The sequence below is a fragment of the Lissotriton vulgaris genome, chromosome 1_2 (genome assembly GCF_964263255.1).
Source record: "Lissotriton vulgaris chromosome 1_2, aLisVul1.2, whole genome shotgun sequence".
NCBI lineage: Eukaryota > Metazoa > Chordata > Amphibia > Caudata > Salamandridae > Lissotriton > Lissotriton vulgaris.
In genome coordinates, this window is record NC_141686.1 from 340,684,323 (window position 1) to 340,972,680 (window position 288,358).

Sequence of the window (288,358 nt, forward strand, 5' to 3'; positions counted from 1 at the left end):
GTGAGATTTCATGCAGGTCCGCTCTGCCCTGCCAGAGAGGACTCCCTATCCAGAGCTGATCTGTAAAGCTTCAAAATGTATCAGTATGACCTCATCAAACCTAACCATATAATTTAACGGACTTATTACGTTTTTGTAATTCTTTTTTTTTTTTTATTAAAATATGGTAAGCATTACCATAATAGATATTCTCTATGAAATTGGGCCGTGAGAAATAATAGATTTAAATTCCCAGATAAAAATACACATTTTCTGGTCAGGAATTGAGCTACCTAGGTCACGTAATCTCTGCTGATGGGGTCTGCCCCAAAGATGAATCAATTAAAGGCACACAGGAAATACCTAGACCCATAAAGAAAGAAGAGGCACTCTCGTTTTTGGTGAGAAACTTTCTATTCTCAGTTTGTACCTAATTTACTTGTGCCATGTGAGCCCTGCTGAGGAAGGGTGCAGACTATGTGTGGGGTAGGGAATGCGAGAAGAATTTGCAGATGTTAAGGAGAGTCTTGTGAATGCTCACAGTCTGCATAGTTTTGCCCCATTGTGTTGTTATGGACGCCAGAGACAAGGGCCCAGGAGTGGAACTGAAACAGCGGCATGATCGGAAAGAAAGTCATGACTGCCTTTGCATCTAGGGGTTTGCTGAAGGCTGAGGCTGACATTCCACTACTGAGAAGGAGGCATTGGCCATGCTTTGGGCTCTCAAAATAAACATTCTAGAGACAAGGGCCCAGGAGTGGAACTGAAACAGCGGCATGATCGGAAAGAAAGTCATGATTGCCTTTGCATCTAGGGCTTTGCAGAGGCTGAATGTAGACATTCCACTACTGAGAAGGAGGCGTTGACCATGCTTTGGGATCTCAAAATAAACATTCTTGTGGAGTGTAGGAAACTGTAAGTAGAGGATGTTCGACTAGTCCAAACTGGACCCAATCTATGCAGCTGCTACAAGGTGCCTGCTTTCTAGTGTCAAATAAGAGGCAATCTCTTTCTGGCGTTTAATATGATACATGGACAATGACACGACTGACAGAACTTGCCAGACCGAGAAAGAACTGTTGATCTTTACTTTCAAGCTCTACACATTTTGAGCAAACAGTCGAAGAGCGCCCATCTCCGAAGGCTAATAGGCATCAAGCCATAAGTCATTATGGCCATTAACAAGAAGAAATTCTGTCTTCTCAGCATTTCACTTTAGTTTATTGCAACCCAGCCACTGCCATAGGACAGGCATTGTTTGGTGGAATGTGAAGAGAGCAGAGGGTTAACTGTCTAAACACAGCAAGATCTGGGTGTCGTCAGAACACATAAATGCTCCAACACCTTTCTCAAGTAAAGCTTCAGCGAGCGGGATTACATAGCTTGTGAACAAATGGGGCGAGATTGAGGACCCACGAGTCACTCTGTAATTGCATGCAATGTGTTGGGCGAAAAGTTTCCCAATCCGGAGATACACGTTCAGCCTGTAAAGAATGATATGATCCTCTTTAGGGCCTAGCACCCGATGCCCAAAGCCACAACATGGTTCACCAAGTTGGAGTACTCAACTGTGCGAAGACAGCAGAGAGATCTAATGAGAACAAAGCATTGGCTCCTGCTCTCATTTCAGCTCATCCCTAATCGGTAGAGGCACTGTCTCTGTATTGTGTAATGGCCGAAATCATGCCTTAGTGTCCTTGAGGAAGTGGTTTTTCTACAAACCTTTCCACCAGCTAAGAGCAAAAGAAAGTAGCAATATCGGTAATAACTTTTTTTAAAACCAAGGCATCTGCTCCTGGCTTCCAGAACAAGGGATTTGCTGTGGTGTCTTTAAGAGCGGCAGGAACCAAACCATTAACAACTAAGTGGGGAGTAATGGCAGAGGTACTGGTCCAAATTAGAGATTCAATTGTTTGAAACTTGTTACAGGATTGACGTTGTTCAGCTAACCAGATCTAGTCACCCCAAAAGAAAGTTGCAGAAGTCTCAGGGTATAAAGTGGAGAACTCCCTGTGTCAAATAATACTAGGTGCTGAAGTGGTCTCTACCAGGGGGAAGGTACGTGAATCAATCTCCTCCATTAAGGTTTTAATTTTGTTGTGTCGCACAGTTGGTGCAACAGTGTGAGAGTGAATTATACATTGAAAGTTTCTGTGAAGCTGACATGCAAAGGGACACGGATGAGTTGGATGACAAGATTAAGTCATTGTAGGAGGCGACAAACAAACAGATTCTCTGAGCGAGAGCAATAACCCCGCCACATAACTTAGTTGGGGAAAATATATAATATTTCAGTAAAGGAGGAGGACTTAGAGAAGAGGTCCTGAAGGAATAACATCAGGATCGAGGAGTATATATGCGTGAAGAAGGGGACGACAAGTAAACATGTTAGAGGAATGTTGCATACAGTCCTCGACTAGAGATGAAAAGGCCTGGGAATGCGAGGCTATGACATTAGGAACGGCTGGAGACAACTGCTTATCATCATGCGGAAAGGACCTTTTAACGGAACCCTAATAGAAAGAGCCGAGATGTCTTAGCTATTGTGCATAAAGGTTTCTATCCTATTAAGGGCACAGATGTAAGGAGTAGGCATTTCTCTCTTCGTATTATCCAATGAGTCCCATGCTCAGAAAAAAACAGCCCCTGCTTTCCACGTAAAACAGGCACAAGGCGAAGCACCTCCTCTTTATTTGTGCAAAATCCCCTCTCCTTGGTCATTCCACCATTGGTAATAATGTTTCCGGTCAGAGCTTGAAAGGAAAACCCCTTGTGAGTCACGTCATTCGTTGACCCTGTGCCACCGTAGAATCGTCCACATTGCTCAAAGTATTTCTTACAATCATCAATAGAATGGGAGCAGATTTGTCAAGATCGCTCAGTACTAAAGAACGGTACCTATCCTCAATGAGCTTCCATTCTCCTTCTTGAGTGGGTGCAGTATTCGTTGTGCGTAGGGTGGGAAAATTCTCGCCTCCGTGACATTAATAGAGTTTAATTTTCTTTCATGACAGCTCGGAAATATGGTTATGTTACCACAACTTGTAAAGCGCAACAGCTGCCCCAGTGAAGGGGCGTCCCGGCGTTGACAGCAGAGCAACTGACATGTAAGGGAAGGACTGTGGTGCCGGGAAGAGGTGAGTTTTAATGGCCTTCCTGAATTCTAGATAGTTGTTAAGGCCACAGATGTGAGCTGGAAGTGCATTCCAGAGGAGGGCCACTCTGCTGCGAAAAGAGCGGCCTCCAGCACAGACTTTCTGTGTTGGGGGGACCACTACCAGGTGTTGACTCTGTGAGCGAAGACGGCGTGAGGGAACATAAGGCAAGAGGAGGCTGGCCAAGATGTTAGGGGAAGACAGTTTAAAGGCTTTAAAGGCAATACATAAAGCCTTGAATTCAATTCGCCTTGTCTACAGGCAACCAGTGAAGGCGCTGGATAGCGCCGGAAACCGGGCAGGTCCTGCACAGACCTAGCAGAGTCCTTGCTGCTGCGTTCTGTGCCCTTTAGAGCCTCAGAATTTCAACCTTATTGGACCCTAGATACAGAGAGCAGGCATAGGCCAGTCTCGACATTACAGACGCCTGAATGATGATCTGTCGTGTGGGAGCATCGGAGAAACCCAATAGGGGTCGAAGCCCCCAAAGTAGTCCGAAGCAGGTTCCTGCCACTTTTTTGGTTTGGGCTCCTAGATTTTTCACAACCTGCTTGGTGAGGGGGGCACTATCACGGCTTGAGGGCCACCAGCGTTCACTCCACTGACCATGGTCCTTGCCCACCAGCAGTACCTCCGACTCGCTGGCATTCGGCCGGAGACAGTTGGTGGCCATCCATTCAGCAACTGCTGCTAGATCGTCCTGAAACTTGAGGGCATCCCGCTCGGTGTTCTTCGAGAGCGCCACTACCAACTGTGTATCGTCGGCGTAGGAGACCATGGTCAGTCCTCTGCTCTTTGCTACTGTGGCCAGGGGTTGGACGTAAAGATTGAATAGCAGGGGGCTGAGGGAGGAACCCTATGGCAGCCCTTGTTTGATGGGGTGTTCACCTGAGGCATATGGAGGGACTGTTACCACGAACGACCTCTCATGAAGAAAAGAGGCAAGCCACTCCAGTGCCGGACCAGTGATTCCTGCCTCCTCCAGGCGGCGCAGCAGTATGGGATGGGACACCATGTCAAACGCGGCGCACAGATCCGGTAGGAACAGCGCCGACGTTTGACCAGCGTCTAGTGCGGACCAGAGATGTTCTGTCACAGCCAGCAGAGCAGACTCCATGCTCTGACCTGGTCGGAAGCTATTTTGGGAGGGGTCCAGCATGTTATTCCTGGTCAGAAAGTCAGATAGGAGGGAGTTAACATAAGCCTCAGTGATCTTTGCCACCCAGGGGAGCGAGGAAATAGGACGATAGTTCTCTGGCTTGGCAGGGTCGAGGGAAGGTTTTTTAATCAGGGGTATCACTTTGGCCTGTTTCCATGCCCTGGGCACAGTGGCCGTGGCAAGTGACCCGTTTATCACCTGACCCATGGAGGATAAGATAGTAGGAAGCACTTTCCTGAATTGGTCTGGTTTGAGCGGGTCTGCTGGAGATCCAGACTTGACTTTATTACACAGTGTTCGCAGCTGGTCGGCAGGGATAGGCGGAAAGATGTCTAAGGTATTCACCTTTCTAGGGCCCCGTGCCACTTGCTCGCTACTATGTGTTGTTGGGAAGGGCCACCAGATGTTATCCACCTTCCTAACAAAGAAGGTAGCAATGTCCTCACACTGCTCATTGGACTTGACGGTTGGTCCAGCGGCAGTCTGCTGGGATTGAAGGCTAGAGAGTATTGAGAAGACGCTCTTTGCAGGGTTATCACGTTCGCGGATTTTATTGACGTAAAATGCCGCTCGGGCCAATTGAAAGGCCTTGTGGTACCTCTTAATCGGCGCCTGGTAAATGCCCTTCGCGGCGGGATTGAAATCCCTTCTCCAAATACGCTCCAGCCGCTTGCAGCTTTTGCGCATATTGGCCAAGTCGCCTTTGTACCATGGCCTAGTTTTAGATTTGCGGTTAATAGACCATTTCTCAGGGATTAGGTTGTCTAACGGACATCTGATCCAGTCGGAGAATACCCTGTATGCCTTGTTGGTGTCAACCGGCAGCCTCAGGCAGGTAACTGAGAGGCATGCGTCGAATTGTTCCAAGTTCAATTTGTGCCATTGACGTTTGAGGGAGACCGAACGATCCGTACTCCGTACTGAGGTTACACCCTGGAGTGGCATATGGACTAGGTAGTGGTCTGACCTTCCCATGGGGATGGGCGTGTGCACTGTAAGTGACTGTATGCTCGTGAAGACTGGGTCTAACAGGTGGCCGGCAATGTTCGTCGGACCCGATACCAGTTGCACAAGCTAACAAGCCGCCAGATCAGCTACAAAGTTAGCTATGTCAATGTCATCATAATTGTTAGATTTGGAGGTCTCTGGTTGGCAGAGGTAGATACTTCTCACCAAACAGGGACCCACCTCCTCTAGGGAGGGTACACAGTTACCCCCCCGCATTAACGTTGCTGAGCACTTTAGTCTGATCTTCAGATGAGAGGGTGACGCATTTATGGTCATGCACAGTAAGGTCTCACCACACTAGAAATGGACACCACACCAGTTGTATATAAAAATAGGGGGTTCTTTATATAACATTTATCACTAGGTCAATTAGGGAAAGGTGTACACACTACAATGAGGCTGGGGAAGGAGCCGACCCCATGCGCGTTGTCGCGAGGAACAGTTCGGTCTGGGTTCAAGTCGTGGTGGTGACTCAGGTACTCACAGTCAACCGGGAGGGGGGGTTCGCATCCACGGGTACGAGGCGTACGGCAGTCCGGGTCGGTTCTGAGGAACCGCGATGAGTAGCTGTGGGGTTGCGGAGGGAGGTACAAGGCGTACCTGGCGTTCGGCTCGCTGGTCACGTGCCGCATTGAGAGGCTGCTGTGCTGTGGGTACGAGGCCTACCTGGGGTCCGGCTCGCTGGTCACGAGCCGCGTTGAAAGGCTGCTGCGCTGTGGGGTACGGAGCGTACCCGGCGTCCGACTCGCTGGTCACGAGCCACGTTGAAAGGCTGCTGCGCTGTGGGTATGGAGCGTACCTGGTGTCCGGCTCGCTGGTCACGAGCCGCGTTGAAAGGCTGCTGCTCTCAGAGGCAGGGGACGAAGCGTACTTGCGTACAAGTCGAGCCGCAACACAGTCCGCTGGGCTCGAGCTGTAAGGAACGAAGCTTACTTGTGTACGAGTCAAGCCGCGACCAGGTCAGCAGGGCTTGAGCTGTTGCACACGAAGCGTCCTTGAATACACGTCGAGCAGCGACCAGGTCAGCAGAACTCGAGCTGTTGCAAACTAAGCATCCTTGAATACGCGTCGAGCCGCGACCAGGTCAGTAGGGCTCGAGCTGTTGCAAACAAAGCATCCTTGAATACGCGTCGAGCCGCATCCAGGTCAGCAGGGCTCGAGCTGTTGCAAACGAAGCGTCCTTGAATGCGAGTCAAGCTGCGATCAGGTCAGCAGGGCTCGAGCTGTTGAAAAGAAAGCGTCCTTGAATGTGAGTCGAGCCGCGATCAGGTCAGCAGGGCTCGGGATACCGGGGATGAAACGTACTTGAGGTACGGGTTAGACGAGCCACGACAAAGTCAGCAGGGCTCTCTGGTTCCAAAAGTCATCTAACTGGGAGCAGACAAGGGACCTCCAGTTACAGTGCCTGATATAATTTGAAGTCATTTGATCTGGCAGGGGGTTCCCTGGTGCCTCTGCCCTGATTGTAGGGGCTTCCTGCCAGATGGTACCTTGTTCCTTTCAAAGTCAGCGGCAGGGTCGTCAGGCGGCCAGCGGGGAGTGGGGCCGTCTCCTGGGGCAGGCAGGACGCTTGACAGAAACTACTCCCCCCCTCTCACTTAGAGGCTGCCCGCTAACACCAGGCTGGGGAGACAACTTGGCATGATGTTTTAGGCCTCCACGTTTCTCATGGCCCAAAGTACGGTTTGAGGATAAGGAACCAATGATTTTAAGTAACAGGGCTATTTCTACACAGGTCTTCGCTACATGTATGTCTCATGAACCCTGGAGATGGGGGGTGCTACTCTGGAGTTTCTGTTGTCTCCCCGGGGTCATAGGGAATCTGTGAAGTCAGAGGTCAACTTATCATTAGAAGGCCTCACACGGGGCTATTGTGTGGAGCATGAACGAGTCCAGCCTGAAGAATGGGTCATACACGTGGGAGGCCATGGGAAGAGAATGCAAGGAGACCCGCGCCAAGGATGCCAGGTCTAACACGCATCCCCCCAGGCTGAAAGGCAGGGAGAACTACCCAAACCCTTGGGAGTTCTCTTCACTAAGGTGAAAAAATCTGGACAGACCATCAGCGTTGGCGTGGTTGGTGCCAGGGCGGTGTTCCACTGTAAAGTCCATCCCCTGTAGGGAAATGGACCATCTCAATGGTTTTGGATTCTCCCCCCTCATCTGCATTAACCATCTGAAGGGCCTGTGGTCGGTTTGGACCCGGAAGTGAGTCCCGAACAGGTATGGTCTCAGCTTTTTCAGGGCCCAGACCACCGCAAAGGCCTCCCGCTCAATGGTACTCCACCTTTGTTCCCTGGGTAGCAACCTCCTGCTAATGAATGCTACTGGCTGGTCTAGGCCCTCCGCATTTAGCTGTGAGAGGACTGCCCCTATGCCATGCTCTGAGGCGTCTGTCTGGACAACAAATTCCCGGGAGTAGTCAGGTGTCTGAAGTAGTGGGGCTGTGCACATGGCTGTCTTCAAGGTGTCAAAAGCTTTCAGACAAGTGGGGGTCCAATTTACTTTTTTAAGCTGTTTCTTGGAAGTTAATTCTGTCAGTGGTCCCACCATGCTGCCATGCCCTTTGATGAATCTCCTGTAAAAGCCGGAGAGGCCTAGGAAGGCTCTCACCTTGCACAAATTGCCCAAACCAAGATGCTGCTGACCACAACCCCCTAGAGGTAACAATACCCTGGGGGAAAATTCCTACTCCAATCCCAACATGGAGACTGCAGCCCCAAACACTAGTAGACTCTGTATTTCGCAACACCCTCGCCACAGCTCTTTCTAATTATTTCTCAGAAAATGCAGATACTACAGAATCACGACATGTAGAATGGGAAGGCATTTGAGACAGTTATTAGAGGTGTAGCTATCAGCACAGCATTGGGAGCCCGACAAACGATTAATAGAGAGCTGAAAGAAATAGAAAGTAGAATGGAGCAGACAGCAATCACGGAGACCTCAAGGGAACCGGCCCTACAAGTAAATTGAAAAAATTGATACTTGTAAATTGATACTTGTATAGCGCACTACTCATCCGCAAGGGTCTCAAGACGCTTGTACGAATACCGCTGTGGAACCCATCCTGGCTTTCCCTGTGAGGCGTCCACTCCTGGGCACCCCCAAGGTGGAGGCCAGGCATCCTTAGCGTTGTGGGGGCCGTTGTGGAGATTAAGCAAGCTATTGCCCAGAGTTGCAGAGTGGGACTCCATGACTGGAACAGGCACCGAGGCGAGAATTATCAGGTCCGTAGAATTTTGAGCCCAAGACCCACCGAGGCGGGGAATTGAACCCTGGTCCCGGACTAGACCTCTGCATCAGGGTCTGCCGCTCTAACCATTGAGCCACACTTCTCTACAAGAGGCTCACATCACACATGCTGGACTATTAAAGTGACTACGAGTCATAGATTATCGAACATATACACAAAAACAACATGCAGAGGCAGATCAGGCTGGCTCTCTCCTGGCCAGGACTTTGAAAGATGCTCCATCCTCCACCGCCAAACAAGAGAGCAATACGATTGAAGGAACCACAGTAAACACGCAATCGGACATAAATACAGCATTTATGAAGTATTATGAAACCATGAAATGATATGCATCACCTAGCGATCCCAAGGAAGATGCATTGGAGGCGTTCCTAGATGGTCTCGTATTACCCCAATTACTAGAAGTGCACCAAAAAGATTTGCAGAACCCATGTAAAAAAATTTTATTACAGAAACGATAAAAGAACATCCCAAGAAACAAAACCCCAGGCCTGGACGGCCTCCCGGTGGAGCTTTATGAGATCTTCTCGGCGGCATTGGTGCCCAATTAGGGCGCCTGTATCAGGAATCACTAGACACAGGGTCCTTCCCTCCTACTACACGGCAGGCACTGGTCACTTCCCTCCCAAAACCAGGCAGGAACCCTAGGGACATGTCCAGATACCGACCTCTCTCTTTATTAAACACCAAATATAAAATATTAAGAAAAATATTATCCCGTAGACTTCTTCAATATTTGCCAAAACTAATAAACATAGATCAATGCTGTTTCATGCCTGTGCTCCACAGAAGCGGCCACTCCTTACGCAGCTCCCTGTCCTGCCCGAGACTGGTATCGTTGCGCTTTACTGATAAACTGCTCCTCACCTTTTAAGAATAACTGCGCTTCCGATTTCACTGCTCCTGCAACCATCTATGTGCCTGAATGCAATAGGATTGTAGCGCTTTCCCTGATTGCAATTGTAGCGTAGCGCTTTACCATTGAGCTGCGCTTTCATCGTTTTATGCGTTTGTACTTTGCTGCCTCACCTGCGTGTGTAATTTGGGCCTGTGTTGATTAATTTCTGCCTTTGCAAAGCGTTTCTGGGGTCACGGTATTGCCGCGTTTGGCTGTTGACTCGCTGCCATTTTGTTGTTGTTGATTGTGCCCCCCCAGCCCGGCCCTCCACCTAGATCCCGCCTCCCAGCTGCCCCTCCCTCGCCCCTCCCCCCCTTCACCATCCATATATGTCAGATGCTTTTGCGTGCAGCGTTCACGCGCAGCGGTCGCGCCCCATGCGCGCCTTAGGTGCGCCAAAGGTAAGCCTGTCTACGCCCGTCCGCGCGCAGCGCCAAACCAAACCCCGCAAACCGCACTCCTCCCGCATAACGTATGACGCCGCCACCCTCTTAGCCCTTAACCCCGGACGCACTCCATGATGCTGCGTAGCTGCCCCAGGACGTACCCATGGTCCCTTCGCCTGTCACTCCTGCAAGTTCGCCTGCACCAAGACCCACGCCAAACCCACTTCCTCCAGACACAACTCCGACTCTAACCACCTGAAGTGCATCCTGCTGAACCACCGCTCGGTCCACAGACACGCCACTGAACTCTGGGACCTACTCGACACTGCGTCACCGGATATCGCCTTCCTTACAGAAACCTGGATGAACGCATCATCAGCACCCGACATCGCCATAGCCATCCCGGACGCTTACAAGATCATCCGAAAAGACAGCACCAACCAAACAGGAGGAGGCATCGCCATCGTCCATAAGAACACCATCAGAATCACGACCAGCTTCGACAATAACCTTGCAACCGCCAAACACCTCCACTTCCAGATCCACACCGACCCCAGGACCACACTTAGAGGCACCCTCATCTACAGACCACCAGGAACCCGTAAACAATTCAGCGAAGACATCACTGATTTCATCAGCCCACATGCCCTCCCCTCCAAGAACTACATTCTACTGGGAGACTTCAACTTCCACCTAGAAAAGAAAAACGACAGCAACACCACCACCCTTCTGGACAACCTGGCCAATCTCGGACTCAAACAACTCGTTGACACCACCACCCATGTAGCCGGACATACGCTCGACTCTATCTTCACCTCCTGCAAACACATCTCCTTCGATCACAGCACAGCTCTCCATTGGATGGACCACAGCTGTGTTCACTTCAGCTACAAAACTACCACGATCCACAATCCCCCACAACCTATTCCTCGAAGAAACTGGAACAAAGTCACCACCGACCAACTCCTCACATCGCTCAACCAAAACCCTCCCACCCTAACATCGGACCCAAACGAAGCTGCCACCAAACTCAAGCAATGGATCACTCACAGCGTTGACGAATTAGCACCCTTGAAAAACCACCAAACCAAACAGGGTAGCAAAAAGGCCCCCTGGTTCAACGATGGCCTTAAGAAATCCAAGAAACTATGCCGTACTCTCGAGAAAACATGGAGAAAAAACCCAACCACTGACAACCTGACCACCTTCAAGGCAGCCACCCGCAAACACCACCAATTGATCCCATCCACCAAGAAATCAGCATTCAAGGATCGACTCGACAACAACGCCCATAACAGCAAGGAACTTTTCAACATCGAATTTACCAACCCCACCGCAGCCTGAAACGACATTACTCAAGTCCTCTGCGATTCGTTATCCTCTTTCTTCTACAACAAAATCGCTGACATACATAACAGCTTTAAGAACATTTCCAAAGAACAGCCCACTCCACCCACCTCCGAACCTAAACCGCTCTCTAGCAACCTTAGCGCCTGGAACCCAATCACCACTGAAGACACCATCCGCCTAATGAACTCCATCCATTCATGTTCGCCAGCCAACCCCTGTCCCCACCACATCTTCAACAAAGCAGACTCCATCATCGTACCCCACCTCCGTGATGTCATCAACTGCTCCTTCAACTCCGCTACCTTCCCAGAAAGCTGGAAACACGCCGAACTCAGAGCTCTCCTGAAGAAACCCACAGCAGATCCCTCTGAACTTAAGAACTAACGCCCCATCTCCCTCCTCCCATTCCCTGCCAAAGTCATTGAGAAAGCCGTCAATAGCCAGCTCGCCGCCTGCCTTGAATCCAGCAACTCCCTCGACTCCTCACAATCCGGCTTTCGAGCCAAACACAGCACCGAAACCGCCCTCATTGCAGCGAAAGACGACATCCGATCGCTACTGGACAACGGAGAAACAGTTGCCTCATCCTACTCGACCTCTCCGCCGCCTTCGACACAGTCTGTCATAGCACCCTCATACAACGCCTCAGCAACATCGGAATACAAGGAAAAGCCTTGGACTGGATCATCTCGTTCCTCGCCGGGAGAACCCAGAGAGTCCGACTCCCCCATTCAAATCAGAGGCCACCGAAGTCATCTGCGGAGTACCACAGGGATCATCACTCAGTCGCACCCTCTTCAACGTTTACATGAGTCCACTCGCATCCATCGCGCGACAACACAACCTCAACATCATCTCCTACGCTGACGACACCCAGCTGATCCTCTCCCTCACCAAAGACCCTAACACTGCCAAAACCAATCTTCATGAAGGCATGAAAGAAGTAGCCGAATGGATGAAAAACAGCCGCCTGAAACTTAACTCGGACAAAACGGAAGTCCTCATCCTAGGGCCATCCCCCTCTGCCTGGGACGACTCATGGTGGCCACCGGCCCTGGGCACAGCACCCATACCCCCAGACCACGCACGTAACCTAGGCTTCATCCCAGACTCCTCCCTCTCAATGACCAGACAAGTCAACGCCGTCTCATCCTCTTGCTTCAACGTACTTCGTATGCTCAAAAAAATCTTCCGTTGGATCCCCGCCGAAACAAGAAAGACCGTCACCCACGCACTGGTCACCAGCCAACTGGACTATGGTAACACCCTTTACGCCAGGACCACAGCCAAATTACAGAAAAAACTCCAACGCATCCAAAATGCATCAGCCAGACTCATATTGGACATCCCTCGCCAAGCTCACATTACCAGCCACCTGAAAGACCTCCACTGGCTTCCCGTCAACAAGTGAATAACGTTCCGTCTCCTCACCCACGCACACAAGGTGGGTGAGGGTGAGTGAGGGTGAGGGTGAGGGGTTGAGGGTGAGTGAGGGTGAGTGAGGGTGAGGGGTTGAGGGTGGGTGAGGGTGAGTGAGGGTGAGTGAGGGTGAGGGGTTGAGGGTGAGTGAGGATGAGTGAGAGTGAGGGTGAGTGAGGGGTTGAGGGTGAGGGGTTGAGGGTGAGTGAGGGTGAGGGGTTGAGGGTGAGTGAGGGTGAGGTGTTGAGGGTGAGTGAGGGTGAGGTGTTGAGGGTGAGTGAGGGTGAGGGTGAGGGGTTGAGGGTGAGGGGTTGAGGGTGAGGGTGAGTGAGGGGTTGAGGGTGAGTGAGGGTGAGGGTGAGTGAGGGTGAGTGAGGGTGAGGGTGAGTGAGGGTGAGGGGTTGAGGGTGAGTGAGGGTGAGGGTGAGGGTGAGTGTGGGTGAGTGTGGGTGAGGGTGAGTGAGGGTGAGGGGTTGAGGGTGAGTGAGGGTGAGTGTGGGTGAGGGTGAGTGAGGGTGAGGGTGAGGGGTTGAGGGTGAGTGAGGGTGAGTGAGGGTGAGTGTGGGTGAGGGTGAGTGAGGGTGAGGGTGAGTGAGCTACATCTAATGACTTCAGAGGACTGCTTATAGACTGTTTAAATTACAACCACTGTCGATAGTAAGTACTATTGACCCTGATAACACCCTAATATATGTCCAAAGTCACAGTTTGGTAGGACTGGGCCAGACCAATGTATATGTTTCTATAAGTGTAGTCAGGACCATACATGGGTTAGTTGAATAGCCTTGGCGGAAAACCCTGCTTCATTGTCTGGGAAGATTTTATTTAAATAGCCCGTTCCACATTTAGCTGTAACAACTTAGGAGAGAGCCTTCCCCACCCACATCAAGGAAGATAAAACCTGTAAACGGTGCAACCTGACGGTAGAGCCCCTTTGCAAAACAGACATCAGGCAAAGAGTTATGCTGTTACTCTTAAATAGAGTGTTATGAAAAGGAGTCCGAATTAAATGTTCATCCTAAGCATTGAATTTAAAAAGCATGTACAGGAAAATATTGCATAATCCAATATTGGCCACGTCACTCACCTGCAATGTGTTGATGCAGCAGGGCCAATTAAGAAAGGGGAGGTGTGCGGGGAGAGAGAGTGGGGAGGGGGCAGAGAGGAGCGGGAAGAGCTGCTCTCGGCAGGCTGGGGAACAGATGGTAATGCCCTAGCATGTTGTGAAACATGCCACTTTGTACTTGATTAAAGGAACATCTAGACCGTAGTACTGCAGGTCATGAATAAAACCTGCGATTCTGCATACTGTGTAAGCAAGCACAAATGCTCAGGATGGGGCTAAAGAAGCTGTACTATCCGACATATGGCTCAAGGATCTTCCAGACACACATTCCTGCCTGTGCCTAGTCTGATACGCAGCTAGGAAACGTCTGTAACTGCAGCTGAACGAGAGGGATATGTACGGGGGTCAAAATATCAAAGCACAAAACAAATCTGCATTTGTAGGGCAGAAAAGTCAGTTAAACTTCTGCAGGATATAAAGCAACGGAGGTGTGCGGGGAGAGAGAGTGGGGAGGGGGCGGAGCGGGAAGAGCTGCTCTCGGCAGGCTGGGGAACGGCTGGGGAACAGATGGGGGCTAAAGAAGCTGTACTATCTGACATATGGCTCAAGGATCCTCCAGACACACATTCCTGCCTGTGCCTAGTCTGATACGCACCTAGGAAAGATGTGTGGTAACGAGGCATCGTTCATGCACATACTGTGTGAAAACCTTAAAGACCTCTCACTTGGAATGTTTAAAAAGTGCAGCAAAGTCTTGGCTCCGAAAAGCAAGTAAACGCGGTGCTTACAAAAACTAAACTGTGACGGTACTCGGCGTGGCGTGTCTCGTAAAAATAGAAAAGTGCACAAGATCGCAATCCTGGTGATTAAAAAAAGTGCATACATGCTCTCGCTCAGGTCAATTACCAACAATAAGTAACACAAAGACGCTGACAAACATCTTATGACCGATTGTCGCGTCAGTGTAAGTCAATCTTACCTCCCGCTTCTGAGAAGCTGCACGGGAATACGATGTGCGTAGTGTTGTGGTAAGAACGCATTTCCGAAATGTACCCAATAAGAGGTGCATGAAATCGATGAAGCAAAGGTTTAAATAAAACAAGACGGAGGGGAGGGGGGAGGAGAAATGCGACACGGCGCGAGGGGAGGGGGGAGGAGAAATGCGACACGGCGGGAAGGGGAGGGGGCGGAGCGGGTAAACAAAGACGGACGTGCACGCGCTTTTAAGCTCAATGCGCATGCGCATTGAGCTTAAAAGTCACGGGCACTGCAAGGAATCGCCACGATTCCTTGCAGTGTGGATAAAGAGTAGATAAGTCGCAATACTCTCGCCTTGCTCGATGCGCATGCGCATCGACAGGCGAGACCTAAAAACCATCTTCAAGACCTTGAACACGCTGCTTTTAGAATCAATATGGGGTGGGGCCGCAGGAGAGTGGGGCTCCTGAAAATTCAGCTGAGTACTGACCAGAGAGGCTTGGGGGTCCCGGACTTTAAGGCACACTGCTATGCGAGTCAACTTCAATGGCTATCAGACTGGACTGCAGGTCATAACCTCCATGAGACAGGGATGACGCAACAGACTCCAGAGCAGAGGACCCTCCATGAGACAGGGATGACGCAACAGACACCAGAGCAGAGGACCCTCCATGAGACGGGGATGACGCAACAGACACCAGAGCAGAGGACCCTCCATGAGACAGGGATGACGCAACAGACACCAGACCAGAGGACCCCCCATGAGACAGGGACGACGCAACAGACACCAGAGCAGAGGACCCTCCATAAGACAGGGATGACGCAACAGACACCAGAACAGAGGACCCTCCATGAGACAGGGATGACGCAACAGACACCAGAGCAGAGGACCCTCCATGAGACGGGGATGACGCAACAGACACCAGACCAAAGGACCCTCCATGAGACGGGGATGACGCAACAGACACCAGAGCAGAGGACTCTCCATGAGACAGGGATGACGCAACAGACACCAGAGCAGAGGACCCTCCATGAGACAGGGACGACGCAACAGACTCCAGAGTAGAGGACCCTCCATGAGACTGGGATGACGCAACAGACACCAGACCAGAGGACCCTCCATGAGACAGGGATGACGCAACAGACACCAGAGCAGAGGACCCTCCATGAGACAGGGATGACGCAACAGACACCAGAGCAGAGGACCCTTCGTGAGACAGGGATGACGCAACAGACACCAGAGCAGAGGACCATTCATGAGACAGGGATGACGCAACAGACACCAGAGCAGAGGACCCTTCGTGAGACAGGGATGACGCAACAGACACCAGACCAGAGGACCCCCCATGAGACAGGGATGACGCAACAGACACCAGAGCAGAGAACCCTCCATGAGACTGGGATGACGCAACAGACACCAGACCAGAGGACCCTCCATGAGACAGGGACGACGCAACAGACACCAGAGCAGAGGACCCTTCGTGAGACAGGGATGACGCAACAGACACCAGAGCAGAGGACCCTCCATACCCTGTTATTGCCTGGAGGAAGGACCCCAATAGCGGCTCCCCCTTTGCTGAAAACCGCCCTCAGGTATTGAAAAAAACCAATCCAATACACTAAGGGGTTACTCCCCTGAGCCCCTAATGTTCCATGGTTAGGGATCCCCACACAAACAAGAGTAATAAAAACTAGAAGCATCTCCAGATGGACAGGAGAAGGTGTGAACACGGTTGGGAGGCTGTTCACTGACAGTGTTTTATTCGACCATGAGCACTTTGTTAGAAAGCAAGGGGTAACAAATTCCCTTTACATTCTACATGCAGCATCAGTAGGTACATTAGACGGAACTGGACACCAGATAGCAGAGAGCCCCCACACACAATTGAGTACATACATTACACCTTATAGGCAATGGAAGGCATTTAACCCTATGTCTGTACAAGAGAATTCACTCCCACGCGCAGTTTCACTGGAGGCGCTCAGAGAAAAGTGGAGCACTGATATAGATAAAGAAACAATTGACAAAGAATGGGACATCACATTACAATACCCCAAAGAGGTATCCTGCAATGCCAAATTAAGACTTTTTCAGCACATGGTGTTACATAGGGCCTACCTTACACCGCACCGATTAAAAAAAGATGTACCCGGAGGAGGGGGATCACTGTCCCCAATGCTTTGCACAGACCAATGATCTGCTACATATGTTACGGGCTTGTCCTCGATTGGTTCCCTTCTGGGCAAATGTGATGAAGGTCTAAGGAACTGTTACGAACAGAATAGGGGGACACACTGCAGAATACTGTGTACTAGGACTGCGCCGTAAACGCAAGAAACAAACAGTGCAGCCCGAACTTAGCCCTAATATTGGAAAAACCCTCAATTACTATGAGGTGGAAATCCGCATTGCCCCCTGCAGTGCTCACCTGGCATGGAGAAGGAGTCAGATGGGGAAGGGCCGAAAGCATGGCAATAAGGAGGGAGGAAACCAGGGGATTAAGAAAGACCCCTATTTCACTAGAATGGGCCGCAGTGCGTGAACTCTTTATATCCTCTGAAGCTTCTTTACATTCAGACGCTGTCGTTTAGATACTCACCTACCAATAAAAAACGTAGAAAACCAAAAGCAGACCCCCCCCAGACATTAACAAACCAGATACACGCACAGCTGTAAACCAATTCATTGGAAATATACATACGAACAGGGACTAAACCAATTATTTATCTGCTCATGGGAGGACAGGAGAGAGTCTAGGGAAGGGAGGGGTGGGAATGTTTATGTTGTGAGGTATAGGAAGGCGGAGGTAGGTTAAGTTGATGTCGAACTAATGAATATACCAGTGACACCAGCACTGCTACGAGTTACAACACAGTCACTGCATCCTCTGCGGAGGTAACACCTCTTTACAGAATAGAAGTAAGTTGTAATGATCGCCCTCTGATTACAGTAGGAAACTCCGATATGTATTTTGTTACATATGATTCGCTGTCTCGCTGGATTGTTTAGCATAAAAATTAATAAACTATGTTTTTATTAAACAGAGAAGCATGGGAACTTTTGATAGTACATTTGCGATGACGGTTGTCTGGCTGAAGAATGTTATGAACTAATTCCTTTCCTGCAGTACATAGTAAACACATGACATGTGGCCTCGGAGAGTCCTAGAGAGTGAGGGGTATCATACATGCATCTTAAACAGGAAGCTGGTCACGCTCACTGGAGTGCATGCCATAACTGAACATTTAAACGGCTTTCTGTGAGTTGAAACTGTTCATGTGCTGGGAGTGTACAACGTAACAGAAGATTTAGAAGGATAAAAGGTTTAGCAAGTTTTGTGTCAAGAACTATCAATTCTATTAACTATACGAAGGTGAGGATTATGCTCCTCAATCTTTGCTGCAATATTCGCAGCGGCCATCAAGCAGTCAAACACAAAAACTACATTTACCATCAATTCAGCGACTAATCAGCGCATACATGTCCCTTCATCAATCAGAGGCACCAAAACTATTCCTCTCTCTTTGCTCAATTGACCAAAAGATCAACAACTTGGAACTTCACTTCAAGAAGAACGAAAAGTCACAGTAATCCAACGTAATTGTAACGATCCGGAATTGCACTATAGAGTAGAACCCTCCAGGAGGTCATGCAAGTGAAACTTGTGTCACTAAAGACAGCAACTCCAGAAGAACCACAGATCCAACCTGGTAATGGAGCAATGCCCGTAAGACCTGGCCACTTACTAAAGAGGCCTTTCCTGCCTTCTGCTCAGTACATCAAACAAGGTAACGTCCAACCCAAAACAGAACATTCAAATAACAGAGAGGGACTTCAAATGAACATATTCAAACCAGACACAATCATGGAATATAATATTATGGGCTTGATTCATTACTTGGAGTATGGCCTGCAGTTTTGCTTAGGGAACGGAATAGATTACTTCATACCCATGGTGGAGAGCCGTCCACCTAATTTATGAATGACTGCCGAGCAGGCAGTAATTTATCAAAATATGACGGCGGTTCCTGGCAATGTGTATTACTCTCTTCTACGGGGCTGTGCCAGCAGGACGCAGCCCTGTAGCATGGAGTAATTGTTTATTGTTTGCAAAAAGAAAACCCAGAAACTAGAGATTCTTTTTGTAAACAAAAAATATAATGCTCCTTTCGCCATGAGAGTCTTCTCCCATGGTGAGTGGAGCATTATAATGCTTTTATTGTTCCTTCTGGCATTAAGAAACAGCATAAAGTTACTACATGTCCAGGATCTAAACTGGACGGGCATGTAACCATTTCTCTAATGGCCCTTACTCCTGAGGGCTGTTGGAGAAGTTATGGCACGGCGGAGACAAAGTAGTCACATTATGGACACACTGAAGCCCCACCTGCATTTAAATCAAGCAGATGGACCCTCATGATGGCGGTATGTATATTCTGTCACTGTTGAGATGGAGTATACCCAACACCAACATAATATTCAGGACCTAATTCACATTGAATGCACATGTTGACTAACACTGGGATAATCCTCATCCTGTGCCCTTAATAGAATTGAAAATTCTTGGTGCTGGAGCTGGATCATTTTTTATTCTATGTCAGGACCGGAGGCTGAGATTACGCTTGTTTAAAGCTGGTCAACGAGCACAGATGGCACATTGGATATTGGTTTATAATAAAATGTCTTGAAAGTAAAATCAGATGACCAACCTATACAATCATTAGATAACCTAACCTGGCGCATAATAAAAATGTTTTGGACACAACTGAGCCCCTGACTGAGTGTGCCCAAATTTACTCATGTCAACCCCGTCTTCTGCCATAAAATGCCCAACCCATCTGACCAGATCAGCTGATCTGACAGGACCAAATGGCTCTTGGCAATCAACAAATGGCCTTCAGCATCTTGCTTGAATCCCAATGAGCAAAGCTCATACGCTTTCAAACATTGTACAACACAAAATGTAGGGTAATTAGGAAAACCTAAATATGAATCAGTTACAAGAGATGATATTCTGTCATCCCTTCAGGCGAAGATACCTCTTAGGTCTAAAGCTCTTATAACCAAAGATCTGCTACAGGACATCCGGCATAAAAGCAATGTCAGTCTGAACAACAGTCAGGAGACATGGCTGCTCAAAGCCCCTCCGCCTTTTAGTTAATTAGGTCAATAGAGCTCCCCTCTAGACTCACCTACTCTCTCCACCCTATGGACTCACCTCCCCTCTCCACCCTGGACTCACCTCCCCTCTCCACCCTCTGGACTCACCTCCCCTCTCCCCCCCCTGGACTCACCTCCCCCAGGACCTACCTCCCCTCTCCCCCCTGGACTCACCTCCCCTCTCCCCTCTGGACTCACCTCCCCTCTATCCCTCCCTGGACTCACCTCCCCTCTTCACCCCTGGACTCACCTCCCCTCTCCCCCCCTGGATGCAACTCCCCTCTACACCCCTGGACTCACCTCCCCTCTATACCCCTGGACTCACCTCCCCTCTACACCCCTGGACTCACCTCCCCTCTACACCCCTGGACTCACCTCCCCTCTATACCGTCTGGACTCACCTCCCCTCTACCCCTGTACTCACCTCCCCTCTACACCTGTAGAAAAAGGTAGGGCTAGGACCTTTCTCAAGATTTGCCCGGCGCTAACCGCCCTTGTACCATTCAAATTACCAAGCAATGAGGCAGGCGCCGGAGACCAGAAGGCAGGAAACAGAAGTTTATTCCGACGGAGCAGAACACATCAGATCAGACAACAAGGTATCGTCTCGAGGTGCTCTAACAAGTGAGCTGAGACTCTGTCTTTTATACTTTGCAGAACACTTGGCACTACAATCATGATATTGTGTAACAAGGAAAATACATCCCCATGATCCTTGTGTCAATCCTACCCCACATGTGTTCACAATAGGGACCCTTGACCTGCTGATAAGAGGGGAGGGTAATCACGCAGCTAAGTGTTCCGTCAACAGTTTAGGATGTGTGCGCCTGATCATAGCCCAGGGGGTGGGGTGGCCAGGATCAATAGTGGATCCTTTGAAGAGGAGTGACTTCATACAATAAGGACAGTAAATGGTATCTCCCGGCTCAGGCGATGGCCTCGGACATGTGTGGTCAGCCGGACTCGGGGGAAGAGGTCATCAAAGGAGTGGTATTCATGCCGCGTGGACAATCGAGCGCGGAGGGAAGGCTTGTCAACAGAGGGGCATTCATGGAAAGAAAGGAGGTGTTTGGTCAGGCGCGGCCGTGACTCCCAAGGACAGGGTCTTGCAGAGGAGGAAGGTTTATGACTTGTCCATGTGAGGGAGAAGGAGGGGGTCAGGGTGCGCGCAGGGTCAGAGTCGCACAGAGAGAGAGAGAGAGGTCTTATGACCCGTACATGAGAGAACAGGGGCAGTCAGATACAGCTGGGGGGCTATGTCAGCTGAGGCGAAGGATGCTTCTTCAAGAGGGAAATGGGGGGGGGGGTGCCTGGGTCAAGCAGGAGGGTTGCCTTTCATAGCAGGGTCGCGCAGAGTGCTGAGTTTCATGGTCTATGCATGGGAGAGTGGGAGGGGGGTGCTCAAATGCACGCAGGAGGGAAGCCGGGGATTTTATAAAAACGGACAGAGAGGCCATGGCCTAAAATGGCTGTCATGTACATATGGGCACGGGCTTTCATTGGCAGAATGATGCGGTCAACATTTCAGGGTATACGTGGTGCCTACAGGGAGGGGGACGGGAGAGGGCAAATGAACGCCGCTTAGGTACATTAATTTTGCTAATTTCCACAGTCGCCGCTTTTAACATAAGCGAGTTCATTTTCCTATTCTTCCTAGTTGATGGGCGTACATATAAACAACAACAGTTCATTTTCCTATCCTTCCTAGTTAAGGGGCGTACATATAAACATGTGGTTGATGAAATAGCATTTGTCAATACTAACATATTGCATAAAAATCATGAACAGTTGATGTGATGGGCAGAATGCAGCACATAGGAAATTGCATTTGTCGAGTTCCTATCATTTCAAAAGCACTACATAGCATAAATGTTTCTGACTTAAAAATGTGACCAATGAACATTTTGACCAAGCAGTTGAGGGCGGAATTCAGTTCAATACACAAGATCTCTTCGTCACAGTGTCTTTTAGCGGTGAGCCATCACTGGTAGGCTCTAGTCCGTGTCCTTTCGTTGGCGCTGTTGAGCACCGGCGGTGGAGCTATAGGTCCAGCTCGGGTCTTATCCTTACGCGTTGCAGGGTGCAGTCAGTCCTCTGCTGTTAGACCACAGTCCTGTTCCCTAACCAATCCGTTTAGTGGTGCCTTATGCTCGGCACCTATATTTCCGTGGCAACACCCTATTCCCACCCAAAGGCTGTTCTTCCTTTTTGGCAAGAAGTCACATGGAAAAGAGGGTGTGTCGTTCAAATAGTCGATGGGAGTGAGAGGGCGGAGTGGGAGCAGATTTCCTGGGACACACCAAAGGGACCAAGGGAGCAATGGATAACAAGCAAGCAGGCCCATCAATCGGGCTTGAAAAGAGGGACGGAGGCTCCAGGCACACGTGGGTTGGCGGACGGCGAGCTTCAGGACAGCCCTTCATCCTTTCTTTTACCGCCTTTGAAAGTGCTGCCTCGTCCCGTTTCTTGTTGTGCTGCGGCTCCACCTTTGGTCGATGTCGCATGTGTCCCATGATCTGCGGCCAGGCTGTGCGTCACGTCCGGCCCTTCTCCTCCGGTGATTGAGTATCTTCAAATGGGAAAAAACAAGTTTTAGAGAACTGGCAGGAGAAGAGATTTTTACATTTGAATTCCACTCGCAATCCTAGCACCTGGCGTTATGCTCATTGGTCATAGTCAGAAGTCTATTACCATGAAGTAAGTAGGTGGGTATTTCTACTGCGTTCGGACAGAGGTCAGACTCTTATCACCTGCGTATTTCAACAAAAACCCCAAGATTGACAACATTCAGGGGAGACTCGTCCTTCTAACCCGAGCCTTAACAGTCTTACATTTCCCTTTAGAGCTGGCTAACTCTTTCAAACAGAGCGGGGGTGCAGTCATTAAAAGACAGGGTCAAACAGGTTTTTCTCGAGGGGCGGCAGTTACTCATGGTCATCATATATATATATCGGGGACAGTAGCTGGGGTCAATCAAGTGGGGCGGGGACGCTTCGGGCATTCGCGCTTGGGTGCAAAGGGGGTGGGGCAATCTGGGCATTGGGGGGTCAATCTTAACCTTGGCGCTTGTCTCTAACAATAAAAATTAGGATGCCATTGACATATAGTCCCCTTTTTAAGAGGGCCAGATTAGGGGACCTTAGTCGTCTCACCTGTCCTTTCCTTCTCAGCCAATTCGAGTTCATTCATTTTGTAGAAAGGAGAGGTAGTAATATGGCGAGATACAGTCATTTTAGTTTTGGTCAATTTCGCTGAACACCTTCGCGTTCAATATGTATCCAATCAGACGGGTGCCGACGGGGCACAATATTACCATACAAAAAGGGTGGGACAGGGGGACTCTCGTAGGGAGTGAGAGTCGTCCGCAACCTAAACGAGCCATTCGGTACACGTATGACATGTAGAGAGAGGGAGAGAGAGAGAGAGAGAGAGAGAGAGAGAGAGAGAGAGAGAGAGAGAGAGAGAGAGAGACGTGTACGAAAATAGGTCATTTAGTGTGCTCACAACACAGAACGACAGAGGTCAGGTAACACGCAAACGCAGACAGAGGGAAGACATAAACCCGTACATTACATACACACAAACTCAGACAAGGGAAGACAGTACATGTGCTACATACAAAAGGGTTCACGACAAAACATAAAACAATTATTGGCCAAACAGAACTTCTGCATGCTGCGCATCTTTAGTATCCTATTTATCTATGTGCTGAGCTCTTTTTACCTTTTTCCTCCTTTTCCTCTCATTTCCCTTTTCGTTTGTTATTTCTTCGAGCCTTCTCATTTGCCAATACTTACACCTCGATTAGTTGATCAGAAATTAACCTGGTCGCGCTATTTACCCATGGTTGGATCTTAAATCATTTTTCAGTTTCTTCCTTTGGTGGGAAGTTCTCCAGGCTGAGGCAACGGCAAGTATTGATCGGGAGAACAGTCGGACAGCTTGGCTAGATCTATAATGTGAGAAGGGGGGGGGGGGGAGCAGTATTTTTGAACATCAGCAACATTTCTAACTTCCCAGACGGCAGCAGCCTTGGTAACCCTAACTCTTGCATTTTTCTTCTGTCCTTTCCCTACCTAGTCAAACGTCTAGTTACATTCTTTAACGTGGTATCTCAAGTCAATTTTCGTCATACAGTACCCGTCAAGTCTCTATGTCAGTCCATCCTCCCAGCCGTTCTAACGTGCTAATTTCCAGTCAATTTCCGTCATACAGCACCCGTCGAGTTTCTATGTCCGTCCATTTTCTCAGTCGCTATGCTCTAATGGAGGAACAGTCATATTTAAGTCTATGTCTCTAAAAACCTATCGTCATAAGGACTATGCTCATATTCCCTCCTTCCCTTTTTCGTCGGTTGTTCGATCATCGTTCTCCCATACTTCAGCCGATGTTCCAACGCGACCTGCAGAAGGGAGGAGAAAGAAGGGGTGGGGGGTAGCATTCAAACCTCATCAGTATGCAGTAATCCGAAAATGTTTTTACCTACCACATACTCGACCTATCTCCACGTAGTGCATTTCTTTGCCATCTCGGCGTTTAAGCCCAGAGGGACCAGTAGCATCAGATAGATAATCATTGATGATCTGCGTATCTACATGAGTTACTTGGTCGCGACCTCTTTAGGTTGCGTGCAAGGGTGGCGATCAGGTGGCATTTCTGTGGTGTCGTTTAAAAGCGTCTAAAACACTTTTCCGGCTGTCTGTCGCACATAATGTAGCTGCTAAATATCGGGTCCTTTTTAACCTTCAGCCTTCATCATATTTTCTCGTTGCTCACAGTAGTAATACATTCAAAACTCATTAATGCAACCACTACAACTATGCTTTCTTTTTCAAAATACTTTTAATAAAAAGTGCTGGTGTATAAAATACAGGCCTACAACCCAGTGGACCAGCCACGGAGCAGATTGGAACTGTACATAGGAAGAAAGAAGTTGATGGCAGTTCATTGCATAAAGTGCGGCAGTGCAATAAAATCGTATCGAACTTTACTACAGAGCAGGCATGATGCATATCAAGAATTCAGTTTTTCAATTAGTTCATTAATTCATTATCCAGATGCTCGTTCACTGTCTAAATTACACCAATTCATTGTTCCCATTCATAATTAGTACCCACCCTAAATCAGTTCATTGTCCAAACACATGATCAATATCGGTATTGCTTTTCTTCTCTAAGCTCATAATCACTATCCATCTTATCGACTTTCATTGTCCAAAAATGCACACGTATCTCAGAGCATCAAGATTCGAGCAATCCGGGTGAACAGGGAGTTTGAAAGTTTGTTTCATGCATCGGCGCCATTTTGGGCGAGGTCAGGCAGGTTCCGGTATAGTCAGAATGTCTCCAATGACTCATGGTTGGACCAGAACCTTCCGTTGGCAGTTCAAAAAGTTTTTGTGCAATGTGGTAACAGTCTAACAATATGGACCATTTAGTCAAAGAGTGGGGAGGGCGGCAACAATTTTCCTACCGGGTCACTCTGGTGTTCCTCCGGAACTGAACAAGTCTGTACCTTGGCTGTGTTTTAGCCATTTCCAAACTGAGGCTGGCGCCGGCAGGAGTGCGTCGATGTCGCGGTTCCCAGTGAGGGGGCGGGGGCGCCCATGAGGAGGGATCGGGGTGCCCCCCCCGGTTCTCATAGAATCTTCAAGATCGAGGAGAGAAGGCATGGAGCGTGTGCCCGTTCTGGGCAGAAGACCGTTTTTCGTTGTGGACCCTCTTTAAGTAAGAGCGTTGGGGTGTCGCTGGAAGCCTCCACCTGAAGGGAGGTGGGGGAGGCTCGTTCGCGCCGCCTCCCCCTTCCAGCGACCCCGCGCCGTTCCTCGGCTCCGCCGCTTCGGTATTGGCCGTGCCGGCTATTGAAGATGGGGGGGGTGGTCGGCGGCTGAGGCAAGACAGCCCCCCCCCCCCCTTCCTCTTCGACAGGTGGCGGGACTACCTCCAACTCTCCAGAGGTGGACATGTGGCGGGACTACCTGTAACTATCCAGGAATTTGACATGTGGCGGGACTACTTGCAAGCGCCGCCGTTCTCGCTTTTGGCTTCGGCCTTCTTCGCGGGTCGGACCAGGCGAGAGACAGAGGGGGGGGTGGTCGGTGGCTGAGGCAAGACAGCCCCCCCCGTGGCCTGCAGGGCAGCAGAGGAGGAGAGAAGGAGAGGCCATCACGGTTTTCTGGGCCGTCCGCCCCACAGCCTCCCCCTCCGACTGCGTCCAGGCGAGCCCCGCATGACTCGAGGCCTCGCCTACCGGATGGGCGTAACCGCGGACCTGTGGCACTTCGGGAGTTTCCGGGATGGGGGTAGGTACCTATTGATTTGTATCTATTTCACGTGACCGTTATTTGGGCGTGGTGGGCAATGAAGCAGACATGTTTAGGGCAGAAATAGGCAACGGAACCTAGCTACCTCGTGGCTGCCTTGGTGTCAAGCTTGTCTTCCCTCGCCATTTTTATGTTTCTTATTGCGAGTTATTTCTAACGTTTTTTATTTTATTTTTAGCGAAGTTGATGGCTCATCAGTGGCCTACTGATTTCGCTCAACTACTTTTCTTGTATTTTTATGCCATAACCTATTATAAGCTATAGCGACTAGTCCATGCTTAGTGAACATGTCCTTATTAGGGGTGCCCTCCAGTGGAGCTGGATGGTTCATCTCTAATAAGCGGTCCGGGCTAAACAGGCTACCAACCAGTGGGGAGAAGATAGGCATGACGGTTTACACCGGGGACAAAAATCTGCACTACCTATCTTATCACAGCGGGCAAAGACTAGGCAGAATATTTCTATTCTCCGTTGTTTGGCGGCGGTGAATACCTCAAACGAACCAATACCGAATAATCGGCCAATCAAACAATTCAGTGGGGAGAATAAGTGGGCACGAAAAGTTATCGCTACCCACTCTTTCTCTACCTGCAAAGAGAGACCTTGTTCTTCCCGGTTTGCAGACAAAGAATCTCCAGACAATAATCCACGAACGATAGTTCGGGAAACAGTGGGGGAGGAAGATAGGCACGACGGATTACAATGGGGACAAAAGTCTGCGTTACCTATCCTTCACTGTTTGCAAAGAGAGAGCCTGTTTGTTTTTCCCCGTTTGCAGACAGTGAATCTCCAGAGGTTTCAACAAAGCGTAATACTAGTATTATCCAAACAAAACAATCTTTTCTTAATTTGTCGTGTTTACACGACCTTACCCGGACCGCATGGACGGTTTCCTGTCTCCTGGATCCAGCGCCCGATCGTCCTCTCTTCTTCGTGATGCCCGTGGCACTCCTGATGGTTCCCAGTCAGGACCGTGGATCACTCGAGAGAGGTCTGTTCAGAACTAGTGAAGGTCGGATGATCGGCTGTCAGACGAGGGTCTATCGGACATGAGCTCTTCCCGATCGTTGCAGTCGTTCACTCTGTCATCGGGACCTCTCCCACTGGATCCACGTGTCGCTGATGGGCCCCACGCTTTGGGACGCCAATTGTAGAAAAAGGTAGGGCTAGGACCTTTCTCAAGATTTGCCCGGCGCTAACCGCCCTTGTACCATTCAAATTACCAAGCAATGAGGCAGGCGCCGGAGACCAGAAGGCAGGAAACAGAAGTTTATTCCGACGGAGCAGAACACATCAGATCAGACAACAAGGTATCGTCTCGAGGTGCTCTAACAAGTGAGCTGAGACTCTGTCTTTTATACTTTGCAGAACACTTGGCACTACAATCATGATATTGTGTAACAAGGAAAATACATCCCCATGATCCTTGTGTCAATCCTACCCCACATGTGTTCACAATAGGGACCCTTGACCTGCTGATAAGAGGGGAGGGTAATCACGCAGCTAAGTGTTCCGTCAACAGTTTAGGATGTGTGCGCCTGATCATAGCCCAGGGGGTGGGGTGGCCAGGATCAATAGTGGATCCTTTGAAGAGGAGTGACTTCATACAATAAGGACAGTAAATGGTATCTCCCGGCTCAGGCGATGGCCTCGGACATGTGTGGTCAGCCGGACTCGGGGGAAGAGGTCATCAAAGGAGTGGTATTCATGCCGCGTGGACAATCGAGCGCGGAGGGAAGGCTTGTCAACAGAGGGGCATTCATGGAAAGAAAGGAGGTGTTTGGTCAGGCGCGGCCGTGACTCCCAAGGACAGGGTCTTGCAGAGGAGGAAGGTTTATGACTTGTCCATGTGAGGGAGAAGGAGGGGGTCAGGGTGCGCGCAGGGTCAGAGTCGCACAGAGAGAGAGAGAGAGGTCTTATGACCCGTACATGAGAGAACAGGGGCAGTCAGATACAGCTGGGGGGCTATGTCAGCTGAGGCGAAGGATGCTTCTTCAAGAGGGAAATGGGGGGGGGGGGTGCCTGGGTCAAGCAGGAGGGTTGCCTTTCATAGCAGGGTCGCGCAGAGTGCTGAGTTTCATGGTCTATGCATGGGAGAGTGGGAGGGGGGTGCTCAAATGCACGCAGGAGGGAAGCCGGGGATTTTATAAAAACGGACAGAGAGGCCATGGCCTAAAATGGCTGTCATGTACATATGGGCACGGGCTTTCATTGGCAGAATGATGCGGTCAACATTTCAGGGTATACGTGGTGCCTACAGGGAGGGGGACGGGAGAGGGCAAATGAACGCCGCTTAGGTACATTAATTTTGCTAATTTCCACACACCCCTGGACTCACCGCCTCTCTACACCCCTGGACTCACCTCCCCTCTACACCCACCCCCCCTCTTCCCCCTGGACTCACCTCCTCTCTACACCCTGGACTCACCTCCTCTCTGCACCCCTGGACTCACCTCCACTTTACACCCCTGGACTCACCTCCTCTCTACACCCCTGGACTCACCTCCCCTCTACACCCCATGACTAACCTCCCCTCTACACCCATGGAATCACCTCCCCTCTACACCCCTGGACTCACCTCCTCTCTACACCCCTGGACTCACCTCCCCTCTACACCACTGGACTCACCTCCCCTCTACACCACTGGACTCACCTCCCCTCTACTCACCTCCCCTCTACACCCCTGGACTCAGCTCCCCTCTACACCCAAGGACTCACCTCCCCTCTCCCCCCTGGACTCACCTCCCCCCTCCTCCCTGTACTAACCTCCCCTCGACACCCCTGGACTCACCTCCCCATTCCCCCCTGGACTCACCTTCCCTCCCATCCCATGGACTCACCTCCCCTCTCGACTCACCTCCCCTCTCCCCTCTGGACTCACCTCCTCTCTACACCCCTGGACTCACCTCCCCTCTACACCCCTGGACTGACCTCCTCTCTACACTCCTGGACTCACCTTCACTCTCTCCCCCTGGACTCACCTCCCCTCTACACACTCTGGACTCACCTCCCCCTGTACTCACCTCCCATCTACACCCCTGGACTCACCTCCTCTCTACACCCCTGGACTCACCTCTCCTCTACACCGTCTGGACTCACCTCCCCTCTCCCCCCAGGACTCACCTCCTCTCAAGTGTGGCTCACGGTGTAGAGCAGGCAGACCCGGAAGCTGAGGTCAGACCCGGGACCAGGGTTCAATTCCCGACGCGGCAGGGTCTTGAGCTCAAATGTCCACGGACTTGATAATTCTCGCTTCGGTGCCTGCTCTAATCATGGGTTCTCACTCTGCAACTCTGGGCATTAAGCTTGCTTAATCTCCACAACGGCTCTGCCTGGCTTTCACCTTGGGGATGCCCTGTAGGGGCTATCTCACAGGGAAAAGCCAGGACGGGTTCCCAAGGCAAGCGCCGGGAAACCTCCAGGTAGCTGTGCGCTCAATAAATGCAATAATAATAATAATAATAATAATAATAATAATAATAATAATAATATTAATAATAATAATAACACCCCTGGACTCACCTCCCACCTCCCCCCTGGACTCACCTCCTCTCTGCACCCCTGGACTCACCTCCTCTCTACACCCCTGGACTCATCTCCCCTCTCCACCCCTGGACTCACCTCCCCTCTACACCCCTGGACTCACCTCCCCTCTACACCCCTGGACTCAGCTCCCCTCTACACCCAAGGACTCACCTTCCCTCTCCCCCCTGGACTCACCTCCCCCCTCCTCCCTGTACTCACCTCCCCTCTCCCCCCCTGGACTCCCCTCCCATGGACTCACCTCCCCTCTCGACTCACCTCCCCTCCCGACTCACTTCCTCTCTACACCCCTGGACTCACCTCCCCGCTACACCCCTGGACTCACCTCCCCTCTACACCCCTGGACTCACCTCCCCTCTACACCCCTGGACTCACCTCCTCCCTACACCCCTGGACTCACCTCATCTCTACACACCTGGAATCACCTTAACTCTCTCCCCCTGGACTCACCTCCCCTCTACACCCTCTGGACTCACCTCCCCCTGTACTCACCTCCCCTCTACACCCCTGGACTCCCCTCCTCTCTACACCCCTGGACTCACCTCCTCTCTACACCCCTGGACTCACCTCCCCTGGACTCACCTCCCCTCTCCCCTCTGGACTCACCTCCTCTCTACACCCTCTGGACTCACCTCCCCCTGTAATCACCTCCCCTCTACACCCCTGGACACACCTCCTCTCTACGCCCCTGGACTCACCTCCTCTCTACCCCCCACACCCCTGGACTCACCTCCTCTCTACACCCCTGGACTCACCTCCTCCCTACACCCCTGGACTCACCTTCTCTCTACACCCCTGGACTCACCTCCTCCCTACACCCCTGGACTCACCTCCCCTCTCCACCCCTGGACTCACCTCCCCTCTCCACCCCTGGACTCACCTCCCCTCTCCCCCTGGACTCACCTCCCCTCTACACCCTCTGGACTCACCTCCTCCTGTACTCACCTCCCCTCTACACCCCTGGACTCACCTCCTCTCTACACCCCTGGACTCACCTCCTCTCTACACCCCTGTACTCACCTCCCCTCGACACCCCTGGACTCACCTCCCCTTTCCCCCCCTGGACTCACCTCCCCTCCCATCCCATGGACTCACCTCCCCTCTGGACTCACCTCCCCTCTGGACTCACCTCTTCTCTACACCCCTGGACTCACCTCCTCCCTACACCCCTGGACTCACCTCCTCTGTACACCCTGGACTCATCTCCCCTCTACACCCCTGGACTCACCTCCCCTCTACACCCCTGGACTCACCTTCCCTCTCCCCCCTGGACTCACCTCCCCCCTCCTCCCTGTACTCACCTCCCCTCTCCCCCCCTGGACTCACCTCCCCTCCCCTCCCATGGACTCACCTCCCCCCTTGTCCTCCTCGCCCCTCCCCGAGTCTCACCCTCTCTCATGGTCTCTTCTCTTCTCCTTCACTGTTGGAAACACATGAGGCGAACTGTGTCCGGGTCACGGGGGCAGAGTCAGCACCAGCAGCGGAGTGCAGAGGGAGCATTCCTCCAAGGATAACATGACCCCGCCCCCTCCTATCACACGTGTCTGCTTCCGGGTCAGCGGCGGCAAAGTCTCCTCTAGTATCGGGTGGTGATTGGTTCCTCGGGCCTGCAGGTAGAACAGTGTCCGGGTCAGCGGGGGCAGAGTCAGCACCAGCAGCGGGGCCTAGAGCACCTGAGGGTCTGTCAGTTTGTCCAGAGGAAGGAGGAGCCCTGAGGGTCTGTCTGTCTGTCCAGTGGAGAGGAGGAGCCCTGAGGGTCTGTCTGTCTGTCCAGTGGAGTGGAGGAGCCCCGAGGGTCTGTCTGTCCAGTGGAAGGAGGAGCCCTGACGGTCTGTCTGTCCAGTGGAAGGAGGAGCCCCGAGGGTCTGTCTGTCTGTCTGTCCAGTGGACGGAAGAGCCCTGAGGGTCTGTCTGTCTGTCCAGTGGAGAGGAGGAGCCCTGAGGGTCTGTCTGTCTGTCCAGTGGAAGGAAGAGCCCTGAGGGTCTGTCTGTCTGTCCAGTGGAGTGGAGGAGCAGCCCTGAGGGTCTGTCTGTCTGTCCAGTGGTGAGGAGGAGCCCCTGAGGGTCTGTCTGTCTGTCCAGTGGAGTGGAGGAGCCCTGAGGGTCTGTCTGTCTGTCCAGTGGAAGGAGGAGCCCTGGGGGTCTGTCTGTCTGTCCAGTGGAGAGGAGGAGCCCTGATGGTCTGTCTGTCCAGTGGAAGGAGGAGCCCTGGCTGCAGTTACCTTCATTTTCAATTGTAGACATAGCAGAGGTAAGTGAGCCGCTCACAACCATCGGCAACCTAAGAGGTGTGAACACAGCCTGGGGGTGCACTGACCTCACACCATCATCAGGGGGGAGGGGGGGAAGGTGTACTGACCTAGCACCATCATCAGGGGGGAGGGGGGCAGGTGTACTGACCTCACACCATCACCAGGGAGGGGGGGGGCAGGTGTACTGACCTCACACCATCATCAGAGGGGAGGGGGGCAGGTGTACTGACCTCGCACCATCACCAGGGATTGCAGCCTGGGGGTGTACTGACCTCACACCATCATCAGGGGGTGCAGGGGGGCAGGTGTACTGACCTCACACCATCATTAGGAGTGCAGGGGGCAGGTGTACTGACCTCACACCATCATCAGGGGATGCAGGGGGCAGGTGTACTGACCTCACACCATCATCAGAAGTGCAGGGGGCAGGTGTACTGAGCTCACACCTTCATTGGGGGGTGCAGCCTGCAGGTGTACTTGCCTCACACCATCATCAGGGGATGCAGGGGGCAGGTATACTGACCTCACACCATCATCAGGGGGAAGGGGGGCAGGTGTACTGGCCTCACACCATCATCGGGGGGTGCAGGGGCAGGTGTAGTGACCTCACACCACCATCAGGGGGTGCAGCTGAGGGTGTACTGACCTCACACCATCATCAGGGGGTGCAGGGGGCAGGTGTACTGGCCTCACACCATCATCAGGGGATGTAGCCTGCAGGTGTATGTGTAATGTTTAATAATTGTGAGACTCCATGGCCAACTGTTATATATGAATCCCTTCATTTAGCCATGTCTCTTTAAAGAACATTGCATTATGATATTTAAGCACCCATATTAACAGTGTTTAGATCCAAGCTACATGTCCCAGAATGCTATGTATCCTTGCTGAAATTCAGGACTTGAGGTGTACTGTGCAAGGGGGTCCCTTTATGACCTTGGTATAATACATCAAAGATTTAGTATGGCCTCTGTGTGTGCTTAACTACTTTATATCCAGAATGGGAAACAACCTTTACAACGCAACCATTACATCGCACTACAATTACAACGCAGGCATTGCATCGCAACATCCTTTACAACGCATGACACTACAACACAGGCATTACAACGCATGATACTACATCGCAATTCACTACTAAGCAGGCATTACAATGCATACCATTACAACGCATACCATTGGAGTTAGAATAGTAATTTTTACCCCTACACTATCCAACACTTACCCTACTGTTGCACCTCCCGGAGTTAGAATAGTAATGTTTACCACTACACTGTCCAACACTTACCCTACTGTTGCACCCCCTGGAGTCAGAATAGTTATTTGTATCCCCATACTATTCAATACTTACCTTTAATGCAATGTAATGGTATGCATTGTAATGGTTTGATTTGTAAAGGTAGTATGCAATGTAATGAAATGCGTTGTAAAGGTAGTTTTTTAAAACGGGATGTAGTGTCATGCGATGTAATGGAATGTATTATAGTGGATGTTGCGATGTAAACACTGCATTGTAAGTGCATGCGTTGTAAATTTATGCGTTGTACGTAATACATTTTTCCAGAATGGGTCCGTGTGGAATTGTTACTCATTTTCACAAATACCTGCTCAGACCTTGTTTTTTAATGTTTGTATTCAGTGGGAGGTTGTCTGTGCAATGGATTGAGAGGTATGCTAGGAGGAAACAAAAGCATATTTTTACAGAACAATATTAGTTTCTTCTCTCAGAATGCATGTCTTTATTAAGCACCTTTGTCCACAGTTCTGTACATTGAACTGTGGACTTTGTTCCCTAAAGTAAGGTGGTTGTTTTATTCATAACTAGCATATGAAGCGGACTTCTAGTGTGATGCCCAAAAAATATTTAATCGTGTTAACCCTTCAGAACCCGGGGCCGGCAAAAGCATCTAAAAGCCCAGGCTGTATTTAGTCCACCAGCCAAGTACTATCAAAAGAAGCTTGAACACACATTGATAAAGGTATTTCGTTTCGCTTTTGAGTCTATATTTTTTCTTGCAAAAAGGTTTTATGTGGCTGTCCAGTCAGCTTGTTATTCCCATTGCAGGAAATCCTGGTATGGGTTATGTGTTCTAGGTTTAGTGGACTAGTGCATAACATTACAATAAAAAGATTTATACATAAAGCACTTGAAAGTGTAGCTTTAGTTGCTGAATATTTGTAATTACAAATCCCCTTTCACCATGGGCATTCCTGCTCCAGCAGTGAAATTCAAAGCACCGATCTCAGGATTTTCACCGTTGCATTTGTAAACATCGAATAACTTTCTCTTTATTTCTATTCCCCTGCCTTGTCCATCTCAACGTCTATATATGTGTAACCTACAGCTAAATGTTCGCGCAGAAACCCGCCTTGGCGGGGACGCGAACCCCAATTCTCAACAACAATCGCTTCGCCGGTTTCCCACAAACGATGCCAGGGCCACAAGTATTCCTTTTCAGCGTTTTTTTTATTTTAAGCCAAGTCACTCAGCGCGTTTCGAAGCATCTGTTTGGACAATGAATTCTTTGGAGTAATCTGGACTTTTTAGAATGGGTGCAGGGCACATGGACTGCTTCAGGTCATCAAATGCTTTTTGACAGCTTACTGTCCACTGAACTCTCTTTGGCATTTTCTTTGAGGTTAAATCATTAAGTGGTGTCACATTGGACCCATAGTTCTTAATAAACTTCCTGCAGTAACCAGACAGGCCCAAGAAAGCTCTGACCTGTGTCTGGGTGTTTGGAGGAGTCCAGTCCTTTATGGTCTGGATCTTGCTCTCCAGTGGTTGAACCTGACCTCCACCTACAAGGTGGCCCAGGTACACAACCTTACTCTGCCCTATCTGGCACTTAGTCGCCTTGATAGTTAGGTCTGCCTTTTGCAGGGCCTCCAAAACATTTTTCAGGAGGATCAGGTGATTCTCCCAGGTGGAGCTAAAGACAGCAATATCATCAAGATAAGCTGCAAAGTAGTCATCCAGGCCTGTGAGGACTTGGTTCACCAACCTTTGAAATGTGGCAGGTGCATTCTTCAGACCAAAGGGCATTACCACAAATCGATAATGTCCTCCTGGGTTTGAGAATGCTATTTTAGCTTTTGCATCATCAGCTAGTCTGATCTGTTAGGTCAAATGTTCTCAAAAACTTGGCAGAAGCCAATCTGTCAATGAATTCATCTGCCCTTGGTACAGGGTGGGCATCTGTCCTAGTGACAGCATTGAGACCTCTGTAGTCCACACAAAACCTCATCTCTCTCTTACCATCTTGGGTGTGAGGTTTAGACACAAGGCCTACTGGACTGGCCCAGGGGCTCTCTGAGGGCTCAATAACTCCCAACTCCAACAACATTTGGACCTCTGTCCTGATACAGTCCCTGACATGGTCAGGTTGCCTGTAGATTTTACTCTTCACAGGCAGACTGTCACCAGTGTCCACCTCATGGGTGCACCAGTTTGTCTGACTTGGAGTCAGTGAAAACATATGTCTATACAGACCCCCCAGATTATTGCGGCATAGATTTGCAAATTTAGCGGCACAAAAATGGAAATTTAGCGGCATTATTGCGGCACTTTATTTTGCTTGCAATCATTCTTTTTCAGCCTTAAATCAATAGAAACTGTTTCAGCAGAGTATTCCACTTTGAAATAGGCATGTTTAAAGTGCCTGCAACTCTACGGAAGCACAACTCTAATCCTAACCTCGTGCAAGGGGACCCTATTTCTCCCTGGAATGATTTAGCGCCCATGTAGGCACCACTACCGGGGCACCGCTGCCCCCTGGACCCATGAGACATGACACCTCTTCATCAGGTGCCATAGGACGCAGGATGGTAGTTATTGGAGGTGCACTGCCATGGATTGGTTGAGATCAACAATGCCAGGAAGATGCAGCTGTCCTTGGGGCTGTTTACTAACAACGTTTCCTAGGTTTTATTCAGGTTTATTCATTTTATCGAGACTGGAAGGCGTTTGTACCTAGTTTCGCGCACATGCCACCATCCCTCTAGGTAGCATTCTAAAGTAAAAATCAGGCACCCGCATCGGTGTTTGCTGCCAAGCACCAGAATGCATCATTCCTTCTCACATCCATTGTAGATGGAAGGGCTAGTATTTACAACTAATCAACATAATATTTTAAGGGGCAGAAACCTGTGGCCTATGTAGGAAGTCAATGGGCCTGTCAAGACATCGTTCAAGTTCAATACGTAGTCCAGCAGATGGAAAGGATGCAGCAAAAATGTTAAGAGCCTCATTTCCGTATATCAAAACACCATACAGTCCTGTTGTGTATATATAGTCAATCACTCTTTGCTTTCTGGGACCTGTAGTTTCATTCCCATTAGACGGGTGCCCCTCCAATTGATCACGTTCAAATTGCTGTGGGCTAAGAACTATACTAGTCAATTGGGCCACACATGTCGTGGGGTCTCTTAACAGTTTTTGTGCTGTAGTTTAGGCTCCAGTCCTTCCAAACAGCAGGGTTCCCCTGCTCTCTTGCAGCTCCCAGTCCCACACTTCCCCAAATAAAGGACAGAGTCCAGGAGGGGCGACCTGAGACTACAAACGGCCTCACAATTCATTCTTGCACAGTGAATACGTATTACCACTTCTAAAAATGTTGCTAACATTCCTGTCAGGTACATTAGATGGCCTTAATTGGCCCAGGGCCAAACATGTGCAGGTGAAAATAGCGTCTCCTTGACATGGACCAAGATATGTTTTCAAGGTAAAAATGATACCCCTGCAATAACAGTTACCATTGGTGGATTTGCATACCAGGTTATCTAGATATATTCTGGATTCCATTCCATTTTGTCTATGCAGGATTCCTGTCGAGATGTGGTGAATTCGGATCACCCAGCAGCGTTTTTCTCTACTACAAAGGGTAAGAGAAACTGCCAAACCCCTTGTGGGGGATAGGCTTCACTTTTACACCACGGATAGTAATTCCAAATTCCTTTCGTTTTAGGGTTATTCAATATTCCCTGGTTGCCTCGTTTTGCTCTTTGTCCTGATGAAGACTCGCAATCCCCAGGTCCAAATCACTGGTTGGGAATAAGTCGAGTCGAAACGTCGACATTTTCAATATATACACCTAGGACCATTGTTTTTCCAACATTGTAGACAGTGCAAGATTGAGGACATTTATACGTGTGTACTACAATGTTGTTGACCATAATTTAAATGAATTAGGTTTGTCGGCCAGGTGTTCAATACGGTGAATTTTGTGTTCTGTATTGATTGTTAAAATTATAAAAATTGTCTCTTAATCACTACTGTGTAATTCCTTTTCTCCTCCTCACTTGTTTTCACCCCCCTGAATCACATCTTTTCTTTTGCACGTTCCCGCCTTGGGGCAACCTATGTTTTTATCGACAAAAATAATGCAAAAAATGAATACAGAAAATTAAACAAGAATATATTTTTCTAAACCGTGGTGTAAGGTTCTTTTTCAAAGATATAGTCTTTGAGTTACAGATAGCAGACTGATCATTGTTGCTTTTGTTTTGAACATTTATTCATTTTCTGATTTGATCAACTATTACAATCTATAGGTCTGGGTTCAAGAGAGGGGCAGTCCAATTGCACCTGCCTCAGGCCTGCCCTGGAAAGTCCCCCTGTCCCAAGAAACTCAACCTGATCAGGCTCAAGTTCTTCTAGGACAGTTCCTTCTTGGGTCTCGCAGCCAGCTTCCTGGGAAGACTGATGCTCATCCTTAGGCACTGCCTTAACCCTACAGCTCTTTCCCTTGGTAGGCAACTGGTCCATAGTTTCAGGATCCAGGGCCTGTTCAGTTTTGCACTTTTTGGCCTGTGACCTGGTCACAGCAAGGACATGTGCGGATATACCCAGCATCTCTGCATGAGTCCTATACTCCACTTCAGACCAGACTGAAGATTCTAGATCATTGCCAAGCAGACATTCTACAGGGAGGTCTGAACTAACAACAACTCTTTTGAGGCCAGTTACCCCTCCCCAGGAGAAATTAACAATTGCCGTACTATGGGTGGTAGTGACATTGCTTGCATTGGTCACTAGTTAATTGTCACCTAGTATTATCTGTCCAGGGTCCACAAAGTTAGGCGTCACCATGGTGACACTGGCACATGTGTCCCTGTAGGCCTGAGCCACTTTATTATTAATCAAAGGAGTCTGTCTGTACTCGCCCAGGTTACTGGGGCTCACAGTAGAGGACATAGCCATGTCCACATCCCAGACAAGAACAGCCTGAGTGGGTATTCTGACTAGGCGAGAATCCACTTCAGTTCTCAGGGTTAACCCTACTACACCCTTCTGTTGAGAACCACCACTATTTGCTGAACTAGGGGGAACAGTTGCCTTGGGGGCAATGGTGGCTGGAGCTGTCTCCTTCTTGGTGCAATCACTGAACCAGTGAGTATTACTTTTACAAAAATTGCACCAGGGTTTCTTTGGACCTTCTTTCTTCTTGGATTTCTTGGAACCCCCTCATTAGAAGCTTTTTGGGGACCTGGCAAAGACTTCTGGTCTTTTGCTTTCTCCCTACCCTTTTGGTCTTGCTCCTTCTGATCACCACCTTGGTTCTGTACCTTCTGCCTCACTCTGGTTCTGACCCATTTGTCTGCCTTCTTTCCCAATTCTAGGGGAGAGGTCAGATCCGAGTCAATCGGGTATTGATGCAACAACTGGTTCTGATAATTATTAAGTATGTGTTCTCTTATAATCAAATTATACAATCCTGTATAGTCTTTGACCTTACTGTCCAGTAACCAGCCTTCCAGAGCCTCAGTGGCACAATCTACAAAGTCAGTCCAGTCCCGAGTCTGTGTCTTCTGGGTGTCTCTGAACAGCAACCTATACTGTTCAGCGGTTAAGCCAAACCCATCAATCAGAGCACTCTTCAGGGCAGTGTAGTTGTCAGCATCCTCATCACTAACTGTGAGGAGCTTATCTCTGCCTTTTTCTGAAAAGGAGAGCCATGGTATAGCTGTCCACTGACTCTGGGGTACCTGCTGTACTTTGCCGGCCCTCTCTAAAGCAGTTATCCATTTGTGGATGTCATCCCCACTCTTGTAGGGAGGGACAATCTTATTTAGGTTTTTATGGTCATTTGACATTTTCCTATCTCTAGGAATTATGCTGCCACCAGTGGACTCTAGTCCACACAATTTTCTCTCTCTCTCTCTCTCTCTCTCAAGAGCCAGGGTCTCTTTCTCAAGGGCAATTTCTTGCCTCTTGATCCTAAGTTTGGTTTCTCTCATCCTTGCTTTATGTTCTCTTCTCTCAGGGGACGTCATTCTCCTGAGAGCTGAGGCCTCTGACCCTAGTGAGTCACCAGAGTGGTTGGATTCACTGGAAAGTGATGTCCTCCTTCTGTGCTCAGTGTTGAGTCTCCTTGAGGGTCTGGATTGGATTCTCTCTTCTCCAGCCCCATGTAGCCTTAGGTTGATCTGGTTCAGTTCTCCAACATGAACCTGATCAGCATCCTCTTCATCATCAGCACCCCCTGGATGGTCATCCCTGGAGTCTTCTGTTGAGCGATGCCCCCCCCCCCCCCACCCCTCCAGTACCTGTCTGTTCTGGGGTTGCTGCCTTCTCAGCATCATACTCCACTAAGAGATCTATTAGGTGTCTTAGGGTTGGACACTGTCCTTGTCTCAGTCTCCTGAGTGAACACAAACTTCTAAGTTCATTAAAAGTGAATGTGTCATATCTAGAAGGTGCCCTGGGAGGGTCAACTTCTGTGGGGAGAGACCCACTAGAGCTCTCCTCTCAAGGACATTTACTAGTGACGTGTGGTGTGTGTACTCACCTACACTAAGTGTTATCTACTAAACCTCTCTAGGAGTTGTAGTCTGGGTGTGTTAAGCCCTTTGCTCTACAACAGCTAAGTTCAGTAGAACTTAAGTATTATAAGACTTGATTTATATGTGCCTCTAGGTACCTTCATGTGATCTTTCAAGTGATATCTTAAGATTGTATGGTAAAACAACAGCAAGCTCTTATCCCATCCGCTGCACACCAACGTGAGAAGTTAGCCTGGCATATGATGTCCACTATTCTAATGGGCACCTTGAACCAGTCTAAACAACCCTTATCGATGGCGGTTGTAAAGTCAACCTTATAGACAAGCTATCCTAGTGGTAGCATGGGCCCGCAGTCTTAGGCTAAAACCTCAGAGAGCATGTGAAGTAAGCTGTTTTACCAATTATAATCCCTTGAATACCAAATGAAATCTTTCCCTGGATACCCCTGGATTGTCGACGCACAGTCACCCAAGCCCTCTTCGTCAGCCGCCTTGATTACGGCAACGCACTTTTCGAAGGAATGAACGAGCAACTTTTCTCCCGCCTACAGATTTTACAAAACCAGGCGGCCAAGCTGGTCTGCAATAAAGGCAAGCGAGACTCAGCATCCGCTTGTCTCCGGAAACTTCACTGGCTACCGATGCGCCAGAGGGCCACTTTCAAAATACTCTGTCATGCACACAGAGCTCTTTATAAGACTGGCCCCACCATCCTCCAAGGGAAAATTGATTTCTACGTCCCCAACAGGAACCTAAGATCGAATCACTTAGCCCTGGCTAAACCTAAACTCATCCATAAGACAAGAACGGGTGGACGCGCCTTCTCATACCTGGCAGCCAAAAGGTGGAATGAGTTACCTGTAGATCTCAGACATACCATTAACTACCTTCAATTCCGGCAAAAATTAACAACTCACCTCTTCCCAAAAAACGAAATCCCCCGGCATAGCCATCAGCAGTCTCCCTCGTTTCATAGCGCCGTGATATCCCACGGGATGAGTGTCGCGCTTTATAAATACTGGAAATAAAATAAATAAAAGGACACCACACAAGGTATATGTCAACATGGCGATACATTAATACAGAGCCAGTGTTATCAACACTTTCAAACCCCTCCACCCTCTTCCCATCAATTGAAGACATTCCCTCTAAAAACAAGACATGCTAGTGACCCACACCCCTCAAATCCATCAGCCCTGGTACAAGCCAGAGTTAAAGGAGGTGAAGCCTGCATTGCGTCGACACTGGCATGAAAGGGATGATGAAGAGCGCAAAATCACATTTTAAATGAGCTTGAGGAATATAAAGGCAAACCCGTTCCATGCAAAGTCCTCTTAATAGGCAAAAAAAATCTTAGAAGCGAATGAAAATTGTTTTTTGATATCCTGAATGATTAGTCGCCCCCAGATGAAATGAGAACTTCCCGGACTCCTATCGAGGCATTCTGTGACAATCTAAAGACTTAACAAAAAAATTCTTTAAAGATAGTATAAACAATTAATGCAGCAGTAATTCTGAAGTTGAGTCTGATAAGAACTGAACTCTCCTTATCCTTGTATGAAGAAATAAACAGGCTTCATGAATTTATGATCAAGGTCAAATTCGGGTCACCAACTGACCCTTGACCTCCAGCAGTCATGGAATCTCTGACCTCATCAATCAATCAATCAGCATTTATAAAGTGTACCCCAAGGGTATCTGGGCGCTGAGGGTGTTGCGTCTCCGTCGAAAAACCAGGTCTTGAGCAGTCCCCTGCAGAGCGTTTTCATCAATTCAGCAGCTCAAGCTGTCGCTCCAAGCGCGTTTTTAAAATGCTGTAGAGCTCACGTTACTGAAAAACCAGAGAGAAGTCCCGGATATAACCAGGAATTCTAGGCCAATATCTCTGCTCCCATAACCTGAAAAAACCATTGGCCAGAGACCTGTCTTCAACAGGTTCCAGGCTTTATAACTACACCAGCTCTCAGATAATTCTTATCAGTGGAATATCAGACTCACAACTTGAGTCTCAAAATATGATGCAATTTGATGATTACTTGATGAGGTTCAATCAGCTAAAACTGAATATTGACCAAACTGAGATTGTAATTTGAAAGAATAAGACCAACGTTTGGAGCCAACTTTACTCTCCAACAAAAATGAGATTGTTACCGGAGCCTAAACCCACAGCTAAACGCCTCTGAGTGATAACCAATAGTAATCTTAGCAAGACCTAGCAGGCTTGAGCAGTAGGATCTAAATACAGATTTATACTGAAACTACTTAAGAAAATAACCCCCCTCCTCCCACTTAAGGCAAGAAAAGCAATAGCGGTGGCCGCAGTCCTATCTAGATCGCATTATGCCAACCGAGTATATGTAAGAATACCCAATATCACCATTCATGGACTACAAGTAATTCACAGCGACGCAGCTTGTTTACTACATCATCTTCAGAGGTGGGCACGCGCCACACCTATATTGAAATAACAAATCCACTCCGAGACCCTCTGCCTCAGCCCTAAAGGGGTGAGAGGTCTAGCCCCTCACTTCATGGCAAACCAGGTGGAAATGCATACACCCGTACAAAACCAGAGATCGCCGCACTTGAATTTACTTTCTATTCCAAAATTACAGAAGATCAGATCAGGTGGACGCAGCTTTGGTACAAGTTCCTTTCATCCAGAAATCTGACAGCCCACAAGCCTATTCAGACTAGATTCTTCCCTGGTCTGATTTGTTATCTCCTCTTTTATATATTTCTGATTCAGTTCCAAGAAACCCCAGGTTGAACATGCTCTCTATATATGTAATGACATAACAAGCGTTTTGTAGATCCTGTAGAGAGGTTTGGTATGTTGGCGCGTGCTTCAGTCACTGACCTGAATATTGCAAAAGAGAGGTGTACAGTGCAAGTGAGGATGGTAGCGCAGTCTTGTCTGCCAGGGTATTATACACCTTTCATTGCTGCAAGGCAGTTACAATATTCTCTTTTTCTGGTTTCACAGTGTACAATTTGAGCAGACCAAGGAACAGACATAATGTTGGAAACACATTTCAAATCCGTGCCTTTCATAATATGTGAACCATGTTGCGGGTATTGTGACATTTTAATGAGTCATTTTTTTCTGGTTTTAGAAATGAGCGGTGTTCTCTGATCACATAGGGGTTGGTGAGACAGGAAGGAGTATTTTGACCTAACTGTCCTGTGATAACGTGTTGTCTTTTCTCTTTTCCTCTCCTCTGCAGACATTGAGACTTGAACATCAATTTACCAGAATGGGCAGAAGACGGGCTCCAGAAAAGAAAATGACAGCGCAGTGTTCACAAGATTCCGTAAGAGCCACAGTCCCGTCTTTACCTGTCCTTGACGTCTCAGCTTCAAGATCCCGAAAAGATACTCAGAGGGACAATGAGCTGGAACCGCTTTCGGAGAACCTGCCCCACATTATCCTTCTATCCATGCTGGAGGAGTTGGAAGCCAAACTGGATAACTTGATGAATACTGTGGAGGACGTACCTTCTAGAGTCGCTGGGCTGATTAAGAAAATCTGGATAGAAAAGGATCAAGGTTCTCTAGATAATGCTGCAGTGTCTTTGGAGATGGTCTGTCCGGCGAGCATTAGAGATTGTGCTGTTAGCCGGTCTCCTGCAACACCTCAACTGGACAGGCCAGTGGAACCGAGCTTGTGTCGTCAGCCGGTGTTCTCTGATGGGCATGCACCAAAGCAGGACTGTACCCTCTCTTCGCCAACTGATGTTCAAGGGCGTCCAGAGGAGCCAAACCTTTGTCTACAGCCAATGTTTCAACATCAAAGTGACCCACAGCAGGACCAGTGCTTGCAACCTGGGTTTCCAGATGGAAATGGAGTACAGCAGGATTGTCCTCTATCCCGGTGCCCTCAGATGGAACCTCCAGGCAGATCACTGGAGGCAAACCTGTGTCTTCACTCAGAATTTGTTGATGGGCAGACACCACAGCAAGACCACAGCATACAATCAGGGTTCCCAGAAGAGTGGAAGCCAGATGAGCCCCTGAAGCAAGAACCATCCCCATTGTCTACTAATAGCTGGGACCAACAACAGAACCTCTGCCCACTATTTCCTGAAGGACACGAACCACAGCAAAACCACTGTATACAACCCGCACTGCCAGATGGGAACGGACCTGATGATCCCTCGGAGGAAGAATTGATGTCTTTTGATTTCCAAGACCCCCGGGAGAACCGCAGCCTACAACCCGTGTCACCTGATGGGATGTCATCAGATGAACACTTAGAGTCAGGGCTATTGTCCTTTGATGATGTGGGGTCACAACAAACCCAGTGCCTACAGCAACACCTATGCTTGAAGCAGGAAATTCCTTATGCACAGGATCTAAACGTGAACTACGAGCTTGAATCCATGCGCCCTGAAGCACAGAAACCGGATCAGAACGATGAGCTCGAACAGACCTGTGCAGATGCACATGGTTCGGATCAAAAGTACAAGCTAGAACCGCTGCACACTGCGGCACAGGACCGAGAGCTAGAGTCAGTGCTTCCTGAAGCACAGAAACCAGATCAGAACGACGAGGTAGAACAGACCTGTGCAGATGCACACGGTTCAGATCAAAAGTACAAGCTAGAACCTCCCTGTACTGATGCAAAGAGTTCAGATCAGAACTATACAATCGAACCACTGCACCCTGAATCACAGCATCAACATCAGAACTGCAAGGCAGAACTGCTCTGTCCTGATGAGCGGGGTCAGTGTGTGCCTCCATCATTCCTAGGACTGGATACAAATACTGCAGATGAAGACTCAATGGAGAGAGGAAATACAAAATCACATTTATTGCTGTTCGAAGATACCTCAGGTATGTGTTTCACTATAAATGGACTCTCGGAGTGCAACTAACACATGTAACCTCTTCAAAATGCGTATGGGCAGATTTTAGAAAGTCTCAGAGGAGAAGATTTTGGTTTGGGTGGAACCCACTGAGCGATACTGACCCCCAGAGTACACTGGGTGCAGATGTGTCCCTGCACTCTTCTCTGTTTCCACACAGGACTGCATCCTTCCTGTACAGAAACAGGCCTGGTTATGGGACTCTACATGAGACAAGAAGGCTAGTAGCTCTTGTCCGTCCCTATTCCAGGCTGAGGAACAGTAAATAGCGCTATTCATGGGAGTAATTACTGGCCAGAATCACATGTAATAGTCGGATGCAAGTGATGTGGTGTTCATTGAGAATAGCAGACATACGCAGTCTAGAGAGGGAACTGTGTTTCCAGTTGCACAGTTACATTGGGTAAGACGCAGTCGTCTCCAGTTCCTGATATAAAAATCCTTAGTCTGTATTCGGCCTCAACAGCAGGGCCGACCAGGGATGTTGTTGTCACTGCAGGGTTTTCCAGGAGTGCACAACACCTCATGATAGACAGATACACAAAGGTTTTGGAACTCTGAGGTGACTTGCAATAATCTTATTATATGCACCAGGTGGTACTTTATCCTGTATAATACATGGTCACACCATCACCTTTCCCACAAACCTTGGTGCATAGCTCCTACATATGCAGCAGCTAACATGTTTGCAAACATGAAGAATGAACTTAAAACCTCTTGTGCAAAAGTAAAAATAAAAACTGTTAGATATTTGTTGCAAAATGATGTTAGAAACAGTTCAATAAAAGTCCATTAAAAAAAAGCTGTAGTAGCTCAAAACGTGTAGAAACATGCAGAAAGATTCCACCCTTCCTTTATCTAAGGAAACTAATAAACATATTCCCTCTGCTTCTCATAGTAAACTAGTAACATACAGCAGAAGTAATAAAAGCAAAGTTGTGATTGTTGCTTTAAACAGCTGCTTCAATTATGCTTCGTGACTTGACCTTCTTTTCACATCAGCTGCTGGCTCTGGCAGCAGGCATTGTGCCCTCAGGACTCGACTGTAATAACTTATAAAAGCCGAGTTCTGACGTCTCTTCTTCATAATCACTGACTTTGTGCATCACAAATTCCTGATTATAAAGAAATTAGAGACTGCTATTTATACAGAGATTACAGAATCCATTTAATATAATTATATATATACGCATATAATAACTTTGGTACAGTTCAATGAATCTGCACAAAACTATTTGTGATTGGCATGGCTAGTTTCATGCAGTGTGTTTTGTGGTCCTCAAATTAAGCCACTAGTCATTTAAGATAGAGCTAGCTGGACCTTTAGCCCATGAATGGTCCGTGCATCTGGACTCGCGGACTCAAATGTAAAAATATATTGGATCCGATTGGATGAGGGAGCTTTTTCGCCCATCCATTTCGGGTACGTGAACCCAAAGTTGGGTCTGCGGACCTGAAGCTCCCTGATTGGCTGGCTACATATCGAACCATTACAGGACGAAGAGACTTGTTCCCCGCATCCTGTAAAATACTAAAGAAGCCATAAAGAGCCGTGGTGCCATCCTGTCTCTCCCGGGCACAGGGGCTGCCTAATGTTAAAATGTAGAAAGAAATTGCTGATTTTGAGACAGAGGTTGGATTCCACATCATGACCCTTGAGGTCCGCAAACCTTAGGCAGGTGTCTGCGCAGGCAGAGTAATTGACCTTGTACCGTGGTGGGCATTTGTGATGTTCGGAGACCTGCTGCTCGGTCTGAAACCCTATTGATGTCCAATAAGGATACACAAGTTTGCAAGGGTCCGAGAACCCCAAGAAAGTGTCCGGGAACCCTTAAAAAGAAAAAAGAAAAAAACATAAGCCAGGCCCTTTAGGGAATCCCCTTCTGTGGTCAGGCGCCGTTGAACACCTGTGCCTGCTTGGAGTTCCCTGCAGGGAACTGTTGCGTGTGTATATGATGATTAAAAAAACCCACTGAAAACAAGCATTGGCAAAACAAATAGGTGTCTCCTATCCAAAAGCTATTGGCTTTGGCAACGAGTTTCAGCCATTATGTACACCAGTGTGACTGCTGTTCGGCATGGCTAAAAGTTAGTGGCACGAGGTCGGATGGGGTAGATAGAAGGGGGATAGATTGGGGTAGAGTGGAATGGGGTAGATTGGAGTCAAATGGGGTACATTGAATTGAGGTAGATTTGGGTGAAGTGGGGTAGATTGAAGTGGAGTAGGATGGATTGAGGAGTAGAGTTAGCTGGACCTTAGAGTAGGATGGATCGGGGTGGATTGGAGTGGGATAGATTGGGAAAGAGTGGGGTGGAAGGAGGTAGATTGGAGTAGAGTGGGGAAGACTGGAGTGGAGTAGATTAGAGTGCAGTATATTGGGGTAGTTTGGATTGCGGTACATTGGACTGGAGTAGAATAGAGCGGAGTTATATAGAGTGGTGAAGGGTAGATTGGGTTGGGGTGGGGTGGATTAGAACTGACTGGAATGAGGTAGGTTTGGGTAGAGTGGGGTGGAGTAAATTGGGGTAGATTGGGTGGATTGGATGGAGTGGGGTAGATTGGATGAAGTGGGGAGGGATAGATTGGGCGGAGTGGGGTAGATTACAGTGGAGTGCAGTAGATTATGGTAGATTAGAGTTGGGTAGGTTGTGGTAGTTTGGAGTGGGTAGATTGTGTTAGGAGTGTAGATCAGTTGGATAGATTGCAGAGGGATAAATTGAAATGGAGTTGGGTAAATTGGACTGAAGTAGAGTGAGGTAGATTGGGGTGAAGTCAGTTAGATTGGAGTAGATTAGAGTTGGGGTCGATTGAAGTGGAGTGGGGTAGACTGGGGTATATTGGAGTAGAGTGGGGTAAATCTGAGTGGATTGCGGTAGATTGAGGTGGAGTGGGGTAGATTGGAGTGAGGAGGTTTGGAGCGGGAAGGGGTAGATTGAGTTAGAGTGGGGTAGATTGCGGTGGGTAAATTGGGAATGGATAGATTGGAATGGGGTGAATTGGAGTGGGGTGGATTGGGGTACTTTGGAGTGGAGTGGGATAGATAGGAGTAGGATGGATTGGGGTACTTTTGAGTGGAGTGGGATAGTGGGATAGTCGGTGGGTAGGATAGAACGGAGGAGTAAGGTATTCTGCTTAGAGATGTTTGCATCAAGGATAGAGCCCTTGGTATGAGTTTGTTTCTTGCAGTGATTTATTTATTTATTTATTTATTTATTTTTGGCGATTTTTAGAGAGCGCAAATACCCTAGGGTGTCTCGGCGCTGTAGTTGCAGATCACTCCAGAGGAGGGGGGGATTAAGCAGGGAACAACCATGTCTTTAGTTGTTTTCTAAATTTAAGGAGGGTCGGAGCACACTTGATGTTTAGAGGAAGTGCATTCCACAGTATAGCTGTGGCCACGGAGAAGCGTTTGTCGCCCCAGTTGGCCCTTCTTGTACGGGGGACCATGAGTAGGTGCGCTGAGGATGACCGCAGGGTTCTTGAATGTTCAAGCGGTCGGAAGGCTCTTCTTAAGAATAGAGGTCCTTGGTCGTGAATAGCCTTATATGCAATGCATAAAGATTTAAACTTGATGCGGCTCCTCACAGGTAACCAATGTAATTGTCGGATGTAGGGGGAAACCGATGCAAATCTAGGGATAGATAGCAGTGTTCTGGCTGCTGCATTCTGGACAGTTTGCAGTTTATTAAGAACCTTTTGTTGTGTGTTGAGTAACAATGCATTGCAGTAATCTGTTTTGGAGAATATTAATGCACTGACCAAGGTTTTGCCTGCATGTGGTGGTAGGTATGGGATTAGTTTTTTTATCCTTTTTAGTACGTGGAAGGAAGAGGAAACCACAGCATTGACATGTTGCTGGAATGTCAGCTTGTTATCGAAGATAACGCCCAAGTTGCGTACCTTCGTCACAGGTTCTGGAGGTTGTCCCATCTGGTGAGGCCACCATTGAGGGGACCAGGTTGGTTGAAGCCTCCCGAATGTCATCACTTCTGTCTTATCAGAATTGAGCTTAAGACAGTTGGATGACATCCAGGAGCTTATTGCCTTCATTCCCATTTGGAAATTGGCTGCTACCGAGATTCCGTCATTGTATATCGACAACACCAGTTGGGTGTCGTCCGCGTAGGTAGTGAGGGAGATTCCATAGGATTTTATGACCCTCGCCAGGTCCGACACATAGATATTAAATAGTGTCGGACTTAGCGAGGATCCCTGTGGTACTCCACATGGCAAGGAAAAGGTCTGGGATGTGAAATTGCCTAGTTTCACTGTTTGTGGACGGTTTGATAGGAATGAAGCCAGGAGGTTTTTTGCTTTGCTTGTGATTCCTAAGGCTTCGACACGGTCGATCAAGGTGGCGTGGTCGACCGTGTCGAAGGCCGCAGATAGATCCAGGAGGACCAGAACTGCTGCTCCTCCGTTGTCCATCGTAGACCTAATCTCATCTGCTGCTTTTAGCAGTGCCGTCTCTGTTCCGTGGCCCTGTCGGAACCCAAATTGGGTATCGTCCAGTAGATTATTGTGATGAATGTAATTTGACAGCTGGGTATTCATGATCTTTTCAAAGATCTCTGCAGGGAATGGGAGACAGGCGATGGGCCTATAGCTAGCAGGAAGGAGAGGGTCTAGACTAGGTTTTTTTAGCAGCGGTTTGATTATTGCTTTTTTCCACTGCGGGGGGTATACACCGGATTCAAACATTGCATTACAGATGGTGGTTAGAGGAGGGGCAATAACCTCCGAGATGAGGTTGAGGATGCTTGGAGGACAAGGGTCCAGAGGTGAGCCGGATTTTGTTCGAGCGATCAGTGGTTGAATGAATTCACAGGAGGTGGGTTCAAAACCTGCGAATATGGGGCCGCCGTCGACTATAGAGTGAGAGGGAATGGTCGCTATCTCAGGTGTAAATGTGTTAAAAATAGCTCTGACCTTGTCCTCGAAAAATTTGGCTAATGCATCAGAAAGGGCTTGAGACCCTTCTGACTGAGGAACAGATGGGTTGGACAGGTAAGTTACTACTTGAAATAGTTTCCCTGAGGAATTTTTCGCCTCATTAATTTGGCTGGTATAGTACGTGGTTTTTTCTGTTTTTATGAGTTTTTTATAGTTAGTGAGAGCGCTTTTGTAACTGATCTTGTCAGATGTGTTAAAGTTACGGCGCCACTGCCGTTCAAGGTTTCTGCAGTGCTGGCGCTGAAGTCTGAGCGGCTCAGAGAACCAGGGGGCTGATGGGCGTATTCTAGTCCGGTGGGAAGTTTTGGAAGGTGCTAATTTGTTGCAGGCTTCGATCAGAGTCTCCGTATAAGTATCTGACGCTGCTATGGGGTCGTGCTCATTAAGTAATGGGATATCCTGGATCATCTGAGTGAGACGTTCGAGATTTAAGTTCTTCCAGTCTCTGAATTTAGTAAAATGGGGAAGAGACAGGGGGGGGGGCGTGGGTTTAGTAGGAATAGAGAAACATATAGCGGAATGATCCGTCCAGATTAGAGGAATGATCTCTGTGATGGAGATTTCAGGGTTGTTGGTGAATAATCCATCCAACGTATGACCTGCTTTGTGCGTGGGTTTTTTAACAATTTGAGTAAGACCGGCAGTCTCTAAGTCTCCAAGTAACGTTGTAGTGTCAGGGTCTTCTAAAACTTCGAGGTGAAAGTTAAAATCACCTAGGATGGTGAAATGTGATGCTCCAATAGATGTCTCGATTATGTGATCCAGGCGTGCTAGAAACTTGGCTCTGGATCCTGGAGGGCGGTAAATCAGCATGCCTTTGAATGTTGCTTTACTGGATAGGCCTATTGAGAAGAGGAGGGCCTCGCATTCAGGATAGGTTGTGTCTGTAGTGGATATTTTGAGGTGGTTTTTGTAAATGATCGCGACTCCTCCACCCTTCCTTATAGGTCTGTCTAATTTACACACACAGTAATTGATTGGTGTGGCGTCTCTGAAATCGGGGCTAGAGGCCTCGTCTCCCCAAGTCTCGGTGATAAATAGAATATCTATCTGTTGTGAGTCTATGAACTCGGCGATTTCATATTTATGTTTCGGCAGGGATCTTGCATTGATAAAAGCTGCTGTCACTAGTGGGGGAGGTATAGGGGAAGAGATAGGTGGAGTCTCGGTGCAAGTGGGACACTTGAGTGGTCCGAACCTAGGATAGTTATAGTTAAAGTTTGGTAATGAGTGAGGGTACCTGGTTGTTTGTTTGATGCTGAGGAGTTGATCCGCAGTGTAAGTTATTGGCACGGAGCTGGGGGCGGGTAGAGGGGATGAAAGATCAGGGGGGGTGGCCCTTGGCCCGGCCTCGGCGCGGACGAGCGTAGACGAGCTTGCCTTATGCGCGCCTTCGGCGCGCATTCGTCGCGCCCGCTGCGCTCGTCCGCTGCGCTTCCGACCAAGACACATGTTTTATGCCGCTGATCGGGGGGTTGGAGGGGGTGTGGCCAGCCGAGGGGGCGTGTCTCGCCTCACCCTCGTGAATGGCGTCGGAATGGGGGAGTCGTTGCAGCGATTAACGCTGTTTTTCAAGAGCCAAAGGTGAGCTTTAAGATCAGGTATACACACACAGAGTAAAAACAATTTGTCCCTGCTCCCGGCTTCCGCCTCAGGAGCCTATCGCAAATGCAGCGCCTAGCGTTGGCGCGCTCTTTTTGTATGTTTTTGTTTGGCGGGGGGGCGTGGCCAGCCGAGGGGGCGTGTCTCGCCTCACCCTCGTGAATGGCGTCGGAATGGGGGAGTCGTTGCAGCGATTAACGCTGTTTTTCAAGAGCCATGGGGGAGATCGTTCGCTTCCAGGAGGGTGGATACGGCTTGTACTGTTGGATCATCGGCATTGTTCAAGTGCAGATTCAGGTCTCCTAGTAGGACGTCTGTGCTGCCTTTAAGGGAGTTTTGCGTTAATAGGTTTGTTTAGTCCTCAAAGATTTGTCATTTTTCACCAGGAGGGAGATAGATGACATGAATTTTGATAGAGTTGGGGTCTTTGGACGAGAGTTGAACTCCTACATATTCAAAAGTAGGGTATTTCATGTTGAGGAATGGAGTTAAGCACAGATAGTTTTTGTGTATAATGGTTAATCCGCTGCCAATACGATCCTAGCGGTCGTATGCATGATTGAGAAGCCCTGTGGGTTGAGGAAATTGATAAAAGAGGATGAGTGGTCATTCAGCCGGGTTTCAGTTGGAAAGCAGAAGTCGATTTTGTGTCCTGGGATGGTTTTGGCTATTTGAGTGGCATGCTTAACTGCTGACTGACAGTTTAGTAGCATGCAGCAATGCGTAGGTAGTGATCTTGGACCAGGCTGACAGGGTTGGATGGTTGTTATTTGGTAGGCCGCCTGGGAGGGCGAGTGATGTTCAGGGTTCTACTCGTGCCAAGGATGACCGAGATCTTGCGGCGGCAAGGCTTGCTCGGGGCATTGTCATACGTGTTGCTCAGCATTTCACCTTCCCATTGCGTGATTTCAGTTGTGGTGCATCTATGTTTGAGTTGGTGATGGATATAGGGGATAGTTTGTCTAGGGGTAAAGGATAGGGGATCAGAGTGTATGTTTGTGACAGGATCAGTGTTCGCTATAGATGCGTGAAGCTGGGGCAGGAAGGAGGTAATCTTTGCGTTCTTACGTAGTGACGAGATTTCATCCAGAATAGTGTTGATTGTGAGTTCAAGCTGGGCTGTTGTAGGGATCAGTTGAGTGGCATTTGGGTCAGTGGTAGGAAGTGGAGTGCGATGGAGCTCGGCAGAGTTTGGGGCGGAGGTAATGCAGGAGCGGCGCGTCCAGGTAAGAGCTGTGAGAAGTTGGCCTGGTATATGGTGTTCACTATTCTAGTGAGCACCTTGCACCAGTCCAAACAACCCTTATGGTGATGGTTGTAAGTCAACCTTAAAGACCAGCTACCCTAGTGGTAGCGTGGACAGAACAGTCTTAGGCTAAAAGACTCTTGAGGGCATGTAAAGCCAGCGGTTTTACCATATGTAACCCCTTGAATATCAAATGAAAGGACACCACACAGGATATATATAAAATATATATGTATTTATTTACTAACACACTACTCTGAACTCTTTATGAGATCAGAGGCAAAAGCACATCACAAGACACTTAGTTAGAATACGTTAAGTTGAACAATGTACGGTTAGGCCCTAGGGGCGAAGCAAACCATATATGAAGAAAGTGGTATAAGTGCCACGTCGGAAGAAAAGGAAAGGCCTAGGGTCTAGGGAATCTCTGGGGCTACACTATCTTAACAGTAGTTTAGAAGTAGGAGGCCCACAGGCGGCGCGTGCAGTGTCTTTACACACACGCGGCAGTCAATACAAAGTCAATGGGAATCTCGAAGTTAGATTTAGAAGGATTTAGGACACTTCCGGTTTAGCTAGGAGCAAACAACTAAAGACTTAGACATTTGGATAATCAATACCCTTGGGAGCACCGAAGTACTCGCGTTACCTCACCCGCGGACGGCGGGTGCATAGGTGTGAAGATGTGTCGGGTTTCATCGTTGAATCCTATGGAGCCTTGAAGAAAGATGCTGCAGGTGACCAGGAGGAAGATGTCCGGGTAGATCCAGGGGTGGATCGAAGATGAAGGAGACCTGAAAGCAGAGGGGACAGAGTCTGAGTCACTAGCCAGTGACCGGGTGGAACCAGGAAGGAACCAGACGACGTCTAGGAGCAATCAGGTGCTGTCTTGAAGCTTGTCTTTGCAGCCACACGGACCAGGAGGCGTCGAGGATGACCAGGTGCTGGAGAGGAGCTGTCCCACGAAGGTTCTCGCAGATGGAGGGGTCGACTTCCGGATTGGAGTCAACCAGCCTTGGCAAAGGCAACCCACGCAGGATACAACAAAGGCTTCTGGTGCAGACCAGCAAGGTCTGTGGTGCTTCACCTTTGCAGGGAACCAAGGGCCAGTCTGGAGCAACCAGACCAGCGATGTGATTCAAAAGGATTGTCGTCACAGAGCCTACTAGCCAACGGGCCAGCAACCGGACAACGCGTCGAGCAGAACACAAGCAGAAGGGCCCCACGCAGAACTCGTGCAGTGTGGAGGGCTGGTCTTCGGTGTAGGTGTAGCTCGGGTTCCGGGTTTCTCGATCCCCAGTGCACAGCTTCGAGGATGCCTCAGGAGCTGCACATTTAGCAAGTTGCAGGCTTTTCAAGATGTCCGGTCCCACGTGTCTCGTCGCCTCCACGGATCTCAGCTATGCTGCAGACGTGAAGAGAGGTCTCAGAGAGGTCTGGAAGTCTGGGTCTTGTCAGGCTCTGTGCTCGGGTTCCGGCGGAAACGTCAACAAAGCAAGCCATTGATTGGCTGGATGGTGCCTGGTTGCCCAGGGTGGTCACTCCTTGGTCACAAGGGAGATTCTTCAGTCTTCAGCTTCAGCAGAATGTCGAAGGTCCAGAGTTTTGTTTCAAGTTTCAGTTCAGGATTAATCTAAAGTCTCAGAACTCAGCTCCTACCGTTATACAACTAAAAGGGGTTGGATTACTTTCTAGGTCCCTCCTATGGGTGGGACCAGGAAGGGGGGTGGTTACACCCCCTCTCCTTTGTTCAGTTTTGTGCCAGAGCTTGGGCTGGAGTGCCCCAGCAACCGGTTTGAACTGGGGTATGCATGAAGCACCTAGTGTGCCCCAGGCAGTGTCTCATTCTATTCAGCCCTCTCTGTCCAATACACAAAGTCCTGTCTGGGGTGGTGCTCGCACCTCCCCAGGAAGGAAACCTGTTTTCCAGGCCTCCCTGACTGGAAGGACTCCCAGCAGCAGGAGGTCAGACTTGTGTCTGTGGCAGCAGCATCCATTTTGTGATGCTGGGGCTCTAGTTAACTTTAACCGGGTACAGTAGTTTCAACATGTCTTCTCCCTCTAGAAGGGTGGAATGCTACCCCCGTCTCCAGAATTGGCGAGGGGGTAGTATTCTAAAGCATGTGAAACTTTACACGACATGTTTGGATAAAGCCAAACCAAAGTTAAAATTAACCGCAAGGATTATAATGCACTTAAAAGTATATGGTATGGCAATATCATAGAACAGCTATAAGGACATGGTTCCGAAAGCTGCAGACAGGCTCAGCTCATGCTAGAGCACCATCTCACACATAACCAAGCACTCTGCCTCCAGGATTGTTAAGGCCTGCCATATGAGTGACTTATAGGTCACTCTCCTACGCCGACGACACCCAGCTGATCCTCTCCCTCACCAACGACCCCGTCACCGCCAGAGCCAACCTACACGAAGGGATGAAAGAGGTAGCCGAATGGATGAAGAACAGCCGCCTGAAACTGAACTCGGACAAGACGGAAGTCCTCATTCTGGGATCTTCACCCTCCGCCTGGGACGACTCCTGGTGACCCCCCGCCCTAGGCAGCGCACCCAAACCGACAGACCACGCACGCAACCTGGGCGTCATCCTGGACTCCTCCCTCTCCATGACCAGACAAGTCAACGCCGTCTCCTCGACGTGCTTCAACATCCTGCGCATGCTACGAAAGATCTTCCGGTGGATCCCCACCGAGACTAGGAAGACGGTCACCCAGGCCCTTGTCACCAGCCGCCTGGACTACGGCAACTCCCTCTACGCCGGGACCACCGCCAAACTCCAGAAGAGGCTCCAGCGGAGCCAGAACGCCTCAGCACGACTCATCCTGGACATCCCCCGTCGCAACCACATCTCCGGACACCTGAGAGACCTGCACTGGCTCCCGGTCAACAAGAGAATCACCTCCCGTCTCCTCACCCACGCACACAAAGCCCTACACAACCAAGGCCCAGGATACCTCAGCAGCCGCCTCAACTTCTACGCTCCCAAACGCCAGTTTCGATCGACCGGCCATGCCCTCGCCGCCGTCCCCCGCATCCGAAGAGCCACCACAGGGGGAAGGTCTTTCTCCTACCTCGCCGCCAAGACTTGGAACTCCCTCCCGACCCACCTCCGCCTGACCCAGGACCACCTCGCCTTCAGGAAGCAGCTCAAGACCTGGGTGTTCGAGCAGTAGCGGACCCCCTCCCCTAGCGCCTTGAGACCCTCCGGGTGAGTAGTGCGCTTTATAAATGCCTTGATTGATTGATTGATATGTGTCTATATATAAGGTAGGTATAGGGATACTATACCTAAGCAAGGGGTGTTTACACGACCTTGCCCCAGCTGAGTGATCAACCAGTTGTGTCAATTTAGGTGGCCAGCCAGGGGTGGCATAATATATGCTGCAGCCCCTGGTAGGCCTTGGGTGCACCTATGCCCTGGGTACCTATGGTACACTTTACAGGGACTCACAAGGGTGACCCAATATCCAATTTGGTATGTACCTACAGCACATGGAGTCCATTTTACAGAGAGAGCAGATAGCCTGGGGCCCTGAATAGCAGGATCCCAGGCCAACTAAGTCGAAAACCAGCTAAACACTAGGCAAAAAGTTGGGGGTCACCATAGTCAGGTATCCACCTCCTCCATAACCCCCCCCCCCCAACGAAAGGAGATAAGGCAATCTTTGGCCAGGTAAGCCTATATTGCCTAAGTGGCCGTATAAGGAAGTACCTGCACTGGCATGGTTACCCCCTGTCTCATGGTTCACTAAGCAACCCCTCACCCTAAGGGTATCAGAGGGTCTCCACCATAGGGAATCTCTACCTGTGGTGTGTTTTGGCAAAGTAAAAGGCTGGTGATGGGATGGAGTACTGAAGTGAGGCTCCACTAATGTTGGGCTCAGCTTCCTCCAATCACTATCCACCATGTATGCCTTTCTTTCCATGACTGAGTTGCACTGTGCTCTCAGGGTCAGCCTCTGGCTACCTAAAGCTGGAGGCTGGGTCCCTTCTGTTGGCTCACTGCAGGGACAGGTTAGGTTTGGGGCCCTTAGGTCCCAAGTTTGGCTGTGCCCAAGTTTGGCTGTGCCCAACAGAGTCCATCTGGGGAAGGTTCCTAACTAGGTGTAAGGGAGATCCCTCAGGAGTGTTTGGAATTTTCACCTGGCTAGGGTTTCTAGCTTTGGTGGCCCTAATCTGCTGATGGGGGGGGGGTTCCTGTGGACAGGGGGCCCTTTGGGGTCCACTGGCCTTCCTGACCTCTACAGCCCTGGGCTGACTGAGGCAGGGTAAAGAGGGGCAGATTGCCTGCTCCAGACTGGGCCCCACCTTGGAAAGGTCCACTGACATCAGAGGCTCTGCCAGGCTATGCCTGACTACCTATGGGGCAGTTCCTTCACAAGGGGTAGGGTCAGTTCCCTGAGGAGGCTGACTCTCACCTAATGTCTGGTGGGAGGGAGACTTTTCTTCCTCCCCAATACTCTCTGTCTGAGTGGAGTGATCCATAGTTTCAGGCTTCACAACACTAAAATCTGTTTGAGTTTGGGCTGTGACCATCACATCCCTGCCAACCTGTTCAGGGAGGAAATCTGCTTGGGCAGGGACTGCAACTATCACAGCCCCACTAACCTTTTGGGGAAGGCCTACCATTTTGGAATGGGTCTCCTGTTCTACCTCAGCCCAGGCTGAGATCTCTAGATCATTCCCCAGTAGACAATCTACAGGCACGTTTGTAGACACTGCCACTCTCTTGGGGCCAGTGACACCTCCCCAGCTGAGATTAACTACTGCCATGGCATGATCTTTCTGGACTCCATCAATGTTGGTCACCTGATAGGTGAACCCAGGTATAAGTTGTCCTGAGGGGACTAGACTGTTAGTCACCATATTGATGCTAGCCCCTGTGTCTCTATAGGCTTTAACTTTCTGGCCATTGACGAGGGGCTCTTGTCTGTACTTTCTCAAAGTGTTGGGACAAGCAGTGAAGTTGGCAAACCCCATGCCATTCTCACAGACAAGAGTAGCTGTGGTAGGGGACCTGGTTAGGCCACCTGAGTTCCCCAAGTAAACCCAGCCAAATTCTTGGGGGCACTCCCACCACCTGGGGGATTACTACTAGTAGTAACAGGAGGTGTTGGAGCATTACCTGGAGGAATATTTTCCTTATTGTTGGCCTTGGGGCAACTGCTGTCAGTTTTCCAATGGCCTGGCTGTTTACAGGCATGGCAATAAGGTTTCTTAACTGTAGAGGAAGGATTTTGGGACCCACCCCCCTCAGAGGATTTTTGGGGCCCTGTACTGGATTTGTCCTTAGATTTATCCCCACCTTTCTCTTGAGGTTTGGTAGAATCTTTCTTCTGGTCACCACCCTGATTTTTAGGCCTTATCCTGGTTCTGACCCGTTTGTCTGCCCTCTAACCCAATTCTTGTGGAGAGGTCAGATCTGAGTCCACCAGGTGCTGGTGTAGAAGCTGGTTTTGACAATTACTAAGGATCTGCTCCCTCATAAGCGCTGGGACACGCCGAGATGGCGTAACCAGGCACTTTATAAATGTCCTTATTATTATTATTATAATCAAATTATACAATCCTGTGAAGTCATGTACTTTGCTGCCCAATAACCAGCCCTCCAGAGCCTTAGTGGCACAATCTACAAAGTCAGTCCAGTCCTGAGTCTGTGTCTTCTGGGTGTCCCTGAACAACAACCTATATTGTTCAGTAGTTAAGCCAAACCCATCAATCAGAGCACTCTTCAGGACAGAGTAGTTGTTAGCATCCCCATCACTAACTGTGAGGAGCTCCTCTCTACCTTTTTCTGAAAAGGAGAGCCGTAGTATGGCTGTCCACTGACTCTGGGGTACCTGCTGCACTTTTGCAGGCCCTCTCCCAAGCAGTTATCCATTTGTGGATGTCATCCCCTTCTTTGTAGGGGGGCACACTCTTGCTTAGGTTTCTATTATCGGAGGACGTATCTTGATCCTTGGGATATTGCTGCCACCAGTGGGTTCTGACCCACTATCTCTGTGCTCTCTTGCACGAGCAAGCTTCTCTTTGGCCAAGGCAACTTCAAGTTCTTGCCTTTCAATCCTCAGATTAGCCTCTCTCATTCTGGCCTCATGTTCCCTTCTCTGAGGAGAGGTCATCTCTCTCTGAGCAGGGGCATGAGAGCAATTTGAAGCATGAGATTGGAGAGAATGCCTGGAGTGGGATCTTCCTCTCCTCTGCCTCTGGATAAGCCCACTTGGGGGTCTGTATGGGGGCTGCCCATACTGACTCCCATGTATGCTTAGGTTAGCCTGGCTAAGTCTTCTGACTGGGACCTGGCTGTCTACCTCAATGTCAGAATCTACCTCTTCTGCCTCATCTTCATCAACTGGTACCACAATATCAGCAGTATCATCTGTGGAGGGAAGAACTTCATCTACACTACCTGAAGCACCTGTCTTAGGTGCCTGTTGAGCATCATACTCTTCTAAGAGTTCAACCAGGAACTTGAGGGTAGGGTTTGACCCCTGTTTTAGCCTTCTAGAAGTGCACAATTGTCTCAATTCTTGGAAGGCTAAGGCTTCATATCTCGAAGCAGTCCTCAAGGGATCTACCTCTGCAGGCAGAGAACCACTGGGGTTCACTGTCTGAGACATGGTTTCTAGGGAGGTGTGGTGTTGCACCTACCTACACTATGTGTTTTCCTACAGAACCTCCCTAGGAGTTGTAGTCAGGGTGTGCTAGGCCCTTTGCTCTACAACAGCTAAGTTCAGTAGAACTTAAGTATACTAAGACTTGTTTTTATATGTACCTACAGGCACCTATGTGATCTTTCAAGTGATATCTCAAGATTACAAGTGGTAAAACAACAGCAAGCTCTAATCCCAACCGCTGCACACCAATGTGAGAAGTTGGCCTGGTATATGATGTTCACCATTCTAGTGAACACCTTGCACCAGTCCAAACAACCCTTATGGTGATGGTTGTAAGTCAACCTTAAAGACCAGCTACCCTAGTGGTAGCGTGGACAGAACAGTCTTAGACTAAAACACTCTTGAGGGTGTGTAAAGCCAGCTGTTTTACTATATGTAACCCCTTGAATACCAAATGAAAGGATACCACACAGGATATATATAAAATATATATGTATTTATTTACTAACACACTCCTCTGAACTCTTTATGAGATCAGAGGCAAAAGCACGTAACAAGAAACTTAGTTAGAATACGTTAAGTTGCACAATTTACGGTTAGGCCCTAGGGGCGAAGCAAACCATATATGAAGAAAGTGGTATAAGTGCCACGTCGCGAGAAAAGGAAAGGCCTAGGGCCTAGGGAATCGCTGGGGCTACACTATCTTAACAGTAGTTTAGAAGTAGGAGGCCCACAGGCGGCGCGTGCAGTGTCTGTACACACACGCAGGAGTCAATACAAAGTCAATGGGAATCTCGAAGTTAGATTTAGAAGGATTTAGGACCCTTCCGGTTTAGCTAGGAGGAAACAACTAAAGACTTAGACACTTGGATAGTCAATACCCTTGGGAGCACCGAAGTGCTCGCGTTACCTCACCCACGGACGGCGGGTGCATAGTTGTGAAGATGTGTTGGGTTTCGTCGTTGAATCCTATGGAGCCTTGAAGAAAGATGCTGCAGGCGACCAGGAGGAAGATGTCCGGGTGGATCCAGGGGTGGTGTAGTGTAGTTCCTATTTTCCCAATAGGCCCTGCGCATTGGAATACCATAAACAGTAGTATCGACGTAGAAGTGCGGATCTTCCAGGTCTCCACTGACTATGCTAAACTTAATTGGGTTTGTTACCAACTAGCTCAGAGGTCACTGGAAACTTTCTTGACTGAATAGGAAGTGATCAGCTTCCTTGGCACAGCCAAGAAGGGATTCAGTTTTCCAACAACCGCATAAACATGACAACTTTGCTCCTCAGATAAGAGTCAATCTCTAGAGTCGTGTGAAACAATAGACAGTTATTTTACTCAGTCAGGTTTGTGCAGATTACTTTCACCAATATGCAGAGAATAGAGAGACGGGCGTTTTCAATAAAAGGTATTATTTATTGAACAGTCTTTCTTCTCATACAAGAGAAATGGATTGCCACAATTGCAATACTAGTTATTAGATAAAGTGCGTACAGTGAAAAGAGTATTGCGAAATAATACTGTAAAAGCATTGATATGGTTTCTTAGCCATACAATGGTTAAAATGAATAAAACATATATACATTCATATATACATTAGGCTAACGTACTCAACTGGTGCTTCTAACTACGCCTACCCCAGTGTACCTGACCTAAGCCTAATACTTGGGAGGGAGTAAGGAAGTAGTTTAAGTTAAGTTGGTTTTGCCAAGGTTTGCTTCAAGAATTCTCTCTAAGGGTTTAGTCAACACCATACCTCTGGAATAGAATGTTGGAGGTCTTGTATCTCCTCTCAGAACTCGATATCCCAGTCACTCGCAAGAGTAGGCTGGAAACGCCGGAGCTGGATTTTCTCAGCAGGAGAAAAGACAGCGTCTTTCTCAGCGCGTCAAAGAGGAGGAGGGGCAGCGTCCGTGGGCTGCTTGCAACGGCTGGGCTCTGCAAGGGACCGCTGTTCAGCTCCTGGGTTCACCACACCATCGTTCGCTCGTTAGCAGCGATAGCATCAGCTTTGTGGAATCAGCTTTTGCTTAAGGCAATGATGGTAGTATTTATACCTGAAAGGTGCCTTGTTTGACGTAAGTTTTTGGACATAAGACGTCAATAAATATGTCAGTGCTCATTAGAGTTCTATTACTAATCAAAACATAGCAAGCGGGGCTTTCCCAGGTTGCTGAGTTTTATCTTGTTGAAGAACTCGGAGTGTAATCTAGGAATCTTAGATAGTGGCTTCTGCTGTGTCATTTGCTCTAATGAGCTGCAGAGGAATCGATTCTGAAATGTGGCTCTGATCGTGTGAGGCCAGAGACGAGTTTCTGAAATATCACACTTGAATGTTTATGCCATTATAGGGGAATAAATGGATTATAGCTGTATAGGGGCATAAGGTCACAGTATTGATCGGGGTCCTAGATTAGAATGCGACACCCACTCCACGATTTTATGTCCATCTAATTCCTAAAATTAAAGCAATAAGATGCATGTGTAACATTGCCCACCCCAAAATACATATTCGCATTTGAAATAGGCGTATTTGAAATACGGGAAAATATAGGTACTGTACGTCTTTAAGCATAGGAATCATTAAAAAATTATAGCATATGTAATCAGTTGAACGATTTTGCGAAAATTTACACATGAAATATCTCTTAATACAGAAAAGAATGGCGAGATAATTTCATCACATATAAATGCATTTGCTGTAAAATGTGCTAGAGGCTGATGTAAAGTTATTTTATTTTGTCTCTAGTTTTACTAAAAATAGAAGGTCTGTTCTTTATGAATAGGTCTACTTTAAGCAAAGAATTTCGTGCCAAAAAAAAGGGGAAAATATTATGAAAAATAGTTCAATTCAAAAAATATTTTCTTGTGAACGGGGGAATAGAGTTCCAACGCTTTTAGCAGTTTTTGTTGATCAAAACTGAAGGCCGAATTCAGAGTTCATGGGAAAGCTGTGTGTCGGAATGCTTTTTAAAAGTTATTGTTTCTGTTCAGGGGAGAACATCATATCAGACAGGCTCTCAAAAAATTGGTCTACAAAATCAGGTGACAGTTCGACCCAGTTTGATAATGCTGATACTTGGCAGGTGTGAGAATGATTGCCGTCATCAAAGTCTGGATCAGCAATGCTCACAGAAGGTCGTACCTGGGTGATGTTGCTTTTGTTTCTTGCTCCACTGTCACCACCTAGTCATAGCACAGGAGTCTCAACGAATGCCGTCATCAGGATTGGTAGCCGCTGGGGACAACACAAAGCGTGAGCCGTTACAGGACTTAGCAAAGTATCGATATCCATTGGTACTGCTGATGGAAGTGCAAGACAGGGGTCTAACACGCATTCCTCTCCGCATAGCATACATCGAAGTACAGGTAAGATGCAGGTCTGCCATATAGGTCTGAATGAAAGAAACCAGGTCATGTTCAGATCTCTCAGCCTGGCCAATCCAAGGACTCTAGTTATTCGGTCCCGGTAGCGGAGTGCTAGGATCGTTTCTTCCATTCCTGCCGGAGTCATGTCTGAGCTTTGGCTTGCCATATCGGAGCAGGAGGGTCAAAAATAAAATTCCAGCTACAAGTCCCAAAATTAGGGGGATGCCGCCAAAGACTGAATGGACAAAATTTGGAATTAAGCCCAAGATTGCTTTGAATGGTGTTAACAGTCCCGTGAAAACGGTCCTAAATATGCCTGGGATACCTACGGCATCTGACATGTTTAGAATTTCGCTAAGCATTTCTGTGAAATGCACGGGGCAATTTGTTGATAAAAGGTCATGTATCTCCGAAGCTGTCCTTGCAACTTGGAGATCATACGTCTCTTTTGATGACATGATGGGCACTGTTGTTTGCAAAAGCACAGACTTCATTCTGCTTAAAGTATCAATTCGTATAGAAGAGAAATTCAAACGAGGCCAAATGGGAGTCTCAGTGTCTCCAGGGCCGTTCGGAAACAATGCTTGCATACAGCATTTGACCATGGATGTTACGCTTACAAGATAGGCTTTCCCTGGCAAAAGGCTACAACAGCTGTGATCCGTTATTAGAATGTAACTCCCATTTGCGAGTTGTCTAAAGAAAGGCTCTATCTGCGTTGCAGGTGTGACATGTTGGTGGCATGAAAGGTTGTTTGTAGTCCCTTCACATGCTCCGTGTAAATTAATACCCTGGCACAAAAGTATTCCGCTTAGTGAATGTTTACAAATTTCACCACTAAGAAATACATTTTTGTTGCTGTCACTATAGCATGTGTGTGTGTATGGTAATTTCCATGCTGATTTAATGTAACCTTTACCCAATCGTTCATACTGGCCAGTAGGTATGTATTCAAGGCAATTTTTAAATCGGAAAGTTGTTATCGGAATTGTGATAATCCCGTGTATTATCCATTCAATGACAGGACTTTCTGACATTGTCAATGGTAATCTCTCAAGTTTTTCGATGCTCAGGATTGTATAGTCTGCTCCTTTCTGTGCCAAGCTGATTTGTTTATCAGTAAGGTTAAAGATGGAAAACAATGACGTTGTGTTGATTAAACGCCAAGGCACATAGCCTTGCAGCGTCCAGCCTAACTGTACAATAGAACGTAATTGCGACTGGCCATGCTGTAACATTAGCAAGTCTTTGTCTATTATATCAATGGCAGATGATACAATGCTGTCCAGTGAATATATTCTGGAGGACAGAGTCATTAACCCATTGTCCACAACAGAAAGTAATTTTTCCAAATTAATACGATCAATTTCTCGTATTTTCTCTGCTGTTTCAATTTGCATAATTTTCCATGCCTCGTTGTAAGCCGCATATATACTGGTCGCTATGAAACGTTTTTGACGCTGTTTGCGTGGTCCTAGTATGAAATCGCGCAAATCAGCACCTTCTTTAAGTAAAGATAAGTGTTGCTTAATTTCAGCCAGTGTGGATGATTCTAGCCATTCAAGGCAGAGATTCCCTACACTGTATGTTGTTACTATCCCTGGATGTTGTCTCTGGGAGTATCTAGGGTCTAGTCTGGTCATTTTTAACCCCTGTGTTTTGTTCAGGAATCTATCTTGACAGTTATTCGTGTCAGTAGGCCAGATTAACCACTTTTTCCAATCAGGATGTGTTCTGTTTAGATGTAAAATTTTGGTTACGTCTATTTCAATATCTGTAGTTGCATTTATCAGGTATTGGCTTTGGAATAGACGGTTTGTTAAGGTCTTTAATCTTAGCTAGGCCAAGACAGGATGTTTGGTGAATTGTATCATTTAAAAACATCATTTGTTCCGGGATCATGCAGGCTCTGAATAATGCTTCTAGGCCTTGTACCTGCCACTCTTTTGTACCCCAGATGGTTTTTGTTTCAATGTTATTTTTCCAAAAATCAAAACCAAATGTCATCATTTTTTCATAAAATGCTTCTGAATATATCAATTTAGTATTTGCCAGCATATTTTTCAACCCTGTTTTATCTAACAGTTTATAATAAAACGTTTCTGCATCACTGGTGTTAAAGCCTGAGAAGTACTTGAATTTCTCATAGAATGTTTTAGAACTACTTTTTGGTGGAGTAGCACAATGTTCCCATTGGTTATACTTTAAAACATTTCTAGGTTGTGCAGATTTATGCAAGTAATGATCACCATAATGTGTGTAGCAGAACATCTGTTCATAACTAGACGAACCTTGTAAATAATCATGATCTGTAAATCTTGCTGACATTACTAAATCAGACATCATATTATTAATACTTTCAAAGTCCCAATCATCAGAGAATGTACTAGGTTTTACAAAGTCACTTAAGGAAACCTTGAATTTATGAGGATACTTCAGGATTTCGACCGGGCCATATACTTCATAGTCAGTTTTGTCCCATGCTACCCCGCCGGGTATTGGAATGGCTGTGACATTTACTGTTGACAGTTCTCTTTTCTTCATGTGGGATGATTTGTGTGGTTTCAGGACTAAGTTGATGTTCTGACTTGCTGTGTCCATTGAACTGTATTTTCCCTCAATGAATTTTCCCAAACAAAGTACCATGATGAGCCAAAGCAAGAGGAAGAATATACCTTGTCCAAACCAGAACTCTAACCATGGTGAAACAAGATAAATTTTCTTTAGTTGATGAAAGAGTTCCGTTGCTTTTTCTTTTAAAGTCTTTGTTTCTGGCGTTTCTTCAGGGTTGCTTCGATCTTCAGAAAAGTTGTCGAAATTAATGAAGTAGCCAGAGGCAGTTCTGTCAATTGTTGGAATTGTTTTCTCCATTTGTCTTTCGGTAGCACATTCTGATGCCACATCATTGTAGACTGGTGTTTCTTGACGAACTGTTTCAATCTGTGTTTCAAGAGGCACGAGTTCCATGGCATTATTGCATAGTCCTTCTCCTTGCACTGCAGGCTTATCGAATGTGATTAGTCTTTCAGTTTGAACCTCTTGAATTGCTGCAAATTTGGGTATTCTGTTGTTTCTTGGGAATCCACTTGGCCTACTGTTGATTATAGGCCACATGATTGTGGTTTTACCAGGTCGATTGATACAACTCTGTTCTCCTTTTTACCAGCAAGGGGCGGTAGTACTACTGATCTTGTTCCGTTAATTGCTAAGACAGGTGCTGCTTTTCTGTAAGATGGCCCAAATTCCTTCTTCACTGCTATTTCTTCTCTGACTAGATCACCAATTTTTGGAATCCAGACAGGCCTTGCTGGTGGTGCCTCTTCAGTGGTAGTTGGCTGTTGCTTTAAGTTTATGTTGCTTAAGTATTTTTTTGTTTCATTCAAGTCCTGTAAAACAGCCAAACGGTCTTTGATGTCAAAGTCTGTTTTCTTATCGTCTACCACTGATACCTGACTATCTAAGTCCTGAACGTGCATTCTAGTTCCGGACAATAGTTCGTATGGGCTGAAACCTTTTAGAGAATTTCTTGGCAAATTGTTAAGACTTAACTGGACACTTATTAAATGTTTAACCCACCCATCACCCGAACCTAATACCTTCGCTGTTATAGATTGCTTTATGTCCCGTTTTTTTCTTTCTACCACACTGTTCCCTTCGGGGTGTGACGGACAAGAATACCGCAACCCAACTCCCATGCTGGCCATGGCCTCCTTATAAGCTCGAGAGCTGAAAGCAGGACCCTGGTCACAATGGAACGTGGCAATTGCGTATGTGCCGATAAAGACTCGCAGATCTTTTATAACCGTTCTGCCGTCAGCCGAGCGCTGGGGCCACATTTTTTAAGTGGATTTTGTCTTAATGATTTACAATGGGACGCGTTTCTCTTCTTTGATTGCGCAGATAGATCGCCTTATGCTTTCTATCAGGGTTCCTGAAACTATACTGGCCGGTTCTCCACTGCGGTCTCTGTTGCAGTCTGTTAGACCTGACATCATTGGCTTGAGTCTCTCCTCCATTTTTTCTGTCTGCCTCCACTGTTTTACGATGTTTTTGCTGGTATATGCTTTGGGCGCTGTGCCACTGCTGATCAGTGCCACAGCGCAAGTGCTCCCTATGTTAAATTGATGTATCGATTGTATCCATGTTTGGCTTATTTGGTTTACTGTCAGTCCCTAGTCTAGTGCACCAGGAGTGCCGGGGCTTGTAAATACAAATGCCGCTCGTGGGCTTGCAGCACGTGTTGTGCCACCCACAGGAGCGGCCTCTTAAAAGAATGTCTACGGGTCGGTCATTGCGAGACCCACGTGCAGCCTAGTGCTGTCACGCAGGCTGCGCAAGTATACCTACTTGCCAGCCCCTCAAACCTTCCCTTGGCTTAATGTTAGTCACCCCTATGGTAGGCCCACGGGCAGGGTGCATTGTAAGTATAAGGTAGGACACGCCTGACCAAGTTGGCATGTCCTGATAGTGAATTACAGCCATCTTCGTTCTTCACTATTGCAAGGTAGCCTGCTCTCCATTAGTTAGAATGGGCCGCCGGGATTATTAATGCTATGATCCTAGCTGGCTCGGGGAGCATGGTGCAATGTTGAGTTTGGTATCCCTGAACTCGGGGTTTAATTATGCATCCATTGGTGTGGGTGGTTTTTGGACTCTGAGTTTGAAAATAGCACTTTTAGAAAGTGTCTATTTTCTTGTCTAACCATATCTGGTTTCTGCTGGTCTTGCGTGTGTGTGACAGGAGCTGGGTGGCTCCACAGGTCTGGATGAGTCAGTGTGGGATGAGTGGGACATTTGCGTTGAGAGTAGGGGGAGAGTAGTTGCTGATAGCCTGCCCTGCCTGATACAATGCTGGCTCCACCTCCTGCCAAGCGGCTGATGGTTCTGTGCCTGCCATGGACGATCCTAGCCCCACCTCCTGCCAGGAGGCCGATAGCTCTGCTCCTGCCAGTGTCAATGCTGGCTCCACCTCCTGCTGGGCGTCTGAGGACCCAGCCCTGCTCAGTGAATAGGCCAGGTGCTACTGCCTGGCTCCACCCACAACAGACCCAGGATGTTGGGAAATTCCCCTGCATGGACAAAGGGATCAAAGCCGAAAAGGGGTATAAGAGAAGGACCCCTGAACTAAGAAATCAGATCACTTTTGACAAGGAACCCTGAAACCAAGGACAAGAGGCCTGCTGATCTAAGGACTTGCCTACCCCTTCTGCCAGTGTGCTGTTTGCTGGGGGGAATCCTGCAGTGCTTCTTTATTTTTGCCAAGGAACCAGGAGAGAGGAACTGTGTGTGTACTCTCAAGCTTTGCTAAGAAAATCTCGAAGGACTGGAAGAGTGCCAGTCTCCTGCTGAAGTCACAGGGCTAAAGGACTTCATCTGCTTAAAGTGCTATTTGCTGGAACCTGTGAATCCAGCACCTCTGAAAGAGCCTGCAATCTCGACGCCGACGGACGTCGCCGAATCCAGCTCGACACCGTGAGTGACGGCTCAAGTGTCCCGCTTCTTCGCCGCCGGCCGCCGGGCCCGATCGACGCCAGCAGCAACGCCAGTGAGTAGTGAGTTCGGCTCCAGCTCCAAGGGACCTCGTGTCTGCACCGCTGCTGATCGCATCGCCCTCGTGCCCTCTCGACGCCGTGAGCGCTGCTCACTCTTTGCAACGGCATCATCGACGACGACGCCTGCTGAGGCCTGATCGACACCGAAGACGCGACGCCGGATTGCTCGATGCCGCTGATCATCGTGTGCTTCATTTTCCAAGGTACTGTGTTGTTGGGGGTCCGTGTGACTCCGGGCTCGACGTAGCGCTCCTCGCGGTCGACGCCGAACCTTTGGATTAACTTTGCCTCGACGTCGTGTAGCCCCCGTGTGGGTTACCCTGTTGCTAAGAATTGTGTTTCCAAGAAGAAGATTTGCTTTGATACTAAAGACTTTGTGCTAAAGAAGAAACTACCTTTGAACTATTTTTCCCTTCCCAGAGTATTTATTAAGATTGTGTACATTTTTGTCGTTATTTGGTCTTGTGCTAAGCCTTATATAAAAATACTTATTTTTATAATACTACTGTGTCGTGTCCATTTGTAGTGTATTCACTTTATTACTGTATGTGGTCATAAATGCTTAACACACAGCCTCTGAGATAAGCCTGTCTGCTCTGCCAAGCTACCAAGGGGGTGAGCAGGGGTTATCGAAGGGTGTGATCCCCTTGCCCTGACTAGAAAAGGTGTGTCCCTATTTGTCAGAAGTGCATACCTCTGCCAACTAGAGACAGCCGGTTCTAACACAGTCTTTACAGTTTTTAGCAAAATATTGAATATCTACGCTCATTCCCGGCCACCAGTACTCTGATTGATTGTAATTCTTTCAGAGAGTCCTTGATTGTTTGGTGTCTCAGACCCAATCCCATGTGTGCTTCCAGTAAGAGGATGCCCCTCCTGCTCCTGTTTGGAATCACTCTATCCCCCACTCCAGGGATTCGAGCAAAAGGAACGGAGTTTGCATCAATTACGTATGCATAATTGAGTGGATAGTTCACGGGTAGTGCTGCACAGTTACCTATTACGGACGTTTTTACTGCCAGCATGGTTTCCCCGTCAATGTATTTTACTGAACGCTTTTTTGTGGCTACGGAAGCCGGTTTAGTTGCTTCCGCTGTGGCTGTAATAGCCAATGTATTCCCTGCAACGTGAACGCCATCACGTTGATGACTCAGAGTGTGTACCACGTGAGTCTTTTGTAGTTCTTTCTGTAAAAGAGCTACCTGTTTCCAAAGCATTTTATGCTTGATTGTGGCACCTGTGTCATCTTTGTAATCATTTTGAACCCAGCTCTGTAATTTATTATTGTAAGAATTTACGCAAAAATGAGAATCGCACACTATTAGTGTCGGGAATTCACGTTCTGCATTTTCAAGCGCCATCTTTAAAGATCTGATTTCAGTTCTCTGAACCGAACAGTTTCTTACTGATTCACTTTTTGTTATTTTCGGTCTGAATTTACCGCACAGCCAATGACCTTTAACAATCGCACAGGCTGCATCGTAGGATTTGTTCTCTACGTTGTAATGCTGTACAAATCTATCTGTATAGATTATACAGGCGTACTGTGGGAGAGGCAGAAGTTCGATTGGCAGAGGATATTCTTCTTCATATGTTAAATCATTCAGTTTTTCGAGGTGGGAGGCGAAATAGTATTTCACATCTTCCGCTCCAAGAGAATCTATACACTGTATCCATTTCAGATCCAGTGACACTGTAGGCAGGTTTACTGGGCTGAATAGCGCCTCGAAGGCGGATTCCGCTGTGAGGATATTGATCCTTTTTGCCATGTGCTAGTTCTCGTTCATTAGCTAATGCAGTCTGCATTGCTTTCACAGTATTTTCTGTGGGACTGAATGTTTTTTCTGCTTGTGTGCACAAATGTGATTTGTAAGCTATTGGTACCGTTTCTCCCTCATTAGAGGTCAGGTACCTGAATCCGCATCGTCCTGGGATGACTCGGATTACAAGGTTGTGTGTGTTATCACGTGTATCTAATTTTGTTTTTGCTAACATGTCTGTTTGCAGTGATCTCAAAATTTCTGTGTGTTTTTGAGTCCAGTTGATTGGTTTAAAATCAGGTTTAATTAGTTCGTAGAGAGGTTTAACCCTCTCTGCGTAATTTAGAATGTAAGTTCTTCCGAAATTCAGGAAACCTAGAATCGATTGTAAATTCTTCAGCGTTTTCGGTGCTTGGAGTACAGCGCACTTCTCTAAGAAGTTGTCCGCTAGGCTTTTCCCTTCACTTGATAATTCGTATCCTAAAAATAATACTGTCAGATGGGCAATTCGAGACTTTTTAAAGTTGAATTTGTAACCCTCTGCTGCGAACCCAAGTATTATGGTGTTCACTCTTTTCAAGTGAGTGTCCAAGTCGTCGTCTGTGAGATAGATGTCATCGACATAAGATAATGCCTCATCATCATATATTTGTAGTAACTCTGTTACTCTGGCTGAGAATAGTCCTGGGCTGTTCTTGAACCCCTGTGGGAGCCTACAGAAATTTTTCTGTGACCCCATTACTGAGAAAGCGGTCAAGTATCTGCTTTCTGGTGCAATATTTTGACAAAAGAAACCATTAGAAATGTCTAATGTCTATATTATTCATTAGTGCAGCACTATGTGAATGTTGTACTGCAAATGTTTTGCAACATGAGTTTAGGTGTCTGTAGTCCAAAACTAGACGATATGAATTGTCTGGTTTGGAGACAGGAAACAAAGCATTGTTCATTTGAGAGGTGCATGTTTCAATCACCCCCTGGTATTCAAGTTGATCTAAAATCTCCCTGACTTGTTTTTTAGCTTCTTGCTTAATTGGATACTGCCTTTGTGCAGTCGGTTGATTTTTTTAACTGGATTTTGTGAGGAGGAGAGTCCTCATCCCATCCTACATGATTTTTATATAATACCGGTGCCTGGGCTACTGCCCATTTCCTTGCATAAGTATATTTTTTGTGAATCGGAATGTGATTCGAGAAGGCAGGCATAATCATTTCTTCGCCACGAGGGCACTCCCTGACAAACTCTGGGGGCCAATCTTTCTCAGCTAGCAGGATGTCATAGCCTTTTGAGAGGTTATCCCAAAAGAGACCCCTTATTTTCCTAGTCTTATCTCCCTCTATACGTAGTGTTATTTCGTATATCTTATGAGGTTTGCTAACTCTGGTTTAGGCAGTTTCCGCCTGAATGTATTCATTCGTGTCCACTGTCTCCAGATGACTCATCAGGATCTTGCGAGCTATGCTGATTTCTGTTGCACTGTCTAGCATTGTCTGTGCCCACTCCCCGTTTTTCAACGGTGTCCTCAGTATTCTCGGCATGTTCGATTACTCTAATACTGGCTACCTTCTTTCTTGGAAATTGTAATTTTTTACTTTGAGCAGGTTCCTTGTCTTTGGACTTGGTGTGCTCTCCTGGGTCTGACCGTCCTCTTCTTTCCGATTTCTGCGAAAAAGATCGAGAGGGACGTGTATCAATACTTTGATATCTATCAGGCTTCTTCAAGTTTGCAAATGCTACTTACCAGTATGCATCTGTTCTTGGCATGTAGGGCTGCTGACATTCATATCTGTGCATAGATCGCCGCCTAGTGTTGGGTCCGGATGATTGCACATTGTTGTCCTGGAAGAGTCTTCGAAGTATCACGAGATAGGTGGCTCCTCCCCTGGACTACAGTGCGCATGGGCATCGACTCCATCCCCAGATTGTTTTTAGCCATTGGCAGAGATGGAGTGAAGTATGTGAGTGATGACCATGCTATGAGCATATATATATACATATGAATGAATACTGCAGCTGCTACAGGCGCCGGGGAGGAGGGTGGGCGATATGAATGTCAGCAGCCCTACATGCCAAGAACAGATGCATACTGGTAAGTAGCATTTGCAGTTCGAGGCATGTGGGCTGCTGAATTCATATCTGTGCATAGAATACATAGCAGTCCCTCCATTAGCGGCGGCCGCCCGTGCCAGCTGCAGCAGTCTGAAAAAGTGTTTTGAGAACAGCCTGACCAACAGCTGCCTGCTGTTTGGAATGCACGTCTACACAGTAGTGTTTAGTGAAAGTATGTGTGGTAGACCATGTGGCTGCTCTACAGATATCTTCTAAGGGAATGTTACCTAGGAAAGCCATAGAGGCCCCCAACTTCCTGGTGGAGTGGGCCCTTGGTGGGATAGTGATAGTGCGCTTAGCTTTAGCGTAACAGATCTGAATGCATTTCACTATCCACCTAGCGATCCCAGCTTTGGAGATAGCGTTTCCCTTGTGGTGTGTGGCAAAAGCAACAAAAAGCTGCTTGGTTTTGCGAAAATCTTTCGTCCTGTCTACATAGTACATCAAGTCAAGTCAAGTCAAGTCATAAAATTTGTATAGCGCACTACATACCCAGAGGGTTTCAAGGCGCTTAGGAAGGGGAGGAGGATTATTTGTCAAATATCCACGTTTTAAGCTGCTTTCTGAACGTTAGGTGGTTCTGGGTGAGGCGAAGGTAAGCGGGGAGTGAGTTCCATGTTTTAGCAGCCAGGTATGAAAAGGATCTGCCTCCCATGGTGGTCTTGTTGATTCGAGGTACAGTGGCGAGGGCTTGGCTGGAAGAACGTAGTTGGCGGGAGGGGGTGTAGAAGGACAGTCGAGAGTTGAGGCAATCTGGTCCGATGTCGTAGAGTGATTTGTGTGCGTGGGTAAGCAGTCGGAAAGTGATCCTCTTATTGACGGGTAGCCAGTGGAGGTCTTTAAGGTGACCAGAGATGTGTTCGTTGCGTGGGATGTCTAATATGAGCCTGGCTGAGGCGTTTTGGATTCGTTGGAGTTTCTTCTGGAGTTTTGCGGTAGTACCCGCGTAGAGGGTGTTTCCGTAGTCTAGTCGGCTCGTGACCAGAGCGTGGGTGACTGTTTTCCTTGTTTCGGAGGGGATCCAGCGAAATGTTTTTCTGAGCATGCGAAGAATGTTGAAGCAGGAGGAGGATACGGCGCTGACTTGTCTGTTCATTGAGAGTGAAGAATCCAGGATGACGCCAAGGTTCCGTGCGTGGTCTGTCGGGATGGGTGCTTTTCCGAGGGCTTCCGGCCACCAGGAGTCGTCCCATGCAGAGGGGGATGTACCTAAGATGAGGACTTCAGTTTTGTCTGAGTTCAGTTTCAGACGGCTGTGTTTCATCCATTCGGCAACTTCTTTCATTCCTTCGTGTAGGTTAGTTTTGGCGGTGCTGGGGTCATTGGTGAGAGAGAGGATCAGTTGAGTGTCGTCTGCGTAAGAGATGATGTTGAGGTTGTGTTGGCGTGCGATGGCCGCGAGGGGGCTCATGTATACGTTGAAGAGGGTGGGACTGAGTGAGGATCCTTGGGGTACGCCGCAGATGACTTCAGAGGCCTCAGACTTGAATGGAGGAAGGCGGACTCTCTGGGTTCTTCCGGTGAGGAACGAGGTGATCCATTCAAGTGCTTTTCCTTGGATTCCGATGTTATTGAGGCGTTGTAGAAGGGTGCTGTGGCAGACTGTATCGAATGCTGCAGAGAGGTCGAGGAGGATGAGGGCGACTGTGTCTCCATTGTCCAGTAGAGTTCGAATGTCGTCTGTTGCTGCGATGAGGGCGGTCTCAGTGCTGTGTTTTGCTCGGAAGCCAGATTGTGAGGGGTCGAGGGATTTGTTGGCTTCGAGGAAGGCGGCGAGCTGGTTGTTGACGGCTTTCTCGATGACTTTGGCCGGGAATGGAAGAAGCGAGATGGGGCGGTAATTTTTGAGTTCGGTGGGGTCCGCTGTTGGTTTTTTCAGAAGGGCGGTGAGTTCAGCGTGTTTCCAGTCTTCTGGGAAGGTAGCGGAGTTGAAGGAGCAGTTGATGACGTCTCGGAGGTGCGGTGCTATGACGGAGTCTGCTTTGTTGAAGATGTGGTGAGGGCATGGGTCTGTGGGGGATCCTGAGTGGATGGAATTCATCAGGCGGATGGTGTCCTCAGTGGAGATTGGGTTCCAGGCGTTAAGGGTGTTCACGGGGGGAAGATGGTCAGCAGATGGTAGGGTGGGTTGGTTACCGGGGTTGGTTGTCAAAGCTGTTGTGGATGTCTGCAATCTTGTTGTGGAAAAAAGAGGCTAGGGAGTCGCAGAGGGTTTGAGAGGGGGTGATGTCGTTGGAGTTGGCCAATGGATTGGAAAATTCCTTGACGATGTTGAAAAGTTCTTTGCTGTTGTGGGCGTTGTTGTCAAGTCGATCCTTGAATGTTGTTTTCTTGGCTTTTCGGATCAGTTGGTGGTGAGTGCGGGTGGCGCTTTTGAAGGCGTCCTTGGTGCTGGTGGTTGGGTCTTTTTTCCAGGCCTTTTCAAGGGAGCGGCAGAGTTTCTTGGACTTCTTGAGATCATCGTTGAACCATGAGGCTTTCTTGCTGCCAGGTTTGCTTTGACGTTTTTTCAGTGGAGCTAAGGTGTCGGCGGTGTTGGATAACCATAGGGTGAGGTTGGTGGCGGCTTCGTTGGCGTTAGAAGAGAGGGCTGGGGAGTTTCGAAGGAGCGATGCGGAGATTTGGTCCGTGGTGATTTTGTTCCAGTTTCTTTGCAGGGTAGGTTGGGAGTGGTTGATGGGTTTCGGCTTGTTGTAGGTGAAGTGAACGCAGCTGTGGTCAGTCCAGAGGAGATCTGTAGTGTGGCTGAAGGAGACATGGTTGCTGGATGTGAAGATGGGGTCGAGTGTGTGACCTGCGATGTGGGTGGGGGAAGTGACTAGTTGTTTAAGTCCGAGGTTGGCGAGGTTGTCCACGAGGGTGGCGGTGTTGTGGTCGTTTATCTTTTCAAGGTGAAAGTTGAGGTCTCCCAGAAGAATATAGTCTTTGGAGGGGAGCGCGTGTGGAGAGATGAAGTCCGTGATGTCTTCACTGAATTTTGCGCGGGGTCCTGGTGGTCTGTAGAGGAGGGTGCCTCTGAGTGTGGTCTTGGGGTCGATGTGGATCTGGAAGTGAAGGTGTTCGGAGTTGGCGAGGTTGGCGTCAGAGCTTGTTGAGATGCGGATAGATTTCTTATGGACGATAGCGATTCCTCCTCCTGTGTGGCTGGTACGGTCTTTGCGGGTGATCTTATAGTCTTCAGGGATGGCAATGGTGATGTCTGGGGCGGAGGAAGCATTCATCCATGTTTCCGTAAGGAAGGCGATGTCCGGAGAAATGGTGTCTAGTAGATTCCATAGGTCAATGGCGTGCCTGTGGACCGAACGGGTGTTGAGAAGGATGCATTGTAGGTGGTTGGGGTCGGGGATCTGTGGTGTGGTCGTAGCGGAGATGTTGTCGGTGCCGCTGAATTTGCAGGAGTAGCAAGAGAAAGGTCCATGGGTGTGTCCAGGAGCGGCTTGGACGCAGTTGGGGGCGCGACCGGGGTTAAGGGCTAGGAGGGAGGCGGCATCGTAGGTAATGCGGGAGGGCTGGGTAGCGCGAGGGGCAGGGGTTCTGGTGCTGGGCGCGGTCCAGGCGCGGACGGGCGTAGACGGGCTTACCTTTGGCGCACCTTCGGCGCGACTGGGGCGCGGTCGCTGCGCGTGAACGCTGCGCGCGGGAAGAACTGTCATATATGGATGGTGGAGGGGGAGGGGCGAGGGAGGGTCAGCAGGGAGGCGGGCCGGGCTGTAAGGGACGGTCTCTGAGGCACCACAACAACAAGTAAGATGGCGGCAGTGAAATAAAACGAAACTGGAGGAAGGCTGGGGCACAGGCAATCAGCAATGACTATAGTTTACTTTGGAGAGCAGTCTATGTAATGGACACTCAGCCTAGCTGTAAGTTCGTACTGCAGTTGTGGAAAGCGCAACTCAAGTGCTCAATTCAATGACCCCAAAAGCGCTAGCAGATAAAAATGCAAATGTTAGGCTTTTTTAAATTTACTCGCACTATAGCGCTATACAGCGCTATGCTCGCACTACAGGGTGTGGAGCATCCGCTCCGCCAGCGTCTCTGTGACGTAAATAATTAATTTACTCTCTTAATTTCTATGCAGGTAAGTACTTAATCAATGATAACTCAATCAGAATGAAAGAAAACAGAGTCCGTGGTGTTAGAGTTTCTAAGGGTTTTATTCCTCATAAAGGAATCAGGATATCATGTTCTGACCACCACAGGGGTGTCAGAAGGGATAGAGCGTTCCCGTTTATTAACAATACATAGCTTATATACTTGATTTATACCATAAGAATCAATGTAAGAGGCGTAACAGCTGAGAGAAGACAAGATAACAGTATACACGTGGTACTAGTACATCATCAAGAGGCGTAAACTAGGCGTGAATTAGAGGTGTGTGCTAGAAACGTCACTGATAGGTGACGCAAGTGGGTGGCACCAAGGGGTGGTGCTAACAGAACAGAATGTTGCAATGTCAGCAGAAATCGGAAGCTTGGATGCGCGCGCAGCTGCATGACGTGTGATTGACGGGGTGCAGGGGACTTGACATTTACACTGACGGAAAGAGACAGAAGTCTGGCATGTCAGATCAACTTGTACCTCTATCATATCTGATATCTGATGTTTAGGAACTATACTATCTGGGCGGAAAGGTCTCTAGGGCAGAAGCTGTTCTATGCTAACTGTGGATGCGTGTATAAGCGCCTGAGTGTCTACATGTGAAGCGTGGGGCACGGGGCCTTCCATAGAAGCATGGCAACAGAGGCTATGAATTACTTGCATTAAGACAGGTCGGCCCTTTGGCTCTGCAGCTGGAGAGGATGTTTACAGGATCTGGTAGGCAGGAATGTATTCTCGGGGAGCGGAACAGATAACTCGAAGGTTATAGTCAGTCTTGGCAGAAAGCAGGCTTGAGCTGAGCGCGAGGGGCCGCGCTGAAAGTAGGACAGAGTTCACGAGTACAGAGGTAGCCTGGGCAGAGTCAGGAGCCACAAAAGAGGTTCAGATGGCAGGAATTCAGGGCCTACTCTTGCTAGAGCAGGAAAAATACGAAAAGTGCACTACAAAAAGACAGTGGCATAGCATACTTAGGAACGGACTATATAATCCATTCATGGTGGATCTGAAAGAGGACATGTTAACGTTGGACGCAAATGTATTTGCGTCTTCATAGCTGGCACAGGAGGGAAGTTACATGCACTTTAAGCTGGTACATGGAGTCGGTGGGGTACGCGCTAGGGAACACAACATGGCCAAAATTTAATTTTCCTCATTCCCTCCTTGTTCCCTACGGACCCTTCATGAAATATCGATCCTCATAAATCGATCAGTCTGTTCTTGTAACATCATTTGTTCTTCTTTCTTTCGGTTACGTTTTGAGTGAAAACTGGAATGTTCAATACAAGAGGTGGCACACAGTCCACAAATCGCTGGCCCACACTGCAGGCACAGGCAGCAACTGAATACTAGGACTAGGCCAATGCCTAGGAAGGATAGGATCTTCCATCCCCAAGCTGTTAACGTTGTCCAGAACCAACCGGACCAAGTCCAGGTGCCTGGATTCTGATGTATCTGATTTGCAATTTTATGAAGACGGGTGATAGCTTGATATACAGATGGTGCATTTTGTGGAATGAAAACACAGCAGCTTGACCCGATGACCTTACAGGCTCCACCTCTATCTGCCAAGATGACGTCAATTACAAGACGATTCTGAAGGACAACAACCCGCATAGCGGACTGCTCTTCTGTTAAGTTACCTAAGGCGGAGGTAGTTTCATTTACTACGGCTTCAAGTGTTCTAGTTAATCTGCGTATTAATTTACTATTCTGAACAGGTCCTAAAAAGAAAAAGAATCCTTTATTAAAGTCAGTGTACTGTTCCCATGCCGTTTCTGTGTAGTCGACAAGTGGGACATCTCTTCTGTGTCTATTCTTTACTATATTGCTATTTCTATGGTAATCAGGAGGAGCTAGAAAAACAGGTGGCAGAAGGAATGCAATGTAACAGGTACCATCCCAATCTGGAGGTAGACGTATGTATGCGGTATGACCACAAACAAAGTAAGAATGACTGATAGCTTTGAAAGATGATTTTCCATCATCACTGAATTCGACCACAGTAGTGCATTTACTATGACCTAAGTGTATTGAACCTTTCTTCTTGATACATAATTCACCAGTGACTGGCAGTACTGACATAATAGGCAGAACGGGTGTGGCTTCGGATTCGACAGTAAGAATCATAAGGCTAATTGTATAATTACCTAATCCATACACTTCATTTTCTAGATCAGTTCCTATTCTAGTGGGAAGTCCCTCCTTATCCGGGTAACAGACGTCGAGCAGGACCAAGTTCAGGTTTTCCCAAACCCAACCCCCATCGAAAACAGCAATATCAGGATCTAAAGAATTAATTATCTTAAACCATGCTCCACAGGAGCCATTGTGAGTGAACGGATAAGGAAAGAGAGGCAGGGCTCCCTTGTAATTCTGGTAGGGAGGGAGTCGGCCACATATCCAGCAATTTGTAGCATTGTTAGTTTGATGAGAATGATGTAACATACTAATGAATGTATTGTTGCGCAGCGCGAGTCTGTAGGAAAGCTCATGAGGAGGTAACTCACTAAAAGTGTGTTCAGCAGAGACATTGTAAGCAGATTGTTCACGCTTGAAAATAGGATAGTAGATAGGTAATAAGATGCTAGCAATAATAATTAAAACACTGAGAATAAACATGATTATTAGTGTCACTATGCAGTGACTACGAAGTGATTTGCAATATGTACGTTTCTTTGCTTCTCTCTCTCTAACTCGATCTAGGGGATACATGTCAGAAACTATTTAACCGATTCACCTAGGGGAGGACTTAAACAATTAAACTGTCTGACTTGCTAGATCGTAATTTCATGCGGTATTGTTCTTGAGCAGTTTTTTCTCGTTTAGATTCGGTAAAGTCTTTGGTAACACAGTCTTTGGTGGGGGTGGACGAGTCTTGTTCCGGTTTCAGTCCTGGGAATGTTTTGATATGGCTTAGGTGGACCCACCCCTTTCTGCCTTCCAATTTGACTGCGGTCTTCGTGGTAAGAAGAACGGTCTTCGGAGACTTCCAGCGGGGCTCCAACGGACTTTTTCTGTCGAAGTTGCGAACTAGGACAACATCCCCGGGACGGACGTCATGCGGCTTCACATCAGTGTTGTCAGGGAAGGCTGCGGCAACCTGTGAACGACATGATTGGAGTGCAGACATCAAGGAGGCAAGGTAATCTGTCAACATATTAGAATCAACATCAGTAATCTTTTTAGGAATGGGCGTCCCCCACATATTCGGTGGTCTTCCGAAGACCACCTCGTACGGGGATAGCCCTGATCTCGAATGGGCGACCATTCTCATATAGAATAGTGCCACTGGCAGGGCGACTATCCAGTCGACCCCTTTTTCCTGACATATTTTGGCAAGGCGGATCTTTAATGTCTGATTATGCCTCTCAACAAGGCCTGCGGCTTCTGGATGTCGGACACAATGGAACTTCCACTGGTATCCCAGTAACAAGGAAACTTGCTTCATTAATTCGGATGAGAATGGCTGACCGTTATCTGAGTATACGACACGAGGCATGCCGTATCGTGGGAAGAATTCACGAACCAACTGTTTGGCAGTGGTCGGAGCAGTGTAATCTGGGACTGGGTATGCTTCGGTCCAGCGGGACAGAGCACAGACAACTACGAGAACATATTTAAATCCTCGACAACGGTCCATCTGGATATAATCCATCTGGAGGACTTCAAAAGGGTGATCGGGAGGATGAAATCCACCTTGCTCTACAGGGACGCTTTTACCTGGATTGAACTGACAACAGATCATGCAAGTACGCACTTTCTGTTTTGCTGCTGCTCGTAAGTGTTTATTGTTCCAGAGATTTTGCAAACTATCTAGCATTGCCTTTTCTCCTAGATGTGCAGGACTATGTGCTGTATTTATCATGACTTGAACCATAGAGTCAGGGAGAAACCATGTAGATTTTCCCTTCGTCATCCAACCTTGATCTGTCTGGATCCCTCCTAGTTCGATCCATTTCTTTATTTCGTCTGCAGTAGCATGTGTCTGAATGTCAATAACATCTAGTGTGGGATCTCTGACTGTCATACAGTTTGTCGGATCTGTTGTCTTTGTCGTGTCAGTTGTCTGAGTGTGAGTCAGTGCTGTATGTTTTGCTGTCTGATCTGCCAGGTCGTTACCCTGGGAAACAGAATCTGTGACTTTAGTATGTGCTTTACACTTCATGACTGATATGGCTGAAGGCAGATGTATTGCTTCTAGCAGTGCTTGAATGAGAGGACCATGCTGTATCTTTGTACCATGAGAGGTCAGAAAACCTCTTTCTTGCCAGAGCATGCCGAAGTCGTGTACGACTCCGAACGCATAACGGGAATCAGTGTATATGTTGACATTTCTGTTCTTGGCTAGAATACAGGCTCGGGTCAGAGCGATGAGCTCTGCCGCTTGAGCAGACAGTGTATCAATACGATGTGTTTCTTTAACTTCAGTTTCAGTGGTCACTGCATACGCGGCCACTAACTCTCCTGTACTTGTTCTCATACATGAACCATCCACATAAAGTGTCAGGTCTGGATTTGTCAATGGAACATCTGTTAAATCTCGTCGGGGCTTTGTTACTGCATTAATGATCTCTATACAATCATGTGGAGCTGGATCTGTCATAACTGTAGGTAACAGTGTTGCTGGGTTCAAGATACTGCAGCGTCTGATTTCTATGTGTGGCTGGAATAATGTCAATTCGTAACCTGTCAGTCGTGCTATAGTCAAGTGTTGAGTCTGGGTTCTGTTTAACAGAACCTCTACAGAATGTGGAACCTGTACTGTTAACTGATGACCTAAAACAATTGAGTCGCTTTGTCTGATTGCTAACGCTGTTGCTGCTACTGACTTTAAACATGCAGGGAGTGCCTGTGCTACTGAATCCAATGTGCTTGAAAAATAAGCGCAAGGCTTATGTGAACCTGCTTGATCTTGAGTGAGGACAGACAACGCTGTACCGTCTCGTTCTGTAACAAAAAGTGTAAACGGTTTGCTGTAACATGGTGTTGCTAAAACTGGCGCTTGGCATAAAGCTTTCTTTAATTCCTCAAAGGCTTGTGTATGTTCCTGAGTCCAAGGGAGGACAGTCGAAGTCGCTGCCTCCTGTGTCGTTAACTGGATGAGTGGTTTAGCTAGAAATGCATATTGAGGAATCCATTGTCTGCAGTACGAGGTGAGGCCTATGAAGGCCCGCACTTCCTTTTGTGTCTGGGGTCGTGGCATGTTTACAATTAACTGAATGCGATCGGGAGTGAGCTGTCTCCCCACTTTGGACAGCAAGTGACCCAAGTACACAACTTGCTGAACACAGAATTGTAGCTTCGAAGGAGACACTTTGTGTCCCTTGTCGGCTAGGAAATGCAAAACTGTCAGAGATGCTTGTTCACATTCGCGCTCACTTCGTGCGGTGATCAGTAGATCATCGACGTATTGCAGTAAAGCGGTATTAACTGGCATTTGAATACAATCTAGTTGTCTTTTCAGTGCTTGACTATAGATGCTGGGGCTTTCTGTAAATCCTTGAGGTGCGCGGGAAAATTTGAAACTTCGTCCATTTAAACTAAATCCGAAGAGATATTGGCTCTCCGGGTCAATAGGTACACTGAAGAAAGCGTTCTTGAGATCGATTACAGTAAAGAACGTTGCTTCTGAGTCAATAGCAGTCAATAGGGAGGAGATATCGGGGACCACAGGATACTGTGGTACAATGCATTTGTTCAGTTCTCGAAGGTCAATCACCAGCCGATATACTGGCGGTGCATTGCGGTCTGTACCTTTAAGAATTGGAATGATGGGTGAATTACAGATATTGGAGTCGGTCTCTACGACCACTCCCTGGGCAATAAGCTCTTCAATTATTTTCAGTAAAGCCACTACAGCATCGGGTGGTAACTTGTATTGTCTGATTCTGGGTAAAACAACTCCTGTCTTGAGTGTAACACGGTATGGTGTGATATGCATACAACCTACATCAGCTGGGCCTTTTGCCCATAAGTGATCTGGTACATTTTTCAATCTGACATCAAAGTCACGTAGAACATAATGACCCTTGAAATCCCGTAGAAAGAGTCTGACTCCCTCTGGGGAACAGCATATTATAGCTCCTAGAGCCTTCAGTGTTTTAATTCCTAACAGATTTTCGGGACATGATTTCGTAAGTAACAAATCTGTAACTCGAGATAATGGACCCACAGCTAGTGGTACTGGTTCCGATACTTCATTTACAATAGGCTGTCCTGAAAAACCAAGGGAAACATTCTGTGAGCCTGAGAGGGGTGCCCCTGGGACTTCATTGTGACTGATAGTAGTGCGACTTGCCCCTGTGTCAATTAAAAACTTTCTGTCTTTTCCTAATACGTGACTGTGTACATAAGGACCTTCTTGATCTACAGGAATTTCAATAAGAGGCAAATCACTTTCCCTCCCTAGGCTGTTTCATGTATAACGCTGATAATCTGGATATGCCGACTGGGCATACTGGTACATCTGTTGTGAGACTTGCCGAGTTGCGGCAGCGGGCTGTGTCTGAGCATGCTGTGGCTGCGGTACTGCTACTGTCTGTACTGTATGGGACTGATCATGCATAGGCTGTGTATTCTGCATTGGCTGTTCGTTCTGTGAGGTCTGTTGATGACCCTGTTCATGTCTAGGCGGACGCGGTCTTTCTTTAGTTTTACCTGTCTCGATGTTATGTTTCAGGACTGGACATTCATGTACGTAGTGACCTGGCTGCTTGCAATAATTACATGTCCCTTTAACGGGAGCGGCAGAATGATTTGTCTGGGCCCCACCTTTTCTATGACCGTCGGCTGGAATCGTCTGAGCTACTAACATTTTCATTTTCGTGTCTTTCATACGTTTCTGTTCCTGATCTTGTTCTTCCCTAATTCTGTTCTGGTGATATTGTAACATTTGTAACATCTGTGATGGCGTATTTGCCTGCCAAGTACTTTCAACTTTGTACACTCTATTTTTGACTAATGGTAGGGCGTTCTCGACTAATTTTGTTACAAAAAGGTGTGGATATGACTCGCTACTAGTTTTTAGACCACTATTGATAATGAAACATTTCTCGAATCTTGAATAAAAGTCACTAGTATCTTCATCTTGTTTCTGTTTACAGGACGAGATTGCGTCCCAATCTTCCTTTCTTGTTGTCAATAATCTTGGCAAAACCTGTACAATTAAACCTGGTAATGCTTTAGTCTTGTCCCCAAGGCCTAACCCTGGGACTCGTTTGCTTTCTTCGTCTTCTATTTCTGCCCATGCTATCTTTGACTCTCCCACCTCCCAATCTTTCTCCTTTAATTTTTCGTAAATGCCCGTGGGCAACAGTACTTTTAACATTTTCATAATATCATCATACGTGTAATCTCCCATCAGTAACATGTCTTTAAGCTCTCTATGAAAACCTGCAGGGTCTTTATCATGGCACGGAACTAATTTCTTCATTTCTAACAGTTCTAACTTAGTCAGTGGTGTGTGAACATACACACGCTTCAAGCGTTGGTCCGCACCCATAACTGGATGTACTTCTCGTAAGGGATTCTGACTTTCAATGCCACCACCGCATTGGATGTGGTACGTTTTTCTTTCTGGAGGCGGGGCGGGAACATATTCAGAGCTTAGGAAGGTGTAATACTTACGTCGTTGTTCTAGAATTATTTGTATTAATTTGGTACTGAAACCTCTCCATCTATCCATGAGTAGGGCTTCTAATGTTTCGTGTAAGGGACCTGGATCAGAATGATGGTTTCTGAACTTGATGAGGAGGTGCTGAATCATATATTCACCTGCTATTTTCTGCTCTTCCGGGGAAAGGTTCAAGAATGTCTGCACTAACGTGTCATCATTATACATGTCTGGGTTCTCGGCCCATAATACAGCTGACCGGGCCAATTCCTGTTCATCCATAGAATTGAGTACATGGTACCCCATTCGGTCTCGAAGCCTTTTATCAGTTTCCTGGAACTGATGTTCAGAAGAATTCGGATTTGTTAACTCGGAGAGAAAGACTCTCTTGCTTTCTGGACGGACACCCTTCCTAAGGTAGGCTCCCCTACCTACATATGCTATAGTATCTGTAGATTTTCCTGATGCTTCATGTTCATCTTCCTCCTCGGAGGAAGTTTTATCATTCTCTTCCTGATGTGCAGTCAATACTGCCTTTCTAATTTTCTGGGACATACTGGCTATGCAAGCCCCCTTATCATGCCTTGCGTCGGCTATATTTTGACCCCACTTGTTTAATGCGTCTAACTCACTTTGATCTGTCCCGGGCCTGTCTCGTTCTCTTATCACACAATTTATGAAAAATCGTAATATCTGTGCTTGAATGTCAACTTTCTGTTTATGCATGGCAGCTTTGACACTGTCGGGGTCTTTCCCTGTCAGTATGAACTTATATAGTCTGTCGAGAATTTCCTGCATTCCTACATAGCATAGCAAGTTATCGGTGGCAGATCTTAATCGTAGTGATGCCAATATCATTAAATCGTCTTTTCCGGGTACTGGATCATATCTGCAAACTGACATCTTATCTTTGAATGCGTCAAGCCGGGATGAGTAGGGAGACTGGAAAGGATTCTGCGTGTCCCTTAAATGCAATCTGTGTGTCGGTGGCGGGGTCTGAAGACCCGCTGTCGCACCTCTTGAGGCGGATGCTTGAGCATTATCTCTCCGCGGAGTCTGGATCTGAGTCTGAATTTGTCGTTTAGTAGGATCAGGTAGGACTGGTTTCGGTAGGTCTGTTTTGAGTACGGGGAGTGGCGGAGCTGTCGGAACAGAGGAAGTCTGTCGCGGTACCGGCGGAACCGGATCTGGGGGCGTAGTGCCACCCCCATCCCTGTCAGTAGGCAGGGCACGAACAGGCAGATTGGTGTAAGCTGGTACTACATCCTCTAGATATGAATTCAGGAATATGTCTTTAGTAGTTTTATGCATTACTTTAGTTGGAACTAATGGTGTCGGTAAGTTTTTCGGTATCTCTGATTCAGTTTCAGATGTGCCATCTGCTGCAAGATACATACCGTTTACAAGATTATTTCGGGCACGGTCTATTTGTTCTGTTTTTACTCGGATCCCTTCAGTAACTAATTCGTTTTCTTGTTCTTTATCTGATTCTTTAAGTCTATCCTCTCTACGGAGTGCTTTGTCAGCACGCTTACGTGATTCCTTACGCCAAAATTCTATGGCGTCCTTCTGAGATTGTCTAGCTTTCTTTTTCCATAATGCTTCTTCTACCCTCATGATGCACTCGGCATCCCACGTTCCGGTAACAGGCCATCTGTGTCTTTCGTCTAGGTGCTTGGTATAATCGGCCCATAAATCTAGATATAATATGGCATCTATGCCATGTTTCTGATACATAAAATTGCCTGGAGTGTCCCTAGGGGGGATAGGAATTTCTTCCTCCAGTAACCCTTTCCTAGTTCCTATCTGTTTTAACTTGTTGAAGAACGGCATCTTGCTTACTTATTACTGAACGCTAGATCTTTATTCCTTAATACGAGTTTACAGCTAGTTGATACAAGAAACACAATAATACACATTTAAACAGTCACATTCATACCACAACATTAATCACATAAAAACATTGAAGACATAGATGACTACCCCCCTATACTAGATGTACTGCTCAACAGTACGGATACACTGGTGTAACAGTGCAGAAATTCGGAATACTTGATATACTGCTAAACAGTACAGATACACTGCCTAAAAACAGTGCAGACCGGACTTGCGTACCCAAACCCGTCTAGATACGACCCAGCAATGGTACTCACCGGGAAGCACGGAAAACAGAAGGCCTTGGAGAACTCGACTGGACTCGACTCGGAACTTCGGAAAACTTCGGAAAACTTCGGAAAACTTCGGAAAACTGGTGGGCCTCTTCACACCTCGGACCTTGCTTCTTTCGGCTGGGCTCTGGTCGGGATCCTCCGCACTCCTCACCGCCTCGTCTGGGCACTGATCGCAGTCTTCGTCACCTCCGTGGGTCAGAGGGAGATGCAGGAAATCCTGCCAGTACACGTGTGTTCCGTCTAACTGATGGCAGGGGACACAGTATGCAACGCACCAACCGGCGCGTGAGGTGGGGGAGGAGTCCCTATTCGGGCGCCAAAATGACGTAAATAATTAATTTACTCTCTTAATTTCTATGCAGGTAAGTACTTAATCAATGATAACTCAATCAGAATGAAAGAAAACAGAGTCCGTGGTGTTAGAGTTTCTAAGGGTTTTATTCCTCATAAAGGAATCAGGATATCATGTTCTGACCACCACAGGGGTGTCAGAAGGGATAGAGCGCTCCCGTTTATTAACAATACATAGCTTATATACTTGATTTATACCATAAGAATCAATGTAAGAGGCGTAACAGCTGAGAGAAGACAAGATAACAGTATACACGTGGTACTAGTACATCATCAAGAGGCGTAAACTAGGCGTGAATTAGAGGTGTGTGCTAGAAACGTCACTGATAGGTGACGCAAGTGGGTGGCACCAAGGGGTGGTGCTAACAGAACAGAATGTTGCAATGTCAGCAGAAATCGGAAGCTTGGATGCGCGCGCAGCTGCATGACGTGTGATTGACGGGGTGCAGGGGACTTGACAGTTACACTGACGGAAAGAGACAGAAGTCTGGCATGTCAGATCAACTTGTACCTCTATCATATCTGATATCTGATGTTTAGGAACTATACTATCTGGGCGGAAAGGTCTCTAGGGCAGAAGCTGTTCTATGCTAACTGTGGATGCGTGTATAAGCGCCTGAGTGTCTACATGTGAAGCGTGGGGCACGGGGCCTTCCATAGAAGCATGGCAACAGAGGCTATGAATTACTTGCATTAAGACAGGTCGGCCCTTTGGCTCTGCAGCTGGAGAGGATGTTTACAGGATCTGGTAGGCAGGAATGTATTCTCGGGGAGCGGAACAGATAACTCGAAGGTTATAGTCAGTCTTGGCAGAAAGCAGGCTTGAGCTGAGCGCGAGGGGCCGCGCTGAAAGTAGGACAGAGTTCACGAGTACAGAGGTAGCCTGGGCAGAGTCAGGAGCCACAAAAGAGGTTCAGATGGCAGGAATTCAGGGCCTACTCTTGCTAGAGCAGGAAAAATACGAAAAGTGCACTACAAAAAGACAGTGGCATAGCATACTTAGGAACGGACTATATAATCCATTCATGGTGGATCTGAAAGAGGACATGTTAACGTTGGACGCAAATGTATTTGCGTCTTCATAGCTGGCACAGGAGGGAAGTTACATGCACTTTAAGCTGGTACATGGAGTCGGTGGGGTACGCGCTAGGGAACACAACATGGCCAAAATTTAATTTTCCTCATCTGGGTTTTGGAAAAACACCGGCAACTCAATTGTCTGGTTTATATGGAATTGAGATACAACCTTGGGTAAGAATTTAGGGTTAGTATGGAGCACAACCCTGTTAGCATGTACCTGGAAGAAAGGTTCTTGGATGGTGAGCGCCTGCAGCTCGCTAACCCTCCGTAGCGATGTAATTGCTACTAAGAACGCAACCTTCCAAGTCAGAAACTGAAGCTCGCAAGAGTGCAGTGGCTCGAAGGGAGGACCCATCAGCCTTGTAAGAACCACATTGAGGTTCCATTCTGGAGCTGGTGGGGTCCTTGGTGGAATGACTCTTTTGAGTCCTTCCAGAAAGGCCTTGATAGCAGGGACCTTAAAGAGTGACAGGTGTTGCCTATTCTGGAGGTATGCTGCCATAGCAGACAGGTGAATGCGGATGGAAGAGTACGCCAGATTGCATTGATACAGGTGGAACAGGTAACAAATGATGTTTTGAATGGAAGCATCTAGCGGGTCAATATCGTGGTTAACACAGTAGATGACAAACCTCTTCCATTTAGCCGCATAACAAGCTCTAGTAGTGGGCTTCCTTGCCTCCCGAATGATGTCCATGCAATCGGGAGGAAGATTGAGGTAGCCAAACTCTAGGACTTCAGGAGCCAGATCGCCAGGTTGAGCTGTTGCGGATCTGGGTGCTGAATGTCGCCATGGCTCTGCGTCAGAAGGCTGGGAGTGAGATGAAGCCTTTGATGCGGTACCACGGAGAGTTCCAGAAACATGGTGTACCATGGTTGGCGAGCCCACGTTGGAGCAACCAGGATGAGCGTCATCGAGTGCTGCCTGAGCTTGCGTGCCACCAGCGGTATCAGAGGTGCTGGAGGAAAAGCGTACGCAAATCTGCCTGACCAGTTCATCCACATCGCATTGCCCTGTGATTGCGGGTGTGGGAACCTGGCGGCGAAGCTTTGGCATTTTGCGTTCTCCTTTGTGGCGAACAGGACTATCTCTGGATGACCCCACTTTTGGAAGTACGGTTGGAGTACTGATGGATGTATCTCCCACTCGTGCATTTGATGGCTGTGCCTGCTGAGCAGATCCGCCATCTGATTGTCCTTGCCTGGGAGATGCTCTGCCATGAGGAAGATGTTCCTCTGAATGGCCCACTTCCACATGCTCTGAGCCAGATGAGACAGCTGCGGAGAGTGTGTGCCTCCCTGCTTCTGAATGTAGTACATGGCCGTCATGTTGTCCGTCCGGATCAACACGACTTTGTTGCACAGATGTACTTTGAACGCCTTTAAGGCCATGAAGATTGCCATCAGTTCCAACACATTGATGTGCATCTTCCTTTGCTGTAGTGTCCAGAGTCCCTGCACTGTGTACTGGAGTACATGCGCTCCCCATCCCTGGAGAGAGGCGTCCGTTGTCAGGATAATCTGTGGCACAGGCTCTTGGAATGGTCTGCCCTTGCAAAGGTTTTGTGGATTCTGTGAGAAGTTGGCCCCATATGCAACGTTCGCTATTCTAGCGACCGCTATGTATCGTTCCAACGACCCTTATGGTGTTTGGTTGTAAGTCAACCTATAGACCAGCTATCCTAGTAGCGTGGATACGAGCAGTCTAAGGCTAAAGACTCGAGAGGGCGCGTTAAGCCAGCTGTTTACCACACATGTACCCCTTGAACACCCAGTGAAAGGACACCACACAAGTGTTATGAAAATAAACAGTAAATTTATTAAGAATCACAACAGCCCTGTACTCTTTATGAGGACAGGGTACTAAGCACAAACCAAATCTCTTAGGCAAATACTTCAAGTGCACAATTAAAACAAGTGTCCGAGGACTCGGAAAGTTTAAGGTCTCGGGCGGACCCGATAAGGCAAGTCGGAAGCGAGGGACACGGGACCCTAGAGTAAAGAGGCTATGCAGGCACCGAAATGCCGAGTTACCTAGCCACGAGGGCTGCGGCTGCACAAGTCTTACAGGCGTCGGGGTCTTCGCTGACGAGCCAGGAGCCGGAAGAAAAGGAGTTGCTGGCCGGCGACCAGTGATGGTTAGTTCGTAGAGATCCAAGCCTGGATCAGAGATCGTTGACACCTGAAAGCAGAGGGGACCAAGTTCGTACTACTAGCCAGTAGTCAGAGGGTACCAGGAGGGCACCGGTTGGCCGTCACCTCGACCAGGTGAGTGGGCGACGCTAGGCTCTGCAGTCTCACGGACCAGGAGGCGTTGTCGGCGACCATGGTGGAGGTGCGAGCTGTCCCACGAAGGATGATGCTGTCGGCGTCGCTGGGCCCAGGATGGGGCAACAAGCCTTGGCAAATCTCAGGGCCACGTGGTGGGCCTAAGATGGCGTCTTGAGTGGACCAGGAGGGTCCGGGGTGCTTCTCGCAAAGGTAGAAGCAAGGGCCAGTCTGGAGCAACCAGACCAGCAGAGTTGTTTGTCGGTCGTCGTCAAGGGCGGGCACAAGCCAGCGGCTAGTGACCAGACAACGTGCTGAGCAGCGAGCAGAAGGGCCCCACGCAGATCGTGGAGATGCTGGGAGACTGCACTTCGGTGCTGGAGCGGCTCAGGGTCGGGGCTTCTCGGACCCCAGAGCACTCACCAGAGAGTTACCTCGATGGTCGTGCTGGTTTAAGAGCGTGCAGGTTCTGATGATGGCCGGTCCCTCGAGGTCTCGTCGCACCCACAGATCACAGCTGAGCTGATGACGTGGGTAGAGGTCAGAGGTGCCAGGGAAGCCGGTTCTCGTCGAGCTGGGCCGTCGGATCCTTGAGGAAGGACTTGCAGCAAACCGCAGAGTTCTTAGATGGTGCCCGCTGATGCAGGGTGACTACTCCTTAGTCACAAGGGAGAAATCTTGAGAAGAGTCTTGAAGTCCTTTCGTAGAAAGTATTCTTGATTCAAAGATGATCTAATTTGGAAGGGTCCCCGCTCCGGCCTTTATCCTAAAGAAAGGGGTGGGTACATGACTAGGTCCTGCCCTAAGGGTGGGACCAGGAAGGGGGGTAGTTACACCCCTCTCCCCTGCCGGACTTTCCCCAGGCCAGGGCTGTCGCCCCTGGAACTGGTTCTAACCGGCAGATGCGTAGTGAGCACCGGGGTGCCACTCCGCAGTCACCTTCTCGCAAAAGCCCTACCTACCCAGAATACACAAACCCTGTCTGGGACGGTGCGAACACCGCCCTCGACAGGAAACCCTTTGTCCAAGCTCTCCTCGCTGGAAGGACTCCCAGCAGCAGGAGGTCAGACTCGTGTCTGTGGTGGCAGCACCCATTTTGTGGAGCTGAGGCTTTCGTTAACTTTAACCGGGGTTCACAGTTACGTACATGTCGTGTCCCTCTAGAAGGGCGGAATGCTAACCTCGTCGCCAGAATTGGTGAGAGGGCAGCACCCCGATTCGTATGACACCTTACTCGACATGCCTTGATAACGCGACACCGAACTTACCGATATGGTACGCGTTATCATGGAGCAGCCATTGGGTCTTGATTCCGCAAGCTGCAACCGGGCTCGGCTCGGGCCTGAACCTAGCTCACACAAGCCCACGCACTCTGCCTTCAGGATTGTTAAGGCCTGCCATAGGAGTGACTGATAGGAACTCGGGTGTCCATTGTATGGTTAGATATAGAACTACTATACCTAAAGCGAAGGGTGCTTACACGACTTCGCCCCAGCTGTCGTGCAGCCAGTTGTGTCAAATTTAGGAGGCCAGCCAGGGGTGGCATAATACATGCTGCAGCTCCTGGCGGCCCTGGGTACACCTATGCCCTGTGTTACGGGGTCTGATAAGGTGGCCCAGTACCAATTGGTAAATGCACCTAGGGTACATCTCGTAATTTAGAAAGAGAACAGCCAGGCTGTGGGTCTGATTAGCAGGCCCACAGCCAGAGAAAGTCGTAAACCAGTGAAACAAAAGCGAAAAATCTGGGTGATCATAGGATTGCAGACCCTACTCTCCTACATGACCCCCCCCCAAACGTCGGAACAATAAGCTAACCTTGACCAGGTGAGTCTTCTTGTTCTAAGTGGAAATATCTGGAGAGCCCATCGGCATTGCCATGATCAGTACCAGGTCTATGTTCCACTGTAAAGTCCATCCCCTGTAGGGAAATGGACCACCTAAGCAGTTTGAGGTTTTCACCCTTCATCTGATTTAGCCACAAGAGGGGCTTATGGTCGGTCTGAATCTTGAAGTGAGTGCCAAACAAGTATGGCCTCAGCTTCTTCAGGGCCCAAACCACAGCAAAGGCCTCCCTCTCAATAGCTGACCAATTCTTCTCTCTAGGGGTCAGCCTTCTGCTTATAAAATCAATGGGCTGGTCTTGACCATCAAAATTCAGTTGAGAAAGAACAGCTCCCACACCCAACTCAGAAGCATCTGTTTGGACAATGAATGGTTTGGAGTAGTCCGGACTCTTGAGGATAGGCGCCGTGCACATGGCCTGCTTTAGGTCATCGAATGCTTTTTGACAGCTCGCTGTCCACTGAACCTTCTTTGGCATTTTCTTACTTGTCAGTTTGTTTAATGGTGTCACAATTGAACCATAGTTCCTGACAAACTTCCTATAGTAACCAGTCAGGCCCAAGAAAGCTCGAACCTGAGTCTGGGTGGTTGGAGGAGCCCAGTCCCTGATTGACTGTATCTTGCTCTCCAGTGGCTGAACCTGGCCTCCACCCACAAGGTGGCCCAGGTATACAACCTGTGTCTGCCCTATCTGGCACTTGGTGGCCTTGATAGTGAGGCCTGCTGCTTGCAGCGCCTCTAGCGTCTTCCGCAGGTGGACCAGGTGATCCTCCCAGGTGGAGCTAAAGACAGCAATATCGTCAAGATACGCCGCACAGAAGTCATCCAGCCCAGTAAGGACTTGATTCACCAACCTTTGGAAGGTGGCAGGTGCATTTTTCAGACCAAAGGGCATCACCACGAACTGATAATGCCCACCAGGGGTTGAAAATGCGGTTTTAGGCTTGGCGTCCTCAGCTAACCTGATTTGCCAATACCCAGCTGTCAGGTCAAACGTACTTAAGTAGTTGGCCGAAGCCAGCCTATCAATAAGCTCGTCTGCCCTTGGTATTGGGTGGGCGTCAGTCTTAGTGACTGCATTGAGACCCCTGTAGTCTACGCAGAACCTCATCTCTCTCTTACCACCCTGGGTGTGAGGTTTCGGCACTAGAACTACGGGACTAGCCCAAGGGCTATCCGAGGGTTCAATGACTCCCAGCTCCAACATTTTCTGCACTTCACTCTTGATGCAGTCTCTAACGTGATCAGGCTGCCTGTAGATTTTACTCTTGACGGGCAAGCTGTCACCAGTGTCAACCTCATGGGTGCACCAATCGGTCTGACTGGGTGTTAGAGAAAACATATGTCGGAACGACTGAAGAACCTGTTTACAGTCGCTCTGTTGATGTTCGGAGAGGCTGCCACAAAAGACAACACCATCTACCGATCCATCGTCAGGATTCTGAGTGAGCAGGTCGGGGAGAGGGTCACTCTCTTCTTCCTGTCCCTCATCTAGGGCCATGAGCAAACTCATGTCCTTCCTGTCGACATATGCTTTTAGCCTGTTGACATGAAGCACCCGGTGGGGGCTCCGGGGAGTTCCCAGGTCGACCAGGTAGGTGACCTCTCCCTTTTTCTCCAGGATGGTGTAGGGCCCGGACCATTTGTCCTTGAGTGCTGCTGGGGCCACTGGCTCCAACACCCACACCTTCTGTCCGGGCTGGTAAACAGTCAAGACAGCCTTTTGGTCATGCCAAGCTTTTTGGAGTTCTTGGCTGGCCTTAAGGTTTTCAGATGCCTTTTCCATGTATTCAGCCATCCGCGAGCGGAGGCCAAGCACATAGTCCACTATGTTGGCTGCAGGCTTTTTGAGAGGTCTCTCCCATCCTTCCTTCACCAAACACAGGGGTCCTCTTACAGGATGCCCGTACAGAAGTTCAAAAGGGCTGTAGCCAACCCCCTTCTGTGGGACTTCTCTGTAGGCGAACAAGAGGCAGGGGATCAGGACGTCCCATCTACGCCGAAGCTTTTCCGGTAGTCCATGAATCATCCCTTTTAGGGTCCTGTTGAATCTCTCAACAAGCCCATTGCATTGTGGGTGATAGGGTGTAGTGAACTTGTAGTTGACACCACATTCCTTCCACATAGCAGTTAAGTAGCTCGACATAAAGTTTGCACCTCTGTCGGAGACGACCTCCTTAGGGAAGCCCACTCTGGAGAACACTCCAACTAGGGCTCTTGCCACAACAGGTGCTGTAGTGGTCCTAAGGGGAATAGCTTCAGGATACCTGGTGGCATGATCCACTACCACCAGTATAAACTTGTGCCCTGAGGCTGTCGGTGGTTCCATGGGACCGACGATGTCGATCCCCACCCGTTCAAAGGGCACCCCCACCACAGGCATTGGTATAAGGGGGGCCTTTGTCGTGCCACCTGACTTACCACTGGCTTGGCAAGTGACACAGGAGCGGCAAAACTCCTTGGTATCTTCGTTCATGTGGGGCCAGTGAAAGTGTGAGACAAGCCTGTCCCACGTTTTCGTCTGGCCTAAGTGACCTGCTAAGGGAATCTCGTGGGCCAAGGTAAGTAGGAAACCACGCTGAGACAAGGGTACAACCAGCCTCCTGGTCATGCCAGGCTTGGGGTCTCTTGACTCAGTGTACAGGAGTCCATCTTCCCAGTATACCTTGTGGGTACCTGTGGCGTTCCCAGCAGCCTCAGCAGCAGCCTGCTGTCTGAGGGGTTCAAGAGAAGGGCAGTCTAACTGGTCCTTCCCCAGGTCCTCCCTTGAGGGTCCCCCTGAACCCAAGAATTCAACTTGATCAAGTTCGAACTCCCTAGGCTCAGTTTCCCTCAATTCCTGTAGGTCAGCCTCCTCTGAGACTTGATCCACGACCTGGGGCAAGGGGGAAGGCGCAGCCTTAACCCTACCGCTCTTTTTCTTGGGAGGTGTCTGGTCCGTTGTTCCAGGATCCAGCACCTGTTCAGTGGGGCATTTCCTGACCTGTGACCTGGTCACAGCGAACACATGTGCTGGCAAACCTAACATTTCCATGTGAGTCCGGTGCTCCACTTCTGACCATTGTGATGACTCCAAATCATTGCCCAACAAACAATCCACTGGGAGGTCTGGACTAACTACAACCTTCTTTTGGCCAGTTACCCCTCCCCAGGAGAAAGCTACAATTGCCATTCTGTGATTGGTAGTGACATTGCTTGCATTGGTCACCAGGAATTCTGTACCTGGCATGATCTGTCCAGGGTCCACAAAGTTAGGCGTCACCATGGTGACGCTGGCACAAGTGTCCCTATAGGCCTGAGCCATCTTTCCATTTATGAAAGGCGTCTGTCTGTATTTGCCCAGGGTATTGGGACTTACGTCAGGGGACACGTCCGCGTCCCCTGTACTGACAAGGACAGCCTGAGTGAGTGTGCCAACTAAGTTGTCACGCCCCTCAGTACCCAGGGTTAACCCTACTAAACCCTTGGGAGGCGCACTACCACTGCTGACTGTACTAGGGGGCACAGGTGCCTTAGGGGCTGCAGTGGCAGGAGTCTGCCCTCCTCCTTTCTTGGTGCACTCACTAAACCAGTGAGATTTACTTTTACAGTACTGGCACCATCTTTTGGATTGGCCTTCTTTCTTCTTTTGGGGAGCCTGACCCCCACCCTCTTTGGGTTGTTGGGGACCTGTCGAAGACTTCTGGTCATTTTGTTCCCCCTTAGAATCTTTACCCTTCTGGTCTGCTTTCTTCTGACCACCTTGATTCTGGCCCTGGTTCTGTTTAACTCTCGTACGAACCCATCTGTCTGCCTTCTTTCCCAATTCTTGGGGAGAGGTCAGATCCGAGTCGACAAGATGCTGATGCAACAACTGGTTCTGACAATTGTTTAAAATTTGTTCTCTCATCATCAAATTATACAATCCTTTGTAATCAGTAACCTTACTGCCCAGCAACCAGCCCTCAAAAGCCTTAGTGGCACAATCGACAAAGTCAGACCAATCTTGAGACTGCGTTTTCTGGGTATCCCTGAACAGCACCCTGTACTGCTCAGTGGTTAGGCCGAACCCTTCAACGAGTGTATTTTTCAAGACTTGGTAATCGTTCGCATCCTCCACCCTTGTGGTGAGGAGCTTGTCTCTTCCTTTACCTTCAAAGGAGAGCCACTAGATAGCTGCCCACTGACTCTGGGGAACACCTTGCACCGTGCAGGCCCTCTCCAAAGCAGTAATCCATTTGTGGATGTCGTCCCCTTGTTTAAAGGGGGGCACTATCTTACCAAGGTGTTTCGTGTCGAAACTCTTTTCCCTATTGCTAGGTACATTGCTGCCACCAGTGGGGACTACCCCACTTAACTGTTGCTCTCTAGCAAAGGCAAGCCTTTCTTTGGCCAGGGCAAGTTCTTCCCTTTCGATCCTCAGATTAGCTGCCCTTTCCTTAGCTTCGTACACTCTCCTCTGAGGGGACGTCATCCCTCTCTGAGAAGAGTTGTGAGAGCCATTGGTTCGAAGGGATCCGCCAGAGTCTCTTGACAGAGATCGGGCTCGTCCATTCCCAATGTTAAGCGGACCTGACAGTAGCGCCGGGGGTCCCCCAGTACCACTATCATGTTTGCTTAAGTTAGACCTGCTTAGTCTAACGACTTCTACCTGTCCCTTATCTGCCTCATCCCCAGAGGGATCCTCATCCTCATCATCCTCCACATCTTCGTTCTCAGTTGCGAGGTGGATGAGGTCAGGATCGTCTCTGGTTCCCTCGAGGGGAGGCATGTCTCCTTCTGGATTAGAAGAGCTAAGAAGTTTCTCAGCCCTTCTGGCATCATAAGTCTCCAAGAGACCAATCAGAAAGGACGTTGTGGGGTTAGACCCCTGCTTGATCTTCCTGGAGTGACACAGCTGTCGTAACTCCTTGAAGCTCAGCACAGTATATCCTGAAGGGATGACCTGTGGAGGGTCAACTGACACAAGGGGAGACCCAGAGTTTCCTCCTTTGTCCGACATACTGCTTCTAGTGTGGTGTAAGTGATGCACCTACCTACACTACGTGTTTACCTACTGTTCCCTTGCTAAGAGTTGTAGCCAAGGTGTGCTAAGCCTTGAGGAGCTACAACAGCTGGTTCAGTAGAACTCAGAGTATTCTAAGCTTTAGTTATATGTACTAATAGTACTTGTGCGATCTTTCAACAAGATATTCTTAGGATACGTGTGGTAAAACAACAGCAAGCTCAAATCCCAACCGCTGCTCACCAATGTGAGAAGTTGGCCCGATATGCAACGTTCGCTATTCTAGCGACCGCTATGTATCGTTCCAACGACCCTTATGGTGTTTGGTTGTAAGTCAACCTATAGACCAGCTATCCTAGTAGCGTGGATACGAGCAGTCTAAGGCTAAAGACTCGAGAGGGCGCGTTAAGCCAGCTGTTTACCACACATGTACCCCTTGAACACCCAGTGAAAGGACACCACACAAGTGTTATGAAAATAAACAGTATATTTATTAAGAATCACAACAGCCCTGTACTCTTTATGAGGACAGGGTACTAAGCACAAACCAAATCTCTTAGGCAAATACTTCAAGTGCACAATTAAAACAAGTGTCCGAGGACACGGAAAGTTTAAGGTCTCGGGCGGACCCGATAAGGCAAGTCGGAAGCGAGGGACACGGGACCCTAGAGTAAAGAGGCTATGCAGGCACCGAAATGCCGAGTTACCTAGCCACGAGGGCTGCGGCTGCACAAGTCTTACAGGCGTCGGGGTCTTCGCTGACGAGCCAGGAGCCGGAAGAAAAGGAGTTGCTGGCCGGCGACCAGTGATGGTTAGTTCGTAGAGATCCAAGCCTGGATCAGAGATCGTTGACACCTGAAAGCAGAGGGGACCAAGTTCGTACTACTAGCCAGTAGTCAGAGGGTACCAGGAGGGCACCGGTTGGCCGTCACCTCGACCAGGTGAGTGGGCGACGCTAGGCTCTGCAGTCTCACGGACCAGGAGGCGTTGTCGGCGACCACGGTGGAGGTGCGAGCTGTCCCACGAAGGATGATGCTGTCGGCGTCGCTGGGCCCAGGATGGGGCAACAAGCCTTGGCAAATCTCAGGGCCACGTGGTGGGCCTAAGATGGCGTCTTGAGTGGACCAGGAGGGTCCGGGGTGCTTCTCGCAAAGGTGGAAGCAAGGGCCAGTCTGGAGCAACCAGACCAGCAGAGTTGTTTGTCGGTCGTCGTCAAGGGCGGGCACAAGCCAGCGGCTAGTGACCAGACAACGTGCTGAGCAGCGAGCAGAAGGGCCCCACGCAGATCGTGGAGATGCTGGGAGACTGCACTTCGGTGCTGGAGCGGCTCAGGGTCGGGGCTTCTCGGACCCCAGAGCACTCACCAGAGAGTTACCTCGATGGTCGTGCTGGTTTAAGAGCGTGCAGGTTCTGATGATGGCCGGTCCCTCGAGGTCTCGTCGCACCCACAGATCACAGCTGAGCTGATGACGTGGGTAGAGGTCAGAGGTGCCAGGGAAGCCGGTTCTCGTCGAGCTGGGCCGTCGGATCCTTGAGGAAGGACTTGCAGCAAACCGCAGAGTTCTTAGATGGTGCCCGCTGATGCAGGGTGACTACTCCTTAGTCACAAGGGAGAAATCTTGAGAAGAGTCTTGAAGTCCTTTCGTAGAAAGTATTCTTGATTCAAAGATGATCTAATTTGGAAGGGTCCCCGCTCCGGCCTTTATCCTAAAGAAAGGGGTGGGTACATGACTAGGTCCTGCCCTAAGGGTGGGACCAGGAAGGGGGGTAGTTACACCCCTCTCCCCTGCCGGACTTTCCCCAGGCCAGGGCTGTCGCCCCTGGAACTGGTTCTAACCGGCAGATGCGTAGTGAGCACCGGGGTGCCACTCCGCAGTCACCTTCTCGCAAAAGCCCTACCTACCCAGAATACACAAACCCTGTCTGGACGGTGCGAACACCGCCCTCGACAGGAAACCCTTTGTCCAAGCTCTCCTCGCTGGAAGGACTCCCAGCAGCAGGAGGTCAGACTCGTGTCTGTGGTGGCAGCACCCATTTTGTGGAGCTGAGGCTTTCGTTAACTTTAACCGGGGTTCACAGTTACGTACATGTCGTGTCCCTCTAGAAGGGCGGAATGCTAACCTCGTCGCCAGAATTGGTGAGAGGGCAGCACCCCGATTCGTATGACACCTTACTCGACATGCCTTGATAACGCGACACCGAAGTTACCGATATGGTACGCGTTATCATGGAGCAGCCATTGGGTCTTGATTCCGCAAGCTGCAACCGGGCTCGGCTCGGGCCTGAACCTAGCTCACACGAGCCCACGCACTCTGCCTTCAGGATTGTTAAGGCCTGCCATAGGAGTGACTGATAGGAACTCGGGTGTCCATTGTATGGTTAGATATAGAACTACTATACCTAAAGCGAAGGGTGCTTACACGACTTCGCCCCAGCTGTCGTGCAGCCAGTTGTGTCAAATTTAGGAGGCCAGCCAGGGGTGGCATAATACATGCTGCAGCCCCTGGCGGCCCTGGGTACACCTATGCCCTGTGTTACGGGGTCTGATAAGGTGGCCCAGTACCAATTGGTAAATGCACCTAGGGTACATCTCGTAATTTAGAAAGAGAACAGCCAGGCTGTGGGTCTGATTAGCAGGCCCACAGCCAGAGAAAGTCATAAACCAGTGAAACAAAAGCGAAAAATCTGGGTGATCATAGGATTGCAGACCCTACTCTCCTATAAGCGTGGGCGGAAAATCCGTTCCGCTCGCGGATTTTGCGGATTTTCGGGAAATCCGCAATCCGCGAGATTTGCGGATTTCCCGCAAAATCCGCAAATTCGCACGCAGCGGATTTTGTTGGCGGCGCGCGGCGTTGGTGATACAATTTTTGCGGCGCGCGGCGTTTATCATCGTTTGCCGAGTTGTTTTTTTCGATAGTTTGCGAGTGCTGCGCCATTTTGGATCTTGCTGTGTGATCCCGCGGGAATTGGCGAGCGCGATTACGTCATCGCGGCTTGCCAGCGATAGTTTGTCAACGCGAGTACGACGAGATCACGTCTCGCGGTACTTCGCAATTGCGAGATTTGAGATGCGGCGCGCGAAAATATAAATTTGCAATTCTGCACAAGAAATCCACCAGCAAGCAGCATAAACCTTCTAGAAATGATGATTTTTATGTGAATAACTCCTTAGTTTGACATTTGCCTGCACTTTTTTAGCGAGGAGTCCATTTTGGGGAGGGGGGCAGGGGGGTGGGAGGAAGGAAGTGCCCCATAGTCTTCAACTTCCTGTTCCTGTTCAGCAGGCTCCTCCTAGTGCTTTGTCCATCTCCTGGTCACTTTTCATTCGGATGTGGACCTGGAAGGATTACCTTTTGTGGATGCTGCTGGATCTTTGGATTTGAGGCCTTTTTGACTTTCTTTGGATCACTGTTGGATTAGAAATTTTACAAGTAAGTTTGTTTGGGGCATTACAGTTGCTGCAACTAAAATTTTGGGATTTTCGATTTTTGGGCTGTTTTGGGGCCTTTTCCCAGGGGTACTCAGTGGTGGGTGGACTGATTCTTTCTGTGGGTTGTCTTGAACTTAAACATCATGGAGGCCATAGATGAATTGGGATTGTGCTGATTTTTCTGTGTTTTTCGATTTTTTTTTTTTGTAAAATTTTGTGTTTTTCGATTTTTGACCTGTTGTTGGGGCCTTGACCAGGGGTAGTGAGTGGTGCATGGGCCTAGTCTTTCTGTGGGCTGTCTTGAATTTAAACATCATGGAGGCCATGGATGGAATGGGATTGTGCTGATTTTGCAGTGTTTTTCGATTTTTGGGGGTGTTCATGGGGAGGGACATGCCATGTGGCTGGTGGCCATTTTGAGTGCAGCTACAGGCACTGGCCATGTGCTGGCAGGCAAGTGGCCATTTTGAATGCAGGCTTTGTTGTTAGGCCTCCAACCATTTTGCCTACTTTTCAACCTTTATTTATGCCAGGGGTAGTGAGTCTTGCATGGGCCTAGTATTTCTGTGGGTTGTCTTGAATTTAAACATCATGGAGGCCATGGATTGAATGGGATTGTGATGATTTTGCAGTGTTTTTCGATTTTTGGGCCTGTACTTGTGGCCTTTTCACCAGGGGTATTTGAGTCTAGCATGGGCCTAGTCTTTCTGTGGGCTGTCTTGAATTTAAACATCATGGAGAGGCCATGGATGGAATGGGATTGTGCTGATTTTGCAGTGTTTTTCGATTTTTGGGCCTGTACTTGTGGCCTTTTCACCAGGGGTATTTGAGTCTAGCATGGGCCTAGTCTTTCTGTGGGCTGTCTTGAATTTAAACATCATGGAGAGGCCATGGATGGAATGGGATTGTGCTGATTTTGCAGTGTTTTTCGATTTTTGGGCCTGTACTTGTGGCCTTTTCACCAGGGGTATTTGAGTCTAGCATGGGCCTAGTCTTTCTGTGGGCTGTCTTGAATTTAAACATCATGGAGGCCATGGATGGAATGGGATTGTGCTGATTTTGCAGTGTTTTTCGATTTTTGGGGGTGTTCATGGGGAGGGACATGCCATGTGGCTGGTGGCCATTTTGAGTGCAGCTACAGGCACTGGCCATGTGCTGGCAGGCAAGTGGCCATTTTGAATGCAGGCTTTGTTGTTAGGCCTCCAACCATTTTGCCTACTTTTCAACCTTTATTTATGCCAGGGGTAGTGAGTCTTGCATGGGCCTAGTCTTTCTGTGGGTTGTCTTGAATTTAAACATTATGGAGGGCATGGATGGATTGGGATTGTGCTGATTTTGCAGTGTTTTTCGATTTTTTTGTGCTCTATAACTGAACTGATGTTCCTCTGTCTTCCATTTTTTTTAGGTGCACAAGACTCAAGAGAACCACCAGTGCCAGGAAGAAGTCCTGCAGCGGTGTGTGTGTGCAGCATAACGTCACGCGACGTCACGTCTGGCCTCAGACAACTCTACAATTCGTGCAACTGCGGCCTGCTGTCTGACCTGCTCTGAAGAAGATGGCCCCAAAGAAAGTTCTCCGTAGCTCCTCTAGCAAGAAAGTTGCTAGTAAGGAGCAGAAGAAGCAAGTTACCAAGGAGGCTGGTGTGCCACCCGCCACTTTTTTTGGGAGCAAAAAAAAAAGTACGCCTGCAGCAGCAGGATCTGCTGGGGACCAACCTGAGAGCAGCACCCCTGCTCCATTGGGTTCAGTGCCTCCACCACCACGCCAACTTAAGTCAAAGCCCTTGAGTGCTTCAGAGGCAGTCAGTGTACTTCTCCAATCACCATCGACCAGTGATGTTGGCTCATCGCAAGAAAGTAGCAGCAATGTCCCTGAATCAACACAGGTTGTTGTAACTCATCTGACAAGTGTTGAACAACCACAGCCGCAACAACAACACCATGTGCAAGTACACGCCCAAGTACATGTGGAAGGAGAGGCAGCAAAAGGAGATGCGCAAGCAAAGGTGCATGGACGTTCACAAGTGCCCACAATAGTTGTTCCTCCCGAAGTAGGGGCACATTTGGAAATCGACAATGAAGCTGAGGTATCATTGGAAGCCACTCCTCCTGATGATCATTCATTGTCTTCCACATCCCTAGCAAGGAAAAGATCAAGGGGGGTGTCTACATCTTCTTCAAGCCCACCTCGTTCTGGTGCAAGTGATCTGTCTTGGGAACCACAACTGCGGTCTGACAGTGAGGCAGAGGCACACCATGATCTGACACCGTTACCTAAGCGTAAAAGGAAGGTCGTCCAAAAACTCAAACCTATGGAGTGTGATGAGGCTCAACAAGAAGTGACAGATACTGCTGGTGATGAAGCCTCTCACGATGACGACGAGCCAGTCATCACAAAGGTCACTGCAGCCCCACCGGGCATGCAGCAAAGAGACATTTTGACCCTATCCCGAGAAGCTGCTGAGCGTGATGACGATGTCGGCGAGGAGGCAATGGAAATGGAATCATTAGATTTGGAGTTAAGTAGTACACCAAAACCTACCGCTTCCATATTTCTTCGCAAGAAGGTACCCACCTCGTCCTCGACCTCAATTCGTGGTGGTGAAAGTGCAAAACGTACTGAAGTTCGGCAATCCACATCCTCCACTTCATCTGTCATTAGCAGCAGGACCACCACCACCAGTATCGCCGCCTCCTCCGGCCCCCGAAGACATTTCAAGTCTCCAGTTTGGGACTTCTTTAGTGTTTGCCCAAAAAAGGAAAACGTAGCCATTTGTAGCCTTTGTAAGCTTCGATTTAGTCGTGGTAAGCTTGGTTCTAACTATGGTACCGGAGGCCAGAGAGGTCATCTTGAGAGAAGGCACCCTGTCGAATGGTTTCCGCACCTAGAGGCGGTCAAGAAAGCCGGAATTGCACGTAATGAAAACGTTGATTTGTCATCTGCTGATGACGAGGTAGAAGACGATTCAAACACTTCACTTACACCCAGTTCCCATGTCAGCAGCACACCCCATGGGAGCCACACTAAGAGTGTGGGAGAGAGTGAGACATCAATGCGGAAAAGTTCATCAGCGAGCGTAACTGGGTCGAAGAGATCATCATCATCCCGTAAATCATTGGTCCAGGGCAACATTAAAAAGATGTTGTTTACAGAAGCGCAATATGAACGCAACCACCCAATGACCCGTCTGTATAACACTAAGCTGGCAAAAATGCTAGCTCTGGACCTTCTCCCTTTTTCTTTTGTAGAAGGGGTTGGTTTTCTAGAATTAGTGACAGCGCTCTGCCCTAAATGGAAGGTTCCTAGCCGGTTCTATTTTGCCCGAGTTGCGGTTCCAGCACTACATGAAGATGTTCTGAAGGTGATTGGGGCAGCTTTGCAGAAGAGTGCTGTTCACACTATACATCTGACAACAGACATGTGGACCAGTGGCGCAGGCGCTGATTACATGTGCATCACTGCACACTGGGTCTCTTTTTCAGGGGCTAAAGCAAAGCTAAACTCAGGTGTTGACACTAACATTGTTTTTAAAGGTGCTCGGAAACATGCAACACTAGCCATGTTTGGTTTGGAGAAACGTCACACAGCAGAAAACATTTTGGATGTCTTTAACACAAAGGTCCTTAACTGTCTGTCCCCACTAAAACGCAAGGTTGGTTATGTTTCCACAGACAATGGCTCCAATATAGTTAAGGCCATGAGGGACGGTTACTATTTCAGAGTGCCGTGTTTGGCGCACTGTATAAACCTGGTTGTCCAAAAATTCTTGGGTAATAAACGCAGTGCAGCGTACAGTGTATTGGAGAACTGCCGAAAAATATGCAAGCATTTCAGGCATTCTTTTAAGGCCCGCAAGCAGCTGAGGAGCATGCTATATCAAAGTCAAATGCCAGTGAAAGCACTCATCCAGGAGGTGGTAACACGTTGGAACTCAACCTTCTACATGCTTGAGCGTCTGTATGAGCAGTATACGCAACTCGATCAATATTTCTTGAAAGAGGGTATAGAGGAGCTGAGGATGGGTGGGCCGCAATGGAACATAGTTGAAAGCCTAACACGCATGCTTCGTCCTTTTGAGGTCTTCACACGTGCAGTCAGCAAGGAGGACTCTAATTTGGGAAAAGCTATCCCATTGTTGTACATGCTGGAGGACCAACTGAAGGAGGTGTGTTCTGTGTTTCGAAAAGATGACAAAAAGAAAGACTCTTTGCTTCTGGCTGAGAAATTATTAGAGCTCCTACAAGGTGATGAACGTCTTCAAAAGATCCACTCAGAACAGCATTACATTTGTGCTACTATTCTGGATCCACGCTACAAAAAGGCGCTGGCAGGCAGAGCATTCTTTCCTTTTGCTGATGAAGATGTTACAAAGTACAAACGTTGGCTAGCCTTGTCAGCCAAGAAGTTTGAAACAGAACGGCTGGAAATTGAAGGAAATGGCAGTACATCAGCAGGCCATCCCCAGTCAAAACAATCCACTTCTGCACCTGTGGCTGTGGCACAAGTGACCTCTCAGCCGTTAAAGACACCGGCAACCGCATCATCTGCACGAAAGACAGCAGAAACATTGGAGGCTGAAGAGGATTGGCTAGCTCTGCGTGGGTTTGGTTCTCAAAAGGTCAGAGGCACAGCAAGAGCTACGCAAAGTGGAGGAACCTTGGAGGAGGACCTTGAGTCGATGGTGAAGGACTATCTGAATGACTCCACAGAGGTCTATGTTAATTCTGACCCATTGGCGTATTGGCATGGGAAAAAAGAATTGTGGCCACAGCTCACCAACCTGGCTTTAAACTACTTGTCTTGCCCACTCGCAAGTGTGTCTTCTGAACGGGTTTTCAGTGCGGCTGGTGGGATTGTAACTCCCAAACGGAGCCGCCTCTCGCCCAAAAATGTGGAGAGGTTAACAATGATCAAGATGAATCAGCACCTCATACCACCAGATATAAGAGTACGAGAGAGCGTGCCGGATGAAGAGGAGGTGGCCAGCACCATAGATGAGGGAATTTCTACTCTGTCAGGTGGCACTGACCTCACCCGGGCTGAATTCGCAGAGTATGATGACGAAGCCTTATTCTTATTCCTGGACCGTGATTCCGACTTCGAGCCCTGAAAATGAGACAACGAATCAATAACTTTCTTTTTCATCCTTATTCACTTTTATTCCTGTGTGTCTGTCTTTCTTTGTTGTGCACAGTTAATATAATTCAAACTTTAATCAGATAATCACAAAGACAAGCCCATCAGCAGAACTGTCTTCACTTGTTTGCTAATTTATTTGAAGGTGCCGCAGTCTGCATTCCTCAGGTTCACAAGTTCAGAAGAACATGCTCCTCTATCCTCCTCCTCCAGACTCCTATTTCCATCAAAGCAGAGGGCTGGTTTACGCCCAATGAAGAAAGACTCGGCACTTGTGGGGGTGTTGTTCTACCTCTTTGCAGGTGAGTTGACGGGTCTGGGGCCATTGCTGGGAAGCACTAAAAGTGGTTTGTGCCAAATCCGAGGCGGAAATTTTTTTGTGTTTTTGATGACTTGCTTGCCTTTGAGGTGCTCTTAGGGGGGGTTCCGTCTGTTTGTGGGTGAGTTTCGTGGTCTGAGAGCATTGCTGGGACACTCTAATCTTGATTGCATTTGCTTTTCAGGAAATCCGTCGTGCCAACCCCGACTTATGGCCTAGCTACGCAGCGCGTTTGGACCGAAGGCCCAGAAATATTGCAAGTATGAGATTTTGCTTTTGGCCTGTTTGGGGGTGTTATGCTTCTTGGCGGGTGGGTTGCCGGGTCTTGGGGCATTCCTGGGAAGGTCTAATACCGGGTAGAAGTGGTTGGGACAAAATCCAGGCCGATTTTTTTTGGGCTATTTCAGACATTTTGCTCTATGTAGCGTTTTCGGGGGCCTGTTTGGGGGGCTTCCTGGTGTTTGCGGGTGAGTTTCGTGGTCTGGGAGCACTGCTGGGACACTCTAATCTTGATTGCATTTGCTTTTCAGGAAATCCGTCGTGCCAACCCCGACTTATGGCCTAGCTACGCAGCGCGTTTGGACCGAAGGCCCAGAAATATTGCAAGTATGAGAGTTTGCTTTTGGCCTGTTTGGGGGTGTTATACTTCTTGGCGGGTGGGTTGCCGGGTCTTGGGGCATTCCTGGGAAGGTCTAATACCGGGTAGAAGTGGTTGGGACTAAATCCAGGCCGATTTTTTTTTGGGCTATTTCTGACATTTTGCTCTATGTAGCGTTTTCGGGGGCCTGTTTGGGGGGCTTCCTGGTGTTTCTGGGTGAGTTTCGTGGTCTGGGAGCACTGCTGGGACACTCTAATCTTGATTGCATTTGCTTTTCAGGAAATCCGTCGTGCCAACCCCGACTTATGGCCTAGCTACGCAGCGCGTTTGGACCGAAGGCCCAGAAATATTGCAAGTATGAGATTTTGCTTTTGGCCTGTTTGGGGGTGTTATGCTTCTTGGCGGGTGGGTTGCCGGGTCTTGGGGCATTCCTGGGAAGGTCTAATACCGGGTAGAAGTGGTTGGGACAAAATCCAGGCCGATTTTTTTTGGGCTATTTCAGACATTTTGCTCTATGTAGCGTTTTCGGGGGCCTGTTTGGGGGGCTTCCTGGTGTTTGCGGGTGAGTTTCGTGGTCTGGGAGCACTGCTGGGACACTCTAATCTTGATTGCATTTGCTTTTCAGGAAATCCGTCGTGCCAACCCCGACTTATGGCCTAGCTACGCAGCGCGTTTGGACCGAAGGCCCAGAAATATTGCAAGTATGAGAGTTTGCTTTTGGCCTGTTTGGGGGTGTTATACTTCTTGGCGGGTGGGTTGCCGGGTCTTGGGGCATTCCTGGGAAGGTCTAATACCGGGTAGAAGTGGTTGGGACTAAATCCAGGCCGATTTTTTTTTGGGCTATTTCTGACATTTTGCTCTATGTAGCGTTTTCGGGGGCCTGTTTGGGGGGCTTCCTGGTGTTTCTGGGTGAGTTTCGTGGTCTGGGAGCACTGCTGGCTATATCTACTTTACTTTGCAAGAGGTTTGAAGCAAATCCATGGTGGCAGAGGGGATTTAGGGCCTAGCTGCAGAGCGCGCGCGGAGTGATTTGGGAAATTTGTGAAAAATTGACTAAGTCCCCATTTTTGTACTTTTGCTCTTTGGCTGTTTGGGGGTCTTCTACTCGTTTTCTCCTGGGTTGACGGCTCTGGGGCCATTGCTGGGAAGCTCTAATACCGGATAAAAGTGTTTTGGACCAAATCCCAGGCGGAAATTTTTTTGTGTTTTTGATGACTTGCTTGCCTTTGAGGTGCTCTTAGGGGGGGTTCCGTCTGTTTGTGGGTGAGTTTCGTGGTCTGGGAGCATTGCTGGGACACTCTAATCTTGATTGCATTTGCTTTTCAGGAAATCCGTCGTGCCAACCCCGACTTATGGCCCAGCTACGCAGCGCGTTTGGACCGAAGGCCCAGAAATATTGCAAGTATGAGAGTTTGCTTTTGGCCTGTTTGGGGGTGTTATACTTCTTGGCGGGTGGGTTGCCGGGTCTTGGGGCATTCCTGGGAAGGTCTAATACCGGGTAGAAGTGGTTGGGACTAAATCCAGGCCGATTTTTTTTTGGGCTATTTCTGACATTTTGCTCTATGTAGCGTTTTCGGGGGCCTGTTTGGGGGGCTTCCTGGTGTTTCTGGGTGAGTTTCGTGGTCTGGGAGCACTGCTGGGACACTCTAATCTTGATTGCATTTGCTTTTCAGGAAATCCGTCGTGCCAACCCCGACTTATGGCCTAGCTACGCAGCGCGTTTGGACCGAAGGCCCAGAAATATTGCAAGTATGAGATTTTGCTTTTGGCCTGTTTGGGGGTGTTATGCTTCTTGGCGGGTGGGTTGCCGGGTCTTGGGGCATTCCTGGGAAGGTCTAATACCGGGTAGAAGTGGTTGGGACAAAATCCGCGCGGAAAAGCCTTTAGTTTTGGCACTTTTTGTAACTTAGGGTTCGTTAGGGTTAGCCCTAGCAGCAGGATTGCATGTGTATCGGGGTGTTCTAGATTTTTCAAACTGAGTTCTGGGGTCTTAGAGCACTCGTGAGAATGTGTAATTTTGGTTGCAAGTCATTTGAAGAAAATCCATGGTGGGAAAGGGGGGATTTGGCATAGTTAAAGAAAGCCTTTGCCACTATTCTTAACTTAGGGTTCGTTAGGGTTAGCAGTATTTCTATTGCATGTGTTTGAGTGGGGGGGATTTCGAGTCTTGGAGCGATGCTGGCTATGGCTACTTTTGCTTGGTTGCTTGCAAGTGGTTTGAATGCAATCCACGGGGGGTAATGGGTAATTAGGGTACTTCGGCCTACTTTTACTTTCAAAGTAAGTTTTGTCTCCAGTTTTCTGCTAGGCCTCGTTTTTTGGGTGGGAGCACTGCTAGGAAGATCTATTTTTGTTCTAAAACATAGTTTACAGTACACCTAGCTTGAGGGGCAAGATCCGCTACATTAATTTGCCCATACTTATTTATCCTTCAAAAGGTGACTCAGAGTACGCACTTTCAAAAACATTGTACTGTCTGTCTACTAGGAAAAACAAATTGTGACTTTTTGCACTCCACAGCCTACATACCTTATATTTATTTATCAGTGGTGTTGTAATATTATATCACTTCCTGTTTTTCGTTGAATAATTACAGGCCGGGTTTCAGTCTCTGCAATGGGGAAAAAAGGATGGAGTCAGGCTTCACAGTAGCGAGCCACAATTCAGCATCAGGCAGGCAGTGGACAGGGTGTCTTCTGGTGACCAACATCGGTGGACGAAGCGTCGGCTGCAATGGAGGAGTGCCGCTAATAGGAGGATTTTTTTTCTGCGGGCAACTTACTTACCACTTCCAACAGGACCACTACAACCACATAGATACAGTATCCCTTGCCTTTTTCTCTGACTGTGACTGCATTTCTTTGCTCTCTCTCGGCTTCTACATTGATCCCTTAACACATCACTTAGTCCACTCCACTATCTGCACCACACATAGTCATTTGTAAGTGCTCCTACGTAATTCGCAAGTCGCAGCACGCCCCAGGCCGTAGAGGACTGGGATGGCTCCAATGATGAAGCATGTCACCAAGGGGCAACCCTGGTGAGTGAGGGGACACCTAGAAAAAAAGCAATTTCTCCTTTTCTATCTACTATACCTTCTGTCAGGTTACGCAGCCCCTAAGCGCCTACCGTACTATGAAACTACATTTCCCATGAGTAGGCGGGAGACTTGCAGACTATTTAGTGAGACTATATGAGAGTACCCTTGTATGTTAGGACATCACTTCACTGATGCCTGTCTTGTCTTCTCTTACAGGTATCCTTTCCCTGCTGACCCTACCTTTACCCATCCCACATTTTTTATTTTAGTTTGTTATTTTTCTCCCTCGCCTAATGCCTCGAACACCCTGTGTTTACACTTCTGGGTGTTGGTGACATTTGGAGGTGGAACCATATTTGCATCGACTGGATCACGGGGAGTAAACGTGACACCTTCCAGACCAACCCCATTGAGTGTTGTTGTGAATGGATTTATAGTGACCAGCAAGGCTCTCGGGTATCTGGCTACAGAGACCTTATGTTGAATATAGTTATCAATAATTCCACACAGGCCCTGTACTGTCGCATTCTTTCTTTCCACAGTTGTCGATGATATATTCTTACTCTGCTTGACAAAGAACCATTGCTAATGTGAAAGAACTTCAACCGAATTAGTAGTTATACTTTACCATTTGTTAGGCTACAATGTGGCACTGCTCTACTGTACTTCTGTCACCTGCTATATTCTCAGTTGTACCGTTGAATTGCTCAGGAGGACAAACCAGATTTCATTTTCTTTTTTTTCATAGGCATGCAACTGCCACTGTGTCACACCACTAGTACCACCGCTATGAGGAAATTTTATCCGACCAAGATTGCCAACGTTATTCGGTGTTTCCCGTGGAGCCAGCCCTGGGCCTAGCCCTACTTTCAAACACAAATTACAGGTAAGATAAGCGTTTGGTGGTTTGGGGGTATAATGGAGTATTAGTACGAGAGACGAGAGACTGAAGGTAGTACTACTAAAGTCCTAGGACTCTTGGATTCACTTCACTTAGTCTGTGAGAGGCACTTAGTGTTGAAAACATTTGGGCATTTACACTTAAAGGAAGAAAATGGAACTAAACTTTCAGGAAAACAGTCAACGTTAAACCCCCACCCACCAGGCAAGCAGTAAAAAACAGGTATGCTCAGATAAAGTTTGAAAAAGTATATTTATATCCCTAACAAAATAATCTCCCGCAAGACCCTCCCTAACCCCAACGATTGTCCTTCAAAAGTCCCCAAAAACCCAACTCCCAATTCCCACCCCCCAAAAGTCTCTAAAAAAGGGGCAAGGGACACTATGGGTGGATGCTGTTAACTTTTTGGGCCAGGGCATCATGCTCCTCGCGGAGCAAGGCGAGCTCCTGCTGAAGGCGGGACACCATCAGGGTAGTGCGGCGCAGGCGTGCCTTCACTGCCTTGCAGGTGCAAGGCCTGTGAGAAGCAGCTGTTGGCCTTGCTGCTCGGCGGTGGCGTTTGCCTTTGGCAGCCCGGCTCAGTCTCGGTGGACCACTGTGCTGGGTGGCAGCCGGTGGGGCCACGGAGGCCGATGCAGACGACGTTGTCGTTGTTGTCGACCGCACACTTTCCTCGTCCTCCAGGGCCACCAGCCGCCGATATTCCGCAACAGTGGCCTCGATTCTCCGTTGCCGGGCCGCTCTAGCCAGCTCCTTCCTCCTTGTTCGTTTGGAAGGAGAACCTATATGAAGAAAGAAAGACATAGTCTGTAACCAATGCTCTTTAAGATTAACTCAATCATTCAGCAGAAATGTGTGCTGCAGTACAACTAGCAACTTGCAAGCGCATTACATAACTATTGAGGCCAGTATCTATCTAACCTCACACTTCTTCATCCTTGCTCTAACATTAGTGGGAGTTTAAGGAACAAATTCTACGAGCACTGTGGACTTCCATTGGAGTCGACTATGAAAGTACACCAGTCTTATTCTTCTTCTTGTCTCTTGTTTTGGAAAATTGGTACGTTATTTTCTGCAAGCCGGCATAATGCCAGCGCGGTAAACTTGCACCCGAGAAAAAGAGACGCACGCCATGAGGAGTGACCTAGACTTGCGTTGCCGTTGCGTTACTGTACCCGTCCAGTACATGCAGGTGGTGAATCTCTTACTTTTCTATTACGGGTGGCACTGAGAATACTCTGTTACAACTCAAGGGCTACTGCTTAATTAATTTAACTTTCACCCTACAGTGGAAATGAGTACTAGAAATGGAAAATTGAAGAAGATAAATAATCTGATTATCTATCACTTCACATGGGATGTTTTTGCTTATATATGGGATGACTTTAGGTGCTTTGCTTTTTATTGAGTGACAGGCAGTGATACATCCACACATGAATGACTGAGTACTACTAAACTTATTAAGAGAGGTAGGGAGTGGCCACCATAATAACCGGATCTATGCAGTGCTTGCAATACAAACTACTGCTACTATTTATGGTAGTATTTGGACAAAATTAAAAGTTCTTTTCCTTGCCTTTCCTACACTGGAACGGACGTGCGGGTGCAGTGTTACATGCTCTTCAAAGTTACACTTAGTTCATCCACTGACCATCTACTCTCTCTAGATCATGGGTACTCACAAACTTTCTCTCAGGGGCTACATTTACAGTGTAGTTTGGGGCAGAGGGCCGCACTGGTGGGGGCGGAGTCAGAGGGGGCGGGGCTAAAGCAAAACGATAACTTGTGACCATGAGGTTGCACACAGGTCCCTGCAGCAGATGCCCTCATCCACTGAGCCACCAGACCCAGCATTTACATACATCTCTCTCCCTCCTGCTGTCCCTCCTGCCCTCCCTCCATCTCTCTCTCCCTCCTGCCCTCCCTCTCCCTCTGTCATCTCACTGTGTGTGTGTCTATCTGTGTCAGCCTTCAGCCCGGGTTGAGACCGCTTCCTCAACGCGCACACACAGACAACAACACCAAAGTACTTAACAGGTCTTTAAAAGACCATTAACATATTATTGAGGCTTTGTTTGTTTTAGCGCCCCTGCTTCTCCACCCTGACAATCACTGCTTGCCCGGCCCCACAGAGCAGAGGCTTTGTTCTATTTCACCTCTTTGTGGCCTTGCATCTCCACTCTGCTCTGTGGGGGCCGGGGGAGCAGTGATTGTCAGAGTGGAGATGCAGGGGCGCTAACAGGTGAAATACAAAAAAGCCTCTGCTCTGTGGGGGCCGGGGGAGCAGTGATTGTCTGCAAGGTCTGCGCACCACCAAGGAAGGCTTGCCGGGCCACCACCGGCCCGCGGGCCGTACTATGAGTACCCCTGCTCTGGATACACATATGCTATCTAAGAGTCAGATTGTAGCATGATCCAGGTATATGGACACATACAGTTTCTGTGTCACCCACCCAGGCTGTTGTCCTTCCACCCATCATTGCTTCATCATTCACCCAGCCATGCATCTCATATTCTTGCCTTCCCAGCTAGTCTTCAATCTCAATAAGTAAGGAATATATAAGAGCTTACCTCTGGCCGCCACCACCGTCTCAACTCTCACAGCCGCCGCCGCCGCCTCCTCCCCTGATGAATTGCCCTCCGCCTCCGTGTCGAGCACCACCACCACACTGGCCCCGCCACCAGATGTTCCACCTACAAAGTACATTTAAGAATCTTAGAATAAAGCACTCACTAGTCACTAGTATTTGGTCTAGGAATGAAGACATGTGAAAACAATGTAATTTGTGACTGTCTACGTTAAAGTTAAAAAAAATGTCCCTTTTTCCAGGGAAGGTTGTCTTGCTGCACTTTTTGGCACAACTGATGAAGGCTGATTTTTTAACACGCACCATTTTTCTCCACACAGACAGAAGATGGACTTCTAACAACAAGATCAAGTTGAAACCAGGTGAGAGCTCGGCTCGACCACAAGAAATGTCTTCAATTAATCGTCAGCACTAACCACTTTTCCATTATCAGTTAAACGTTTAGTTTTATTATGACTTCATTTTAATAAATGTGTTTACTTTTAATAAAGCTTTTAAATTTAAATACAATCTGTGTTTTTTGGTCCTCCAGACTAGAGTGACTGAGCGAAAGGTTTTGCAATTTTTGCAAGCATGAGTCCAGATAGAACACTTCAAAAGACATTATGGACAATCCCAGAGGACTGCACTAAGTTGATAGAGCTATTGCTGACTAGAATCATGGGAGTTTCGCCAACCGTGCAATCTTAGTTAGCTACACAGACAGACTAATAAGAATAATCTAGTAATACCACAGGGAGTCATAGTAGAGGCAGGATAAGAATTTAGATACAGTCTACAAGAAGAGCAAAGACAATTTTGAAAAAATTCAAATGAGGAACGCTAGGAAAAATAGGTACTAGTCTAAAATGAAAACTTACTGGGGCCAGCAGAGGAGCCCTCGCCTGCCCGATCCTGGCCCTGTTGAACAGCATCCGCCGCCTGCTGCTCCTGTGTCCTCCTCTCGCCCCTGGGGGGAGCTGACGTACAACATGAAAGAAAGAACAGAAAACATGGATGATTGTTGCTTGTCAATGTCAACCAAATCAAACATTTCAAAAGAACAATAACAAAATATTTCCGCGAAATTATATTGATTATGGTTACTTTTTATTTATTTGCGGACCTGTGACTTCGAAAGTCACGTAACTCACTAAACAAAGTACTGAAACGTTCACCTAGGACTGGCAGGCAGCAGTCCGCAGGCAAGACGCAAAGTGACAGACAAACTCCATTGTGATTTCAGTCAGATCAGTGACAACACTAACAGTTGCCTGCTACATTACCAGTCATTTAAATAGTCAAACTATCAATCCACCGCCACTATTTTTCTTATTGTCAGGGTTACAAAGGAAGGGGCAGATTTAAGCCCTTGCGGCTCTTTTGCGCCGTTCTTGCGTGACTTTTGTGACGCAGCAGCTAAACAAAAAAGGGCGCCATGGTGCGGCGTATAATATTATAACAACGTGACGCATTTGGGAGATGCATCCCGTTATAAAGCCCTGCGCCATCAGGGGGCGTTCCGGCGCAAGGGAGGGCATTCCTGCGCTGGAACACATCCTAATAGTGGCTGAGGGAAATCTACAAAATATCAATCAGTCACCTTTAGGACAATGATGCGTCACACAAACCCTGCACCTGCTTGAAGCAGACGTACGGCTTGACCCAGCATTGGGGAGATAGGGTACCCCAGAGCATTGATGGAGCTGCGCCATCGTTGCGACGTAACTCCAGCAGTAAAGCTTCGGTGACGTTTTGGGCCCATGGGGCGCCGCATTGCAAATACGGCGCACCATGTTTGGTGGTGGTAGCGGGCCGCACAATTAATGGCGCATCCCTGCTACTTTGCAGGGATGCGACGGTAATTGCAATTCTGCCCCTTAGGGGCATACTTACTTACGCGTTCTGGCGCATCTCCAGAGATGCGCCAGATCAAATGCGTCACGCAAAACTACCCTTGCGACACGGCAGATGTGCCTCATTTACAATGCGGCGCGCCCTGGCGCAAGGGTAGGCACTTGCGTGACGCATCTCGTCACGTAAGAGCGGCGCATCGCTGGAGTCACGTCGCCAACGCAATGCAACTCCAGTAATGCTCAGGGCCACCCAATACTTTACATGCTGTGTCAGTCCTTTCGCCTGCTTCGAGCAGACATAAGGAATTGAATTGACGTAGCAGCGTCGCAGAAGTGCCTGCGTTAAATCTTGTAGATTTCACGCAGGCAATTTTGCGAGGCGCACAGCCGCTGGACCGCCCACCCTGCGTACTAGGAACGCACCCATTGTGGTGCAGGCCCATGGCTTTATAACGTGACGCATCTCCCTAGATGCGTCATGCTGTAAATGACTTGCAGGGATGCGGCACGTTTACGCCGCTGTTGCGTCACGCAAGGCAACGTAAACGTGGCGCAAGGGGCTTGTAAATGTAATCTGCCCCCTAGTGTCTAGCATTACGCAGTTCTGTTAAGTACACTCATACATAATAGTTACTCAGGCCAATGAGACCACGAAATAGAAAACAAATAAGCATAGTAGCAACCCCACTGAGAAGGAGAGCAGTGCACCTGAAATGCACAGAAGATTTTGAAATATAATTTAACTACAATGTAATCGTCATCAGCGGCATTATTGGCTTGCTCCATGTAAAAAACAAATATTTGCAATACAACAACACAGAGCAGGAGAAAACATCATAGTAGTGAGTGATTAAATGCCAATGGCTACTACTACTCACCAAGCCCGGGGATCTCCAAGCCGAGCTGGTCCAGCAGGTCGCGCTCGCGGTCCAGGAGGTCCGTCCAGCGATGGGTGACCTGGCTGTAGGTGCGCTGGACCCCGTAGAGGTGGGATATGGCCCAGCACACCTTCTCCCACCGCTTCCGGCGCTCCCGCATGTTGTAGCCGCCGGCCGCGATCCTGCCGCCTCCCGCGATGGTCCTGGGCAGGCGGCGCTGGACGAAGTAGACCAGCGCGCCCACTTCCTCCGGGCTGAATATCTCCCGGCGCGTCACCTGCTCCCCCCTCGATCTCACGCCTGCTGTCCTGCCACTGGGTCCAGCACTACTCCCCGCCGCCGCTGCGGCCCTCAAGTGCCTGGGCAGCTTCACGGCGCCTGGCTTGACCATGGTCTGGGCAGGTAAGGTAGGAAGAAGTAGAAAATTAAGAAAGAATAGGATAGGGAAGAAGAAAAGAAAAGAGTTTACAAAAGTAGTTTAAAAGTAAAGAAAAATAGCAGAAAAGACAAAAATATACAGCTAGGAAAAGAGAGGGATAGATAAGAAGCAAAATCGTAAAAAAAAAACTGAAAACAAGCAAAGGATGGGAAAGATATCAAGAGGATTAAACACCATGCCCAGACACAGGAAATGAATGAAAAACAAGATGGCCGGCGCCCGTTTCCGAGCGCGAAAGTCAGTTCGCGCGAGATTTTCCTCGCGATCTCGTGCGAACCTCTAGATTTCCCGCGCGATCTCGTGCGAACCTCTACTCGCAATGCGCTTACTGCGCGAGATTATACATAGCGGGCGGAAACGGAAATACGTCACGCAAACAAAATGGCCGCGCCCGTACTCGACCTTGGGGTAAATTCGCGTGTTGCGCTGCAAGCGGCTCGCGAATACTGCAAAAAAACTCGCGAAACAACAAGCCGCAAAAAAATAAAATGCTCATTCGCACGAATTGGCGGCTTCCGCGGTCGGTTTCGCACGACGCCGCGCCCCGCGAATAGCGCGAAAAAAACCGCAAAACGATTTCAGCAAAAGCAAAAGCAATTAGCAGGTGCAAAAGGTCAACCTCATGATTTGTAACGATTCTTTGTATTGCTTCCTGAGGGGGCCCTCCAGAATTCGGTTGCCTGCTTGCAACTATTGTGTGACCCTGCTCTGACCTTAACTGTATGCCACAAAGGTCCTGATTTACAGCTAAAGGAGCAGACAAGCAGGTGCCAGGCTGGAACTTTAAATTCTTTCAGTGACACATTAATTAGCCCCTAATTCATTATTGTCAGTTGGGGCAGGGCAGGTGTTGTAACTAATTTTGCAACAATGAAAGCACTTAGCAAGTGCAAAAGATCACTAATCAGGGCGCACTAAGGAAGCAGGTGCCAGCTAAAAAAATATTCTGTGACACATTAATCAGCCCCAAATTAATTCAGGTCACTTGAGGCAGGGAAGGTGTGCTTTGCTTTGCCGAAAATAATGTACACTGGACAACCAGAGGGTGTGGTGATGAAACAGAGGGTGGCATGGGTGGGCCAGAGGGTGGCATGAGTAGTCAGAGAGTGGCAGTGGTGAAGAAGAGTGTCCCAAACAGGCTGGACATGTAGAAACAACAAGTTCGCAAAACTTGCGACCCGACAGGTAAGTTCGCAAATTGCGAAATTGTAAAAACCCTCGCGAACTGGCAGAAACACGGGCGAACACAAAAAAAAAAAAAAATCCGCAAATTCGCGGGAATTCGCGGATTTTGCGGATTGCGAATCCGCAAATCCGCAAAATTCGCGAACGCGAGATCCGCAAAATTCGCCCATGCTTACTCTCCTACAGATTCCACCAATGCAGAGAGTTGTATGCCCGACCGCTCACCAACACTAGGTCTGTCAGTTGCCCACGAGCCTGAGTCCACTGACGTGCAAGGCACTCCTGAAGCGGACGCATATGTAGTCTCGCGTGCGGGACAATGGAGATGCAGGAGGCCATCATGCCTATCAACTGCATGAACACCTTCGCTGGAAGCGAGTGCTGAGGTCTGAACCGCTGGATCAGCGCCTGGATACTGGCGATTCTCACTGAATTTGGCTGCGCAGTGGCTGCCAGAGTGTTGATTGTCACGCCCAGATACTGTCGCACGTGGGCGGGCTGGAGATGGGACTTTGGGTAGTTCAGAGAGAATCCCAGATCGTGCAGGAGATGAATGGTGCGTGACACATGGTCGACGCACTGTCGTTCTGTCTTTGCCTGAATGAGCCAGTCGTCCAGGTAGGGGTAGACGTGGACGTTCTGGCGACGGAGATGCGCCGCCACAGTCGCTAGGCACTTTGTAAATACCCTTGGCGCCGTGGTGACCCCGAACGGCAGAACCCTGAACTGGTAATGCTGGTCTCGAATCGTGAATCTGAGATACTTCCCTAGGGAAGGATGCAGGGGGATATGAAAATATGCATCTTTCAGATCCAGCGTAGCCAGGAAGTCCCCCTGCTGAAGCAGGGGGAGCACTTGCTGTAACGTGAGCATATGGAAGTGCTCCGAGAGAATGTACCAGTTTAGGGGCCTGAGGTCCAGGATGGGCCTGAGGGATCCGTCCTTTTTGGGGATCAGAAAATACAGGGAGTAAACCCCTGTTCCCCGCTCTTGCAATGGAACGAGCTCTATCGCCCCTTTTTGCAGCATGACTAGAACTTCTTGCTGCAACAAGGTCAAGTGCTCGCCGGACATAGGACGGCTCCTTGGGGGTATGTTTGGTGGAATGGAAGTAAGTTCCAGACAGTAACCGTACTGGATAAGAGACTTGACCCACCTGTCCGTGGTGATGAATTTCCACGCTGGCAGGAACTGCTGGAGTCTCCCCCGACCGGTGTTGTATGGTCGGGGGGCAGTGACAAGACGTCACTGCTTGTTGGCGGTGGTGGACCTGGAGCTGTTGTTTCCACGTCCCCTGCCCTTGACGTTATTGCCTCTGTAGCCACCTCTACCCTTGTTGTTGTACGAGGTTTGGGTGTTACTTTTGTAATACTGTGTGGACTGCGATGCCTGACCCCTTGAGGTGCCTCTGGAATTGGAGCGGCGAAAGGAACCACCCCGAAACTGCTGATTTTGGAGGGCCCCCATAGACTTGGCAGTTTCCGTATCTTTTTTCATTTTTTCCAGTGTCGCATCCACCTCAGGGCCAAACAGGTGGTCAGGATTAACTGTTTGATTCAGTATTGTAGTTTGAATGTCGGGTTTGAACCCTGAAATTCTAAGCCAGGCATGCCGTCTAAGCAACACACTGGTATTGATCGCCCTGGAGGCTGTATCTGCCACATCCAGTGCACATTTTATGGATGCATTCGTAATGAGCTTTCCTTCCTGAATCAGCATTTCTCCTGCCTCCTTGTACTGGTCAGGCAAGTGTTGCAGTAGTGATTCTAAGGTGTCATAATGAGCCCTATCATAGCGTGCAAGTATGGCCTGTGTGTTAGATATTCTCCAAATATTAGCTGCCTGTGCAGCAATTCGTTTGCCTGAGGCCTCAAAGATCTTGGACTCTTTGTCTGGGGGAGGAGCGTCACCAGTGGTCTGCGAGTTCGCCCTCTTCCGAGCGTTGGAAACAACCAACGAGTCCAATGGCAAGTGTCCCTTGATGTATGTTGGATCCGAGGGCGCTGCCTTATATTTCCTGTCAATGCGAGGGTTGACGACACGCGCCCGGGTGGGCTCCTTGAAGACCTCCGTTGCGTGTTTAAGCACCCCTTTAAGCATTGGCAGCGTTTTGACCGACTTTTCAGCCACTGAGAAAGTGTCAAATAAGAAGTCCACATCCACGGGGTCCGAGTGCAGCTCGACGTCGCGGTTAGCCGCAGCTCTCTCGATCAGAGCGTTGAAGGCCGCCGAGTCCTCCGTCGGTGACGTTTTGGCCGCAAAAAGTTTCGCGTCCTGGCCCGACTGCGGGTCCTCTGGGTCGCCTCCGGCCAACCAAGGTTCGTGCTCCTCCTCCGGATCCGAGTACGCCGGATAGTTGTACTCGGCGTCTTCCTCGTCCGCATCGCCTGCGGCGGAATGCGTTGGCGAGTGTCCCAGGGCTTGTGGAGACATAGGTTCTACCAGAGCCGAAGATTCCGCAGAGTCCCTTTTATTTTTGAGAGGGATCCGAAAATGTTCCAACACCGGCTCCGTAGTGATTTTCCTCTTGAGGAGAGACAGTTTCCCGGTGTTGGCGTCGATGATTACCTCACGACGTTCCTCTTCAGCAAGCGGCTGGAGCCGAAGCTTCGACACCACCAAGGCAGCTTTCGGTGTCAATACCTCCTTTGAGGGCCCGCCCTGTTTGGGCGCGAAGGCCTTCGGCGCCGACTTGGGTGGCAGGGTAAAACGGATAGGCGTTTGCGCCTTCGCAGGCTTCGGCGTGAGCTTAGGCGCCACAGTGTCCTGAGTGGGAACCATACTGTCCTTCCGTATCCGCTGCAGGGATTCCGCTACTTTATTCGTTAAGGCCGGAGAGGGCTTGACCGGCTCGAGCGATCTTCCCGCGTCGAGAGTCGGATCGATGGCAGGCACCTTCTTCAGGGCCGACGCCCCACGCGCCTTGTCCCCAATGGCCCTATGCGCGTCGTCGCCCTGACGCTTCTTTGGAGCCGTCTTTGGGTCCACGACCCCTTTCGGCGCCGACGCAGCCGCGTCGGTCGACTTCGCCTTCGGCGCCGACCCCGAGGGTTTCGGGTCGGCCATCTTGGCGTGGCTCTTCAAGTCGGCCATCTTGAATTTTTTGGAAGTTGACGCCTCCAGAACCTTCTGCCCCAGCGCAACTTTCACTTTCGGTTTCGCATCCGAGGGTGCGTGACCAGACGGCTTCACTTTCGTTTTTTTCAACTGGAGTGGCGTCTCATAAATGTCCGTGACCGGGCCCGGAGGTGGGGACGTAGGACTTATAAGTAGATCTTGGGTAAGGCCCGAAGGCGATCCCTCGACCTGGGCCGTATGAAGGGGATTGACCCCTGAGTCTGATTGGGGATGCTCCTCCTCGAGCTATCCCCTACAGTGGCAAAAGCCCGATCGTCGTCCCCTACCTCGTCGGCGACTTCGTCAAAGTCCTCATCACCCGCGTCGTAGGTCTCCCCTTCGGACGCGGGACTAGATTCCGAACCTTGTACGTCGTCTTCGCCTTCAACAGATTCTTGGAATATGTCGTCTGGTGGGGGCGCCGCGGTAGCCGAGAACTTAGCCTGGAGCCTATTGGCCCGACGAATCTTCAGAGTCTTCTTGCACCGGAATTTCGAACACGCCATGCAGCTGTCTTCGTTATGGTCCGGTGACAAGCATGTATTGCACACGGGGTGCACGTCGAGGTGTGAATATTTGGAGTTACACACCGGGCACTTCTTAAACGGTGTCCGCTCCATAGCAGAAGTGTAGTGTAGGCCCGTCCGCGCCGAAAGCACGCGGAAGGGTAGCAAGAGTTCGGAGCTGAGAGTCAGACAAGAAACCCGAACGCAACTATACCGACGCTCAGCCTAAAGACCTTTTGGTCTCGAGTAGAAAGTTGAACAACTATCGGTTCCGACAGAGGGAACCGAAACACATCCGAACCCAATGGCGGAAAAAAACAATCTGGGGATGGAGGCGATGCCCATGCGCACTGTAGTCCAGGGGAGGAGCCACCTATCTCGTGATACTTCGAAGACTCTTCCAGGACAACAATGTGCAATCATCCGGACCCAACACTAGGCGGCGATCTATGCACAGATATGAATTCAGCAGCCCACATGCCTCGAACATCCCTATTTCTAAGGTTATATCTTTTCTCAGAGGGCTCCCACTGGAGAGACTGGTGTTCTCGAGTCGGAGTTCTTTCCCTCCGTCGAGGAGACCTTCCTCTGGACTGGAAAACTTTTTCCTTGGGAGTAGATTGTTTATTTCCATCCCAGCTCTTTTTAGGAGTGTTTGAATTATTTTTAATAAATAATTTTTCAGGATTTTCGAGTAGTTGGGGTTTTACTGGTTTCCCACCCAAGCTGTCTCTACCAAATTCTTCATAGCATTTCTCTATGATTCTGGCAAGCTCAATTGGTTGATCTGTTATATCTGTTTCTTTCACCTTCTGGCGGATCGCCACAGATGCTGCTTCTCCTTTTATATTGGCTAGTAATATAGCCGAGATCTGCTTGAAGTCTTTCAGTAATTTCATACCAAGAGTTAAAGCAGGTTCTGGACCGTATTCATTCTGAATCTGTTTTAGCACATCTGGTATTACCGCCATTGACGGAACACCATGTGTTTTCGTGTAAATGGAAGCAAAGACTGTACCCCAAGTGTCACAGTCCTCCACGTGTGGTGCGACCCCCATTGGAAGGCAGATGATCAAGATTCTGTGTATCTCTATAGGGGTAGTATTCGGAAATACTGCCTCTATTTGAGTAATTTTCTGCGCTAACCAGAAAGGAATTTGTTCCCGTTTTATGGGTGTTTTACCAAGACATGATTGTATGTTCTGTCGTGTAATTTTATTTGTGTTCCCCTGATGAGGGGTCAGCTGTGGAACATTAACAGTTGTTTGGACTGTTGCAGTCCGCATTACATATTGGACTAATTGTCTATGTATTTTAATAAGTGTTTTTAGCTGTACTAACAGCTCCTCTTTTGACATTTTTACAATGTCCGGATGTGGTGTGTAGCTGGCTAGAACCGGCCACGTTGCTCCTGGTCTACCTAGTGGAACGAGCCTGGTAATATGATCATTGTGTTTTAGGGCGCCTTTAAACCAGAGCAGATGCTCTTAGTATTTTAATGGGATTTCAATCTCCTCGAAAGGAGCGTACTCATCCGGTGGATCCCCTACTATGTAGTAGTGGAACTCGTGTGTTGCGGTGTTTGCCGCTGGAAATTTTATCCATGAATAGAATACCTCTGTCTGCCGATATTCGTGTGCCTCTATCACGAAGACGACTGTGCCACCTTGTGTGGTCAGTCCATTTTCTATAAGTTTTGACGTTATAGTTTTTCTTATATTGACCGGGATGATTATCGCACCCGGTTCAGTAATTGCTTCGGGACCCTGCTGAGTCGCATTTACTGCGGCATCAACGGTTCCGTTTCCAGTGTTAGACATTTTATTGTCAGAAAGGTTTTTGCAGAGCAGGTCTCCAAGGAGACAAAGATTAGGTGCACAATATTTTGGAACACTGTATCCTTCAACGTTGAATAAACCAGAAACTCTACATAGGACTCTCTTCCTACTAAGTTCGGGCGGATTTTAGCCTTTCACCCACTCCAGACGTCTATTGGAGTATTTACGGGAGAAAGGGTCTTTGTGAAAAATGCACGACTGAGTTACTCTAACGTCTTGCGTTAGTTTATCGCCTTACCAAACGTTTGGGCGCCATGTAGTGTAGTTCCTATTTTCCCAATAGGCCCTGTGCATTGGAATAACATAAACAGTAGTATCGACGTAGAAGTGCGGATCTTCCAGGTCTCCACTGACTATGCTAAACTTAATTGGGTTTGTTACCAACTAGCTCAGAGGTCACTGGAAACTTTCTTGACTGAATAGGAAGTGATCAGCTTCTTTGGCACAGCCAAGAAGGGATTCAGTTTTCCAACAACCGCGTAAACATGACAACTTTGCTCCTCAGATAAGAGTCAATCTCTAGGGTCGTGTGAAACAATAGACAGTTATTTTACTCAGTCAGGTTTGTGCAGATTACTTTCACCAATATGCAGAGAATAGAGAGACGGGCGTTTTCAATAAAAGGTATTATTTATTGAACAGTCTTTCTTCTCATACAAGAGAAATGGATTGCCACAATTGCAATACTAGTTATTAGATAAAGTGCGTACAGTGAAAAGAGTATTGCGAAATAATACTGTAAAAGCATTGATATGGTTTCTTAGCCATACAATGGTTAAAATGAATAAAACATATATACATTAGGCTAACGTACTCAACTGGTGCTTCTAACTACGCCTACCCCAGTGTACATGACCTAAGCCTAATACTTGGGAGGGAGTAAGGACGTAGTTTAAGTTAAGTTGGTTTTGCCAAGGTTTGCTTCAAGAATTCTCTCCAAGGGTTTAGTCAACACCATACCTCTGGAATAGAATGTTGGAGGTCTTGTATCTCCTCTCAGAACTCGATATCCCGGTCACTCGCAAGAGTAGGCTGGAAACGCCGGAGCTGGATTTTCTCGGCAGGCGAAAAGACAGCGTCTTTCTCAGCGCGTCAAAGAGGAGGAGGAGGGGCAGCGTCCGTGGGCTGCTTGCATCTGCTGGGCTCTGCAAGGGACCGCTGTTCAGCTCCTGGGTTCACCACACCATCGTTCGCTCGTTAGCAGCGATAGCATCAGCTTTGTGGTATGAGCGTTTGCTTAAGGCAATGATGGTAGTATTTATACCTGAAAGGTGCCTTGTTTGACGTAAGTTTTTGGACATAAGACGTCAATAAAGATGTCACTAGGAAGTGCTCGTCCTTTCAGTGCTCATTAGAGTTCTATTACTAATCAAAACATAGCAAGCGGGGCTTTCCCAGGTTGCTGAGTTTTATCTTGTTGAAGAACTCGGAGTGTAATCTAGGAATCTTAGATAGTGGCTTCTGCTGTGTCATTTGCTCTAATGAGCTGCAATGGGAGCGATTCTGAAATGTGGCTCTGATCGTGTGAGGCCAGAGACGAGTTTCTGAATTATCACACTTGAACGTTTATGCCATTATAGGGGAATAAATGGATTATAGCGTATAGGGGCATAAGGTCACAGTATTGATCGGGGTCCTAGATTAGAACGCGACAGTGGATCGTAGATGGAGACCTGAAAGCAGAGGGGACAGAGTCTGAGTCACTAGCCAGTGACCGGGTGGAACCAGACGACGTCGAGGATTAATCAGGTGCTGTCTTGAAGCTTGTCTTTGCAGCCACGCGGATCAGGAGGCGTTGAGGACGACCAGGTGCTGGAGAGGAGCTGTCCCTGTCAGGATCCATGCACCTCGCCAAAGACTATTAGTGAGGAAGAATCCATGCTGGAAAACATCTTTGCGTTTTCTGCTAAGGTCCTGCAGCGTCCCGCCATGTTGCAAAGGTAGCTCTCAGTCCCATCGAGCAAAACCTCCTTCAGCGGTCTAGTTTCTGGGAGTAGTGGCGAGCATTGTCGTCAATGCGCATGCGCGAGCCTCGCGCTGCGCACTTCAACCGACTTTCATCGCCTGACAGGAGCTTCCGTGGCTCGCTGTCTTCTCTCTGAGGAAAAATTGGGGCATTTCTTCTAGAGCATTTTCCCTTCCCCTTCACAGAGATTACGTGTCATTAAGGGACATTTGACACGCAGTTTGAACACTTCGTTTTTGCCCTTTGTTTCTTCTTGAAGCGTCCCGAGTTCTGACAGAGTAAAGACGCTACCTCAGAGTATAGTGGAGCTGAGACTTCAGAGTGTCTTCTGTGAAGAGAAGACCTCGAATATCAAGTAAGAGTGTGGTTCTTGTGCTTCAGTCTCCAGGCAATGACTGAGGTGATGATATCTTCAAGCTAGCAGTGTTTGGAGCAAGAGGATCCTTGAGCCTGAGAGATTAGCATTTCAGAGAACAGAGAACATTATTCTACTAAAGACTTCAGAGAGTGCTTGTTTATAGACTATATTTCCTGCAACCTTCTACATGAAAACTTCAAGACTGTATGATTGCTAGCTGCCTTGAACTGTATTGGTGGCCATTCCTTCGACAGTTTTTTCTCTTGAGCTGTCAGCCAGTTTCTTGCAGTGAATCAGATATACAATACCAGACAAACATTTACAGGGAGGAGCTAGCTTCTATTTAGACACTGGTAAGAATTAGCTTTGGTCAGAATAGAATAGATAATAAGATGTAACATTTTCTGGTGAGTCAGAAATCTAATAAGTGTTTTACCTTTACAGCGCAGACCAGACCAGGTTGGGAGCCAGTGTCCGAAGCGTGTCTCTCTTTGTTTGTCTTCCACTTCCCCTTTCCCCCACGGGGTTAATTCTGTGGACAGCGAAATTCTCAGTAGTCCCTGAGTTACCCCTGGGGTGGATTTGGGGTAAGAGCTTCTGTTCCCGAGGGGGCAGAACCAGTGTATCCTTTGAACGTGACAGATTGAAGTGCCAGCCTCTTTATTGAGGATTTAGGCCCTCTCCTGAGCAGAAAATGGTGGAGAGCATAGATCTAAAAGCCTTAACGGCTGTTTTGAGCGGAATGCAGGAACAATTGAATAATACTGTAGAAGAAAATAAAGCCCTGAGGGAGGAGATTAGGAGGTCTAGGCAGGAGTTCACCCAAACTAAGCAAAGGTTAGATGACTTAGAAGCAGCTGGGTCCTTATTTCAAGGTAGTATTCCTACATCCCAACCCTCAACCTCAGCGGGTGTCTCCACCCAGGTGATTCATTCCATCTCCCCCGTAATTCCGTTAGCCTCTCCTGAGAGATATGGAGGCGACCCTATGAAAGCGCAAATTTTTCTGACACAGTGTGCTTTACACTTTCTGTGTCGCCCGGTAATTTTTACAGACGACCAAGCTAAGGTGGCCTTCATTTTGTCGTACCTGACCGGAGATGCAGCTGCATGGTCCATGTCCTTGGTCACCAGGAAGGATCCTGTGTTGACTAATTATGCCAATTTCAAGTTAGAGTTTGAAAGAATATTTGACCGAAGGTCAGCATCACAAGCTACAGACAATGAGTTGTTGGACCTTAAACAAGGAAATAAAGACTTGGTAGGGTATTTGGCAAGTTTCAATAAGTTAGTGGTGGAAACAAATTGGCCAGAGGCCAAACGTGCAGCAATCTTTTACAGAGGCCTACGAGATGAACTTAAAGATGCTCTGGCTCAAATCCCTCAAAGACCTACAGAAGTTTCAGAATTAATCGATCTGGTGTTGCAGTTAGATCATCGGCTGAGTGAGCGGAGGAATGAAAAGAAGAAGGACTTTCGCTTCGTGCCGCCACGATTTGATAGAGTTAAGGTTGAATCTCCTAAAACTTCAGAAGCAGCCTCCTCGGAGGAACCCATGCAAATAGGCTCTGTGCGCGGACCACTTTCTAAAGAGGAAAAGGAGCGAAGAAGAAGTTCCCAGCTATGTCTATATTGTGGGGGAGCTGGTCATTTTGTTAAGGAATGTTCCAAGAGACCAAAGACCACCTCGCCAGTAAAAGATCGGCTTCGCCCGTAGACAGAGTCGCACGGGTGGAAGCGTTTTCAAAGACGACTCCTGACAAACAACACATTATGAATACCTTGCAGTCTGCGGCTCCTCATTTGACAGCTGTTTTTGTAGTCAAATTTCGTAACCATGAGTTACATGAAGTTTCCGTGATGATTGATTCAGGAGCCACAGGGAACTTTTGTGACCTAAAATATGCCAGGCAAAATGGAATTCGACCAGTCCAAAAACTTGTGCCGGAAGCAGTTCGAGCAGTAGATGGGACCAATCTATCATCAGGTCCAATTACTCATGAAACGGAAATGGTGTTGCTAACTGGTTTGAATGGGCACTCGGAGTGGATGTCGTTCAATTTAATTGACGCGCCCCAGTTTCAATTGATCCTTGGTTTACCTTGGTTAACAGAACACAAACCGAAGATAGATTGGAGTAAAAGAACCATTGAAATGAACTCTTCTTATTGTAGTGAAAATTGTTTTCATGTTCCAGAATCTAAGGAAGAGCCCACTCCAGTTAAGCTTCTAGCCGTTGGTCACACCACGCAAATCTGCGCCTTGGAGGTTAAAGAAATTCCTGAGCAATATCAGGATTTGGCGTTGGTGTTTGATAAGAGGAGTGCGGATCAGTTACCCCCTCATCGCCCATATGATTGTAAAATTGAGATTGAGCCTGGAGCAATTCTACCTTGCAGTCGAATATACGCTCTCACAGAAAAAGAAAATCGGTACCTCAAGGAATATCTGGATAAACATCTGGCAAATGGATTTATACGCCCATCTCAGTCCCCGGTGTCATCTCCTTTGTTTTTCATTCCAAAACGAGATGGGGATCTTCGGGCTTGCATAGACTATAGAGCTGTAAATCAAGTAACAGTGAAGAATCGCTATCCTCTTCCGCTAATTTCAGTATTGCATGATCAAGTAAAAGATGCCAAGATCTATACCAAATTGGATCTCAGAGGGGCGTATCATTTAATTTGAGTGGCACCTGGTGATGAATGGAAAACTGCGTTCAGAACACGATATGGGTTGTTTGAGTATTGTGTAATGCCCTATGGACTTTGCAACGCTCCCGCTGCTTTTCAGCATTTTGTAAATGATGTCTTGGGAGAATTTTTGGATAGAGTTGCAGTGGTCTACATAGACGATATACTCATTTTTTCAAAGAATGAAGAAGAGCACATCCCTCATGTGAGAGCGATTTTAACGAAATTATTGGAGAATCATCTCTATGTGAAGCTGGAGAAATGTGCGTTTCATGTAACTCGTGTGGAGTTTTTGGGGTTTGTACTGTCCCCTGATGGTGTGAGTATGGATTCCACTAAAGTCAAGGCAGTACAGGAGTGGCCCTCTCCGAAGTCAGTCAAGGAGGTTCAGAGTTTTTTGGGATTTTCCAATTTTTATCGAAGATTTATCCCAGATTTCTCTCAAAAGGTGATTCCAATAACTCGTTTGCTGAAGAAGGGAGTCAAGTTCATTTGGAACACCGAAGCTGAACATGCCTTCCAGTACCTAAAAGATTCCTTCACAAGAGCACCAATTCTGTTGCACCCTCGGATGGAGGACCCCTTTTTTGTGGAAGCAGATGCTTCTGACGGAGCAATAGGAGGGATCTTATCGCAAAGGCATCCAACTTCAGGACAGCTGCATCCAGTGGCTTATTATTCAAGAAAATTAAGTCCCCCAGAGTGCAACTATTCAATTGCGGATAAGGAACTGCTAACGGTCAAGAATGCTTTTGAGGAATGGCGTCATTATTTAATGGGAGCCAGACACAAAATAACAGTCTTTACGGATCACAGAAATCTCCAGTTTTTAAAATCTGCTCGGACCCTCACGGCGCGGCAGTTACGTTGGTCCCTATTTTTTGCTGATTTTGATTTCATCATTACTTTCCGACCAGGAAAGAGTAATGCTAGAGCTGACGCATTATCTCGGATAGAGTCTGGATCTTCAGATGCAGAGAAAGAACCTCAAAATATCATTCCAGAAGAAAAAATTGTGTTGGCTGTGGATTCTTCAAAATTGGTTGTCCAGTTGCAGAAATCTATGACTGAGCAAGAGATGAAGGATTGGTCCGATCAAGCGGAGGGTCGAGAAGTGAAGAATGGAGTTCCTTATCAGAATCATCGCATTTTCCTCCCTACTCCTGCACTTCAAGAAAAGGCCATGGAATCGTGTCATGATAATCTGTTAGCAGGGCATAAAGGAATTCAAAAAACTACTGAGTTGGTGGAAAGGAATTTTTGGTGGCCGGACATGAGATCTCAGGTACGACAATTTGTAACCACTTGTGAGAGGTGTCTGAGGGGGAAGTCCGAGAGAAGGTCTCCTCAGGGAAAGTTAAGACCCTTACCTGTTCCGCCTCATCCTTGGCATACAGTGTCCATGGATTTGATAGTGGAACTACCTTTAAGTCAGGGGTATACCACAGTTTTGGTGTTTGTAGATGTCTTTTCCAAGATGGCACACTTTTTTCCCTTGAAGAGAATTCCAGATGCTCCTCTTCTAGCTCAGCTTTTTGTCCAGCATGTAGTGCGCCTTCATGGCATCCCTAAAGTACTAATTTCGGATAGAGGAACCCAATTTGTTTCACATTTTTGGAGAGCCTTCTCAGCAAAATTGGGAATTGACACTCGTTTCTCCACAAGCTACCACCCAGAAACTGATGGCCAAACGGAAAGAGTGAATCAGGAGCTTGAGCAGTACCTGCGTCTATACCTTTTGGACCAGAAATTAGATTGGTCAGAATTGGTGTGGGCAGCAGAGTTTGCTTATAATAATGCGGTTCACTCTTCCACTGGTTATTCACCCTTCTTTGTAAATTATGGTAGGCATCCCGCCTTCATTGTGGAAAAAGAGGAAAGCCCAGTTCCTGCAGTGGAACAGAAGGTTAGTGAAATGCAAAAATCCCTCATCCAAGTCAAGAAAAATTTAGAAAAGGCCAAAGAATCTTACAAAAAACAGGCAGATAAAAAAAGAAGAGAGAATCCAGTGTTTCAGGCAGGGGATAGAGTGTGGCTATCCACTAAGAATTTGAGGCTAAAAATAAATCGAAAATTTCAGCCCCGATTTTTAGGCCCATTCAAAGTGGAAAAAATGCTTAATCCAGTTACAGTGAAAATTCAATTGCCTCCATATCTCAAGGTTCATCCCACCTTCCATGTGTCCCTGTTAAAGAAAAGTCCACCCAAGTTGAGAGGGCGTTTAGCACCAAAACCAATTCAGATAGACACACACGAAGAGTTTGAGGTATACAAAATTCTAGATTCAAAACTGAAGAGAGGTATCTTGTACTATCTGATTGACTGGAAGAATTTTGGCCCTGAGGAAAGATCGTGGGAGCCCTCTGAAAACGTTCATGCTCCCAGACTTCTTCGGGAGTTTCACAAGGCCAATCCTTCTAAACCCAAAGGAGAAAGAGCATTCTTGGTGGGAGGTACTGTCAGGATCCATGCACCTCGCCAAAGACTATTAGTGAGGAAGAATCCATGCTGGAAAACATCTTTGCGTTTTCTGCTAAGGTCCTGCAGCGTCCCGCCATGTTGCAAAGGTAGCTCTCAGTCCCATCGAGCAAAACCTCCTTCAGCGGTCTAGTTTCTGGGAGTAGTGGCGAGCATTGTCGTCAATGCGCATGCGCGAGCCTCGCGCTGCGCACTTCAATCGACTTTCATCGCCTGACAGGAGCTTCCGTGCTTCGCTGTCTTCTCTCTGAGGAAAAATTGGGGCATTTCTTCTAGAGCATTTTCCCTTGCCCTTCACAGAGATTACGTGTCATTAAGGGACATTTGACACGCAGTTTGAACACTTCGTTTTTGCCCTTTGTTTCTTCTTGAAGCGTCCCGAGTTCTGACAGAGTAAAGACGCTACCTCAGAGTATAGTGGAGCTGAGACTTCAGAGTGTCTTCTGTGAAGAGAAGACCTCGAATATCAAGTAAGAGTGTGGTTCTTGTGCTTCAGTCTCCAGGCAATGACTGAGGTGATGATATCTTCAAGCTAGCAGTGTTTGGAGCAAGAGGATCCTTGAGCCTGAGAGATTAGCATTTCAGAGAACAGAGAACATTATTCTACTAAAGACTTCAGAGAGTGCTTGTTTATAGACTATATTTCCTGCAACCTTCTACATGAAAACTTCAAGACTGTATGATTGCTAGCTGCCTTGAACTGTATTGGTGGCCATTCCTTCGACAGTTTTTTCTCTTGAGCTGTCAGCCAGTTTCTTGCAGTGAATCAGATATACAATACCAGACAAACATTTACAGGGAGGAGCTAGCTTCTATTTAGACACTGGTAAGAATTAGCTTTGGTCAGAATAGAATAGATAATAAGATGTAACATTTTCTGGTGAGTCAGAAATCTAATAAGTGTTTTACCTTTACAGCGCAGACCAGACCAGACCAGGTTGGGAGCCAGTGTCCGAAGCGTGTCTCTTTGTTTGTCTTCCACTTCCCCTTTCCCCCACGGGGTTAATTCTGTGGACAGCGAAATTCTCAGTAGTCCCTGAGTTACCCCTGGGGTGGATTTGGGGTAAGAGCTTCTGTTCCCGAGGGGGCCGAACCAGTGTATCCTTGAACGTGACAGTCCCACGAAGGTTCTCGCAGATGGAGGGGTAGTCTTCCAGATTGGAGTCAACAAGCCTTGGAAAAGGCAACCCACGCAGGATACAACAAAGGCTTCTGGTGCAGACCAGCAAGGTCTGTGGTGCTTCAACTTTGCAGGGAAGCAAGGGCCAGTCTGGAGCAACCAGACCAGCAATGTGATTCAAAAGGATTGTCGTCACAGAGGCTGCTAGCCAACGGGCCAGCAACCGGACAACGCGTCGAGCAGAACACAAGCAGAAGGGCCCCACGCAGAACTCGTGGAGTGTGGAGGGCTGGTCTTCGGTGCAGGTGAAGCTCGAGTTCGCGGTTTCTCAATCCCTGGTCCACAGCTTCGAGGGTGCCTCAGGAGCATCACATTTAGCAAGTTGCAGGCTTTTCAAGATGTCTGGTCCCACGTGTCTCGTCGCCTCCACGGATCTCAGCTATGCTGCAGTTGTGAAGAGAGGTCTTAGAGAGGTCTGGAAGTCTGGGTCTTGTTAGGCTCTGTGCCAAAGTTAGCATTAACCGCGAGGATTATAATGCACTTAAAAGTGTATAGTATGGCAATATCATAGAACCGCTATAAGGACATGGTTCCGAAAGCTGCAGACAGGCTCAGCTCATGCACCATCTCACACATAACCAAGCACTCTGCCTCCAGGATTGTTAAGGCCTGCCATAGGTTGCTATGTGTCTATATATAAGGTAGGTATAGGGATACTATATCTAAGCAAGGGGTGTTTACACGACCTTGCCCCAGCTGAGTGATCAGCCAGTAGTGTCAATTTAAGTGGCCAGCCAGGGGTGGCATAATATATGCTGCAGCCCCTGGTAGGCTTTGGGTGCACCTGTGCCCTGGGTACCAATGTTACACTATACAGGGACTCACAAGGGTGACCCAAAATCCAATTTGGTATGTACCTACAGTACATGGAGTCCATTTTACAGAGAGAGCAGATAGCCTGGGGCCCTGAATCGCAAGATCCCAGGCCAACTAAGTCGAAAACCAGCTAAACACTAGGCAAAAAGTTGGGGGTAACCCTAGTCAGGTATCCACCTTCCTACAAGAGTGGTGGGGCCAGGTGGGGGGGATTCAATAGACGAACAACGAGGGGGAAATTATTTATTTAATGTTCCCTTGTCGTCGTCTGTCGCATTCCCCCGGCCCCCGACTGCTCTTATCTGCACAGGCCGCTCCTGGGCTAATGTAGTATCCAGCCTGCTGTGGTTGGAGGACTGAGAGGATTCCGGTGGGATAGATAAGTCAAGCTGGGCAGTGGAGGTGTGCCATGCAGAGGGGGCAAGTAGTTTTGGTATCGAAACAGAAGCTTCAGTGCGTCTGGGAATCAGAGAGGCTGTAGGGGAGGTAGAGGTGGGGGCAGTGCAAGGGCGTTTGGGAGTAGAAGGTTCAGCTAGTAGATGAGGGCGTGCATGGGAGAGGGTGGAGGGGTGGTGGTGGGAGCGAATGGCATGGCGGCGCAGAGAGCCGGAAAGTGGAAAATAGATTATTTTGTTCAGTGGCTTGGATTAGGATGTTCCCATTTCTGTATATAGTTATGGACCGATCTCCGCTAAAGTTATGGGATAGGGATATAGTTTGTTTAGATCCACAAGGGATCTAAACAAACACTGTAGTTACATGAAGGTGTTGAATGACGTTTTCTCTCCTTTTGGCGGGTTTCGTGGTGTAGAAGATGAAGTCCATTTTAAGACTTCAGTGTGTTGGAATTTAGAAGATGTCTGTTATTAGTGTTTATGGGTGTTCTTTAAGGATTTTTGTTTGTACTTTTCAGCTGCATGTTTGGAGAGGTTTTGCAGAAACGAGTTGGGGGCGTATCTTTCCACACTCCCGAAATTGAAGTGATACTCAGAAGTTGTTTCTGGGGATAGCCAAAGACTTCAGGAGAAGCATTCAGAGGTGTGCATAGCGGTCAAGAGGCAGCCTCCAACAGCTGAGATGGCCGCCTGATTGTAACATTGGCCCTTCAGTGGACAGTTGGTGGGCACTTCTTTGGAAGAGTGGGATGCGAGTGTCAGAGGTGTGTGAAAAAGGTCACCAAGGCGATCTGGTAGGATCCCTTTGAGGAAAAGGGGGCCTTGAATGCCGAAAAGCGACGGTGGGCCTGTTGATGCCACTGGGTTCTTAGTGGTCACGGTATCTAGGAGCTGGATGTTGTGATGGAGTTTATTGGTCAGTCTGCAGAAACGTCCTTTATATTCAAGGGCATATATACAAGTTATACACCCACATCATAGGTAGTATATCAATATCAGCATAGACTCGTAGACATCACAAAGGATGGGTCACTGCTATAGGCACATGGTAGGATCGGAAGCAGCATCAACTTGAGAGGACAGTATATGCTCGAGATAATATTGGAATAAGATGGGCAAAACAATCCCCATGTACGATTAGAATAACAGTGTAGATATAAAGACACAGTATACTCGCAAGATAACATCTTGCACTTTAGCATTTTGGAACTTCGTTGAGAGTTCATTTTAGGGGTGAGATATGTTAGGAGGGGTCACTAGGTGTCATTGATGTAAATTGTCTGACACTATAGTTTTGTGGGACTTTGTTGAGAGTTGTTTTTACTGGCATGAAGTATCAGAAGGGACAGGAGATGGCACTGGGACCTCTTTTATTCTTTTGCGGTCAGGAGTCCAATATTTATACCTGGCGCCCACTAGTAGGAGTTTCTAGAGGCTTCCACCGCCATGACGTGTCAGGCATCCACTTCATCCTTGCCCTGGGTCCAGCTTGTCTGGAGTCACAAAAGACCAGTGATAACTTCTTTGTGAGAGTGCTCATGCAGAGCCTTTGTGATGTGCAACTGTGATAAGTGACAGCTGCTCCCCCTCGTTAAGGCAAAGAGGCCTATCCTGCCAACACCTCGCTTCCAAATGAGCAGAGGAATACCGAAGCACTCAGCGAAGTCCAATGGCCATGCCTTGTGGCCCGTAAAGAAGTACTGCAAGATCAGAGAGGTTTGTTGTGATTTATTGTTTCCACAATTATTCACCTTTCTTGCGTCTGAGACGTAAAATCCATTACAGACAGGCAGCCGTCACGTGTTTTGTCATAGAGACTTTTTCAAGGCTGCAAGAGGATATAGAAAATATCTTACACAATTGTAACAATAACATAGGGATAAGAAATGCAGCTGTTAAGTCACCACCACCAGATAGAACAAGAAGAACACCGTTGTGATCCTGAAGGATACCCTGTGAAGAGCCAAGTGCATATGGTGAAATCCTAAAACCGATTATGCCTGATAATCTGGCCATGCTAAGTTATTGCAACTTGCTGTAAAATCATACTACTCCCCGGATAAAGTCATTGTTAGCCAAAACAACAGTTATCAAATCTATTAGCATTTCAGAATGCTCAAGTAGAGTGGCGTCTCCAATTTCCCAAAAATGCTGTATGGCGGCAATCCCCCCAGATTTGGGGATTATAGTATATAATGTGCAGAAGTCCAAGGTAACCAGTATGTTGCTGTTAGTCTACTCACATTTTTTTCTTATTGCTTCATCAACCCTACCCCTCTTCTGCCGCATACACCAGAAGCAACACTGCAAACAACTCCCTCCCCTTTCGCCGCTTCAGCCGTGCTATTTAAGATTTATTTTGTAACTGTTGGGCTTGGCCCTTCTGGCAGGTTCACCCCTAAACTTTTTGCTTTGAACTTGTGACCCAGTGGTAGTGATTTTTGGTTTCTGCGCACTTTCACTGTGTCCCAGTGGAAAGTGCGTGCGCACTCTGAGTGCGTGGAGTAAGGTTGTCCTGCCCTCCCATAGGAATGCATGGGGAATGTGTGTGTCCCTGGTAGTTCCTGATGCGTGAGGTTTGCAGGCTCGAGTTTGATATGTGCGGACTCGTGTGATTAAATGCTGTGCAATGATGTATGCGGCATGATTGTGTCTTGTGTGGAAGTGCCACTTCTAGGAGTTGGCATATTAGTGTAAATTGTGTCTGGCGTGTGATTGGCTGGAGCTGGCTGGTGAGCCTGGCTCCAGGAGTCTGGATATGTCTGCCCCGGTGGTGAGTGTGAGATTAGCATGTGTGATGTGAGGGAGTGGTGCACCTGGGTCCTGAATAGGGCTGGGCTTTCCCCACACAATGCTGGCTCCGCCCCCTGTGGTGCGACTGATGACCCTAGCCCTGCCAATGAATAGAGTGAGGGGCTGAGCACATCAAGGGTGCGCCCAGACCAGCTGAGACTGGTTCTTCCCCCACCCTGCACACAGACAAAGGATTTTACAGTATAAGAAGGGGCTGTGTCCCCTTACAAGTTGTTCTCGGCCAGGATCCTATCTGAGGGGGGCTGCTGCTGCTGGGCGCCAGGAGGAACCGCCCCTTGGACTGCCTCCCTGCCTGGAGGGCCAGTGAGCTGGCCCCTGGGCCCAACCTTGCCCCCCTGCCTGCCTAAGGAGCTTTGCTGGATCTGGACCTTGCCATAGCGCTTGGGAGCGCTGTATTTTCCTCAGAGCGCCTGGGAGTTGAAGAACCGGGTTTTAAACCCAGCGGCGCCAGGGGCATGCCCAAAGTCTTCGGATTCACCTGTCTTGGTATACAGAGACACGCAATACTTCTGGGTGGCGTCAAAGACCAAATTTATTAGCTGCAGCCAGTAACAGAAGTCCTAGAAATACAACACGGTGTACAACTCCGGAAACTGTTCAATTTTGTAAGGCGAAACATCCCTTTTTATACCCAATGTTCACTTTACAAATGGACAACCACTGCGCAAAATTCTAACCAATAAGGTACATTTTCAAACAAAGTATCACATAGCAAAAACCCTCATTTTACATTGTCCCAACCCACAAGTTAATTATTAGGAATGTCCCAAATCCAATCTCCACAAGCCGAACAAACCCATAATTGAAAGCACAATGCATGTAATGAAAAAGCATAGAAAAGAAACAATGACAGATAACGAGCAAGATAAGGCATGTATAAAGAACCTAAAAGTTAACGATGTCCTGAACATTGATTGGCAATCTCAGACAACGATCAACCAAGGAAATTGGCTTATCGAGGTCGGTTTCAAGTGAAGGGGTGTAGCAGGGTTTCCGTTCTCCCACAGAACTGTGCATAGAGATCTAGAACCTCAGTGAGTTAGGATGATCCAAAACTCATCTCAGTGTCAGAAATCCCCTTACCTAGCTAGCTACAGTGTCTCATGGCTCATTATGAAATGATCCATGTCTTAGACAAACCAGAACATGAACTTTAGAATACCTCAGGAATCGTGGAACACATGAACACTCTTTCGTTATATTATCATTTCAAACCAGAACTGAGAGTCAAAGAACACAAGTGCAAGTTTGAAATATTTATTATTCAATGCAAAGTTCTCAAACGCAGTATCTTGTATAATACCAAAATGCAGATTATAAAAATCAGAGTCAGCAGCATAGTCACTAATCCATAGTAAGCAAAAGGTGATAGCATGTTACAATGCAAAATCTATAGAAATATATATCACCTATATTTCGCGCACCCTATCTAGCATATTATTTTATATCTAAGAAGGTCTCATTCGGGCTTTAGCAGGGCGGCCCCATACCTCTAAATGTCAGTAGGAGTAGATCACATCAACAGCTACCAGCTCTTTTCATGCGCAGCACCAAGTGTCTGCGTTCATTCCGTGTAACTCTATCTTAAACCCGCGTAGAGCCCAAAATGTTGGCATCAACATTATTTGTGTTATTTCTAATGTGGTGCGAGGATCAGGCCTCCCAGCAACCTTGTGTTAGGTTAATCTTAGAGTGTGCAGCTCTCAGTGTGCAGACAGTTGTACCAAGTGTACCAGGCAAAGCTGATAGCATAGAAATAACATATTATTCTCAAATAAACCACCTCACCGCTTCTAGGGTGAAAGCGACAACAACAAGTATGTGTCGTGTGCAAAACTGAAGCCGAAGGCGAAACGGCTGTTTAAACATGTAATACACTCATGCTAACTTAACGCAATATATGTAATGAAGTATCCATATGACACCCCCCCATTGGTCCGAGCACCGTCAAACATAAGGGAAAAGGCAATACTAAATCAGATACAAAAATTGAAAGCAAAGTTCAATAATCTTGAGCTAAAATAAGCTAAAAATATGTATGAATGAATATGTATGAATGCCTACAGTGGCCTCAAATCTAAAAAATAAAAACAAAACTTTCGAACCAAAAGTTATCCGCCAGGTCTCAAAAATATGAAATGTAGGACCAGGTCGCATTAATTCAAATGTCTGTAAGAAAATAAACAAGGCACTTATCCGATATCCAAAGTCATGTGCCACATTGACGTTATCCTCAGCGACATCACGTGATTGAACTCTCCATCAGCTGAACACAGTCCATCCCTCCAATTCAGCGAGGGGAAAGTCATATTTCACAACAAAGCATTCCTCCCAGGCATCTCACGATTGGAAAGTATATGCAAAGAAAGTTGCAACAGCCTCCAGAATGAAATCACTGCCATCATCCGAAAATAGTTCAGCAATCCAATTCAGCAATGGGAAAGAACATACGTGCTCCTCCAGCATCGGATCCTCCTGTAACGTCAGAGGACAACTCGGTGGGTTCACCAGATCGCTGTGTGTCAGAAAGGCATCCGCCGCTGCAGAGATCTCCCATTGGCCCAGAACTCCATTTATCGCTGCCAAGGCCATAACTCTTTCGCCAGAACAGATCAGCTCGTGAGCCACCACGGGACGCATTAGCTGATCAAAATCGACGTCAGGAGCAGTCCTCAAGCATAGGCACAAATCAATGGCCCAATCGAACTCGCAGCTCAGGCAGTGAAACACAGGTTGGACACACGTGAAGTCGGTGAACCGAAATGACAATCTATAGGCCGTGCTTAATGCTGCAAGCGGCAATGTTCCATAGTAATTGAGCATCCGATTACGGCACAGTGTCAGGAGGCGTTGAACGGCTTCTTGCGCAGGATGGGCATCCATGTTTTATAAAGAAAAACACCAACAAGAAGCCAGCGGCTACAGCCAGTAACACAGGTAGTCCACCAAACAAACTCGAAAAAATAGAGTGGAAAAACGTGGGAATGATACCAAAAACTTTTTCAAACGTAGTCACGAGGCCACTGCTCACCAATTTAAAAAAATGTGCCAGCCCAGTCGTGGAAGAAGCATTAAAAATCTGGTGCACCAGCTCACAGAAATGAAACGGCAAATCAGTATTTAAAAGCGCCTGCACCTCTGTGCGGGTGTTAGCTATGTGAAGGACATAAGTTTCCCGGGCCGAACTCAGGGTCACTTGTTTTTGAGACAAAAGGGCCCTTATTCTGCTTAAACCATTGAACTTCGCTTCCAAGGTTGGAATCCGTGGCCAGATGGAGACATCTGAAGACTCATGCGTGGGTGGGTATAGAACATTCTTGCAACACACCAGACGCTCTGATACAGTTACCACATAAGCCACACCAATTAATAAATCACAACATAATTCGCTGTTTAAAAGCAAATAACTACCATTAGCTAATAATGTAAATGTGGGAACTACTGCTGGAACTGGTGTGCCTTTTAAAACACATGCTAAATTTGGGCGGTCCTGATTACAAGAACCGTGTAACTGAATGTGTCTGCATATTAATGAATGGTCAGGTGACTGTGTGCATTCCTCACCATTAAGATTCACTTCCTTTCCATCCTTCAGACATCTGTATGTGTATGGTAATGACCATGCCTCATGTAGGAATGCATTGCCTAGTGGTTCATATCGTCCTATAGCAATATACCGCATACAGTTAGTAAATTTATATAAAGGAAATGGTAATGTAATTAATCCATGAATAAGCCACGTGGCAGTAGTGGTTTCAGCAACAGAGAAAGGTAAGGATTCTAGCTTCTCAATATGTAACATAGAAAATGAAGCATCACGCATTGAAAGCATGCGCTGTTTTTCAGTCAGGTTAAAAGGGGCGAAAAGGGATGAAACGTTCAATGAGGTCCAGGGAACTCGACCAGCCTTAAGTGTCTGTAGGGTCCAGGCAAACTGCATTACAGAACGCAATTGATTTTGACCATGATATAACGTGGACACTTCATCATGTACAATATCAACAACAGAAGAAACAATATTATCCAATGTGTAAACCCTGGAAGAAAGCATGTTAATACTGTTATCGACCACTGCAAGCACTTTTTCCAAATTTGCTTGATCAATAGCCCTCAGGCGTTTAGCTGCCTCAACTTGTGAAAATTTCCAAATTTCATTGTATACAGCATAAAGAAAGCGTTTAGATCTACCCCTAGCCGGGCCTTTTATAAAATCATTCAGCTCTATATTCTCATTCAAACGTGACAGATGCAGTTTTACTGCAGCCAAAGTGGAATGTTGTAACCAGTTCTGACACAACTTGCCTACTGAATAAGTAGTAACCGTGTGATCTGTTTCAAAACGGGGATCTGGCCTGATGTGTTTAAAACCTTCAGACAAACCCAAAAAACGACGTTGGCAAGAATCAGAGCTTCTTTGCCACAACAGCCACCCCTCTGGATCAAAACCGGAAATATTAAAGGAGGAATTGTACAATAGGTCTCGCATCTCACTTAAGGACAATGTAGTGAAATTTTTCCAACCTGAATATTCTTCCAAATCAGGGATGGTTGGTGCATTTAATTTTTTAGATGTAGCCAATCCAAAACATGTTGTCTGGGAAATAGTAGAATTTAAAAACAACATGTGATTCGGGATGAGACATGCACGATGCAAAGCCTCAGTGCCTTGTACCTGCCAATCTTTGGTACCCCAAACCGATTTAAGGTCAATAGCTTCCTTCCATAACTCATAGCCATCTACAGCTAACCTGTCTAGAAAGGACTTTGAATACAGCAATTTTGTATCGGTAAGTCTGACTTTGGACATGAATTTCTGTTTTACTTTAAAATAAAACGACTCAGGATTTGATTGATTAAAATCTGTAAAATATGAATATTTCTCCAGAACTGTACTAGAGCTCCCTTGCAAAGGCGCAGGACAATGTTCCCACTGTGTGTAGTTCACCGGAACCCTCCCGGAACTTGTTTTGTGTAAGAAATGATTTCCATAATGTTGATAACAAAACAAATCACCATAATTAACAGAATCCAAGTACAAATCCTCAGCATCAAAGGCCGCATAATATTTCAAATCAGAGAACAAAGCTTCTACGGTCTGAAGATCCCAATCATCAGAACGAATATTTTGCTGAATCACATCTCCCATGTTTACTCTAAGCACATTAGGAACATTAATAACTTCTGTTGGGCCATGTATCTGAAACCTAACCGCATCCCACACAATCCCATCAAGGACAGGCCAAGCAGTAATTTCTACTGTGTTTAAGTCTCTTTTTAGTCTGTGTGCTGAATGTGAGGAGGAAAGAGGGGCCAATGTTCCATTAAGGTACCGAATTCCTGTTCTTTCTTTTACATAATGGCCATCGATCAGGCGGAAAAAATAAAACACAAAACCAATTGACATAAAACGATAAAATGAAAATAGTATCAGCCAAACGTATGTCCAAGGTGGAATTAGAAAATGTTTTTTAAACAGCGTGGCATATTTTGCAATAGTCGATGGTTTCTTTGAAAGTTCCGAATCAGAGTCAAAAGAGAATCTGGACTGGTTAGCCAAACGAGCTTGTAAATCGGACATAGATAAATCAGCAGGATCTGCATAGGTCAGCTCATCAATGTTAGCAATAGGAATAGTATTTAATAAAGGACTGGATATAGCAGGCATCTCGAGGGACACCTCCTGATCTGCACCAGATGTAATAGCCAGCACAGAGTTCCTCACCATGGAAGGACAGGATACAGCCGGTGTCATGCTATGAAGAATCGGCCACCCTGTGTGTCTTGACATTGTCAATAGAAATAAATCTGTTTTCTTTACGACCTGGAAGTGGTGGTAAAATGACTGTTCTTGTGCCCTTCACTCCAAGAACTCGAACCGGTGCTCGATATGAGGGACCAAACTCTTTCTTGTGATCGATCTTCTCTCGAACCAGTTCTCCAACTTGGGGTAGCCAGCCAACTACCGGGATCTGCAACGCATCATCCGACGTGGAGGGCAAGTGTTCCTTAGCAAGACTGTCTCTGGTCTTTTGTAGATCCTGTAAAACATTGCAATGTTCATCTACGTCAAAGGCCGTGGCCTGGGCCTGGCAGTCTGCACCATCAAGGTCAGGGACGTACATCTTGATACCAAAGAGCATTTCGTACGGGGTCCGCCCACCCAGAGACCTTCTAGGGAGATTATTAAGCGCACGCTGCACGCCATAGAGGTGGGTCAGCCAGTTTCTACCAGTGCCTATAACTCGGGCTGTCAAAGATTGCTTTAAGTCGCGGTTCATTCGTTCTACCACAGAATTGCCCTCAGGCCTGTAGGGACTTGAAAACTTCACCTGTACTCCCAACGAAACCATAGCATCCTTATACGCCTTAGAGGCGAAAGCCGGACCCTGGTCCGAATGGAAAGTACCACAAGCAAAGTTTCCCACAAAGACACGCAAATCCTTAATGACAGTTCGCGAATCAGCGCTTCGATGCGGCCATACCCACACAAAGCGTGTGCATGAGTCAACTGCTACTAAGATGTATTTATACGCAGTATCAGAAGAAAAAGGACCGCAGTGATCCAAATAAACGCAACCAAGCGGTTTATTAGAGATGAACAACTGTGTCTGAGGCGGACGCGCAGCAGTAGAAGGCTTGATCTGCTGACAAATGTCACACATAAGGACATAATCGCGCGTCTGTTTGTACAGTCCCCGCCACCAGAACCTCTGTTGTAGCTGAGTTACAGTGGCTGAGACGCCCGCATGCGCAGACGCCACACCTTCATGAGCCGCTGTAATCAGACAAGCTCTGCGATCCGAGTTGGGAACTAGACGTTCGCCAACTTCAGGAATTTTCACATAAGGAACCTTATCGGGACTTAAGTGGTATGTGTACTTCGAAGGGAACCCCGCAGGATATTTACCTCCCTTCTCCGTGGCAGCAACAGCCGCCAAGATGTCGTCATCTATTTTGCTTTTGGACCTCGTGACTGCTGCAACTAAGTATTTCGATACCGCAGACTTCGCTGCCTCATCAGCAAGCGAATTACCAACAGCGTGGACCCCCACGCGCTGGTGGCCGAGAGTATGAATCACAAACACGAGCGGCAGCTTTTCTTTAAGCTCCGCCACTCGGACCCAGATCATTTTATGTTTTATTGTGCTACCTTTGGAATCACGAAAATCATTCTGAATCCAAAAGAACAAGTTCTCATTGTAAGACTGGACACAGTAATAAGAATCACTTACGATTAAAGTCGTCACACAAGGATCAGCGTACTCCAATGCGAGCATAAGAGCACGAAGCTCTGCTAATTGTGCGGTGCAGTCCCCTAGTGGTTGCGTGTGCACGACACTGGACTTGAACTCATCGTTCACCATGGCACCGACTACAATGGCGCAAGCGGAAACGTAGGCATGTTTAGAGCCATGCGCAACCTGCGCCGAGCCATCAGTGTAAATGATACAATGGAATTCCTCCAACGGCCGCATCGCTAAAGGAGCAGGATGAACAAATTCATACTGTAAATAATCCTGCGACCGCAAAGCGGCGTCAAAAATAAACGTGACATCCTGGGACGTCAAGGAAGTAGCCCACTGAATCCACCGAGGGTGCAAAGCTTTAGAATTTGGTACACTGGCTTTCGTGACCGCCTCCAAGGCAGGACACGGGGTAACAACCAACATGCGCTTTCCCTGCGACAGGGCACGTTCTTTAAGAATCGCCATCTGCACAGCCGTTAAAACTTTCTCCACAGTGGAAAAACGCAGTTCAGCCGAAGTGTACAAGTGTGACTTGTAAGCAATAGGTACAGTATCCCCTTCATTAAAAGTCAGGTACGTGAAACCCACCGTCCCAGGGATAATTCTTATCACTAGGTTGGTCTGGTTATCACGGGTCTGTAAGTAGTCAGAAGCGATCAAATCAGCCTGCAAAGACTGCAGAATGGCTGAATGCTCAGGCAGCCAGCATGATTTGGAAAAAGATGGTTGTATCAAAGCATACAAAGGCTTGATACGCTGGGCATATTCCGGAATGTATGTCCTCCCGAAATTTAAAAAACCCAGTAAAGACTGTAATTTTTTCAGCGTTGTCGGAGAGCGCAACTGCGCGCACTTCTCCAGGAAGTGAGGAGCCAACCCCTTTCCTTCGTGGTTAAGTTCATAACCCAGAAACAACACTGTGTACTCCGCAATGTGTGATTTCGCAAAGTTAAACTTGTAACCCATGTCTGCAAAGTTACAAATTATGCTGTTTACTCGACACAGATGCTCCCAAAGTTCGTCGTCTGTGAGATAAATGTCATCCACATAAGAACAAGCAACTGGATCGAAGCTCTCCAGAAGAGAGACTATGCGGGCGGAAAACACTCCAGGACTATTCTTGTAGCCCATTGGGAGTCGTTTAAACATTTTTTGTACGCCGCCGCACGTAAAACTGGTCCATTGGGAACTTAGACCATCCAATCTATGTGCATAAAAACCATTGGAAATGTCAAGCGTGGTTTTGAACCGTTTACGCTCAAGACTATTTACTAGGGCAGAGCCGTGAGTATTCTGTACTGCACAGTTACGGCAATGCGAGTTCAAATGCCGGTAATCCAAAACCAGACGATATGAGCCGTCCGGCTTGTTCACAGTAAAAAGGGGATTATTCATAGGTGACACACACGTTTCAATTACACCTTGATATTCCAATTGTTCAAGGATAGCTGCGACTGAAGCTTTGGCTTCACGCCGTATGGGATATTGAGGTTGTGGCTGCGGCTGCGACCGTAAAGGAATCTCATGGCTAGGGGACAATTTATCCCAGCCACACTGATTTCGGTACACAGCCGGCGCAAGCGCCAGAGCCCACTCTTCTGCAAAATGCAGCGCTTCTACTCTCGATACAGTGTGCGCGAAGCTGGGGAGGATTACCTCCTCCCCTCGCGGAGCTGCGAGAACAAAAGGTGGGGGCCAGTCAGCCTCCGAAAGCAAAATGTCATACGTAGACGAAAGATTTTCCCAAAATACCCCTTTTACAGTTCGCTGCATGTCACCTTCAATTAACAGGACAATTTCAAAAAGTCGTTCAGGGGGAGCAACATGTGTATCAGCTGTTTCGATCACAACAAAAGTGTCAGTCGCTGTCACCTTCAACAGTGGACGGAGGGCCTCTCTCACTATGGTAATCTCCGCCGCGCTGTCCAGCAAGGTCAGAGCCCACGTCAGATTCCGAAGCCGCGTTCTCACTATCGGGGGCATATCGATGCGCCGTTAAGGCAGCGACCTTCTTCTTGGCAAACTGCGGTCTCTTAGGCGTAGAGTCGTCCCGCTGATCCCCTTCACTTCGCGTGCGGGGCTGGCTACGTCCTTGCTGGCCACCCCTGCCCCTGCCGCCCCCTCCACCACCGGTTGACGGAGCCGATGAGTCCTGAAAGGAACGAGGAGAGCGTTGGTCAGAAGCCTGAAATCTTTCAGGCGATTTAATCGTCGCGCGATCGCGTAAATCATAAACTCGATCTGACTGCGCAGGTTGTGAAGGCGCTGGACTAGAAACCTGTGTCTGTTGTTGTTGTTGCTTACCCTGATTCTGTTTTTTAGGCCAATTTTGTTTTTTGGACTTGGGCTGTCCACCCGTTTCCGAAGACTGTCCCTGGGGCTGCTTCTTCTCTTTTTCAGAAAAAGCCTTTACACCCTTAGAAGTGCGGCCAACCGTTTTATAAGCCGCCACAATAATTCTTGCCAGCTGACGGGGTTTCTCGGCATCGGGAATTAACGCCAGAGCATTGGCCACCTGAAAGTTCACTGCATCCCCCTTGACATTTGCAAGGATAAGACCGCAAACTGTCTCAAACGAGCCGCTCAGGCGCATACCCAATTCAACCGCCGACTCCGGTCCGTGATCGTCTTGAACACGTTTAAGGACCGCAGAAAGGTTCGACACAGACGGGGTGCCAAAGCACCTCGAGTAGACCGCTGCAAAAGTCTTACCCCATGTTTCACAGTCAGCAAGTTCAGGGGCTAAATCTTTCGGTAAACTAAGCGTAAGAATCCGGTGTTTTTCACCCGGAGTCGTATTAGGAAACACAGCCTCCAGCTGGTCGAATTTCTCGGCAAGCCAGTAAGGAAAATCATCCTTATTCTCTGGCTTTCTGCCCATAACGGAATTCACCAAGACAGGACTGATTTTCAAACCAGCCTGTTCCGCTCGGAGCTGCGCACCTGCAGGGGCTGCGCCATGAACATTACGACCAATGTAATGAACAAGCGCCCTAATCACTCCAACCGCGACCTCATGAAGACGCCGCAGGTCAGCCACATTACAAGTAGCGCGATTAGGGTGAGGCGTAAATCCACCCAAAGCGGGCCAATTTGTGCCCGGAATGGACAAAGGACCTAACCTCGGAGCCGTTAAAGGATGGGGTAGGGCGCCACCAAACCAAACTCCGTGCTGCCAAGCATCGATAGGTACTTCCAGTGCCCTGTACGGAGCATAAGCCGCCGGAACAGCCGAGGCAGTGTATGAATGGTAGACACCCGAATTAGCGTCCACTTCCGGAAATGTCACCCAGGAATAAAACAATTCGTACGGGTACGCATGTTCCGCACTCACCACTAGAACCACAGCCAAGCCTTCCACAGGGACATTATATGCCCGCAAGTGGTCGCGAACCGCGATGCGGCTATGCTGCGGTATGTCCACGGCCATGTTAGCACAGGAAGAGAAAAATTACAAAGAACACTATGTAGCTCAACTGGGTAGTAATTCAAAGAAACCGTTTTTAGAAGAATTCAAGCTTGAAAAGACCTATTTTAAAAATAGGTAGGTTTTTCCGACACCACCGTTTACCGGACACGGGAATGAAGGTGTCAAGGTTTGAATGATATACTACTCGAGTGTCATGTTTTAAGGCCAACCAAACCGTTGGGCGCCATGTAGCAGGGTTTCCGTTCTCCCACAGAACTGTGCATAGAGATCTAGAACCTCAGTGAGTTAGGATGATCCAAAACTCATCTCAGTGTCAGAAATCCCCTTACCTAGCTAGCTACAGTGTCTCATGGCTCATTATGAAATGATCCATGTCTTAGACAAACCAGAACATGAACTTTAGAATACCTCAGGAATCGTGGAACACATGAACACTCTTTCGTTATATTATCATTTCAAACCAGAACTGAGAGTCAAAGAACACAAGTGCAAGTTTGAAATATTTATTATTCAATGCAAAGTTCTCAAACGCAGTATCTTGTATAATACCAAAATGCAGATTATAAAAATCAGAGTCAGCAGCATAGTCACTAATCCATAGTAAGCAAAAGGTGATAGCATGTTACAATACAAAATCTATAGAAATATATATCACCTATATTTCGCGCACCCTATCTAGCATATTATTTTATATCTAAGAAGGTCTCATTCGGGCTTTAGCAGGGCGGCCCCATACCTCTAAATGTCAGTAGGAGTAGATCACATCAACAGCTACCAGCTCTCTTCATGCGCAGCACCAAGTGTCTGCGTTCATTCCGTGTAACTCTATCTTAAACCCGCGTAGAGCCCAAAATGTTGGCATCAACATTATTTGTGTTATGTCTAATGTGGTGCGAGGATCAGGCCTCCCAGCAACCTTGTGTTAGGTTAATCTTAGAGTGTGCAGCTCTCAGTGTGCAGACAGTTGTACCAAGTGTACCAGGCAAAGCTGATAGCATAGAAATAACATATTATTCTCAAATAAACCACCTCACCGCTTCTAGGGTGAAAGCGACAACAACAAGTATGTGTTGTGTGCAAAACTGAAGCCGAAGGCAAAACGGCTGTTTAAACATGTAATACACTCATGCTAACTTAACGCAATATATGTAATGAAGTATCCATATGACAGGGGTCAGTTTCTTACAGTTCACTTTAGAGTCAAGAAGAGGCCTAGTTAATAAGTGCATGAACAGCGAAGCCCATGCAACTTTGTTCGTTCGGTTACCTCCACGGGCCCACGGGCCTTCGTGATGGCAACACAAAATGGAGGCACGGACAAAATGGAACCCATATTCGAGACAAAGTCTCTGAATACGTAATGAACTCGCTAGTTAACGTGACAAATTCACTCCATATTAGCCGCACTTACTGAATACGGTACAACATCACCAAAATCGTGACTGAACCACATAACCTCACGAGACAAGACAGAATTTTACAGAACCTCAGACCCTCCTTTTGCAATTACGTAGGCAATAACCCAAACTCACGTTAATCTGAATCTAGGTCTATATCAATATTCATCAGATCATCAAGGTGTTGCTGGAACATCATCCTACTACTCTCTATTTCTCTCGAGACAGGTCTCCGCAAAAACAAGGTAGCACAAAGACTACAAATGGCGGGACCACACTGGATGCAAAGACAGCAAGAGAAGAGGATAGCTAAAACCATACCAAAGAACATCAGAATCTTCCATCCCCATTTGGACAGTAGTCCCCAAAACCATCCAGTCAACGACCAGTCTCCTTCGTCTACATGAATAGACTCAGAAACCTTATGCAGTCTAGAGATGGCTTGGTATACTGTAGGGGCATTGTCTGGTATGAAAACACAGCAACTAGATTGGATCAATTTGCATACCCCTCCTCGATCTGCAAATATAATGTCGAAAACTGTACGGTTTTGTAACGTCATAAGACGATCCGCTGGAAGCTCAGCGGTAACATTACTAAGGGCACCTGCAGTTTCATTTATAGTGGCCTCAACCACTCTCGTAAGTTGTTGTATGTTCCTGCTATTGGCCATAGGACCCCAAAACGGTAGGAAACCCTTGAAAAAGTCTCCTACTTCCTGTGCTTCAGTATCTTCCTGATCGAAGACACCTCTACCATATCTTGTCCTATGATAGTCCGGAGTAGTAGTGTATGTAGAGGGAAGCAAAAATGCCACATAACAAGTTCCCGAAAAACCAGGCGGCAACCATGTATAGGCTCTGTCGTGACAAACAAAATACGTGCCTTTAGCTGGCACGGACGGAGGAGAAGTCTGAGATGAATAAACATAGGTTTGAGCACACACACTCTTACCTAGCTGAGCTCTCGGATTTCGACCACTACCTTGCAAACAAAAGTGGCCTCGATGTGGTACAATCCAAATCGGGTGTCAGGATTCCCCGGCCGCTGGTAGATCACTGCCTGCAATGCGAGTCTGTAAGGGGCTCGAAAACTACATTTCCCATGTCCCTTAGCGCGGCGCGCTGGAATGACTCTGTGCGACCGGAAGGAATATCATGGCGTTTTCTGAGAGAAACGCTGCTGATTATTCTTCCTGGCGAGCCAGTTTGATTGCTTGTGTTTCCTGTGTTCTAGTTGGCGTTTGTCGTTGTGGGCTGAGGTAAGCTCACGTTATTGTTGCGCTGGATTCCGTGGATTACTGTGGAGGGGCTTAGGAAGCGCCCACAGCGAGAGCGGAGTACCGGTGTTCTCAGCACCAGTTTGTGGAGTACTGTGGAGGGGCTTAGGAAGCGCCCGTATCAAGAGTGGAGAACGCTGTGACAGGTTTTCCACTGGTCGAGGGGGGTGCTTGGTTTGAGTGCATTCCTGGGGAGCACGGTGTTCGTTGACCTGCTCCAAAACTAACTACGGGGAGTGTGAATCTCCTATCCCTGCCGGACACCTAGGCTTAGGTGCCGCATGTTCATCTATGAGGGTTTCATTCCTGTTGGCGCCTGCAGAGAAGAATCTGCATAGACGCTATGTTTTTGCTTTGCGCTGGGCGTATTTTCTGTTGCTAATTTGGTACCAGGAACTTACTTGGTGAACTCTAGTTAGGGGTTGTATGAATCGTTTAGGGGTTGACTCTTTCGCTTCCTGCGCTGACCCTTGAACTTGCTGCTCATACATATCCTCGGAGGGGGAAACCTTACGATCACTGTAAGAAGCTACGGGAAAGGAGTGATATTTACTTACTTTGTGTCCTGGGGCATTCTGGTTTACTTCATCCCCATTCTGGTAGGAAAACCAGGGGATTTAGAAGAAGCTCTTTATATCACACCTTTTTGTTTCTGCATACCTGTAGGATATTGCAGGTGAGGAAAAGCGTAGCGTATTGTATAGTTTAGGTAGCAGCTGAGGGTTACCATTCCACTCATCCCATGCTTTCTGTATCTACAGGTTTCCGGTTCCAGTTGCCCAGCTGTTCCCCTCCGGACCTATCTTTTCCCCGGCTTGATCTCCTTAATAGTCTGTGACCTTGATAGCCAGACTTGGGATGATCTAGAGGTGGGCCCCCTTTATAGCATCAATCCAATCCTGAGGAGCAACCTCGAAAGACCTGACAGAATAATCGTCCCAAGAGTTCTGATCCTCCTGGTTGGATTGATCCAAGGGATGGCCACCTTAGATGACGTACTGGCCGCACTAGGCTTAGTGCAGGTGGAATTAGCCACCTCCCGCCAGGAAACTGCTGCGTTGCAGGCACGGATGGATGCCTTACAGGGGAACCCTTTTGATGCAGGGAACCCCGCCCCTCCACCTGCCTCAGTAGTGGTAGAAATGCCTTCCCCTGTTCCATTAGCTCCCCCTGAAAGATTTCTGGGAGATAGAAAAAAGGTGCAGGTATTCATGACTCAGGTGATGTTACATTTCACCTGTAAACCCAAATGTTTTCTTACTAACCAATCCAGGGTTTCTTTTCTGATTTCCTACTTGGGTGGAGAGGCAGCTCAGTGGGCGGTCCCTATCGTCAAGAATAACGATGCAATCCTTTATGATTGGGATTTGTTTCGTACCGAATTCGAAAAGACTTTTGACAGGAGAGCAGAAACCTTTTCCGCTGATAAGGAATTGCTTGTCCTCAAACAAGGCAATTCTGATTTAGTCACATATCTGAACCACTTTAGGAGGTTGATTGCGGAAACTGATTGGCCTGAGGCTAAGCAGATGGTTTTGTTCTACCAAGGACTCACAGAAAATTTAAAAGATGTCATAGCCCAGGTTGAACCCCAGCCTACAACGTGTGCTGCTTTTATTGATTTGGCCTTGCGTTTGGACCACAGGTTACGAGAAAGAAAAGGAGAGCAAGGAAGGAAAGACAGACCACTACTCTTGGGTGACAAACCAACAAGTGGGGAAAAGCCTGAGGGAAAAACGGAACCTATGGAAATTGGAGTGGTACGAGCGTCCTTCACCTCGAGCGAAAGAGAACATCACCGCAAATTTGGGCTCTGTCTTTACTGTGGGAAAAAAGGACACTTCCTGCGCGAATGCCCAGTGAAGCCTAAGGGAGGTCGCTATCGTACAGGACAAGGAGCGGTATCCACAGTTGACAAGGGGTCGGAAAACTCCAATGCTTGAGTTTGAAGGAAGGGAGGAACTCGAGCACGCACTTCATCCCTTCAGTAACAGAAGAGGACTTAGTGGGAAACCAACTATTCTTTTTGGACATGGAATTGTGGATAGACCACACCCCCAAGAACATCCGAGCCCTGGTAGACTCAGGAGCGACAGGTTGTTTTATGGATTTGGCGGAAGCTCGTAGACTGGGGGTGACTCCCGTCACTAAATCTGTCCCTGAAGCTGTGTTTGCAGTAGACGGCCATGAATTAGAATCCGGTCCTATCAACCAACATACACCTGAATACGAGTTGTGGTATGAGGGTTACCACATAGAACGTCTTTCGTTCTATCTCATTCATGCCCCTACTTATGGGGTGATATTGGGACTCCCTTGGCTGAAGAAACATGAACCCACCATTAAGTGGACGAATCAGTCTTTGGAATTCTCCTCCCCTTATTGCCAAGAACATTGCATCAGAGAGAATCCTCGACCTTCCAGAGTGCTGGCTGTTACCCACCTTGTTCCTACCGCCGCTGAAAATGAGGTGGAATTACCTAGTTGTTACCAGGACTATGGGGAGGTTTTCAGTAAGGTTTTCAGTAAAGTGAAAGCAGAAGTGCTTCCTCCTCACAGAGAATACGACTGCCGTATCGATCTAACACCTGGGTCTGTCATTCCATGTGGCAGGATATATGCTTTATCACAACCCGAAACAGAACATCTCCGGGAATACTTGGATAACCTCCTTGCTTTGGGATTCATCAGACCTTCTAGGTCTCCAGCAGCTTCCCCGCTTTTCTTCATCCCGAAGGCTAACGGGGAATTACGCTGTTGTATTGACTATAGGGCATTGAATGCCATAACTATCAAGAACCAATATCTGTTCCCATTGATACCGGTATTATTGGAGCAGGTGAGATCAGCCAAAATCTATACGAAATTGGACCTGAGAGGGGCCTACCATTTAGTGCGCATGCGAAGCGGCGACGAATGGAAGACCGCATTTAAGACGAGGTATGGACTCTTTGAGTACCTGGTGATGCCCTTTGGGCTCTGTAACGCCCCTGCCTCTTTCCAATTCTTCCTCAATGAGGTTTTAAGAGACTTCCTAGACATCTTTGTAGTAGTCTACATAGATGACATCTTGATATATTCCAATGATGAACCAGAACATCAAAGACATGTGTGTCAGGTGCTGCAGGCCTTAAAACAAAACCAACTGTACTGCAAATTACCAAAGTGTGAATTCCACGTTACCACCGTTGAATTCCTAGGAGTCATGCTCACACCATCAGGGCAAGTAATGGCAGAAAGAAAGGTACGTGCCATTGTGGAGTGGCCTAGACCCAACAGCGTCAAAGACATTCAAAAACTCCTTGGATTCGCAAACTTCTATAGGAGGTTCATCTCGCACTTTTCGGACATGGTAACCCCACTCACAAAATTGACCCGGAAGAATACCCCCTTTGTGTGGGGCTTCGACGAACAAACCGCCTTTGACCGGTTGAAAACCGCTTTCACGTCTGCACCGGTGTTAATCCATGCTGATCCGAAACTCCCCTTTGTGGTGGAAGCTGATGCTTCGGAACTAGCAGTCGGGGCCGTTCTCTCACAAAGGAATGAGAGTACAGGTCATCTCCATCCCATTGCGTTCATGTCTCGCAAATTGAATACCGCCGAACGCAACTACACCATTGCTGAGAAAGAACTGTTAGCAATTAAGGACGCCTTCACTGAATGGAGGCATTGGTAGATGGGCGCCTCTCAGCAAATCACGGTGTATACTGACCGCCGTAACCTGCAGTTCATGCGAGCAGCTCGCCATCTCACCCCCAGACAACTTCGATGGATGCTTTTTTTTCTGAATTTCATTTTGTGGTTACTTTTCGTCCGGGATGTGACAACCGGAAGGCGGATGCTCTCACGCGTCAGGAAAACAACCCAGCGGTAACATCATCGCCAGAGACTAGCATCATTGAACCCCAAAAGGTGGTAGGAGTGATACACACCGAGGAGTTTCTCCACAAAGTCAAGAGAGGTATACAAACCTTTGCCTGGAAAACATGGATCCTTCTACATCCAGAATGGAGAGTCCGTCAGGGGTTGCCAAGAAAAGGGTCTCAGTTGCTTCTTCCCACGCTAGCCTTGAGACAACAAGCATTCAAATGGTGTCACGATCTGCCGTGTGCGGGACACACTGGAGGGAAGAAAACCTTGGAGAAAATGCTACGCACCTATTGGTGGCCCACCATCCGTCCTGATGTGTTTGCTTGGGTTCAACAGTGTGACATTTGTTCGCAGGCCAAGAGCGATCATCGACCTGCACAAGGGCTTTTGCAAACCATGCCCACTCCTGTGAGTCCTTGGGAGAGCTTTTCTGTGGATTTTGTGGTGGGTCTCCCTAATGATCACGGGATGACAGCTATTGTAGTTGTAGTGGATTATTTAACTAAAATGGGTCACTTCATTGCCTGTAAAGGGGTTCCCACAGCTAGCCAGCTTGCCCATTTATTGCTCCTTCATGTAATCAAATTGCATGGACTTCCCAAGGTCATAGTTTCGGACAGAGGAGCCCAATTCACCGCTAAATTTTGGAAGGTCTGGTGTGACAGGTTAGGCATTGCCTCTTCCCTGTCCACCAGCTTTCATCCTCAGACGGACGGGCAAACCGAAAGGTTAAATCAGACCCTCAAACAATACCTGAGGTGTTTTGTAGATACCACTAATGAGGCATGGGTTGACTGGTTGTGGAGGCCTGAGGTAGCATATAACGATGCTGCCCATTCCTCTACTTCGTACACCCCGTTTTTCTGTACCTACGGGTTTCACCCTAGATTTGCCCCCTTGAGTGTGCCAGTAGCTGAAGCTCAGATCCCGCAGTTGCAGACCCGATTGGTGCAGTTGCGGAAAACCGTACTGCAAGCAAGAAGGAATCTTGAGAAAGCGAAACAGAAATACAAGACACAGGCTGATAAACACCGCAGGTGTTGCCCTGTGTATAGAAAAGGGGATTGGGTGTGGCTGTCCACTCGAAATATCCATTTCCGCAAGTATAGTGTCTTCAACCCTAGGTTCATTGGCCCTTACCAAGTGGTTCGCCACGTCAACCCTGTGGCGGTGAAAGTGAGACTTCCATCGCATTTCAGAATACATCCGGTGTTCCATGTCTCGCTGCTCAAACTGGCACAGTGTCCCCGTTCTAAAACCCCTTCGCCTGTGAGAGTACAACAGGATGTGGAGTACGAAGTGTGGTGCATCTTGGATGCCCGTAGAGTGCGAGGTAAACTCCAATACTTGGTATCATGGAAAGGGTATGGACCGGAGGAGGACTCCTCGGAGCCTGTGGGTGCTATTCATGCTCCTAGACTGGTGCGGAAGTTCCATTTGTCTCATCCTGGTATACCTGGTGGCAGTCAGTGAATTTTGCTGAGGGGGGGTGTCCTGTCAGGATTCCCCGGCCGCTGGTAGATCACTGCCTGCAATGAGAGTCTGTAAGGGGCTCGAAAACTACATTTCCCATGTTACTTAGCGCGGCGCGCTGGAATGACGCTGTGCGACCGGAAGGAATATCATGGCGTTTTCTGAGAGAATCGCTGCCGATTATTCTTCCTGGCGAGCCAGTTTGATTGCTTGTGTTTCCTGTGTTCTAGTTGGCGTTTGTCGTTGTGGGCTGAGGTAAGCTCACGTTATTGTTGCGCTGGATTCCGTGGATTACTGTGGAGGGGCTTAGGAAGCACCCACAGCGAGAGCGGAGTACCGGTGTTCTCAGCACCAGTTTGTGGAGTACTGTGGAGGGGCTTAGGAAGCGCCCGTATCAAGAGTGGAGAACGCTGGGACAGGTTTTCCACTGGTCGAGGGGGGTGCTTGGTTTGAGTGCATTCCTGGGGAGCACGGTGTTCGTTGACCTGCTCCAAAACTAACTACGGGAGTGTGAATCTCCTATCCCTGCCGGACACCTAGGCTTAGGTGCCGCATGTTCATCTATGAGCGTTTCATTCCTGTTGGCGCCTGCAGAGAAGAATCTGCATAGACGCTATGTTTTTGCTTTGCGCTGGGCGTATTTTCTGTTGTTAATTTGGTACCAGGAACTTACTTGGTGAACTCTAGTTAGGGGTTGTATGAATCGTTTAGGGGTTGACTCTTTCGCTTCCTGCGCTGACCCTTGAACTTGCTGCTCATACATATCCTCAGAGGGGGAAACCTTACGATCACTGTAAGAAGCTACGGGAAAGGAGTGATATTTACTTACTTTGTGTCCTGGGGCATTCTGGTTTACTTCATCCCCATTCTGGTAGGAAAACCAGGGGATTTAGAAGAAGCCCTTTATATCACACCTTTTTGTTTCTGCATACCTGTAGGATATTGCAGGTGAGGAAAAGCGTAGCGTATTGTATAGTTTAGGTAGCAGTTGAGGGTTACCATTCCACTCATCCCATGCTTTCTGTATCTACAGGTTTCCGGTTCCAGTTGCCCAGCTGTTCCCCTCCGGACCTATCTTTTCCCCCGCTTGATCTCCTTAATAGTCTGTGACCTTGATAGCCAGACTTGGGATGATCTAGAGGTGGGCCCCCTTTATAGCATCAATCCAATCCCGAGGAGCAACCTCGAAAGACCTGACATCGGGGGAGACCTTTTTCGTCTCTCCTTCTCTGTCAAGCTGGTACTATATCCAGTCACGTTCCAACCAACGTAAGCCTGCACCTCATCCTTAGGGATAGCATTATATGCATCAATATCTCGGAGCATATCTACTATTCCCTTTATCAAGGCACTATTTCTCGGATTGTCTTTCACGGAACGTAAGGGATATACCTCATTTGCATAGATGAACATAGTCTGAAAAGCCCATACTGACCCATTGAAAGAAACAGGCAAAACCAAATAAGGCATACCTCTATCTGTCGTTTGAGGCATAAGACCACAAACCTAGCAATTAGTAGTATTTACTACCAACTGATGCTGATGCAACAGCTGTATAAACGAATTGTTAACAAATTCTGACCTCCTTGTCTGTTCATGTTCAGGCAACGTGTAAAATTGGTGCAAAGAAACAGTAGAAAAAGAAAGCATAGGTTGGGAGGTGGGTGCAGATTTCAGTGGTGTAGCATAAACAATCTAACCCACACAAGCTAATGTGATACTTAAAGACATAAAAGAACACAATATGATAAAACATTTGCTACGTATTAATGTATAGAATCTTGTCTTAAAATCCATTTTATCAACAACTCTCTCAGTTACAAAAAACTCCATCCTCTAACGTGCTGCTCACGGCAATTTTCCCTCTTCACTTAAGTGTGCGTCCAGGCGTCCTAGACGTCCCTAGAACCGCAGACCTTTCGTCAATACACGGGTCACCCCTTAAGAACTTATACCGTGACCCTGCAGCTAAGCTCGGATGGTAGCTCAAAAAAGAAAAATAGAACAAAAAAGTTTCTTGTCTGAAAAAGTATAGTTCTCAAAAATTTCAGATTTTATTTGTCCATGTTAGACCTCAGATTATAGCGTTCTTTACCAGACACCGTCTAATCCTCGAAAAGCGTCTCTGGTTGCGTAGTATCAAGTCTCAAATGCAATGGCACAGCTTCTTGCAGAACTTCGTCATCCGCACGTTCCGACTGAGTCCATTTCAAACAAGCATCACTAAAAGGCACAAATCTCGGAACCCTTTCAGTCTCGGAATCAGCAATACCATTTCTGACCCATTGGTCATATAGTAAGGGTAAGGGTAACCTTTTACAATGAGTGGCGTGCACCCAATTTTTCTTGCCGCAAACCTTGACAGCAGTCCGAGTCGCCAATAACACCTGGTATGGACCCGTCCACCTCGGTTCCAGATTCTTTGTCCACTGTAAATTCCTCACGAGAGTCCAGTCTCCAGGTTGAGTCGAGTGACCTGCATCCACAGAAGCTGAAGGTAAAGTATTGTGCACTTGTTGGTGAAGAACACGCAATTTAGCAGTCAAGTCATGTAAGTAATCAACCAACATAGGATACTCGATGTCGCAATATTCATTTGGCCTTGGCACACCCCAAACATTCGCCAGGCGACCAAAAACAATTTCGTATGGGCTAAGTCCCACACGAGAATGTACTGTCGTCCTCATTGACAAAAGTGCCAACGGCAAGCATCGGGCAGTGTAAGGCCAGTGCTCGCTTGTATCTTGGCCAATTTAAGCTTAAGAGTGCCATTGTAGCACTCGACTGGGGATGATTCGCAGCGTGGAATTTCTGTCTGATTCTTCATAATCTGACCCACAAATTCACTTCCTTTGTCACTCTAGACCATTCTCGGCAAACCATACCTAGGGAAATATTCTTTGAGCAAAACCTTGGCTGTAGATAAAGCAGTATTATCCTTGAGGGGGTAGGCCTCTATCCATCGGAAAAAGGCACAAACAACCACAAGGACATACTTTAGGTTGTTGCATCTTTCCATGTGAATAAAATCCACAGCAAAAATGGAAGGGAGACCCACGCCAATGCTGCCAGGTCTAACCCGTGTCCCCTCCAGCTGAAAAGTGGGGAGAACTACCCTAACTCCTGGGAGTTCTCTTCACTAAGGTGGAAAAATCTGGACAGACCAACATCGTTGGCGTGTTCTGTACCAGGGCGGTGTTCCACCGTGAAGTCCATACCCTGTAGGGATATGGACCACCTAAACAGCTTTGGATTCTCACCCCTCATCTGCATCAACCATCTGAGGGGCCTGTGTTCTGTCTGAACCCGGAAATGAGTCCCAAACAGGTATGGTCTCAGCTTCTTCAGTGCCCAGACCACAGCAAATGCTTAACGCTCAATAGCACTCCACCTCTGTTCCAGTGGAAGTAACCTTCTACTGATAAAGGCTACAGGTTGATCTAGGCCCTCCTCATTCATCTGTGACAAAACAGCCCCCACACCATGCTCTGAAGCGTCTGTCTGGACAATGAACTCTCTTGAGAAGTTGGGTGCCAGGAGCAAGGGCGCCGTGCACATGGCAGCTTTCAGGGCCTCAAAGGCTTTCTGACAGGTGTCAGTCCAAATCACTTTCTTTGGCTGCTTCCTGGAAGTCAGCTCTGTCAAGGGTGCAACAATGTTGCCATACCCCTTGACAAACCTCCTGTAATACCCTGTGAGACCTAAGAAGGCTCTCACCTCTGTCTGGGTTTTGGGCGGTTCCCAAGCCAGGATGGTTTCAATCTTGGGTTGTAGGGGTGCCGCCTGGCCGCTCCCAACTTGGTGTCCCAAGTACACCACAGAACCCTGCCCGATCTGGCACTTACTCGCCTTTATCGTGAGGCCTGCCCTCCGCAGAGCCAACAACACTTCCCAGAGGTGGTGCAGATGTTCCTCCCAACTGGCACTGAACACTGCGATGTCATCCAAGAAGGCGGCACTGAACTCATCCAGTCCAGTCAACACCTGGTTGACCAACCTCTGCAAGGTGGCAGGGGCATTCTTCATCCCAAAAGGCATAACACGGAAATGAAAATGCCCATCTGGGGTTGAGAATGCTGACCTCTCCTTTGCCCCATCAGTCAAGGCGATCTGCCAGTACCCAGATGTCAAATCAAACGTGCTGAGGTACCGTGCAGCCCCTAGCCGATCAATGAGCTATCCAGCTCTGGGGATGGGGTGCGCGTCAGCCTTCGTGACTAAATTGAGTCCTCTGTATTCCACACCGAACCGAAGTTCAGATGTGGCACCCGGCGCTGCAGCCTTTGGGACTAAGACCACTGGGCTGGCCCAAGGACTGCTATATGACTCTATCACCCCAAGTGCAAGCATCATTGAGACCTCCTCTTTGATGCAAGCTCTTACCCTGTCAGTTACCCTGTAAGACTTGTGCTTCACAGGTAAGCTGTGTCCTGTATCCACATCATGGATGCACCACTCTGTGATACTAGGAACCAGGGAGAACAGATCAGAAAACTGTCTCAGCAACTGGCGGCAGTCATTCGCTGCTCATGGGTCAGGGTGGAAGAGAGGATAACACCGTTCACTGACCCATCTTGCTCTGAGGCTGACAGGAGGTCAGGAAGAAGCTCAGTCTCCTCCCCCATCCCAGCATCTGTTGCCAAGAGCATGCCCACTTCAGACCTCTCTAAGTGGAGCTTAAGGCGGTTGACATGTAGGACCCTCAAGGGGTTCCTAGGAGACCGCAAGTCCACCAAGTAGGTAACCGGACTCTTGCGCTCCACAGCCTCAAAGGGACCGGTCCACTTATCCTGGAGCGCGCAGGGCTCCACCGGGGCCATGACCCACACCTTCTGTCCAGGTTGAAGCTCTACCAGAGTGGCATTCTGGTCATACCAACGCTTCATCTCCTCCTGGCTGGCCTCCAGATTCCCCTGAGAGAGTTCATTGAAGCGCCTGGTCTGGTTTCTGAAGGCCAGCATGTAGCTATATACAACCTGGGGAGGTTTCCTGGAAGATTGCTCCCAGCCTTCTTTAACCAGACTCAGAGGTCTTCTGACCGGGTGTCCATAGAGCAACTCAAAGGGGCTGAACCCTAGAGATTTCTGTGGCACCTCCCGGTATGCAAAGATTAGGCATGGTAAGAAGACTTCCCACTTAACGCCTCATGGGTTCCTCAAGACCCATAATCATGCCCCTCAGGGTCCGGTTGAACCTTTCAACCAACCCATTTCCTTGGGGGTGGTAAGGAGTGGTGAACTTGTAGGTTACCCCACACTCCTGCCACAGGGACTTCATATACTTGGAAATGAAGTTGGTGCCCCGGTCAGACACTACCTCGCGAGGGAATCCCACTCGGGAGAAAATTCCCATCAGTGCTCGTCCTACCACGGGGGCCGTCACTGTCCTCAGAGGTATGGCTTCCGGGTACCAGGTGGCATGGTCCACCAAGACCAGGATGAACCTGTTGCCCATGGCTGTATTGGGGTCCAGTGGCCCCACTATGTCAATCCCCACCCACTCAAAGGGGGTACTGAACACAGGGAATGGTTGGAGAGGAGCCTTGTGCTTCCTCCTACTCTTTCCACTTGCCTGGCATGTCTGACATGTCCTGCAATGGGTATCTGAATGATTGCGCATTTGAGGCCAATGAAAGTAGGTAACAAGCCTTTCAAAGGTCTTGTCCTGCCCCAAATGTCCTGCTAAAGGCACATCATGAGCCAGCCCCAGTAGGAAGGCTCTGAACTTCTGGGGTACCACCAGCCCACGGGCTGACCCAGGCTCAGCAACCCTAGGCTCACTATACAGGAGACCATTCTCCCAGTAGATCCAATGTGATCCAGACTGATCGCCTGTTGCCTGGCTTGCAGCCTGTTGCCGCAAGCCTTCTAGAGAAGGGCATTCTTTCTACTCCCTGTAGAATTCTTCCCTGGAGGGGCCTCCTTCTTACTGCCAATGGGTCAGCTCAGGCAGGTCCCCCAGTTCAGCTATCTGTTCCCCGGTAGGCTACAGGGCATGCCCCTCAGGGTCTGCCTCCTCCTGGGCCGTGGGCACTTCGGGGGCCGGTTTCCTGCACCCCCTGCCACTTCTTTCCAAGGCAGGGTCCTGGGCCTCCCTCTCAGGCTCCAGGTCCTCTTAAGAACCCCTACTGGCTGACATTGACCGGGTGGTCACACATGATCAGTCAGGCAGTCCAACCATCTTCAAGTGAGTACTCTTCTCCACCTTTTCCCAAAGGGAGCTCTCCAAATCATTTCCCAACCAGGGGTGTGGAATTTAATAAAATATCTACTTGTCCATGGTGCAGGTTGCTTCATAAATCTACTTGTCCTGTAACAAAATCCACTTGTCCCTTTGATGCCATGTAGTATTAACAACTTATGGTAGCAATCTCATTGTATAAGAGTTCTGATATAGCCTCTCCGATTATTTCAGGGCTCATACCATAGTAGTGTTTAAATATTTGCAATCCCCTTATGTTGTCACGTTTCTGCAGATCTAAATACTGGGGCTGAAAGTAGTGGTAAGCAATAGTTCCATGGTTAGAATGCCCTTTTGAGTCTGTGCAAACATACTAACTTGCATGTTTTAAGGGTTTTCAACAACTCTTCTCTAATCTTTTCCCATACTGAGAAATGTTGGAAATTTACTTCCGAAAATGGCAGATGTAGACCTTCTTCCAGAGTTGGGGAAAAGTGGTCGGAAGGAAAGCGAACTTGCAAACAATCAGATTTTTGCTTGAGCAAATCTACACATGCAAATTTGCTCATGCTAAAATGCAGTTCAAATATTTTCTAAGAGTACTATATCTTGTCCTACTTTTGTAAATTCTTTGGAATTCACGAAAGCCGTATAGCTGCACTTAATTCAAGGACATATACCATTGGTGCACTTTTGAGACTTTGTTTAAAAATTGGGCCCATAGATTTTATCTGGTGTTGACCATGACCCTTTGCATTTATTAAAATCCTGTCTCTCTGCATCGGCTGGTTTCACAGTGACCACATTCTGCTCTTTCCCAAGGAGCATATTGGCACACAAAGTAGTTTTATTCAGTGCTAGTAACTACTGTGGCAGTGTGGGCTTTGAAAGACCAAAAACCATTTTTGCTTTTGCCAATGTTTGTTATGATGGTGAGGGCCCGGCAGCTCCCACACAAATACGGTTTTACAAAAACCATGCCAAAACAATGCACACATTGACAAAACTAAAAAGCTGACTACCAATTTCATGCCTACTGGCTTTGCCAATGCTTGTTTATTTTTGTTTCCCATAATCTTATTGAAAGTGGTTACACTGATTTTCCATTATACTAGCATGCATCAACACATGTTACTAAATGATGCTGCAAACAGTTGTACCTGCAATTTTACAGTAGTTTAGCTAAATGTTTTTTTCCTGCTTTCATTTTTTAGGAACATTTTATTTTGAAAGCCACGTATCATTAATCTTGCTTTCAAGCTTCTACAAATGTTTGCTTCAAATCAGAGAACATAGCCTCATATTGCTAAACTATGAAAACATGTGTACACTCTGTATACTGGAACCACTGTTAGTAGTGCAGTCAGAGCTTACAACATTTACTTGGAGTGCTCACCTTAATCATATTAATTAATGAACCATAAATACAAGTTTGAACAGCATTAACATGTGGACAGAAATATTACCTTAACTGCAGACCACGCCTGATCCATAATGTGGTACTGCAAACTGGCAGCAAAAGTGTTTGTGCTGCAGGGGGTTGGGCCTACTTGTCCCAAGGACAAAATACACATGAAAACTTGTTGCCCTTGACCCCAAACAATATGTCCTGGGAGTCGGGCTATAGGAATTCCACATCCCTGCCCAACAAACAGTCAACAGGCATGGCGGGCCTCACAGCTACCTGAAGAGTACCAGAGACCCCCCCCACTCAAAGGGAACCTGAGCCATTGGACAATGAATCTCTGTGTTGTCGGCGTTAACAACTCGGCAGAATGCATGAGGGACAATCTGCTCTTGAGTCACTAGATGACACCTGACGGCTGTCACACTGGCTCCTGTGTCTCAAAGAGCCTCCACCTTGAGTCTATTGACGGTCACCCACTGCCCATATTTTTTAGTGTTCTTGGGCAGCTGAGCTTCTGAGACCATCTCACAGTCTCCTAAAGAGACAAGGGTCATCTGTACGAGAACCCAGCCACCTTGGACTTCAATCTCCTCCCCCAAGGCTACACTAGCCATCTGCCGGGGCGGAGCACCAGCGGTTGCTTGTTTACCAAACAGGCGGCACCTGATATAATTCACCTTATGACCTAGGTCGCCACACTTGTAACATTTCAGGGGCCCCTGGAGAACAGGACTACCTGTCGGGCCGCTTGCTTTCTCTCAGGGGGAGGCTGAGAACCTCTCACAGGGTTCCCTTGGGGACTACTTTGGGGCCCTTTGCGGAGCTCCTTCTGTTTACCCTTATCCCCCCCACTCTTCTGCTGGGGACCCTGCCCACCTTTGGCTGAGTCTCCCATGTGACCCTTGTGGACCCTGGTACGGACCCAGCGGTTCGCCTCCTCAGCAAGCTTCCTAGGGTTAGTCAGCTTGCTATCTATCAGATGCTGGCGCAGCTCTGTAAAACAATTATCAGACAAGTGGTCCCAAGCAATCAAATCAAAGAGACCTTGAAAATCATTAACCTTGCTGCCCTTTACCCAACCATCCAATGCTCTGCAAAAGAAAGTGACATATTCAACCCAAGTACTGTTTTCTAACTTTTTGCATTTCCTAAACCTTTGTCTATAGAGCTCAGGTGTCAAACCATATCTAGACATCAATGCATCTTTCATGTGGCTGTATGAATTGTGGACTCCAGAAGGCAAGTCTAACAATGTATCCGGCCCCTCACTAAGGAACCGTCCCCACAACCCCGCTCCCCAATCTCTCTCAGGGATCCGGTGGGAAGACATGGCAACCTCATAGTCTCTGAACCACTGATCAATTTCATCATTTTTATAAAACTCTTTCACCACATCCTTGGGAATATACACTCTACTTTCTGTATGTACTGACGGTATGCTGCCACCAGAGGGAGTAATATCTACATTTTTAGCTTTTAACTCCAACTCCCTCAAAACCTTCTCATGTTCAAACTGTATTTTCTTTTCTTCCAGGGCTAACTTCCTGGTTTACATTTCAAATTCTAACTGCCCAGTTAACTTCAGTTTGGTCAGCTCTATCTCATGCCTCCTATTTCTCTCTCTGTCCTCCAGCTCCTCTGGAGACAGACTTTTGTTAGAAGTATTGCTACCGGCAGGGGAAGGTGGCTTCCCTCCTCCTAGGCCCACCGGCCCTTCCTGTTGTACTTCCGCATCATCATCCCCTTCCTCAATGACCGGGGTTTTCCTTGCTTCTACCCAGGCCCTCAGCGCCTTGTAGAACTCTTCCTTCACTCTAAATCCAGAAGTGGAAACATTGACCTTTTTGCAAAAGTACTTCAGCTGCCTTACTTTGTAGCTTTCCAGTTTCTCTTCTTCCCATTCACAGTCAATAGAGGCTATGGATTCTGTATCTCCCATGATAACTGAATCCGGCATTTTTCAAAAATAGGGCAAAAATTCAAAAAGGAATCTACCAAAAAGTATGCAGTATCGTTATGGTCTGCACTCACTAAGTAGTGTTCACCAGTCACTGCACATGAGTCACAACTGCAAATTCAGTATCCTCACCGCTGACTACCAATGTTAGATTTGGGGGTCTCTCGTTGGCACAGGTAGGTACTTGTGACAAGCAGGGACCCTCTCCTCTAGTCAGGATAAGGGGGTTGCACACCTAAAATAACCCCTGCTCACCCTCTAGGTTGCGTGGCGCGAGCAGTCAAGGCTTATCTCAGAGGCGTTGTAAGTTAAGCAGTTGTGACTACATACAGTAACCCAGTGACAACACTACAAATGGACACCACACAGGTTTTATATAAAAAATAAGTAGACTTTACCACAAAACCATAAACGACAAAAATACACACTATGATTACTTTAGGATGGAAGATTTTAAGCTTAGTTCAGTTTAGTTCTTGGATGCGATACTCTGCGTCAATGTACCTTACGTTGCATTGCGCGTCCACGACTAGCAATGTTGCAGGGATGGGAATGCGGCAAAGTTCAGATACAAAGAAATAAAGACGTGAGGATCTTCCAGATGTGGCACGTTTCTCGGGGATGCAAGAAGTTCTCCGTTCGATGCGTGGACTGCAGCGGTGACACACTTGTTCAGAAGTGCGACGGCAACAGCTCCAACTGCGACACTCTTCTCCACGATGCGTGAAGCTTCCGCACGATGCGACAACTACAACGGCAAAATACTTGTTCAGAAATGCAACGGCAGCAGCTCCGACGGCGGCGCGCTTCTCGGGGATGCGAGGCGCTTTCTCCGATGCAGTGCAATGCGACAGTTCCAGCGACGACACCCTTTTTCAGAAGTTCAACGGTAGGCCCAGCGACGGTGACACACTTCTTCCTTGATGCGAGACTCTTCTCTCGGTTCAGTGCAGTGCGACAACTCCTGCGGCGACACCCTTGTTCAAAAGTGCGACAGCAGCAGCAACGACGGTGACACGCTTCTTCTTCTTGCGGCACGCTTCTCTCCGATGCGGTGCAGTGCGACAGTTCCAGCGGCGACACCCTCCTTCATCGGAGTTGCGACAGCAGGCACAGCGACGGCGACACGCTTCTTCTCGTTGAGTCGCGCTTCCAGCTCCTTGCGACACGCAGTTCCTCAGAAGGCCCAAAACAGCAGCAGGCACTTCCACAAGAACTCTGGGGAGCTGGGGGTGGAAGCCTGTTGTCCCTGAGACTTCAGCAGGAGGCAAGGTCTTTTCCAAGCCCTAGGAGATCCTCCACAAGTTGAAAGCAAAGTTACAAAGTTCCTTTCTCCTTCCTTTGGCAGTAAGACAACCACTGCAGGCCAATCCCCCAAGCAGCACTTCAGCTTGGGAATAGTCTCTCCTCAGTTTCTTCAGGTTCCACTCCTCAGTAAAGGTTTCTTCTTGTTGTTCAGAGTGATCTAATCTCTTGGGAGCAGGGTCCCAATATTTATACCCCAAATCCTTTGTTCTCTGAGACCAGGGGACCTTTGCCTTGTCCAGCCCAGTTCCTGAGCACTCTGTTTACCAGACTTCTCCTTTCCTTTCACAGTGCAGGACAGAAACATCAGACGCCCCACAGGAGGTGGAGCCAGCATTGTGGAAGGCAAGTACCATCCTGGAGCACTCTGTTGACAGGACTCCTTCTCTTCTTTCAGTGTGCAGGGCAGAGACATCAGCCGCTCCTCAGGGGGTGGAGCCAGCATTGTGGAAGGCAGGCACAGCCCTATTCAGAGTTCAGGTGCACTCCTCCCTCCCATCAAGGTGCAGATCTCTCTATTCACCACTGAGTGACTCAGTTTGTCTCCTGGAATTCCCCAGTCCTGTCACTCACAAAACCAGACAAAGGAATACACAACCTAGCAGAGGCAGGTTTGAATGGTTAGACAAGTAAATACCTACTTTCTAAAGTGGTATTTGCAAACACAGAATATTAAAATAAACTTTACTAAAATATGTATTTTATTATTCTGAGTCCATGCATACTAAACTCGAATTTTCACCATGTTCTCTGAGCCTGTTAGGATTATAAAATGTAACAATTCTAACAGCCCATTCTGGCCTATGGAGAACAGGTAGCCTTGCAATAGTGAAAAAAACGAAAATGGCTGTAATTCACTATTAGGACATGCCACACACATTAGGGCTTGTCCTACCTTATACTTACAATGCACCCTGCCCTTGGGCCTACCATAGCGGTGACTAATATGAAGAAAAGGGAAGGTTTAGGGCCTGGCAATTGGGTGCACTTGCCCAGTCAGCATGACAGTACCAGACTGCACGCAGGCTCAGCAATGGCAGACCTTAGACACACTTTACAAGGCTGCTTTTGTGGGTGGCACAACCAGTGCTGCAAGTCCACCAGCAGCATTTGGATTACACGCCCTGGCACACGCAGTGCACTAGACTAGGGTCTGACAAGTAAACCATAGCCAAACATGGAACTACTGATCAATACATCAATTTACAATAGGGAGCACTTGCACTGTGGCACTGAATAGCAGTGGCACAGTGCCCAAAGCATATATACACAAGCAAAATACATGAGGCAACAGCAAAAATGGAAGGGAGACCCACGCCAATGGTGCCAGGTCTAACAGACCACTACTGTCCTCCAATGTATACACGGCTGCTGCATTCTTAAAACCGCCAACTGCGTTTGATACTGCAAAAAAACGGAATATTGGCGATAGATGGACTGCATGGATAGAGACTTTAGAAGAGTTTATAGATGCAATAGATGCAAAAGAGTATAAAGTATCTTGAGAAACATGGCCAGTGAAGGAGTGAAAGAAGCCATGAAAAAGAATTTACAAGAAGGTGAAAAGACATATGATCAAATCAAAAACGCCTTTAATGTCAGGTTTAAGCCAGTGACAAATGTGAATTATAAAGGATACATATTCAGCCAAGAATGCCAGAGACCAGGTAATGAGTTTGTTGAAAAGACTGGATGTTTGGAAAATCACTGTAAATTCTATTATTGTATGATGAGGAGGCTACGCTCCTCGGAGTAATCAATGGATGTCTGTCGTATGCATTTCAATGACAAATGCTGATGGAAACTGAGCTTGTATCAAGTCCTCAAGGCTGCTTGCGCTGATAAGCGTACTTATCGCCAAGTGACTGACATGGAGTCTGTAGTGCGTCGGTCATGAGCATGAAAAGTAAGCCAAGGTACAAGGTCGAGTGACACGCGGATCTGTTTCCACAGAAAAAGAAAACGTGTTAAAGATATGCTCTGTCATTTCCACACGAAGGTAAATGTCCCGCCATTGGACAGATATGCATAGACTGTGGTAAAGCAAATCATTTCGTGACGACTTGCAATGCGAAGATAAAAGTAAGTTTGTTGCAGATTGAAGACAAAATGGCCGACCAAACGCTACATCAGTGACATTCAACGTACTCACACAAGGCTAAGAGGTCACACCAATTGAGTCAATTCAACGCAAAATGAAGTTGATAATCGTCTAAATCGTCGAGAAAGAATTCCTCCGTGTCTGTTTACAATGAAAGGGAAAATGACAATTGTGCAATATTGATGTTTGCTTCAAAAAGCCATGCACATATGGGGCTAGTCGAATGTGATAAAAAATCCAAAGTGAAGACAATTCAACATGAACACAGCTGTGCGTCGATAAATATTATGCCGCTGGAGATGTATCACGAATTATCTCCGGTACCACAATTTACTAATTCAAAGACTAAAGTATACTCATGGACTGCCTCAACGCCCTTCAATAGTCAAATAAATTTGTTTTAGCCATGATGAAACATAAGAAAACTGTGGTGAATGCGCCTATTCATGTACTTCAAGGAAAAGCTTCAAGTGTTTGCTGAGTTTCCATAGTGCTGCTGATATGGGACTGATATCGGTGAACTACACTATGAATGCTCATCATGAAATTGTAAGTCAATTTCCTTCATTATTTCATTCGTCGGGAAAAGTCAAACAATGAAATTAAGGTTACACATAAATGAGAATTTTCATCAAAGACAGGGGAGTTGCGTTTCACTTGCATGAAGCTGTTGAAAAGGAACTTCATTTTTTACTTATACGTGGCATCATTGAACACTCCATTGGTCCGACACCATGGCTTTCTCCCATTGTAACAGTGCCTAAAAGACACAGTGAAGGACCTGTACGCATAAGTGTTGACATGCGCCAATCCAACAAGGCAACTAAGCAAGAAAAACCTCACAGTCCGCACATTGCTGATATAATAACTCAATTGAATGGCGCAGAGTTCTTCTCTCGACTCAACCTAAATAAAGGAACTTACCAATTAGAACTTGAAGAAAAATCCAGATACGTTGCAACCTTTTCTACGCATATTGGTTTGTTTTGCTACAAGCAATTGAGTTTTGGTATATCCTCTGCTGCAGAACTTTTCCAAGACGTCATTTGACTTATCTTATAGCCTGTAGTAAATGCATTTAAGTATAGTGATATATTGTTATTGTGGGGCTGCACAGAAAGAGCATTACAAAACTCTCATGCAAGTATGTCGATTGCTGAATGATGCAGCCTTAACTCTGAATGCTGACAAATGTGAATTCCACAAGAAAAGCTTGAAATTCTTCAGCCATGTCTTTTGTGATGCGGGTAGGAAACCTGATCCATCTAGGGTACAAGCATTGTCTAGTGCAAATCCCCCACAAGGTATTTCTATCCTACGATTTTTTCTTGGAACGGTCAATTACTGTTCTAGATACATACAAGACTTTGGTATGGTCATTGCACCAGAACTAACCAAAAAGTATGTGTCATTTCATTGGTCACATGAGTGTGAGAAGAATGAATGAATGAATTTAAGTTCATAGCGTAGCTCCCCTGAGGCCTCCTAGCGCTTATGGACAGAGCGGCAGAGGAACAGCAATGTTAGATCAATGCCTTGAAGAGATGGGTTTGCAGGAGCATGCATAAGGCCAACAGAGCGTCCAAAAAATTAAGCAAACCATTGAGAGCACCATTGAAAAACCCGACTTTGATCCCAAACTCCATACAAAGGGAGTAGTTTGTGCTAGCCCTGTAGGGTTAGGTGCAATCCTTGCGCAGCGCAAGGGACCGCTAAATTCCCCAAGACATATCGTGGTACATGCCAATAAGAGCCTGTGACAAACTGACTGTGCTTACTCGCACCCTGAGAAAGAAAGTTTGGCACTGGTTTGGGCTTGTGAATAATTTCCATGTGTTTGTGTATGGAAAGCCCTTCACATTAGTGGCTGATCACCAAGCATTGTTGATGGTATTCGGCAATCCCACAGCAAAAATGCCTCCTAGAATTGAGCGCTGGGGTTTGAGTTCCCAAGAATTACAACTACACGATTTTTCATCGTCCAGGGAAAGATCAGAAACTGGCTGATTATGCTCTGGTACCCTATCTAAGACAGTGGAGGATTACATCCAATTTATTGTGAAATCGAGCACACCAACTGCTATGTCTTTAGAGCAAATTGTCACTGCCACGAGCCAAGGTAGTGGCATGTCAAGATTAAAAGTTGTGGAACCAGTATTCTACACCTCTCACTAATCACTAATGACAGCGAGTATATGAAGTTCAGAAATGTAAGAGATGAACTTTCAGTAACGCAGAAAGGCCTCATTCTGCAAGGTACACGGATTGTTATTGACCAAAGTCTCTGACAACAAGTAGCCGAATTCGCCCAATAAGGAGACCGAGAAATAGTTGCCTTTTAGAGAGCTGTCCGTGATCGAGTCTGGTTTCCGTATCTTGTCGAAAGGGTCAAAAAAGAATTGAAGACTTGTCACATATGCAACTGGCTTTCATCTCGAGTAAGTCAGCAACCTTTGAATTGCCCCATCATGCTTGGGAGAGAATTTCTATTGATTTTTTGATGGCCCTCTGGATAACGGACATTATCTTCTAGTTATTGTTGATCAATACTCCCATTTTCCATTGGTAGACCTTTCATCCACTACGCATGAGCAGGGTTATTCAAAACCTAGATTGCATCTTTGCGACATGACTTGTACCTGCATCTTAAAATCTGACAACGGCTCACCTTTTAATAGTCCAGAATTAAAAAACTTTCTAGATCACCTCAATATAAAGCATAAAAAAAGCACTCCCCTTTGACCCCAGGCCAATGGTCTGGTAGAACGCCTCATGAGTACTCTAAAGAAAGCTGTTCAGCATTCTGCATTGGGGAAGCTCGACCTCGAAGGTGTTTTGAACACTATTCTTTGAGGTTACGGTTTGACCCCCTCACTCAACCTCAGAGGAAACCCCTGCAACTATCATGTTTGGAAGAGTCATGACAACCAAGCTTTCCCAATGGGAGGGGAAGGGTGTGACGGGATACATCTGCATTCATCTGCACGCTGATAGTCTTCTTGGGCTGGGAGAGAGGGGATTCACACTTTCATTTGAATAGGTTGTGTCCTGCCCTCCCTCAAGGGGCTGATTTACCCCCTACTGATTGTCTGGAACCAGGACTGGGCTGCAAGGGACTGTTGCACACTTCTGAGGGTTCATTTGAAGTCACCCAGTAATCAAATACATTTTTGAGTATATGTACTGGAGCTATGATCCCATGTTTTTAGACGCTGCTTGGGACTTGTAGCCAGACATTGTTGGCTCTACAAACTGCTCATTGCCATGAGGACTGCTGTGCTGCCTGGAGCAACAACCCTTTCAACTAACTGCCTTGTTGTGTTGACCTGCTGCTGCTGGGCTGCAGGAGGGACTACCAATTTGCAACCTAACTGTATGTGCGGTCTGCTGCCTGCCACCTCCTTTTGTGCCCGAAGTGCTCTCCAAGGGCTTGTTTGCTTGCCCCCTATTCTGTTGAGATCTCAGGGCCATCAAAGAGCTTGTTGCCTTTTTTCTCCAAGACTTCTGCTGGGTGAGCCCATTTTACAAGGGCTAGCATGTCGCCAGTGCTCCCTTCTGCACCAAGGTAAAACTTTGTGCATTATAGGAAAGTGTACCATAGGACTACAGTGCAGCGCTCTGACCAGGGGAGTGCCTTTGTGCATTCTAGGGAAGTGCTCCATGTTTTACAAACCAGCAAGTGGTGAGCGTTTTTCTCTAGCGAGAACAGCGTTGTTTCGCCTGAAGGCGTTACCAGTGAAACAAACACGTCCTTGAGCCAGCGTGCTCACTGCAGCTGCATTGTATTGTGAACCTCGCCCCCGGAGTCTGGCAAGATATCGCCACCGTCAGATGCCACCAAGAATAAAGTAGTGTGGCCCTTGGCACTTGGTGGAACTCAATAGCATGTATAGGGAATACCACAGGAGAAACGCATATTGCTTGGATAGCTGGTTTTGTTGGATTAAGCAGTATTTTCATGATAAAATGCACCTGTGTCTTATGATTGAATGGTAGTATGTGATTATATAAGGATAAATAGACAATATAGTTATAAATTTTCAATATTTATTTACACAGTTAATTTCCCCTGACGAAGATGCAAATGCATCGAAATGCATCGGGAATCAACACAAGCACGGAGCAAAAATGTTTTCTTATGTATTAATCTGATACTCGTTGGGAATATTGGAATTGTATTGGCAATGACAACTAATTGCAAAACAGTTTGAAATATGTGTGTTTCAGAGTAATTACGTATTTTCACAAACCTAAGTAAAGAATAATTGTGAAGCTATTTCAGTTGTGGTTTCGTTCAAGCAAATGATATTGGAAGAAAAGCATTGAAGTACATATGTATATACCATGTCTGATTATTTTTGAATGTAAGCTATAAAACGTGTTGCACCTGAGCAAGTTTGAACAGTGCATTCCTGCACGTGACACAATTGTGTCTGTATGTGAAGTTTACTTAAGAACCTGACGGGGGTTAGTCAGGGTAAGCAGGTTTGCACCAATTTGTTTAATATTAAATCAAACTAAGGTTTAAAATTAGATGGTGTGCAGGTTACAAATACAACTTTAGTTCACTAATTCTCCCCACATGTAAACCAGCACCCACACACCAAAGACAATGAATTTTGAAGAAATATCGAATTTAACTGCTAATCAAGCAGAGGTTAAAGGTTACACGGATGAACAAGCAACGAACATTTACGCTTTAATTAAAGAGACAAGGGCTTTTAGCAACTCCAGGCACGACCAGCAAAATTCTCAAGCAATTACAATACACATTACGAAAAGAGGTGAACCAAAGGCTTCACACCTCCACGCTCATTCAGTACCACCGGGTTAAACGGATTCCACGAGGACTCAGGATCGCTTTAAACCCCATGCTGTTCAAATTCAATAAGCCGTTCATGGTGAAGTGGTACTCGATTTTAAATAAGTGCTCACTCGATCTTATACTCTTGATCATAGAAGAGTTATCGGACATCCTCAAAGAACTGGTGACAGAAATCCAGGATTTAAAAACTAACCTAGAAGCCCAGATGACGAAGGAAGAGTTAGATCAGGCACTTAAAGAAATAAATGAAATAATTGATGCGCATGAGAAAGAGGTACATGAAAGAAAATTGAGGACGTTTCGTAGAGATACGATTGATTATAAGCTGGATGAGGTGTACACGTGGGCGGAGGTGTACGCCCAAAGACGTCCATTTAAAAAACACAGGCCTCATCGGAAGAAAGTGTGGCAACAGAACAGGATACCCTCCCAAACAGACCACCAGTATCAACTACGGGAACCACACCAATGACTGGTAATGTAGCATCCACCAGTGGGTCGAGCAGGGAGCCTTTTTTAGAGGCAGGCCAGAGGAGCGACCATCCTCCTCAAGAGGACGAAGCAAGCAGAACAAGCGAGTTAGAAGGGGACAAGGCTCAAGAACAGCAAAAGAAGTCCGAACCGAAAAGGAGAAACCGCTAGAAGATCTTGTGATAAACATCTCAAGCAAGGAACTCACGGAAAACCAACTGAAAGTTCTTAACAAAGGGATGTCCTTTGTACCAACATATAACACTAATCTACTGGAAACGGAAATATCACTGTACAAATTCACAAGGAAACTCCGTCTAAGATGGTTCTTTCACAATATACCACAAGTACCTGATGTAGACGCAACCACAAAAATGTTTAAACCAAAAAGCACATTTATTCCTCCGACTTCGCATAAGACGTTGGATTTATTTGAGCTACTATTGAAAAAGGATCTGGTGGAGACACACAAAAATGTACCGAAACACACGAATTTGACAAAAAAGGATCTGCTAACATTAAAGACACTAAGGAACAATCGGGACTTAACATTTCAAGCGGCAGACAAGGGAGGAGCCCTAGTGGTGATGGTTACCACCTACTACAACCAAAAGGTTTCGAACCATGTGGGAGACAACGACACATATATTGCCCTGGATACAGACCCTACTATGACCTTCCAAATCATATTACAAGACATTTTGAAGAAAGCCAAAGACCTAGGCTGGATTAATGAAAAGACATACAGATATTTAATCACAGAATATCCTAAGAGACCGCACATCTATATGCTGCCTAAACTGCATAAAGATGCCCGAGACCCTCCTTTCCGCCCAATTGTGGCAGGTTGCGGCTCACTACATGAGCCCATAGGGAAATTTTTGGATCATTATCTGCAACCTTTGGTTCAAGGATGGATATCATACATACAGGATACCACAGATTGTTTAAACAAACTTAGTAAAGTGACAATATCGAATGATTCGGAGACATGGCTGGCCACAATTGATGTGACTGCACTCTACACATCAATCCCCCACGGAGAGGGAATAGAAGCGGTGGAGTGGATGCTGTTAAAAAGTGAATATGAAGAGTCACTGAGCATTTTTCTATTGGAAATCTTACAATTCTGCTTGTACCATGGATATTTTGTTTGGGATTCCAAATTTTACCTTCAGAAGACGGGAACACCAATGGGATTTACGGGGGCGCTGGCGTACGCGAACATTTTCATGGCCAAGTTTGAACACTCACACTTTCTTGAAAACTTGAATTGGACAGATCATCTAAAACTGTACGCCCGGTACATAGATGACATTCTAATAGTCTGGCAAGGAACGAAAAAACAGTTGGAAGAGGCGATTGAGATTTTGGATAGGTGTCACCCTATGATTAAATTTACCAACAACATCGATCAGAATACAATTAATTTCTTGGATATAACTATTAACAAGTCAGGAGACTGAATAACAACAAAAGTGTTCAAGAAACCGACTGATCGAAATAATGCATTACACTACTCCAGTTTTCATTCAATCAATTTGAAAAACCATTTGCCATTTTCACAATTTACCAGAATCAAAAGGATCAGCAGTGACGAATCACAAGCAATGGAGGACATAGAAGAAATGTCTCAACAATACAGCAGAAGAGGATATCCAGAACACGTATTGATAGAAGCCAAACAAAAAGTCACCCAGAAAACACGAGAAGTGTTACTTCAGAAGGTTCAAAAAACTCCTAGTAGGAGAGAAGTCTGTGTGCTGAAACAATCGACGCTCACATCAAAAATAAAGAAATGTATCTTGAGGAGGTGGGAGCTAATAGAACAGGAGGAAGACTTCACAACAGTATTTGTTGACAAACCAATATTTGCATTATCAAGATCAAAAAATCTCAAGGAACTACTGAAACTAAAAGACAAGAATATTTTGAAAGAGAAAACTAAAGGCATGCGCAAATGTTTCAATTGTGGACATTGTGGAAACGTACAGGTTATGTTATGTTATGTTATTGGGGTTGCTTATATAGCGCACGGCTACTCCAGGGAGTGTCCCGGCGCTTTCTGACCCCAAACTAAGAAAAAAGAAGGAAGAAACAAAAACATAACAAGTTACTGCTTGTACAGCCAAGTTTTCAAGGCCTTTCTAAAGGCAAGCAGATTAGATGTACGGCGCAGATCAACAGGCAGGGAGTTCCATAATTTGGGGGCAAGATGTGTAAAGGAACGTCCACCTATCCTGACCCTCCTAATGGGAGGAACCGTTGCCAGGCCAAGACATTCAGAACGGAGAGATCTGGTGGGTTTATAAAAAAGAAGCCGTTTCTGAATGTACGAGGCCCCAACCAAATGGAGTGCCTTGTGGGATAAGTGAGAGCCTTGAAAGTAAGCCGCTTCTTCACTGGGAGACACTTTTGCACATCTACATACAGGAAAACAAATAAAACTTAGACATACCTCTAATTGTAACACTAGTTCTGTAATATACGCCATCATATGTCCGTGCGGTCTAGTTTATGTAGGCCGCACTACAAGAAGGATTAAGATAAGGATTACAGAACATAAATCCAATATAAGGTTAAGTCAGGAGAAGTCAAGTTTGGCGCAACACTGGAAGGAGAGGCAACATACTATTCCCCAGTTAAGATTTACTGTACTAGAGCAGGTGTTAGTTGAACCCCATGTGGATCCTAACATCAGAATAGCTCAGAGAGAAACATTTTGGATGAGATATCTGAATACCGTAAAACCGGGAGGGCTCAATGACAAAATAGAATTTGCGTGTTTTTTGTAACAGTTGGTCTTTACAACAATATTTCTATATCAAAATCTGTGGTAATATGTTCAGTTGTAAATACAGGATTGGGTTCACACCGAAGTGCTATCAACGTTTGAGTACATAGCGAATTTACAGTCAGGTCTCTATTTTTCTTATTTTTCTTACGTTAGATATTTTCTTGTCCTTTTAGCTGCTATTTTCAGATGTAAATACTGTTGCACACCACAGAGTGTAGAAGCAGTTAGAGGAGTACTATAAGTCGCTATGGTTGACAAGGAGTTAGAATAGTCCTCTTTCTATAACCATTGATGGGTGGTGTTGCGTGACCCACATAACATCACCTTTAACATCATCTCTAAAACAATTTTCTTTGGTGTACATTAGTGCATGCGTTTAAACATTTTTTGGAAGAGTTCCGCTTGAAAACTAGTAGCCTAACAGCGGGTATTTGAATAACATTAGAAACCATCAGGGGGCGGGGGCACCTGTCCTTCTTGGATGACGGGTTTAAAAAAAACCCCGGTTAGACATGTGGCCACATGGCGTTGTTAGTGTAGTTGGAATGAGCGAGGAGAACAGGGCGTATATGCAGTGGAAGGAAGATAGACGGTAAGTGTTACGACGCGCAACATTTCGAATTATCGAGTACTCTTCGTGTTAAGACTGCAGAGAGTAATAGATACCTTTACCTGACAGTGGGTTTCTTTTTGTGCTTTCAGCATTTAGAGCAGTGTATTTAAAAGGCTCAAGATATACACCAAGAAACTTAGAAGTAAGTGATACGCTATTAAGACATTACAATGGAAAACGGTTAAAGAGAGTGTGGACTTACATGAGTCTTTTGATTTTGGTTTATAGGATAATATGCTCAATTCACAACATTCGAAAAAGCACTCGTGCTTGACATGAGGGTATGTTTCTTCTTCTTTTTCTTTTTCGTTTTTACTTTTGCAATGCAGGAAATAAAGTACTCATATTATATACGTTGATTACACTTGGTGGAACTCAATAGCATGTATAGGGAATACCACAGGAGAAACGCATATTGCTTGGATAGCTGGTTTTGTTGGATTAAGCAGTATTTTCATGATAAAATGCACCTGTGTCTTATGATTGAATGGTAGTATGTGATTATATAAGGATAAATAGACAATATAGTTATAAATTTTCAATATTTATTTACACAGTTAATTTCCCCTGACGAAGATGCAAATGCATCGAAATGCATCGGGAATCAACACAAGCACGGAGCAAAAATGTTTTCTTATGTATTAATCTGATACTCGTTGGGAATATTGGAATTGTATTGGCAATGACAACTAATTGCAAAACAGTTTGAAATATGTGTGTTTCAGAGTAATTACGTATTTTCACAAACCTAAGTAAAGAATAATTGTGAAGCTATTTCAGTTGTGGTTTCGTTCAAGCAAATGATATTGGAAGAAAAGCATTGAAGTACATATGTATATACCATGTCTGATTATTTTTGAATGTAAGCTATAAAACGTGTTGCACCTGAGCAAGTTTGAACAGTGCATTCCTGCACGTGACACAATTGTGTCTGTATGTGCAGTTTACTTAAGAACCTGACAGGGGTTAGTCAGGGTAAGCAGGTTTGCACCAATTTGTTTAATATTCAATCAAACTAAGGTTTAAAATTAGATGGTGTGCAGGTTACAAATACAACTTAAGATATCGCCACCGTCAGATGCCACCAAGAATAAAGTAGTGTGGCCCCTCTGGTCGCGAGACTCGAGGAACAGCCCCCTGAAGACTTGTACTGCTCTGAGGTGGTACAGTGCAGCGTCTAAGGCTGCAGAGCTACAGGAGCTGCACAAAGCCTTCAAGGCAGGTGTTTCGACGACCCGTTGTTCTGTAACATGCGGCGGGCCAGCATTCCGAGGCTTATTCCAGCCAGACTCACCCTCTGGTTTTAACGCGTATACTGCACGAAGCTCTCAATGTCAGGTCCCACTCCCGAGACATGACGACATTGTTAGAAAGTTACAGATGCCTTGAGGACAGTGACCCTGCACCCACAAAGGTACTGTGAGGCAGGTTGGGTCCAGAAGAGTGGTAAAGCCGCCTGCTCCCCTTCACGGGTGGCTTGGTTTCCCTTGGGCAAAGAGACGCGATTCAAGCGGCCCCGGCGGGCTCTGGACTCGCAAGAGCACGAGGGGCATTTCTTGTTCAGCATTGTCTCTGCTCTGGAGATGACCTCAAGAATGGCGCAGGCCGTCCATAGAGGAGAACTGCTGGAAGACTCAAGCTCAATTACTGTTTAGCGTTTAGTAGGTGCTCCTGCGCCGTACGTTTGGTTTCTAAATGCAATCACTTCAACCACGTTCACTACAGTTACCATATAAAGTGTAATAGGAGCTCAGGTGCGCTGTGACCTATGTTTTCATAGTATTTTGTGTTTTTCTCTGTCCAACCTGCAATATTTGCACTAACGGTGTGATTTAAGTCATTTTGGTCTTGTTTGATGTACAATATAGAATTTATTTTTACATAATCCAGCGTGTATTCCCTTTTGTGGTTTACTCACTGTGTTGCTGCTCTAGCGTGTTGCACAAATGCTCTGCACATTGCCTCTTTAAACTAGCCTGACTGCTGTGCGCCAAGCTACCAGAGGGTGAGCGCAGGTTATCTCGGGTGTGTATCTGGCTTACCCTGACTAGAGTGGTGGATTCTGCCTGGCTTAGATGCCTACCCTAGCCAACCAGAAAGCCCATGTCCAACAGTGGTTCTTGTGAATCACTTGATTTCCCAGCATGCTCCAGCTGCAGAACTAAGTCACCGCACTTTGTGTAGGAAGACTAGCCACCATTTGTGTCTCTTGTTATTAGAACATACATGTTTTTCCCTGAATTGTAACTTCACTTCTCCATATTATAACAATGCATCTTTTTCAAGAAATATTTTCTTCATGTAATTTTCAATGTTTTTCTATTTTGCAGAACAACAATCACATCTAGAAAGTATGAATGGGAAAGAAAGCCATAAAGGTTCCGGAGGCAAGATGAATTTTACTCAAAATATCTACTTAAAGAAACGGCGCAGAATGCACATGAAGGAGAGACGCTTTGCTTGTAATGTGTGTAAGAAAGGATTTATCAATGAGACACTTCTTGTGAGGCACAAAAAAGGACACACCAGCCTCAGGCCATATCCCTGCGAAAAGTGTAAAAAGTGTTTCACTCAAAAGGCAACTTTTTTACAGAATCAAAGAACACACACTGGAGAGAGGCCGTATCACTGCCCAGAGTGTTCCAAGCGCTTTGCTAATAAGAAAGGCCTTGTACGGCATCAAAGTGTACACACAGGAGAGAGGCCTCATCAAAGCGTACACACTGGAGCGAGGCCTCATCAAAGCGTACACACAGGAGAGAGGCCTCATCAAAGCGTACACACAGGAGCGAGGCCTCAACAAAGCGTACACACTGGACAGAGGCCTCATCAAAGCGTACACACAGGAGCGAGGCCTCATCAAAGCGTACACTCAGGAGTGAGGCCTCATCACTGCTCTGTATGTGCAAAGAGCTTCACTCAAAAGAAAATTCTTCTTCAGCATCAACTCATACACACAGGAGAAAAGCCTTTTCACTGCACCTTGTGTGAGAAGAGCTTCAGTCAAAAGGCAAATCTACAAAGGCACCAACTAATACACACCGGAGAGAGACCTTATCGCTGCACCATGTGTGAGAAGAGCTTCAATCATAAGGGAAATCTACGAACGCACCAACTAATACACACCGGAGAGCGACCTTATCACTGCACTGTGTGTTCAAAGCGCTTTTCTCAAAAGGGAGACCTCGTACGGCATCAAAGTGTACACACAGGAGAGAGATCTCTTCGATGCACTGTGTGTTCCAAGCACTTTGCTAATAAGAGAGACCTTGTACGTCATCAAAGAACACACACAGGAGAAAAGCCTTTTCGCTGCACTGTGTGTGAGAAGAGCTTCATTCGAAAGGCAAATCTACGAACGCACCAACTAATACACACTGGAGAGAGACCTTATCATTGCACTGTGTGTGAGAAGCGCTTTTCTCGTAAGTCGGGCCTTGTACTGCATCAAAGAACACACACAGGAGAGAAGCCTTTTAGCTGCACTGTGTGCAAGAAGAGCTTCAATCAAAAGGCAAATCTACGAACGCACCAACTAATACACACCGGAGAGAGACTTTATCATTGCACTGTGTGTTCAAAGCGCTTTTCCCAGAACGGAGACCTCGTACGGCATCAAAGTGTACACACAGGAGAGAGACCTTATCATTGCACTGTGTGTTCAAAGCGCTTTTCCCAGAACGGAGGGCTTGTACGGCATCAAAGCGTACACACATGAGAGCTTAAATCAAAAGTCAAGTCTCGTAACAACAAACACACAGGAGAGAAACCTTATCACTGCAAAGTGTCTTCCAAGCGCTTTTCTCAGAAAGAAAGGCCATGATGGCATCAAAGTGCACACACAGGAAGAGGCCTTATCACTGCACAGTGTGTGAGAAGAGCTTTACGCGAAAGTCACATATGCAACGGCACCAAATAATACACACTAATCTGAACCCTATCACTGCACAGTTTATGCCAGGAACTTCAATCAAAACGAAAGTTTCTACAACACCAATTAATTAGGAGAAGTGTGGCTCACTGGTTAGAGCAGGCAGACCCTGAAGCAGAGGTCAGACCCGGGATCAGGGTTCAATTCCCGACGCAGCAGTGTCTTGAGCTCAAATGTCCATGGACTCGATAATTCTCGCTTCGGTGCCTGACCTAATCATGGGTTCACACTCTGCAACTCTGGGCATTAAGCTTGCTTAATCTCCACAACGGCCTCCCGCGGCGGGATGCCTGGCTTTCACCTTGGGGATGCCCTGTAGGGGCTATCTCACAGGGAAAAGCCAGGACGGGTTCCCAAGGCAAGAGCGGAGATACCCCTTCGGGGGTCGATTCTGGCGCTATATAAGAAACATAATAATAATAATAATAATAATACAAACAAGATGGATCCATTTTCCCTGTAACAATCTTATGTCCTGCTTACCCCAAAGTACGTTTTACTGGATTGTTGTAACTTAGCGAGGGCTTATAGTCATTTCTCATTTACTCATTTCAAAAGCTTTATTCGGAGCATAAAAGACATGTCCATAAAAGCACACACAGTTAAAAATACAGAACATTTGATCGATTGTAATATTGTAATAAACAAAAACACATAATACATTATTATCCAGAGGGGGGTGGAATAAATAGTTAAAATGTTTAAAAACACATACTTTTCCTAGCACCAATTGCTTTCAACAGGAAAGTAGCCGTAAAAAAACAAATATCCGGGTGGTGCAAATTAAAAAGCAGTTTCATAGACTTGTTAATTGTTCTTACTCCAAATCTTTTCAACATAGGTTTTAAGAAGTTTTCCGCAGTTCATCATACAATTGGCACGATAAGAGAAAGTGCATAGTGCTTTGCTCAGTATTGTTATCACAGGCACAGGGTCCGGACGGGCTCATTTTTACATTAGGACACGCTACCAGATGATGTACTGTTCCCATCCTCATCCTGGTCAACACAAACTGGTGCGAAACTCTTGTCACCGGTATCAAGTACGGATGAAGTCCAATAAATCATTCAGGCTATTATACATCATACAGGTAGACAGACTTAATTCCTCCAAAGCACGCCTCTCTGCACAATAATTCAAGAAGTGGCCTTCAAATTAAGCTTGGGGATTTCAGAGACACAGTATCGATCATTGGACACATTAAGCCCAAAAACCTTCTGGAAACTATCAATCGTGTATTTGATCCAGGGGATCTTTAAATGCTCATCCAAGGTAAGGCAATCATCGATGATGGCTCTATTCAGGGAGGTACCCTCGTTCAGCCAAACCGAGCGCCACAGTAAAAGGGGTCTTAACATGATCATGTCATTCACAAATTGGATCCCCAATTCCTTATGTACCAAGTTATTAGAGGTAGATTTAGGTAAGCACAGGAGCCTTTTCAGAAAGTTATTCTCCTCCACCTGCAGACTCCCGGCTGATGACACACCCCATACTCCGGCCCCGTAAAGGGCCGCGGAAAGACATCTTGATTGAAAAATATTTAACATGTCTTTAATACGCCTATTCCCCAACTTCTTGGCAAATACAAATACCCCATTAGCACTCCTCTTCATCTTTGTTTTGACAGCTTTATGTTCTGCATCCCAATTACCATTTTTAGAGAATGTAATCCCCAGGTAACAGAAGTTATCAACTTTTTGGACCGGTTCACCTTCTATGGAATAATGGGAATTAAGTCTCGTTCTAGATCGTCCTGTCCCACACTCCATAACATAGGTTTTTGTCCTATTAATCACCAGCTTCCTACTTTTGATGAACTGTACAAACCTGTCCATCAAACGTTGGAGGCCCAACGGGGTCCTGGACAACAGCACGCGTCATCCGCGTAGAGTAACACAGGGATGTTAAGGTTGTTAGCTCTCGGGGCATCTGCCGCAACTGTCTGTAGAACAGAATCCACCTCATTAATGAAGAGTGTGAAGAGCAGGGGTGCTAAAACACACCCCTGCCTTATACCCCTTCCGATCCTGAACTTGCTCGTACACTCCCCATTAGGACCATACCGAACACTGGTGCACAGTTTTTCGTACAGGCGGGCCAAGAAATAGACTATGCCTTCAGGAGCTCCCATTTCGATCAGTTTGGCCCAGAGTATAGCGTGGTCTACCATATCAAACATAAATAAATAGACCCTTTTTTAGCCTGGGTATATTTCCCAACCAAAAGTTCTAAATTCAAGCATTGCTCGATGGTGCCACGACCCTTCCTAAACCCAAACTGACTGTCGGTTAAGATCCCGTTGGTCTCTGCCCATTCCTCTAATCTGACTAGAAGGACCCGGCTCATAACTTTTACCGATGAATCCAATAAGGATATCGGTCGGTAATTTTTTGCGTCACCCGGTCACCTTTTTTAAAGATGGGAACAATTATCGATTCTGCCCATGTTGACGGTATCTCACAACTAATTGCTCCATTAAAGGTTTTTACCAACAATGGGCCCCATATCTCCGGGGCTGTCTTATACACATCTATGGGCACCCCATCTGGTCCCTGGGCCTTTCCTCCCTTACTGGCTCTGATACTGTCCATGACCTCTGGTATGGTCATATTTAAGACAACAATAGGCCAACCATCTCCAATCGGGGCCGCTCCATTGCCAGAGTCAAAAATAATGGAAAAATGTTGGATCCATGATTCCTTACTCACATTAGATGTTAACTCCGGTATCTTCTCGTCCTTAAGAAATGGGCAGTTCACAGTAGCCCAAAACAATGTACAGTTCTTCAACTCAGCCGCTTGGCTAAGGTTATCCCACGCTTCCTGCTGTAGTTCAGCCTTTCTGCGCTTAAGGGTCAAATTGTAATCCAGCCTAAGTTGGGTCACCAGACTCTTGTCTCTAGGTTTAACTGCTAAGGCCTCTTTGAGGTCTTTCCGAGCAGTAGAACAGGCATGGTCAAGCCACCCCCTTTTTTGTCTACTCTTGTGCCCAGCCACTCTAGTTAAGTTCTTATTAATGATTGCGTTAATTCTGCCAAAGTGATTAATACTATCAGCCGTGATTTCTTCCTGTTCGAGGATCGCCGTGATTTCTGTCATGCAGCTGTTACTATTAAAGTCGGATGTTATTTCGGCTTTATCCCCTTTCCACTTCAGCCTAAAACCATTGGGTCTGTGAGGTTCAATATTAGCAACAACAGTTCCCGAATCGGAAGCAGGGGCAGGTTTCCAGATCATGGCTTCAATAGTTAAGCAGTTATGGTCACTTAGCATAACATCTACCACCATTGGTTCTGAGCACACGGGGATTAGGTTAGAAGACATGCACATAAAATCAATGACAGTATTAGCCCCCCTCCCTCTGAAAGTCGGTAGACTTTCTCCTAAGTCATTCTTTCCATTTTCCAAAATTTCCATGTCATAATCTATCAGAAAACTGTTCAGGGTTTCTCCATACAGATTATGAGGAAAATGAACATTAGCATCCCCCGAACGATCATAGACACCACATAACTTCCGAGATGATAAGGGGCAAACTGAAATATTAAAATCCCCCACAAAAATAAATTCATAAACACCATTAAAATTTTTCAGAATACTACTTAGCGCGTTTTCTAAGTCATTAATTACTGTGTGCCTTGTACCATCAAATGTATTATTATAAAAATTAATCAAAATAATATTTCTACCTGCTTCTTGTGCTAGCCATAGAATTTGGGAATGTGCCCCCACTAATACATGCTTTTTTACCAATATTGGTAATTTAACCCAGAGCAAAACCAGCAACCCCCCTTTTGCTCTGCCAGAGGATGATGCCAGGGCAGGGAGTTCATTCGATACAAAGCCATCAATACCCTTAAAGTTTTTGCACCATGTTTCCTGCAGGCTAATAATATCAAATAAACCAATACATTCTTTCCATCCTAAAATATCTTCCTTGGCCGTCAGGCCAGCAATGTTCCAACTGGCGATATAGCAAGTTTCATAATTCCTACAGTGGCTAACATTTGGCGAGCCATGACTAAATATGGACAAGTTCTCATCTAAATTAAAAAGTTCAGTGTTATGCATAAAATTCTCCTCTTTTCCTTCAGTAGACATACAGTTTATAATCACATTACCAACCAGTTCATTGTCAGACGTATTTGACTCCCCATTACAATTTATGTTACCATCCCTCCCGATTCCAGATCCCATCTGATGTCAATCATTTTGGTCCATGAAAGTCAAGGGCTGGTATCTGTTCTGGATTGGGACTTTGTAGACCATCCCATTAGCAGATGAAAAAATACTATCACAGGTGGGTACAAAGTTGGGGGTGTGTGTTACATATCTGTTCCCGCCAGGGACAGGGTTCAACATGTGCATAGGCAGAACAGGTCTGCCATCAAGAAAACCAGGGCTAAAGGTGGGCATCACAGGTCCATTTCCCATGTGTGAAAAGTTGAAGTTAGTAGCCCCCTCTCTACAATTAGCAGAAGGCAACCTGTTAAGATGGTTATAGAAATAGCCCAATGGTCTTGCGACAACATCTGTCTCAGACTGCGTTATTGCTGCTGCCCTAAGCAGGACCGTCGCAACATGTTGCGGGTGTTTAAAATTTATAATCACGCAGTCACCCCCACAGGACTTCCGAGTATTACCAATCCAGTTAACCCTTCTGATAGATATAATTTGATCAGAGTAGCCAACTGGATAACCGCAATGGCGGTTCAACCGTGAAATCGTTTTGTTTTTTAAAGAATCCCCAGACTCCTGGATATCTGGGGTCTGGGTTAAAGCCGGGACATTAGTTAAGACCACGACATAGGGTACACATTCAGGGGGAAGGTCTACTGGTCGTCTACATATCCTTACAGATACCCCATCAGTGCCCCCTATAGCGGTTGGTATGGCTGACACAACTGGCACCGGCACGGTCTTATCTCTATTTGGTGCTGGTAATGTTCCTGAATCAGGGTTTAAACCTACAGGCACTGCGGCTGCTGGCGCAACCGCTGGTACCTGCAGGGGTCGACCCATATCAGGGACTAATGGACGAGCCAATACAGGTGTCACCTGTGGTGCTTGTTTTGCTACAATAGTAGCAGGGGGGGCGCTATTTACGTGGTTCAGCCTTCCCTTATCTTGTTTAGGTGCAGATTGAATGCATGTAGCATCCTTTATATTTGGTGCAAGTTTATCCAAATAAGCAACTTGCTGATCCACCACAGCCCTCAGTCTCAGTACTTCAGCCCCCAATTCATCAATTTTAGCTAATAAAGGCTCCACAACCAACTTCATTTTATCCCCAATAGTAGTCACTAGCAGATCAATTTGGTCAGTATTGATGGAGACACAATTGTCTTTAGATGATGCCCCTTTTTCATCAATGTTCTCCTTATACGTGGTGTCCTTTTTTTTCCTAGCCGAATGGCTTCCCCGTTTAGGAGCCGTTTTCCTACACGCTCTCATATATTTTGTTGCCCTGGTGGATTGTTGAGGGGTGCCTTCAAGAGTCTCAGATGGGTTCGATAAATCTTCCCCCACAATAAGGTCATCAGGGGCCTCAGCATTAGTGGATTCAACATCAAAACAGGTGTTATCAGTCTCGAGTGCTATAATAGTATAGTTGGTTTTATTGATATCCGCATTAATAGGATCCAGGGATGAAACCAAAGGGAGTTCAGGTAAGTTACCTTTGCCAAACGATTTCCTTCTGTCACTATTAATTCTGGTGACTACTTTCAGGAGGTAATTATCCGGTAAAGTAGATTGAATGGACATGTTGGGGGTGTTTCGAGAGTCACAAACAGTTATGGGGTCACAGCGAAAGTTTTATGCAATGCAAATCGCAACCAGCCCGACCTCATAGAACTAGTACTCACGGTTAAAGTCAAGGGGGGGGTGGCCCGTCCCGTCCCTGGTCGTCCCCGGACGGCCACAGACGGCCCGCCCTCTGCCCGGCACTGCCCGCGCGCGTCCGCGATGCGGAGGAAGCTCTCGTTATTTCAGCGCCTCCGGGCGCGCTCCGCCGGAAGTGGGCGTAGTAAATCAGCAGGGCAGGCTGGGAGCTGTAGTTCTCCCCACTCCGCGGCCGAGTGATGGTAACTGCTCGGCGGCGGGGGAAACCACAGCGTCAGGGACCCAGCGCTGCCAGGGACCGCAGGTAAGGCGTGTAACCCCCTCCGAAGTCCTCTCGGTTCTGAAGAAGTCCCCCGCTCCTCAGTGGGAGCTCTCGTTATTTCAGCGCCTCCGGGCGCGCTCCGCCGGAAGTGGGCGTAGTAAATCAGCATGGCAGGCTGGGAGCTGTAGTTCTCCCCACTCCGCGGCCGAGTGATGGTAACTGCTCGGCGGTGGGGGAAACCACAGCGTCAGGGACCCAGCGCAGCCAGGGACCGCAGGTAAGGCGTGTAACCCCCTCCGAAGTCCTCTCGGTTCTGAAGAAGTCCCCCGCTCCTCAGTGGGAGCTCTCGTTATTTCAGCGCCTCTGGGCGCGCTCCGCCGGAAGTGGGCGTAGTAAATCAGCAGGGCAGGCTGGGAGCTGTAGTTCTCCCCACTCCGCGGCCGAGTGATGGTAACTGCTCGGCGGTGGGGGAAACCACAGCGTCAGGGACCCAGCGCAGCCAGGGACCGCAGGTAAGGCGTGTAACCCCCTCCGAAGTCCTCTCGGTTCTGAAGAAGTCCCCCCTTATAGTCAAAAATGCCTAATGACCAGTGTTCCCTGTAGGCTACGTGCATTTAGTGTAATTCCCACGAGTGCGCAAACTCCGTTGCGAAGCGCATACACTTCACACATCACTGAGGCACCATTTGCAGCTTTTGCTTTTCAAAAGTGAGCAGCGTGAAAAAAAGATCTCTTGCGTGAAGGAGCACAGAGAGCAGATCTTGGGCCTAGCAACATACCACCGTGGAAGAGAGGAGAACGTTGCAGCGTGCCTCTTAAACTGCAGGTATCGGGTGCCCAGGTTCACAAGTTGTGCAGCATCTTTCTTCTTCGCATGCCGGGCGTGGTCCGTCCCTTTCAGATTAATTTATTTTAAAAGGCCATGCACTAATTAGCATTGTTCGGTACTGATGTGCGGCATACTGATGTTTAAGTCCCAGCTAAAAGTGTTCAAAAAGCAAGCACTCGGTGCATAATGGTATGCCTGTGCTAAAAGTATTTAGAGAAGTAATTTCTGACCCTGCCGCAAGCATGCTAAGGCATATATTCCCCCAGTGAAGCAGCATCATTCAGATGAGTCATTTTCCCGGCCTAGTCCTGGGCTCCGTAATTGCAGCTTTGGTCACCTGTGAAGCGTGATTGCGAGCAGCCATACAAGAATGTAAGGAGATATGATCGGTAACCAATCACATCCTCGTGTTATTTCTTTATAAATGTTCTGAGTCTTTCTCACTGCTAGTTGATTCTATTGTACCAACCGAATATAGGATTCATTTACCACCTATCTCACGCCGTTACATGAGGGCACAGCCTGAACGCTCTCACACCGCCTTACAAAACACACACTAAACTACTACTTACACGTCACAACAACTATGAGCTCACAGCTAGGGCTCTCAGTACAGCCCCCTATTCACAGATGCCAAAGTCCCAACAAATCGAAGCCCGTAGCCACTCCGCAGCGCACAGAGGTACTCGCCTCGTGGAACGGACTTGCGTCCATCTTCAGCCCAGGTGCTGCTCGCTCTTTGTGGTGCGTGATTAAAGTTGGAGCTGCAGAAAAAAACGTGGGCTCTTTTCCCTTCCCATCATACCTTTTCCCACATATGTTTAAGAGTTAATAGTTGAACTGTGTTCATTGCAGATGTATGTAGACATCTTTTCCTAAATAAATCCTGCTGTATCTTGCATTGCAATGGGTTTGAGTCAGCATTCTGTGCATTTAAGATCCCCTCCTATAGGGCGCACATTTATTTTTTTGTCGCTCTGTAAGCTCTACAGCGCTCAGGCTTCGGTAGTGAAGAGCGCTGCCGCAACCAACTGGAAAGCAGTGACCGAGCAGCCCCGTATCTATGAGTGCCGCCAGGTATAACTTGATTTGCCTCTTATAAGGAGTAAGTACTGTGTCCAGACTGATTTTTTAATTTCTTTTTTTCATCCCAGCCCTTTTTTGCTTTCCTCATTCGAAGAATTCAAAATACAACAAGACTTAGGGCAGGATGTACTAGCATCAGGAATACTGATTTCCTATTTGCGGTTATCTTAGAGTCGCAATTTGGAAGTCGGAATTCCTAATGTATGAAACTCTTTTGAGTTTCATTAGTGATTGCTAGCGAGTGACAAATAGACCTGCCTCATGCATATTAGTGTGGTAGGTCGCAATTTGAGACCCATTAGGAATCACACCCATCACAGAGATGGCAGCCTGCTGCGGTCAGCAGACCACCATGTCTATGATTGGTTTTTAATAAAGCAGTCTGTTTTTTTTTTTTAATGCAGCCCGTTTTCCTTAAAGGATAATGGGATGCATTTAAAAAGAAAAAAAATAAACTTTTTTGTTTAATTTCTTTAAGAGTAGACAGTAGGGTCTGTGGGACAGCCGCCTGCTCTTAAAAATATTTGTTATCCATTTTTCAAAGCACCCCTACCTATTTGCAAATGGGTTACCACCTCCTTCAAGGAGTCAGTAAATTTTGACCTTGATTCAGTCGCATTCAGATTCAGAAATTGGAAGAAATGCCGTAAACACGCCCCTTTTAAATACCAATTGCACACACTAATTGCGAGTAGGTAGCGTGTTACCAAATCACAATTTGTATTTGGTACATTTGTTAAAGCATTTTTGTGGTTGGACGTTTCCGACTGCAAAAATGCTTCGTACAAGTGGCCCCTAATAATTTACTCCCCCAGCAGGAGAACTAGCCAATAGGGCACTAAACTAATGGTGCAGCGCCAGCTTTGCACGTGTGTAGCAACAGCGGTGGCATGAGCACCGGCACAGGGTTAAAAAAAAAACAAATTAATCACTTATTTGTGCTCCTCATGATTGAAGATGTCTCTTTCAGCCTTAGGTTTGGAGATAATATTTTGTTTGAAGTTCATGTTCGTGTTTTCCCAGCGGACGGCAGATGCTCCTGCTGTTCTTGGTCCATTCATCACACACTCCTGCTGGTGCTTGGTGACTCTTCAAGCTTCTGTGCGCTTTACCATTGTTTCAGCAGGTGAGTGGCACCGGGCCCAGGACTCTGAGGGGCCCATTGACCCTGTAAATTACTGTATATTAGCAGCCCAACAACAGTCAAATAGGTAATTATCTTTGCTTGCACCTGAGCTCATGGCATCCTGGTCTTTCCATAAATATGCATAAACACGAGCAGGACGTTCCTGCTAGCGCTGATGGAGGGCTGTACGCATTGGAAGGAGAGTCGATCTCTCAGGACCATGTTCAGATAAAATGATCATTATTACGAGTCACTGCACTGCCGACGCCTGAGCAGCAGGAACCCTTCGTCTACCTCTTCTTGGTTCATGTGGGACTTCATTCTGCCTAAAATAAGTTTCCTGTATGTTTCATTTAACAACACAGTTTGCTTCCTAAATGCAACGGCAAAGTTAGATTTTAGTGGGATGAACAGCGCATAGGATTATACCTGCAAGCGTTTAGGAAATACAAAACAGACACACACACGCATCAACCCTTTTAAGAATATCCACACCTTATGTCCATTATACTCCAATCCACAGGTTGTTTGGATTCCCCATCATAGGGAGGGGACGCCTTCACAAAAGAAGGGTCGAGGATGTGTTGCATCTTAAAAGGCTTCAAGCCTGTGCTCTGCATGCTGCAGATGTCTGCAGTGGATGCCTTAACCATCTGCGCTACCTTACATGCTTACTACGGCACAGGAACAACGGTGTATGTGTGGAAATTGTAACTGAGGATCAACAAAGTTTTGGTTTAGAGGATCGCCTAAACCTTTTTGTTTAGTAGCTACAAGCACTTTCTTTCTTTAGCACTTTTCATTTCACGTTCACTGTTCTGCGGCTAACCATTACCAGTCCACCGAAAACAAAATGCAATTGAGAATTGGTTGCAGGTTGCAGCCGAAGAACTGACAGGACCAGATTGTGTCCAGTATGAGTGTTCAGATCAAACCGTTGATCTTGAGCACATGACGGTTTGATCTGAACACTCATACGGGACACAATCTGGTCCTGTCAGTTCTTCACTTCATAGACTCTTAGTACCTCTCTTGTTTTTTGTAGTAGTAGTTGGGGGACAAGGTACTTACATTGTCTATAAACTAACTCCCCTAGGACCCCCCAATACTCTGTTGTATTTTTGTTGCAGGTTGCAGCCTCCACTCGTCCTCCACCGTTCCACAAGGCGGTAGTTTGGATCTTCCATTTATTTAAGGCAATTCCTGAAATATCAGAAATGGCAGTATAGTCCAGAAACATCTTTAACACTCTCAGGGGCTTCCTTTCTTTTCTTGTCCAACTCCTCTCTGCTGTTTCTTTTTTTTTATTCTGTTTTTATTAACATTTTAAAGATCACACGTGCACATTCTCATATTCTTTACCAGTCCTAACGAGAGCCAGGTGCACCGCTCCAGTTTCACATGTGGGAATACAAGAGTGTGCCCCTTGTTTATCTCACAAGCTCCACCATGCATTGGCAGCACTGTGAGAAACCTGTCGAGCCTTCCGTCCCCGGGCTCTCCATCGTGCCCATCATAAACACCCAACCACAGTCTCAGCTCACCCAGACCTGAGGGGGACGGCTTTACCATTTGTAACACATTAGAGTCATATGTTGTATGGCAATAAAGACACAGAAACACATCACCATTTGCCACAAATTTAGCGATGTTTGGCCGGGCATCCCCTGCCCTCATACCGTGGTTGTTCTTGTGTGGCGTACCAGTCTACTCCTTTGCGCCATTTGACTATGTTTGGCGGGACGGGATTCTTCCATGCCATTGCAATGTCTCGTTTGGTCACCACAAGGGCGGTGCTTATGAATAATTTGTCTGCTCTAGAGCCGTCCAGTCCATCTGTCACTCCCAGTAGTACGTTCAAAGGGTTGTGAGGGTCCTCCCATCCCAGCACCTCCGTACGTTCCGCTACCAGTGACTCCCAATAGAAAGCTATGAGGGGGCAAGACCATACCATATGGAAACAAGCATTTGCAATGCAATAGGTCTCGCATTTGCGAGATTTTGAGCTATTGGCATTGTAAATGACAATGCCTTTAATTTATGTCTTTAAAAAAATTGCAATGATGAAAGGCATTGTCATTTAAAATACCAAAAGGTCAAATGCAATTGCAATTTAGTAACAGTTCGGTGCATTTCTTCCACTTGCAGTACTTTTAGTAAATGCATAACGTACTGAAATATAAACAAGGGGCGGGCGCCGCCTACTTTGAACTATTTAAATCTATGCTATACTCTGCGTCAGTGGAACGTGCTGAGATGGACCGAATTCCCTAACGCACTCTCCTGCCATGAATGACTCGGCTGCACTGGCAGGTGACTGAGTTTCTCGTAGCTCCTGTGACACTCCCTGGATTTAAATGAACCTGATGAGCTAGCGACGTCACAGTTTCACTGGCCTGCGATGTAACTGATTAATTTTAAAGAAACCTGGCAGCCTTTCAGATGCAGCCGCCTGACTTCTACCAGGAGTTCTCCTGCATGAGTCTTCTCCTAGCTTTTCCAACCCTGTTTTATTACATTCCTTGCCTTGTGATAAGGGTGCATTTGCTTTTCCATACGTATGCATGGTTTCAAGTCGTGAATAAAAAGTGAACGAGCTGAGGACAAGTGACAACAACTGGAGGCCTGTGACTTTCTGTGAAACTCCTCAGACCTTCTGGTTTATAAAAAGTGAGCTTGACATGTGAATGGCTTTTCCAGAGCCCTCGAGAGAACCAGTTTCTTGGGTGAAAAGCTCTTTTTTTTCTTACTGCCTCGGATTTGTATCACAGCTTGAACAAATATAAAACCAGAACTACAAGTCCCAGAAGTCCTGACTGCACGAGTCCTTCAGATGTGCCAGATCAGCATGCGACGGACACCCTACTCTCCATCTAGGCTTAGAGAAAAAACGTGCTAGTTATGTGACTGACTGTATACCCCGCCATACCTGAAGGCAATGGTGGGACTGACTGATCCAACTGACCCCATCCCGAGCCTTCTGGCTTTTCAATGGGACAGACTTGTGACTGACTTCTTCACGGCCCTGCCAGCCATTCAAAGTCGAGCCTTTACATCAAGCCTGAAAGTCTTTCAGAGAAACTGGCCCAGCGTGACTGACTGGGTCCCAGCCCTGCCTGCCTCTCTGAAGTACTGACCTGCTGCATAATCGTCTTTTTCCTGTGGCAAGTTGGCGCCCTTCCCCGGAAGGTCCTGGAGCCGGACTGGCAGCACCTGTCTGCGCACGAGGCCTTAGAAGGAAGGGCCTAAAATACTCGCAGCCGAAATTGCACGTGGCCCAGAGCCGCCCTATGCTGCGTTTGTATTGATTTTTTAACTTAAACTGAAGTTTCGAGAAAAATAAAATTGCGCTAATGTGGACACGATTATTTAGCGAGGAAGGCCACATTTATTTATCGAGGAAAAAATAAGTGTCAGCAATATTTGGGAAAACAAAGAAAGCTTGTACTGCATGAGAAACAGTTTTTGGGAGTATTTAAATGTGCGAATGTTTATTTTAAAATCACACAATCTAATTATAATTCCATATAACTTCGGGTGAAAGGGAAAGTTCGTTTGTCTGCAGGAGGCAGTAACAATCTTATGAAGAAAACAAGCAGCAAGCGTTTCCCAGCCATGCGCCATCATGAAATAATCGCGGAGAAATGTAGTAGCTTAAAAAAAAAAAAGCAGGCGCTGCCCGGGTGAGGAGCGAAGAAGCCCCTCCCGCCCGGCGTCGACGAGTCTTCCGTTTCTAGGCAACGGCCCCACCGGCACCAATCCCAGCGCGGCTCCTCCTCTGACGTCAGAGGAGCTGCGCTCGGGATTTCTGAGGCTCCCGAAGTTCCCGGGCTGCGGCGGTGTTTACGGGGAGGCAACTTAGAATTTCCCTACAATGCCGCTGTGGGAGGTGGCGGTGATTTCAACAAACAGCGCTCCTTCTTGCACAGAGCTCCACAGTGCCTTCCCATGCGTAAGGGGAGAGGAGCCCGGTGAGTGGGGTTGAGGGTGGGGGTGTACGCGCGTGTGTCTGTGCGTGCGTGCGTGTATCTGCTTAAGGGGGGGTGCGTGTGTGTATGCAGCGTGTGTCTGTTTAAGGTGGGGTGCGTGCGTGTATGCAGTGTGTGTATGTGCGCATGCGTGAGAGTGGCTTTGTTTGCGAATGGGAATATGAGGCACGGCGACGTGCGCGCTCCCGAGGTCAAATCTCCGGCAGGAGAAGCTCGTGACAGTCTGCTGTCCACATTCCCCCAAATGTGATTACATAAGTTGTCTCGCCCTAGACAGCAAAAGCTTTCGCTTTTGCTTTCGTCTAGGCGAGACCTACAAATCTGCGTGTTCTGCAACACAGCGTGTACAGGATGGGTGTGGCATTAGGCCTGCCCTATGTAGGCGGTCAGGGGTAAGATAGGAGGTATGAAGGTAGTATAGCTGGACCAAGCGGAGCCAGGCTGAAACAGTGATGGTTTTGGGAGCCATCAAGGCGTCTCTCCGGTCGTCGTCCTCCAGAGCACCTAGCCAGGACTCCCAACTAGTCCTCAGCGGGTCAAGGGAGGTGGGGCCATTGTTAATTTAATGAACGATAAATGCGTGATACCCCCACCCCCTCCCAAAGTCCCCCATTGTGATTTGTGCTACTAAGGGGCGACGTGCCTGTTACTATGTGCACGCTGAGGGCGTGGCGGAGTTGTAAGTACCTAATAAACTGTGCCGGGTGGAGTGAGTGTCTGACTTGAAGGTCCGAGAAGGAACGTACATGGTCACCGACCCAAACGTCGCAGAGTTGGGAAATACCAATAAGATCCCAGCCCCGGAAACCCTCTGGGTTCCCCACTTCTCGAAGCCATGTGCATTGCCAGAGGGGTGTTTGCTGGGTCAGCCTATTCCCCCAGCTGGAATGGCGTAGGGAGTTACGCCAGGCCAGCAAACCTGCACGGGATACTGTGTGGAAGGTCTTGGGAATGGGTCCCCCGTACATCATAGTCTGGATTAGAGAGAGTCCCAGGTCTTTCAACTCTGTCCTGTAGGCAGGGTCGGGCCAGCCACCATTAAACTAGTCGTTCAATATTAGGAGGCGGTTTGCTATGTAATGTAAATTGGTTTTTATACCGCGCGACTGTCACTCCAACGAGCATCTTGGCGCCTACACAGACCAGAGCCGATGTGGAGTCTGGTCCAGCTGCTCTCAGCAATATGACCAGGGTACTCCTATTAGGGCTCTAGAGCACGTGTCAGGGAGACTGAAAATCCAGTTCTTCAGTGCTTTTCTGAACTCAGATTCCCGTTCCATAGCACGGTGGTGTGGGGGAGTTTATTGCATGCTTTGGATCCTAGGACTGGCAGGGATTTGCCACCCCTCAAAATGAGTCTAAAAGTCGGAATAGCCAACAGATTGGTTTTGGAGGATCTAAGGGTGCGTGATGGATGGTATCGGGAAAACCTCTTTTGTATGTACTTTGGTCCTTGCAAGTGAAAGGCCCTAAAGGTAATTACCAGGATTTTAAACAGCACCCGTTTGACCACTGGTAGCCAGTGGAGAGTGTTCAATGCGGTAGACGCTGAGGATTTCTTTGGCCACTTCAGAACCAGCCTGGCGGCTGCATGCTGCACCATTTGCAACTTATGTGTAACAGCCTTGTTGGTTCCCAGCCTTGTTGATCACAACCTTGTTCCCAGCCTTGTTGGTTCCCTATGTAAAATAGGTACAAGTTTGTCATGGCCATGCCTCCATAGAAGAGTGGAATTTGGAAGCGAGAGAAGGCCATGCGTGGACGAGAACCATTCCAGAGGAACCTTGCGGTCAAGCTGTCTAAACCCCTGAACCATGCCCGGGAAATATGGAATGATGTAGAGGAATCAGGGACATTTTAAAAAGTGCCACCTGCCAAGTGGGTTGAGCGATAGGGCTTGCCACTTCTGGCAGTCTTTTGTGACCAGTGGGGGGATGTTAAGTGCCCAAGCCAGTTCAGAGAGCAGAGCGACCCAGATTTTTAAGTATTTCAACGATTGCCATCTAATGGGGATGGTAGACTGTCAATCAAAGCATTCTCTAGATAGATGTAGGGCCACCAGGGTTGATTTTGCAGAGTTCAAGCATAAGCCAGAGACTCGTTTGATGATACGGAGTATCTGCAGGCATCTGGGGCCGATTCGGAAGCATGGAAAAGTAGGACGTCGTCTGCGTATAATGCGATTTTGTCCTCATAAGAGCCTCCAGCCCTGGACCCGGTCATCCGCACGAATAAGCCTGGCCAGGGGTTCCATTGGCAGGGTGAAAAGGAGGGGCGAGACAGGACATCCCTGCCTCGTCCCCCTCCTGATTGTGAATGCGTCCTAGAGTGCTCCATTGACAAGCACTCTTGCGGTCGGTTTGGAGTACAGGACCTGAACCAAACGGTGGAAGTCCAGGCCCATGCCCATAGCAGCCAGGACATCGTCCAGATATCGCCAGTTGACTGAGTCAAAAGCTTTCTCGAAGTCGACTAGGAGAAGAGCCATATAAGGGGTTAGTGACTGTCGGTTGGCCGAGGCCAGATGGAGGCGCCTAAAACAGTGTCTGGTACTCTGCGCCGGCATGAAGCCAAACTGGTCGGGGTGGATGAGTTTGTTGAGGTATAGTCTGAAACGTTGAGCCAGGACGGTGGCGTAGCTTTTGACCTCTGTATTAATTAGAGATATGGGGCGGTAATCGTTCGGGCTGATGAGGGTGGTTGGGTTTTGGGAATGATGACTATTGTGACCGCATTGGTCGCCAGAGGGAAGCAGTCAGTTTCTACGGCCTCTGTATATAGAGCAGTGAGCTGTGGGACCAGTATGTCTAGGCAGAGTAATACTCCTGTGGGTAGCCGTCAGGGCCTGGTGTTTTCCCGGCTGTGACGTGTGAGAGGGCATCTTGTATTTCCTCGTGTGGGATAGGTAATCCATTCCGGCTGATCGGACCGCGCTAGGGGATGTATGATGTTACAACGCATACTTTTACAACACATGCCTTTACAACGCATTTTTTACAACGCAACATCCTTTATAACGCATTCCATTACAACGAATTTCCTAAAACTACCATTACAACGAATTCTATTACAACGCATACTACCTTCACAACGCATACCATTACAACGCATACCATTACATTGCATTGCATGTATGGTAAGTATTGGATAGTATAGGGCTAAAAATTACTATTCTAACTCCAGGGGTTTGCAACAGTAGGGTAAGTGTTCGATAGTGTAGGGGTAAAAATTACTATTCTAACTCCAGAGGGTGCAACAGTAGGGTAAGTGTTGGATAGTGTAGGGGTAAAAATTACTATTTTAACTCCAGGGGGTGCAACAGTAGGGTAAGTGTTGGATAGTGTAGGGGTAAAAATGACTATTCTAACTCCAGAGGGTGCAACAGTAGGGTAAGTGTTCGATAGTGTAGGGGTAAAAATTACTATTCTAACTCCAGAGGGTGCAACAATAGGGTAAGTGTTGGATAGTGTAGGGGTAAAAATTACTATTCTAACTCCAGGGGGTGCAACAGTAGGGTAAGTATTGGATAGTGTAGGGGTAAAAATTACTATTCTAACTCCAGGGGGTGCAACAGTAGGGTAAGTGTTGGATAGTGTAAGGGTGCTATGCGTTGTGATGGTAAGCGTTTAAATGGTATGCGTTGTAATGTCTGTGTTGTAATGACATGCGTTGTGATGGTATGAGTTGTAATGGTATGTGTTGTATTGACTGCGTTGTAATGACATGCGTTGTAATGGTTGTTTCCCGCGCTAGGCCTAGGAAGGTGGAGGTTTTCCAGGGTGGTCTGCTCTGATAGTGACAGTTCAGGCCTCTGGGCAGAGTAAAGTGTGAGTAATAGTCAGCAAAGGCTTGGGCCATTGCTCTGGGCGAGCGGTGGGTAATCCCTTCGGAGTCCCAGATTTCTGGAATGATCCTGTTCGCCAAGAGGTTTGGCACTAACCTATGTAGTATTCTCCCATTTTTATCACCCCATCCCTATATGCGAGCGGTGGAGGACCTCCATAGGAGCTTTGCCGAGTCTAGCGAGATTTGTTTAATTTAATCTCTCACCAGGGCCAGTAGGTGCAACTGGGAATTGTTTGTTGCCCCGATGAGCTCCCTTCGGGTCGGGTCGCTTTGGCCTCGAGGACGGCGAGCCTGTTATCTTGGGCTGCTCATTGGGCTTTAAGGTGGCCCTTGGTGAAACCGCGTATGGTGGCCTTATCCGCCTCCCAAAGGGTACCCGGGGAGGAGACGGAATCTTGATTAGTGAGAAAGTAATGCATAAGTTCCTGCTACGATTGCTTCCTTGAATTTCTCGTCTTGTAGAAACCAAGCTCTCATCCTCCACATGGGGCAGTGTATCAGGGGGGTCACCTAAGGTTAGGAGCAAAGGTGAGTGATCCGAGATGCCTTGTGGGAGGATAACTATTTCTCTGACCCTGCGACATTCGGGAGCCGGCATAAATATCATGTTGATGCGGCCTGAGTGTGGTGTGCTGCAGAGGTTGAGTGTATTGGGTGTCCTGCGGGTTCCATGTCCTCCATATGTCACAAATACTCATGGCTTCCATCCAGCTTTCCAATTGCTTGGCATATAGAACGCGTGAGGCAGTGGGGGTCCCTGTGGTGTCAAGACTGTGCTGCATCACCGCATTGAAGTCGCCTCCTTCCACCGTTGTTCCGAGTGGCAAGGAGCTAATCACTTCACCAGTGTAGCCTGGAGTCTGTGTGTGCGTGTCACAGATGGAGAGGACATTGGGGCGTTTTCGCCCGTTGTTCCGGAGAGAGCAACAAAGCGTCCGTGGGGATCCGTGGTGATTTGAGTAGGCACGAAGGGCAAGTTACGCCTCAGGAGGATCGCACCTCCGGGTGAGCCCTGTGTGAAGCCTGAGTGCCAGGATCTGTCGAACACGTATCTCGCGAGGAAGGGACAGAGATTACCCATGAGATGGGTTTCCTGGAGCAGGAGTATGTTGGGAGTGTATCTTTGGGCATGTCGCAGAACAGTGGTCCGCTTGATTCTGTCCAGCAAGCTGTTGACATTACATGACATTACCAGGAGAGAGTCCTCTCTATGTACCGTCTATGTCATGGTCAGTGTGGGGGGCCCAAGGAATCCCAGGGTCCTGCCGTTGTGAAGGGAATGCTTGGGTGATTACTAGTGGTGACTGGAGGCCTCGCCTGTTGGTGTGTAGTTGGAATGTAAGGTCGTGTTGGTGCAAGGCTGAAGTGCTGTGAACCTTGAAATGCTTAACTAGGTGCGAACCCAAGCCAACGGTCCAAACCCCGCCACCCCCCACCCCTTACTGCGAGAACAGAAGCATCTGTCATCCTATAACTGTAGAAGAAACAGGCTAAACATTATGTTTGGTTTGAGGGTAGCATGGAGGACTCCCCTCATTACAGTAAAAGATCGTATATCGGCAGATTTATCTGATTGGTGGGGTGTGTTGTGTCCATGTATAAAGAGGTCACCCTGGCCTGGAGGGCACCGGTCATGGTTCCTCGTGGGGCATGTCAGCCGAGAAATGCCAGGCTCCAGGAGATGTCTGAGTCTGTGGATTCGGCGCCCAAAGTCTTAGGAGAGTTGTCTCTCATGAGTTATCCCGAGAGCCGGTCTGCGGTGGAGGGCACGCTCCTGTGGACAGCTCCCGGCGTTGGGGGTCTGGGGCCTCAGTTGCCAGCGAGCCCGATCTGGCTCTGCTTGTTCTTCGACCGTTGCAGGAATGCGTACGCCTCCCTCTCCGAGTAGGGGTGGTAGTGGAGGTGGCTCGAGCATTTGAAGGCAGGGTCAGGGCTCTGAGTCTGAGAGGGCGTTCTTCGGTCAGCCAGATCCAAGCTGATTCCAGGGTGTCAGATAAATATGTTTTATCCTGAAAGACAATGCGTAGCCGAGTCAGGAAGAGCAGTCTATATTGTAGATTAAGAGTGCGCAACTTTTGCTTGACTTCCATGTATGAAAGTCTTTGGGTCTGGACCTCACTTGTGTAGTCTGGGAATATCATAATAGTATGGTTTTGGTAGGATAGTGTTTTCTGAATGCGAGCCTGCCGTAAGATTGAGTCTCTGTCTCTGAAATTGAGGATCCTGGCAATGATGGGCCGGTGCACGGCACCCGGGGGGGTGGGGGGAGAGGTTTGGTGTGAGGGAGCAGTGGGCCCGTTCTACTGCGAACTAAGATGATAACGTGTCTTTGGGCGTCCATGAGGTGATTCATTGCTCAACAAAGGACTCCACCGGGCCTTGTTCTTAGCCCTCTGGAATTCCCACCAGGCGCAGATTGTTGAATCTAGATCTGTTCTCAGCCCGTTTATGTAGTTCATTGGCTTCGGTTTGTAATTTGGTCATCTGTTCTTTCAGTCTCTGGGCGTCGTCTTCAACCGAGGAGATGCAGCATTCAGTTTCAGTAATGCAGACCATCGCATTGCAGTGTTCCTGTCGGAGCAGGGCCAAAACCACCCGGACCTCGCCGATCTTATTGCCAATCGAGACCTGGGAGGCGCTAATGACTTGCAGGATCGTATTAAGGTCGCATCCTGCCGGAGCAGGCCTCTCCGCGGTCCCGGACAGGGGCCCAGCATCAATGCCAGTCTATTGGTCAATTTTGGTCTGCGTTGCAGGAGTTTTCGGACCGCGGTCCTTCCCCATGGTTGGCGGAAAAGAAAAGCAGGCAATGGATATTGTTGGGGCTACTTAGAGTTGGGCATTCTTTACCGTGATTCCTGTGGTTGGTTTTGTCAAGGCGTCTTGTGAGTTCACAGGAGTGCTTGCTGGTCTTTCGGGCGGTGGGGGGGTATCCCGGTATCGCCCAGGTCAGGCCGGGTGGCGGTGCCGAGGTAGGCCCCGACGTCTGGCAGAGCGAGGCCCCACCGCCGATGCCTCAGAGCCACATTAAGGAAGGGGGTAGGCTACCCCTTGGGATACGGCCACTTCAGCCCGAAGTTTCACTAGATTCTACTATACGTGAAGTGCAGGGCCGATTGGGTGGCAGGGGAAAGACAAGGTCCTGGAAGAGCTCGTGCCAGGGGTTGCCGCCGTCATTGTTGTGTGTGTTTCTCTTCAGGGCTGAGCCTCCAGTGGGGTGGGGGGGAATTGGACCAATTCCACTCAACGTTTGGCCTTCCCCACTCTGCACCCCGGGCCGCCCCCCGCCAAAAGTCAGAGTGGTCCAGATCAGTCTGGTGACAGCAGCAAACCTGGCACGGGATGCGGCTGCTGGAAACCAGGTGCTCCCAGGGCCAAGTCAGGGGTTTCCCCCCCCAGTCTGCTCTGCTTGGTGACTGCTGCCTGTAGGATGCGGGAGTAAGGGTTAAGGTCCACAGCCTGTAGGGTGCAGAATGGATGTACTCGGTTCACCACGGGCACCCAGAGTTGGGTTGGAGTTTTCCGGTTGGATAAATGGAGGGAATAGTGAGCGTTGGCCAGGTGAGGACGCCAGAATGCCGAATCTCTGGGTGGTGGGGGGGCTTTGGCCCTGTTGCCGCCGCGGGCTCAATGGGGAAGGGAGGGGGACAGAGGCCCACCGCTGCGTGAGCTCACAGCTGAAGCCCTTACCTGGAGGCAGTCAGGTGTCGTCCCGCGTCGCTGCACAGTAGGATAACAAAGCACTGGCTCTCCCTCCTATGGCTCACCAGCCCCTCAGGCCCAGGGCGAGCGCCACACGCCAGAGGCACCCCAGTCAAGGGAGAGGGACTCCCATCAGGATCCGAGCTCCCCGGAGCAGGAGGCGGCAGCTGCCGAGGAGTCCCAAGGAGACTCGACGGTCAGGAGAGATAGAGGAGGGGTGTCTTCACCCGAGGCCCCACTGCATGCCCATCGCAGCCGATCCTTGGCCTTCAATAGGTGCGGGTGGCAAATGGCTGGGAATGGATGGATCATCAGACTCCTGTCTCTTCTGGGTCTAACCTTATGTATCAGTCGGAGGGCGGAGACATGGCAATGTAAACCACCATAACATTGTTCTATTATTTATTATTATTACATTTTGTAAAGCGCTTGGTTACACTAGCAAGTGTGTCCCCGCGCTGGTAGCTTAGCATCCGCATTAACTTGTGTTCAGGCATGAGTGGGGGCTTGCATTAGTTCGTGTCCTATTCTTTGGGCAATAGGACCGGTTTGAGTTCTTTCCGGAAGATGAGCTCTGATGTTTCTTGAGAGGAACGAAATGGGCCATTTTGGACAACATATCTACTCCAACCAGTATAGCAGTAAACCCTCGAATAGCTGGTAGGACTGTGATGAAATCCATGCAGATGGAGGACCAATACCTATCAGGGACGGTCAAAGGCTGTAAAAGGTCTGCTGGTGCACAGCGCATGCGTTTCTGTCGGGCACATGTAGGACAGGCTTTGACAAAATTGAAGATATCCTGAATCATGCCTTTCCCCCAGAACCATATCTGGCATGTTTGCAAGGTCATTTCTTCCCCGGGGTGCTGCCATGGGCAGAGTGCGGCGCCACGTCATATTCAGGTTTCGTGTTTCTTCTGAGGGGAGAAATAGGCATTTTTTGTGATAAAACAAACCTTTCACTATTTTGTTCGCAGGATTTGCCAGCCACTCCCCACGATCCCGCTTAACAAACTCCTGCTCTAGTTGTTAAAAAAAAGAGTCCGAATCGACACGTGACGTTCACCAAGGGCTATGATCTTGTTCTCTGGTATGATGGGTACAGGGGCCTCTGCTATATACTTATGGTCTCCTCCCAAATGTGATAGAGCATCTGCTTTCCCTTGTTTCGTTCCTGGACGAAAGGTAATAACGAAGTCATATTCACAAAAAAAGGAGACCGATCTCATCTGTCTTGGAATAAGGGCTCTAGCTGACCGAAAGAATTGGAGATTCCGATGGTCGGAATAGATAGTTATGGTATGAGGAGATCCCAATAAATATTGGCGCCATTCCTGGAATGCCATCTTTATGGCCAAGAGTTCCCGTTCACCAATAGTGTAATTTTGTTCAGCTTGCAACAGGGTTTTAGAAAAGTTGGCTACTGCATGGAGGGTACCTGTCTTTACATCCCGTTGAGATAATACCGCCCCCACCCCTCACTGCATACTGTGAGGCATCTGCCTCAACAAAATAAGGCTGAGTCTCATCTGCGTGTCTTAAAATGGGAGTAGAGGTAAAGCTGTTCTTTAGGGCTCTGAAGGCCATCTCTGCTGCCTTGTACCATTCAAACGCTACCCCTTTTTTGGGTAACCTTGTCATTGGAGCAAGTATTTCAGAGAAGTGATAGATAAATCTTCTGTAGAAATTTGCGAATCCTAAACAGGATTGCACTTCTCTCACTGTCTTAGGGCTAGCCCAGTTGGTTATAGCAGACACTTTGGCAGGGTCCATATGAATTCCATCAGGGGAGATAACAAAACCCAAGAAGTCCACTTTCTGAGAGTGAAAGAGACACTTGTCCAGTTTAGCGAACAGATGATTGTCCTGCAGTCCTTACATGCTCCATGTGTTCTTGTTCAGTCTGGGAATAGATTAGAATGTTGTCTATGTAGACGATGACAAATATGTCTAGATACTCCCTAAATATCTCATTTATGAAGAACTGAAAAGCCTCGGGGGCATTGCATAGCTGAACGGCATTACGCACTATTCATATAATCCGAATTTAGTGCAAAAGGCCGTCTTCCACTCATCTCCTTCTCTGACTCGAATCAAATGATATGCCCCTCGTAGATCAAGTTTAGTAAAGATCTTAGCCTTGCACACCTGGTCCAAGAGACTAGAGATGAGTGGAAGAGGGTATTTGTTTTTTACCGTCACTTTGTTCAAGGCACGATAGTCCAGGCAGGCTCACAATCCTCCTTCCGTCTTGGGAATGAAGAAAATAGGAGAGGATACAGGGGAGGTTGAATGACGAATAAAGCCTTTTTTTTAACATATCCTGAAGGTACTCATAGAGATACTTGGTCTCTGGTTCCGTTAAGGCAAATACCCTGCTGACCGACAGATCAGCACCAGGAATCAAATTGATCCTACAGTCGTAGGCTCGATGTGGGGGAAGCGCTACTGCCTTCACCTCATCAAAGACTCCTGCAAATTCGAGACATTCAGAAGGCAAAACTAAGGAATCAGTATTAGAAACAGCGCAACACAATGGGGCTTGCCCAGAGGCCTGAACTCTCACTATCAGAGCAGACCACCCTAGAAAACCTCCACCTTCCTAGACTTAGTGCAGTCGAATCAGCTGGAATGGATTACCCATCACACATGAGGAAATACAAGCAGGCCGCTCACATGTCACAGCCGGGAAAATACCAGGCCCTGACGGCTACCCACAGGAGTATTACTCTGCCTACCAAGACATACTGGTCCCACACCTTGCTGCCCTATATACAGAGGCCGTAGAAACTGACTCCTTCTCTCTGGAGACAGATGCGGTCACAATAGTCATCATTCCCAAAACCCAACCACCCTCATCAGCCCGCACTGACTACCGCCCCATATCCTTAATTAATACAGAGGTCAAAATTGATGTCACCGTCCTGGCTCAACGTCTCAGACCATACCTCAATAAACTGGTCCACCCCTACCAGTGCGGCTTCATCTTCATGCCGGTACAGAGTACCAGAGACTGTCTTAGGTGCCTCCATCTGGCCTTGGCCCACCGACAGTCACTAACCCCTTATCTGGCTCTTCTCCTAGTCGACTTCGAGAAAGCTTTTGATTCAGTCAACTCACAATATCTGGACGATGTCCTGGCCGCTATGGGCATGGGCCTGGACTTCCGCCGTTTGACTCAGGTCCTGTACTTCAAACCGACCGCAAGAGTGCTTGTCAATGGAGCACTCTCTGACGCATTCCCAATCAGGAGGGGGACGAGGCAGGGATGTCCACTCTCACCCCTCCTCTTTGCCCTTTTTTCCACCTTGTCAAAAGCTGTAGAGAAATCCACAAATAAACTGTAGACTACCTGAGCTTTACTGACTACATATTTATCAATAAAAGTTTTCAGGCTAGCAACATTATCGATCTCAGAGTAATTTCGATGAAAGACAGCTTGGACTATTGGTAGCAGTACATAAATCGAGGGGCCAAGAATTGACTCCATCCTTCGATGTTTTTCTTTAGGACCTTCCCCGGGATCCTGCCAGGTCCCATTGCTGCGTTATCTCTCGCTTTCTTTATATATACGGCAATTTGGTGTTCGGTGGCAACTTTATCTGCTGATCGATCTTGCTGCAGGTTACATCACGTAGAGATTTCCCAATGTCGATAGATTATAGGTTTTTTTCCATGCAGATTGGATAAGTAAGCAACCCATTCTTTTTGTGTGACTGGAGTTGCTGTTGGATATTTAATTTACACTGGCCTCTGCAATTATGCCCCAGAAGGGCTTGGTTTTTTTTTTGTCGCACTGCTTCTGGCAGGCCTATCCAGTGGATCACTGAAATAATATCGAGGGACAAAATATCAACTTGCCAAAATATCGTGGCCAAAATATCGACAGTCAAAATATCGAGTTTGTATCTACAAACAGGTAAGTACAAAAATATCGAGTACAAAATATCGTTAACAATAATATAGATGTAAAAAATATCGACTTTATTAAAAACAGTGCTAAATTAAATTAATATTAAATTTTAATTACTAAAATATACTTAAAAATACTTAAATTAAATTATAATAATTAAATAATAAATGAAAATAATAAAAATAATTTTTTACAATCTTATTTGTTGACCCTGAACCCTAAAATATACCCCTTTACCCAAAAACCCCAAACTGACCCTGAACCCTAAAAATACCCCTTTACCCAAAAACTAAAAACTGACCCTGAACCCTAAAAATGCCCCTTTACCCAAAAACTGAAAACTGACCCTGAACCCTAAAAATACCCCTTTACCCAAAAACTGAAAACTGACCCTGAACCCTAAAAATATCCCTTTACCCAAAAACTGAAAACTGACCCTGAACCCTAAAAATACCCCTTTACCCAAAAACTAAAAACTGACCCTGAACCCTAAAAATGCCCCTTTACCCAAAAACTGAAAACTGACCCTGAACCCTAAAAATACCCCTTTACCCAAAAACTAAAAACTGACCCTGAACCCTAAAAATGCCCCTTTACCCTAAAACTAAAAACTGACCTGAACCCTAAAAATACTCATTTACCCAACATTTATCAATATTATTTAATTACCAAATAATTATTAATTAACAATAACAATAAAGTAAATATATTAGCACATTAGCTGTAATTATTTTAATAATTAATATTATTTTTTCCCAATTAATTACTTAACAATAACACAAAATTATATATATAAAAATGTATTCTAATTAATGTAATTAACTAATTACAAATAATTAATTATCAATTAATTATTAATTATAAATATTTACAAACATATATTAATTAATTAATTATTATTAAATTACTTCCCACCCTATTCCCCTATAAACCCACAACCCGCTACAGAATTACATTACGCAATTATTAAAAAAACAAAATTCATTTAATAAAATATTTTATAACATTAATACACACTTTTCACACATATTATTACATAAAAATACACTATAAAATATTATATATTATTAAAAATTCGATATTTTTGCTATCTATATTTTATACAGTCGATATTACTTCACTTACCTGAAAAACGATATTTTTGTAGTCGATATTATGTCCAGTTGATATTTTGTCCAGTCTATATTTAAAACTCGATATTATGTCCAGTCGATATTTTGGAGTCGATATTTTGTCTGTGCACCGAATATGGCACTGCCAGTTCCCATATTTGCAAAGCCCCAGCTGTCTGTGCACCGTATCCAGTATCTGTCCATTCTTCTTCTATTTTCTTTCATGCGGAGCCTTTTTTGTCTTTTCTTGAGGGTGGAAATTTCAGCCTTCCTAGCGGGAGAGAAGCCTGATTAGCTTGTTTAATTTCCTAGAAAGGAGGTTTACTATTTTTAAGGGACTATTTTAAATGGGAAGAGACTTCCTCCGCATTGTACTCGATATCAAGATTTTAGTACTTTCAAACTAGGAGATTGGATTGGCTCTCTCGTTGGTGTGCTCAAGCGACAGGAACTCAATTATCCTATTCATTTAATTTGTTAATTTGGTTCAAATTCTCGCTGCTCCAAAATATTCGGGCTGGCTTTTGTTTAACTAATACCTCTCCTTTACCATGTGATGGAGACCATGTAGAAACTGGCTGAAGACGGAGGTCTATTTCCAGAAGAAGTATTGCGTGGTCACTGCTTTGGACAAATTGTGTAGATAAACTGCAACACGTATTGAATAATTCGTAACTGCAGATAATATAGTCCAGTCTAGATCGCCCTGATGGACCCTTCCGCATATATGAACCTGGCACATCTCCTCTCGTTCTTCCGTTTAAAATTATCCTGTTGATTTCATTGATTCGTTCCAATATGATTTTCCTTCTTTTATTAGTTTTGATATGGTCTGGGAAAACTGCCGCTGGGATAGAGCAGGGCGGAATTCCAAAATGCATGTAGTCGAGAATTGGATAACTTTGCATTAAAATCACCATTAGGAGTATCTGTGCATTCTCATTTGAACCTAGGGTGATATTTATTTGGAGAATATGTTTAAGAGTATTCTATCTTGTTCAAGCCCAGGAGGAACATACATGTGAAACAGAAATATTGACTTAATACGAGCATTTTTATCTAAGTGCTTTAGGTTAAGCCATTGTACATAAGGGCTAGTTAGGTGAATTATTTCAAGGTCCCAGCTTAATTCGTCTGATAACAGGATAGCCAGGCCTCCCTTTGTATGTCCTTGTCTGGTCCTTGTGGCTGGAGTTTTGAAGACAAAGTAATTTTTTGGGTCAAAATTATCGACTAACCAGGATTCCTGTAGGCATACTATTGAAGGTTGGATACCTAGCAACCGAGATATTTTATCAAGGTTTAAACCCGCTATGTTCCACGAGACGATAGTGGAGCTGTTGCTAAAAAGGAAGCTTGGCAGCCTTTTCATGTGTGTGTCCATTTAATTTGTTTGGTAACCACGACCATACTTTGTCATTTTGACTGGTACTTGTGTGGTTTTCATCATCTTGGTTCCATATCCGTCTACCTCCAACCTCAATGTTTATGATTAGTTTATCCGGCAGTCCCGGGTTACACTGAACAGCATATGCATTCCTGAAACCACCGCTTCCATTTCATGCAGCCAAGAAACAAAATATTGGCGCTTTGTGGACTGCCTGCATTGAAACGTTTGATGATTTCATTGATGCGCTGGAAGAAGTAGATAACAAAAAGATAATCAAATACCTCAAGAACCTTGAGGGTGAAGGAGTGAAGCAACTGATAAAGAAAATTCTACAAGCTAAAGAGGCTTCGTACCATCAAATCAAAGAGGGGCTCAGTATAAAATTCAATCCAATGCCACATTCTTTAATATGAGCAATATATTTTCAGGCAAGAAAAACAGAATGTTGGTGAAACATTTGGTGAATTAATAGAAACTTAATATTCAATTCCATTCAAATACTTTATTGCGGTCATTAGACCATAAAAACGCAAGTGCCTAAAAATGATAATACATACAAGCATCCACCAGGGCCTACACTCAAGGCCCCAGGGTCCTACATTACTATTGCAAGTTATTATCCCGCACCCCAATAAATAAGCAAGGTACATAACAACACATACGTAGAGCGTTATTTATTTATTTTTTTATTCTTTTTATTAACCATAGGAATCAATCACAAGGCAGTATACATAGTACAATGGCTTTGCTTATCTGAATCAAGGTTTTCTGACGTTTACAAATACCCAATGTAGTTATTGGTAATACATGTCATATCTACAACGGTTCATCTTGACCTGGCACCAGCGGCGGGGTACAGAGATTCCCCCTATCTTCATTCCAGCCCTCCCAGATTCCGGACCACTTCCTGGGACATCCCCTGGCCACATAGACATATTTCTCACGAAACATGCACCAGTCCATATCCTTTTTCCAATCACCCACAGCCGGTGTCCGCGCTGCCCCCCACTTCTGGGCTATGTTACGTTTAGCGATCCTAAGCCCCAATGTAACCCAGGTGACACGAGAGTTGTTCAGGTCTGTCGGTTCCCACACGTTCAGGAGTCCTCTCTTGGCCTCCAGTGTCTGATCTAACACTTCACTCAGAGTCTCCTGTATTGACTTCCAGTACCTCTGGACGTACAGGAAGTCCCATAGTATATGAAGGAACGTACCTTCGCCTCCACAACCCCTTCTGCATTTACCATCAGCTGCCCTACCCATGAGCACCAGCCCAGGTCCCGTGATATAGATGTGGTGCAATATTTTAAGTTGTACTAGCCTCAACTTTGCTGCAATAGGTACCTCTCGTGGCGAAGACACTGCCGCCACCCAGTCCTCATCATCTAGAATTATGCCATTCCCTTCCCATTTCTCTTGCAATTTCACTAAGGGGTCTCCTGTGTGATTCACAAGCTTTTTGTATGTGAGCGAGATTGCCTTTGTCGGTAAGTATCCATCAAGGAGCCTATCTTCGAGGGGTGCCGCGTCAGGAGGGGCATCTTCCCTCTGAAGACAGGAGTACAGGGCTTGGCGGACTTGCATGTACCTAAAATGTTCTGTGGAGGCAAGCTCATACTCTCGTTGTAACGTGGAAAATGACTTGACCTCCCCTTTCACACATAGGAAACCAGGACCGCCCCTTCTTGGATTGTAGTCGCCCTCCCCATTGCTCCGTGTACCCTGCACAAATTCAGCGCCGTGTTGCGCGGAGGCATGAAGCCCGATTGATCTGGGTGTACGAGGTTATTGATTACCTTAATAAACCTATTAGCAAGGAGTTTTGCTAGGATCTTTGGTTCGGCGTTCAATAGGGAGATCGCACCATAGGAGTCGAATCTGTCCGGCTTTTACCTTCTTTGAGGATCATCACCCGAGTGGCTAGTCTTTGGTCCCTTGGCCGTTCCCCTATTTCCCTACTCTCCTTGAACATAGTGCAGAGGTGGGGGGGCGACAATATCTGTCCCAAGTTCATAGAGTTCAATCGGTAGCCCGTTGGGCCCCAACGCTTTTCCTGAGTTTAGACCTCTGATTGCTAACGCGACCATCTGGTGTGCGTGCCCCCTCCAGATACTCAAGCTCTGACTCCGAGAGTTTAGGAATTGTTACGTCTCGTAGAAGGGCAATAGAGTCCGGCGTTGAGTATGGGTTGTGGGAAGCATATTTCTCCTGGAAGTGTAGGGCAAATGTGTTTGATATGTCTTGGGGTCTGTAATTATGTGTTCGTCTTTATCTATTAGCTCTGGAATCAGTCTATTTGCCAGTTTTTGTTTGTCAAGCCAAGCAAGCAGTTTCCCGGCTTTGTCTCCTTGATCGTAGATTCTGCCCAACGTGTCTATCCCCAGCTCTTTGGCCTTATCAGTTACCAGGGCCCTGTAGCTATCCTGTTTGAACTGCAAGGTGTGTAAGGTGTCTGGGTTAGGTCATTCCGCCTGTTCTTCCTCTAGTCTGCAGATTTCCGTCTCTAGTGCTTCCACCTCCTTGACCTTTTCCTTCCTCACCCCGGCTATTTGGGAGAGGGCCTGAGCCCTGACCACAGTCTTAAACGCCTCCCACAGTGTCTGGTGTGAACTTACCGATCCCTCATTCTCTAGGAAGTAGTGTTTGATGGAGGCAAGGACCGCTTTATGATCCACTGTGTTACGGAGCTGCCAGGGGTTGATGGGTGCCACTCTACCCACACTCTGTTGGCCCACCACTAGTAGCATCCACAACGGGGAATGGTTCGATATGCCTCTTGCCATGTGTTTGACCTCTTGGACATATTGTATCTGGTCAGGGGGGACCAACAAGTAGTCCAATCTGGATTGTGAGTTGTGGGCACCTGAATGAAAAGTGTACTGGGTGGATCCTGGGTGAAGTGAGCGCCATGCATCCTGTAGCCCCAGTGCCCCCCAAAAGTTAGGCAACCAGCTGTTAGATGGGCGAAGTCTTCTAGGCGGGTGTCTGTCTTGTGTGCCATCTACCACTGCGTTCAGGTCCCCTCCCACTATCAACAGTCCCTCCGGGATCATCATCAGGATAGATCCTAGGTCCTTGAATGCTAGTTCCTGGAGGGCTGGCGGTACGTAGACCGACATGAGAGTGAGTACTTCCCCTCCCATTGACCCGTGATGCCCGCGTATCTCTCCTGTGTCCACCCATGTCGATTTGATCGTGAGGGGAAAGGAGTTTCTCAATAGTATGCCCGTGCCTCCCGATCCTGAGGTGAAGCCCGCGTGTGCTGCCAGGTTATACCCCCACCTGTTGAGGGCCTTGCAGGAATTACCCACCTGTTTTTCATTGGCTGCTGTTAGTAGCAAATAAACGAAAGAGAAGCATAATCCTCGCCTCCGTGTCCTTAATAGAATTGAAAATTCTCGGCGCGAATGCTAGCTAATTTTTGATTCTATTAGAGGACCGGAGGCTTCGGATTTTGCTAGTTTAACGCTTATCCACACAACTAGAGGCATATCTCCCACCGGTACATAATAAACTGTTTAAATATAGACTGAGAAATCAATCAGTAGAATTAGAAACATCTTGAACAATGGAAATCATCAAACAATATTGATAATGATGGTCTTTCGAACAGGCTGCGTCTCAACATTTGGTCATGAATACCATATCCTGGCAAAAGAATGTGCCCTCAACCACCAGCTAATAGCCTCAGACACACATGTAAAAGTATCTGTAATAATCAACAGTAAAATTAATAGTTATACGAAAACCTCAGATAGTAAAGCCGAGGACATCCTTGTAAACCCTAAGGTATGGAGAAACACACATATACAGCATTATTTCGAAGACTTCATGAGACCAGACCCTGACCATATGTAGTCTAGCCATTACTTTTAGTGCAAACTTCCTGGAGTAGATACTGTACCTGTAAATCGAGGGCTTGTCTCGCCGTAGGAACACAGGAGGGCGGAGGCATGTGGCTAGCACAGGTACGATGGAGAGTTGCGGGATGGGTGGGGGAAAAGGGTGGGACGGACGTGTGATTGGGATCCCCCTCCGTCCAGACACCTCTATCCCTTTGCACGTCCCTCACGGAGCGAGAGTTGTTGCACATTGGAACCTCCTCACACCCCTTCCTTTCCACTACTGCATATCCAAACACCCCCCCCTGATACCTCGTTTTTCTTTATCTTTGGGTTTCATCCGGATCGAGAACCACCACGGACGTGGACAAGCCCCTATCGAGGAGGAGCACTGAGGGATACAGACGAGGCGAGAATCCCAAGCCCAAAGCCCGTAGGAGAAGCCGGAGCCGATCACCACGCAGAACGCTGCATTCTAGGAAAACCTGCACGGACTATCTCTTTGCCTCAATAAAGCCCTTAGTAACCAAAACCAGACTCCTGCCCATTCCTCCCGCGAACGTAACAGTCTGTAACTGACGAATCAGTCCTGCCACAAACGTTCTGGGAGCAAGAACCCGAAAAGGCATACAACTACTAACTGTCTTTCGGTGAAGTTGTCCCCCAATTCCATCTGGAGATACCCTAAGTACCAGTCCATCACTGTCCTGTTTGCTATGGGATACATTCTGCAATGACCTAAATCTGAGAATTTTGTCGGACTGCCATAGCTCCAGGCCAAGTCCACCAGGAAGGTGACCTTGTATTCTTATACTTGTCGCTAGGTCTCGCAGCCGAGATACTGTGCATGCTGAGCAGTATGTGTCAAGAAATCTGTGCGGTAAAGGACCCGAATAACTGAAAGGTCGGAAAAACTGTTTGATTGACGATGCTAACGAACCACTACTTTGGCAGTAGCCCGAATGGAACCCTTTGCATGGACAACATCGGAAAAAGACTCCTCGTAGCTCTTTAATTTAGAGCAGGCAATATGTAACTGATACGCGTAGGAATGAGATAACCCTGGAAATCTAATCCAAGAGACACAAGTGAACCATGGTTATACCTGGAATAGTCCAGCACATGATGTAGCCGAAGAGGGAATCTGACGTCGGGAAGGTGTGAGGCCAAGGCCTATGTCTGAGTTAAGATAAACCTTTATATAAATCCCGTTAACACAAGGATGAGATGCCTTGATCCCTTGGAAAAATAATCACCTATTTAGCAACTTAGTGAGCACTAGAGAGCTGAAGGGGCCTGTGAGAAAATATATCATCAACCATCAGGCCTGACATCAGAACGGCCGCGAATGAAGGGAAGGAAGGTGTCGACAACTAGACGTCCTCCTGAACGCTATATGTTAGAATTTGTGGAATATGATGGGACAGAAATTAATAAAGCCAGTAGGAATCCCTGAACAGCCCGTCAAGGATCGACATCGTGAAAGACTCTCCTAATTCCAGAGGATGTGACCACAAGCAAAAATATGTCTACCTATTAAGGATGCAACAAATAACGAACCTGTCCCAGAGGGGATCTGTCGCAACTGGCCAGCGTAGTCAGGATGTCAAGTTGTCCATCCTTATGAAAGGAGTTGCAACTCTCGGGAGAGCTGGCGCAGATGGTGTTAAACCGACGCCTATGACCCTTTGTGGCCGACTATGACTAGAATTTTGTCTTTGCATCCTGTCAAGACTGGGTAAATTCTTTCTGAGACAACCAGAAAAAGGAGACTGTCGTCAATGTCGGGCAATTCTTCAACCATAACCAAAACATCAGGTCGCAACGCCTCTAATCGTAAGCTAATGTGCCCTTGTCTAAACCGTAGAGCGCGTTCGGATGTCCTAATATCTGCCGTGTTGGTGAGGTAGGAAAAAATAAAAATAAAATAAATTAAAATAAAAATAAAAATGAAAATAAAATGAAAACATGCCCAAGGATCTGTGGTAGAAAAAATGGTGATGGGCGTCAATCAAGCTTTGTTACCCAGAATTAGGGATTGTCGTACCTGGGGCTTGGTTGACCACTCAAGGACGTGGAGAACCCGAGTGTCAACAGAATTATTTAGGAGACTTGTGCACTCCTCTCAACTAGGTGGCATCCTCCATATATATATATCCCAGTCAATCATCCTCAAGGGAGATCTGTATGCAATATTGTAGTGCAAAGCACAGCATAATGGAGGAGTAGAGGGGGAGCCAACCCTGTGCACACGAAAATTGAAAGTTAATAATGTATCGGCTCCTCAGCAAAGCTGTAGTCAATTATACCAGCCCAACGGGCGTCCGGGGTCATAGTTAAATATCAGGAGCGTGTGCGCACTCCAAGGGCCAGCCTTCTGTTACAACCTGGAAGGCGTACCAGGAAATCTGCTCATGTAAAGCACAAGACACTGTGAACCTCAAAGCAAAAACGGGGGACGCGTGGGACATGCGTAGACCAAAATCGCCCAATGAAGCCCAATTGGGTTACGCACACCGGAGCGTTATGACTCCATAACCGCATTCGGCTACTGGGAAAGCCTTTGGCGGAGAAAGGGCGAGACCGCGCAATGATCAGAACAACCCTATGGAAGTGACAGGAATAGTGTTAATTCGGAAATTATAATCATGGAAACACCTAATCTTTGAGCAAAAAATCTATACGCAAACCACAGTGACTCATTTTGTATCGCAGCTCTTGAAAGAGCGTTTGATTAAGTGTGCGGCCAAGCCCAGGCCTTGTCATGAAGATCAAGCGCAGGCTCAATCAGATATGTCGCAGGTATCATCAGCGCGACATTTCCACTCCCGCGGGAGATCTTATTGTGGACTCTGATGGGTGAAACCAATAGCGCTACCACGCGCACACAAACCATTGCAGTATAAATACTGAAAACATTCATCAGTGGAATATCAATCCTAATTTGTAATTTAAATATAATTTCGTATTTGTAAAAACACAACCCGGAAGAACCTGGAATCGAACCCTGAACCTCTGGGATAGGAGGCAAAAGCCTTGCCCCCAGGCCGCATTGACTCCATGCAAACCAATAAGCACGTAAACCTGAGGAAGTCTGTGGACTCTGTCAATGGGGGAAGGATACCGAGGGCAGCATGGCATTGTGAGGTCACGGGGGCATAATTAAGCCTGATTAGGCCACCCGCGTTAAAGTTACACCGCCGTACCCGCAGTCAAGCATAATAAATGGCGACGCGTGCCTGCTAAAGATCTAAATGAGCCATGAGTCAGCGGCAGCAGAGAGTGAAGCGTTGGTGCAATATATGAGCTCTGCTCCGGGCATTATGCCACTCCCAGAAGGAAACCTCTTCATTGCCAGCAGGCCATCAGGAAGTAAAACATGCCCGGAGGGGCCGCCCAGTTAATCAAATACAATGCTTCAGTGGGAGCGCCCCACAAAATCACACCGCTCCCAGCGGGAGACTCTCATAGCGCCAGCGAGCGCTAATCGAGCAAAATATGGCAATTTACAAGGAAAGCATAATGGCCCCTAATACAGCCAACACACATACTTAAACACAAGTATTCAACATAGCGCGATATAAGCGCAAACATAATCGCAACATCACCAAGATAATTCAACATTCAGTTACGACATAAATCATAACATAATGTTCTGAGCACTTAACTGTTGGCGTGAGCAGCAAAGAAAGAGGAGGAGAAACAGGATACAGGACCTCTTATAGGGCTATACAGGATGTGATGTATGGACAAGCAACATGGGAAATGTAGTTTTATTTGTATACAAAACGTTTTTCATTGGCTGCTGTGAGTAGCAACTAAAAGAAAGAGAAGCATAATCCGAAGCCTCCGGTCCTGTAATAGAATCTAGCAGTTCGTGTCAGGTCTGTTTGGTCACTGAAGTCCTTTACTCATGTCTCAACGCTCCAGCAGCACGTCCACCCCCTCGGATAGTTTTGCACCCACTCTACGACCATGAACACTTAAAGGAGGAGGCCCTCTTCAGAAAGAACGGCTTTCACCAAAAGATGTCGGGTCTCAAGACTATGAAAGATGCTCTGCCCCTTTGTGGCGGCGCGGTTGTATCTGCTCCCTCCATGAGTACTCACGTGGACCGCAGGTGGCATTAGAAATAAGGACACTTAGTACTACTTCCATGTCAATGGGAGGCAGGCCAGGCAGCCCGATAAGTCGCAGGTGATAGAGGCTGCCTCCTCCCTTCCTCACAGGCTGCCTCCTCCGTCCCTCACAGGCTGCCTCCAGCCTCCCTCACAGGCTGCCTCCGCCCTCCCTCACAGGCTGCCTCCGCCCTCCCTCACAGGCTGCCTCCTCCGTCTCTCACAGGCTGCCTCCTCCGTCCCTCACAGGCTGCCTCAACCCTCCCTCACAGGCTGCCTCCTCCGTCCCTCACAGGCGGCCTCCGTCCTCCCTCACAGGCTGCCTTCTCCGTCCCTCACAGGCTGCCTCCTCCCTTCCTCACAGGCTGCCTCCTCCGTCCCTCACGGGCTGCCTCCGCCCTCCCTCACAGGCTGCCTCCACCCTCCCTCACAGACTGCCTCCTCCGTCCCTCACAGGCTGCCTTCGTCCTCCCTCACAGCTGCCTCCTCCGTCCGTCACAGGCTGCCTCCACCCTCACTCACAGGCTGTCTCCGGCCTCCCTCACAGGCTGCCTCCTACGTCCCTCACAGGCTGCCTTCGGCCTCCCTCACAGGCTACCTCCGGCCTCCCTCACAGGCTACCTCCGGCCTCCCTCACAGGCTGCCTCCGCCCTCCCTCACAGGCTGCCTCCGCGCTCCCTCACAGGCTGCCTCCGCCCTCCCTCACAGGCTGCCTCCGCGCTCCCTCACAGGCTGCCTCCGCCCTCCCTCAGCGCATGCAGTCCCTGTGTGCAGTCTGGTGCATTATTACTGCTGCGGCTCTGATCGTTAGCAGGAAGCAGTGCTGAGGCTGTTTAACCCCTTCCAGCCCAGCCCATACTACAGTTTCTTCCCTCTCTGCCTAAAGCTTTTTTTTCCTTCACAAATGTGAACTTTATCAATTGACAGCTAAATGAAACAAGAACACAAGGGGGCGTGGCCAAGCACGGATTGCAGATGGCTGCGTAGTTTGTGAGCTTCGTCGCCCGACTAGCCCTTTACTATCCTGAGTGATTATCCGAAGCACCTGATTGCAGCCCAGGGTGTCTTATTAATAGCGGAGCCCATCCCGCCTGCTCCGAGTGACCTACTGTGCGAGCCGATGGAACGGAGCTCCGCTACCAGGTGGCGGCCCGCTCGGCGTCCTGAAGCCGGGGCCCACAGTAGCCCAGCCTCCCAGAGCAGGGCTCCAGCCATCTCACCCCTGCCAGCCGGTGGCGCCGCGGATTGGGGCGCCGCCACAGAGTTATTCCTGCCGATGATTTCTCTGGAGCTCTGCAGATCCGAAGCGGCCGACGGAGAGACATGACTGCGGCAGAAGGTTGGTGCGACAGGAGGGTGCTGAGATCTGAGCAAGAGTGAGCGCGCCGGCCGCAGGGCGTAAGATGGCGGCAGCGCAGCTCTCTTAGTGGCGCTCCTCTCCTTGCGTCGAGCGCGCCGGCCGCAGGGCGTAAGATGGCGGCAGCGCAGCTCTCTTAGTGGCGCTCCTCTCCTTACGTTGAGCGCGCCGGCCGCAGGGCGTAAGATGGCGGAAGCGCAGCTCTCTTAGTGGCGCTCCTCTCCTTGCGTCGAGCGCGCCGGCCGCAGGGCGTAAGATGGCGACAGCGCAGCTCGCTTAGTGGCGCTCCTCTCCTTGCGTCGAGCGCGCCGGCCGCAGGGCGTAAGATGGCGGCAGCGCAGCTCTCTTAGTGGCGCTCCTCTCCTTGCGTCGAGCGCGCCGGCCGCAGGGCGTAAGATGGCGGCAGCGCAGCTCGCTTAGTGGCGCTCCTCTACTTGCGTCTTCCATCACGCCCTGCATGCTCATCATTGCGAGGCCGAGACTGAGGCGCATTGTGATCCGGACGTTTGATGCCCCGCTGGGCTGTCACAGAAATTAGCGCCAACACGAGCCTCGTGAGACAGAGGCTCTTGGAGGGACCGTCGCTGCACGGAGCCGCAGGGGGAACTGCGGCCCGTTGTTGATGTGCAGCGTTTGTAAGAGGGCACAGTGGCTGTCACTCGGGGCGAGCAGGCTGCAAAACAGCTGGAATCAGGCAGCGGGCCCCTGATGGGAATAATGATGCCTCCCCATCGGCCTGTTGTGACCTAGTGGGCTCTCCTTGCCTTTGTTCTTTGTGGCCTGCACTGAAGCCTGCAGCTGGGGCCCACAGCAACAGATCCTTTGATCTCCAGGCACACATGTTCTACCACTGCACTGAATAGGCGCTAATGGTGCACAACACTGTTGCACTCCATCTACAGTGGGGGGCCTGTGCGGAGGGTCGCCCCATAAAAAGCTAGGAGGAGTGATTTTGGCCCTGTTGATATGCGCTGGGGACATTAATCTGTACGCCACAGTGGGGCTAACTGTAGAGCGCCAACCACGGAATCCTTAACGGCAAGGCCTGAAGCAGGGCTCCGACCCTCCCAACTGAAAGCCCCAGTCATCCAGTCACCTCAAGGCGGTGGCGCCGAGACCCCGTGGCACTATGGCGCTCCAACCAGGATGGGAATCTATGACGGGAGGATCACGTGCAGCCACGCTAGCAGCACTGATTGAGGCCTTACTGGACAACACTTATAGCACCTGTCTGCGCTCCAGTCTGAGGTCAATTGAGGGGCGCCGAGGGTGGTGCTTTCGAAGGTGGCGACTGGGCTTCTCTAACTCTACCATTGTCGTTTTCCTGTGGAACCCCCTCACATAGAGATCGGTGGGTCACCCACGCCCCTCTTTCCGCTGATAAGGTCAGGAGCGGATTGAACTGTGACGAGTGGCTTCGGGGTTCAGTTCCCCTGATGTGTTTACCTGCATTGTCTTCATCCCTGTGGTGGTTGAGATAGGGTGGGAGACTCTCAGTGTTACTATCGTCGAACCTGTCCTAGAGCGGGCCGCTTCCTCACCCACCACATTCAAGAATCCGCATCATTTGTGATCCACCTCATCTGCAATTATGGAGCGCGGTGAGGGGACGGGGGCCAGGGGACTGAGACCAGTCCAGATCAACAAGCTGGAACGATACACAGTGACCAAAGACGTGCAATAGGGACATCCATCAGATGAAGCAGCACGGGGAGGCCATGGAGAAGGAGAGCCTGAGCTTTCCCTTAAAGACGTCATGATGGCCATCACAGGTATCAAGACCTCCCTGGACTCAATGACCAGCGACGTCAACCTAAACAGAGCTGCCAGTGGGAAACTCAGCGAAAAAGTGAAACAGGTGGAAATCACGACGACCAGCTTGGTGGGTGATGTCACACAATTACAGAGGGAGGTCCAGGAACTGCAGGAATCCATAATTCGCGTGGACCTCATGCTGGATGATTATGAAGGCCGACTTCGCTGCAAGAATCTCCGCATTATAGGAGTTTCGTGGAAATCGGAGTGGAAATCTCCTGACCTGATCGTTGAGGACCTTATCCTCAAGCACCTGCAACCCAAAGGCCTCAGTAAATTTTTTGTGATCGAGCGGGCTCACAGGGTCCCGGGCGGCCGTCACAAGCCAGGCACTCCCCCGCGCCCCATGTTGGCTCGTGTCTTAAACTAACGGGACAGGGATGTGATCCTCCAGAATTTCAGGGCCGACGCCCCCCTCCGATGTGCTAATGCCGAATTCTCCTTTTTCCCTGACTTCACGCAAAGGGTACAGAAGCAAAGGAGGTCATTCCTATCTGTTAAATGTGACCTGAGAGAAAGGGGCCTTAAATACTCGATGCTGTTCCCAGCGCGCCTCCAAGTCGAGGTGGAAGGGAGGGCGTGGTTTTTGATCGTCCTGGGGCAGCTACGGACTGGATTGACTAACAAGGAACTAAACACCCAGCGGAGCGTGTGGCCGAAGTCCAGGCAGACAGTGGCCCAAGCTGAGGCGGAGTTTCGGACGATGGTCGCCTCTTTGAGAGGTGATAGGAACATGATGCTGGGCAGGTAGGGGAGGGGGGATAACTGTGCATTATTTGAAGGGGTTTGCTGATTTATCTACAACTCTACGTTTAATGCTCAACAACGACAGTGACGTAGCATAGGGCAGGACGCGGAGCACACTGCTTTCCCGCTCTGTTTTTTCTTCCTTTGATTTTTAGGGCGACAGGCACTCTGCAAGTTTTTGATGGGCAGTTCTGAGCTCAGAGAGTAGGTCAGCGGGGTGGGGGGTTGTTGGGTTGGGGGGTTTTCCTTAGTTGTTTTGTGTTTTTTGTTTATTATTCTTGACAATTTTTTGATGGTACAGTTCCGAACTGTGGCGGCTGCCACAGTGATGTTCAACATGATGTATAAATGTAAACCCACTAGTGGGGACCTGTTTAACGATCAATGGGAGTGCAGTGTAACAGGAAAGTCAAAATTTTAAGTTGGAATGTTAACGGATTGGGGGACAAGATCAAGAGAAGTGTTGTGTTACAGTATATTAAGAGGCTATCAACGGACATTGTGTTGCTTAAGGAAACACACCTCATTGGCAACACGTGCAAAGCAATGCACAGGTGGGGCTATTCGATGGTGGCACACGCGGGCTTCAGCTCTAACTCCAGGGGAGTAGGCATTATGCAAAAAAAGTTGTTTCTTCTCTCACTCACCTCCACGTATGTAGACGACCGGGGTAGATATGTTGGAATCACAGGTTCTTGGGAGGGCAGATCTATCACCTTCATGTCAATATACTCGCCCCCAGGGATGCAGGGCATAACATTCACAGACTTAAGTGCGGTACCCTTGGCGTTGCCTGACGGACACCTGGTGCTTGGAGGCGACTTTAATTCAATAGTGTCGGGCGCTCTAGATAGACACCCCCCTCGCACGACCCCCCCAAGCTGCGCATGTGTTTTCCAGTTTCTTAGAAGCAATAGGGCTCCTACATGGCTGGAGGGCATACAACCCCAAAAAGATACAGCACACCTTTCACTCAGGAGCGCACAACAGCCTATCCCGCCTTGACTATATACTTGTCCAGGCTCCACAAATCACTGATATTCATGAAATTCGCCACCTGGCGAGAGGCATTTCCGACCACTCCCCTCTGTGGGTTCATATTGTTCTAGACTATACACAGGTGGGACTGGTCGCCCCAATAAGCCCCTGGTATCTCAAGAACCCCAAAATACGGAAAGGACTAACCAAAACAATTGATGCATACTTTTTGGAGAATGAACACACAGTTGAGTCCCCCCAAATATTGTGGGAAGCTTCAAAACGGTGGTCCGTGGGCAGGCCCTTTCCTTAGTGGCGGGTTCCAAAAAAGATAGGGTGAAAGAAATCTCCGACTTAGAACAGGAGCTTTACCGTCTGGAACAGGATGTTACCTCAGACGCCACACCTAAAGCCCTTCACTCCTTATGTCTACGCCACGGGGCGTTAGTCACTGACCGTGTGTCACGGGGCTACTGGACAGGAGCCGGACTTTAATACTTCTTCATTTCCGCCCCGTGGACAGGATTCCTGCGGCCCCTTTAATGTGGCCTGGGCTTTCCTGGAGGAGGACTCATCAGTCGTGACTTCACCGGCTTATGCCCAATCAGAGAACGAGACAGAGGTGAAAACCTGCCTACAGGAAGAAGACGGCGCGAAAGCCGGGCGGGGATCGAGTGAGGAGACGCCGAGCAGTTTGGAGAAGATTCAGCGCCACGAATGGAAGCAGAAGACGGAGAGCCCAGCCGAGAAGGAACGCCAGGAGGCCAACGTTCCCACGAGCCGCCCGCCGCACTTCTGGGGAAGTGTGTCTGGACAAGGTACGGGGACGGCTAAAGGGGCTGTTTGCTTCACGGGCGGATACGGGGGGGGAGGACTGAGGGTGGTCACGGGGCTGACTTTTGTGCTGTAAACGGTCCTTCATCTCCCGAGCACATGCAGTCTTTGTCACGTATAGCTCCAACAGTTGTACGATACGGAAAGTCACATTTAGTGCTGGTCCCTGGTGATTCCCTCACTCCCCACTCCCCTCTCTCAGGTTAAGTTCCCCAGAATTGCCAGTAATCACGGGCCTTTGTTTTTCTTTTCTTTTCATGCTGGGAATAACTCCTGCTGTGCCCTGGCATCCCTCCCTGGAACCTCCACGCCTACAACGAGGACGTCGTACTCCTGTGTAAAGATTAATCGTAGGAAAGGCATCCCTTCAAGAAGAGACTGTGTCTGTTGTATACTCTTTTGCTTCTCCTGAGCGAAGGATTATCTTTCATTTTGGAAGCCGTGTTTGGTGACTACCCATTAAAAGACTTAATGAACTCTGTGCAAGTAGTGTGCTGCGTCCTTCATAAGCCAGGTCATACCTGCACGCCCGACAATAGGCGAGCCAGATAGGAGTGTTTGGTGCGACGAACCGCCATCTGATACAAGATGGAAACCGTAATCCAGCAGATGAAGGAGAACCAAGACAAGCTCGAGTGGGCCATCGGGCAAACGTCCGCGCAAGCCGAAGCAGACCGCGCCACGTTCACATCTGCTATACAAAATCAAGCCGACAACCTTATTAAACTAGCTGAAGGACAGAACCATTTAATGGCAGTACTGGGACAAGGAAAAACCACCGCCCCTCCCCCAGGAACTGTCGTTCCACTGCAAAAGTATGTTACAGGGGAAGATCCTTTAGCCTTCTTTTTGAACTTTGAAAGGGCTGCTAGAGCCAGTGCTTGGCCCGGGGACAGGTGGCCCTTCTATCTTGCCCCTCTCTTGACTGGAGAAGCGCAAGCAGCGTTTCAATTGGTGAATAAAGACGGTAAAGACATGTCCCCTCCCGCCAGCGATTCGGGGGCTGCTAAAAATCTGGGTATCAGATCGACAACAGCCTCTCTTTCAAAGCTCAGGTGGCTGGTCTGGCCGGCAAGTGTTTTGCGATCTTGAAGATGCTTAGGAAGTTTCTTCCGCTCCTATCTTTAGAGCATAGAAAGATCACGGTACAGGCCTTGATAGGCTCTCGCCTAGATTATTCCAACATACTGTACCTAGGCCTTCCGGACTTCCTTCTTGCGCGCCTCCAGGTTGTGCAAAACTCTGCGGCCCTGGCCATCTTTGGCCTCTCTAGGAGAGCCAGGGCCAGCGATCTTCTTAGAACTTTTCACTGGTTGCCCATTAAGAAGCGGATCACTTTTAAGGCCTTGACCATTGCCTTCAAAGCCCTTCATGGTACAGGTGCCTGTTATCTCCGGAAACGGATCAGCTTCTATTTGCCTTCTAGATCCTTGCGATCCGCCACCCAGGCCAGGGCGGCCACCCCGGTGATCGGACGTGCGCGCCGCGGGGGGCGTTCTTTTAAACATCTCGCCCCCCCGGTTATGGAACGCTCTTCCTCTGTCACTCCGATCCAACACCAACCTACCGGCCTTCAGGAAGGATCTGAAGACTTTGCTTTTCACGCAATAACTTATCCCAATCTGCCCTTAGCTCTTTCTCCCGTTCTGTCTATCACTCTGGGTCCGTGATGATCTCCAGCGCCGGGACACTCTTCGGAGTAGCTGTGCGCTATAAAAGTACCACCATTAACATTAACATTAACATACTGTTGCCTATGGTCTCGTGAAAGAGTACATCTTAGACCGGTTGGGTGTTGATGAAGAAACACACAGGTTGAAATTTCGACAAGAAAGAGGGAGCCCTGGAGATCTTCCCAAAACGCTATTCTATCGATTAAAAGCAGCAGCTGACTTGTGGCTGAAACCACAAGACTCAAGTATGGAAGAAGTCATGAATAAAATTTATCTTGAGCAGTTCCAGGAGGCTCTACCTTATGGAACACAGCGGTGGCTAAAACAACATACTGGATTGACTCTTGAGCATACCATAGAAATGGCTACAAGCTATGCACGCGCCCAGGGCCGGCCCCCCATAAAGGAACCAGAAAAACCCAACCGCAACATACTAGGAAAACAAGAGAAGAAAATAACAAAACCTTCAGTAGAACTTCCGCGTCCTCGTCTCCCTAGGCCGGAGATACCACTGACTTCAGGCCAACAGTGTTATGACTGTGGGGAATGGGGGCATATAGCACGCTATTGTAGGAAGAAAAAGGAGAAAGAAGAAGAACTCATGGACATGAGCTACGCACCCCGTTCCCTCCTGTATGCCCAGGAAACAGGGCCAGTCTTCTATGTGAGTGTAGACATCAGTGGGAAAATAGCAAAGGCTCTGCTTGACTCTGGGTGTCGACAATCCGTAGTTAGAAAAGGATATGTATCCCCTTCTTGTCTTCTGGCAGGGAAATCTGTTCACATAAGGTGTGTCCATGGGGACGTCCAGGAGTATCCATTAGCCAGGATATCCCTTTGTAGTACCTCAGGAGTCACGACAGAGGTGGTGGTTGGGGTCTTAGAACATTTCCTGAGCCAGTCTTTATAGGCACTGATAATCCAGGGTTCCTTTCTCTTATGAGAGACGCTGTTAAACAGCCTCCTAACAACGCCCTTCTGGTATCAGAACCCTGGGCTAGGGACACACACTTTAGAACAGCACAGTTAAACAATGCTAGTCTTACCAATACATGGCAAACAGCTCGTTCAGGTCAGGATCCCTTAACTAGGTCCTACCCCACTTTTATAGAACAGAATGGGTTGTTGTATCGGCTAGCAAAACCTGATGGGGTACCCCAGCTTTTGGTCCCTACGGATTTCAGAGACCAAATTCTATTTTTTGCACATGCCCGTCTGTTAGCAGGACATTCAGGAGCGGAGAAAACAGGACAGGCCATCCTTCAACACTTCTTTTGGCCGGGAGTTTACGCACAAGTACAGTGATACTGCCAGGAATGTCAGATTTGTCAAAGGCGTAACCCCTACGTTCCCCCGGCAATACCGCTGACTCCCATTCCCATTATCGGAAAACCTTTTGATAGGGTGGGGATGGACCTGATAGGTCCTTTACCCAAGTCAGCAAGAGGACATCAATACGCGTTGGTGTTGGTTGATTACGCCACCCGTTATCCGGAGGCGTTTCCCCCCCCAGGCCGCTCCTTCATCCGCCATAGCTCAATGGTTGGTTGAGGTGTTTTCCCGAATGGGATTTCCCCGGGAGATCATTACCGACCAGGGGACTCCCTTTGTCTCTAGACTGATGAAGCAAGTCTGTCAACAACTTAGGATCACCCACATCAAAACTTCCGTCTACCACCCTCAGACAGATGGGTTGGTAGAATGTAACAATGGGAGCCTAAAGCTCACTCTAAAAAAACTTCTGTCTGGGGATGGTAGAAATTGGGATCAACTGTTACCCCTGGCTCTTTTTGTCCTCCGTAGTCAGAAACAAGCCAGCCTAGGTACATCTCCGTTCGAATTGTTGTTCGGACGTAGCCCAAGGTCCTTACTCGAAATAACCAAGGACAGCTGGGAAAAAGAAGGAGCACAAGAGGCAGAAGCCCTGTTAGATTACACCAGACAGCTACAGTCCAGACTCCATAAACTGAGAACCTTGGCCCCTGACCATCTAGCCATAGCTCAGGTAAAACAAAAGGTTTTATATGATAAAGGAAAAAAATGGAGGGAGTTGGATGTTGGGGATTGGGCCTTAGTTTTACTCCCCATGTCTACTCATAAATTAAAAAAAGAATGGCAAGGTCCCTTTCCGATAGTCAAGAAGATAGGGAGAACCACCTATATTCTACGGTTGTCTAAAAACAGAACTCAAATGTACAATATCAATATCTTGAAGAAGTGGCTGGGTAAACCTCCACAAGCGGTTGACACCATCAACACGGTCGCTCACACTGTGCACGACACCCCTGCCAACCCCGACCTTACCCAACAAGAAAAGGAAGACGTCCTTTCCCTTTTGCTTCAGTATATGGATGTCTTTTCAGACCAACCAGGAAAGACCCAGATAGCGGTACATACCATCCCAACTGACCCAGGGGTTGTGGTGAAACAAAAGCCCTATCGTATACCCGAAGCTAGGAGATAAGCCTTTAAAGATGAAATCGATCAAATGTTACGATCCGGGGTGTTAGTACCTTCGCACAGTAACTGGTCTTCGCCAGTGGTTTTGGTGCCAAAACCGGAATGCAGCATTCGGTTTTGCATCGATTTCCGTGCGGTAAACAGAGTGTCCAAGCAAGATGCATACCCACTTCACGATCTCACTCCTTCCGGGCATCAGCAAAATTGCCGAAAAACTGGTTAACACTCAGTTGTCCCAGTTCCTGGAACTGAATAATCTGTTGTGACGGTCCCAAACGGGGTTTCGCCCTGGCCAAGGCACGGACACCGCCCTCCTCGCTGTCATCGAGGAGGCAAGGTGCATTCTGGATTCAGGGGGATCAGTGGCAGTGATCCTCCTGGACCTTAGTGCAGCCTTTGACACGGTGAACCACCGTGTCCTGCTCCATCGGCTGGCCAGGGCAGGACTCAGGGGCACAGCGCTGGCCTGGTTAGTCATTCCTGTCGGGCCGGTCGTTTCAGGTCTGGGACGGCAGCTCCCGTTCTGACTCCCTTCCTCTGACAAGTGGGGTTCCCCAGGGCTCCTCACTGAGTCCAACCCTTTTTGATGCCTACATGGCCCCGTTGGAGGATATAGTTGCTCCCTTCGACATTAAGATTGTGAGCTACGCGGACGACACGCAACTAGTCGTCTCGCTATCACATCTAGACCAATGCCCAGATAATCTCTTGCACTGCCTCCAGAAAATCCACCTCTGGATGTGCGATTCCTCACTGAAACTCAACGGGTCCAAAACAGAAGTTATGCTGATGGGTAAGAAATGGTCAGCAATTCCTCCATCCGTTTGGCCCGATACCATGGGTGAGGTGCCCGTCCCCAGGAAAGAAATTAAGAGTCTGGGGGTCTGTGTAGGAGAGTAGGGTCTGCTATCCTATGGTCACCCCAATTTTTGCTTTTTGCTTCACTGGTTCTCGACTTACTGAGGCTGTGGGCCTGCTAATCAGACCCCCAGCCTGCTGTTCTCTCTCTAAATGTATAATACATGTGCTATAGGTACATACCACAATTGGAAATGGGCTCCTTGTCAGCCCCTGTACCATGCACTATAGGTGCTCAGGGCATAGGTGCCACCAAGGCCTACCAGGGGCTGAAGCATAGCTTTTGCCACCCCTGGCTGGTTCTTAAATTGACACAACTGGCTGATCACTCAGCTGGGGCAAGTGGGTGTAATCACCCCTTGCTTAGATATAGTATACCTATATCTAAACCTATATCTGGACACTTATATAGCCTGTAAGCCACTCCTATGGAAGGCCTCATCAATCCTGGAGGCAGAGTGCGTGGTTTTATGTGAGATGGAGCTCTGGCATGAGCTGAGCCTGTCTGCAGCTGTCGGGAACAACTCCCTAAGCTGATCCGGGATAATGCCATACCATATACTCTTAAGCGCCTTATAATCCTCGCGGTTATATAGCAACTTTGGTTTGGCTTTATCAAAACATGTCGTGTAAGGTGTCATACGAATTGGAATACTACCCCCTCGCCAGTTCTGGCGACGGGGGTAGCATTCCAACCTTCTAGAGGGATAAGACATGTTACTTTACTGAAACGCGGTTGATTTAAAATGAGCCTCAGATCCACAAAATGGATGCCCCTGCCACAGACACGGGTCTGGCCTCCTGCTGCTGACCGAAACTCAGCAAATGGTGGCCTGGACAAAGGGTTTCCTGTTGCAGGGCGGTGTTAAACCACCCCGGACAGGAGATAGTGGTTTGCAGCAGGGAGGTTTCAAAGAAACCAGACACTGCCTGGGGAGCACAAGGCTGCCCCTTGCTTATTCCGGCCAAACCGGTTCTGGGGCCTTCCAGCCCCAGTCCCAGCGCGGCCTGGATCAAAGGAAAGGGGTGTAACCACCCCCTTCCTGGGTCCCACCCATAGGAGGGGACCTAGCAGGATGTCCAGCCCACCAGATTCGAATAAGAGTGGGAGCAGTGCCAATGCAACTCAGATCATCCTGAAGAAACATAAGAAACGAATTCTGGACCCTCCGACATTCTATTCGACATAGAAGCCTGAAGAATCTCCCTTGTGGTCAAGGAGTGACCACCCTGTGCAAACAGGCACCATCCAGCCCTCGACCCTTGCTTTGTTGCAGTTCCCGCCGGAACTCGAGCGACAGAGATCGACGAGATCAAGCTTGCCTGCCTTCTCCCAGCCCGATCCACAGTCCCTGCAGAGCTGAGACCAGTGGAGGCGACCGGAAGCGTGGGGCACGCCATCTTGAAAAGGCCACGAGACGCTGACCGTGCAGCCCACAAGTGATCCTCGAAGCTGTGCACCGGGGTTTGAGAAGCCCCCACCCCGAGCTACACTTGCACCAAAGCTACCCCCTCCACACTCGACGAGTGCTGCGTGGGGCCCTTCTGCTTGTGGCGGCTCGACGCGTTGGCCCGGTCACTTGCCAGCTGGCTTATGGCCCCTGTGCCGACGAAAACTTGAATACAACTTGCTTTTCTGGTTGCTCCAGATCTGCACCAGCTCCTGTGAAAAGGAGCCCCTACTCTGACCCTCCTGGTTCGAGTGATAAGCAATCTCCCGGTTCCGCGTGGATTGCTTTTGCCAAGTGCTGTTTGCTGCAATCTTGAAGCCGACGGTGCTGACGGCGAGAGCCTATGTGGGACAGATCGTGACCTGCTCCTGGACGTCGCAGATGCCCCAGAGCCCACGTGACAGCGGAGAGAAGCCTATCGACAACCACCTGATTGCGCCCGACATTGCCTGGTTCCGTCCTGGTTCCACCCTGGTCACTGCTGAGTGACCCAGACTCTGTCCCCTCTGCTTTCAGGTACTTTCTACTTCGATCCACCCTTGGATCGCACCGGACACTTCTGCTTCACATCGCCTGCAGCTGCAACAGCTTCAAGCACCAAGAGCCTGCGTGTCAAAACCCGACGCCACTTCGACCCTGTGCACCCACGGCCTGTGGGTGAGGTAACATTGCAACGCCGGTGTTCCTACACTGGTACACACCTCTAGGGTCTGTGTCTAAAGTTTTGTTCCTCTAGGTTCAGCGGAAGTATCTTTTAACTCACTTTGTGTAACTTTTACGCACCATTGACATTGCATTGGTGCAAGCCGCACTTTCCGTGCTGCACCCGAGTTCCGTGGGCTACTCCCGACTTCAGCATTGCTAGTCCTGACTGCTCCCAGCGAATCTCTAGGCCCTAGGCCTAACCACTGTTCGATTGGTATCTCTTATACCACTTTTTTAGTATATGGTTTAAGTGGCCACCGGCCCTTATCCAAAATTGTGCAACTTTGTATGTTATACTGTGCTTTTGATTTAACGCTTGTGCCCCTTTCCTCATAAAGAGTACTGGGGAGTAATTTAGAAATAAATACATATATTTTTATAATATATACTTGTGTGGTGTCCTTTCATTTGATTACAGGATTGTATGTGGTAAAACAGCTCGCTTAACACGACCTCTTAAGTTAAGCCTTTAAGGCTGCTTAGTCCATGCTACCACTAGGATAGCTTGTCTAACAAGGTTGACTTACAACCAGACATCTTTGGGGTTTGTTTGGACTGATACCAAGTGGTTCCAGAATTGGAAACACTACATATCAGGCCAACTTCTCACATTGGTGTGCAGCGGTGCGGATTTGAGCTTGCTGTTTGTTTTACCATTGCAATCTTTATCAAATTGAAAGATCACATCAAGTACCTTAGGTACATATAAATCAAAAGCTTAGCATATTAAGTTCTACTGAACTTAGTAGTTGTAGATTAAAGGGATTAGCACACCCTGACTACAACTCACTAGCAAGGTACAGTAGGAAACACTTAGTGTAGGTAAGTGCACCACTTACACCTCACTAGCAGTCATGTCTGATACAGGTGGAGCCTCAGGCTCTGCTCCTGTAACAGTTGACCCTACCAAGGCAACTTCCAGATATGACAACCTTAGCCACAAAGACCTGAGTGCCTTGTGCACAGCCAGGGGGCTAAAAAAAGGGCAGAGGCCCTACCATTCCTTCCCTAATAGCTATCCTGGAAAAGGATGACTTAGATAAGGTGAGCCAGGCTCCCTTAGATTCAGGTGAAGGGATAAACTCCCCTGAGAATGAGAATCTTCCAGATGAAGAAGAAGAGGAGGAGGAAGAGGAAGACTCAGGCTCAGATTTAGATGAGCCTGAAGATCAGGATCAGAGGGGGACCCAGGTACAGGTTGCCAGGCTTAACCAGGCCAACCTAGACCTACATGGGAATGGAGAGGGCCAGCACCACTCCAGATCTCATAACCAAATTCTCCCAGGTAACAGGAGGGTGAGATCTCAATCTGGGGACTCTCATCTTTCTAGTGCCTCAAGAGAATCTCAAAGAGGGATGACTCCCTCCCAGAGAAAAGAGCATAGGGCCAGAATGAGGGCTGTCCAACTCCAAATAGAAAGGGAAGAGGTAGCCTTGGCTCAAGCTAAACTTGCTTTAGCAAGAGAAAGAAAATTGTGTGGCTTAGATGCCACTGGTGGCAGCAAAGTTCCTAAAGAAAAAGACAGGGCCTATGACAATAGAAACCTGACAAAAATTGTGCCCCCCTACAAGGAAGGGGATGACATCCACAAATGGATGACTGCTCTTGAGAGGGCCTGCATGGTACAGCAGGTCCCTGAGGATCAGTGGGCAGCAATTTTATGGTACTCCTTTTCTGAGAAAGGGAGGGATAGACTCCTCACTGTTAGACCTGAGGAGGCTAAAAACTACTCTGTCCTGAAGAGTGCTCTTATTGAAGGGTTTGGCCTAACCACTGAGCAATACAGGTTGTTGTTCAGAGACACCCAAAAAGCACAGACTCAGGACTGGACTGATTTTGTTGATTGTGCCACTAAGGCTCTGGAGGGTTGGCTGCAGGGAAGTAAAGTTTCAGACTATACAGGATTGTACAATCTTATCATGAGAGAGCAGATCCTTAATAACTGTCAGAACCAGCTGTTGCATCAATACCTTGTTGACTCTGATTTGACCTCTCCCCAAGAATTGGGAAAGAAGGCAGACAAATGGGTCAGAACAAGGATTAAGCAGAAAAACCAGAACCAAGGTGACCAGAAGAAAACAGACCAGAAGGGTGGGAATCAGAAAGATAAAGAAAAGGACCAGAAGTCTTCAGGCCCCCAAACTAGCAATAAGGAGGGGGGTTCACAAACTGGAAACAAGAAAAAGAAGAATGATGGCCCAAAGAAACCTTGGTGTAATACCTGCAAATCAGTTTCACACTGGGGCAGTGAATGCACTAAGAAAAATCCAGTTCCTACCACTGCAGCTCCTAAAGCAACTGCACCCCCTAGTACAGTCAGCAGTGGTGGTACACAACCTAAGGGGTTAGTAGGGTTAACCTTGGGTACTGAGGTGGAATCTGGCCTAGTCAGAATCCCCACACAGGCAGTTCTCCTATATGATGTGGACTTATCTTTGACCACTGCAGTAAGCCCCAGTAACCTGGGCAAATATAGGCAGACTCCCTTAATCAATGAGAAACTGGCTCAGGCCTACAGGGACACTTGTGCCAGTGTCACTATGGTGGCACCTGACTTTGTGGACCCTGGACAGATTGTACTAGGTGAAAGTTACCTAGTGACCAATGCAAGCAACTCCACTACTTCACATAGTGTGGCTGTTGTGAACTTCTCCTGGGGAGGGGTAGATGGCCTAAAGAAAGTTGTTGTGAGTGCAGACCTCCCAGTAGACTGTCTGTTAGGCAATGATCTTGAAAGCTCAGTTTGGTCAGAAGTGGAGTACAGGACTCATGCAGAAATGCTAGGGATTTCAGCTCATGTCCTTGCAGTGACAAGGTCTCAGGCTAAGAAGTGCCTTCCTGAACCAGTGGTGGATCTTGAAACAATAGACCAACCACAACCCAAGAGAAGGAGCAAGAGGGTTAAGGCTGTGCCTTCCCACTTGCCCCAGGTTGAGGATCAAGTTTCACAGGAAACTGATTCTGCAGTCCAAGAGGAGACTGTCTCAGAGGAGCTTGAACCTGCCCAGGTTGAGTTTCTGGGACAGGGGGACCCTCAAGGGCAGACCTGGGGCAGGCCCAATTAGATTGCCCTTCACTTGAACCCCTCAGACAGCAAACTGCTGCTGAGGCTGCAGGGAATGCTCAAGGTACCCATAGAGTGTATTGGGATGAAGGACTCCTTTATTCAGAGGCTAGAGACCCCAAGCCTGGCACAACCAGGAGGTTGGTCATACCTTTGAAGTTTAGGGGTTTCCTTCTTACCTTGGCCCATGATATTCCCCTTGCAGGACACCTAGGCCAGAATAAGACTTGGGACAGGCTTGTTCCACACTTTCACTGGCCTCACATGTCAGAAAATGTCAAGGAGTTTTGTCGCTCCTGTGTCACTTGCCAAGCCAGTGGTAAGTCAAGTGGCACAACAAAGGCCCCCCTGATACCACTACCTGTGGTGGGGGTACCCTTTGAAAGAGTTGGAATAGACATTGTGGGTCCCATGGATCCTCCAACAGCATCTGGGCACAGGTTTATACTGGTGGTAGTGGATCATGCCACCAGGTACCCAGAGGCAATTCCCCTGAGGACCACCACAGCTCCTGTGGTGGCAAAAGCCCTCATTGCAGTTTTCTCAAAGGTGGGCTTTCCAAAGGAGGTTCTTTCAGACAGAGGTACCAACTTTATGTCTGGATACTTAAAAGCAATGTGGAAAGAGTGTGGAGTAAACTATAAGTTTACCACACCCTACCATCCACAGTGCAATGGGCTTGTTGAAAGGTTCAACAAGACCCTAAAGGGAATGATAAAAGGTTTACCAGAGAAGCTCAGGCGGAAATGGGACATCCTTTTACCCTGCTTGCTCTTTGCTTACAGAGAGGTCCCACAGAAGGGGGTTGGCTACAGCCCTTTTGAACTTTTGTTTGGCCACCCTGTGAGGGGTCCATTGAGTTTGGTGAAGGAAGGATGGGAGTTACCTCTCAAAAAGCCTAAACTAGACATTGTGGACTATGTACTTGGTCTCCGCTCCAGGATGGCTGAATACATGGAGAGAGCATCCAAAAACCTTGAGGCCAGTCAAGAATTACAGAAAGCTTGGCATGACCAAAAGGCTGTTCTGGTTGAGATCCAGCCAGGGCAGAAGGTGTGGGTGTTGGACCCAGTGGGCCCAGCAGCTCTCCAGGACCAATGGACTGGACTCTACCCTATCATTGAGAGAAAGGGAGAAGTCACCTATGTGGTTGACTTTGGTACCCCTAGGAGCCCCCACAGGGTGCTCCATGTAAACCGTTTGAAAGCATTTGTTGACAGGGAGGACATGAGTCTCCTCATGGCCACAGATGGGGAACAGGAGGAAGAGAGTGACCCTCTCCCAGACCTGCTTTCCCAGAACCTTGATGATGGTTCAGTTGATGGAGTAGCCTTGGCAGGCAGCCTCACTGAGCAGCAACAGGTGGACTGCAGACAGGTGTTGCAGGCCCACAGACATATGTTTTCACTCACACCCAGCCAGACTAATTGGTGCACCCATGAGGTGGACACTGGTGACAGTCTGCCTGTGAAGAATAAGATCTACAGGCAACCTGACCATGTCAGGGATTGTATAAAGGCTGAGGTGCAAAAGATGTTGGAGCTTGGAGTGATTGAGCCATCAGAGAGCCCATGGGCTAGCCCAGTGGTCCTTGTGCCAAAACCTCATACCAAAGATGGGAAGAGAGAAATGAGGTTTGTGTGGACTACAGAGGTCTCAATGCTGTCACTAGGACAGATGCACATCCCATTCCAAGAGCAGATGAGCTCATTGATAAATTGGCTTCTGCCAAGTTTCTGAGCACATTTGATTTGACAGCTGGCTACTGGCAAATCAGACTAGCTGAAGAGTCAAAAGCCAAAACAGCATTTTCTACCCCTAGTGGGCATTATCAATTTGTGGTAATGCCCTTTGGTTTGAAGAATGCACCTGCCACCTTCCAAAGGTTGGTGAATCAAGTCCTTGCTGGGTTGGATGACTTTTGTGCAGCATATCTAGATGATATTGCTGTCTTTAGCTCCTCCTGGGAGGATCACCTGATCCACCTGAAGAAGGTTCTGGAGGCCCTGCAAAAGGCAGGCCTGACTATCAAGGCTACTAAGTGCCAGATAGGGCAGAGCAAGGTTGTGTACTTGGGCCACCTAGTAGGTGGGGGTCAAGTTCAACCTCTGGAGAGCAAGATCCAGGCCATACAGGACTGGGCTCCTCCAACTACCCAGACACAAGTCAGAGCCTTCTTGGGCCTGACTGGGTATTACAGAAAATTTGTAAAGAACTATGGGTCCATTGTGACACCATTGAATGACTTGACATCCAAGAAGATGCCCAAAAAGGTTCAGTGGACAGTTAGCTGTCAACAGGCATTTGATGACCTGAAGAAGGCCATGTGCTCTGCACCTATCCTGAAGAGTCCTGACTACTCCAAACAGTTCATTGTACAGACAGATGCTTCTGAGTTGGGGGTGGGAGCTGTGCTTTCACAACTTAATCAAGATGGTCAAGACCAGCCCATTGCTTTTATTAGCAGAAGGCTGACCCCCAGGGAGAAACGTTGGTCAGCCATTGAGAGGGAGGCCTTTGCTGTGGTTTGGGCCCTGAAGAAGTTGAGGCCATACTTGTTTGGTACTCACTTCCTAATTCAGACAGACCATAAGCCCCTCTTGTGGCTAAATCAGATGAAGGGTGAAAATCCCAAACTGCTCAGGTGGTCCATTTCCCTACAGGGGATGGACTTTACAGTGGAGCACCGCCCAGGGACTGACCATGGTAATGCAGATGGTCTCTCCAGGTACTTCCACTTAGAACATGAAGACTTATCTGGTCAAGGTTAAGTTTAATGTCCATGCGTTTGGGGGGGGGGGGTTGTGTAGGAGAGTAGGGTCTGCTATCCTATGGTCACCCCAATTTTTGCTTTTTGCTTCACTGGTTTTCGACTTACTGAGGCTGTGGGCCTGCTAATCAGACCCCCAGCCTGCTGTTCTCTCTCTAAATTTATAATACATGTGCTATAGGTACATACCACAATTGGAAATGGACTCCTTGTCAGCCCCTGTACCATGCACTATAGGTGCTCAGGGCATAGGTGCCACCAAGGCCTACCAGGGGCTGAAGCATAGCTTTTGCCACCCCTGGCTGGTTCTTAAATTGACACAACTGGCTGATCACTCAGCTGGGGCAAGTGGGTGTAATCACCCCTTGCTTAGATATAGTATACCTATATCTAAACCTATATCTGGACACATATATAGCCTGTAAGCCACTCCTATGGAAGGCCTCATCAATCCTGGAGGCAGAGTGCGTGGTTTTATGTGAGATGGAGCTCTGGCATGAGCTGAGCCTGTCTGCAGCTGTCGGGAACAACTCCCTAAGCTGATCCGGGATAATGCCATACCATATACTCTTAAGCGCCTTATAATCCTCGCGGTTATATAGCAACTTTGGTTTGGCTTTATCAAAACATGTCGTGTAAGGTGTCATACGAATTGGAATACTACCCCCTCGCCAGTTCTGGTGACGGGGGTAGCATTCCACCCTTCTAGAGGGATAAGACATGTTACTTTACTGAAACGCGGTTGATTTAAAATGAGCCTCAGATCCACAAAATGGATGCCCCTGCCACAGACACGGGTCTGGCCTCCTGCTGCTGACCGAAACTCAGCAAATGGTGGCCTGGACAAAGGGTTTCCTGTCGCAGGGCGGTGTTAAACCACCCCAGACAGGAGATAGTGGATTGCAGCAGGGAGGTTTCAAAGAAACCAGACACTGCCTGGGGAGCACAAGGCTGCCCCTTGCATAATCCGGCCAAACCGGTTCTGGGGCCTTCCAGCCCCAGTCCCAGCGCGGCCTGGATCAAAGGAAAGGGGTGTAACCACCCCCTTCCTGGGTCCCACCCATAGGAGGGGACCTAGCAGGATGTCCAGCCCACCAGATTCGAATAAGAGTGGGAGCAGTGCCAATGCAACTCAGATCATCCTGAAGAAAAAAAAGAAACGAATTCTGGACCCTTCGACATTCTATTCGACATAGAAGCCTGAAGAATCTCCCTTGTGGTCAAGGAGTGACCACCCTGTGCAAACAGGCACCATCCAGCCCTCGACCCTTGCTTTGTTGCAGTTCCCGCCGGAACTCGAGCAACAGAGATCGACGAGATCAAGCTTGCCTGCCTTCTCCCAGCCCGATCCACAGTCCCTGCAGAGCTGAGACCAGTGGAGGCGACCGGAAGCGTGGGGCACGCCATCTTGAAAAGGCCACGAGACGCTGACCGTGCAGCCCACGAGTGATCCTCAAAGCTGTGCACCGGGATTTGAGAAGCCCCCACCCCGAGCTACACTTGCACCAAAGCTACCCCCTCCACACTCGACGAGTGCTGCGTGGGGCCCTTCTGCTTGTGGCGGCTCAACGCGTTGGCCCGGTCACTTGCCAGCTGGCTCGTGGCCCCTGTGCCGACGAAAACTTGAATACAACTTGCTTTTCTGGTTGCTCCAGATCTGCACCAGCTCCTGTGAAAAGGAGCCCCCACTCTGACCCTCCTGGTTTGAGTGATAAGCAATCTCCCGGTTCCGCGTGTATTGCTTTTGCCAAGTGCTGTTTGCTGCAATCTTGAAGCCGACGGTGCTGATGGCGAGAGCCTACGTGGGACAGATCGTGACCTGCTCCTGGACGTCGCAGATGCCCCAGAGCCCACGTGACAGCGGAGAGAAGCCTATCGACAACCACCTGATTGCGCCCGACATTGCCTGGTTCCGTCCTGGTTCCACCCTGGTCACTGCTGAGTGACCCAAACTCTGTCCCCTCGGCTTTCAGGTACTTTTCTACTTTGATCCACCCTTGGATCGCACCGGACACTTCTGCTTCACATCGCCTGCAGCTGCAACAGCTTCAAGCACCAAGAGCCTGCGTGTCAAAACCCGACGCCACTTCGACCCTGTGCACCCACGGCCTGTGGGTGAGGTAACATTGCAACGCCGGTGTTCCTACACTGGTACACACCTCTAGGGTCTGTGTCTAAAGTTTTGTTCCTCTAGGTTCAGCGGAAGTATCTTTTAACTCACTTTGTGTAACTTTTACGCACCATTGACATTGCATTGGTGCAAGCCGCACTTTCCGTGCTGCACCCGAGTTCCGTGGGCTACTCCCGACTTCAGCATTGCTAGTCCTGACTGCTCCCAGCGAATCTCTAGGCCCTAGGCCTAACCACTGTTCGATTGGTATCTCTTATACCACTTTTTTAGTATATGGTTTAAGTGGCCACCGGCCCTTATCCAAAATTGTGCAACTTTGTATGTTATACTGTGCTTTTGATTTAACGCTTGTGCCCCTTTCTTCATAAAGAGTACTGGGGAGTAATTTAGAAATAAATACATATATTTTTATAATATATACTTGTGTGGTGTCCTTTCATTTGATTACAGGATTGTTTTTTTTTTTTGTTTTTTTTAAATATTTTTATTTAAAATTTTTGATGACACACATCATACAACAATTTGTCATTTACATAAACAGAGATCACAATGCACAATATAACGCAAATAATTACTGTATATAAAAAATTATAAGCCAAACACACATACAGGTGGGAAACTTGAACAAGCCTTATAAATTATTAACCAAGGGGTACCCTTACTCTCTCTTTCCAACAATATACAGGTTTCCAAATTTTTAATCCCAATTTTCTAGCTCTTTTACCCTTCCTGGCATATATACCTTTTTCAAGGTTAAATATCCCCAATAACAAAGCAATCCATTGTTGTGTTGTGGGGGGAGTAGGGTCCCGCCATGCTCTAGCAATTAATAGTCTGTAGACTGCCATCGCTAGGAATATAAATTCAGTATTATCGTCCCTATATCCCCTAACCCCTAGCATGATAACAATTGGTGTTAAAGTCTCATTTACACCCAGAGTATGCCTCATAAAATCTTCAATCCCCTTTCGTAAATTCTCTAATTGGGGACAGAGTGCGAAAATATGGATACTGTCTGCTGCTGGAGCATTGCAACGAAAACAAGTTGTCCCTGTGGTCGCCCCCCACTGTGCAATGCGGTCCGGCGTGTGATAGAGTTGAAATACAGTTTTAAAGTGCTGCGATTTAAGAGGAGCAGAACACAGCACAGAACATCCTAACTCGAGTGAATCCAGAAAAAGTTGACTCTGTACCCCTAATTTCCCTGCCCATTTATCTCCAAATTTCTCAGTATCATCTTTTTTTAAGCCTGCTAAACTAGCATAAAAGAATCGTATAGAACACTCTCCCCCCTGAGCTAGGGACTCCATAAGGTTACTCTTCCGAAATCCACATTCTCCCCCCCTTTTCTTACCCAAGAAACTCCTGATTTGCAGATACTTAAAAAAACTATTTCTTGTAATGCCATATTTTCCCATCAAGTCTGAAAATTGTAATATATTCCCATCCATTCCCATCAAATCCCCTATTTTTTTTATGCCTTGCATATCCCATTCCGCCATTATAAAACCCGAAAATATCAAGGGGGGTAGTGTTCTATTCCTATACAGTCTAGTATACCTATTGTATCTTCCTAGTCCACATTTCTTTGCTACTGCTATCCAGATGTTATATGCAGCTTTAACTGTTTTAAATCGTGTATGTTTATAGTAAAGGAAATCGGCGTGATTTAGGAAAGCGTTTGCGGCATCTGCCCCCATTACAATAGAGTATACCATTGTCGAGCAAGATCTAACATTCAACTCTAAGTTATCAGCCCCTAGCAAACCCTGGGCGTATTGTAGTACAGATGCCCAATAATATAGCCTGAAGTCTGGGACCCCCCACCCTCCTTTAACCCTTGGTAGCGTCATAAACTTATAGGCCCTTCTCGTTTTCCCATATGACCATATAAATTTATTCAGAATTGATTCTAATTTACTAAACCAGATTGATTCAAACAAAAGAGGAATAGTGCGAAAGAAATAAAGGAATTTAGGGAGAATAATCATTTTTATCACATTTGTACGTCCTACTAGCGTAAGTTTAAGCTTATCAATTCTGGCCAACTCTGCACTTACATCTTTAATTAAAGGAGAAATATTCCGTCCTACCACTGTGTCCAAATTGGGTGATATCTCCACTCCTAAATACGTTGCTGCAGGAACGACCCGATTATCATTATATTGGACCATTGCGTTTTTAATGATTTGTGTTTTTGCGCTGTTTAATTTATACCCGGATATTCTCCCAAATTTACTAGCCTCCAACTCGACCTCCTCCATTGCTTTGGCTGGGTCTGGGGTGATTATGGCAACGTCGTCTGCATATGCTAATACATTAACCTCCACTCCATTCGATATAAGTGGCGGGATATTCGGATTAGATTTTAAATAACGCAAATATGGATCCATATATAATGCGAAAAGGAGGGGAGAGCTAGGACAACCTTGCCTAGTGCCTCTTTTAATTTGTACAGGTGCAGTTAAATCTCGATTTATTTTAATTCTGGCTGTAGGTGCCTTATATAGAACCTGAATTGCCCTTATAAATTTATCGCCAAAACCATATACTTTCATTATTTCCCATAAGTATAACCAAGCAACCCTGTCAAAAGCCTTCTCGGCGTCGAGGAACATGGCTGCCAGCGGACCACCAATAACCTCCATAGCATCAAAGCAAGTGATTACTGTTCGAACATGTGTAGTGGTACCTTTTCCTGGAATAAATCCATGTTGCTCTGGTGCGACTAGTTTTTCAATGACGGTGGACAGCCTTGTTGCCAGAATTTTAGAATATAATTTCACATCCGCATTCATAAGGGCAATTGGTCTATACGACCCTGGGGCTGTGGGAGGCTTGCCCTTTTTAAGAATAACAATGATCATCTGTGCCCCCCCATGAATCTGGGACTGACACTTCCCTCTGTGCTTGCAAAAGAGTATCTAAAAGCTCTGCACTTATAGAAGAAAAAAATGTTCGCTGGGCAAGATGGCCGCTGAGGGTTTCAGCGAGTAAGTCGCACATTTCACTTCTCCCTGCCACCGGCCAAATGGTTGACGGAATCGATGGTGGAACCTGGTTTGGGAAGGAGTACCTTACAGTATAATACACAGCTTCACTGCAACAGGAGTTGCAGGAAAGACGCCGGATTCCTTCCTCAAGAATTAAGTATAACGAAACGGATTGCCCTGAAGCTTTGGAGGAACCTTACAGCAAGTGCCAAGCTGATTCTGAGATCCTGGTTTAAAATGCCGCCGAGGTTGCAACAAGTAAACAACGCAAAAGAGGGCAAAGAAACTAAAAGCGGGAAGCTTGGTGAAACTGAATCTAACAAAGCCCCAAATGCCAAAGAGAAAGTTAAGACTGATACCAAACAAGAAACAAAGATGGATACAAAAGTATCACAGAACGCGGCACAGAAAGCCGGCGCTATTCCTAAAAAAACAACTTTGAGAAAGCCGGGCGGTGACAACTCGGCCTCGGCTAAGGACAGTGGAAACACCAAGAAAATAAAAGAGAGCGCTATGCGCCAACCATCAGTGACGGAGAGTTTCTCAAATATACCTTCGAATCCGGGCGGGATTTGTAGCGGTAAGATTGTATCCAAGTCTGATGCCCGCCCAGTGTCTGCTGCTACAGTTGCCACGGACGCCAAAGGAGATGCGGATCTTGTCAGCGAGGTCCATGGTTTGACGCCGGCATTGGGAGAGGGAGAGAAAGCGGTGAAGGGCGCCAGCGCGGGCGCTGGAATAGCGGTAGCTAAGCAACAAGGAGAAAGGAGAAAGTCCCGCTGCAGGGAAGCCGGCTGAGGCGATGCCTGCATCCACCGATAGTGCTGCAAGACAGGCGATTGAGAGAGTTGCAGCAGGTGAGAGTACCGCAGTGGCCACTTCAGTCCCTACACAATCCTCAAACAAAATGGGTCCAGGAGTGCATCTCTCACTGCACAAGGTTGGTAATGAAGTGCTTGATGTTAGCGCTTTGAATGTGCAATTGCCAGACAAGGATAGCCGCTTGATACTATCTACCATATTGTGATACAGGATCAGCGAATGGTTTGGTAACAGATGTTGTTGCACAAGCAATGCCTCCGCTATGGGAGAATGAAGTAGAGCTAAACTTGGAAAGAGAAGGAGCTAAATCAGGTGGTGAATCCTCAGCTTCTGCTTCCAACTCCACTGAATTGCACTTTATATCTGAGGCAGCCTCTGCGGAGAGGTTTTACTCGGTAGAAGAAGACTCCCAGTCACAATCACTTCCTACTGGAGAGAGTTCTGATGTGTCAACTGGAGGTGATACAGGTAGTAGCTCCCCGGTTCAGAAATTCACTCAAAAAAAGCGATTATCCAGAAGAAACCCATCTTCAGCAAGCAGCACTACAGACCCCACTAAAAAGCTAGCCTGGGATTACTCTACTACCACATTCTCTTTTTTAGAGCAGGATAGCCCGGCTACAATGATTGGAGAGCAGGGATCTTTGCAGCCCACACAACCACCCGTTACTCTGGACTTACTATTCAACACTCTGAAATTGATGCAATCCGAGGCTAGAGGGGAAAGTAGGAGAGCTAGACATGAGGCTAGAAAGGTCCAGAATAAACTGAGGAAGATAAGTCATAGACAGGACGAGATGGCGGAAAGGGTGGCACACGTGGAAGAAAGAACTGGGAAAGTGGAGGACGAGCTGAGAGAGATTAAATCATATAAGGAAGAGCATCAGAAGGTGGCTGAAGACGTAAACTGGAAACTCGAGGATTTTGAGAATAGACCGCGTCGAAATAACATCAGACTGCTAGGAATAGAAGAAGGACTGGAAGGAGGGGACATTAGAATGTTTGTGGTAAATTTGTTAAAAGGGGCTTTCCCAGAACTAACATCATGGCGATGGGAACATGAAATCCAAAGAGCCCATCGCTTTCCGTTTTTCAAAAGAGGGCAGGAAGGAGCCCAAGGGGGTAAACCAAGGGCAATTTTGATTTTTGTTGGGAATTTTCTGCTAAGACAGTTGATCCTAGATAAGGCCAAACCTGAGTCAAGAAAGTCTTTTAATAACGTTTCATTCTTTGCAAGGCCCGATTTTTGCCATGCTACGGTAGAGCGTAGATGGAGATTGAGGCAGCTGATTCCGAGTATACAATCTCTGGGTTCAGAAGCCTACCTTTTGTATCCAGCAAAGCTGAAAATAGTAACTAAAAGCCAGGTTAAGTTCTTTTTTTCCGAAATTAAAGCAAAGGCCTTTATGATTGAAGTTTTGGGGTATAAGGAGAGTTAACCAGAATATTGTAGCTGTTTATTTGACATAGAGGGGGGTATGAAGGTGGGGAGGAGTGGCGACTGCTGATTCTCTGGCGATCACACATAGGTCATGCTTGACCTATTTGCCTGTAAGGGAGGGTGGGGGAGGGTTAGTCCGGGGTGGAGAAGGGGGGGAGCACAAGGGGGGGGGAGAAAATGGCACACATCATTTGTAGTAGTTTACATACAGAGCTCTTGCAAAAAGTTGGTATTGCTTTTAATTATATGGGGGAACAAGGAAACAAAGAGAGAAAGAGGAAACTGGGAGAGCAGGACGGATATAATTCTTGAGATTCTTAATGGCATGTAGAATTATTTCAATGAATGTGTGTGGCCTTAACGACCTCCAGAAGAGATTAAGGGTCTCTGCTTTTTGTAAGGCATTAAATCCAGATCTGATCTGTCTCCAAGAGACCCACGTTGAGGGAGGTAAAGGTTTTTTGTTAGGATAGCTGGGGTTCGAAGTATTAGCTTATACTAAACAAGCTTCAAAAACACGGGGTGGCAATTTTGGGAAGGGGGAGAGAGTGTATGGTGATTAGGAAGAAGGTAGACAAGTGGGGAAGATGGGTCATTGTGGAAGTAGTGTTCAGAGGAGCTAGATTTACTCTGGTCTCAGTCTATGGTTCAACATCCGATGAACCAGATATATTTGAATTTTTGGACCAGGAACTGACAATTTGGGTGGATCCTATCGTATGTTGTGGGGATTTCAATATTAATCGACCTGCCAGCGTAGAGCTTCAAAGGAATCACGGTTATACTGGGCGTAAGAAGAGGGTACATAAGGCGATAGTAGATCTGGCTACACATAATGCTTTATCAGACGTATGGGCAAATTTGAATCCAGGGAGTGATGGGGACACTTTTTTCTCAGCGCCCCACAGAATTACTGTTAGATTAGATTATTTCTTAATTTCTAATGTGTTGTTATCCAATGCATCTATTACAAAGCTACCACGTATGATGTCAGATCATAATCCATTGTTATTGACATTGAATCTCAATGGAATAAGCAGAAAGGTCTATAAATGGACATTTGAAAGAGCGCTGTTAAAAGATGAGAGCTACTGTAAGCATATGATGAAATGGATAACCGAATTTTGGCTTAATAATAAGGGTAGCGCAAGCAGTGGTAATATCTGGGATGCTTTTAAAGCAGGGATAAGAGGCGAGACGATTAGTTTTACATCATTTCGACGGAAAGTTGAAAGAGAGAAGTCCGAACAGCAGATGAACTCACTTTTGGCTGCAGAAGCAGAACTTAATAGATTGATTATAGCTGGGAGTCCACTTGATCAAAAAATATTAGAAATAATGGTTTTAAAGAACGACATTGCTGAAATGGTTACGAATAGAACAGCCGTAAACTATTTCGCAAAAAAGGAACAGGTGTTTGAATACAGTGAGAAGGTGGGGCATATCCTTGCTGTTAGGACGAGGCAGAAAACTAATGCTGGAGATATTAAAAGCATGGTAGATAACTTAGGAAATGTGATATTAGATTCTAAGGGTATAAGGAATGAATTCTGGGAATACTATACGAAATTATATGACAGCGATAATAGGATGGGTTCTGAGGAAATAAGTATTGAAATAAGAGATTATTTGGGAAATATACAGCTAGATATGTTGGAAATAGAAGATCAGATTAAGCTAGAGTCCGATATAACATTAGAGGAAGTAACATTAGCACTACTGGAACTCCCATCATCTAAAGCCGCAGGACCAGATCTCATTCCAATTACAGGATTGTATGTGGTAAAACAGCTCGCTTAACACGACCTCTTAAGTTAAGCCTTTAAGGCTGCTTAGTCCATGCTACCACTAGGATAGCTTGTCTAACAAGGTTGACTTACAACCAGACATCTTTGGGGTTTGTTTGGACTGATACCAAGTGGTTCCAGAATTATTTCTTAATAAAACACTACATATCAGGCCAACTTCTCACAGTCTGGCTTGAACCAGACCTATCCATGAAAACCCAGGCTACCAAAACAGCCGGTACCTGTTTCGGACTTATGAGGTCAGTCCGCAAATTCTTACCTCTGCTCCCCCCCTTTCCAGGAAACTCCTGGTCCAAGGATTGGTCCTTGCACGACTGGATTTCAGCAATGCTGTCAATTTAGGAGCTCCTGAAGCTACTCTGGGCAAGCTGCAACGAACCCAAAATGCAGCTGCTCGGATGCTGATGGGCCTTCCCTCCAGATCCTCCGCCAGACCAGCACTTAAGGCACTCCACTGGGTCCCAGTGCGAGAGAGGATCGAGTTCAAGGCTATGTGGAGACATGGTTACCCCGTACAAAGCCTCAAGATCTCTGCGCTCGGACAATGAGCGACTGGCGAATGTCCCCAAGTTCAGGAGGGCACGTACCGGAGGTCGTCGCTTCTCAGTAAAGGCAGCCACCCGGTGGAACTTGCTCCCCCGTAATTTGCGTTTGGAACCTTGCTACCTGCGTTTTCGCAAGCAGCTTAAAACTCTGCTTTTCCCCAAATAAAAAGGTTTCCTTCCCCCTTTCCCCTCTCAGCCAACCTTACAGGTTATAGCGCGGGTATGCCTCCGGGTCACCAGGCGCTCTACAAATCTTTAAATAAATAAATAAATAATAAATAGAGTGGACGAGTTGCTAGAACGTCTTGGTGAGGCTCATTATATCACTTCTATTGACCTCACCAAGGGATATTGGCAAATTCCTCTAGCTCGTGAGGATCAAGAGAAAACTGCCTTCTCCACTCCTCATGGGCATTTCCACTTTACAGTGCTCCCATTTGGTTTACATAGCGCCCCGGCGACATTTCAGAGGGCCATGGACACGGTACTGCCCACGCACCATAAATACTCTTCCGCCTATTTAGACGATATCGTCGTCTTTAGTAAAACCTGGGCGGAACACCTCGAACACCTTGAAAAGATCCTTGCTAGTCTCCGGGATACTGTCTTTCACATTAACGTAAAGAAATCAAGAGTTGCATTTCGAAAGGTGAAGTACCTCGGTACCTCTTAGGTGATGGTCTGATCGAACCCCAAGCCGAAAAGGTGAAAGCTATCCTGAATGTACCCTATCCCAAAACCAAAAGAGACCTGAGAGTGTTTTTGGGTTTAGTGGGCTATTATAGACGGTTTATCTGCCAATTTGCAGAAATAGCCAGTCCACTTACAGATCTCCTCAAGAAGAACCATTCGTCTTCCAAATTGCCAGCCCCCTCTGATAAGGAATCGGTAGAGTTCCACACATTGAAAACCTTCCTCACTTCCGCCCCGATATTGATGTCACCAGATTTTAACAAACCCTTTATTCGTCAAACGGACGCTTCTGGGGTGGGGATCGGGCTGTTCTCTCACAGGAGAACAACGAAGGTATCGAAAAACCCATCCTCTACATCAGTAGAAAGCTGTTCCCCAGAGAAATGGCGTATTCCACCATCGAGAAGGAGTGTTTAGCGGTTCGATGGGGAGTTGACAAGCTTAGGTATTATTTGGAAGGTAGACCCTTTATCTTATATACGGACCATGCCCCATTGACGTGGCTACAAAGGAATCGTGGCCACAACGAGCGTATATTCCGATGGTTCCCCAGAATTGCCAGTAATCATGGGCCTTTGTTTCTGTTTTCTTTTCATGCTGGGAATAACTCCTGCTGTGCCCTGGCATCCCTCCCTGGAACCTCCACGCCTACAACGAGGACGTCATATATTCTTTTGTTTCTCCAGAGCGAAGAATTATCTTTCATTTTGGAAGGCGTGTTTGGTGACTACTCATTAAAAGACTTATTGCACTCTGTGAAAGTAGTGTGCTGCGTCCTTCATAAGCCAGGTCATACCTGCATGCCCGACACCGTGCCAAACTACTGGGACAGGATAGGCTGGGACAGATATATGACTGGGGTGACAAGGCTGGCAAATTGCTCGCCTGGTTGGACAAGAGAGAGCAGGCCAGCAGGCTCGTGCCGGAAATTAAAAGTGCTGACGGGTCCCCAGTGACAGATCCTTAAGACATAGTTAACCACTTTGCTGCTCCCTTCCAAACTGAATATAGCTTGGTGGCACCATACCCTGAAACAGACTTTGCTGATCTTATTAAGGACATCTCCCTCCCGAAGCTGTCAGACTCAGACCACGCATTCATGGTTAGTGCACTAACTGCTGATGAAATAGCAACAGCAATAAGAACGTTGCGCTCGGGGAAAGCTTTGGGTCCAAACGGCATTCCAATTGAGCTTTACAAACTTCGATCCAGACAAATTGGCCCCCTATCTTAAATCCATGTTTGAGGACAGCCTTAAACAGGGCTCACTGCCATATGACCAAAGGATTGCCACTATAGTCAAAATCCACAAGGAAGGGAAACCCAAAACGGAGTGCACCTCATATCGACCGATATCGCTGCTAAATGTTGAACCCAAAATTCTAGCTAAGGTACTTGCCACTATACTGATCAAGGTGATAGGCGATTTAGTCCACCCAGATCAATCAGGGTTCATGCCTAAAAGAAACACTGCTCTCAACCTGCGCAGACTGCATGGAGTCTTGGGCAGATTACTGACTATACCTGAGGTTGCCGTAATAGTCTCTCTAGACGCCACAATGGCTTTCGACTCACTGGAATGGCCTTATCTCTTTGTAGTACTTTCCAAACTGGAATTTGGCCACATTTTTGGCGCTGGATGGCTCAGATAGTTGTGAATAACAAGAAGTCAGAGCCCTTTATACTCAGTCGAGGGACCAGTCAGGGATGCACCCTTTCTCCCTTACTGTTCGCTCTGGCCCTCGAGCTACTTGCAGAGTGGATCCGTAAAGACGTAATGATCCGCGGCACGCGTTCGTCAGCGGACTGAGAGGACCGGATATACCTATATGCGGATGACATTCTCCTTTATCTCACATCTCCTAAGAGATCCCTAATAGCATATAATTTTGATATATTAGATATTTTTGGAAGGTACTCTGGTTTTCGAGTAAATTGGCAAAAATCACTTCTGTATGTCCTGTGGGGTCTTCTCCCCCTCTACCCCGTAATTGCCCGATGCCAGTAGTCTCAGAAGACTTCAAGTACTCGGGCATATTTATTTCCCTAGACCCATCAGTTCGATTCGCCCGCAATCTACTTCCCCCAATGCAGCAGCTCAAAAGTGACATGCCACACTGGAAGTCACTTCCGCTCTCACTATTGGGCAAAGCTGCATTATTTAAAAGGATGTCTTAGCCCCGTTTTCTGTACGAGTTGCAGAATTCAGCCGACCTCGTCCCAAACTTGTATTTTAAAAATCTCGAAGGGCTCCTGAGGGACCTCCTATGGGGAGGGAGACCACATATTGCTATGAAAAAGCTGACACTTTGCTGGTATGATGGAGGAATTGGATTGCCTGATATTAAAAAATACTATTGGGCTGCGCATCTAACAGCTATCAATGATTGCACATATGGCTGCCCTGACAACCATGGGTTCATTATGGACTGTTGGCTTTTACCCAACGGGACCTTTTCAAGGGCTCTGTATTCTACACCAAACAAGTACCCACTCACCGGCCCCACCGACCTCACAGTTAAAATATGGCACTCTGCTACAAAATCACTCGGCTGGCATAACAAGCTGACTCTTGTCACACCTCTGTGGGACTCACAAAAACTTGGATATATGGGAAATACAAAAGGATTTGATAAGTGGGACTTAATAGGCATTTCCCATGTCAAAGACCTCTGGAACGCGGGGTGTGTGAAACCTTTTGACGTTCTCCAAACTCAGTATGCGGATACCTACAAATCAGGCACTTCCCGCTGACTCGACTCCACCGGACGCCTCCCCACTAGAGGACAGACTGCTAGAAAGCCACCTACCTGACAAAACCATTTCCCTGACATATCGAAAACTCATTAACAATATCGACAGCCCCCTATTGAAACTGTGAGACAAGTGGACTGAGGACGGAATAGAATTAGATGATGAAACTTGGCAGGAAGCCGCCTCCTCTCCTCAAACGGTCGCTATCTGTAATGGCAGAGTTTTTGGCTTTATTTAGCAGTGATATAGATCATTAGTCTTGCTCGCATCTAGTATAGGTATTCTTAGCCTGTGTTGGCCCTTTTAAGCCCTTTTTTCCAGATCTAGAAGAGGATAGCTGCTTAATATGCCTTTATTCTTGACTTTAACCTGTCTATTGCCTATTGGCTTTGACATATTAGACACATTGGTATGGTTTATGTAGGTATTCTGACAGAGCTAAGGAGCATTTCACCCCTTTCAGGCCTACAGGCCTAGAGCTAGAGGGACTCCATTTTGATGAAGCTGGGAGACTTTTCAGGGCAAAGGCAATGTTTATAGTTAAGGCTGTTTTTCACTTGGAGAGAACCGGTCTGGGCCAGCCCTTATCGGTAGGCTGTATTATTCTCTGTGTTGAAGACACCACAAAAGGCTGGCCAGCTGGGTGTGTGTCCTTGATGCGAAGTGGTGCAGAGATCTGGTGGGCGGCAAGCTGCTGGCTGGAACTTTCCATGAGAAAACAGCATTCTATATCAGTGAAGTGCAGAGGCGGAGTCAGACAGTCGAGGAGAGAGTGGAGCAGAGAGTGAGTCGAGGAGAGAGTCAGCCAGAGAGTCCAGCAGAGAGTCGAGCAGTGGAGTGGAGTTGGCAGAGAGAGAGAGAGAGGGTTCAATCTGGAGAAGAGCTGAGTTGAATAGTGAGCTGGAACTGAAGGAAGCAGTCAGAAGCAGTTGCTTATCAGGAGGAGGTGTGAATAGCTGGAGTCTGAAGTAATGCCTTTTAAAAGAGATAGAGGAGAGCTCGTGGACTAACCTATGGGAGCAGATGGAGTTAATTGGACATTGGCGCAGAGACAGAGTGAATAAGCTAGTGGAATGAACGGTGATCAGAGCGGCAGGAACCATTAAGATTGAAGACGGAAGGTGGAGAGACAGTTCGTGTGGGGGAGAGGAGTCCAGAGACAGAGTGATCAGCACAGAGGTGTACCCAAGAGTGCAAGAGAGAGAGAGAGTCTGAGATGAGCCAAGGCACAGACGAGAGAGGAACCCAGATGACAGCTAGAACAAGACTTCACACTAATCAGGTGATATTGTTTTCATCACATTAGCTACACTTACACTTTATGTCTAATCTTTTCCCTTTCAGCGGAGTGTTCCTGTTATGTGTAATCCTTCTCTTTCAAGCGGTGTGTTCTACCTATAGCCTTTGTTGATCTGTGTAAATGTTTATATTGTTATAATAAAACAACCCCCAGTTTATAACAAACTGGTGTGTAGCCCCTATTCTTGTTCACTGAAGGTAAATATATCTCCTAGGTAGTTGCTACGTGAATGGATGAGTAATCCCAATCAGGTAAGTGGTGATCACATAAATAGGGAGTGAGTGGACCTTTGATGCCAAGAGCAGGGAGTACACTATAATCTGGAACTATATTCAAAGTTATTATTGTAGTTTCATCCCGAGTAGACAACTGAGATATTAATATTATTGTAGTAGCAGACCCTTAGTGAAGAGACTTCCCAATATATATATATATATGTATAGGTGTTCATAGGAATGTGGTCGTCGTTGATATGCGGCGTTAATGAGAGCACTGGGGGGTCGAACCAGTGTGTATACCCACTGGATTGTGGCTTGAGTAAATGAGAGCACTAGGTAGTTGAACTAGTGTGTAGTTTCGCAGGATTGCGAACAGTTTGGAAAAGGGAGCATTGGGTTCTGCAGGCCCATGTGTAGACACACCGGATTGTGTGTCATATCTGCCCTAGGGTAGAACGGTCTGGGTCAGGGTGGCCGCGAGACCAACTGATGTGAATAAGTGTGGTGTAGGGTATGGATATCCCTAGTAATCAGTGAGTATTCTTAGTATCCCTATAGATTTAGTGGTGTTCTTAATAATATGAGCTTGTATATTGCGAGTTCCCCATCCTCAGGTAGGTACCAGGTGCCTGGATATAGGTGGTCCTGGGGAGGGAAGGTGAGTACGTTCTGGCTGGGTTGGAGGGGCCCCTGGGGGCTGATCCCACCTACTCAGAAAATCCAGCCATTACATCTGGCGTAGTCGGCTGCTTACGAATCCTGTGTGCCTGGCCATGTGCTTGGATAGTTTCCCATGTGTTGTGTGGGAGTGCCCTGAGCGCCAGACATTACATCTGGCGTAGTCGAACAGTTTACGAAGCCTGTGTGCCTGGCCATGTGCTTAGATTGTTTCCCATGTGTTGTGTGGGAGTGCCCTGAGCGCCAGACATTACATCTGGCGTAGTCGTCATCTTACGAAGCCTGTGTGCCTGGCCATGTGCTTAGAGAGTTTCCCATGTGTTGTGTGGGAGTGCCCTGAACGCTGGTTCCATCTGGCGTAATGTTGCAGTTTATGTAGCTTGTTAGACATAAGGACTTGAAGAGTTGCAGCGTGGGGAGAGTGCATTACATCATGGCATTTGGTTTATTCAGGGTGGAAGGAATGGTTTTCATCTTGGTGTTTAAACTGTCAGAGTTGAAGGATGGCATTACATGAGGAAGCCAGTTACATCTATGTGATGGTCCAATTGTATAAATGTGTGTAAAAAATGCTTTTAAATTGCCCATTCAATTGCTTGCTGCATCTGCTTATGCTGTGCAATGTGAAATGTGTTCATTGTAATATGATCTGTGGAGTTCTTTGAATATAGCTCCTTGTAAATATGACTTGTGAATAGCGCCATATTAATGTGGCTTGTGAGGTGCATGTTCTCATGTTGATCTATTGTGTTCCTTGTGCATTGCGCCTTGGAAATGTTGTTTGTGAAAGGCTTGTCTTGTAAATATGGCTTGTGAATAGCGCCATGTGGTCATGGCTTGGACAGGGCATATTATCATTACGTTTGGCAGGAGAGAGCTGGATCTCTCTCGGGTGCTTGGGGATAACGTTTTTGAAAATATGTGTACGTGTCATTTGTAAACGTGAAGAAATGTGCTAATGATTTTCCCATGTATGAATGGACGTTGGGAAATGATTCTGCTTGAGCTGCCAAAGGGTTAATATCTTGAGTTGAGATGGCAGCCTTTATTTTTTACATGCTGTCAACATGCATGGTTATCTGACCTGACTATAAAAGTCAGTGAATTATTTTAAGGATTATTTGATGGTTTGATTTTGACTTTTTTTTTGATTCCTTGGTCAGCCTACGTGCTTTGTCAGTTTCTTGACGGGAAGGTAACATCTTGTGTTTTGAGAAGGGTTCTGTTCATTTCACATTCCTTTTGAAATGCGTCTACGAATTTGTGTGGGTTCACCTTGGAACTGATGTGGTTATAAATCAACCTTACGGAGAAAGCTGTGTTCTTTTAAAATGAGTGAAATGTTAAAAAGATAGCCCGTTAGAGTGCACGCTACGGAGCTGTTTTAATTAATTATTTCTGGGAGGGGTTTCCATCTAGACAGGAATGTGCTGGTTTGAAAATAATAAATCTTGCCCGACTGTGCATGGTGACATGTGCTTTTAATTAGTGAAAGGCAACCATGTGCCTTTGAAAGAAAAAATGTTAAAATGTAACATTATTATTTTCCCAAATGTAAATTAAAATGTATGCTTTTATAAATGTGTCAGCAAAACCTTAACTTAAATACAATGTTGAAATGTATCTGCATTTTATGTTGTTTTACAAATTATTTCTCTTTGACAAATGGACCATGTTACTTTGTTTTTTTTTCCCAAATGCAGAATGTATAATCTTGTGTGCCAAAGGTAGTTGCCCCTTTCTAAATAAGTGCCCATATTTTAAGTGTCTTGCCTTTAGCTGAATTAGTTGGACAAAAGTCTTTTTCAAAACTGGAGCTTTTTTAATTGGCAGTACACTGTAACAGAATTGTTTTTTGTTAAATTCTAGCTTCCGTTAGTTAGAAAATAAGGCATGAGAAATTTGTTTTTTGACCTTGGCAGACCAGCTGGTCTGTGCAGACGAGTTTTTTCATTCTGCAAGTTTCGATCACGTCCCTGTTTGTTATGATTGGCTACAATTCAATTTTCTTCCGCGAACGGCTTGTTTATTTAAGGGCGGGGTGACCTGGCTCTTCCCTTGGAGTTAGTTAGTCGTGATGGGCCTGGGCGGGCTTCTCTGATCAGGGAAATGGGAGGCTTGCAGTGCCCTGCTGATGCTGTGAGCTCATCATTTGGCGGTAATCCAAATTTTTTTTTTTCACATTGTAGCCTGGCTCCTGCTCTGAAGGGAGGGGTTGGTTTAGAGAGGCTCATCATATTGCAGTGTTTTAAGTAGCTTCCCACTGTAGCATGGCTCCTGCCCTGAAGGGTGGGACTGGCTTAGTAAGGATTAGGGTATGTTAGGCCCTGCAAAAAGTTATTAAAAGTTAAATTTTGAATGTTTTTAATTAATTAGGATATTTTCTTTTCAATAATGAAAGGCACCCGGGGTGCTTTTTAAATGGAAAATTTTATTTTACAAGAATAATGATACTTGTTCTCTTGTTTCTAGGATTGCTGCAGTTGTGGTTGTGCGTGGGTCCCTCCCCCCTTCCACTTTATTGTTTTAGCTTTTTACTTTCATGTTTTTATTTTAGTTTATTGTTTTTGGATGATGGAACCAGACCAGACCAGACCAGACCGGAAGGGTGATGGATGGCCGCATTGGAGGAAGTGTCCGGATACCGAGGATGCAGGGTGGTGGCCTACACTGAAGAATTTGGACATTATGGCTTGGCCTGCAATTTTTTCTTGACATCACTACGAGCAGGCCCCACTTTAAAAAAAAAAAAAAAAAACGAAAACATGTTTTATTTGTAACAGTATTTTAAAAGAATTTGATGCATGATCCCTTGGACAAGCAGGTCCCACTTTTAAAGCAAAAAAAACATGTCACCTATTATAGTTTTTCTGTTTTCTTCAAAACAGTTTTTGCCAATGAAGGACTTTTTTGAATGGCGGTGCCCACATGTGTTTTTAATGTTACACCTGCTATCCTGTACAAATGGGGTTATAGTTTTTACTGTTCTTACATTTTCACCTTGATTGATCAAAGGGTGGTTACCTTAAAATTTGGATTGTTCTGGGTGGTGTGTCTTTTAGTATGATTATGTATTAATGTTTGCCCAGACCTTGAAACAGTACTTCTCTGATTTCACTTTAAATTGACAAATGTCAGCAGGTAGGCCTCATTTAGGCCTATTGTTATTTTCATCCCACAAACAAGCCCCTACACCAATAGTTTCATGAGTCATCATTAGCTTAAGTTGCCTATAGTACGTAGGGCTCATTTAGGCCCTTTCTTGTTCTCTCATTAGGAGTTGAAACACATTTAGTTCTTAAGTTGACAATAGTAGGTAGGCCTCATTTAGTCTTAAGTTGTCCGAAGTAGGCCCATTTAGGCCCCTTGCTGTTTTCATTCAACACATAAGTCCCTACATCACTAGATTTCACCAGTTATCATTAGAAGTTGAGGCACATTTAGTTTGAGGATGCTTTGGTTAGTTTCTGTTGTTATCAGATCCAATCTCAGATATGTTTCAGCATTCAAGTCAAGGGTGCTTTGATTTGTTTTTAGGTTTCTATTGCCTACAATTGAGTTTCAGGTGGAATTTCCTTGAGTTGTCATTGTTTTTAGGGAGTTTTTTAGGTTTTGATTTGTTGATGGATTGTGTTGATGTTTGTTTATCTAGATGTTATTGTTTATAAGATGTTCGCAAGATAAGGATCTAAGGGTGGATGGCAGAGATATTTAGCAGTGATATAGATCTTAATCTTGCTCACATCTAGGATAGGTATTTTTAGCCTATGTTGGATAGATTATGTTGATGTTTGTTTTGATGGTTGTTGTTGTTTATAAGATGCTCGCAAGATAAGGATCTAGGGTGCAATGTAATGGCAGAGTTTTTGGCTTTATTTAGCAGTGATATAGATCATTAGTCTTGCTCGCATCTAGTATAGGTATTCTTAGCCTGTGTTGGCCCTTTTAAGCCCTTTTTTCCAGATCTAGAAGAGGATAGCTGCTTAATATGCCTTTATTCTTGACTTTAACCTGTCTATTGCCTATTGGCTTTGACATATTAGACACATTGGTATGGTTTATGTAGGTATTCTGACAGAGCTAAGGAGCATTTCACCCCTTTCAGGCCTACAGGCCTAGAGCTAGAGGGACTCCATTTTGATGAAGCTGGGAGACTTTTCAGGGCAAAGGCAATGTTTATAGTTAAGGCTGTTTTTCACTTGGAGAGAACCGGTCTGGGCCAGCCCTTATCGGTAGGCTGTATTATTCTCTGTGTTGAAGACACCACAAAAGGCTGGCCAGCTGGGTGTGTGTCCTTGATGCGAAGTGGTGCAGAGATCTGGTGGGCGGCAAGCTGCTGGCTGGAACTTTCCATGAGAAAACAGCATTCTATATCAGTGAAGTGCAGAGGCGGAGTCAGACAGTCGAGGAGAGAGTGGAGCAGAGAGTGAGTCGAGGAGAGAGTCAGCCAGAGAGTCCAGCAGAGAGTCGAGCAGTGGAGTGGAGTTGGCAGAGAGAGAGAGAGGGTTCAATCTGGAGAAGAGCTGAGTTGAATAGTGAGCTGGAACTGAAGGAAGCAGTCAGAAGCAGTTGCTTATCAGGAGGAGGTGTGAATAGCTGGAGTCTGAAGTAATGCCTTTTAAAAGAGATAGAGGAGAGCTCGTGGACTAACCTATGGGAGCAGATGGAGTTAATTGGACATTGGCGCAGAGACAGAGTGAATAAGCTAGTGGAATGAACGGTGATCAGAGCGGCAGGAACCATTAAGATTGAAGACGGAAGGTGGAGAGACAGTTCGTGTGGGGGAGAGGAGTCCAGAGACAGAGTGATCAGCACAGAGGTGTACCCAAGAGTGCAAGAGAGAGAGAGAGTCTGAGATGAGCCAAGGCACAGACGAGAGAGGAACCCAGATGACAGCTAGAACAAGACTTCACACTAATCAGGTGATATTGTTTTCATCACATTAGCTACACTTACACTTTATGTCTAATCTTTTCCCTTTCAGCGGAGTGTTCCTGTTAGGTGTAATCCTTCTCTTTCAAGCGGTGTGTTCTACCTATAGCCTTTGTTGATCTGTGTAAATGTTTATATTGTTATAATAAAACAACCCCCAGTTTATAACAACCTGGTGTGTAGCCCCTATTCTTGTTCACTGAGGGTAAATATATCTCCTAGGTAGTTGCTACGTGAATGGATGAGTAATCCCAATCAGGTAAGTGGTGATCACATAAATAGGGAGTGAGTGGACCTTTGATGCCAAGAGCAGGGAGTACACTATAATCTGGAACTATATTCAAAGTTATTATTGTAGTTTCATCCCGAGTAGACAACTGAGATATTAATATTATTGTAGTAGCAGACCCTTAGTGAAGAGACTTCCCAATATATATATATATATGTATAGGTGTTCATAGGAATGTGGTAGTCGTTGATATGCGGCGTTAATGAGAGCACTGGGGGGTCGAACCAGTGTGTATACCCACTGGATTGTGGCTTGAGTAAATGAGAGCACTAGGTAGTTGAACTAGTGTGTAGTTTCGCAGGATTGCGAACAGTTTGGAAAAGGGAGCATTGGGTTCTGCAGGCCCATGTGTAGACACACCGGATTGTGTGTCATATCTGCCCTAGGGTAGAACGGTCTGGGTCAGGGTGGCCGCGAGACCAACTGATGTGAATAAGTGTGGTGTAGGGTATGGATATCCCTAGTAATCAGTGAGTATTCTTAGTATCCCTATAGATTTAGTGGTGTTCTTAATAATATGAGCTTGTATATTGCGAGTTCCCCATCCTCAGGTAGGTACCAGGTGCCTGGATATAGGTGGTCCTGGGGAGGGAAGGTGAGTACGTTCTGGCTGGGTTGGAGGGGCCCCTGGGGGCTGATCCCACCTACTCAGAAAATCCAGCCATTACACTATCCCAGCGCGACTCAGACTGGTGCAACTAATGATCCTCCATAGAATTTACATAACTGGTCCCCAACCGGTGTACTGATGGACGGCTCTTGTAGGAGGGGATGCACACAATTAGGTACATTCGTACATATACTATAGCATTGTGAGAAAATTCAGGAATACTGGCGCAGCATCTACACGGTCATGAGTGAAGTGTTGAGGGTAGAAATCAGACCGGAGGCGCCCAGGTGTCTCCTCAATCTCTCGGAACCTACCGACCTCAACACTTACACTACGAAATGGGTCACGCTTGGCTGTATGATCGCCAAGAGGAATATAGCGCAGCTCTGGGAAGCCCCCCGCCCCCCCCCCCCCCCCCCCACGGTCATAGCTTGGGAGCGAGATCTTGACTGGTGTATGCTTAAAGAGAAAACAGTCTATGTGGCCCGGGGTTGCCCCCGCAAATGGTCCAAGATTTGGACACCCTGGAATACATACCCAGGCGATATATGTACGCCTCCCCGCGATGTCAATGATGATGATCCCCATCCCCGTGAAATCCGATGCATCATGCTGCTGTATTATATGTAACCTGATTCTACTGTAACCCTCAAGTAATTCCGTGAATTTGTCCCTAATGTGGAGACTGTTTAATAAAAAGACTTATAAAAAAGAACAAAAACAAGAACACTCTGCGAAGTTGGTTAGTTGGTTACTTTCATTGCCGCGCTACGCTGATGGCATTATTTTCTCTGAAACACATACATCATTTCACGTTTTTTCCCCAAATACAGGCAAGTGTCAAACCCCGCCCACGCTCCGTTATCACTTCCCAATCAGAGCAGAATTTGTTTTAGGGAGCAAGCTTTGTTATTTAATAACAAGGGTACGACTTAATCTGGTTCTATCTATACAATTCTTTTGAGTCTGCTTACATCGTGTATGCGGTTTTCCTTAATAGCGAAAACAAGCAAAAACAAAAGGCACTTTTATTAGTGCACATCCGCTAAGCTCCTATATTCACCCCACTTAACTTTCACTCTTTCATAAGTACCATCTTTCGTCTCTAGTATTTCAGATTTTTATTACTGACATTACCTACACTTTTAGTTCTCAAACGTTCTCTTTATTTTGAAACAATATGTTCGCAATATGTTTTAAACAACTCTTCACATTCTACCCTCCACTACTTTCTTTTTCTCCCTAATTGCCATATATTTTTTTACAATTCACAATAGCCATAATATTAATTTCGATCCCTTTCACACTTCCTCTCTCACCCTTTCTCTTCCTTCACTTTCTCTCCTCTGTCTCTTTCCAATAATCGTCTCACCATGCTTTTCCGGTATACTACTGTAATGGCTGCCCTTTTTGGCTCCTTTAAGGGGAAGAATGATGGAGAGTGACTCCAGCCTATCACCCCCATAACATAGGGATTAGGACTATAGACAGGGCCCCTGCCTTCCATATATTAGAGCATTTTCGTGTCACTTTCCTTAGTGTAGGGCTTATGAATTTAAGTTAGGGGTTAGATATATAAGTATTAGTCATGATTTGCCCATTTGCTAACATGTTAGGATATTTTCCATGGAGTTACGCATATTGTGGGCCCTGTAGGCCTTAAACGAGACAGACTCCATTTTGCTTTCTGCCCGGTAGCTCGAGAAGGCTTTCTAGGTGAAGTGTAATGTTTTAGTTTCAAGCTGTTGTTCGCTTGGAGAGAACCGGCTCAGGCTGGCCCTTATCGAAGGAATGTATTTTTCTCCACACCGAAGACACAACTTCAGGCCGGCCAGCTGGGAACTTGTCCTTGGTACGGGGAGGTACAAGAATTTGGTGGGCGGCAGGTTACTGGCCGTAGCTTTCCATGAAGGAACGGGCTTTGATATTAGCGAAGGTGTTAGTCAGTTTGTCAGTTAGTCCGTAGGCGGCATCTAGCCGTTAGCATCTCTGCCATTAATTATCTCATGGCGGACAGTCGCCATCTTTGAAGTCCGAGAAAGATTTAAGACCGAAACTCTCTGAGAAAGACTGAAGGAGAATTAGCGCGGAGCGCACTGACGCAGAGAGAGCGAGAGACGGTAGCTAATAACCAGCAAGGTTCCGGTGCCCTGGAGGGAAGCAGACGAGGTTGAGCCTAGCGGTGCAGACGTGTACTTGTGACGGCTGGGGTGTGACTGCAAGGCGAGCCAGGACACAGAGACGAGAAGGGAACCTAGATGACTGCCGAGTCCAGACTTCATATTAACCAGGTGACCTCCGTCCTTTTCCCAATTAGCACGCGTTCTAATCTTGACCTTTTCTTTGCAGAAATTATGTTGCATAGTAATGTGATTTGTGTTTATTGTCAATAAATATCCCAATTCTTATAGAATTACAGTGTGCCTCGTGTTCCTGTTCAATCTCGGTAAATGCATCTCCTAGTTGAGAGTTGTTTATGTGAACGGATGTGAAATCCCGATCAGGTAAATGGTGATCGAACAAAGAGGGAGTGAGTGGACCTTTGATGCCAAGAATAGGAGGTACATCATATAATTTGGGAACCGTATTAAAAGTCATTATTATAGTTTTATCCCGAGTAGATAACTGACACATTGTCCTGATGACTGCTCATAGGAATGTGGTCGTCGTTGATATGCGGCGTTAGTGAGAACGTTGGGTAGGAGACCAGCGCGTATACCCACAAGATTGTGGCTTGAATAAGTGAGAGCGTCAGGAAGGAGACTGGCGTGGAGGTTTGCCGGATTGCGAACCGTTTGGAAAAGGGAGCATTGGGTTCTGCAGGCCCATGTGTAGACGCACCGGATTGTGTGTCAGATCTGCCCTAGGGTAGACCGGTCTGGGTCGGGGTGGCCGCGAGACCAACTGATGTGAATAAGATATTGTAAAAATCTATGCATGTGTATTGTTATTCCCCATCCTTAAGTGCGACCTGTATATATATCTGTATATCTATCCATTGTGAATACGTTCTAAGGAGGGAAGGTGAGTACGTTTTGGCTGGGTCATAGGGGCCCCTGGGGGCTGATCCCATCTAAGCGGAAAATCCAGCCATTACATCTGGCGTCACGAACTGTTTACGAAGCCTGTGTGCATTGTGTTGTTTTAATCTTGTTGGTTTGCGCTCGGCTTGTACGTATAAAATTTTGTTTATAATTGTGTATATAACTTTTTTGTGTCAATATGTTTGCGAAAAAATCACCGTCGGTTTTCAAGTTACCTATTCAGATTCCCGGCTGGGAGTCTACGCCTTACGAGGCTTTGGCCCGTGAGTGGGCTGATTCTACTGGTTTGAGTGAAAATTGGTCTTCATGCTTGGAGCAGGCGGAGCCTGCCGATGTGGTATCGTGCTTACAGAAAGCGCCAATAGTGAAGGGTGATGAGCTTCCTATTTTAGGACGCAGAGGTTGGATTCTTCTTAATGCATACAGAATACTGCATGAGAGGTTTGTTCAGCTACAAAAGCAATTTAAGGACATGGAAGGACAGTGTGTTGAGTTGCAAAATGCGCATACTCTTTTGCGTTGTCAAAATAAATTGCTTGCCGACAAACTTGAAACATATCAGACCATTGCCGAAAGAGCTGCGGTCCGTATTGCATGATATAAGTATTAACATCGTCGTGGTCGTGTGTCTACACGCAAAGTGCGTATGGTTGTAGCAAAAGCTGGAATGGATTGGAACCCCGATGAGTGGGACGGTAATATCTGGGATTCACATACTTCTGACTCCTCGGCGGAGGAGGGTGACAAGCGCGAGTCTTCTCGCTCCGAACGTGATTGTAAATCTGCTTCATGTACTGATATAGGTCCTTACAGCGACCGTGCTCGTTCTTCCCGTTTGGATGACGTAGCTTGCCCTGATTGTTCTACTAAATCTAAGATGCGGGCTTCCTCGGAAGCTCTTCCTGAAGTTTCTGCTCACCCTGTTTTTCGACGTAAATTACAACAAGCCCCTGGTAACCCGGCGGGTATAGCTTTAGACTGTATTGAAGATTTTACTCAGCAGGAGGTTAGTGACATTTTACAACGATTTCGACAACGGCCTGGTGAGGCCTTGCTTACCTGGATGGTGCACCTTTATGAACTCGGCGCTGCCTGTATTTTTCTTGATGCTGTTGATTGCTTACGGTTTTGCTCTTTGAGTTCTGATTCTACGATTCAAGATCATTTTCGGAACTATAATGGTGCTGGTCAAATTACTTTACTCCAGCTTGCGTCTGATGGCTGTAATCATAAATATCCAACTGAATCGGATTGGCCCACTGATGACAAACCATGGTACACTTTGCGCGATGCGTCGCAACGTTTAAAGGAGGAAGTCATGAAAACGGCTATCTTTCTTAGTACTGCTGATAGGTTATTGGATGGTCTTTTAACATCTTCTGTGCGCAATCGCATTATCCGTTCTTCTCCTGTTGCTTACAAGCAGGTCATGATGACATTATTGATTAACCAAACTGGCAATGCTTTGTCTGCTGTGCTTGAGTCTGTTCGTCAGCTTGGTGAGCTGGGTGAGTGGTTTAAACCTGAAAGACAATCTCGACCTGAGGGTCGTACTGGTGGGGACTATAAGTTCTCTAGACATGACATGTTTCTTGCTCTCATTGCTGATGGTGTCAAAAGGGAGGACATTGACGGTGAGCCTAATAATCGCTTATGGGACATGTTTCGTAAGCGTGATTTGGATCGAAAGGAGGGTGCCCGTCGTGTGCGAAAGAATGAGTATGACCGTGGTTCGGATGACAGTGGTGATGAGAGGCGACGTGTGAATTCTGATCGCCGTGATGATCGGCGTTATGAACGTGATGGATCCCCTCATCGTAATGACGGGAGGAGGAGAGAGGATGATCGTGAGAGGGGGAGAGATGATCGTGTTTCTAACCGACGAAGTGATGAAAGGAGTTATTCCCCTGAAATGAGAAAAAGAGAGGATCGTAACAGACTTTCTGACCGTAATTCACAGCTTTTTGAACATGACAATAATCCGTTTCGTACTGGAGACGGATATGAACAAGATATTTTGATACCCCAGAAAACTGAGAGCATTTACCCTGATTTGTCTTGGTTGACAGAACGCAGGAAGAATGACTAAAAAATAGGTCAAGCTCCGGTACACAAGTGGGCTCACAGAGACAACAGACCCTATGTAGATATTGAGATTTTTTGGAAACATCGTAATATCCAAAGGGCCCGATCATTAGTTGATACTGGGGCGGAGGCCACTTTAATTCATGGTAAATCAAAGAAATTTCGTGGTCAGTCTTTTACAATTACTGGTTTGGGTGGTAAAGAAACACCCGCAGTTCAAACTGCACTTGAAATCAAAATTGGTAGGATTCCCCGTAGAGAATACTCTGTGTTGGTTGTACCACTTTTGGAATATATAATTGGAATTGACATTTTGAAAGGAATGACTTTGCATTTGGATGATGGTTGTTATCAATTTGGAACTAGACAGTACATTTCGACCAGACCCGTACGGGTTGGCCGTTTACGAATGCCACCTATTAAAATTCCTTCAGCCACGAAGGTGATTTCTCAGAAGCAATATCGTATTCCAGGTGGTCATGAAGAAATTTCTGCTACAATTCAGGATTTGGTTGACGCGGGAGTCATAACTCCGGTCACGTCTGCTTGGAATAATCCCGTTTGGCCCGTGCGCAAAAGTGACAATTCTTGGCGCATGACTGTTGATTATCGAGAATTGAATAAAAACACACCTAAATTGACTGTTGCAGTGCCTGACATTGTCACGCTAATTCAGAGAATTCAAAAGCATCCAGGTACGTGGTATGCTTCTATTGATATTGCTAATGCTTTCTTTTCAATACCGATTGCCCCCGAATGTCAGGAACAGTTCAGTTTTACATGGAATGGTCGTCAAATGACGTTCCGGAGTCTTCCTCAAGGCTATGTACACAGTCCTACAATCTGTCACCGGCTGGTGGCAGAGCATTTGTCTGAAGTGCCCACGAATCCACGAGTTCAGGTCTGTCATTATATTGACGACATTTTGATTCAAGGTGAAACGCAAGACCAGGTACAATCCCATTTAGATCAGATCCTTGACTGTTTGCGAGCGAAAGGTTGGGAAATTAATCCTGACAAATTACAAACTCCATCCCAGAATGTGAAATTTTTAGGAATTAATTGGCATGAAGGTCACAGAGAAGTGATCCCACAGGTAAAACGAAAAATACTTGATTTCGCAGTTCCCAGAAACAGGAAAGAGGCTCAATGCTTCATTGGTTTGTTTGGATTTTGGCGTCAGCATATTCCCCATCTAAGTCAGATTTTGGCTCCATTGTATCGAGTCACTCGTAAAAAGAATGCGTTTGAATGGGGTGAGTCTCAACAGACTGCTTTTAATCTGGCTAAAGAAGCTATTCAGTATGCCTTGGATTTGTGGCCCGTGAGTGAAGGTGATGTGGATCTGAATGTGTCCGTGGAAGGCCTGTATGCCACCTGGAGCCTGTGGCAAAAGCAGGGCAGACAAAAAGTGCCATTAGGTTTTTGGACCAAAAAGTTACCTGAGGCTGGTGAGCGTTACTCACCCTTTGAGAAACAGTTACTTGCTTGTTATTGGGCTCTGGTGGATACCGAGCAACTGACCCTAGGCCATGCTGTGATTTTGAGGCCCGAAATTCCCATTATGCAGTGGGTTTTGAGTTCACCGAAGTCCCATCGAATTGGACATGCTCAGGAGGCGAGTGTGATTAAATGGAAATGGTACATTCAGGACAGGGCACGTGTGGGTCCGAAAGGTGTGGCGGTTTTACATGAGCGAGTGGCGCAGGCGCCCTCCAATGAGACTGAAAGTGAGTGTTCGGTTCCCGTGGTGCAGGAGTCTCCCGTTAAGTGGGGTAAATCATTTGATGATCTGTCCGTGGAGGATAGAAAACATGTGTGGTTTACGGATGGTTCAGCGAAGTTCATCGGTGACAAAAGACATTGGAAAGCTGTTTCGTATAACCCGATCACGCAGAAATTATTGAGTACAACTGGAGATGGTAAGAGTAGTCAGTATGCTGAACTCTATGCAGTTTACCAAGTTTTGAAACAGGAATTGCCTGGCACATGTCATATTTTCACTGATTCCTGGTCCACTGCGAATGGACTGGCGGTATGGTTACCAACATGGCATTCTCATAATTGGGAATTGCATTCAAAAGAATTGTGGGGAAAGGAATTGTGGCAAGAAATTTGGGAGCTGCTCCCGCAGAGTACTGTAACAATCTTTCACGTGGATGCTCACACTTCAATTGACTCCCTTGATAAATTTTTCCATAACATTGCAGATGAAAAATCTAAAATTGCTGAGGCAGTGGTGGACATGCAAGATTCTGATTTGGCGGGATTGGCGAAGTGGGCCCACCAGAAAGCAGGGCATTTTAGAGAGAAAGCCACTAGCAGGTGGGCTGCCGATAGAGGAATTCATATTCCTTTTTCTTTAATAAAAGATGTCATTCTACATTGTCCCATTTGTCAGCATTCTAGGAAAAAGGAGGTGCCTCAAATTGTTCGAGGCCACTTGCATCGAGGTAAATTGCCCGCTCAAATTTGGCAGATTGACTATATCGGTCCGCTCCCTATGAGCAGAAATTGTCAATATATCTGTACAGTTGTTGACACTTATAGTGGCCTTTTGGTCGCTTTCCCTTGCAAGAACGCTACCCAAGTGAATACCATTAAAACCCTGGAGCTACTTATTTTGTACTATGGTGTCCCATTCCAAATTCAATCAGATAACGCATCCCATTTTCGTGGAAGATTGGTGCAGGAATTCTGTGCGGAAAATAATATTGATTGTTTCACATTCCATATTACCCACAAGCTTCAGGACTGATTGAGAGAATGAATGGCTTGTTGAAAGAACAGTTGCGCAAATTGACTGATGACCGATACAGTAAGTGGAGAGATGTTTTGTTTCAAGCCTTATTGATCCTGAATAATCGCCCTTTGTTACATGCTGAATCCCCTTTAATGCGTTTGTTTCCTCCAAATGTTGATGTGAAGCCTAATTCTTTATCAAACACTGTCATGTATTGGGAAATTACCCCCGGTGCTTTGGCTCCATGTAGAGCGACCCCAGGTTCCGCAGGCCTCGACCTGCATGCTTTAAATGATGCAAAATTACCAGGAAAAGATCGAATCATTGTTGAAACCGGCATTGGTGTCTGTATACCTGCCGGTAGTTTTGGATTAATTGCCCCTAGATCTGGCATGGCCCTGAAAGGCGTGCAAGTGCTCGGAGGAGTGATTGACAGTGATTATCAGGGAGAGATTAAGGTTCTCCTGCTTAATAGCAGTGAGACTGATTTGTTCATTAAAAAGTCTGACCGTGTTGCTCAGTTACTGATTATGCCTGTCTTCAGTGGTGAGATCAAAAAAGGCTCTGCCCCAACGTTGCTAACTGTGCGAGGACAAAAAGGCTTCGGATCATCTGATCTTCCTGGAGCTAAGATATGGGTGCAATCGCCTAAAAATCCTCCTGAACAGGCTGAGATTATTGCGACCGGTCATGACAACACCGTTTTGGTGATGAAGCCAGGGAAAGATGGCTGGGAAGCTGTCCCAGCTGATAAATGTTACTTACGAGAATGATTAAGGCCTGTGTTTGTATTCTTTCAGATCATTCTCTGGACTGCTGCTGCAGGATGTGTCGGCGCTGGACTCCTTTTGGCCTGCTACGCCGGGAGAGGAGAGGATCCACCGACGCCGGTTGATGGGATAATCCGAGCTCCGCGGTCCGCGTGGATCTCCTCGTCCAACTTCTGGATTACACTCGCAAAGCGGGTGACGAACTCTCCGCATTTCTGTCTTACCCCAATGAAATCTGTCACTGACATTTTAGCGACCTGTTTGGTTGCCGTCCCTGCATCTACCGAGACTTTGCGACATATTTTTAATATCTCGAATGCCCGACCAAATGTTATTCTGGGCGACTTTGCGGCCCACGAATTTTGTCCCTCATGTACTGCTCTTCCAGACCTTGATATCCCTATTCATTCCCGAATTACTACTTTTAATATTACCCCTGGAGACCTATGTTTTATAATGACATGTGACCCTAAGGCCATCACCGAATGCTTAAGGTTAAAGATTCAGGCTGCTACTTCTTTTTCAGCTCATCAACGATTGCTGTGTTTAAAGAGACTTCCAAATCCATGTCTTTCTGTAAAAAATAATATGACATGTCAACGTTTATTGGTTGCCCCTAGTTATTATCGTTCAATGTTATTGCCAGCTGGATGGCTGTTTTCCTGCGGGAATTCATCTTGGCCCTATATTCCTGCGAATATTTCTGGTGGCCCATGTGCCATCACTAAATTGAGCCCATTAATGTTTTCCTCACATCCTAATTCACATTCCCGTATTGTACGTGATTCAATGTCATTGCATGAGGATTGCGATTCCTCTGTCCACCTCTATTCTAAATCAGAATACCTTGGTTTAGCTTTTTCTATTATTGGAGTGCCTGCATTGGCCGTTTATAATGCCAAGACGATCGGCAAGATGGCCTGTTGGATGGTTAAGTCCATCAATCAGACGTCTACTGTTTTATCTGACCTTTTATTAGATGCCCAAGGCGAACGTAGAGCTATTTTACAAAATCGCGCTGCTATTGATTATCTTTTGTTAAAACATGGACATGAATGTTCTGATTTTGAAGGCCTATGCTGTTTTAATTTGTCTGACCATTCTAAATCAATCCAATCCCATATTGACAAACTCCACGACTTGACTGCAGAAATTAGACAACACATAGATCAGGGTTTCTTTGACTGGCTTTTTAATTGGCTGCCTGACTTACATTCTTTACGACAGATTTTAGGGGGAGTTATTGTTGCTATTTGTGTCCTGATAGCTATTTGTTGCTTTATTCAGTGCATCCCTTCCCTGCTCCAATTTTTTAGACTTGGTAAGAGACATAGATCAGTTAATTCTGTTTCCTATTATTCTTCTACTGATGTAAGTTCTATTTAGTTTGTGGTTAATAGACTGGAGTCAAGGGGTGTAATGTAATGGCTGCCCTTTTTGGCTCCTTTAAGGGGAAGAATGAGGGAGAGTGACTCCAGCCTATCACCCCCATAACATAGGGATTAGGACTATAGACAGGGCCCCTGCCTTCCATATATTAGAGCATTTTCGTGTCACTTTCCTTAGTGTAGGGCTTATGAATTTAAGTTAGGGGTTAGATATATAAGTATTAGTCATGATTTGCCCATTTGCTAACATGTTAGGATATTTTCCATGGAGTTACGCATATTGTGGGCCCTGTAGGCCTTAAACGAGACAGACTCCATTTTGCTTTCTGCCCGGTAGCTCGAGAAGGCTTTCTAGGTGAAGTGTAATGTTTTAGTTTCAAGCTGTTGTTCGCTTGGAGAGAACCGGCTCAGGCTGGCCCTTATCGAAGGAATGTGTTTTTCTCCACACCGAAGACACAACTTCAGGCCGGCCAGCTGGGAACGTGTCCTTGGTACGGGGAGGTACAAGAATTTGGTGGGCGGCAGGTTACTGGCCGTAGCTTTCCATGAAGGAACGGGCTTTGATATTAGCGAAGGTGTTAGTCAGTTTGTCAGTTAGTCCGTAGGCGGCATCTAGCCGTTAGCATCTCTGCCATTAATTATCTCATGGCGGACAGTCGCCATCTTTGAAGTCCGAGAAAGATTTAAGACCTAAACTCTCTGAGAAAGACTGAAGGAGAATTAGCGCGGAGCGCACTGACGCAGAGAGAGAGAGAGACGGTAGCTAATAACCAGCAAGGTTCCGGTGCCCTGGAGGGAAGCAGACGAGGTTGAGCCTAGCGGTGCAGACGTGTACTTGTGACAGCTGGGGTGTGACTGCAAGGCGAGCCAGGACACAGAGACGAGAAGGGAACCTAGATGACTGCCGAGTCCAGACTTCATATTAACCAGGTGACCTCCGTCCTTTTCCCAATTAGCACGCGTTCTAATCTTGACCTTTTCTTTGCAGAAATTATGTTGCATAGTAATGTGATTTGTGTTTATTGTCAATAAATATCCCAATTCTTATAGAATTACAGTGTGCCTCCTGTTCCTGTTCAATCTCGGTAAATGCATCTCCTAGTTGAGAGTTGTTTATGTGAACGGATGTGAAATCCCGATCAGGTAAATGGTGATCGAACAAAGAGGGAGTGAGTGGACCTTTGATGCCAAGAATAGGAGGTACATCATATAATTTGGGAACCGTATTAAAAGTCATTATTATAGTTTTATCCCGAGTAGATAACTGACACATTGTCCTGATGACTGCTCATAGGAATGTGGTCGTCGTTGATATGCGGCGTTAGTGAGAACGTTGGGTAGGAGACCAGCGCGTATACCCACAAGATTGTGGCTTGAATAAGTGAGAGCGTCAGGAAGGAGACTGGCGTGGAGGTTTGCCGGATTGCGAACCGTTTGGAAAAGGGAGCATTGGGTTCTGCAGGCCCATGTGTAGACGCACCGGATTGTGTGTCAGATCTGCCCTAGGGTAGACCGGTCTGGGTCGGGGTGGCCGCGAGACCAACTGATGTGAATAAGATATTGTAAAAATCTATGCATGTGTATTGTTATTCCCCATCCTTAAGTGCGACCTGTATATATATCTGTATATCTATCCATTGTGAATACGTTCTAAGGAGGGAAGGTGAGTACGTTTTGGCTGGGTCATAGGGGCCCCTGGGGGCTGATCCCATCTAAGCGGAAAATCCAGCCATTACATCTGGCGTCACGAACTGTTTACGAAGCCTGTGTGCATTGTGTTGTTTTAATCTTGTTGGTTTGCGCTCGGCTTGTACGTATAAATTTTTGTTTATAATTGTGTATATAACTTTTTTGTGTCAATATGTTTGCGAAAAAATCACCGTCGGTTTTCAAGTTACCTATTCAGATTCCCGGCTGGGAGTCTACGCCTTACGAGGCTTTGGCCCGTGAGTGGGCTGATTCTACTGGTTTGAGTGAAAATTGGTCTTCATGCTTGGAGCAGGCGGAGCCTGCCGATGTGGTATCGTGCTTACAGAAAGCGCCAATAGTGAAGGGTGATGAGCTTCCTATTTTAGGACGCAGAGGTTGGATTCTTCTTAATGCATACAGAATACTGCATGAGAGGTTTGTTCAGCTACAAAAGCAATTTAAGGACATGGAAGGACAGTGTGTTGAGTTGCAAAATGCGCATACTCTTTTGCGTTGTCAAAATAAATTGCTTGCCGACAAACTTGAAACATATCAGACCATTGCCGAAAGAGCTGCGGTCCGTATTGCACGATATAAGTATTAACATCGTCGTGGTCGTGTGTCTACACGCAAAGTGCGTATGGTTGTAGCAAAAGCTGGAATGGATTGGAACCCCGATGAGTGGGACGGTAATATCTGGGATTCACATACTTCTGACTCCTCGGCGGAGGAGGGTGACAAGCGCGAGTCTTCTCGCTCCGAACGTGATTGTAAATCTGCTTCATGTACTGATATAGGTCCTTACAGCGACCGTGCTCGTTCTTCCCGTTTGGATGACGTAGCTTGCCCTGATTGTTCTACTAAATCTAAGATGCGGGCTTCCTCGGAAGCTCTTCCTGAAGTTTCTGCTCACCCTGTTTTTCGACGTAAATTACAACAAGCCCCTGGTAACCCGGCGGGTATAGCTTTAGACTGTATTGAAGATTTTACTCAGCAGGAGGTTAGTGACATTTTACAACGATTTCGACAACGGCCTGGTGAGGCCTTGCTTACCTGGATGGTGCACCTTTATGAACTCGGCGCTGCCTGTATTTTTCTTGATGCTGTTGATTGCTTACGGTTTTGCTCTTTGAGTTCTGATTCTACGATTCAAGATCATTTTCGGAACTATAATGGTGCTGGTCAAATTACTTTACTCCAGCTTGCGTCTGATGGCTGTAATCATAAATATCCAACTGAATCGGATTGGCCCACTGATGACAAACCATGGTACACTTTGCGCGATGCGTCGCAACGTTTAAAGGAGGAAGTCATGAAAACGGCTATCTTTCTTAGTACTGCTGATAGGTTATTGGATGGTCTTTTAACATCTTCTGTGCGCAATCGCATTATCCGTTCTTCTCCTGTTGCTTACAAGCAGGTCATGATGACATTATTGATTAACCAAACTGGCAATGCTTTGTCTGCTGTGCTTGAGTCTGTTCGTCAGCTTGGTGAGCTGGGTGAGTGGTTTAAACCTGAAAGACAATCTCGACCTGAGGGTCGTACTGGTGGGGACTATAAGTTCTCTAGACGTGACATGTTTCTTGCTCTCATTGCTGATGGTGTCAAAAGGGAGGACATTGACGGTGAGCCTAATAATCGCTTATGGGACATGTTTCGTAAGCGTGATTTGGATCGAAAGGAGGGTGCCCGTCGTGTGCGAAAGAATGAGTATGACCGTGGTTCGGATGACAGTGGTGATGAGAGGCGACGTGTGAATTCTGATCGCCGTGATGATCGGCGTTATGAACGTGATGGATCCCCTCATCGTAATGACGGGAGGAGGAGAGAGGATGATCGTGAGAGGGGGAGAGATGATCGTGTTTCTAACCGACGAAGTGATGAAAGGAGTTATTCCCCTGAAATGAGAAAAAGAGAGGATCGTAACAGACTTTCTGACCGTAATTCACAGCTTTTTGAACATGACAATAATCCGTTTCGTACTGGAGACGGATATGAACAAGATATTTTGATACCCCAGAAAACTGAGAGCATTTACCCTGATTTGTCTTGGTTGACAGAACGCAGGAAGAATGACTAAAAAATAGGTCAAGCTCCGGTACACAAGTGGGCTCACAGAGACAACAGACCCTATGTAGATATTGAGATTTTTTGGAAACATCGTAATATCCAAAGGGCCCGATCATTAGTTGATACTGGGGCGGAGGCCACTTTAATTCATGGTAAATCAAAGAAATTTCGTGGTCAGTCTTTTACAATTACTGGTTTGGGTGGTAAAGAAACACCCGCAGTTCAAACTGCACTTGAAATCAAAATTGGTAGGATTCCCCGTAGAGAATACTCTGTGTTGGTTGTACCACTTTTGGAATATATAATTGGAATTGACATTTTGAAAGGAATGACTTTGCATTTGGATGATGGTTGTTATCAATTTGGAACTAGACAGTACATTTCGACCAGACCCGTACGGGTTGGCCGTTTACGAATGCCACCTATTAAAATTCCTTCAGCCACGAAGGTGATTTCTCAGAAGCAATATCGTATTCCAGGTGGTCATGAAGAAATTTCTGCTACAATTCAGGATTTGGTTGACGCGGGAGTCATAACTCCGGTCACGTCTGCTTGGAATAATCCCGTTTGGCCCGTGCGCAAAAGTGACAATTCTTGGCGCATGACTGTTGATTATCGAGAATTGAATAAAAACACACCTAAATTGACTGTTGCAGTGCCTGACATTGTCACGCTAATTCAGAGAATTCAAAAGCATCCAGGTACGTGGTATGCTTCTATTGATATTGCTAATGCTTTCTTTTCAATACCGATTGCCCCCGAATGTCAGGAACAGTTCAGTTTTACATGGAATGGTCGTCAAATGACGTTCCGGAGTCTTCCTCAAGGCTATGTACACAGTCCTACAATCTGTCACCGGCTGGTGGCAGAGCATTTGTCTGAAGTGCCCACGAATCCACGAGTTCAGGTCTGTCATTATATTGACGACATTTTGATTCAAGGTGAAACGCAAGACCAGGTACAATCCCATTTAGATCAGATCCTTGACTGTTTGCGAGCGAAAGGTTGGGAAATTAATCCTGACAAATTACAAACTCCATCCCAGAATGTGAAATTTTTAGGAATTAATTGGCATGAAGGTCACAGAGAAGTGATCCCACAGGTAAAACGAAAAATACTTGATTTCGCAGTTCCCAGAAACAGGAAAGAGGCTCAATGCTTCATTGGTTTGTTTGGATTTTGGCGTCAGCATATTCCCCATCTAAGTCAGATTTTGGCTCCATTGTATCGAGTCACTCGTAAAAAGAATGCGTTTGAATGGGGTGAGTCTCAACAGACTGCTTTTAATCTGGCTAAAGAAGCTATTCAGTATGCCTTGGATTTGTGGCCCGTGAGTGAAGGTGATGTGGATCTGAATGTGTCCGTGGAAGGCCTGTATGCCACCTGGAGCCTGTGGCAAAAGCAGGGCAGACAAAAAGTGCCATTAGGTTTTTGGACCAAAAAGTTACCTGAGGCTGGTGAGCGTTACTCACCCTTTGAGAAACAGTTACTTGCTTGTTATTGGGCTCTGGTGGATACCGAGCAACTGACCCTAGGCCATGCTGTGATTTTGAGGCCCGAAATTCCCATTATGCAGTGGGTTTTGAGTTCACCGAAGTCCCATCGAATTGGACATGCTCAGGAGGCGAGTGTGATTAAATGGAAATGGTACATTCAGGACAGGGCACGTGTGGGTCCGAAAGGTGTGGCGGTTTTACATGAGCGAGTGGCGCAGGCGCCCTCCAATGAGACTGAAAGTGAGTGTTCGGTTCCCGTGGTGCAGGAGTCTCCCGTTAAGTGGGGTAAATCATTTGATGATCTGTCCGTGGAGGATAGAAAACATGTGTGGTTTACGGATGGTTCAGCGAAGTTCATCGGTGACAAAAGACATTGGAAAGCTGTTTCGTATAACCCGATCACGCAGAAATTATTGAGTACAACTGGAGATGGTAAGAGTAGTCAGTATGCTGAACTCTATGCAGTTTACCAAGTTTTGAAACAGGAATTGCCTGGCACATGTCATATTTTCACTGATTCCTGGTCCACTGCGAATGGACTGGCGGTATGGTTACCAACATGGCATTCTCATAATTGGGAATTGCATTCAAAAGAATTGTGGGGAAAGGAATTGTGGCAAGAAATTTGGGAGCTGCTCCCGCAGAGTACTGTAACAATCTTTCACGTGGATGCTCACACTTCAATTGACTCCCTTGATAAATTTTTCCATAACATTGCAGATGAAAAATCTAAAATTGCTGAGGCAGTGGTGGACATGCAAGATTCTGATTTGGCGGGATTGGCGAAGTGGGCCCACCAGAAAGCAGGGCATTTTGGAGAGAAAGCCACTAGCAGGTGGGCTGCCGATAGAGGAATTCATATTCCTTTTTCTTTAATAAAAGATGTCATTCTACATTGTCCCATTTGTCAGCATTCTAGGAAAAAGGAGGTGCCTCAAATTGTTCGAGGCCACTTGCATCGAGGTAAATTGCCCGCTCAAATTTGGCAGATTGACTATATCGGTCCGCTCCCTATGAGCAGAAATTGTCAATATATCTGTACAGTTGTTGACACTTATAGTGGCCTTTTGGTCGCTTTCCCTTGCAAGAACGCTACCCAAGTGAATACCATTAAAACCCTGGAGCTACTTATTTTGTACTATGGTGTCCCATTCCAAATTCAATCAGATAACGCATCCCATTTTCGTGGAAGATTGGTGCAGGAATTCTGTGCGGAAAATAATATTGATTGTTTCACATTCCATATTACCCACAAGCTTCAGGACTGATTGAGAGAATGAATGGCTTGTTGAAAGAACAGTTGCGCAAATTGACTGATGACCGATACAGTAAGTGGAGAGATGTTTTGTTTCAAGCCTTATTGATCCTGAATAATCGCCCTTTGTTACATGCTGAATCCCCTTTAATGCGTTTGTTTCCTCCAAATGTTGATGTGAAGCCTAATTCTTTATCAAACACTGTCATGTATTGGGAAATTACCCCCGGTGCTTTGGCTCCATGTAGAGCGACCCCAGGTTCCGCAGGCCTCGACCTGCATGCTTTAAATGATGCAAAATTACCAGGAAAAGATCGAATCATTGTTGAAACCGGCATTGGTGTCTGTATACCTGCCGGTAGTTTTGGATTAATTGCCCCTAGATCTGGCCTGGCCCTGAAAGGCGTGCAAGTGCTCGGAGGAGTGATTGACAGTGATTATCAGGGAGAGATTAAGGTTCTCCTGCTTAATAGCAGTGAGACTGATTTGTTCATTAAAAAGTCTGACCGTGTTGCTCAGTTACTGATTATGCCTGTCTTCAGTGGTGAGATCAAAAAAGGCTCTGCCCCAACGTTGCTAACTGTGCGAGGACAAAAAGGCTTCGGATCATCTGATCTTCCTGGAGCTAAGATATGGGTGCAATCGCCTAAAAATCCTCCTGAACAGGCTGAGATTATTGCGACCGGTCATGACAACACCGTTTTGGTGATGAAGCCAGGGAAAGATGGCTGGGAAGCTGTCCCAGCTGATAAATGTTACTTACGAGAATGATTAAGGCCTGTGTTTGTATTCTTTCAGATCATTCTCTGGACTGCTGCTGCAGGATGTGTCGGCGCTGGACTCCTTTTGGCCTGCTACGCCGGGAGAGGAGAGGATCCACCGACGCCGGTTGATGGGATAATCCGAGCTCCGCGGTCCGCGTGGATCTCCTCGTCCAACTTCTGGATTACACTCGCAAAGCGGGTGACGAACTCTCCGCATTTCTGTCTTACCCCAATGAAATCTGTCACTGACATTTTAGCGACCTGTTTGGTTGCCGTCCCTGCATCTACCGAGACTTTGCGACATATTTTTAATATCTCGAATGCCCGACCAAATGTTATTCTGGGCGACTTTGCGGCCCACGAATTTTGTCCCTCATGTACTGCTCTTCCAGACCTTGATATCCCTATTCATTCCCGAATTACTACTTTTAATATTACCCCTGGAGACCTATGTTTTATAATGACATGTGACCCTAAGGCCATCACCGAATGCTTAAGGTTAAAGATTCAGGCTGCTACTTCTTTTTCAGCTCATCAACGATTGCTGTGTTTAAAGAGACTTCCAAATCCATGTCTTTCTGTAAAAAATAATATGACATGTCAACGTTTATTGGTTGCCCCTAGTTATTATCGTTCAATGTTATTGCCAGCTGGATGGCTGTTTTCCTGCGGGAATTCATCTTGGCCCTATATTCCTGCGAATATTTCTGGTGGCCCATGTGCCATCACTAAATTGAGCCCATTAATGTTTTCCTCACATCCTAATTCACATTCCCGTATTGTACGTGATTCAATGTCATTGCATGAGGATTGCGATTCCTCTGTCCACCTCTATTCTAAATCAGAATACCTTGGTTTAGCTTTTTCTATTATTGGAGTGCCTGCATTGGCCGTTTATAATGCCAAGACGATCGGCAAGATGGCCTGTTGGATGGTTAAGTCCATCAATCAGACGTCTACTGTTTTATCTGACCTTTTATTAGATGCCCAAGGCGAACGTAGAGCTATTTTACAAAATCGCGCTGCTATTGATTATCTTTTGTTAAAACATGGACATGAATGTTCTGATTTTGAAGGCCTATGCTGTTTTAATTTGTCTGACCATTCTAAATCAATCCAATCCCATATTGACAAACTCCACGACTTGACTGCAGAAATTAGACAACACATAGATCAGGGTTTCTTTGACTGGCTTTTTAATTGGCTGCCTGACTTACATTCTTTACGACAGATTTTAGGGGGAGTTATTGTTGCTATTTGTGTCCTGATAGCTATTTGTTGCTTTATTCAGTGCATCCCTTCCCTGCTCCAATTTTTTAGACTTGGTAAGAGACATAGATCAGTTAATTCTGTTTCCTATTATTCTTCTACTGATGTAAGTTCTATTTAGTTTGTGGTTAATAGACTGGAGTCAAGGGGTGTAATGTAATGGCTGCCCTTTTTGGCTCCTTTAAGGGGAAGAATGAGGGAGAGTGACTCCAGCCTATCACCCCCATAACATAGGGATTAGGACTATAGACAGGGCCCCTGCCTTCCATATATTAGAGCATTTTCGTGTCACTTTCCTTAGTGTAGGGCTTATGAATTTAAGTTAGGGGTTAGATATATAAGTATTAGTCATGATTTGCCCATTTGCTAACATGTTAGGATATTTTCCATGGAGTTACGCATATTGTGGGCCCTGTAGGCCTTAAACGAGACAGACTCCATTTTGCTTTCTGCCCGGTAGCTCGAGAAGGCTTTCTAGGTGAAGTGTAATGTTTTAGTTTCAAGCTGTTGTTCGCTTGGAGAGAACCGGCTCAGGCTGGCCCTTATCGAAGGAATGTGTTTTTCTCCACACCGAAGACACAACTTCAGGCCGGCCAGCTGGGAACGTGTCCTTGGTACGGGGAGGTACAAGAATTTGGTGGGCGGCAGGTTACTGGCCGTAGCTTTCCATGAAGGAACGGGCTTTGATATTAGCGAAGGTGTTAGTCAGTTTGTCAGTTAGTCCGTAGGCGGCATCTAGCCGTTAGCATCTCTGCCATTAATTATCTCATGGCGGACAGTCGCCATCTTTGAAGTCCGAGAAAGATTTAAGACCTAAACTCTCTGAGAAAGACTGAAGGAGAATTAGCGCGGAGCGCACTGACGCAGAGAGAGAGAGAGACGGTAGCTAATAACCAGCAAGGTTCCGGTGCCCTGGAGGGAAGCAGACGAGGTTGAGCCTAGCGGTGCAGACGTGTACTTGTGACAGCTGGGGTGTGACTGCAAGGCGAGCCAGGACACAGAGACGAGAAGGGAACCTAGATGACTGCCGAGTCCAGACTTCATATTAACCAGGTGACCTCCGTCCTTTTCCCAATTAGCACGCGTTCTAATCTTGACCTTTTCTTTGCAGAAATTATGTTGCATAGTAATGTGATTTGTGTTTATTGTCAATAAATATCCCAATTCTTATAGAATTACAGTGTGCCTCCTGTTCCTGTTCAATCTCGGTAAATGCATCTCCTAGTTGAGAGTTGTTTATGTGAACGGATGTGAAATCCCGATCAGGTAAATGGTGATCGAACAAAGAGGGAGTGAGTGGACCTTTGATGCCAAGAATAGGAGGTACATCATATAATTTGGGAACCGTATTAAAATTCATTATTATAGTTTTATCCCGAGTATATAACTGAGACATTGTCCTGATGACTGCTCATAGGAATGTGGTCGTCGTTGATATGCGGCGTTAGTGAGAACGTTGGGTAGGAGACCAGCGCGTATACCCACAAGATTGTGGCTTGAATAAGTGAGAGCGTCAGGAAGGAGACTGGCGTGGAGGTTTGCCGGATTGCGAACCGTTTGGAAAAGGGAGCATTGGGTTCTGCAGGCCCATGTGTAGACGCACCGGATTGTGTGTCAGATCTGCCCTAGGGTAGACCGGTCTGGGTCGGGGTGGCCGCGAGACCAACTGATGTGAATAAGATATTGTAAAAATCTATGCATGTGTATTGTTATTCCCCATCCTTAGGTGCGACCTGTATATATATCTGTATATCTATCCATTGTGAATACGTTCTAAGGAGGGAAGGTGAGTACGTTTTGGCTGGGTCATAGGGGCCCCTGGGGGCTGATCCCATCTAAGCGGAAAATCCAGCCATTACAACTACTCTCTACTCTTCTACCTTCTCTCTTTTTTTGTATCTCACATTTACCAACACTCGTCCTCTATTTCAATTCATATCCCCTACATTTATTCTCAATATAAGCCACACTGTTTATTCCCTCCTTCATTTTTACTACTTCTTGCTGTTGCTTACTTCAGTGACTGCAACTTCCATCTTGCTATCAACACACACACACACACACACACACACAACTCCTTACTCTTTCTCTCTCATTTCAAAACAGGCTGACATAGTTGCCAGCAGCCTCACTGCTCTACAACACAGCTTAAACATGTTGGCTAAGTCAAGAACTCTAGCTAAACACTTATAAGGACCCAAAGGCGAAACCTATTGGCTATGCCAATGCTTGTATATGTTACACACACTTTACTATGGAATGTTCACACCTCATGATACATAATAGAAGGGAGCTACACAATGGAGACAGACCTGCTGGGGCAAGAGGCAGTATTCAAATAGTGTGTCTGGTTACCAGCCTGCTTTGTTATATCAAGCAGTAGTCTAGATTTTATCAAGCTGGGTGCGCAGACCACGCACCCTACCACTGAACCAACGCCCGCCACCACCACCCTCTGCAACTGGACCCCGATCAGCACCGAAGACACCACCCGCACGATGAACTCCATCCACTCCGGATCACCAACCGACCCCTGCCCCCACCACGTCTTCAACAAAGCCGACGCCATCATCTCACCCCATCTCCGAGACATCATCAACTCCGCCTTCCACACCGCCACCTTCAGGGAGAGCTGGAAGCACGCCGAGCTGCCTGCCCTCCTGAAGAAACCAACGGCGGACCCCACCGACCTCAAGAACTACCGCCCCATCTCGCTCCTTCCTTTCCCGGCCAATGTCATCGAGAAGACCGTCAACAGACAGCTTGCCACCTTCCTCGAGACGAACGGATCCCTCGACCCCTCGCAGTCCGGGTTTCGGGCCAACCACAGCACTGAGACCGCCCTAATCGCAGCCACCGACGACATCAGAACCCTGATCGACAACGGGGAAACAGCAGCCCTCATCCTCCTGGACCTCTCTGCGGCGTTCGACACTGTCTGGCACCGCACCCTAGTGAAGCGCCTCAGTGTTGGACAGGCCACATGAAGGGCTCGCTCCCTCCCCGCACGACAGGGCCCGGGCACCGGCTCTCCAGGTGCTACCCACAGAAGCAACTCGCAAACCGTCCCCTACGGGACCCCTGCTCCCGGACATCTCTGTATTACCGGCCCGGGCCACCGGCAGCACCATAGCCCGGCCCGGCCACCATCTTGGACACTGCACCACGAGGCCGCGTGGCCTCAGCTCGACCCCAACCCTGGGCCTGGCCAGGCCCCGACAGCCCGGCACCACCATCCACCCAGGAGGTGAACGGACCACTTGGCAGGTCAATGGGAGGAAGAAGTGTCGATGGCTCTCCCCCGCCAGGTGCCGATCGCCCCCAGCCTCCCCGGGCGCTGGCTCCACCCCCCTGCTGGGTGTCTGGACTCCCTCATCCCGGACCTCCCGACCTCCAAGTGCGAGGGTCCGGACATCAAAGGGCACCAGACCTATAACTGGGGCAGCTCCAGAGCAGGAAGGCAGTTGTATCCTGGAGTCGAGAGACGCCTTGAAGAACTCATCCTTGACGGACTGCTGGCGCTGCCGCAGCCCTGCCTTGTGAACTGTCGTCCTGCCGCTGGCGCTGCCGCGGCCCTCTGCAATCTACCGTCTTTGTTGGGACCTGCTGGCGCTGCCGCAATCCGTTGTAACTACCATCTTCGTTGGGACCTGCTGGCGCTGCCGCGATCCGTTGTAACTACCATCTTCATTGGGACCTGCTGGCGCTGCCGCGACCCGTTGTAACTACCATCTTCGTCGGGACCTGCTGGCGCTGCCGCGGACCGTTGCCACCTTCGACCACTCCGGGATCTGCTGGCGCTGCCGCAGCCCTTCCTTCAAGCACGCCGAGCTCGAGGATTGAGAGCTATCCACCATCTCATCGTAACTACCAGATTGGTAATAAGACTGTCCCGCTACCCCTTTCCTATCCAAGAGACTAGAATCGAGGGGACCCCTGAGTCCAGACCTCCTTGTACCATCCTACCGTACTTCAAGATTACTTATAAAGAACGTTAAATCTTATCCTTGTGTGGTGCCTATTCTGTGGGGGGGGGGGAAGTTACTTGTCTGTACGATCGCTGGAGACGGCTCTCCCCGGAGACCTCTCCCCTTGTCCTCGGCCGACCCTCCAGGTCCCGTCTAACATTGGTGGCCAGCGGCGCGATCCGAACCAACGCGTAATCGTACAGAAAGCAACTCACCCCACGACTAAACCACAATGCCGGCCCAAGAGAGCGGGTCTACAGAGAAATTCCAAATGGACAAGCTGGAGGAGTACAACCATCGAGAATTAAAACAATTTTGTATAGAACTGGGCATTGCTACCACCGGTCTGAGCACAAAAGATGACTTTAAACACGCCCTAGAAGCATGGGCAGAGGTAAACCACGCTGGTCCCCGGGACCAACACAGCGAAACCCCGGAAACTGACCCCGCTCCTCCCGAGGAAAGGAGAGCAGGTCTCTCCCGGGAAGAGATCCAAGAGCGAGAGAAAACCAGACTGCATGAATTAGAGTTGGCACGGCTCAAAATGGATGGAGAACTAAAACTAGCGGAACAAAAACTGAACCTAGAACACTTACGGCTCCGAGAAGAGCGGGAGGAAAAACAAAGACAAAGAGAGCTTGGAGAAAAAAGACTGGCATATGAACACGAGCGCAAACTAGCCGAAATAGAACTACGTAAGCAGGGCAAGGACCTGGGGGTGCCCGAGCGACCACGCACCCCAGGAACTTCAGAATCAAAGGTCCACATTCCCAAAGATGTCGTCCGAGAGTTCTACCGAAACGACGACATACAGCAGTGGTTCAAGGCCTATGAGATCGCCATGTCCTCTCACCGGATCGATCGAAGCGACTGGGGAGCCGGTCTATGGGGGAGGTTCGTCAACGAAGGCCGTGATGCCCTGTTACAGCTCCCGGATCACCAAATGACGTCCTATGATCACATGAAGGCCGCCCTCCTCACTCGATATGGGCTAACACCCGAAATGTACCGCCAGAGGTTCCGCGACTGCACCCGAATCCCGGGTACAACTTGGGTGGAATACGTGAATTATTTCAGCCGAGCCCTCGAGGGGTGGATCAAGGGGAGCAACGTAACGACCTACGAGCAGCTTTTTAATCTTGTTGTGTGGGAGCACCTCTCCAATAACTGCTTTGTCGAGCTCAGGCAGCACCTCCTCGACAGTAAAATGACGGATCCACGACAGCTCGCCGCCAAGGCTGACCGATGGGAGAGCACCCGAGTGGGCCGGGGTGGCCCGTGAGGTAATATGAATTTTCATGTTCAGTTGTGTCCCCTAACGTAGACCCCACCGGCTCCATGTACGTGCTTTAAGTACATGTATGTTCCCTCCACTTCCAGCTATGAAGACGCAAATACATTTGCGTCCAACGTTAACATGTCCTCTTTCAGATCCACCATGAATGGGTCAGATATTCCGTTCCTAAGTGTGCCTTGCCAACGTCTTTATATGGTGCACTTTTCATGTTTTACTCGCTCTGGCGAGTTAGGCCCTGATTTCTGCCATCAAGCCTTTTCCTGCCTTCTGTCTCTGAAACGGCAGTCTGCTGCTTCCTGACCCTTGACTTACTCTCTGTGCGGCGAGCGGTGCCTGGCTCGGCCTGCCTGCCTGCCAAGACTGTATTCAACCTTAAAGTTATCTGCTCCGCTCCTCGAAAATACATTCCTGTCTAGTAGTTTAGGAAAACATCCTTCCCAGCTGCAGAGCAAAGGGCCCGGCCTCACTGTCTCCATGCAAGTAATTCATAGCTCCCGTTACCATGGTAGGCCCATGCCCTCTTGCTTCACACGTAGACACGTAGTCGCATATGCACGCACTAGCAGTCAGTATAGAATAGCCTCTGCCCGAGAGACCTTTCCTTCTAGATAATACAGTTCCTCAAACACCAGATATTAGATATGATTTGGGATTAGGTTGTTCTGACACCCCAGACTTCTGTCTCCTCATGTAGGGCTAAATGTCAAGTCCCCTTCACCCTCCAGTTCCACGTCAATTATACGTCATGCTGCTGCGCGCGCATCTCTGCCACATACTTCTGCTGACACTGCAGGATTCTTCTAGGGATCCACCCACCTGTTGTACGTTTCAAGTGACGTTGTCTAGCACACACCTCCGTGTACGCCTTCATGCACGCCTTCTGTTACGTACATATGTCCTTATCTCGTTTCTCTCAGCTGTTACGCCTCCTGCATCTGTCTCTACTGTAATGCATTGACTATATATATGATATCCTGTCAATAAAGTATTGTCTATCCCTTCCTGAACCTTCGTGGTGATGGAACATGATTGCATGGTTCGAACCAATTCCTTTTTAAGGAATAAAACCCCTTTTAAAACCTCAAATACCACGAATTCTGTCTCTTATTTTTGACTGAGTTATTCTTATTGAACTTTACCGCATAAATTAAGTATAGGTAATTTAAATTTACCACATAATTGGTGCCCGAACAGGGACCCCTCCCCCACCTTACGCGCCGGCGGTGCGTTGCAGGCCCGGTCCCCTGCCACAGCCGGACGGACAACTACGCGTACCCGCAGGATTTCCTGTATCTCCCTCAGGCCAACGGAGGTGACTGAGGCTGCGATCAACACCCAGACGAGGCGGTGAGGAGTGCGGAGGATCCCGACCAGAGCCTAGCTGAGAGAGCAAAGTCCGAGGTATTCGGAGGCCCACCAGTTCCGAAGTTCCGAAGTACCTACGTCACGAGTCCAGTCCAGTCGAGTCCAGGGTCCAGTCCAGTATCGAGTTTCCGAGGCCTTCCGTTTCCGTGCTTCCCGGTGAGTACCGTTGCTGGGGACGCATCTAGACGGGTGCATTAGTTTGTATCCGGTCAAGACGGGTGTGGGTACACAGACCCGGTCTGCACTGTTTTAGCGGTGTATCTGTACTGTTTAGCAGTATATCCGGTCTGCACTGTTTAGCAGTGTATCTGTACTGTTTAGCAGTATATCGAGTATGCAGGTAGCTAGTTTTATTTTAGTTATTGTTGTTCGTTTTCAAAATGTTTAAATGTGTTTTAATGTCGTGGTATGAGTGATTGTTCGATCTACATTATTGTGTATATTGTATTAATTGTGTCCAAGTCTGAGTAAGTATCAAGTACCAAGTAGTACGGCTGAAACATGCCGCTGTTCTCCAAACTAAGACAGATAGGAACTAGAAAAGGGATACTAGAGGAAGCTGTTCCCATTCCACCCAGGGACACTCCAGGGTACTTTATGTACCACAAACACGGCCTAGATGCTGTATTATATCTCGATTTATGGGTAGACTACACCAAAGATCTAGCAGAGAATCAGAGATGGCCCGCTGCTGGGACATGGGATGCCGATTGCATCATGAGAGTAGAAGAAGCATTATGGAAAAAGAAAGCCAGACAGTCACAGAAAGATGCCATTGAATTATGACGTAAAGAATCACACAGAGGTACAGAAAAAGCACTCAGAAAAGCAGAGAAAAGTAGAGAGGATTCAGACAAAGCCCGAGAAAACGTATTAGTTGAGGAGGGGATACGAGTAAAAGCAGAACAAGTAGACAGACAACGAAACACTCTTATGAATGGTATGTATCCTCTTCTGGCCGAGGGTTTACCTAAGGCCACCCCGGAAGTACCGAAAAATCTGCCACCTCCATTGCTCCCGACTAAAGTACGTCACAAGACCACAAAGGACATATTCCTTTCTTCCTATTTAGACGATGTAGCCCCCGAATATGTTAATATTCCGCCGCCACGCACACCACCTGCTGACGGCACTCCACCTCGAGATAATCTCCCGCCACTTCCGCAACAACAAACTCCTCCTCCCGTTCCACATCCCACGCCTATTCTCCCAGCCCTTCCGGCACCTATTCTCCCTACCATTCACCCAACAAATCCTTTTGGACCTGGCACCTCAGGAGGTGCGACAGGAGGTTTTCAAACACCGCCACAAACACACCGATTGACTTATAGGGATTTAGCACAGCAACGTACACCTCAAACAGCGAGTTACGACATACTTAAAGAGCCTCTTACAGACTGTAGATATGATCCAGTACCCGGTAAAGACGACAGAATGATGCTATCATCAGTACCTCTACGACGAGTTGCAAACTATTTAATGTTACTATCAGGAATGATTGATCATCTAGACAGAATATATCACTTTGTCCAAACAGGGCAAGGCCCTGAAAGTATTGGCGAGGCTATGGCATACCAGAAAGTTGACACTCAAGGCATGATATTACGTTTTTTCATAAACTGCTTGATAAGAAACCAAGATAGGCCTGGTGTAGACCAGGAAGAAATGAAAGCACTTAACAAATGGGGTCAGAATATAGCAGACGGAAAACATGATAAACAGAGTTGTATAGAAAATATGTACCGAAGGATCCGAAAAGCAGTATTACAAATACATGAAAGAAGACAGCCTGAAAGAGAAGTAGATACAGATAAAAATGAATCCTCGGGGGAGGAGGAACAACCAGAAACAACAACAGGAACATTGCAGTTACCAGCTAGAGAAATGATAGCATATGTAGGTAAGGGAAGACCCTTTAATAATTCAATGCGTCCGGTACGTCCAGAAAGTAAGAGACTTTTTCAAGCTGCCATGTCAAACCCGAAGACGCCAGAACACCTATTTCAGGCTACCGATAAAATACTTCAAGAACGAATTGGGTACCATGTACTCAATTCTATGGATGAACAAGAATTAGCCAGGTCAGCAGTACAATGGGCTGACAGTTCTGATAAATATAGTGATGACGGCTTAGCGCAGACCTTTTTAAATCTTTCCCCTGATGAACAGAAATTAGCTGGTATGTACATGACACAACACCTCCTTATATTATATAAAAGCCAACATTCTGATCCAGGTCCCCTACCTGATATTTTAATAGAACTACTCACGAATAGATGGAGAGGTCTAGGTACCGACTTAATTAAAATAATTCTAGAACACCGGCACAGATATAGTGCCTTCTTGTGTCCACAGTTTGATCCAGCTCCAACCGTTGAAAGAAAAATGTATTACATAGACAGACAGAATCCCTTGCGAGAAGTACATCCAGTTAGGAATGATGATAATACCTTTAGACGTGTGTTTGTGTACACGCCCATAACGAAAATAGAACTATTAGAAATGAAGAAATTAGTGCCCAGCCATGACAAAGATCCAGCAGGTTTTCACCGTGAAATAAAAGACATGTTACTCATGGGTGATTACACCTATCCTGACATCATGAAAATATTGAAAGTATTATTGCCTGCCGGTATTTACGAGAAACTCAAAGAAAAAGAATGGGAGGTGGGAGAGCAAAAGATTGTTTGGGCCTAATTAGAAAACGAAGAAAACACTCGAACTCCAGGCCTAGGGCTTGGGGACAAAACTAAAGCATTACCAGGATTGTTAGTACAAGTATTGCCACGTTTGTTAGCTACGAAAAAGGAGGACTGGGATGCAATCTCAGCCTGCAAACAGAAACCCGATGAAGACACTAGTGATTTTTATTCCCGATTTGAGAAATGTTTTGTTATTAATAGTGGCCTGAAACCAAGTAGCGAGTCATATCCACATCTTTTTGTATCCAAATTAGTCGAGAATTCCTTGCCCAAGGTTAAGAATCGTGTTCTGAAAGTCGAGAGCACATGGCAAGCTAATACCCCTTCACAAATGTTACAAATGTTACAGTACCACCAGAACAGAATTAGAGAAGAACATGACCACGAACAAAGACGTATGAAAGACACGAAAATGAAAATGTTAGTTGCTCAGTCAGTTCCAGCTGACGGTCAGAAAAAGGGTATGACACAGTCCAATAATTCAGCAGCTCCTGTTAAAGGGATATGCAACTATTGTAAACAGCCAGGTCACTATATAAACGATTGTGCAGTTTTGAAACACAATATAGCTACAGGTAAAACTAAAGAAAGGCCGCGTCCTCCTAGACAGGACCAGGCCCAACAACAAGTACCACAGAATATCCAGCCTATGCAAGCTTCACAACAGACAGTTCAGACCGTAGCGGTACCACAGCCACAGCCCATTGCCGCAACACAACATGCAACACAACAGATGTACCAGTATGCACAAACAGATTATCCTGATTATCAGCGATACACATGAAACAGCCTAGAGAGGGAAGTTGGCTTGCCTCTTATTGAGGTTCCTGTAGATCAAGAGGGTCCTTATGTACATAGCCAAGTATTAGGGAAAGATAGAAAGTTTTTGATTGATACAGGGGCAAGCAGGACAACTATAAGTCACGACGAGGTTCCAGGGGCACCCCTCTCAGGCTCACAGAATGTTTCCCTTGGATTTTCAGGAAAGCCCATTGTTAATGAAGTATCACAACCACTTCCCCTTGCAGTTGGTCCATTGACACGTACTACAGACTTATTACTAACGAAATCATGTCCAGAAAACTTGTTAGGCATCAAGACACTGAAAGCTCTAGGAGCTGTCATTTGCTGTTCTCCGGAAGGAGTAAGACTGTTTTTACGTGACTTTAAGGGTCACTATGTGTTGAGAGATATTGATCCCAGATTACAGAATGTTCCTGCACATTTATGGGCACAAGGTCCCACTGATGTAGGTTGTATGCACATTACACCATATCGAGTTACACTCAGACCAGGAGTAGTCTTACCACGAATCCGACAATACAAGTTACCTCCAGATGCTGTAGCGGCTTTACTGAAAATCATTGACGAGCTCATTGCACAAGGAGTGGTTGTAGAAACCGACTCGAATCTATGTAACTCCCCCATCATACCAATTCTTAAATGTACTGATCCAAATGCACCCCCAGTTTATCGATTAGTTATCGATTTGCGCGAATTGAATAAATGCATCGTACCACAGTACCCCGTGGTCCCAGATATCTCGTCCTTATTGACTGCCATTGATTCCGAAGCAACGTTCTTTACTGTAATTGACCTAAAGAACGCCTTCTTTAGTGTCCCCATTGATCCGGAAAGCCAATACCTCTTCGGATTCTGTTTAAATGGTCGAAGCTTCAAATTTGCATGCGCACCTCAAGGATTCACAGAAAGCCCCAGCATCTATAGCCAAGCACTGAAGGCAAATAGACAGTTAAAAACATACCTGACAACACTGCCCTGTTACAGTACGTCGATGATCTGCTGATCACCGCCCGCAGCGAACCTGAATGTGAGCAAGCGTCACTGACGGTTTTGCATTTCCTGGCTGACAAGGGACACAAGGTGTCCCCTTCGAAGCTGCAATTCTGTGTTCAGCAAGTTGTTTACCTTGGGCACTTGCTGTCCAAAGGGGGGAGACAGCTAACACCTGACCGCATTCAGTTAATTGTAAACATGTCACAGCCCAGGACACAAAAGGAGGTACGAGCCTTTATAGGCCTCACTTCTTACTGCAGACAATGGATTCCTCAGTATGCATTTCTAGCCAAGCCACTCATACAGTTGACAACCCAGGAGGCAGCGACATCGACTGCACTCCCTTGGACTCAGGAACACACACAAGCTTTTGACGACTTAAAGAAAGCCTTATGTCAAGCACCAGTTTTAGCGACACCATGTTACAGCAAGCCTTTTACACTTTTCGTCACAGAACGGGAAGGTACCGCATTGTCAGTGCTGACCCAAGAACAAGCAGGATCACACAAACCGTGTGCTTATTTTTCTAGTACATTGGATCCAGTAGCCCAGGCTCTGCCTGCGTGCTTGAAATCAGTAGCAGCAACAGCTCTAGCAATCAGACAAAGTGATTCTATAGTGTTAGGACACCAATTGACAGTACAAGTTCCACACTCCGTGGAAGTTCTTTTAAACCGAACACAGACCCAGCACTTGACTATAGCACGACTGACAGGTTATGAATTGACATTGTTTCAGCCACACATAGAAATCAGATGTTGCAACACATTGAACCCTGCTACACTTTTGCCATTAAGTGAGACAGATCCATTGGCACATGACTTGAAGTCATTACCATTACGACGAAACCCAGACAAGACTTGACAGACACCGCATTATCAGATCCAGACCTGACACTTTGTGGATGGTTCATGCATGAGAACAAGTACAGGAGAATTAGTGGCTGCTTACGCAGTCACGACAGACACTGAAGTCATTGAAACAAATTGTATAGACACCCTGTCAGCTCAAGCAGCAGAGCTCATCGCTCTGACTCAAGCCTGTATTCAAGCAAAGAACAAGAGAGTTAATATATACACAGATTCATGCTATGCATTCGGAGTCGTACACGACTTCGGTGTATTATGGCGAGAGAGAGGTTTGACTTCTCACGGAGCCAAAATTCAACACGGTCCCCTCATTCAAACTCTGTTAGATGCAATACATCTGCCTACAGCGATATCGATCATGAAGTGCAAGGCACATACCAAAGTCACAGATTCAATTTCCCAGGGTAACGACCTGGCAGACCGAACAGCAAAGCATACAGCCCAGACTCAGACTCACGCAACTGATCTGACAAAGACAATAGTCCAGACACCAACACATTGCATGACAGTTAAGGATCCCGCCCTAGATGTAATTGATATACAGACACATGCTACACCAGACGAAATCAAGAAATGGATTGAACTAGGAGGGATCCAGACAGATCAAGGATGGATGACGAAGGGAAAATCTATATGGTTTCTCCCTGACTCTATGGTCCAAGTAATCATTAATACAGTACACAGTCCTGCACATTCAGGAGAAAAAGCCATGTTAGACAGTATTCAAAACATCTGGTTCAATAAACATTTACGAGCAGCAGCCAAACAGAAAGTGCGTACTTGCATGATTTGTTGTCAGTTCAACCCAGGTAAAAGCATTCCCGTAGAGCAAGGTGGATTTCATCCTCCCGATCACCCTTTTGAAGTCCTCCAGATGGATTATATCCAGATGGAACGTTGTCGAGGATTCAAATATGTCCTCGTAGTTGTATGTGCACTTTCCCGTTGGACAGAAGCATATCCAGTCCCAGATTACACTGCTCCGACCACTGCCAAACAGCTGGTTCGTGAATTCTTCCCCAGATATGGTTTGCCCCGCATTGTATACTCCGATAACGGTCAGCCATTCTCGTCCGAGTTAATGAAGCAGGTATCTCTCCTGCTTGGCTACCAGTGGAAGTTCCATTGTGTCCGACATCCCGAGGCAGCAGGCCTCGTGGAACGCCATAATCAGACTCTGAAAATTCGCCTTGCCAAGATCTGTAGAGAGAAAGGAGTCGACTGGATAGTAGCTTTGCCAGTCGCACTCTTTTACATGAGAATGGTCGCACACTCCAGAACAGGGCTATCCCCGTACGAGGTGGTCTTTGGTAGGCCACCGAATATGTGGGGGACGCCTCTGCCTCGCAAAATTACTGATGTTGACTGTAATATGCTGACAGATTACCTTGCCTCCTTGATGTCTGCACTACAATCATGTCGTTCACAGGTTGCTGCAGCTTTTCCCGACAACACCGAGGTGAAGCCCCATGAAGTGGTTCCGGGAGACCTCGTCTACATTAGGAACTTCGACAGGAGAAGTCCGCTGGAGCCCCGCTGGCAAGCACCAAGACTCGTACTTCTGACCACAAGGACAGCGATAAAAGTCGAGGGCCGCAAGGGTTGGCTTCATTCGAGTCACATAAAAAAATGTTATGGACAAACGCCAGACCTAGCCTCCCTGCCCGGCCCTCCTCCACAGACTGACTCAAAACTCCCCCTGGTCGAGAAAACTTCTTCACAGCAATATAAATTAAAACTGAGGTCTAGCAAGTCAGACAGTTTAATTGTTTAAGTCCTCCCCTAGGTGAATCGGTTAGACGAGTTTCTGACATGTATCCCCTAGACCCCAACAGAGGGAGAGATAGACAGAAACAGCTCAAGAAACGTGAATATTGTAAATCTCTTCGCAGTCACTGCATCGTGACACTTTTGATTATGTTTTTTCTAAGTCTTTTGATTATTGTTGCAAGTATACTTTTGCATGTATACTACCCTATTTTCAAGAGTGCACATTCTCCCTTCAATGTCACTGCCGTGCACTCTTTCAGTGAACTGCCCCCGCATGAATTGTCTTACCGACTTGCGCTGCGCAACAACACATTCATTAGTATGTTACATCACTCCCATCAGACCAGCAATGCTACCAATTGTTGGATATGTGGCCGACTCCCTCCCTATCAGAAATACAAGGGAGTTCTGCCCCTTTTTCCATACCCGTTCACACACAATGGTTCCTGTGGTGCATGGTTTAGTTTAATTAATTCCTTAGATTCTGATTCTGTAGTTAACCAGGGCAACTGGGTATGGGGAAATCTGAACACAGTTCTGCATAAAGTATGTTTCCCTGACAAGGAGGGTTTACCAAAAAGGACAGGGACTGATCTAGAAAATGAAGTATATGGATTAGGTAACTTTACACTTAACCTCATGATTCTGAATGTTGAATCCGAATCAGTCTTGCCTGCTATGTCAGTGTTACTAGTCAAAGGTGAATTATGTGTCAGAAAGAATGGTTCAGTACACCTGGGTCATAGTAAATGTACTACTGTGATCGAATTCAGTGATAAGGGCAAGTCTACATTCAAGGCTTCTCGTCATTCCTATTTCGTTTGTGGTCATACCGCATATATACGCTTACCTTTAGATTGGGATGGCACCTGTTACATTGCATTCCTTCTGCCACCTGTCTTCCTAGCCCCTCCTGATTATCATAGGGACACCCATCTAGTACACAATAGACCACAGAGAGATCTCCCGATTGTCGACTACACTGAAACGGCATGGGAACAATATACAGACTTCAATAAAGGTTTCTTTCCCTACTTAGGTGCTGTCTTTAATAGTAAACTGATACGTAAATTAACCAGAACCCTTGAAGCAGTAGTGAATGAAACTACTTCCGCCCTAGGTAACTTAACAGAGGAGCAGTCTGCTATGCGGATTGTTGTTCTTCAAAATCGTCTCGTCCTTGACGTCATCCTGGCCGATAGGGGCGGAGCTTGTAGAGTCATCGGGTCGAGCTGCTGTGTTTTCATTCCAGAAAACGCGCCATCAGTATATAACCCGTCTTCACAAAATTGCAAGTCTGATACACCAGAATCCAGGCACCTGGACTTGGTCCGGTTGGTTCTGGACCACGTTGTCAGCCTGGGGATGGAAAGTCCTATCCTTCCTAGGTATTGCCCTTCTCATAGTATTCAGTTGCTGCCTATGTCTGCAATGTGGGCCAGCGATTTGTGGCTTGTGCGCCACATCATGTATTCCTCATTCAAGTCCTCATTTAAAACGCCGTAAGAAGAAAGAAGAGCAAATGATGTTACATGAACAGATTGATAGATTAATGAGGATTGATATATCATGAAGGGTCCGTAGGGGACAAGGAGGGAATGAGGTAATATGAATTTTCATGTTCAGTTGTGTCCCCTAACGTAGACCCCACCGGCTCCATGTACGTGCTTTAAGTACATGTATGTTCCCTCCACTTCCAGCTATGAAGACGCAAATACATTTGCGTCCAACGTTAACATGTCCTCTTTCAGATCCACCATGAATGGGTCAGATATTCCGTTCCTAAGTGTGCCTTGCCAACGTCTTTATATGGTGCACTTTTCATGTTTTACTCGCTCTGGCGAGTTAGGCCCTGATTTCTGCCATCAAGCCTTTTCCTGCCTTCTGTCTCTGAAACGGCAGTCTGCTGCTTCCTGACCCTTGACTTACTCTCTGTGCGGCGAGCGGTGCCTGGCTCGGCCTGCCTGCCTGCCAAGACTGTATTCAACCTTCAAGTTATCTGC

The 288,358-nt window shown here is 47.3% G+C and overlaps 1 protein-coding gene across 1 annotated transcript; it reads left to right on the forward strand.

Moving 5' to 3' along the window:
* The first annotated feature begins 31,600 nt into the window (after positions 1 to 31,600).
* Positions 31,601 to 178,855, forward strand: LOC147736713 (uncharacterized). The gene is made up of 3 exons (XM_086953430.1): positions 31,601 to 31,931; positions 42,944 to 44,552; positions 177,421 to 178,855. The coding sequence occupies exons 2-3, from the start codon at positions 42,974 to 42,976 to the stop codon at positions 178,806 to 178,808; spliced, it is 2,967 nt and encodes a 988-aa protein (XP_086809556.1). The 5' UTR covers positions 31,601 to 31,931; positions 42,944 to 42,973; the 3' UTR covers positions 178,809 to 178,855.
* The last annotated feature ends 109,503 nt before the right edge of the window (positions 178,856 to 288,358 follow it).

What these genes read in the sequence shown, in the direction of transcription:
- LOC147736713 (XM_086953430.1), top strand. Translation starts at nt 42,974, where the DNA reads ATGGGCAGAAGACGGGCTCCAGAAAAGAAAATGACAGCGCAGTGTTCA. An exon ending in GCTGTTCGAAGATACCTCAG is followed by an intron (nt 44,553 to 177,420) that starts GTATGTGTTTCA and finishes TCTATTTTGCAG; the next exon opens with AACAACAATCACATCTAGAA.